Below are 288,358 nucleotides of genomic sequence, written 5' to 3' on the forward strand. Positions count from 1 at the left end.
ACACATACCCCAAAAAGCACATTAGCAGTTCATGGCAAGTAGGAGCTGAACAGGAAAAGCCCAATCAAGGGAAAAAAGACAAGGTGCCTTTCGTTCAAGCTGCCCTGAGTTAGAGATCCATATGTGGCACCTGTGAGGCCTGCCCTCCCGAGCCCCAAACTCAGCTGTGAAACAGGGACAGTGGCACAGCCCACTGCACAGGGGCGAGGAGAGGAGAGTGTGGCTGCCACCCTGCTCAGGGCCAGGCTCTCGCGCAGCCTGGAGGAGCAGGGGACCACCAGGTTGGGAACTCGGGCTTCTGGTGACGTGAAGCTGGGTGCGAGTCCCGGTGCCCGCCCTCCGCGTCTTGTCCTCTGGGGATGCCGCCTGCCTCCGTTTCTATACATCCCATAAACCTGCCTCCCAAAGCTGCCGGGGGCTTAAAGTGGGGAGCGTTCTCTCCATCAAATACTGCCAAGCGCCCCCTGCCTCCGACCCCACGCCAGGCAGGGGTCGCGGTGTGCACGAGGCATGGATCCTGCCTTCCCGGGGCTTATGCTCCAGAGGGGGCAGGGCACACAGAGGAAACCGAGACACAGGTGACCATTTACACCTGTGACTGGTGCCCAGCATGGGCTCGGGGCCTGGACTTGCACAAGTCACCACTGGGGGAAGATGGGAGCCTATAACGAACCAAGTATTCCATTCATCTTTTATTAACAGTTATTTCCGAAAAAAAGAAAAAGAGCGCTACATAGTCTTAGTGAAGCTCTGCAAAAGAGAAGCGGGGAGGGGGGCACCCAGGAGGGGCTCCTCCGCGGGAGGGGAGACTGTGCTCTGTTTCTGCAAGGTGCACCAAAGGGTTAAAGTCATTTTCATTAAAATTTAAATTTCAGCAGGCGAGCTCTCTCCCTTCCCCCCGTCCTTTGAACGTTTGACTGGCAACCATTTCATATTTCAATCTCGGCAGAACAAATTGAATTAGATGTTGAAACCAAACTCGGCTCTGTTCACCAAAGCCTGCATGCTCAGCTTGCACTAATCCTTTCCTAGACGCCGCGGAGCACAGACAGGCGCTGGGAGCCGGCCCGGCCTCAAAAGACAAAAAAGCCGAGGAGGCAGTAAAAGAGGAGGAAAATCCGGCGGTAGGGCCGCTGGAAACCGTCTTGTGCTTGGCGCGTGGGTCTCCAAGCCCAGGAGACAGGCCCTCATGTGGCTGTGGCTTCTGGCACCGAGTGTTTGATGACTGGATGCACAGGCCGGGACGAGGGGCTCCGAGGATTGGCTCCGCCAGCCGCTGCCTCTGGCCGGGGCCCCTTCCTGCTCCACGTGAAGCCGCCGTGGCTGGTCCTTTCTGGGCGCCCCCAGCTGCCCGGCGCCCTCCGGGAGCGGAGATGCATCCGTGGGAAGGGAGGCTCACTCCGGTCACGCCAGCCCCTGGCCCGTGCCCCCAACCGGCCGGAAGATGCCAGCTGGATTTCCCGGGAGGGAGGCAGCCCTCCAGGTCTGGCCCCAGGCCTTCAGCGCGCACCCCGGGCCCCGGGCCAGCCCCATGGCCGGGCCCTCTGGCGGCCAAGAACCCTCCTTACCCACCAAGTCTGTGGACCGGCCCAGAAGCGCTGACCCGGGCCCGAGCCTGGCTCTCAGAAGAGGAGTTTCTGCGACGACGGCAGGCCTGCCTGCGGGTGACCCCAGGATCACAAGGGTTAGGAACAGACCAGGGGAAGCCCTCCCTGGTTTCCCAAGTGCGCACCCTGGTAACCGTCGGCTCACTGTGCCCGGGTGGACGAAGTGCCGGCTCGGGCGCTGTGGGCAGAGGGTACCCTCTCCAGGCCACCTTCCCGGATGCAGGGACTCCCCATCCTGCCCCATGCCTCCGACGTGGGCCCCACGGGCCTGCTGTGTGCACGCTGGGCTCTGGCTTCCTCGGGCATCTGCAGGTGCCATGCCCCATGGTGATAACACCCCCTTATTTAGCGTCCCCGAGGCATATAACAGTCTGCTACATGCTTCCTACCCGTGATCTTTTATCTAATCTTCAAAAAAAATCCTACGAGGCCAAAATTCTTCTCGTACCCACTTTAAAGATAGGCTAATTGAGGTGGGAGAGGCTGAGACTCCTGGTGCAGGTTGCACAGGCGGTGGGGGGTGCTGCTGAGATCCCACGCAGGCCTCTCCTGCCCACACCTCCAGCTGCAGCGCACCCCACTCTCACTCGGCTCTGCGAGGACCCCAGCCACTCGCCTGTCCTCCACCTGCAGGCAGGAGCCAGAGCCTCCTCACCCCTCCAGGCCAGTCTGTACAGCACCTTCCCCCAGCCAGTCCCAGAGGCCTCGGTGGCCTCTCCTTCCCCAAGCCTGGCCCTACATCCAAATATTCCCTCCCACCCTTCAGGGGTTTTCGGGGCCTCTCTCTGTTCCTTCTGGAGCCCCATGTGCACAGACCAACTAAACTCCCCGCCTCTGCCCCCGCATCTCCTCGCTGTGCCTGGTGGGCAGTTCCACAGACGGGATTTCAGGCAGAGCCAGAGGCCAGTGGGTAACAACACACCCACCTGGAGGGTTCCGGGGAGGCAGTGGTGTTGCCAGAATCGAGGGCTGGAACCCTCGGCGAGGACCTGCACAGGACCGAGGGGGTGAGGGGTGGGGAGGAACGCTCTGGCCTCTCTCCTCCACCAGCCCCCAGACGTCTGCTGGTGCCCACCCCTGGCCAGACCCATCTGGCAGCCTGTTGCCAGGGGAGCCTGAGAAATAAGGCCTGTAGGGGTCAGGGCCTGAGTGTGAGAGCCGGCGTGGGGTGTGGGTGTGGCCATGGGGCACTCAGGCAGCTCCTGCCTCTACATACGGCGGGCCCCACAGCCTCGTCAGGTCAGGGGCCCCTCTGACCCTGCGGTCTCTGGCCCTGCCACCTCCCCTCCCCTCTCCAGGGTGCCTGTTCCGGTCCAGCCTCCAGCACAGCCCTCCTCCTAGTTCCCCTGACCATCTGAGGGCCACGGACCCCTGTGAGAAATGGATGGGTCTACACGTGCATCAGGAGGCTCACTGAGCCCCAGGGCTGCACCCCTTCCTCAGCGACCACCCCCATTCCCCCACCATGGTTTATTCCTGGCACTTCTCTCCTAGATCGACTGATGTCCTATTGTCACTTCTAACTCCTCCCCACAAGCTCCCCTATACCCTGCATCCCTGGTGACAACAGCAACTACGTCCTGGCTGCCCCAGAGTCCCCACAAGTCTCCCGGCACACACTGGATGGAAGTTTATCTCCCTAGGGGCTCCCAGGGGCTTCCTCCAAGGAGGAGAGTGGCGCCTGTCCTCTGCGCTGGGCCTACCTTACCTAACTTCGCCTAACCATTATCTAGCTGTTCCAGAGTCATCACGTGGTGGTGGCTTCTATGTAAGAATTATGACAGTGAGAGTAATTTCTGACCGCCCAAGGCGACAGTCACTTTCAGAGGAGAAGGGCCAGGGCTTGGGCTGCTCCCTGCACTAGGTGCTGTGACTGAATGGTGTGGGCATGGGTCTGGGTGTGGGGGAGGAGTGGAGTGGACTGCTTCTGATAAAGTGGCCAGGGACTGTTTCTGAGGCCAGAGAATTTAGACTAAGATCTCAAAGGGAAATTAAAAAAAAAAAAAAAAAAAAGAGATGGTCAGGACAGATGAGGGGGGAGGGGGAGTGTCCCAAGCAGAGAGAAGAGCAAGTGCAAAGGCCCTGGGGTGGGAGCACACTGGAAACGCCAGCATGCAGTAAGTGGGGGACAAGTGGCAGGGACTTCTTGCTGGGTGAAGAGTGTGACTTCATTGCAAGTGTGTGGGGAACCCTGAAGGGTTTTAAGCTATGACTTCCAAAACCCAGTTCACAGATCCAACTGGCTCCTTTTGGCTGCTTGTGGAGAATGAGGTGCTCCTGGGTTAGGGGAAGGGAGGCGATGAGGGTGGCATCCACCATCAACATCCTTGGTGGCATGAAGGGGGAGGTGATGGGGCACCCCAAGATCTCCAGGGTAGTTGAATTGGCTGTTGGTGTTTGCTTACGTGGCTGTTCCCTGTCCAGACAGTAAGCCCCTGGGGTGGGGGGCCGAGAGGCCAGGCGCAGCAGCAAGGGGGGTGGCGACCCGGTCTCCCAGGCTGGTCTGAACACATAGCCTGCGCTGGACGCACGGCATCAGGCTGCAGGAGCTGGCGGATCCTGTCTTGGGAATGTTCTAGTCCCGTCATCCGAGTCAGTCTTGTAGATACCAACGAGGCCTCTTCGTGTGTCAGGCCCATGGGTCTGATTATCTCCAATGTGGTGACTACATTGCTGCCACTGGCCTGGCCCTGGCGGTGTGAGTATAGACTGTGTGTTCATCAGGAAGGACCCACATGTCCCTGAACAGGACAAGCAGTGGGGATGACTAGGGTGGGCCCTTGTCACCCCCAAGACTCACAGCAACTGGAGGGCCTGGTCATCGAAGGCCTGGCCTGGGTGAGGCTTAACACTGACCCCACCTACACACTGTGGTCATACCTGGTGTCTGTGGGGCACCCCACTACAAACGTCGGGGAACAAGCCACTTTGGGTTTGGGCCATTTGCCTCTTACTTCTCAGGGAAGAGCCCAGGATTGGCCGGGGAGCACCTGCCCCACGGGGAGTGGGGAGTACACTTAGACTCACAGGGGGACCGGCGCTGTGGAGCTTTGCTTGGGTTCTAGGCCACTGTGAAACTGGATGAAAAACTGAAACCTCTTTCCTCCAAAATGCAGAGACCAAGATTTATGAGCCCCCGCCAGAGGTCCCAAATGAAGGAATAAACAAAAGTGCTGATGGGCATCTTTTCCAGGCTTTACTTGGATTGACTGAGGTGGTCAAGGCCCAAGTGCGCACATCACCCCTACTTGACAGAAGGAGAAGCTGAGGGTCAGAGGGGACCCTGCTGGTCTGAGGCTGCATAGGTGAGATTCAGGAGGCTGGGATTGGAACCCAGGTCAGACGAGTGGCGGGGGCTCTTTTCCTCCACACCATCCAGTCTCTGGCGAGTGCTGGGTGCAGGTGCTCCCAGTGGGAGGAGGCTGTAGGTACAGGTGGGAGTAGGTGTGTGCAGGCGGGTACCCCAAGCCTGCAATAAGCCTTTCAACAGGGCTGGAATGCATTTCACAGAGTTCTCCGTCCACGAGCCAAGGGTAGCTGCCATCGGGACACATCTGAGGCTCAACCGGAGAGGCTGGCATCTGGGTGTCGTGAGCATCCTTTGTGGTCAGCCCTGGTGGTCGAACCAGAGCCCGCAGTCCCAAGGGGCCTCGGGCAGGACACAGGTCAAGTCCCAAGCTGCGAGCACGCCCGTAGATGGATGTAGTGGGGACTCCAGCTAGCAGCCCTGGAGGGAGGGCAAGAACAGAAGCTTTGGAGCCGGTCTTACACGCTCAGTGCCGCACCGGGGGTTTTTCATGGATTCACGCGGCGTGTTTTTCTCACTAAAACCACACGAGGTGGGAATCGTTTGCGAGGCAGATACTGGGCCAAGGGAGGTTAGGTCATGACGCCAGGGTCCTGCCCCCCCACCCTGATGCCACACTTGCTCCTATGCAGCTGCGCATGAGCAAACCCGAGTCCCTCTGCCCTGACCTTCCAACCAGCAAGGTGGGGCTGTGTGCCCCGGTCTGGGAGCGGTGGACTGCCAGGCTTGGTGGGGTGCGGCTTGTGTTTGCTGGTTCCGGGTCCGTGTGCTGCCATGAGACTTCCTAACGTGGCTGTGTCTCCCCTGCCCCATGGCCCTTGGGTGTGGGGCACAGAGCGGATGCATGGGGATGGCGGGAACGTGTCAACCTCAGGCTGGGGCACAGTGGGGGTGCCTGCGTTCCCTCGCCCACCCGGCAGGAGCGCAGAAGCTGGAGCGGCTGTCCCCAGTCCCCGGGGCCCTGGAGCCACGTACACGTACCCTCTCAGTGCCAGTTCGCAGCTGAAGGGTTTGCTCCTCACTGTCGCTTTCACTGTCTTCCAGCTGCTCCAGGATCTCGTCCAACACCACAGACCGCTTTTTCTTCGGGGGCTCTGTGGGAGCCCAGATGGCAGGAGAGGAGGAAAAAACAGCCGAGAGGGGTGGGAGGTGGGAAGAGAGGAATGGCAGGAAGGGAGAGGGACCGGGATGAGCAAAATGGAGGGTAGGAGGTATAGGGAGGGAGGAGGGAGTCACAAGAGGGGGCACAAGGGACCAGAAGCCATCCAGGGAGAGAAAACACGAGAGAGGAGAGAGACACTGCCCGTTAGTCTCTGGCTTCACCATGGGGCTGCCTCTCCTCGCCCCAGGAACTCTCCGGCTCTGCCCGCCACCCCCTCCCCGACTTCTACCCGCAGAGGACAGGGCTCCATTTAGGAAGGGAGCCAGGAAGGCCCCCTCCCGGCAGCTCAGGGGGTAACGGGTCTCTGCCTGGCTTGCAGGGAGCAGAACACCTTCAGAGGGGATGGGTCAAAAGTGAGGGGGCCATCATTGGGGAAACAAGTAGAAGCCGCTCCGGCTTTCCTGGAGGTTATCCATTCTTAACAATAGAGTAAGCGGCTTGCTCAAAGATTCCAAAAGAAGCATGGAGGAAAGAACAATTAGAGGTAGCTTTGGAGAGGAGGGACTATTCGACTTGGCCTTTGAAGGATGCATAGGAGTTCTCTGTGAGAAGAGGGGACGGGGATGTGGATGCACAGCACGAACAGAAGGCACGGTGGGCTCAGCAATACACGGTCGCTCTGAGCCCCAAACACTACCGAGGATGCATGGTGTGCTACGGCTCTCCTCCTCTCGGCAGTCCCACAGGGACGTGCTAGGACTGCCTCCTGCAGGGGAGGGAACCAAGCTGCAGACAGGTAGGTCTAAGGTTACTCAGCCACACGTGGAGGCAGGATTCGAAACCAAGCAACACCAGAGCCAGTGTCCCCACTTCCTATGAAAGTCTCCAGGGCTGGCGCGAGAATGCCAGGGAGATAGTGAGGGTGGCAGGAGAAGGTGAGCTGGGCCCTCGGTCCTCCCAGGAGGGATGTGGTGGGGGGAGGCCGGCTCAGGCCTGGCCTGTCTAACCTCTCAGTCCCAGAGAATGCGGACTCGTTCAGAGGCAGCTGCAGACAGGATGTCCCAATCCCGTCCTCAAACAACACCTCCTCTGTGAAGTCCTCAGGGAGACAACCGCCCTGTGATCCTTTGCCTCCAACTCCCTACTAGGCTGGAGCTCCCAAGGGCATGTCTCTCACGAGGGTCTCTCCAGAGTCTGGCCTGGCCCCTGGCCCTGACACGAAGAATCTTGGGCCTGTTGTATAAAGTCCTGGGCTAGTGACTTGGACTCTCTGGGCCTGTTTCTTCACCTTGTTCCTCCCAAAGCGACAGGGCACTGACCCGGTCTCATCTTCTCCATGGCTACCTGCCTGATCCAAGCACATTCACCTGAATTCCTGCTCCTGCCATCCCCACAGGGCTGCCTGAGCGATCCTTCTAGAACAAGTGCTACTGCTTGGGGTCTCAGGCTCCTACGGCTTTGCAAGCAAGGAGAGGGAATTCTCTAGTCCTCTGGATGCCATTGCTTGAGCTGGCCACTCCGGGCTGGTACACTGCATGCACACCACAGGACCTTGGCACCTGCAGGTCCCAGAGGACCCTGTAGTGAAGCCCCAGCTCCCGTGCCCCCTCCTCCGACGACCCCGCCACCTGCTTTGGGGCACTTCTTACTGCTGACATCGTGGCGGTCATTTCTTTGTTTGGGAACAGAGCTGTCCCGTTCACTGCTGTGTCCCTGCCTCAATGCACAGCCTGGCACCTAGTGGGTGCTCACTAATGTCTGCCCGATGAAGGGAGAAGCAAATGGAGCGGGAAGGGGGGGACACAGTAAGGCTGGGGACGCTGTGGGGGGCTGCCCCCCGCCCAGGAGCCCCCGGGCCTGGCAGCTGTACCCATCATTGTTAGTCATGGAAAGGGAGAGAGGGTGGGATGGGCTGGGGGTGGAGGCTGCAGCCCGTGGCTCAGATGCACATTTCCTCTCCTTGCTGCCTCCTCGATGCTCCTGGTTTCCTTAGAATCGCAGGCTCTGGAGGTGCACAATGGCCTTTGGAAATTGAATTTGTGGGCAGGTAATGGGAGCCGAGAAATAGAAGAACAGCAAAATAGGGCCTGTGGGCCTGTCACAGATGCCTCCTCCTAGTTACTAACAATGGGAGTGCGAGCTCCTGGGCTGGCGGGCCCCCGCTCTCCTGGGCCAGGCTGGCCCAGGCTCCAAGGGCTGGTTGGTGGCGGCCAGCACGGCCGTTGCAGTGGAGCTGCGGGCCTCACCTCCAGAGCTTCTCTAACTCCGAGGCACCAGCACGGGAGCCGGTTTCTGCCTATGCATCCTAGGGCTCGAGCTTTCCATCACTTCTGCACCCCGAACACCCCCCACCTCCACTGCCGCCCTCTGGTCTGAGTCCTTGGCATCTCTGGCCTGCAGGATGGTGGGAGCTTCCTCTGCCCTCCCTCCCAGAGTCCGCTCTCAAGGGGCACCCAGAGGGATCAGAACCTGTGGCTCCTTTGTCTCAGCCCTCAGTGGGGCCATCTCCTCTCCCCTGGGGAAAGGAGAAGCCAGCAGGAGGGCCACCAGGCCACCCAGGTGAGCCCCTTCCTGGTTCCTGGCAACCCCCTCTCCCACCTCCGGGCCTCTGCATTTGCTGTTCCCTCTGCCTGGAGCGCTCCTCCTGCAGGGAGCCTGGTGGGGGACTCGCCTCTCCAGGGAGGTCTCCCTCCTCTCCTTGTTTAAGACCACAAGGCTCCCAGAGCCCCTGCCCACATTCCTCTACAGCATCGACCGACCGTTCAGCTCCCTGTCTGCCTCTCCCACTGGAATGCTGGCTCCAGGAGGAAGGGGCTTTTGTCTGCATTGTCACTGCTGTCCCCCCAAGGCCTGGAATGGCGTGGGGCACACAGCAGATGCTCAGTAAGTACCTGCTGACTGAATGGACGGATGGCAGGGACAGATGAGATCAAAGAGTTCAGGTTGCTGAAGGACACAGAAGCAGGGACTGGACCAAAAGCAGTCTTTAGCCACCTTTGTTCATGTTTTCATCCCCTCACAGCAGAGGCCAGGCAGTGCCCGCTCTGGGCTGGGCCTGGTATGAATGGGACAGCCCCCATCCAGGCTGTTCCTGGACCACTGAGGGGCGATGGAGAAGAAGCCGGACAAACACAACCCAGGGCAGGATCAGCGCTGTGATGGGGAGGCACCTGCTCCATGTGGGCTATCAGGGCAGCTTCCTGGAGGAGGGGACAATGTAAACATGGCCAGAACCCAGCCTGACTCTCAGCTCTGGCCCTCTCACCCCACTGTGCAAGTCTTGCCACTGGCAGGTAGTTGTGCCCAGAGCTTCAGAGCATCTCCTACCCTCCCAACCAGTAGGCACCTCCCAACCTCAGCCCCGGCCCCAGGGACACCAGCCACGTTCAGTTTGCTTGGGAGCTGGCCTCACTGTTTTAAAGACTTGTGAACCAGCTCTTCCCCGTCTTTGTCTGGAATGTCAGCCCTGCCCTTGGCTGCCCTCCCCCGAGTCACGAGTACCAAACATCCTGTGACACAGCCACCCAGGGCTGGGTTCCAGTCCTATGCTCCCCTCCCTGGTGGTGGGACCTTCACCCCTCTGAGCCTCGGCTCCCCATCCTGGGACAAGCAGGAGGCCCCGGAGCAATGGACACAGGATGGGACACAGAGCTGCTGTTCCTGCACCTCTCCACACAGGGCATCTCCAGGGCCCAGCTCGCCTGGAGGGCCTGCTCCTGGATGCCTCTGCTCTCTGGATGTCCCCAGGACCGCATTGGCCCCAGCTTGCCAGACTGAGCTCTGTGCTTCTGTGCTGAATGTAAGAACGAACGAATGAAGGACTGAATGAATGAATGAGTCCTAGGGCACTGAGGTGGATAATCTTTGAGAAACAGCACTGCTGTGGTTGGGACAGCAATACAACAAACAGGGGTGGGGTTGGGAGGCACCCGAGAGGTCATCTGGCTGGGGAAACCAGAGGGTGGAGTCTCAGGAACCCTTTGCAGGAGGGGGCGTTGCCACCCCTACTACACAGCTGGGGACACGGAGGTACAGGGTGAGGCGTAGGGGCCCCGGGTAACACACGGCAGCCCCCGGCTTCTGCCCTGGCCTGTCTCACTTGCCAGCGTTGTCCCACACATGCTCGCAACGGCTCTCGGGGGCCCTGACTCGGGGTGGGGGGTGCGGGTGTGACAGTGCACAGTCACACACATTTGGCTTTGGCACTTGCCCAGTATGCAGCCTCGGGTGGGGCCCGGACCCAGTGAGGCTCACTCCCTCATGCATAAAATGTGGGGTGGGGGGCGGACAGGGCTGTTCCTCCACCCTTCCCCTTCTCTGTGGCCACCACCTGCTGACCCGCAGGCCCAGACGTAAGGAGGCCTTTCCTTTTGCCTGGAGCAGGTACGGGCTCCTCTTCCCAGCGGAGCCTCTCGGGGGACCCCCACCTGTCCTCAACACTTAGCATACAGGCTCAGGAACGCAGGCATGGGCACATATGCCCCACCGCTGGCCAGCCTCTTGCTGCCTCTGTCTCCTTGCCTGTAATGTGGGGTCACGGGCAGAATTAATGGAGGCAAAAGAGCAATGACTGGCACCTGGTTAGACCCCGGTCCATGGTGGACAGACCAACATCTCTGCCGCTCTAACTCCCATCAGAGATGTGGACTCAATGTCTCACTTTGCTATTAGGCCAGGGGGCGCCACTGGGGCAGGGACTGCCAGAGGATAGCCAATACCTAGTAGGTGATCCATGAGCAGTTAGTTGTTAGGTAAATGAATACAATGATTTGGTTTGTAAAGGCTGAAAGGGTACGGGACCCATTTCCCACCCCAGGTTGGAAAACGGAGGCCCAGGGGGATCCCTGGACCCCTGGCGGGGTGAGGAGTGCACAAAGTAGGTCAGCGAGGGGCTCACTCCCTAGCCTTGGAGATCAGACAATTTAAGGTCCCAGCTCTGCCGCCTAATGGCTCAGTGACCTTGGGTAAGTCACTTCAGCTCCTCAGGTCTCGGCTTCATCTGTGCGTGGGGGCTGAGGACAGGACCCGTCTCCTGGGGCAGCCGTGAGCATCAGTGAGTCTGTGCTCGGAGCCCAGTACACCAAGGGCTCGGTGCTCGGGGCCGTGACTGCTCTGGTTGGCCTGGCTCAGGCCGGGCCCCCAACCGCCCCCCCAGGGGATGCGTCAGGCCCGAGTCCCCACCACGTGACACCCAGCAGCCCCCGCCGGCCCTGTCTGCGCATGGAGCACCCTGCTTGCAGGGAACAGCTGCTGAAATCCCACTTCTTCGACATCAAAAGCCTCAGTGGGTTTTCACCAAACAAACATAATGCAGAACCGGAGAAAGGTGTAAAATAAATAAACGAAACAAGCTGTGCATTTTCTTTCAGCATTACAGCTGCACCCGAAGATAAACAACAAGTGAATGTCACCAAACATCAATACCCGAGAAATTAACTTGACAAAAAACTCAGCCGTCCCCCAACAACCCCCCAGTCCTGCCCCCCTCCCCGCCCCCCCCCAACCACCATTTTGCATTTCTGGAGTTCCCATCTAATGATTTTATTTTTCAATTAATTCCTTGACAGAATGCCAGCCCGCGTCTCTCTCCCGGCCCTGGCTGGCGCTGTCGCCCTGCATGGAAGGCAAAAGCGGGCAGACGGAAAGGCGCTGCCGGGAGGACGGGAGAACGCGCCTCGTGGGGTTTTGTTCCAGAGGCAGAAGGCTGAGGAGGGGCGAGCAGAGCGGGGGGCAAGGGAATTCTGAGAGGACCTGAGAGGAGCAGGCGCTGGCAGGGGGGGAGCGGGCGCCAGGCTGCCAGGATCAGAGCCCGTGGCTCCCCGCTGGGCCACCTGGGACCAGGAGCCTCACCTCTCTGTGCTCTGTCCCTGCACCTGCTGCATAGTACCCCGCGTGGACGGCGCCGGGGGCTCCGGGACGGTAAAGGTGCTTAAGTTTTTCCAGCAGCGCCTGGTGCACTGTAAGCGCCGTGAAGGTTGGCGGATGTTACGGTCCCCTGATGGGACGCTGTCACTGGATGCAGGCAGGTCACTTCTCTCTCCTTTAAAATGGGGGCGGCAATACCAGCCCTGGACAAACACAGGAGCCGCTGCGGGTGCCCCATCCTGGTGGCCACCCACAGCATTAGTGCGCGGCTCTGGGACACATCAATGGCTTTCCCTGGCCACGGGGGCATGTGCAGCCCTGGCACGGGGCCAGCTGGAAGCGTTGGGTACATAAGCTCCCTCAGAGGAATCCTCCACCAGTGAGGGTGGACACATGTCCCAGCTCCCTGGACTCCCGGGGGGATAGCTCTGAGGTGTATACGACACAGATCCTGGGGGGCCCTGGTGGGCTGAGCCCCAGAGACCCCTGGGACTGGGTCCCTCGCCTCCTTCCGGTTCCTCATGCACTTCCCGGGCTCACTTCCTAGGTGATGTGATCGGTACCCGAGTCCACGTCTTGGGGTCTGCCCCTGGGAAATCCACCACACTAGGAAACCATGTCTATGGGTGACCAAATGGGAGGAAGCCTCACACGTGACAGGCCCCTGGTAGAGTGTCTGGATTTGCTGACATGATTTAAGATTTAAAAAGCTAGTTACTAATATGCCAAAAAAAGGGAGATGCTACCTAAGAGTCTGCATGCCTAGTTTCTCCAGAAAATGGATGACCCAGCCACAAAGAGCCCGTGGCCCCACCTGAAGGTGAGCATATACTCTGTGCCAGACCTGGTGCTCGGGATGCAGCTGTGAAGAACACTCTAAAGGATGTTCTGAACCACCAGCCATGGTGGCCACGTCGGGACCCCAGAGTGAACAGGGCCCAGGCACCTGCTGGCTTGGGGCAGCAGGCTGGGTGTGTACTGGGAGAAATCCCAGGAGCTGTGTGAGATTATCATCCCATTTGTCAGATGGATAAGCAGCGGATCTAGGGAAGTCACGTGACCACACTTCCCCCTTCCCCATGCCCCGATACACTAGTGAGGCCTAGGGTCCTGTGGCTCAGCGGCCAGGCCTGCAGTAGAGACACTGGCATAGCCCCTTTAGGAAATGGCTCCCAGCAGAAAAGATGTGAAACAGAGGCCCCACGGTACCCACCAACCTGCAGCAGCAGCATTCTCGAGGCCAGTGGTTCTCTATCCAACTGCCTAAGAGAATCATCGAGAAACCACTGAAGCCGGTGATGAGAATGGTCTGGGGTGGGGCATTGGTTACTGAGAGTGATGCCCATTGCCCTTATTAATCACCAGTGCTATGGGCTTCTGGCTCGATGTGAAGCAGGAGCCTGCGTGCAGCTTGGTGGGTGGCCCTCACACTGCGTTCCAGGCAGCTGGCCTGGAAGCTCCCCATCCACAGGGCCTGGATTATGGTGGATTTAGCCCATCGTAGGGCTCTGGGGCCGGGCTAAGCCTGGGGGCTTTCAGGCTCCGTCCTGCATGTGTTTGCATTAGTTACAGATGCTGGAGGGGCCGGTGCAGGCTGGGGAGGACAGAGAGTGGCCAGGTGAAGGTGACTCATTGCAGGGAAACAAAGGAAAAGGAAGAGGGCCTGCTGGAAGGGATCCCCCTCTCCTCTGCCTCAAGGCCCTCAAGGCCTAGAAGGATCTTTCCATTTCTAGTAGTGGCTTGATGGGCATTAGCTTCTGGCCCCCTCTTCCTGACACAGCCCTGGGTTGGGAGTAGAGGCTGGAAGGGAAGCCTTCAGGGGGCCACGGTGGAGGGAAGTCTGTACCCAATCTGTAAGTGTGCGGGCCTCAAGCAGCCAGGCAGGCACGGGAGGGAGACTATAGGGTGGGCTGCAGACTGGCAACTCAGCCCCACCTGCCCGACAGGCACACAGAACCAAGGTGGTCAACCTGATTTTTCCAGAGGCCAGAAGCTCGACTTTTGGATCAAATCTTCTGATAGCAAAGGAGTGGCAACTCATGAAAAAAAAAAAAAAAAAAAAAATCCCAAACCCCACTGGTCCGTATTTTCCATGCAAAATAAAGATCTGTGGCTGAGCTCAGTTGATGGCTCACCTGTGCAGCCTCTGATTTATTATCTCTCTCCCCTCTGTCTACAGAACCCTACCAGTTCCACTTGTGGCCGTGAAGCAGTAACAAAAACCTCCCTGTCTTTCTGTTTTTCTTGGGTTTCTTCAGACTAGGCCAACCGACGATTCAGAAGCAAAATCGGCCACCCCCTGCCACCAGCCACAACCCTGGAGGGAAGTCCACCCTCCTCCTGCTCCTATTTCTAGCACTCTGGTCCCCAGGTCCCTGAACCCCTGTCCAATCCGGGCCCAGCCCCTTCCCCTCCCAAGTCGCTCTGAAATTTTCCTTCTGTCAGTTTAATTCTGTGATCGATGAGGAAGAGCAGGAGAAATGGCCCGGCACAGCTGGTTTCCCCGTTAGCCCTAGCAGGGATTCCTGGCCTCGCTGGCGACGGCTGAGTGAAATGTTTGCGGAACGCAGAGAACACAAGTCAATAACAATTTAGCTGGATTGGGAGCAAGTACCTTCCCCGCACGGACAGCCACTCCCGGGGGAAGGGGAAGAGAGTGTGCAGGATATTGCTGAAGCGCTTGGAAATATTTCCAAAACAGCACTCCAAGAGGCTCGGGGCGCGAGGCAGGAAGGAGGGAGGAGGAGGTGACCTGGAGACACCTGCTCCCGCCGGCCCCAGGCCCCCGCAGCCTCCCCAGCACCTCCGCAGGGGGAGACGTTCGCTGTCTGAACGTGGATCCCTCCCTCCTGCCAGCCATTTGCACCCTTGCTGGCAGCTGCCGCCTAGGAGCTGCCTGACCAAAACAATTCCTGCTTCTCCGTGTGTCTTCGCGACACTCTGCCTCCGCCCGCTGGGATGGCTGGGGGCACGTGAGAGAGGAGCTGGTCTCCCGGCCAATTTCAACCTCTCTCCAGGTGCCACCCACCAACTCGGCTGGGAGCAGGCTGAAGAACAAAACACACCAGCCCGGCCAGGGAAGGCCAGGGGTAAAACGGCTCCTCCGTCCCTCCGGTCCCCACAGTGGCAGTTGGGACAGCTCCCCGCGCCCCCTTCTGCCTCCTGATGGGGCGTTCCCCATGCCCCTGGAGGAAGGGCTGCCGGCTTCCGCGAAGCCTTAAGGAGGGAACGAGAGGCACCCAAATGGAGGAATAAAAATGAGGTGAGGGGAGCTTACAGGAACCTTCTGTCTTCAGGGAGCTGGAAAGATCCACAGCAAAGGGATATTTTGAATAATAAATTCTGTGACTTCACATACTTGCTTGAACTTTCCCGACTGTGATTTTTAAAGCCCGATGATTATGTTTTCATGGCCAAGATCAAGAAGGCATATTTGCAAGGGCTGGCGTGGGGATAACGGGCTCTCCTGGTCCCCGATCTTTTGAAAATGTGCCGTCCTATGAATGATTAAGTTATGGGGGGGGGGGGGAGGGTTGGTGAACTGTTGCAGGCTTTAAATATCATCTGTATGCTGATGACTTCCAAATTTATATCTCAGCCCAGACTTCGCCCCTGAGCTCCGAACTCATAGATTTATCTGCTTGACATCCCGCGGGGAGTCCTAATAGGTGTCTCAAACCCCGTGTGCCCCCCCCCACCCCAGCCCCCACCTGCTTTTTCCCAGCTTCCTAGGCTTCATCATCACGAGGCACCACCATCCTCTGAGTGGCTCTGAGCAGAAATCTCCACACTGGCCTTAATTTCCCTCATGCCTTCCAGAACAAATTAGGCCGGCTCTACTAATGGTAGAGCCCATAGGCTCAACCCACCTGCTTCTCTCCATCCCCACACGGTCTTTATCCCCACCCAAGCCACTGCCCCTGCTTGCTGGGAGGATGGCGATGGGACTCCTACCTCCATTCTTATCCCTCTACAATGCACGCCCCCACAAAACAGGGAGGAAGAGGTCTGACAGTGTGAATCAGGCCACCATACTGATCTCTGAGGGAACTTCCCGCTTTACATTGAATAAAAGCCAGACTCCCTGCCACTAGGCCCCACAAGGAGCCCTACTGGCCCCTCTCCAGCTTTGTTTCCTAGCATTCTCCACCCTGAACAGTTCTCTAGCCACGATGGCCTGCTATGACCGCTCCTGCCCCAGGGCCTTTGCACCTGCGGGTCTCTGTGCCGGGAATGCTACCTCCTCCCGCCCCCCCCCCCCCCCCCCCCATTATTTGGCTGGCTGGCTTTCTTCCTCCTATCACAAAAATACTGACTCCTTGGAAAGACTTTTTCCAGGTCAGGCCTGTGCCAAGAGTAGGGGAAAATCTCTCTACTCCTCCCACCCCTGAGGAACATCTTGCCATTCTTTCCCATTTCCTCCACAGGGCTTGCTGTCATCCTAACATTGTTATTTACTTTTTCTTCTTTGTCATCTGCCTCTCCTCGTCAAATAACAGCTCCACGAGGGCAGGGGTCTTCTCTTTGGTTCACTGCTTTATCCTCAGGGCTGAGTAAGGCTTGATCGTTTGTGGTCAATGCAGACTTAAGCACATGAATGAATGAATCGAGTAAATGAGGGGCAGAGTAATAGGGCCTCCTTCCCAGGGAAAGCTGGAGTTCTTGAGCTGAGCACTACAGCTAGGGGGTGATGGTGAGGGTGTGGCTATGATACTTCTAGAGCTGTACACTCTCTAGAGAAAGGAGGAGTCATGGTAGGAGGAATTAGCTGCCCCCATGGCTTTTAGATGAAATAAGGCAGGCATCTCAGGAGCCCCAGGGGCTGTAAACTTTTTCTGTACGTGGTGAGGCAGTAAATAGTTTTGGCTTTGCAGGCCACAGGGTCTCTGCTGCAGCCACTCTGTTCTTCCCTTGCAGTGTGAGCATGCAGCCGTACCGACCACGTGAACAAACGGGGATGGCTGTGTGCCAAAAAACCCTTTATTTACAAAGGCAGGCTGCAGGCTGGATCTGGCTCTGGTTTGCAACTGCTGACCCATCTGGATTGGGAGGCCAGGTCCGATAAAAGGGGGATGATTTGGGATTTGGGGGCCTCTGTGGATACAGTGCATGGTGAGATAAGGTTATCTGTTCTGCAGTGTGCAGAGCTGTGTGTCCTCCGGCAATTCACTAGACCTCTCTGGGTCTCAGTTTGCACCTCAGAAAGACAGGAATGGCACTTTTCTCCAGGGAGCGAGGAGGCCAAAATGGGACTGTGTACTCAGAACCCCTTGGCAGTGCTCCCTGCATGGAGCAGATCCTCCACACAGCCCTCTCTCCCCTCTTCTCTTGTCCCTGACTTGGCTTTTAATAAGAAGTCACATGGCTGCCCCTTTCAGATTGGTGGTGTGTCTAGGCTCAAGGTGGTAAGAGCTGGTTTTAGGCCAAGCAGGACTCCAGGGCTGGCGGCACATCTGGCTAACCGTGGGATCTGAGGCATGCTGTCCAGCTTCCCTGTGCCCCAGCTTCCCTCCTGTGGGGTGACAGTGAGGAGGAACTGAACTGGCTCTCACATAGTGGCTGGTACGGATGAGATGCTCGGTCAGAATGGGCCATTCCGATGTTTGTCTATCTGCCACACAGACAGTTTAGGAGCCTACCCTGTGCCAGACGCAAGACCGCACAGGGGATGTGGAGAGGGCCCCAGGCCCCAGAGGGTAGAGCCTTATGGGGCGAAGAGACGTCAGACAATTGCACACATGAACAAAGTGGCAGGAAGACCAAGCAAGGGGCGTGAGGGGGAAATGGAGAAGACAGGGGTGGGTTATGAGGGAAAGGGCTGATCTCTGATGCTCTGGCTGAGGCCTGCGGGCGTGGAGGTCAGGGGTTGGGCTGCCAGGTCAAGGGCACTGGCAATCAGGCCCCTTCCCTGCCTGGTTCCCACCAGTGCCCGGCTGGGGGCGGGCAGCAGGTGCTTCGATGCTAGTGACCGACCCGGACAGGCACCCGTGTGCACCCAGACAGAGCAGATCTCCCTCCCTGGCCTGGCCCAGCTCGGGCGGGGGAGGCACTGCTGCCAGCCGCTTGCCATGCCGGTCATGTCTCTGTTCCCAGCTCCGGAGGTGAAAGGTGCAACCGCTAACCACAGCCCATCAGTCCTCCCAGCTGGAATAAGACAACGGCGGGAAGCAGAGCCGCGCTCCCGGCCAAATAAAAGCCTGTTTGCCCAGGCCTCCCTGGCTGTGCGGGCTCTGAAACAGAGGGTTCTGCGGGCGGATTGCTTCTCTACCATTATATTCTTTCGGTGCCACTCGCGGGTACCGCGGCCTGCCGAGGCCCTGAAAGCTTCTCGATGCCTCGACCCTGCTGGTTTGTAACACGCTCAGGAAGAAAAGGACACAGCCAGTGGCCGACTTTCCTCTTTCTTCCCTCCTTGCTCTCTCTTTTCACCCTCCCACACGCGAGGCACTGAAGAATAGCACTTCACCTACCGGGGGCTTCGAGGTGCAGTGGGGAAAGCTGGTTCTGGGCGGGAGGGGAGGCAGGGGCGGGCCAGGGGCGAGGGGAAAGCGGCCATCCTGCTACTCTCTTTCAAAGTAACTCTGTCTGACATCAAGGTCTTAGACTTGGGGCAACTTTTCCAAAGATTTTTCAGAGGCCTGCTCTTTGTTGTTCAATTTGATGGGTCTATCGTAGGCTAATGTAATATCCTGCCATCTTACAGGGACAATGGAGAGGATGAAGGCTTCCAGAGGGTGGGGAGGCTGGGTGGTTTAAATCAAGCTTCTCTGGCTGCCAATACAGGAGCCTAGGTGAGTGGCGAGCACCAGACCGGGCACTGAGCACATTGAGCTCCCACGCCCAAGGTGGAAGGCAAGGCATCACGAGTGCCATCTCCTCAGCGAGGAATCCTCCTCTTCCTCACTACCACTGTGTACTAAGTGCCTACTATGTGCCGGGCACAGGGACATAGACAAGGGAGCTCAAGACAGGGAAGACGAGCTGGCATCCAGAGTCAGATGCAAATGCACAGTCTTGAGCGCTGCCCACGTGGTGGGCATATTCATTCTCTCACACAGACACATGCATGCACACGTACATACACATGCACGCAGTTATTGCCCAGGCAGGCTTATAAAAACCAGGGCTCTTTTTTTGTCTCTATTCCTTGCGCTGGGCACACCTTCCCTCAGCCTGGCTTGACTGGAATGGAAGGTCAGCAAAGTGCTCATGGCAGCCCAAAGAACAGGATGAGAAACATCTGTTGCACACTCACTTGTGCCAGGAGCATTACAGGCATTGCCTCCTTAAGGCCCGTGATTCCCCAGAGGAGGTGAGTGCCCTTGTCCCACCGTACAGATGACAAAGCTGAGGCTGAGCACCTTGCCCCAGGTCCCAGAGCACCAGAGACACATGCTGGAGTAAATGGAAAGGGCACTGGTGCACACCTGCTGAAACAAAGACTCAGTCCAGCAGGATGACGAAAAGGCCAGGCCTTACTCCTGACACAGCCGCCAGTAACTGGGTGCCTCTTTGGGCAAGTTATTATCCTCCCTGTGCCTCAATTTATTCATCTGTGAAACTGAAGACAACGTCCGTATTTACTTCTTTGGATTCTGCAGGATTAATAGCTGTGACAGCCCGAGGATGACACCTGGCACAGAGTAAGGTTTAACAGATGAAAGTTGTTATAGTGGTGATAATAATAATCAGTGTTATCTGGCCGGAACCGTACGCAGAGCTGTCCACCTTAACCTAGGCTCGTCAGGGACTCACAGCTGGAGACAGGGGCCAGTGGGCTCTGGGCTGGCCAGCAGGCTTCGTGCCTGGCCCTGCTGAATGGCTGAGACGCCTGCCTGTCATTCCCACATTCCACAGGCGGCCCTTTGTCGTGGCCTCGGGGGCTCAGGCTGGGCAAATGGGGCTGGGGCCTCCACCTGAGATCTGAGTGCCTTCCTGGCAGAGCTCGGGGTGGAGGGAGGCCACTGGGCATGGGTCCCACCTGCCCTCAGAGTCTGCCAGAGCCCTGGAAGCACTGAACAATACAGATTTCAACACAAATGAACTGGGTATTTTTCACCACAGGGAAGGGGCAGAGTGGGGGGAAAGGGTCCAGCCAGGAGAGCAGAAGGCTAGCAGCCCTATCCTGAACATTCTGGGCGGTGGGGGCACCTCCCATTTCCTGAAGAGCACTGACAGACAATGGGGTGGGTGGGTCAGAGGGACTGCTGGCTCCAGAGCACCTGTCCTGCGCTGATTTGTCTACCCCCCGCCCCAGGGTCCAGCTAAGGTGGGAAGGACAGATGGAGCTGTTGCCCTGAGTACGGGGGCCTTAGCAGAACTGTACAAGTTGGAACTGGCTTCCCCTACTCACTGCCTGCATGACCCCCGGCAAGTTACTTCCTCTCCATGAGCCTCCTCCCTTCATCTGTAAAATGGGAAGGCACACACCCTCTACCTCCTGGGAGTGCCCCCTGGGGGAGTGCCCTGTGGGTCAAAAAACCAAAACAGCAGCTCCTGCTGCTTTAGTTACTGCACAGATCATCTTCAGGACAATTCTAAGGCAGTGCCTTTGTGAGTCTTCTTGATTGGTAAAAGGGGAGACAGTGGCCCAGAAGGGGCCCAGTGTCTCCTCCCTGACAGCAGGGAAACAACAGAAACCAGGTCTCCTTGATTACAAGGTCAACGAGCTTTCTCCTAAAGCCAACCTTTTGGGGACCAGGAGCTTACAGAAAATCTGATGACAATAGATTCTCTTGCCAGACAAGTAAATGCACACGTGTGCGCACCCGCGTGCACACACACACACACTGGATGACACATTCCTGGGTGTTCATAGCTCCTTTGAGGCCAGTCCTAAACTAGGATCCACGAAGACAAGGTTTCACATATTCTAGGGTACAAATCCCTGTGTCTTATCTTGCTGTGTTCTGGAGAGAGCTTCCTTTTGTTTTCAGAGGATTATCATATGTTTCTTTGGGAAAGAGTGCTGTGAAACACAACTGGGAATTAGTTTGCTCTCAGGCTGCCTGTCGCCTCTTCATGACCCAGACAGGTGAGGCCAGTGTAGAGGTTTGACATGTGGGTGGGTACCTAAGAGGCCCCTCCAGATAGGAGGCATCCCCTCCAAACCAGATACTTAGGCCCTCAGCAAACCCAGCCAGCTCTATCCCAGCCACACATCCTGCTGTTCACAGGCACCATGTGCTGGATATTTCCTAGTGCCACCAGATCCATCCTCTGTCCTGCTGTCCCTTGGAAGGTGTCACCTGGCCCTCAGTGGGTCAATGGGAGACCCAGAGGAGAGCAGAGGTAGGAGAGGGAGCTGCAGGCTCGTCACTTGCTTTGGTGAGTTCTCTGGCATTGCTGTTTCCCTCTATACCAGGGGACTAAGTAGCTGTTGGCAGGCGCTGCTCTCGATGGACCCCCAAAGACATCATTTCCTCCCCCCGCTGCCCCTATAGGCCCTGGGGAGGGGGTTGGGAGACTGCTCATCTCTGGCTCCCACCCTCCCCTCTGCATTTACAGGCCCTTCCCGACAACCACTGGGGTAAATTCTGTTCCCTGGTGGGACCCTGCCTATCTTCCCTTGGTGCTGGGAGGGTCTGGTAGCACCTGCTTCCACACACTCAGTTATAGCTCAGAGCTCATGACCCCTTCTAGAACCCGAGCAGGCAATGTTCATCCAGGAGGACTTAGAGGCAGTCCAAACACAGAGCTGGGCTGACCCTCAAAACTGACCTTGGGGCCCTCATCTCACCTTGTACCTGAGCTTCCCTGTCAGCAGGGACACCGTAGCGTGCACACCACAGGGCCTTCTATGAGGACACACCACATCAGTTTCAAGGGGCCACATGACATTTTCCAGTACCATCTATTATTCATCCCCTCCACTTCTGGAAGGGACCCAGGAGAGTCTGCATCAGGGTCTGGATGAGTCAGGACGAAGAAAATCATACAGGAAACACACCCCCAGAGCTAATAAAGGTCCCAAACTTCTGGAAAATAGCATTTCCTACTGTCACACAGTACAGGGCAGTGGGTGGGATGAGAGGCTCCTGAGCTGGCCTGGGGTTCAAATCTGCCACTTTCCAGCCACATGACCATGGGCAGTGCCTCAGTTTCTCTGTCTGTAGAATGGAGACAGCAGCGCTTAGAGCCACTACTGCTATCCTGAGGCTGAGACAGTGCAGGTCATATACTGAGGATGGCCCTGGCACAGAGCGAATCCTTAGTAAACAGTAGTCGTCACATGTCACTTCAGTGCTTGGCCTTAGTTCTCCATCCGTAAAATGAGGCTTCTCACGGGCGCCTGGGCAGCTCAATCGGTTAAGTGTCTGCCTTTGGCTCAGGTCATGATCTCAGGGTCCTGGGATCAAGGCCCACATTGGGCTCCCCACTCAGTGTGGGAGTCTGCTTCTCACTCTGCCTCTGCCCCTCCTCCCCCATGACCTCTCTCAAATAAGTAAAATCTTAAAGAAAAAAAAAAAAGAAAGGGGGCTGACCATGCCCATCTCGTCGGGCTAGTGGGGAGCTCACAGGAAGATGAGTGGAAGTAAGCTACTGCCTATATTACTGCCGTGACTGCACCTGCCCTGCGTGGGCCTCGGGCTGTGGCTGTGGGAGACGGCCCATCCCATAGAAATACTCCTGGCTGAGTCTTCCCACTGGGGTGAAGCAATAATGCTGTCTCTGGAACTCAATTTATTGAAGGGGGCTTCTCTCCGATGCAGGGCAGAACTGCTGAGACTGCACGCTGCCGGCCCCGGGGGTGGGCGGTGGGGAGGAGTGGGCACAGTCCCTTACATAAACATTTGCCGACCGGTGCATTTGGGCCTGTCAATGGCTGTCGATACGGACAGGTTCCCTTTCTGCATGTCAGGATTCGGGGACCTATTGAGTTGTAAGCTGGTAACTATGTGCTCAGTCCCGATTTCTCTGGTTTCTTGTGTCCTGATTTCCTTGCTCCTATCTTCCCCAGCCTTAGACTGAGGGCCTGGCCATGCCAGACACTGTGCCAGGCATGGGGGCCCAGAGAGGAACCCGCGGATATGGTCTCCGTGCTGGGAAAGACATCAGTCCAGTGAGGATAAAACCATAATCAACTAAATTAGGACGTGGCAGGGAAGTAGAGGGATGGAGGTGGGAAAGCAGAGGATGAGCCACTACAGATATGTAAGGAGGCGGCAGAGAAGGGGAGGGCCTCCCAGAGGAGGTGTCATTTGAGCTAGGCCTTCATGGCTGAATAGGTACTGCCCGGTTAAAAAAACCTGGAGGGCAGAGCATTCTGAGCAGAGGAAAGTACACACAGGAAGACACAGAACACCACGTGGCGTTTGGAGAGGTCTGGATGGACTATGCTGGGACAGGCCACTGGAGTGGGCCAGGGGGTGTTCTGAACAGTTTGTCAGGCTGGGCTGCAGTCCTGTCTTTGCAGCTGCTAGAACACCTTAGGGGGATGCAGTGTTGCATCCCAGAGACACTGCTCAGGAGCCCCATGTGCTAACCCAGAGCAAGACCAGCGAGGCCCAACTGGGAAACTCCTAGCCCCATAGGGCCACCTCCTCCACGGGTTCCCCTGAGCTGCTGCATGAATGGAGTGGTGGTGGTGGAGGACCGGGTGTCACTGGCAGGATAGTAAGTGATCACGTACTGGCTCCAGGCTCCATCCCTATGCGGACGAGTGGGGGGAGGGTGGGCGTCGTCACCAACACCCCTGGACTGTCCCCAGGTGACAATGCTGGTCCCCTGATACCTAGTGGCAATGGGCAAGAGCAGCAGTGGCAGGTGCTTGGGGTAACTGGTCCATCCAGGAAATCCTCTGAGGGCTGTAAACCCTCCAGTTGTCCCCGGGACCGCTGGGTGGAGGAAGGCACCTACCTACGACCCCAGAGCAGCCATGGCTGATGCTGTGGGTGAGACTATGGAGCCCCCTCACCAAGCCTGGCTTTCCCAGGCAGGCAGGAGGAATGGACACATTCCCAGCTGGGCAAGGCTACTTCCTGGGCACTCGTCACTAAGCCCTCAGGATCCTAAGTGGGTAGGAGGCCAGCAGCTGCCCCTTTACTGCCTGGCCTGAATGCCTTGTGAGATGCATGGAAGAGGTGTGGAGATGGGACTGAAGTTCAAACGTCCCTCGATGTCTTCAGAACGAGGGTGCCTACAGGGAGGGGCAGTGGGGGGGCACCTGTCACACCTTCCACATGCTCAGTGTGGCCCACTGTGCTTGGGGCTTTCCCTCATCCCCACCTACCTGACTTCCCAGCAACTTGCTGGAAAGGATGAGGCCCCTTGTGAGCCGGCCCCCCACTCTCTCCACTTTATCTGTTCTAGCCACGCTGGCTTCTCCTTTCTCCACATGCCACAGTTAAGGTCCCCATGGCTCAGGCAGCCCTTTTGTGGGCACAAACGTCATGTCTGCAAGGAGGCCTTTCTAGACCACTAGCACAAAGAGTGTACCAAGCTTCTTCCACCCACACCCCTAGTGCTAGAACCAAGCAGGTGCTCACTGAGTTTTCTGGGGATGGACTGAGTAACTGGGGAGGCCTTGTGATGCCACCAAAGTGTGTAAGAGGTGGAGTCGGGTCTTGTGACCATGAGGCCCCTAGCAGGGAGTGGATGACCCTCAAACCCAGTCACCGAGGACGGTCCAGCAAAGAGGTGGTAGAGGATGGGGTTTCAGTGCAAGTGACCCCCTAGACCGGCCACTGCGACCCAGACAGAAAGTGCCAGGTAGAGGGGGCAACTGGACGTGAGCTGTGGTCTTGGGTGGTAGTGCCAGCTAGCCAGCCACCTGGCGGGATGGAAGGCGAGGGACAGAGCAGGGGAAGGGATAAACACCCTGACCCCAGTCTCCTCCTCTTCCCAATTTCCTGCCAGGCCTCCCAATGACCCAGTCCAGCCAGAAGCCACAGGGCATGGAGGCTACGCCAGTGTCATCCACACAGGTCAGCCTCTCCATGTTAAGTGGGGAGAGGAGAGCGGAAAACAGATCTAGGAGGCAGATGGAGGGCACTTGGCACGCACTGGGAGGAGATAGGGCATCAGGCAGCCCGTCCTGACAAGGACAGTCCTCCAGGGAGCCCTGGGGCACTTACCATGGAAGTGCTCGGCTGTCTTCCGCCGCAGGGCCTGCAGGCTCACCTCGGAGTCCGCCCACTCCAGGACCAGTCTGCGGCCGTACAGGTGGGTGCTGTGACACAGGGCCTGGAAGGCTCTCTTGGGGAGCATGGGCAGGATATAAAAGTGCGAGTTAGTGGAGACCTGCTCAGACACCGCATCCTGTCACCCTCCCACCTGCCGGCCCCTCCAGCTCAAAGGCCAGGCTCTGGCCCTTGTGACACCTGCTCTCTAGTGAGGGCGTGGGAGCTGTTGGGCACTTTGTCCAATTAGTGGGTTACATTCCCAGGGAAAGAGCTGCAAGTGACTGTGCTGTCAATATATCTGCAGTAACTGGTGCCCGGGCCAGCTGCCGTCCTCTCTCCCATGCTGTGTCCTGTCTGGGGAGGGCCACCCCATTGGTCTGTTCGCCTCCCACTGTGCCATCAGGGGCAACGCCACGTGAGAAAGCTGAGCTGTGTCAGGGCTCGTGATGGCCACGCAGGGCCCTCACTGTTGGCTGGTGGCTCTGTCCCCCACCTCTCTGCCTTCAGCACACTCCTTCCTCTTGCTCTCTGCGGCACCTGGCCTGGTGAGGTCTGCCCACCCCTCCCTCGGGGGTTTGGTGCCACTTTGCTGAGATAGAACCCATCAGGCATTCAGGGCATCCATTTGAAATACACAGTGCACGGTTTTTCAGGATATTCAGAGTTGTGCAGCCATCAGCAGGACAAGTTCAGAGCACTTCATCATTATCCTCCTCCCAAAGGAAACCCCACACTTTGATGTGGCCACTCCACACCCTTGCCCCAGTCCCCAACCAGAACTAGTCTGCTGTCACTTTGGATTTGCCTGTTGTGGACATTTCATGTGAATGGAACCATGCAGTTCTGGCAAGTTCCCTCTCCAGCATCGCTGGGGTCCAAGCTAAGTGGTACTGCCCAGGGCCTCTTCCTGCAGCTCCCCTGGGGTACAAAGACACTATGTGCTTAGACTCTGGAGCCAACATGTCTGGGCAGGGTGGGCCCTGCACATCCTCGCTTTGAGACCTTGAGCAAGTTCATGAATGTCTCTGGCCTCAGTTTCCTCGTTTATGAAGTGGGAATGTTAATGGCGTTCCAATCTAAGGGTTCACAGGGGATGAGAGTTAACACGGAATGTGCCTACGATAGTGTGTGGGCACATAGTAAGCGCCCAATACATGCTAGCTCTCGTCCTGGTTGTACTGTTACTGCAGACAGTTCCTTTCTCTCAGCAGGGAGGCCTCGGGTCAGCAGTGGGTATGGGCAGGGCTAGTCAGGGATGCTCATCAGCAATGGAGGCAAAGGTGGCTAATGGTGGCGTCTTCATCTGTGCTTCTGGGCTGCAGCCAGCACCATGCGGTATGAGAAGAGGGGCCGTGGGGCATGTCCCTCTTGCTCCCTCCATGCTGCAAGGAGGCACCATGGGACCAGCAGAGCTCCACGCTGGAAATGATCCGCTTCTGGCCCTCTGCTGCAGTGTGACCATTACAGGCTGGACCATGTGCCCCCAGAGAATGGGTGTTGGAATCCACACCCCTGGTACCTCGGGTTGTGACCCTCTTTGGAACTAGGTCCTTGCAGGTGTAGTCAAACTAAGGTGAGGGGATACTGGAGGAGGTGGGCCCCCTAACCCACTATGACTGTGGCCTTGTAAGAGACAGCCATGTGAAGACAGATGCAGGGTGGCTGCCCCATGGAGACAGAGGAATGCTGCTGTCACGGGAAGCTGGGAGAGGCGGGGAACAGACTTCCCTCGAAAGGAACCCAACACTCTCACCCCCTTGATCTTGGACTCCTCGCCTTGAGTACCATGAAATCATCAGTTACAGTTGGTTTCAGCCATGTAACCTGTGGTACTTTGTTACGGCAGCTGGGATGACCCTGGGTAAGCCAGGTGCCCTACTGGGACCCTCGGTCTCCTCTTCTGTAAAAGGGGGCCAATTGTGGGATGAACATCCACCAAACCCCGTGGGTAGCCCATGGCTGCTGTTCCATACACAACTGCATCTGAAAAGCACTGGTGGGAGGTAGGTGGGACATGCATCTTTAAAAACTAGACCTGTGGCCAAATCGAAGAAATGCTTTGTGCTCAGCTGTGCTTTTTCTGAGAACTGCCAGGTGCAGGAAACTTTTTCTCCCCCACCCCCCTTTTTTAACTTTAATTTAAAAAACTCTTTCTGACTGCCAGCAGAGCCTCTGCATTTTTTCCATGCGGATATAAAAATGCATCTGGACTCTGAGCCGAAATGGCCCATTCAGAGCTTTAAAACACACGCGTTCTCAGCTGGCACGGCAGAGAAACAGCCTGACTGGGGGAGCTGGGGTTTTAAGATGGGGGAGAACAGCCAGTCGGGAGTCTGGCATGGCGGGTATTCCGTCCTGGTGCTGGGGTCCCTGAGGAGCTGCGGTCCCGGGGATGCAGATGGGTGGGGGCGGCTGTGAGGCTGCATCTGGTGGTGGCTGAGCGGCAGAGAGAAGTGAGGGAAGTGGGCCTGGGAGGTGGGCCCAGGCAAGATGCCCCGACCCTGGCCTCCTCCTGCGTGCACCTTCAAGCTGGCATTTCCTTCCAACTCCTGAAACCCTGTACTCCGTTGCTGTGCCTCACAAAGTCTGGAGACATCTCTGTTCCCTGTAGGAGTTGCTAAAAACTCCCCTCTCCTGCCATTCCTCTGACATCAACCCTTCCAAATTCTCATCTCCTCTTTGGAAGAGCTTTGGAAGTGGCACAGACATAAAGACTGGGGGCTCTGGACCTTGGCTACGTTGGTTCGAATACAGTAGGGGATTCGATCCCCTACTGTATCACTTACAAGCTGTGTGAGCTTGGGCAGGCTGCTTAACCTTTCTGGGACTCATTTCCTTGAGTGGAAAGAATGGATGGGAGAAGCCCATGAACTGCAAAGTGTGCCACTTGCAGCACTATTGGCTGTTATTATTATTGTGGATGCCACCTGTTCCCTTTATGCCACCAAAGAGCAGGACCAGTATTTTGGTGGGACACGAAAGCTGCTGTGGATTTGGTGTTGGAGAGTAGCGCATGGTTCTCCGAAGACAGCAGGACTACCATCCCTAGTTCCAGTCCCCTCTGGGTGACAGGAGACCAGTCCCCACTGCCTCAGTAGTTGCAATGGAGCGGCTTCAAACTGTCATAGGCAGGAGAGACAGTGACTCGAGGCTAGGATTGGCCTTGGACAATCCAGAGTGATCACACTTTACTAAAAGAGCCTGATGGGAGCTTGTTATATTTGGGGGATCCAAAGAGGCAGGTGAGTGAGTGAGAAGGGAGGACCTCAAGGGGCTTTCAGGCTCATGCAGGAGACACAGAAAGTTCCAAGCACAGCAGAGAAAACATGCAGCCCTGGCATCTATGGCCTGGGGCCTGCCAGTAGCTTTCTCCCTGGCCTCTGCTTACTGAGATCCATGCCACCTTCCCCCTGAGAGTTCTGAACCTCAGCTGTAGGTGCAGCTTAACTCTGCCAAATGGACTCTCAGGGCCTTGTTTCATCTTGGGATGTTTGGGGGTCAGCGCAATGTGGGTATCTCAGAAGAAGCGGGGAGTCAGGCGTTCCTAGCCTGGTGCTTCTCTCTAAAGCCTACTTCTGTTGCCTGTTTTCCTCTCTTGGAATGAAAGGGCCTTCTTCTTCCCACAGATTATGGATCTCCTGGGTTGGAACTCTAAGCACTTGACCCCAGCCTACTCAAGAGAACAAGCATTATTCTCTCTCATCTCAGTGAAAGGAATACAGGCACTGGTCAAGGTCCCTACACACGTGAACTACCTTCTCGCTTTTCCTTTTAGACCTCGTATGTTCCATCCCTGGGCCTCTGTAACATGCTTTGGCCTTGGAAGAGCTCCCTTGAAAAGCTGACCTGCTGGTGGCCCAGGGCACAGCCTGCTCTCCTTGCACAGACTACAGCCGGGTGCCCTCCCTGAGGCCCACGCATGTAGCCTCCATCCCAGAACCTGTCCCACTAGCACCTGCTTTTGTGCTGGCCCCCTCAGCTCAGTGTGGAACCTTGCTCAGGACAGAATGTGCCCAGGGAATACGGTAGCTCCCCCTTACCTATGGGGGATACGTTCCAGGACCCCAGTAAAGTAGGCTATTTGCTGACCCAGATGGCTGCCCAAGGTCCCTCTGCTTTGACCTGGGATAGACAGACTTCTCACTGCAGGCAGCAGGTCTCAGGGCCTGGCCCCACTCAGAGAACTGAGGCGGACTAAGGCGAGCTTGGGCAGGTCTGGCTGGAGTACAGGCTAGCCATTATCTAGTTTCCTGGCTTGGCTGTCCTAGAATCACACCCCCTTGACCTCCTCTGACCTGAGCTGCCAACTGTGGGCACAGAGAGCCCAAGCCTCTGGCTGCTCTTCCGCAAATCCTCCTCCACCCCCAACCCCCACCTCCCAAAAGGCAATCTACGAAGGTAGACAGGGAATGACAGCCACCGGCTACACTGTGACCAGGCCTGGCAGTCATCTTTCCATAACAGGGAAGGTGCTGGAGGGTGGCCAGCGCAGCACTGGCCTGACCTTTCTGCAGCTCTCCCTGGAGATAGACCTCTTCCTCCTAGCAACAAAAGTCGACTCAATGCCCTTGGCAGGACTCCCATCCCAAGGGCCATGGCTCCCAGCCTGGACCCGAGAACAGGACTCCTGTCTTTAGAAGTCCAGGCACTTCTTGGCCCCTTCTGCACTGTCTTGCAAAGTGGGAGGGCTGTATCTCTCAGCAGACATCAAGTGCACCTGAGCATGGACAAGTGCAACCCATGCCAAGCCATCTGTGCCCCCAATGCCTGAAGTAAGTGTGACCTAAGATGGCCAAGAATGACCATGTGTGCCCGGGAGCTGAAGGAAGGGAATGGGAGCACTGGGCCCTGGCTGGGACTGTTGGGGGCTTGGCTCCTTCTCTCTGCTTGAGGGGGTTGAAAAACGTGGGGCCTGTGCTTCTGGGAGGAGGCTCTGTGTCTCTCTGGGCAGCATCCCGTGCTAAGGGGCACAGTCTTTCTGTAACGGCTTCAAGCTCCAAGGGGGACACAAAGTGGGGCCCTGCTGCTTTCTGGCCTTGGGGTCCGACAAGGAACTTTTCTGCAAGTGGGGGCCCTCTTACCTCTCGTGGCTGCCAGGCAGAATAAATAAGACACAACGATTCATTTATCCCCCACTGCCCGGCACACGCTAAGAGCCTGAATCCTGGGACTTGTTATTGCCACAGGCAGGATAGTTTTTAAAGAGTTATTAGAGTGGTCCCGGAAGGAAGAGAGATGTCCCACTCCGCTACCTTGTCACCTTTCCTGGGTAACGTGTCCTGACTGCCTGATAACTCTGAAGTGAGCACACTGGAGCCTAAGTCCCTCCTTCAGGGGCAGAGGCCTAGATGGAGGGACAGGGTGAGCAAAGGGCTACCTTGTGGTGCTGCTTATACCTGATGATGAACAATGCACACTTGTGGGTCTGAGGAGAGTAGCTTGTCCTGACCCTGGCTTCTCGGCCCCTAAATGTGTTGGCGGAGCCCAAATCCCTAAGCAAGGCTCAGGATCCAAGACACTTTCTTTCACCCCTGGGTACTAATGATGGGAAGCAGGTAGACACAGGCCTGAGTGTACGTACATAACACACCTGCCTGAACAGAAAAATGGGGACAAAACCCCAATTTTCTTTTTTTTTTTTTTAAAACCCCAATTGTCAAGTTTGCTTCCAGTTCACATTTCTAGAGATGAAAAATATCTGATGGTCAGGCGGCAGCCCTGACCCCCGGGGCCCCAGCACATGCAGCTGCCGCCCCTTCTCTGGTGCCTGTGCCACGGCCTGGGCCTAGCCCTGCGTCCTCACAGTTGCCTCATGGGGCAGTATTATTTCCAACGTGGAGATGGATGAGTAATCTGGGGCTTGGAGGTACAAAGCCCCTCATCTGCGTCTCATGGCCTCCTCATTTCCACGGGGTGATGGCCCCTGTGGATCCCACTGCACTCCCACAGGCCCCATGGAGACAGTGCTCTACTCCCTTCTTACACTCAATTAAGCAAACATGTGTTGAGCGCACACCACTGATAATCTGATGGTGATCATCGTTTACAGGGCAGGCAAAACAGCCCAGCCCTGCACTGGCCACACCGGGCACCTGGCACGGAGGTGGCCATCCCTGCATTGAGCAGCCCTGGTTCCCTTATGGTCTGCTCTCTCCACCAAGGTGCTGGTTTCAGCAGAGCCCACAAGGTGACAGCTTGGATGCGGCCAGGCCCCATGGGAGCCCTCTACAAACCCGTCAGCAGCACCCCAACCATGGGGTGGGGGTGGGGGGGCTCAGGCCATGTGTCCACCACCTACTCCCCGGCCCCTCCCCTGGCATGGTGCAGAAGCGAGAAACGGAAGGGACACATGAGCTGGTTCGACCCCACAATTAAAGCCGCGGTTGTTTACCACAGTGAGAACAGCTCTGCCTGCCAACACCAGCCGCCATCACGTCTCCCTACTGCCGGCTCCCCCCAAGTGTTTATTTAAGCCAACACATTGCTCTGCTAATTGGATAACATTCCATGTGAAAATAGACCTTTTAAAACAACAGCAGTGGCGGCAAATAAAAACAGCTGCAACTGCAAAAGTACAAAGGCACGGCGGGCTCGGGAAGGAAAAATTAAAGGCGCATGCATGGGAAAAAAAATTAATATTCTGGTTTCCGGGCTGCAAGTCTACTCTTTCCATCCTTTCCCTTCTGGGCCACCCTTCTTTTCCTCCTCTGGGAAAAGAGAGAGGAGGTGGCGGCTGTGCAACAGAACCCCAGTGGCTACTGGTGGCCCCTCTGAGGCTAGGCTGTGGTCAGGCTGGGGAGGGCTGGAAGTCGATACATGTGCTGGTGGGGCTGATCTGGGGTGCTCACTCCTTCTTTGGGTGTGTGTGTGTGTGTGTGTGTGTGTGTGTGTGTGTGTATGTGTGCTCACTTCAGCCTGGGCATGCTCCCAAGAGATGCTCTGCCCCCCGCCCCCACCAAAATGTCTCTAACTGGCAAGTCCTTCTCTCTGCTGGGTGCTGGGGCGGGGGCGGTGGCAGGGGTGCTGGAGAGAGGAGAGGCTGGTGCTCTGTGTAAGCAAGTGAACGAGGAGGGAGAGCTTGGACATGTGGGCTTCGGTCTCCGGTTGGCAGGCAGGCCGGCCGGCTCTGCCCAGTCCTGGCTGCTTGACCCCGGGCCAGTGACTTCACCCCTTGGAGCCTCAGTTCCCCAGGTGTCAAATGCCACCCGCCACTTTCCTCCTGGAGCCCTGGGAGGATTAAAAGCGACAAATCAAACACCCAGCACCTCCCTGCCAAAGACAGGCTCTGAGAAGTTGACAGTTTTGATCAATGCCAAGATGTTGCTGTTCTAGAAACATCAGTGTCCAGAGGGCCATGTGGCGCCCCAGCGAGGGGGAGAGCCAGGCCACCCAAGGAAGACTACTGCATTTGGGATGGTTCAAGTCCTGGACTTCCAGGCTTCCCTTGGAAGGGACCATGCAGCCTCTGTCCACTCCCCTCTACCTCAAGGGGGAAGGTTCTTTGAGAAACATGACCTCTGGAGTTTTAGGGAATGCTACTACCATCGGAGGCAGTGATACTTATGCCCCGGACAGCAAGGGCTGACAATGTCCTGGGACGGGAAATGTGGCGAGCTTGGCGCCTCGGCCCCCTGGAGCTGGGGCTGGGCTTCCCACTGGTCCACAGGGATCAGTCCACGGGGATCGGTCCACGGGGCTCTGCAGCGTCTGTGCAGATGGGAGCCCAGCGGCCGTGCGGAGAGACGGGGAGGGAGTTATGCAAATCTCCCGTCCGATTCCCGGGGCTGCTGCAGGTTGGGGGGAGACAATGTGCGTGTGGTGTACAAGTCACATACAGAGCCTGCATGGTCGGTCGCGGGAGCCTCGGGCTATTCTCTTCAGTTACCTGGTTACTCTGAGCTCTGCCATGACAGCCTCTGCGGAGCCTTGGGCTAGGATTCTCTTTCCAGTTTGAGGGTGTGTGCTTGACCCAGAGGGGCTTGATGGATAACAAAGTCCCTGATCACAGGCGGGGTGGGACATGGTGGTGTGCAGAAAGGTAGGAGGACTCAAGAGTGCCTGGCGCAGGAGTGGCACAGATGGGCACATGTTGGGGCCCAAGCAGACAGTGGTGTCAACGGGCTGCCTCTAGGGACTGACCAGGACCTAATTCTCTCCTCTGCCAGCTGGCAAAGTGGGCTGGTTGATGCTGGAGAAGGAGCACTGTACTAGGACCTGATATGCCTGGAGTCCAGGCCCTGGCCCCACCCAGAAACCAGTTCCTCCACTGCTTTCCCGACTCACGGCTGTACAGTCCACTGTTTGTGACCCCCTCCCGTCTCTCCCCTCTCTCCTCTACCTCTCCTTCCCCTTCTCCCTCCTCCCATCGGAGCACTGGCCGGGCTCCACCCCAGGTGAGGCTCCAAGGGTTCAAGGGTTGCTGATGCCAAGAGTGACCACTTCCATCTCCATGAGGGCATCCTGCCAGGCAATGGGAGGGAAGTCCCTGGTAAGGAATTTGGGTGAGTCAGGGATCAGCTAAGCCCTGAAAAGGTTTCTAAAGGAGGTCTGCTTCCTCTAGTGCTTCCAAAGGACGAGAGCCATGCAGAGGAAGGCCACCGGAAGAACTGGGATCGGGCAGGTTCCCCTAGCATTCCCACAAATTCCTTCTGTAGAAGTAAACCGAGATCTCGGGGTGTTTCGCTCAGCGTCTCCTTACAGCATTGTACTCCCTCTTCAGGCTCACACCCACCCTCGGGCGGGCTCGATGTGTACAGCAGTCAGAATTCTATTCACCAGTCTGCAGTGTGCATGGCTCCCTGGGTCAGTGGCTGACGCTAAATGTGCCACAAGGAAGGCAGTGAAGTTCTTCAGACATGGAGGAGAGAGAGAAGCAGCTTCCCCGGGAGGCAAAAAGAGCAAAGGGCTATCTGCAGGGAAGATGCACTCCTGGTGGGTTCCCTCTTCGGGGAGGGCCAGCTGGCATGGTGGTGGGCACAAGGGCCCTCATCCTTACGTACCCAAAGGGAAGAGCTGTGATGGGGATGCCAGGGCCAGAACCGTCCCTGAGCCCAGCCGGCCGCCTATCAGATGTAAGGGGCGGGAGGAGTCAATCCCAGAAGGGCTGCAGGTTGAGTCCTCCCTGTCCTCGGCTGCCCTTTCTCCTCCTGGAGCCCAGAATGGGAGGCAGGGAAGGGGTGCAGGGGGAGGAGCCACCTGCATCAATCCCTGGAGGGCTGTGCTGGCTGGCTTCGCAAATACCCTCTGCAGCCTGGCCCTGGGGCCAAGAGCTTACAGCACGTGGAACTGGAGGCCGGGAGCCCACACCTGGTCTGACCCTCCAGCCCCAAGAGCCACGTCCATTCTGACAGCAACCTCTGCCCCGGAGAGAGGCCCCCATGCAGAAAAGAGTACACCTCTCAGCCAAGGGGCTCTGATGCCTCTTCTCTCCCCTCTGTCCTATCCCTCCTCCTTTTCAGATCATCTCCGTTGTGATGACTGTCACCACCTTCTTCATTGTAGCTAGCAAGTGGAGCTCCCAGGACTGGCGCCATCCTAGAACATCACCCCATCCAAACCTCATGATCACTCAATGAGGAAAATCCTATTACCGCTTCGTAAGGGGGGAAACTGAGGCACACAGAGAATAAGGCACCTGCCCGGGGTCACACGGCAGATGGTCATAGTGCTAGGATTCCGACTCAGGCAGTCTGGCTTCCAAGTCTGTGCTCTAACGAGCCCCTTTGTAAGAGGCATCACTTGGGGGCAAGGAGTGAATCCCCCCCTTCTCCCCTGCTCACAACTTCACACAGAAACCCCGATATCAAACAGGGAACAACGACTCTGTACCCTCACCGTCCAACCCCTCAGAAGCACAGAGCTCAGTGGAAGGCCGCGGAGAAAACACTGCTCTGCCCTGCCCTCTAGCTGGGATGGTGGCCCTCAGGGGGACAGGGTTGGTGGGAACAGGGAGGCAACACTCACTTGTCTCCAGGACAGCAGGCCTGGGTTTCAGGCACTGTCCACCTTTACCCGATGAGGGTAGGACCCAGTTCCTACTGCTGTGTTACAACTCAGGAGCCTGGGGCGTAGAGCAGGGCTTGGGAAGCCAAGTGGCTGGCGGGAGGGCGTGCTGGACGGCTGCCCTCCACAGCTTCCCTCCCAGCCAGTGCCGGTCCCCCAAAGGCGCCTGCCCTGCTGATGGGGACCGGGGCCGGGGCCTGTTGCACGCAGGGGGTCCTGCCCCTGCTGCCACGGACAGGAGGCAAGGGAAAGGCTGCCAGCCGAGAAGAAAGGGGAGCAGATGTCCGGACAAACACGGCCACGTGTCAACACAACAGGCACTTGAGTTCAAGGCGCTGAGACAAAGGTGGCTGGCAAGGCTCCCTGGGGTCCCAGGAGCGCCTCTGTGCCTGTGCGTGTTCCCAGGACCCACAAAGGCTGCAGCTGCGTCCCTGAAATGTCACCTTGGGCTCCACCCACTGGGCCTCTGGCAACGCCAGCTCACGAAAGGCCAAGGGATGTGATTCTGATGATTGCCCTCTGCTTTTCAAAAGGCGCCTCGTGAGAGGTGGAGGGGATCCCAGCATGAGCAAGACCGCCCGTCGCCTCCTCTACCCCTGAAGAAGGAGGGGGCCCACAGAGGGGAGCCCACAGTGACAGTCTGCTGCCATCTCCCCTGGGGATTCTGATGTGGTGCTGCCAGGGCAGGGGCCGCGGACACAGCCAGGAGCCCTGGTCACACTGCCTCTGCTCCCACATCTGCTGTCGGGCTGGGCCTGGCACCCACCACAAGAGCAACACTGCCACGCTGCACTGAGCCCAAACCCCAGGAGGCTGCCTTGCTTCCAAAATGAAAGATGCCCTGCCTCCAGAAGCCTGGAAAATTCTGTACCTGTACTTATACACGGTGGCACCCGCCTGGGCTGACCTTGCCTATAACGAGCACAACTGAGGCCCTGGCCACAAGTGGGAAGATGAGGGGAAAGGTGTGTCCCTGTGGATACATCTTCCCAAGGTGCTGGCCCCTGGCCCCTGCCATGCTGCCCAGTGTCTCCCACACTGCCCGTCTCAGGGGGCTCATGACTGGGGAATTCTGTCTGAACCGGGGAGGCCCAAGAAACCCATTCGCCTCCCCAACTTTGTATCCCAGGTTCCTGTGGATGTCACGTCAGGGAGGGAGAGAAGGGGATATAGAACTGCCCCCTCCTCCAAATATAAAACTCAGGGCCTTTTCTTACAAATTAGCAAGGTCAGAGTAAAAGCAGAACCACATGGGGCAGCAACATGCCCTCATCCCTTAAGACGTTCCACTGCTTCCCCTCCCAAGGGTTCAGAGGGTAGTGGGGTGGGTGGGGGAAGGCATGGTCTCACCTTTGCATCCTGCTTTGTGAGGAAGTCCACGAAGCCGAACCCTCTATGTGTGCCTGTCCCGGTCATCTTCTTTGGCAAGCGGACAGTCTTCAGCTCCCCGAAGGTGCTAGAAACAAAGCAGAACACAGTAGTTTAAGAACCGCAAAGGGGCTCGGGAATGTGTGGGAAGGCAGGACCAAATCTCACACTCATCCTTTCTGGTTAGAAAAGTGCTCATAGGTGCACGTGTGTACACACACACACACACACACACACACCATACACTTGTGTCGCTTCCCCACTGGCCAGCACTTGCTGTGGGGCATGACTGGCCTTCTCCTTTTAGATCCTGGCCATCATGCTGGGCAGGGAGGGATGATCAGGTTGGAGATGCTGCCGGAGAAATTCTGGTTCCTCTCTGACAGGCTGGCACACTTGGCCTCCCCTTGCCCACGGGGCCGAATATCTGGCAGGGGGGATGCAGCCCTGTACACGCATGGCCAGGGCACGGGGCTGCTCATGTGTGCAAGCCAGGGATCCGGACGCGGAGTCAGCAGGGTCTCCTGACCTGAATCCGCCTGCGTGGCTGAGCACACAGCAAGCCTGTGTGGAGCAAGCAGGATGAGCCTCCTCTCCAGGCCCAGGGCCCCGGGATGTTTCTTTGGTGCTCAGTGTTGGAATGACACACGGTTACTCCCTCTAAACCCCACAGCCCCTACCTCTGGGCTTTAGTTTTGATATCTGCTAAGCCAAAGTCAGGCAAAGCTCTGGAGAAGGAAATGGCTTGGCTCCCCCTGACAGGGATCAAACAGGTAAACATAGCTTGGACCATCCCCTGCCCTCCCCCCACCTCCTCCTTCCAGATAAATGTTCCAGAAATTCCCGGACAAAAGGATCAGGCCTCTCTGGCTCTCCTGTCTCACTCCCCCACCCCAACCCTATCATGTCCATTTATCAAATCTATATGCACAAATTGCTGCCGATAAATATTTAATGTGCACAGCATCTGAAGAGGTGTTATTTTATTTGAAAATCTACACACACTTGCGGGTGCCTGGGCACACACATATACACTCAACGGCCTAGGATGCTTCAGGGCCAAAGACCGATTGGGTAAGAACACGGTAAGGGCCGTAAGCTCTCGTGAAATGATATAAGCTAAATCCGAGGCGTTAACCTGCAGCCCTGCCAGCATGACCAGGCATCTGCCAGCCCAATTTCTGAAGGCAGGATGGTGTGTAAATGCAGCATTATGAATCCTCAAAATGAATCTGCACGTCTCCTCGGAGCTCCCCCAGCAGCTCCCCCCAGGCTAGCGACAAGGCCGGCCTCCTGGGGAGGGGAGGGGCTGGAGGGGGTAGGCCGCAGAGCCCTGTCAGTCTTCCCGGCCTGGCTGAGGCTCTGGCTCATTCTGAGGGGGGCGAGGGGGCGCGGCTGGGGCCCAGACTCTAGGCAGGTGGGGATAAGCAAGAAGGTGAGGTGGGAGGGCCTGAGGACTCAAGCCTGCAAACCCTGCTTTCTTCTGCCATCTAAAGGCCGAAGCATCCCATGACAGGCACTGCCTCTGCCTCCATGGGAGCCTGAGCCGTGGCTAGTGAGGGAAGCGGATAGATGAGTTTTCTCATATGCTTATTCAGATAAACGGGGCCTTTGGCTCCGAGTTCTTCAGAGAGACATGGGGACTGCAGGGATGGTGCATCTGATGGCCATGAGGACCAGAGCATGACAGCAGTCAGATGGTAAGAGGAGGCCTTAGCAAGCACCTCCCATGTGCCCAGGCCATGCTCGGTGCTGTACAGACAAGGGGCAGACGTCCCGTGGCTGTGCTGGTCTCTCCCTTCCTCCCCCAGGCTCCAGGCTCTTGCAGACCTTGTTTAACTACTGCTTAATCCAAGCAGCCTTTTCTCATCCCTCTGGGCTGGCTGAATGGCATCCCCAGCAGTCAGGGCTTCTCCACCAGGGCACTGTGGTATGGATACCTGTGTGCTCTCTGCCTTTCCTCAAGGCTGGAGCTCAGCTCTGCAACAGCAGAAACCACATCTATCTTGCTCATTAGGGGAGCTGCAGCAAGGAGCCCAGTGCACGGCCCAGAGGGGATGCCTGGCAGCATTTTTGGAATGAACAAACAAGGAAACAGTAGCCCCAGACTGCACGCGAGACCACTGGTACTTTACCACTGACACTCAGAGAGCTGTGTTGAGGAGGACATGAAACAGGCCATGGAGTATGTACAAATTAGCACAAATTTTCATTAGTAGTCTTGCCACCCCCATTTAATGAATGGGGAGACTGAGCCCAGGGAGGTAGTAGTTCTGGCTAGCAAGTGGCGGGTTAGGACATGAGTCCGGGTGGCTCTGATGTGAAGCCAGAGCTCTCCTTCCACTGCAGTGTTTCATGGTCCTTTAGTTATCAGGATGGGGACTGGCCGCTTTCTGGGCTGGGGGTCACTTTCTGAGGTGTGGCCCCATCTGGCACGAAGCTGGAGCAGGGTGGCTGGGAATGGCCTGCTCGGACTCCAAGGGATCCAGGGACTTACCCAAGACCCCAGGGTAAGACATGGCAACTGGGTCCCAGTTCCTTTTGCTCCCACCTGCCTCTGCCCACACAGATTACGATCCTGTACCCTGACGGTCCCAATGGCCTCTGCCCAGGTTTCTTCATAGCCCTGTCTAATTTCTGGTGAGTTAGCCTCTGTGAGTGTGTGCATGACAGAGAGAGGAGGAGAGAAATAGCTGAGGTTAATTCTTCCCTCTGCAGCGCACTGCAAGCTGCGGATGCTCTGTGCATGGCAAGCAGCTAAGGGTCCGGAGAAAGGCAAGGAAAATAATTAAAAGGTGGAGAAAAAAGCTGATGAGGAGAGGCTGAAGGCGGTGTGCTTATGTGGCCTGGAGAAGTGGCATCTCAGAGCTTGGCAAGGGAGGGGGGCTATGGCAGAGGGAGGCCCTGGATCCATGAGGGACTGTGTGCAGGGATCAGGGGCTCCTGTTCCAGACATCTGGCGGGGGGGGGGGGGGGGGGGGGGCTTGGGGAGGTCACAGGCCCCACCTGCACAGCACAGAATCTTGGGTCTGAAGATGCTAGTAGCTTTAGAAATTCCATTATTCTTCACAGGGACCAGGGAAATGGTCCTGATGACCATGTTTCCCCCTTCCTTCTGAGAAGAGTGTAAGAGAGAGCTGGGACTTAAGAAGCAGCTGCAAGATTAGGGTTGGATCTTAGAAGGAACTTCCCAACATCTGGGAAGCCCTGAAATGAACCAGCGAGGCTCAAGACACTGTGATTGTAGCCGTGACTCCAGCAACCAATGACCTGGTGCCTGTGATGTGCTAGGCCTTTTTAAAATATACTGTTTCCAGCTGTAACAACTGTGAGGCAATGGCGTTAGCATCTCTATTTTCCCAGGTGAGAAAGCCAGAGGCTGGAGTGGCCAGAAAACCCGTCCACATCCCCTTGCCATGTCCCCTGGCCGGGCCTGGGCACCGGGGCGAGCGCTCTTCGCCGGCTGCCACTCCTCCGGCCCAAGAACAATGCCGGGAAGGTGGCCGGCTCTGGCTGCTAGCGTGACTGTGCCAGATAATATAAGGCTGGTACTAATGATCTTGGAGCGATATCGAAAGCGAATTAAAAAAGAAAAAAAAAAAAAAAGATTGGGGGGGGGGGAAATCGATGAAGTACCTTTAGCTCCTTGGAGATAAGCGATATATAAATACCAGCCATTATTAAGGTTCTTATCTGACAGGAAGGTCCACGGAGGCATTTTTAAGAGTGGCTTTTGAAGGAAGTTCTGGAAGGACCCTCGTCTCCTGGGAGCAGAGGCTGCCGCCTAGGGGAGGCCAGGCAGGGCCGCCAGGGACCAGAGAGGGAGGGAAACGGCGAGGCACCCAGGAGCCCCCTCCCACCCCAGGCCCCGCAGATCGGGAAGGAGCTGCGTGCGCTCCCCACTGTGTAGATAATAGAAACCACAAAATAGCAATTACTGTATCAGAAGCTGTGAATAAAGAGGACATACCGGGCTTTTAAACATGGCCCTCCTTCCCTCCCCCACCATGCTCACACTTCATAACAAACTCACACCTCACTTTTCCAATTACTTCATTCACCTTGGGTTCACCAATTACTCCCCCATGCCGCAGCCCCACCCCCTCCGCCGCACCCAGAGCGCATGACTGCTGGCAGGCCGGTGGGTTTTCCACGACTGGAGTTTGTTGTCACGTTTCTAATTTCTTCCGAGGTGTGTAGGGGTGGGAGGGAGAGAGGGGAGGGGGTGGGAGGTGTTGAGCGAGGCGAGCCAATTATGCCCAGCCCTCGTAAACAGGCCTGGGCATGCAAATCGTGTCTGCACACAGGCCTGAACGTAGATGCAGTACGTGCGTGTGTGCTGTGTGTGCATGTGGCGACGTCCTCCCTCTGCACACACTACCTATCCCCCCAACCGGACTCTAGCCCTGGCTGGTAACTGCTGGGGTTTTGGCTCTGCTGCTAAAAAGGGGATGAATCATCCTCTCTCTTCCCTCCTCGTTGGAAATGAGGGAGGAAGGAGTGAGAAGAGAGGTGAGGGGGAGGCAGAGAGAACCCTCCAGAGATGCAGAACTTGACAGTTGTGCAGCTGCTCTGGTGCCTGGGTCCTGGGGCTTAATGAGCTGGCTGGGAGGCTGGCCTGACCCTCTGACCTGTATGCTGACACCAAGTGGGAGTCAGGTACACCCTGAAGAGCCTAGGCCCCTCTGCTCCCAAGATGTAAGTCTTTATCACTCCCTATTTGGATCTGCCGGAGGAACCAGCACCCCAGCAGAAGTGCTGAGTCACGTGGGGAAGTTTGTTGGCATGACTTCTCTTCCACCTGCGCTCAACGCACTGCTGAGGGGAAAAAAAATATCAGCTGTCACCCAAGGGACCCAGAGTCAGACAACAGTGTGGTCTCGACAACATGAAGGGGTGGTTTGTGATAAGAATAAACCCCAGGCTTCTTTCTCTTCCTTCTAGATGTAAGGAAGAAAGGGCTAAATCTCTTGGCAAAAAAAGCCTTTCAAATACATCCCCACCACCAGCACCAATTTTCCAACACACAGCATATCCCTGCATTCTCCAGGGACTTCCAGGCTACAGGCCTCACAGCATGTTAAGCATCTGCTGTACATGATCTCACACCAGCTTCAGGAGCTAGGCACTGCCATTCCCATTTTTATAAATGGGGAGAGCGAGTCTCAGAGAAGTCATGTGATTTCTCCAAGGTCACTCAGCAAGTTATTACACACATACCACAGGGGTGAAGTGTCTTGCCCGAGGTCCCACAGGTGGCAATGAGCCGAGCCGGGTTCAAAGTGGGCAATTTGTCCCCCTGTGCCTCTGATCCCTCAGGGGTTACAAGCCCTGTCTTGTATAGCCAGCCCGATGCTCCCTGTGTGCCAGGTGCTGGGAGGTAGTCAATAGTGGGTCATACATCACCCTTGTTCTCAGGGAACCCTCGCCTGGCTGGGAAGAGCTGCCAAGCAAGGCAAGGGACCGCCCCGCCCCCCCCATGCCCTGCAGACACTGGAGGACTTTGCAATCAAACCTCTCATCTCAGCCGATTCAGGGTCACAGCCCAGGGCTCCTGATCTTTGCTCACTGCTCTGTTCTCCGTGCCCATCTTTTTTTTTTTTTTTTTTTTAAGATTTTATTTATTGACTCATGAGAGACACAGAGAGAGAGAGAGGCAGAGACACAGGCAGAGGGAGAAGCAGGCTCCATGCAGGGAGCCCGATGTGGGACTTGATCCTGGGACTCCAGGATCATGCCCTGGGCCAAAAGCAGGCGCTCAACCGCTGAGTTAAAAAGTTACAAAGGTAACTTTTTAAAGACTCAGGGATCCTCCGTGCCCACCATCTGAAAGAAGGGTCTACCTGTGGATTCAAGGACCCACCAGTGATTCCATGATGTGAACCAATGTGGCTGGCAGGTGGCTGCATTGCCTGGTGACCTGCCTTGTGCCCTCCCTAACACGCCCCATATGGGTTAGGGCCCCTGCAGAGGCAAGGAGAGACTGACTGGCCGACTGGACACCTAGAGACAAACCCATCCCTCTGTTTACGATGTGATTTCTGTGGTGCAGGGAGGCTTGGGCACCGGCCCCAACACCAACCTCCCACTTCTGCAATGCATCCAAACCAAAGCCTCCAGTTAAGGCAGCCTTGTCCAATCCTCCACTCTCACAAACAGGGACAGGAGATTAAACCAACAACACTGGCTGGCCCCCTGCTCCTAAAGCCACCAAACTTTTGCCTACCTGAGGACCTTTGACCTTACTCATCTCATTCCTGGACCTCTCCTTACCTAGATATTCCCACAACTGACTCCTTCCTATCATTTGATCTCAGCTCAAATGCCATCTTTTCAAAGAGGCCACTCCATTTAATGTCGTTCCCTACCCCACCAGCCATGCTGTCACATCTGAGCCCTGTCGGAAATGGCTTGTTTACACTTGTCTTTCCCCTACCTGTTCCAGAAACAGAAAGAACACTCCAAGTAGGCCGGGTTCTTGTACCTGTTGTGACTGCAGAGTCCAGCCTGTGCAGAGCACACGCTCTCACCCTTCAGTGGGCCACGCGTTCAGCCTTTGGAGTCCAGCCTGAGTGCCAGGTCCCTATCCTGACCATGCATGCTACTGGGGTCACAGGGTCACATCTGGGGGCAGAACACCTGGTCATTCTGTCCTGGGGATGCATCCTCACCTACTGTGAATTATTACTGGACTGTGTGGTCCCTGGGGTCAGTGCTCCTTCCAGGGCACCCGCACACCTTTTACTACAATCACATTGCACGAATTCCAGAAAGCCAGAATGGGGCTGGCTTTACTAGGGAACTAGTACCCAGACAATACGGATCAGAATCGAGCCCTGTGGGGCAAGAGAAGACATGGTTCCCTCTACACAGCCTCGGCCGAGGTACAGACGTGCGCGAGCAGGGAGTCTGGCTGCAGTTTGCCTACGGCAGGCAGTGTGCATTCTCCTGGAAGGCTACACCGCGGACCAGAGCCTAGTCGGGCACTAGCTCTCCGAGATGTTTAACGGAGACAGATCCAGGCATGCGGTTTTTTCTTTTGTTCTCTCTCACTCTCTTTTTAAAGAGTGGCTTTTAGACTGAACTTTTCCAATTATTCTCCACTCATCCTGGCGAGAGCCGGATGTAGAAAGGTTACCTTGTCTCCATCAGAGCAATCCTTCCTTTCACTTTGGGCTCTTGGAGGCTGAAAAATGACCTGGTTTCCAAGAAAGTGAGAAAGGAAGCGCAGAGGACAGCATTTAGCTTTTCTCAATAGCCTTTCATGGGGTCCTTTCCAGGCAAGCGTGACCCTCTCGTTTTCTAGATGAGAACTCCTGGGGATGAGCAGTTAAATGGTATCTCTGAATCAGAGTTGGGGCCTGCGTTCCAGGCGGGGCCCACACTTCCTCGAGAGGCTCCTGCCAGGAGGGGACGTGGCCTTGAGGGATGGAAGCTTCTGGCCTGGCTCTGCCATCACCAGCTGGGTGACCCTGGCCTAGTTGTTTCTAGGCTGGATGATGATGATGATGATGATAGCACGAGCAAGCACACATGTGGGCATGCATGAGGAAAGTGTGAACCTGCTCTAGACTCAGGACCCCTGTTCCACCAGAGGGGGCAGGGGCTACTCAGCCCCAGGCTGCATGGCCAGCTGGACACCTGGGCCCAGGTCTGGCAGATCTTCTCTTTCTTCTAAACAGGCCTACACATCAGGTTCTTTTGAAAAATGACATTTCTAAATACCGGTCACAAAGTCAAAACATTTTAGAAACTCTGTCACCAAATACAAGATTCAGCCTGTGGGCTGCCTGTGCATCACCTCCACATCTGGGTTCCCCTTTGATTTGGTTCCAAGAGATCAGAAGGGCTGGTCTACTCCCAACATGATGAAGTTTCCTTACCTCCTCACTCAGGCTTGAGTCTCACCTGGCCCCCTGCAGTCCAACAGCCCCCTTGCTGGTTTGTGTTCCCATGATGTGGCCTCTATGGGATTCTAAGCTTCATGAGACAGAGAAGGCCTTGCCAGTGTGTTTTGCTCTATAGCATCTACTTGATCTACTCCAGGTGTGGACCACTTGTGGCTACACATGCACCACGAGAATCACTGCTCATCATCCTCCAGGACCCAGAGCTAGATGTGAGGCACGGTAGGGATTTTAACGGATCCTTCGTTCACTTGGTAACTATTTCCTGCATCCTGAATGCAGAAATTGAGCTCTGTGCTGGGAAAGAACTGGGCCAGACATGCTCTGGCCTTCCGCAGGGCACAGCCTGTTTCTCAAAGATTATATGCTGGTGGTTTTCAATTTTTTTTTTTTTTTTTTAAATCCTGGTCTTGATGCACATTTTCAGTAAAATGGTTCTGAGCATTCATCTCCAATATATATGAATGCTTTTCATTTGTAAGGGTACGTACGCACTGCTCTTTCACTGCATACATACATCTTTAAATATTTAAAAATTAGAAAATTTGAAAGGATAAGATAAAATAGAAATGGAAATTCTAATGTTTTTCTCCTGCTCCTCCAACAGACTGTCATCGGCATGTTTTTGAAGGCACACAGTGGGCCAGGACTGTATATAAGTACATTCCATGTGTAACTTTATGTCATCTTTAGTGGTCCTGTGAAACAGGGGTTATGTACCTATTTCACATATGGAGAAATTAAGGCCCAGCTGCTTAAAGGATTTAAGGGAAAACTCACAAGGCTATGTTGAATGGTAGAGCCAGGACTCAACCCTAGGCCTAAGGAAATTGTAAAGCCTGTGCTCTTAACTGTTGTCTCGCACTAGAGGGGGGCCATCTGTGCATGGCTGAAGGATTTAAGAAGCCACTGAAGGCTGAATACTGTCTGCCGAAGATCCTTAGGCAGAAGATGTCATAAAACGTTTTAAGATCAAAGGTAACTTTTTAAAGACAGTACTTTTCAAACTTGTCCTGAAAGATGGTAATAGGTGTTTTGTGTAAAAAGACTTCTGGAATTAAATAACTTTGAGAGCCATCGGGTAAAAAGAGTTCAGCAAGCTTCTCTGCTGCAGATCTTGTCAGTGTCTTTAAGGTATTAGGTACATGGAAGGTGGATATGGAAGAGTGAGGTATTTCTCAAACTTACCTGGCCACCAAACCCCACCTACCCCCAAACAAGAAAATCTATTAGCATCTCTCGGGACACAGTTGGGGAATAAAATTTGGGAGATGAAAAGGCAGGTGGCCATCATGGAAGACCCAAGCACACACACTGAGGCAAGCACACATAATCTCTAAAGGTTCTGAAAGTGGGGAGCTGCTGGGGGGGGGGGGCTGGTTTTGACAGCCCAGCATCACTGAAAGAACAGAAGTGTGGAGTCAGACGGCGGTTCAGAGCCTAACCCTACACATGACATCACCTGAGACTCAAGCTCTCGTCACCTGAAAAATGATCATCTCACCCTATGAGGCTGCGGGATCCAGGGTTCCCTACACAGAATGGGAATGAAGAAAAGGAAGCTCTTGACGATGATGTTCTCAACCATTAAAGGGATCAGCACTGGTGCCAGGCAAGGGATGGCTTCCAGGCCCTTATGGTGTTTCAAGTCGAAGTCGAGAAGAGGCAGGCTGGGCCAGTTCAGGCCCCTCCTGGTGGACCCCAGGGGTTTTCAGCAAAGAGCTGAGAGAGCCAGATGTGATCTCGTGATTCTTAGTGCCCTGAAAAAAGCAGCAGTTCTCTGTCTTACCCACATGACCTATCAGCTTTACAAGATAATTGGAAGAAACTGTCCCCAGGGAGGCATCCCTCAGCCAGACCCCGGCACCCCTGTTTCCCCTCAGGCCGAGCTAGCCCATTGGAACAGCTTGTGTTCCTTCTTCCTTTCGGAAGGAGAGGATCAAGACGCAACCCCTGGCCTGGGGCGCACATTCTGGTCAGTTCCACGCCTCTGCTGGGGTGAGTTAATGAAATCCACAGCAGACGCTCTCCCCTACTTTCTCCCCCTCTGGTCTTCAGCTGCCTCAAGTACAGCTAATCCCATTACAAGAAAATAAAGTGGATAATTCAGGCTAATGAAATCGTTACAAGAATGTGGCCAGCCAGAGGTGGACATTCAGAACCAATTTAACACCCTTTGGTGTCATTATCCTCAGTACAGGAAATGTGGGAGAGGTGGAAGGAAAAAAAATTAAAAAGGAAAAAAAAGAAAGCCCAGCCTTATTCTTGTTGGCTTAAATCTGGTTAAAGAATGGATCTGCCAAGTAGCTTGCTTGCTATTATCTCCACCACGTCTGCTATCTCCACGGTAACCCCAGAAAATATCAAAGTAGGTGGAGCACACCTGGAAGTCACCTGCCATGGGGAAATCTGCAGACCCTTCCACACCTTTTGCTCTGCCCAAAATCTGCTTCGCAAGGACCACTAAGGGATGAACCCCAGGGCCCCAAGCCACCACCAAACTCAAAGCCTCTCAAGCTGGATTAAGTGTCTGTCCCTGGGGTCTGAGTGAGGCAGGAGAACTAGGGTGACCTCCCATGCAAAACAGAGCAGGCATTAGGACCCCTGTGTCAGGATGGGCCTAGGGGGCTGAGCAGGGGGCTCCCCATAGCACTGGCCCACACCTCCTCATGCCACCTGCTGCCAAGTCATGGCAGGCCTCCCGAGAAGGCTGAATTAAGGGTGGCCACTCAATTTCTTAGCACCTACTCCCCACACTTGATACCCACGCCTGCCCCTGCCATGTCTCCCCCACATTCAGAAAGGGCCCTGGCAATCACATTTCTTTCGGATCCATTTCAGTGCTCAGAACCTTCAGGAGGACAGCCTCATGTCCCCAATCCCCATTCTCTCCAGCTGGTTCCCATTGGCCTGGACAGGGTTCTCCCAAACGAGCCTTGGACTGTTTTAATCCCCCCAGGTAAGGGCAGGCTCTAGGTCCTCCTAAGTGGGGAGTGTGCATGGCAGGTGCAGGGGGAGGATGTGCAGGGAAAGAAGAGAGGATCCTACAAAAGTAAGGAGAAATTGTGCCCAGGCTGTGGAGGGTCCTCAGAGGGCACATGTGGGTCAGGAGAGAGTTATAGTCACTAGGGAGCTAGGAAACTGCCTGGGACAATCCCCCTGTTAAGAGTGCCAAACAGCAGCCCCCAGTAACCAGCACCACCCTCTATTTACTGATCAAGAGGCAGGCATCTGGGGAGATGGAAGCCTGACAACTTAACATCCTGCAGCTATTGAGGTACACCACACATGGCCTCCAGGCCCCGTCTCTTCCGACCTCTCTGGAGGAGCACAAGGTAGCCACACAAGTCTACATGGTGTCCCAGACAGCATCTCTAAAAAGGGGTGGGACGGTAGCAGGAGCTTCTGCAGGGGTTCAGTGAACCCAAGCCCTCTTGGGAACACAAGTGGGATGAGAGGCGATGCCACTACTTAGAGGCCCAGGACAGACTGGGAGAGCCAGGGGGCTGCGTGCTGTTAATGCCACGCAGCAACTGCAGCCTGCACAAATGTTCTTGGTCACTCATCTAGAATCCAGAGAACCCAGAAGCTAGATAAGGGCCCCGCCCCACCCCCACCCCAACAACGAGGCCACAACACCCAGACACTAAGCTTCTGCCTGTCACTGATGGGAAAGCCCTTGACCTTGCCCCTGGCCCACTGAAAGTCTATTTACTTTTACTTCACAAACTTGTTTACCTAATTTCTCATCTCAGAACAGCAGGCGGAGGGCACTGGGGTTAATAGTGGCAGGTGCCTATCAGGCCTCAAGAAGTGATGACGGACGCCATGGATCAGACCAGGGCATGCTCAGTTTCTCTATAAAGAGTCACACAGTAAATACATTTGGTTTTGTATCTGCTCAACTCTGTAGTGTGAAAGCAGCCATAGGCTATATGGAAACGAATGGGGGCAGCTGTATGCCAACGAAACTTTATTTGTAGAGAAAAGGGGGGGGTGGCACCACGTGAGCCTTATTTGCCAACCCCCAAACTAGCCCCCCCAACCCCAAAACATGATATTTAACTGACACGATGCAGTAGTCTGGGAATGTCAGGTGCGGGGCAAACAGCAACCATGCCTGGACAGCTCTGATTGGCACCAGTGGGCAGCCTGGGTGCAGCATCCTTCGAACAAACAGGAAAAGGCACTGTGTATTTTAGAATGACTTCCGCTGAGTGATCAACATTTTCAGAGGACTGATGCTCAAAGGTAGAAGGTGGCAAAGTCACTTACTGGGGAATCCTCATTGTTGGTGGTTTGTGCCTAGCAGTGAGTGTCCAGCCCCACAGCGTGGAGAGTCACGCATCTCCCCTGCCTAGAGACCTGCTCAGCATAGAAGCAAGTAGACAGACTCACAAAGCCAGCTGCTGCCCTACTAAATGGCATGAGGGAAAGAATACCAGGGTGGATGATGCCACCTCAAAGACCTTCCCTCCCAGCCCACCTGCCTCACAGGCCCTCCATCTGTGGTCACTTGCCCCATTCCTCTTCCTCAATGTCATTTGACTTTTGGCCTGTTGGTGAGGACAAATGTCTATCTCCCCTGCTGGACTAGTAAGTGCCTAGCACCTAGGAAGGGCCAACTGTGCCTGGAATGCAGTAGGTGCTCAGTGTAGACCATCCGGTGGCTGCTGATTGAGTTGTGAATGGACGCTTCTATTCCTTGCCTTTCTGTTTCTGGTCCCCTAGATTTTCGACACCAGGCACAAAAGCCAGAGAGTGGGGAGCGGACCAGCATTGGCTGATACATACCATGTGCTGGTGCCATGTTGGATGGCCCAGAGCAATCCTAAAGAGGGGCAGCATTCCCAGGGCACCTGTGAGACACTAAGGGGAGGTCTGTCTGAGAGCTCGTGTCCAGGCCTGTGGGGCTTCCCACTATGCCCACTTCTGCCCTTAAACTAACTCCTCCAGTTCTAGCTGGAGCCTGCCAAGCACTGGGAAGCCATCAGAAAAATGATGGAGGAAGCAGAAAAGCAGCTAAGGAGATGATGAAAGATACAGAGGGTAGTTTCTAAAGAGCTCGGCATTCTGGAAACTTCTAACACCTGCCATTAGGGGGAACAGTCCAGACCCCCAGTGCCTTAGGAGAACCCACTGTGGATGCCCTCTACCGCCTCCCTGAGAGTTCCAGGCATCTGTCTGAGCTAGGAAGAGGCTATCTCCCCAGGAAGCCCCAGGTGGACAAGTTGACACTGGGAGGTGACCACTTTCCTGGTCTACTGCAGTTCAGACTGAGGTGTGGCTCAGATAACTGAGTCACCTCCACATCTGATCTTTTGAGAAAGCCAGGCCCACAGCCACAGGGGATGACAGCAAGACAGCTCTGCAAGAAGGCGAGAGAGGCAAATCCACAGCGTGGGCCAATCGATGGAAGGTGCTGGAGGCCGTCCCGGGGGCACGGCACGAGACAGGGAGCGAGGACAGTGATTCATGCCACTGAGCCTGCCAGCACAGAGGGGGAGGAGAGGCACTCACCCTGGCTGGGACAAATATTATTTTTAAAAGTCTGGGAAAGAAAACAATAATAAAACAACTCCGGCTTGGGGTGGCTGGTGAGTTCTGAGAGGCAGGGAGAGGAGGAAATGGATTTGTGAGAGGGGCCCATTTGTTTGGGGCAAACCAACCAATGCAGAATTCAACTCAATCACAGAAGGGGAAGGGGAGGTTGAGAATCGGGGGGTCACCAGAAGCCAAGAGCCACAGGGGTCTAACTTGGACCTTGAGCTGTCACGTTCTGGAGGCTGCAGGCAAAGGAGAAGCGGTGAACTGGGTGTGTGAATGTGGGTCCTGCTGCAGAGCATCCGAGGGTGTGGAGGTGGGGAGGCTCTTCCCTGATAAGATGCCCTGTTAGGGCCAGATAGGATCTGGGGTGTAGGACGACCAAGAATTTCTAGGCAGAGGTACAGGGAAAGGAGAAAAACCAGCAGCCAGAGGGAAGAAGGCCCTGTCTGCAGCAACCAATGCTGGTCTCAGGAGCCAGTTAAGGAGCATCATTTGCAAAGTTGCAAGGAGGGAGAGGTGAATGATCGTGTCTCTAGCGACACACAAATCCCTCCACACACTTTATCCCTGTTCCCTTGCTGCACTCAGGAGAGGAGCTGTGCAAATCTGGGCTGCACCTCCCCTTCCTTGCCTTCCCTCCTCAGTCCATTTGGATGACGAACAAGTGTGGCCACAGCTTTTTCTGAGGCAGCAGGTCCGCAGTGACCTGGGTCCTGGGTGGGCATGGGCTAGGAAAGCATTGTGAAAACAGTGGTTTTAGGCTTTTGTGGGGCATAGTGGGAGGTAATTAAAACTGGACTTGGTTCCTCTGGCTGCATTCAGGTCCCCAGTAAGACAGAAATCCTGTCTGCATCAGATGTGGTGTGTCCTACCCTTGGCAGGGAGCTGCACCTCCAACACCCAGGATGAGTTTGTGCCCTGTGTTCCAGGTTGGCCCCCATTTGAGATGGGAGATATCAGAAGTCTGGAAGCATAGATGGGGTATTGGGCTGATGAGGACAGGCTGGGGGTCAAGTTGGCTCCTCAACTCTCTGCCTTGGCTTGCTCGCCTGTAAAATGGGGATAATGGTCCACTACTCAAACGGAGTGGTGGTAAGGACTGAGTGAGATATGTCTGAGGCAGTTCAAGTGGGGTGGGGCCCATAATGAGCACTCGCCAAGAAGCAAAATGAACAAATGAAGGAGTGAATGACAGAATGAATGGGGGAGATCATGTGTAGAAGGTAAGGATAACTGGGATCTCTCCTGCCCTCTGAGCCAGTGGCAGGGGGTTCTGGGCCAAGACCAGAATCCCATCTTACAGACAGGGAAAGGGGAAGGCACCTGCCCCGCCTACCTTCAAAAAGTCAAGCCAGAGATGGGACTGGAAGCCCACAGGGATGCTCTGTCTCATCCTCCCCAACTGGAAACAGAGAAGTGCCCTTGGGTGTGGTTTATAGACTTGGGATTCTGGGGGATGATTTCACTTGAAACATGGTTCCCCTTGGCAGGGAGAAAGCCTCTCTCTGCTACACCAATGACCATTGGTGGGTTCTAGGAACATTTACTGAAGGTGTGCTGGGGATGGGGTCAGTTATCGTGGCAGAGCCACCACCTGCTCTCCTAGCACCGATGGCTCCCCACACCTCCCAGGCCCTGGAGGGATGGAGCCATGGTCATGAGGTCAGAACAGAAGCCTGAGCGTGGCAGTCCAGCTCGTTCTTCCTCTGCCAAGGAGAAGCCCAAAGCCACGTGCTGAGGAGATGGGCCTCCCTTTACCTGGGACCTGCGGAAAGTATGTAGAGTGGAGCCTCCCACTGACCCCCACCAGGTATGCGCACCCGCTGTGATTGAGTTAAGCTACTGAGGTTTGGGGGCTTGGTTGTTACTGCAGCTCACCGGGTCTATCCTAATACGTGTACAAAACAGAAGTGTCTGGGGAGGGACCGAGCTGGCTGTGGGCCTGCTGCAAGGAAAGTAGCTGAAATGTAAAGCACATCAGCTTAAGAACAGCAGCTCCCGGGATGGGAGCTCAAGGATATGGGTCTTCAGAATCCATGTTTGGTTTGCTTCTCTGTGCAGTTGTGTGGCACCCCTCCACGTGCCCGGCACTTTGCCAGATGTCTGGAAGGCATGGGAGAGTGAGGCCTAGTGCCTGTCCGCTCTCTCAAGTCCTTTCACATGAAGATGGCTCTTCCCATTTCAAGTGATAATGAGGAGAAAGTGACTAGGGGTTGGCAAACCATGACCTGTGGGCCGAATATGGCCTTCTACCTGCTTGGGTACATAAGGTTTTACTAGAACACAGCTATGCACATTGCTTGTCTATGACTGCTTTGGAGCTACAACGGCACAGTTGTGTCTGCAGCAGAGACCATACAGCCCACAAAGCTGCATATGGACTCTCTGACTTTGCATTAGTCTCCAAAGAAACAGAAGTGGTAGGATATACACAGGATATAGAAAGACATTTCCTACATGGGACTAGCTCACAGGATTGTGGGGGCCGAGGAGCTCCATGCTCTGCTGTCTGCAAGCTGGAGGCCTAAGCAGGCTGGTGGTATAGTCCAGATCCACGGGCCTAAGACTACAGGGGCCCAATGGTGCAAGTCCCAGGCCAAAGGCCAGAGAACCTGGGGGCCTATGGTAGAAGTCCTGGTCTGAAGGCCTAAGAACCAGGAGCTCCGATGTCTAGGGGCAGAAGATGGATGTCCCAGCTTAAGAGGAGAGCAGATCCACCTGTCCTTCATCTTTTTGTTCTATTGTGGCCCTCTGCAGATTGGATGGTACCCACCTACACTGGGGAGGGCCATCTGCTTTACTCAGTTCACTGATTCAAATGCTAACATCCTCCAGAACACCCTCACAGACACACCAGAAATAATGCTTCCCCAGCAATCTGGGCACCTGGTGGCCCTGTCAAGTTGACACATGAAACTGACTACCACAGACCCTTCACAGAAGTCTGACAACCCCAGATGTAGCCCAATCCCGTCCCCAGTCCCCAACCTCACTCCACACCACCAGTGCTCCAGCTCTGGACCTCTTCCCTGCACTGCTGCACCCTAGTCCTTTCCCCCTGAAAACCAGGGTCTTTACCTCCTCACTCCTGAGTTGTTTTCCTTAATCAGGTACTTATTAGATCAAGAGGCACTTAGTAGACAAGTCAACTGGTCTTTATGGAGGTCTGCACAAAGCTCCACGAGGCCTCCCTGCCTCACCCTTCCCGTGCATCATTCACCTGAGGGGCGCTGGTGAGGAACTGCTTCTGGGGAGCCAGCCATCACAGACGACTGAACCTGGCATCCCCACAGTAGTGCCCCCACCCAGCTCCTCTCTATAGGGCCAGGAGAGGGGCAACCTGCGTGATCACCCCACCGTGGTCGTGACAAGGCATGGTGCCTGGAAGGCGTGGGTGCTGCCCCCTCCCCCGCTGCCCACCACACACATCCTCACCCCACAGCACAGAGACCTCAGAAACGGGAAGACAGCTGAGGTCGCCTATCCAGGTAGCAATGTTAGGAGAGCACTCCCCAAAGTAAATCCTCACCGAGAAATGTGATTAAGTGGAAAGAAAGAAAAAAGAGCCAGGAGCCAAAGAGTTAAAAAAAAAAAAGGGTGATGGTGAAGGGGACATGTATGTAGGTTTATGTGCACAGTGTTATTTCTGGAGTGAGACATGGGACCTTGGCTGCAGCGGCTGCCTCTAAGGGGCCCAAAGAGCTGGACCTCGCGTCCCACGCCCCTCCCCCAGCCCCTCCCCTGGCTGGCTGCTGCTGGGCCGGGCTGGGCTGGCTGGGCTGGGCTGGCCGGTCCTGGTACCCGCAGGGCTTCCATCTCCCCACCAGTGCCCTCCCTCCTGCAGTCATGCATTCTGCCCTGCTTACTCAATCCAGGCAGCAGGGCGGCAGAGCGGCAGGGCGGCCGTGGCCCCGAGGCCATCTCCAGCCAGAACACTGCCATGGGAGCTCATGGGAGCTCTGGAAGGGGTTCCGTCCATCTGTGGAGTAAGGTGTTGGTGCTTGTAGCAGCAGAGCCCCTTCCTCATCTTGCTCTCCTTTCCCCATTTATTCTATACCTTACTGTAGCTTTTATACTATGTGTTTTCTAAAAAACATGCCTATATATGCATAAACACAATAATATATTTATACTATGTATGCATGGTGCCCAGTAGAACCACTTGCTTCCTTTATTCCTTATGCTGCTAGGGAGCTCAGGCTGCATCCTCTGTCAAGCGGCTTCAAATTCTTTGGGTGAGTGGGATGATGTCGCTGCTGGGCCTGGTTAGACTCTGGTTTAGAGCCACACCGCCACAGGGCCTGGGCAGCTGGAGGGCCTGGAGCTCTGCCTGCTGTGGTCCCTGCAAGGGTCTGCTTGACATCTCAGTCTCAGATCAGAGTCACCACTTCCAGGAAGCTTTCCCTGACTGCTTGTACCAAACTGTCAGGGACCACAGACCCCATCACCCCATACCAAGTCAGCACTGCCCGTGTCACTCTCTGACATCACCTGTTCATGGGCCATCTCCCCACGTGTACATCAGCTCCACTAGGGCAGGGCTCTCATTGGTCTTGAGGGTAAAAATCAGGACCACAGGAAGAGGGGGGCCCTCTTTGCCTGTCAACATAAGCACCTATGTCACAAACTAAACCCCCTGCATCCCTAATCGGCTTCATTACATGCAAGGCTTGCCCCAACTGGAGGGCTGCCCTGAGTCTGCAGAGACAGGCGGGCTCTGGGACACTTATTATCTTGGATTCTTGGCCTGGCCTTGATAATGACTTTTCTCGACCAAGTTTCTCAGAGGCTGCAGCTACAGAAGAAAGTGCTAGAACACGAGACAGGTACAGTTGCCATGATACAGTCGCTGAGGTAATTTAGCCTCAGAGCTCTGGCTCCCCTGGAATAATTTAACGCTCTGTCATGGGAAGGAAGGAAGGAGGACAGTGTCGTGTGGCTCGATGTCCCCACCTCCAAAAAATAATCTAAGTTCCCGTAGCCGGAGAAGGCCCCCGGCTGGAGAAATGGAAGAGTGGGAACATTTTCTACGAGGACGCAGGTGGGAATGCCTTACCTATCTACCTTCATCGGAGGGGAAACAAACAAGTGCATTAGAAAAGCCGTAGGGACATCTATTCCAAACTGTGTCTTCCTCTGGCCACTGCTTATGTTCCTTTTATATCCAGAGCCTAGAGCGTATTTCTTTAAAGCAACTGCTCGTCCAAGCCTCTGACTGGCTTCCTCCCTCCTTCAGGGGTTCCTGGCATGGAGGAAAAGGGAGCTGGAAGCAGGACAGGGTGTGGAGAAGTGAAATCACTGCTCTGGCCCATGACCTCTCCTCTCCCTGACCCAGGGACGAGATCTGCTTCTACAGGCTAGAGAAAACCCTCCTCCTACAAGCCACTTGTTACTGCCTTGTGCTACTCCTTAGAAAGCTGGCTCCTCTGCTGGCTGGGAGCAAAACCTGCATGCACAAGGGTGCACACAGTTGTCTGCCCCCAGGGTGTAAGCACACTTGCACGCTGCTGACTGTGCACCTGACCAGCACTGGACCCCCCCCCCCCCCCCAGCTGAGTCCTGCCCAGGTCCCTGCAGCTGGGGCAGAGTCCTGAGGGCCTCTGTTCTCCCGGCAGCATGGCATGGACCTGTTTGCAGACGCTGTGTGGACGAGACAGTGAATGGCAGTGGTACAGAAGACCGGGTGCTGAGGTTTCCTGCTCAAGGTGAAAGGACAGAAAACCACATTCCTCCTGGAATGGACAGATTAACAGCTGCCTGTAGCACGGTATGGTGCCCTTTGTTTTAACCAGGTATTTGGAGCCATCAGAGACCTGGACTTGGGGCTCTGCTATGTTAAATGAGTCACTGACACCGGGTATGGCCCGGCCCCCTCCACGGGGGCTCCCAGAAAGAGTCCACAAACTGCAAAGCATCATCCCGATTTGCCCTAATTCTGCATTCTGGCAACACTCCTTCTCAGATGTAAGAACTGGCATGTTTTATTTTTAAAGGAGCTCTAAGGTCATGCTAAAAAAGAGTTGCCAGACAAAACTTGGTTGGTACTAGAAGGAAGAGAGAAGGCATTGGAGCCAGGTGAGTTTCAAATAATAGCTCTGGGCAGCGGAAGGAGAGGGGGCTGGGATGGTTCTCATGTCAAGGGGAGCTGTACCAACACTAGGCTGGTTTGGGGGCCATTTACTCCCAGGATTTCCATCAGGTTCCACCCCACCCACAATCTAAGCAAAGGCACGTGTGGCTCCTGGACAGGTCCCTGCAGACAGCCCCAGCTCCCCCACTGGAGAGATTCAGGAGCTGCCACAAAGACTCCAGAAACATGGGTTCAGGGACTCAGCTCTTCTCCTAGGCCTCTGCCCCTGGGTGATTATGCAGCAACACCAAAGCCACTCTCTTCCTCCCGGGACAGGGAGTCAGATGGTAATGTGAAGTCCTTGGGATGCCTTTGAAAGAAACGGTGAGCCTAAATATCTTTTTGAAAAAATCAAAAGAAGAGAGAGACAGAGACATGTGCTTTTGAGGAATAGGAAGGGCAAAAGGCAGGCCATCTTCCCTAAGAACATTCTTCCCTGGAGTTTTTAAGAAGGGGCCCGTGACTGCCAAAATGACCGTAAGAATGGCAAGAATGGTGAGGCCCTGCAGGTGGCGTTCTGCACAGTACAGGCCTATGCTGAGGGAGGCTGGTCCTGGCAGGACAGCAGGAGAGGGGTCACTGTCCAGGGCAGAGAGAGCCCCCTTTGATGGTGAGCCAGACTCGGGCTGGGGTGTCTGCTGAGATTAACCAGCTGAGCCGTCAGCAGTGATGAAAAAGAAGAAGGAGCTTACCGCATGCTGGGAAAGAAACAGCGCCTCCCACATAGCCCATCTGCTCCGCTGCAGAAAGTTTTAGTGGAACATCTCAAGCCAACAGGCCAGAGTGACCGACCAGCCCATACAGCCAGCCCAAGCCAGAGGGACACGGCCTGGGCCCAGAGAAGGAAGACCAAGCTTCCTGCCTGGTTTTGCCAGAGGAAATTCTGGGATGGAGGAGTCAACAATTCTAAGGGTTCATGTGACAATTTGGTGGCTGCCTGACCTTAGGCAAGTGATGTGTCAGTGCCAAGTCCACGTCCTTATTTGTAAAACAGGGATGATGGGACTTTCTTGAGGGGCCCATTCAAATGGTCCAGTCTGAGGACAGGTCAGCAGGGCTCTGGCAAAGGTCGTGAGCTTCTTGAGAACTGACCACATGCTCTGCACTGTTCAAGGCCATAGTGAGCCTGACCATTCAACTTTCGAAGCATACATAAGGTGGAAGGCATCTCAGGGGAGGTGACATCTGGGTGGATGGTGAATACCATGAAGGGTCAGGGTATATGTTAGAGGAGTCCAAGCAGAGGGAAGAGCAAAGTCAAAGGTGCTGAGCAGACCAGGAGGCCAGTGTGGCTGGGGAGGATATTATCAACAGAGGCAGGGAGACCTGCCATCATGCCCAAGGACAGAGGTGTCTCGCCAGGAGAACCCATATGATTTGGAGGAAAGCCTATTTCCTTTGAGACTTCTAGAAAGTCTGCATTGGAAGAGAGTTCAGTGTTCCTCTAGACCTGGGGTGTGGGCAAGCTATAGCCAAACTTGGCCTGTCACCAGTTTTTTTCTACTGCCTGTGCACTAAAATGTTTTTTTTTTCTTTTTTAATTTTTTAAATGGTTAGAAAGGAAAAAAAAGCCAAAAGAATGATATTTCATGGTATAAGAAAATGATGTGCAATTCCAACTTCAACATCCATAATAAAGATTTATTAGACCAGCCCTGTCCCCTTGTTTACTTACTGTCTATAGCTGTTTTCCAACAAGGGCAGGGTAGATGGAATGACAGAGACCATCTATCTAACCACAAAGCCGAAAATATCTCCTAACTGGCCCTTTATGAAAAGGTCACTAGCTCGTAATCTAGGTGAGCCATTCTCGCCCCTGGCTGCAGATCGAGACCACTGAGGGGTGAGAGGGTCTTTAAGCACAAGCACCCAGAAGTTCTGATTTCATTGGCCAGGGTTTGGTCCAGTCTCCCTTACTTTCTGAAAGCCCCCCCAAGGTGAACTGGGTATGACCTGTGGTTGGTTCCCTTGACTTGCTGCCCACACTCTCATCATCCATTCACCGAGGAGACACGGGCACAGAATGTTGCTCTAGTGAGACTCCGAGTCAGGGGCCTTTGCTCGTGCTGCTTTTTGCAAAACCCAATGCTTTAAAGACATACCCTTTGGAATGCCATTATATAACCTGCTTAATGACAAAACACCTAACAATCCTGAAGTAGCCAACCTCACATCACTCAAAGGGTTTTTGACATTGCTTTGCAACTACTCTATACATTTCAGCCCAAACCTTGTCTGGCTTTAAACCTCCTCTTCTAAGTGCAAATTCCAGCGGCCACTGACTCAGCGGATAGCGCTGGTTCACGAGGAACGCTGTTTACTGTCCGTGTGGTTTTAGGTTCCCGGCAGCGACAATAATTACTGCAATCTCCTCACAGTTGTGCTCTGTATTTTTTCAAAGCCACTTTATGTGCATACTCTCTTAAGATTCCCAAGAAAAACATGAGGTGAGGGTGCAAGATGGGTATCATTTTTCCCATTTGGCAGATGAGCCAACTGAGACTTTGAGATGCTCAGGGATGAGCAGAGTGGTTAAGACTTTGACCTCTGACAGGTCTGGGCTTCTATCCCATCTCCCCCTGCATCTTGGCTGCCGGCAAGGGATGGCAGCTCTCTTGGCATCATCTGCCTTCCCTATGTCTGACCTGGTGGTAAACACACATCTCCTGGGATGGTGAGGAACACAAACGTAAGGGATGCATGAGATCTTAGCTTGGCACCGAGCACATGGCAAAATTAAAGGCCGTGTGGTTCTTTAGGGGCACTGGTGCCCAAAGGGCCTTTAGGAATCCATAGGAGCTGCTTCTGGTTGTCACAATGATGGGGAGCCCAATTAGTGTTTACTAGGTGGCAGCCACACATGTGAAGTGAAATGCCCCACAGGCACGGAACAGCACCCCCCCCCCCCACGCCAGAGCACCCCTATTTAGAAATACTGGATACTCCCAACTCCTCTGCTGTTTTCTCTGCAAACAGGTCCCTCTACCTACAGTCCAAGGATTTCCAGCCTCAGCATCGCTGACATCTTGGGCGGGGGGGGGGGGGGGGGGGGGGGGGTCAGAGAGTGTGATTCCCCGTGGTAGGGGCTATTCTGTACCGTGTAGGATGCCCATCAGCGGCCCTACCCCTATCCACTAGGTGCCAGCAGCACCCTCCATGTCATGACAACCAAAAATGACTCCGGACATCACCAAATGTCCCCTGATAGGCATAAGTGCCCCTGACTGAACACCAATGTTGTAGATAAAGAGATACAGCCTGAGAATGTGGCTTTTTTTGGCTCCCTGGCACCAAAGGGCAAGGAAAACCAGTAGGAACGCAGCAAGTGTACATCTGGAATGCCAATGTCATTTGAGCCCCATGCTTGATTGCAGGGTTCAGCAACCCCAGAGTGAGAGACCCCATCGTGAAGTCTGAGTTGACTTGGGAATTCTTTGGGTAGGAAATAAGAATGACACACGGTCTCCCTTGTCTGGCACACAAAGATTACATTATCTTGTAGTCGCTATGCATTTGAGACGACCCCCACGGGTCCTCAATTTAAGGCAGAAGTGTGCTTGCTTCCTGATCACAAAACATCTGCTTTCTGGTGTTGCTGACATTTTTTTTCATACTTAAAAAAAGAGAGAAGAAAAGAAAAGAATGAATTTTAAACTGCTTAGGTAAAAGGCAGTGAATACAAAGCATTATTTATTCCCCTGCCTGGATGCACAGCACTTGCAAAGACACACACGTGGCACAATTTATATTATGGAGAAGACTCTTCAAGGAAGGAGGGAAATCACAGGCATCCCTCTGCACTTTAGTCAAGCGGGGGGGGGGGGGGGCAGGGGGAAGACCCGTAATTGATCAGAGCGCCCCGTTCCCCAATGGGCACCGCCCTCCCCAGCTCCCTGCTCCTGGGCTGCCTCCGCCCTGGCTTCGCAGGCTGGCAGCTGGGAGCCCGGGAGTGGTAACCTCACTAATTGAATAAATGAACTCTGACAAGCCTAAATGGTTGTTTGGATGGATCCTCTCTCAATGACCCCCCCCCCCCCCGCCTTCACTGCCCAAAACCGCAAATAAAATAAATAAAACAAGAGACACAATCTGAGTCTTTTACGGCCCTTTCTCTAGTGGGAGTCAGAAAAATGCTAATGATTCCGGGCCCCGGGCTGAGCCAGGCTGGCTGGGGGGAAGGGGGGCTGGAGTGGCTGGGCTGTCCTCTGCTCCTGCGTTTGCTTTGCCTCCCTTGGCTCCTGCTCTGGTGGGGGCGGGAGGGCCTGAATATTATTCAGGCGCTGCCATAGGTGTCTTCAGCCAATCGGAGGTGATGGCAGCCGCTTGCACCTTGCCGACAGCTGCTGTCAAAACAGCCTCACAACCGGCAGCTCGATAATAACTCGAAAATGAGATACAAATGAGTGGCTCCTCGTGAGTGGGGATGCGCCGTGCACCACTCTCTCTCCCACCCTGGCGTGGTGGGGAACGCTCGGGGATGCTATAGCTAAGCTCCAGCTGCGGTGCAGGGACAGGTTAAAACAATCCACCGGACCAGCTGGACGTGGATGACTGCGCCCATTCTGTTCCCCGTAAGGGGGTCCCACAGGACTCCAGAACAGGCCCCAAATCCTCCCCAACCCCTCGAAGGAATGCTGCATAGTCCAAGATGCAGCTGGACACGCTGATGGGAGCCTCGGAACAGAAACACCCAGGCGGGTGCATCTGTCCACCAACCTGGGGAGGCTGCCTCGGGAGCCCCAGATAGAACCATGTACTCCTGCCCAGGATATGCAGCACCAGTCCCCTGCCCCTTCCTGTAATCCCTGGCCTGGCTGCTGGGCTGGTTTTCCATTTTTATGCATCAAGCCAACTCTTTCCCTAAAACTTGGGCTGTATCTCCCACGGGGAAGTCAACATTAGCACAACTTGTTTAGAAAAGCACAAATAAGCCCCAGGGAGTAAGGAGTGTGTGGTCAGCACTTCTCCCCCTTTCTCAGGATTGGAGGGATTCAGAGGAGCAGAGGCAGGCAGATCTGAAACTTCTTTCCCGCTCGCCAGGGTCTCAGCCCTTGCCTGGGCTGTCTCCATGCTTGTCAAGGCAGGGTCTGAGAACACCAGGCAGGGCTGCAGCTGTCCAGGCGGGAGAGAAGGCAGGGGCTGTGACTTCCATTTACTTGAGGATGCAGTAAGCTTCCGAAAATTCCAGAGCAACGTACACACTCCAGGAGGTTTGGAGGCTCTGAAAACCCAACGATTTTTCTTTTCTAAACTGTTCTGGGTTGAGCCTGGCTACATGAAGAGAAGCTGAGGTGATGGCTCAGGCAGGGGTGGGGGGAAAAAAAAAGCTCTTTTGCGAACGAGCCATTAAAGGGACTTTATTTAAATTCAAGGTAGGCAGAGTATAATTGTCCCAGGGAAGTGCAATCATACTGCCGGGATTAAAACCTCTTCCACATGCCTCTCTCTTTCTTCCCACTCTTTTTCCTGCAGAAAGCCTTTATTCCTCTGTCCACGTGTCGGGTAAACATTTAGCTTATTCCGTTTGTGTGTGACAATGCACATCCTGAATAACCCTGTCTGGGGCGCCCGTGCCGACTTTAAATTGTAAACTCCCATAAAGGAAGGATCAGCCCGGTGTAACTTACTCTGTGAGCTCAGCCATTATAGAAGGCTTTTAAGTGCTACACTCGGAAGGACAAGAGGCTCTCAGCATCCCATGAATAGGTGAGAAGCCCATTTGGGGGTTACGTCCAACCTCACCTCTGGAGCCAGGGGGAGAACGCAGATTGGAACCCAGGCTTGGGGCTGGTTCTGCCACTTAACCAGCTACGAGACCTCAGGCGAGGCACTTAACCTCTCTGACCCGCTGTCTCCTCATCTGTGAAATGGTGATATTCATACCAGCCTGCCTGCACAGGCGTATGCAAGGAGGATGTTGTGGCTGGGGGGGGGGGGGGTAGGGGAGAGGGGAGAAAAGGGTGCAGGGTAGGGGAGGGTGCATGACAAAGGCCCTGCTGCAGCATGTGGTGGGGATTGGGTGCTGTGCTCCTGCCTCTGCTCCATTTCCCAAAGTCCCCACAATGAGGTTCTTCTTTTTCATCAGAAGAAAGAATTTTAAAGGAGTAAAAACTTTGACTTGCTAAGAGCGGAGAGATTCAAAGGACTTCAGTCCACGGAACAGTTTCAAAGCCACAGAAAAGTGCTGGGCAAAAGCACCAAGAGAGCCAGGTTTGTCCTGGCTCCGTTTAGTGCAATCAGATTTTCAAAAGGGGCTGTTTTTGGTGTGCATACTGAACGGACATGAGGGAAGAGAATGCTGAGCCACTCAGATTTATTCCAGGTGAGCTGGGCCTGAGTCTGACCCAGAATACTTCATGAAGCCCTCTGCATGCCCTCCCCCTGCCCCCCGGGCAGCTCTGGTAGAGCAATGGGCAATTTTCTTACTTGGGAGAAATACTTTTCCTTCTGAATCTACGGCGATCTCCATGCTCAATGTAGACCATCTGCCAGATGCACAGTAACACAAAGGAGGAAATAGTGAGGCCGGTGAGCTCACCAACAATGATGACTGCTTTGGTGCATTTGCTCCCAGGCTTTTTTTATACCCGTGTTTACTCTGAAGTCATACGCTAGACTATTTTGACTCTTGCTTCCTTCACTGAATTGCTGGATCAAAGCAACTCCCCCCTAGGTGACGTTCTTTATAAACACTGTTGGTGTCTTTCTGGTATTCCACCCATAATTTATTGAACCCATCCTCTCTCATCGCTGATTATTAACCATGTTTCCAATTTTTTTCTTTTTCTTTCTTTTTTTTTTTTTTGCTGTCATAAGCCACCTTTCATGGATGATCCCCCTGCATGTGGGAAGTTTGCTGAAATTTCCAATTATTTCTTTAGGATAAAACTCCAGAACTAGAATGAAGAGAATGATCATTTTGCTACTGTGATGTCCAACACGGTAGCTGCTGACACATGTGACTATTTAAAATTAAAAGGAATAATGCTTATATTGCTATTTACGTTTAAATTACATAAAATTGAAATTTGGCTCCTCTGTTGTGCAGATTGCATTTCGAGGGCTTGGTGGCTACCATGCTGGGCATAGTTCCGTTCCTGCAGAAAGTTCTAGAGGAACATGCCACACACTCGTAGCACAGGCTAGTGCACAGGGAGGAGCGTGGCACTGCTGGCTGGCACTTCCCTCTTCTTCCAATCTGGTGTCATCTTCCCCCGCCGCTACTTCCTTGTCCTTTTTCTTCACTTAGTACTTCAGTCAAAACGCTCAAAACTTCCCGTCAGCACCCCTTACCCCATATGGTAGAGAACATACACCCACTTCTAAAGACTCAGTGAATGTACCTCACGATTATCTTATGCTTATAAACATTTCTTGTAAACTTTGCATTCTACTGCACAACAGGGCCATATCTGCGCAAAAACATAGGAAGATGATTTTTTTTCCCTCTGTATTATTGAGTATAATGTGCTACAGGAGGATGATCCCTATTAATCTTGTGGTTTTAGGCAGTAGAGTGCATAGTGCACTCTCTCTAGCTGGAGAACTCGAGGCTTAAATTCAGCCTGCCAGAACTGTGGGAACTCTCCAGGGGAGTGTTAGTTCTATCTCTTTGGGGGCTTGGTGGGGGGTAGATTCAGAAAGAGCAGATGCTCATGCTTTTCCCCCTTCTTGTTCCGGTTGCTAGGGAGCTCAGACCTCAGTTTAGTGCCCCTTTACTGAAGTCCTCCTCAGTCTGGGAGTGGTAATATAATCTTCCAAATGACATTTTTCTTAAATTTCTGCCCTGATCAAAAGAGGTCTCGACCCTTCTGGAAGTAGGTGAGGAATCCACTTGCAAATAAAGAAAAACAAATACAAGGCAACTTCACAGATTCCTAGGTAAGGTGCCGAGACCTGCAAGTTCCTTCAGCAATCAGAGCTTCCTCTTCCTGAGAAGAGAAGACGATACTGTGTACCTGCTCCCACTAATGGGGGAAGGTCTGGGCTGGCACTCAAAGCTGGTGCTGTCTGACCGCAGAGCCCAAGCTGAAAGTGCTTCACAGAGGCTCCTGTGGGACAACCACCCACCCACAGATGGCCTTGAGCTCTCTGATACTGGCCAAGAGCTGTTCCCTTCCCCAGGCCTGCTCTTCTGGCTGGAGGACAAGGCCCATCACAGGGGATGCCGTGCACAATGAGAGCCACTTAGGCCAGCAGCCAGGAAGCCCCATTACCGGAGACTCCTGACCAGCGCGCACAGTGATGACTGATATTCGTGATGATGACCCGAGGCCCTGCAGGCCCTGAATCGCCTTCTGGATCGTCAAAGATTCAATTACACTCCACCGAGTTCCAATGTTAAGTATATTTTATTCTATACTAATTCCTTGGAAATTGGCCATCCATGGTATCGATGGTAACTCTCCATTAACCTGAATGGTGGGTCTGCCAGAAAGCCCCATCCCTCCGCTCTGGTTGGGTTAGAAGGAGCTACACATGAGTCTGTAGAGAAGGCCATGGCAGGCTGCTGGTGCTTTGAGAATAGGGGAGGGTCAGCTGGTGGGAGAAAATCCAGCCTGGGTGGGGGGGTCACAAGTGGCCTTGCCATTTGCCCGTTGTGGGATTTTCTCTCTGCTCTGCACTCCATTTTCCTCATCTGTACAATGGGCTGCAAGACTCCCTCAGAGGGAAGAGATAATGTGGTGCATTAAGAAGAGTCTGGTGGAGCTATACGGACTAAACCAGCCTGTCAAGATAACTTTCAGATAAGGGGGAAAAAGGTTGAATGATACGTAAAACATAGCACTGTTTTTGTCAAAATGCATGTGACACAATTGCCTATTCTGTCTACTGGTTCACCTATGTTTGAAATGCACAGAGAAAGGCCCTGGAAGGAGAGTTAGCAAATGGTTAACAGGAATGTCTTTGAGAAGGAGGATGGCACTGACCAGGGCCAGCAGCGGGCGAAAGAGCCTCTCAGCCAGGAAAACACTTTCCTATGTCAATTGTGTAAGCAAAAAAATTTTTTAAATGGGAAACCATATGTATGTATAAACCATACATAAATAAATAAACCACATACATATATACACACACACACACACACACACACACAGAGCACACACGTGTGAGAGCAAGCTAGCTGTGTGGTAGGGGTCCAATAACAGATAACTAATTACTATGAGGCTGAACTAGGTAAGTAAAAGCGCTATTTCTGCAGGTCAAAGGTGGACCCATGTTGGCATTCTTACAAAGTTGAATCTAATGCCTGCTGGCTAAAGAGCACCCCAATTCACCTGCTGGCCAGAGAGGGCTGGTAGGAGGAAGGGAATGAAAACCCAACCTACCCAAACCAAAAAATCTTGGGCTGGCACATGTGCACCGTTCACTTGCCCTGGTATAGGGTTTGCAGCGAGAGCCCGCTTCTCCAGATGCCACAGCTCCAACACACAGGATGCTACTGAGAGCTCAGGGGGATTTCTCAGCTGGAGGCTGTGTACACTTCAAAGGCTTATGGCAGTCAAGGCCATGGCCATCCTCTGCAGAAATCAGGCTGCACAGCCAGGGTCTGCCCCTTGAATGGGAGGAGACACCTCCACACCTCCCCACCCCCTGACTCCTGGGTCCAGACAGTGGCCACTGGACCTTGCCAGGAATACTGCGAGACATGGACATGCAAGTGAATTAATTTTCTTGTAAGACTTTTATGTTTTGGATGCTTCCTGACACTCCTTTGAGATGACTGCAGGCAACCTGGGGTTTTTCCAAAATTGGAGCTGGGGAATCAATGTTCTAAATTGCATTTTACAAGTGAGCAGAAGTGGAGACAGAGGAGGCAGAAGGAACAGCCTACTGACCCTAGATCCCAGTCCCGGGCCCCACACTGAAATGTAGGAAGAGCTGAAACAAAATGGAATCCTGCACCGCCATTCTGCACTGCCATTCTGGTCACAACAGAGCCACCTCTGCTGTGCTGGTTTGCACAAAATGCTAGCCCACAGCTCTCCAAACACTCTTGGTTTGTGCGTGGTTCCCTTCGGGTCTCAGATCCTTTTTTCATAGTGTTTCCAGGCTAAAAGGAATACCCAGCAGTCTGGTTATAACAACTCATAGTCTAAGCTTACGGTGACAATGTTAACAGTAGTAGCTGGCACCATCTCTGATGGCTGTCACTCTATTTTTCTCAAATATCTAAAATAGTCCCCAGTTCCCCTGTGAGTTCAGGGAGGCACCCCCAAGGGGCCTTAGTCCACGGTTTGGGAACCAGAAACCAGGTTAACTGTTTTACTTTCATTATTTCGTTGAACTTTCCCAATGACCCTGACACATCCGTACTATGGTCCCCATTTTACAGATGCAGATACTGATATTTGCAGTACTTAAGTGACATATCCGAGTCTGACAGCCAGGGATGGGGGATCCAATGAACAACCCCTCACTCTACACAATTCTAGAGCGTGCCACTCCCACAGAACTACAATGCTGATGCTCTAAATCATTAAGCTAACAGTTGGTGTTAGATTTAGGACAAAGCCTCCAGCTGTAACAGCCCCTTCACTGAGCAGCCTCTTGATAGGACTTCTACAATCACCTTAAAGGGCCTCTGCCCACATTGCTTCCCTAGCAAATTCAGACTGGCAGGACATGCTGAAGAACTCCAAAAGCTTCATTTAACCTTGGTAACCAGGCGGCAAAATGATCAGCTCCAAAAGGGTGAATTGCAAAAAACAAACAAACAAAAACTGGCGGTAGGTATTTCAACCACAAGTTGGAGGTTCAGCAGAGAAAAAGATCTAGAAGTCTAAGTGGGCCCAGCAAGGATTGTGGACCTATAAGTGTGCTCTTGTCAGAGCCTACTTAATAGAACAGAGTTTCTCAAAATTAGGTCTGCTGGCTCTCTGACAGATGCGGGCACACACGTGTGTGTGAGGGAAGAGGCAGGGGTGTGGGGAGACTTAGCTACTTTGCAGGATAATTTAAAATTTTGGTTTGTGTTGAGACAATCTCTCTTAACTCTTAATATACATACACATGTGTATCAGAACAGTGCTTAAAGAGACTGGCACCCAGTGGTACAGGCACAATGACTTCCAAAGACCTGGGATGGAGGAGCCGCCAGTACCCATCTCAGGGTGATGGGGGGCCCTGTATTGTGTGGAACCTGTCTTCCTGCGTTCTAATTCGCAACAAGAGATGGATCAGCCACAGTGAACAATGAAACCAATGAAAGTAAGTGGTTATCCACTCATTGATAATTTCAGTAATACTATAATGCTAACTCTTATTTTTTAAGTATCAAGATGGCTTTGCAGAAGCAGTAAGCGACACTGCACTGAGAAGGGTGTTTGATGACGGGCTGGGGTTGAGATAAGCCAGAGGTCTGATTCTGCTGAACTGGCAAATAAAGCCTCCGAGTCTGTATTCCCGTTCTGCATACACTTATGCAAACAGGCATTCTCTGCATTAGTATTTGCTGACGTAAAAGCACTGAAACAGATTATAGATCTGAACCCCAGGCAACATCTTTCTAATATCAAAACCCACATTCTGAATTTAGTTCCTGCAAAACAACATCATTCATCACACTAAAATAATGTTGTTAATTTGAATTTTATTGATTTGAAATTTTGTTTGTATTTAATTTGAAAACGTGTCTTGGTTTTATAGTCCTAAGAGAACCGTAAGCATAGGCTGTCACTTTATTCCGAGTGTTACGTTTGTACAGAGTTAAGTAATACAATGATAAAAACATTCCCATCACCACTGTGGGGGAAGGCCAGGAGAGTTTTATTTTTCTTCAAAAGGGCCGTTTAATACATGGCTCAAGAAATGAGATGGTGTTGAGAAATGCTGTCATGGCCTGTGATTTTACGGACTATTCCTTTAACTAGAAAACCCTTTCAGGGACCATCCCCCACACTTCGGAGTGGCCTCGGGGAGGACCAGACCAGGGAGGTAAGGTAACTTTCCGAAGAGCTCCAAGCTGGGTGGCACGGCTGGGTAAGAGCCCTGTGCTCTGGGAGCCCTCAGCACCGCACGGAACAGCGCGTCTGGGCCAGAAAAAGGCCAGGTGCCTTAGCAATACCATGGATCTTGTCCTCGCAGCAAACCACAACTGTCATTAACCTCACCCTTCTCTAGAGCCAGACAACTGGGGCCTGGAGACATCACCAGACTGGCGGCGTGCAAGACCTGGCCTCTGCTGTAAGGGTTTTACCGGTGTAAACCCGAGCATCCGCTTCTCCCTAAACCAAGGCAGTCAGTACCTTTCCCGCCTGGAGTTCACGTTTGTTTCTGTAACCCAGCACCTGGCACAGTCCCTGCCTCATTAGAGATGCTCAGCAAATATTTGCTAAACCGGCGAGTTATTTCTTAACTAAAAAGCAGCGTGTCGAGACCTCCCTTTTCTAGGGAAGGCTCCGAGTCACGTGGGCAGGCAGAAGCTGTTCCTGCTCGGAAGCCTCCCAAGATATCCCGGGGCTCCCCCGCTGCCTTTCAGCACCCAGGATGCTGGAGACACGGAGCACAATTATCAGCCGCAACAAAGAGCCCACTGACGGCCGCTCTCCCGACAAGCCCAGACAAAGCGCAGAGACCTTGTAACTGAAAAGGCAGTGAATGGAATCGGGGGGAGAGGGGAGGTGTGAAAGCAAGCCTAGAGCAGGCTGCAGGGAGGGAAGCAGGGCGCACAATGCCACCCTCCCGCCCCCCCCCTCCAGGGACCTGCGCTTTCTCCCCAGGGTGCCCCGTTCTACCGTCTGGCCCTTTGTCACCTATCCTGGAATCAGGCGAGGCAGGGAGGGAGAGAAAATGTCAGCTGCGACCCAAGACCACATCTATGGAATTGCAAAGGAAGAGAACAGACAAGAGGAAAAGGAAAAAAAAAAAAAAAACCTTCTCTGAGTTTATTACCATTTTTTGAAAGAGGAAAATGAAGCAGGCTTCCACACGGGCCCTGGTCTGGGACTGCCTCTAACCAGCCAGTCTGGCAGACGGAAATGTAAATGCTCCAGCGACACGCAATCAAAGCCGCGTTCTCAGGTGAACCCCTGGAGCCGCTTACCTACCACGGAGGCTGTTCCCACGTCCGTGGCAGACATCGCTAATCAACTGCAGTGCCGTTTCCTGCAGAGCCCAGACAGCTTTGCCATCCTCTAGAACAGGACTCCAGGCAGCCGTGACCAACGGGTTTGTGTCGGCTTGCCAGGAGGAAGCAATCGGCTCTGGCTGGCCTCACCCGACCCCTTAAACTGATTCATTCAACAAACGGAGACTCTGTGAAGTCATACCGCTGCCCAAGGTGACCTCAAGGGTGCAAGACAGAGCCAGGCCAGAATTCAGGTCTCCTGACTCCCTGGCCGGTGTTCTGCTCACTTGGAAAATCACACTGGCTCCTTTCCAAGCTGACAGCTGACTTCTGATGACCACGGCATAAAGGACGACATGAGAAAGGAGAACTCGGGTAACCAGAGTGTCTTATCAGAGCAAGCACTGCTTCGTCCCGGCCTGAACAGCAATAACTTTTACAGCCTCTGACCATCCCCTGGTGGGCATACTGGTAGGCAGAGAGCAGGATAATTTAAAAAAAGCAAGGGGTCTGAAACAGATTTTCTGCAGAACAAGCCTCTCAAATGGAGAAAGTTTCACTCAGCGCATATCCCCATCAAATGCCTCAGGGCTGTGCTCCTGAGATCTTAAATGGGGAAGGGCATGCTCTGAGAAATGTGGCTTTGTGCCCAGCCTGCCAGACCCAGTGTCTGAAGGGACAGAGATCTACAAGAACCTAAGAAAGTTAGGAGCTGGTTTTTTTTTTTTTAAGATTTTTATTTATTTATTCATGAGACACAGAAAGCCAGAGACACAAGCAGAGGGAGAAGCAGGCTCCATGCGGGGAACCTGATGGAGGACTCGATTCCAAGACCCTGGGATCAGGGTCTTGACTTGAGCCAAAGGCAGATGCTCAACTACTGAACCACCCAGGTGTCCCTATGAGCTGGTTTCTTAGCTCTCTGAGAAGGGGGTAGCAACACATAATTCTTTTCTCGCACTGCAAACAACAGATACTTAATATTTTTCGATGTTCTTTACAATACCAGGTTCATGTGAGAATCTACAACATAGGAGGAGATCCCAGGAGATCAAATACACATAGGAGGTCAGTCTCTTCATTTCCCTGGGTTCAATTAGCTTCGATTTAAGTGATAAAGTATAAATACTGTTTATATAGCACATAAAAGTTGGGATAATTTCTCTTCTCATTCCTGCTGCCTCTACGCCTGGCTATTGTCTGTGTCTGTTGACTGTTGAATTCCTTCTGACCAAAGGCTCAGTCCACCTGCAGCTGACCCAAAGGACAGAGGATTCTCCTTTCTCTGACCACCCCCTTCCCCAGGTTGCAAATGCTAATAATATTTGGGGTGCAAGTGTCTTGAAGGGAGTGAGCCTGGCCTTACTCCATCAGAAATCCCTTTTAGAGCACCTTTAACACTTAGTCTTCACTTGCTTGCCCATGGTGATGGGCAACTCACTATTGCAGGGTGTGGCCAAATTGTTCCTTTATGGATTTGGATATTTGTTTTTTTTTTTTTTAAGTTTTTATTCTGAGATAATCATAGACTCACAGGCAATTATAAGAAATAATCAAGGAGATCCTATATGCCCTTCAATCAGTCTCCCTCAGTGGTAACATCTCAAAATAGTACAATATCAACAGCCAGAAAAATCAACAATATAATCACCGACCTTATTCAGATTCCACTGGTTTTACATGAATGCATTTGAATATATGTATTTAGTTTTATGCAATTGTACCACCTGTAGACTCATGGCCATCAAGACATAGAACATTCACCTCAGGGATCTCCTGTACTTCTGTTCACAGACACAACCATCCTCTCTCTCTCCATATAACTGATCCCCAATCAATGCTCCCCATCTCTCTAATCTTGTCATTTTAAGAATGTTATAAGAATAGAATCACACAGTGTCTACCCTTTGGAGATCTGCATTTCCAGGTGGCATAATGATAATGCTCTAGAGATTTCACCCAGGTTGCTGGGTGTACCGAGAGTTTGTCCCTTTCTATTGCTTCGTAGTAATCTATGGCACAGATGAACCATGGTTCATTTAACCACTTGCCCACTAAAGGATATTTGGGTAGTTTCTGGATTTTGGCTACAAGGGATAAAGCTGCTATGTGCCTCTATCTATAGGTTCCTCCCCTCTCCCTCCCCCCTTCCTTCCTTCTCTAGTAGCTTTAGTGAGACACAATTCACACACCATGCAATCCAACTAGTCAGTGTATGATAAGATGGTTGAGTATATTCACAGAGTTGTGACTCATCACCACAACTGTAGAAAATTTTCATCAGCTTAGACAGAAACCCCAAATCCTTTAGCAATCACCTCCCCAACCCCGTTCCCCAAGTAACCATTGATTTACTTTCTTTCACTCTACATTTGTCTACTCTGGACATTTTATATAACTGAGATCACATAATATGCGCTCTTTTGGGACTGGCTTCTTTTCTCTAGCATAATGTTTTCAAGGTCCATCCATGGTATGGATGGACCATGGTATGGGTGCACTCATTCCTCCTGGTGGCAGGATTACACTCCACAGACCACAGCAGGTTTATCCACTCATCAGCTGATGGGCACGTGTACAGGTTTTTACATTAACTCCAGTTTCCATTTCTTTGATACCGATGCACAAGAGCAGAACTGCTGGGTTGCACAGTAAGTGTGGGTTTAGTTTGGAAAAAGTGCCTATTCTCTTCCTGAGTCACTGTACGATTTCGCATTCCCACCAGCAATGTGTGAATGGGTCTAGTTTCTCTGCATTCTCGTCAGCATTCTGTGTTCCTCTTGTTTTTTAGTCTAGCCATGCTGATGGGTGTGTATATTCACTTGTCTTTACTCGGCTGAAGTCTGACTCTGGGTAACATCTGCTGCAATGATCAGCAGTCTCCCCTTGGGCTCACCTGTGTATGCTGGCCAGCCTTCGGTCCTCTAACCTGATAGAACCTAGCCCATGCCCCTTGCCTCCAAACCAAATGGGCCCACATTAAGAGCTGGATTCAATGGGCAGCCCTGGTGGCTCAATGTTTTAGCGCCGCCTTCAGCCCAGGGCATGAAACTGGAGACCCAGGATCGAGTCCCACGTCAGGCTCCCTGTATGGAGCCTGCTTCTCCCTCTGCTTGTGTCTCTGCCTCTCTCTCTCTCTGTGTCTCTCATGATTAAATAAATAAAAAATCTTTTAAAAAAAATAAGAGCTGGATTCAAGATATAGCCTTGCCATTGGGGGGTGGTGGTGGATGGGACACCTGGGGTTTGGACCAGGTGATTCTGTTGAGCTGCATCCCATAGCTGGCTATCATGAATCCTGGAGTTCATTCGCAATGACAGATTTCCCCCCCCCCCCCCCAAATAAAAACATGTCCGGCAAGGACTGCTACGTTCTGTGTTTGGGACACTCCCTTCAATGAAGAACGGATTGCTTGGCATGTTTTAGTTACAGCCTTATAACTGTTATCGTCTTTCCAAATGGAGTGCTCTTGAGGGAAGGACTGGCTCCCCAAAGCACGTGCCAAATATTTGCAGACTGGCCTTAATAAGCATCATGGACGCAGAATCTCAGACATGACAACATGCCTGGGGACATGCATACTGAAAAAAACTTAATAAATGTGCTGAATGGGTCCAGGAAAGGGTTAAAAAGGCACATCTCTATCCCTGGAATTTGCAATGGGAGAGGCTGCACAGAAGGGGAGTGATGGGGAGTGTGAATCCGACTTTGCAACTTGCTTGGGGTTTTATGGCTGGGCAGCCATCTGCCTTGTGTGCTTCGGCTTCGGCTCCCGAGGCTTGTCGGGGGAGGAATGAGTGAAATCATGAGCACCAGAGCACTTCAGGCCCTGGCAGAACCCTCTGGTAAGGAGCTGTGCAAATGTCTGGGGGTATCGTCAACTGCGCCTCCCTCACACAGCAGAGAATGTGCCGAGAAGGAATGTGGATACAGCAGTGCTGATGCTGCGGCTGACATCTGTGGGTGATCCAGAGCTGTTCCCGAAAGGAAGGCTCCCAGGCACCCCTAAACACGCATGCACAGATCAAATGAGAAGCACAGCTCTGGCACTACCACTGTGGATGTTGGTGACGTGTGATACATCATGGGCCAGGAAAGGGTGGGCACAGAGAATGGGGCCGGTGCCTCCTCGTGCTGCCCCACCCCTGAACATGGTGCATCATCCAGCTAGTTGCTGAGGACCCCAAACACAGGAGCTGTCCTCCATTCCTGTCTCCATCACAGGAGACTCACTAAAGCCATCAATCTGGAGGAGTCTGCGACTGTGCCCCCAGACTGACCTGACACACACTTCTACCACCCGCACCTGGTCCAAACCACAATCACTTCAGGCCCAGATGGCTGCAAACACCTCCTTGTGGGCCTCCTCACATCCTGCTCTGACCCTCTTCTCTCAAGATCTTTTACGAATGTAAGTCACCTACCACTCTTTCTGCTCAGAACCTCTTGTTGCTGTAGAATAAAACACAAAGGCCTGAAGTGCAAAGGGCCAGGAATAGTCAAGGCAATCTTGGGGAAGAACAAAGACACCAGATATCAAGCTCTTACAAAGCCACAGTAATTAAGACGGTGTATATTGGCACGAGGGTAGACAAATAGACCCAAGGAACAGATTAGAGAGTCCAGCAGCAGACCCTCACATACACAGCCACCTGATTTATGACAAAATCAATACTGCAGAGCAGAGAGGAAAGAATGGCCTTCGCAATAAATGATGTTGGGTCAATTGACTATCCATGGGGGGAGGGGAGGAGAGGAGTACCTTGATCTCTACCTCACGCCATATACAAAAATCGATTCCAGATGGACTTCATACCTAAATGTGAAAGGTCAAAGCTTTTATAGGAAAATAGGAGACTATCTTCATGAGCTTGGAGGAGACAGGGATTGCTTAACTAGGACACAAAAGGTTCTAACTATGAAGGGAAAAAGCAAAAGACATTAAGAGCCCTCTGTTCGTTAAAGGACACCATTGAGAGGATGCCATTAACATACCCACAGAATGGGAGAGGGAAGGACTGCAACCATATATCCATCACAGGACAACCAGAACACATAAAATTACATAGGAATTAGAAAAAAAAAATACGAAAAAAATCAAACAACCCAACTTTTAAAAGAATGGGCAGAAGACTTGAACAGGCACTCCACAAGGGTCTAAACACATGCTCATAAGCATATGAAAAAACACTTGATCTCCTTAGCTACTAGGGAAACACAAATTTAAAAATTAAAACCACAATATGATGATGCCATTATACACCCACCAGAATGGCTAAAAAGAAAGACAGACAATACCAAGTGTCGATGAGGACCAGGGGCAACCAGAACACTCAGACCCATGGGGAGTACAAAATGACACAGTCTCTTTAGAAACCTGACTGTGATATTTACTAAAGCTGAAATATGCACATCCCATGACCCAGCAGTTCCACTCCTACAGGGACACCCTACAGAAACATAGGCATGCGGTCACCAAAAGACATGCACAAGAGTACTCACAGAAGCATTCTTTATTCGAAATAGTCCAAAATCTAAAAACTACCGAGCGCTCATCAGTAAAACGGATACATGTATTTCAACATGTTCACACAATGGAATACTATACAGCACTGAGATTGAACAAATCACAACAACCTAACAACCCAGAAAAATCTCACAACAAAAAATATTGGGCAGAGAGACCAGACACCAAAGAGTATATATGTTATGATCTCATTTATGTAAACAACAAAACTGGCAGTGCAAATACGCGTTTCTGGAAGGTAGGATAATGGTGGGCAGGGAGTGAGTGGGGGGCAGTGAAGGGAAGGAGGCACTGGGCAAAGGGCAGGCTGGGAATGTTCTGTTTCTTGAGCTGGCTGCTGGTCACACCTGATAACAAGTTTAAAAACCATGTAAAGCCCTGATCGTGGCCCACAGGACTGTAGCCCTGTCCACTGGTCTCATCTCAGTGCTGTCCCTCTGTTCCTGCTCACCCTGCCCATTCCCCCTGAGGGCCAAGCTCATTCCCACCTCAGGATGTGGCATCCGTCGCCCCTAGGCCTGCACCAGAGCTTATGAATGGGATCTTCCTGGAAATGAGGTCTTTTTTTTTTTTTAATATTTTGTTTATTTATTCATAGAGACACACAGAGAGAGGGGCAGAGACACAGACAGAGGGAGAAGGAGGCTCTATGCAGGAAGCCCGACATGGGACTCAATCCCGGGTCTCCAGGATCACACCCCAGGCTGCAGGCGGCGCTAACCCACTACGCCACTGGGGCTACCCAGGAAATGAGGTCTTTGCAGATGTGATCTAGGCAAGATGAGGTCACGCTGGATTTGGGTGGGCCCTAAATTCACTGACCGCTGCTCCTCGGCTCAGCTGAGAATGAACGAACACATTCATACCGTCCTTTAAAAACTCAGCAAAGGCGAATAGAGGGGTGAATGGGCAGAGTACAGAGCACTTTCAAGGCAGCAAAAACACTTTATGGGAGACTGTAATGATGGGGGCACATCATTCCACATTTGTCCAAATGCATGGAATATACACCACTGAGAATGGACCCCAAAGCAACTTGCAGACTCGGTGACAGACATGTCAGTGTAGGTTCACTGAATGTAACCAACATCCCACTCTGATGGGAGATGTGGATAATGGGGAGGCTGTAGGCAGGGGATGTATGGACACCACATACCTTCCTCTCAATTGTGCTATAACCCTCAAACTGCTCTTAAAAAAATGGCTCTTAAACAAAAAAGACCTTAGCAAAGCAGGGGGAACAAGGATGTCCCTGATGAGAAAATATGTCAGAGTGGGGAAGTGGCCTGCAGAGGTGAACACAGCAACTCTCAGTGGGGCCTCACATCTCACAGTTCAATGGGGGTCAATGGGGCGACAGCTTTACCTATTAGGTATGTTTTACAAAAAGGGGAAGAAAAAAAATGACGTCTGGGTAATTAATCTGAAAGACAATGCCAAAAACCCCTAGGGCATGCCCCAGCTCCAAAGGAGCCCTACGTTTAACTTAGTCCAGGGATCAGCAAACATACCCCACAAAGGGTCAGACAGTATTTTATGGGCTTGTGGGTCAGCTGGTCTCAGATACCGCTACTCGACTCTGCTGCTGTGGTTGGAGAGCAGCCGACCAACAGGAGAATAAATGAGTAGGGCTGGATGTGGCCTTGGGGTGTAGTGGCCTCCATCTAGGGGCTCCCTGTAGGGATGCGTGTGGGGGGATGACCTATGCAGGTAAGCACGGTCTCCTTATTACATCCCTTCTAGAATGTGGCTGAAGGGTTTTTCTCCCACCTACCCACAAACTCCTTCTCAAATGGTCCTTCTGGGATGACTCTTGGTAGCTGCCCAAGGCTGCTTCTTGCAGAGCTTCTCCCCTGCAGAACCTGGCCCCATCAGTCCTGGGAGCTCCGCAGAGAACAGGTTATAGGGCTCCTAGCATTTGGAAAAGTACTGCTCACAACCAGGAGTTAATCAGGCAGTGACCCCATACCTGGGAGAGGGGAACTTGGCTGGCTCGCTATCCTCAGCCCCTCCCTCCATGGTCATGGACACAGTCACGGTCACTGTGAGGAGAGGAAATGAAGAGAGAGGCCAGGGACAACGGACATTGTCCACAAAGAGGGCACAACAGGTGCACTGGGGACAGGAGATGCAAGCTGTGTAATTAAGGTCTCGAGACACCTGTTGGGAGCTCACCCATTCACACCCATAGCAGGTGGTTCACACCTCTGAGGAACAAAATAACCAAAAAAAAAAAAAAAGGATCAGATGAAAAAGATGAATAGCTCTCTCCATCTGTAGCCCACAGCTACTGCCTCAATCTTTCTGCCAGCAGCTCTCACCCAACACCCCTGACCCTTGTGGATAATTCCAAGGAGGTAGGTGGGTCTCCAGAGTGAGCATGACCAGGTGGGGCCACTGCAGAGCTGTGTGGCCCTGGGCAAACTCCCTAACCTCTCTGTGCCTCACACATCCTGCCTTTATCAGGATTCCCTAAGCAAAGCTGTGCAGGGTAGATCTATGTGCTTAGCAAACATTTACCAAGCACCCTCTATGTGCACCAGAGGACAGAGCAGTGACCAAAGTGTGATTATAGTCTGGGGTAGGGGTAAGAGACACTAAACCACCACATGGACAGCACTCCAAGGGCTGGGAGCTTTGAGAGAACAGGACAGGCCAAGCCATGCTGGCTGATGGCGAGCTGAAGACATATTTTAAATCGCTACTTCCAGCATGCATGGACTGTGCTTACTCTGTGTCGGGCCCCATCCCACTGGTTTGCAGGCAGGACTGGCTACATAACTTGCAGGGTCCAGTGTGAGACGAAAACTTGGGGCCTCCTGTTCAAACATTAAGAATTTCAGGATAATGACAAGAGAACACTAAACCAAGCATGGGGCTCATGGGGCTACAGGGTCACACACTCACAAAGCCAGCCCTGTTGACAGAGGTTGCCCATGGGATATAGAAGACACAGGGAAGGTGAAGGTCCTTCTGGGAACAGCCCCCATACCTCTGGGCCCCAGGATCCCCCTCTAGGAGGTGGACATTGCAGCTCTGGCATGCTGGTCCACTGTCAGGATGTACCAATAGGATGGATGCATGGGATGGGGTCAGCCTACTGCCTACCACCTCCTAAGTGCTGTGAGCATGAGTCATCCCATTCTCAAGGCATCTGTGCTATCCTGGGACCAGTGCTTGACATCTGGGTGGGAACAAGACCTGTCCATCAAATGCCTTGCTCTGCACATGTGCTTGTGTGTTAAGGACAGGGGTCCTGAATGTGCAAGCTTCAGGTGGGAGTACAGACTTTGGCCCTATCTTTGGAGCTGTTCTCTGAACTACCCTCTGTCCCAGGGACCTTCTAATCCAGGCTTTCCAATGGAGGTGGGCAAAGCCCCCCCCGCCCCCACGCATAGGCCCCCACACACGCATCCCTACCCCAAAGCAAACCCAGACAGGAAGGGAAGCCAGTACCTTCTTCCTCTGGAACAGCTACTAGCTTAAGACTGTGCACGGTGCAGGATAAGCGGGGGGCCGTTTTCACCCCTGTTCTGGCTGTGGGGTGAGGAGTCTGCTGCCCCTGCATGCACACACACACTTGCATGGTCCAGAGAACCCCCCTTTCATCTTCCGTGTTTCCTTTTTGGGGTTGAGAGGCCTGTGTCCTCCAGAACTGACCCTCTCCAGCCTGGAACCAGCTGGAGGGGGAGAGGATCACAGTGCAGGAGAGACATACTCATAATAGGAGGAGAAATACTATGAAAATGTCCCAGGAGACTGTCAAGGATCTGCTCTGCTGTCAGGCTCTGTGAGAGCCAGCCTGCCTGGGGTTCAAAGCCTGGTGCCACCGGTTTTGTGCTGTTTGAGAACCACAGCTAATGTCTGTCAACTACTTACTCCCCACCAAGCCCTGTACTGAATGCTCCACACACAAAATTCCTTGAGGCAGCCACATGGTGTGGGAGTTGGGTGCTGCTCGAGCCAGCGGATGGCCCAGTGGCGGCAGCCTGGCCTAGGGAGCTGGCTTCCTCCCTGGAGATGGAGGCAACACTCCTCTGCGGGGCTGTTGTGGGGAACAGACCTATACTGACAATGCAAAGCAGTGCCCGACACAGGTTGGGCTTCAAAACTTTACTCGATGATAAACGTTCTTACTGTGTCGTCACTGTAGGTTACAGCATATGCGATCAGTAGCCTTACTACTGTTATCTTGTGCCAGGCAGGGGACACTAAGGCCCAGAAAGGAGGTGGCAGAGAGAAGTGCGATCTCCTCATCCACTGTTGTGTCTATTCTGGTTTTTCTAAAGGGCGAGCTTCAAATCATCCCAGATGGTGATCCTGTAGGGGCATGGATCTGCAGTGCCTCTTGGCCCCCGTCTCAAGATGGGGTTCAAGGGGCTGCGGTATGATGCAAGCAGGCCTGACTGCAAGGCTGGTGACCTCCAGAGAAGGCGCAGGCAAATGCTGCCTTGGCCGGGAAGTTGCTGGCAGCTCATGTGCAGGTTCCCAGGAGGCCGTGGAGGGTAGACGAACTGCCACCCCGCAGCGGGCACTCTTGAGAACCTGACCGTGCCTTCCCACAGTCCCACACTCACTCCTGCACACCACAGAAATGTCATTGTCTGACTGCCCTGTTGTTTTGCTCCCTGGTCCCCCACAGACAGTGAAGTCCTCGGGAGAGGGCCCATCTCTCCTGAAACAGCTGCTTGCCCAACACCTAACACCGTGGCTGGTATGAACGACACGTTCCCACCTAACATAGTGGGACAGTGGTTCCACTGACATGATCTAGGGCGTAATATCCTTCTAGGCCCAGAGAAGGACAACAGGCTACAGAGAGGAGTGGTTCTGAGCCATGGCTCTGGGGCACACCACTGAACTCCCATTCCTGGCTCAACTGAGGGTCCTGGGCTGGATGCTTCAGTGTGCCCAGGTCTCCAGCATCCTTCTGGGTGCAAAACAGGTAACAGCACTGCTCCTCCTCAACACGGCTACGCAGCTTAAAAGAGAAGACACAGCACAAGAAGACACACAGCTGGGGCCCAGCATACACCGAGCGAACGCTCCATCAGAGCTGGGATTCTGACTACACCTGGCAGGACAAGCCCACAAAACCTGTCTACAAAATGGACCAGATTGGTTCCCCTAAATCCTGAAATCTTCCCCTGGCTCTGACCTTTGCCGGCCACTGGCTTTGTCTGAAATCCCGACCAGCTTAGCCCCCGGAGAAGGCTCACAGCGACCCCTGCTGCCTGCCGCCTGGAACTGCCTCGGCCCCCAGCCTGAGTGCACAACAAAGCAAGGTGAGCCAGCCGCCAGGGCTTTCCGCCCTCTCTCCAAGGGCTGCCAGAAACTACCACCAGAACAATGGCAGGGAGAAGAGAGACCGCGTAATTACGTTCGTTGGATGCTAATTCCCTGTCTTCTCAAAATAAATATGAAACGGAAGATCAAACAAAGCGTTTTTCCCTTTCCGACTTGGTCTTTTGTTTCCCTGGATAAGTGTCATCCTACATACGCTGCAGACACAAGTGAAACTGTCATTTCGGCGGGATACTATTTCCTGATCAGCACGTGCCGTTTGCGGCAATCCTGTTTTGATCTGGCAGTTCTTAAATTGGACTCTTTAAAAAGCAGACTCGTGTTAAAACAAGCAGGCGCATGAGGCTGAGGGTGCATTCTCTCCCGCAACGACCTTGCTGGCAAACTCCTCGGGACTCATCTCCCTGGGTATGGGGAGATGGAAAACATCCCCCAGGTTGTGAGCCCATCTCACCAGGCTGCTGGTGCTGCCCAGAGGACCCAGTATCACAGCTAAGACCCAGCTACTCAGGAAACCAGCAGGGCTGGCATCCGCATCACTATCCGCTAGCCACACCTGTGAACGAACTGCACGCCAGTGGACAGTGTATCGGAGGAGAGAGTGACAGTGAGTTCTGAAGCAAATCCCACAAATGGGTCCCCCGTCTTTACACCAAATGAGAGCAAAGATGTAGATGTCATAAAAGGCACTTCTTTCTGGTCTCCTGAATATAGGATTTATATTTTGCATCCACAGTTGACCAAATGAGTAAGATGCTAACTGATGATTCCAACAGGGACCTAGCTCTCCTGAACCTGTGGACCAGAGTGCTGTAGGTTCTGAGGGCCCCGACGATCTGTTCAGTTGGGGCTAATTCCCTCTGCCCTTGCGCTAGATGGTCTCTCTCTGCATCACGCCTGGGAAGGGCCTTGGCTTTAAACATCTTCCTGCGATGCCCCAACATAGAAACGGCTAACCCAGGGCCTGGTTCTAGGTGGTACCCAACTAATCAGATATGCCCAACAATGTAATGTCGCAGCATGGGGGCAGCAAAATGGTGGCCCCTGGCCATAGGCAGACACTTTGTCCTATACCATTTTTGTTTTCAGAAAGTAAATTAGTTGCCAACTTATTCCCCTTAAAATCAGGATTGCTAGTTTTTCTTTTGAAACATGGGGAACCTGGTCTGATTAAATCTTCCTTTCTGCAGGGCCTTGCTGCCGGCCTTCCAGCTGGGTCTCCTCCCGGCCTGCTCTCCCAGGTCCCACCACCTGGAATGTGTGACCCTGTGCCAGCATCTGCTGATGGACTGTATTATTTATGCAGGTGATTCAGCCTTCTTTTGAAATGGCCTTTCCATGAGAAGCAATGTAGACAGAGGTGCCCAATCTTCTGTTGGTCAGTAGAAGCCCCTGGGGAGCTCTGATCAAAACAGCCATGTCGGAGCTCTACCCCTGACTAACAGAATCCACCTCTGTGGGGGTGGGACCTGAGCAAAGGTATGTTTATTAAAGTCCCCAACTGACTCAAAACTACCAAGAAGGTGGAGAACCATTGGCTTAAGCCAGGAGTGACCTGGGAGGAAGAATTTCAGGCAGATCGTGGACAGAGCTGAGCTTCAGCCATGTGGGCTCCCACCTCATCCTGTTGTGGGTGGGGCTGGAAAAGATCAGCCTCCCTTTCCTTTTGTCTCACCTCAGGAGGAAGAGGCCTGGCTGTTTTGAGACTTTTCTGCACAGTGCTCTGGAGAGCAGTGTGTGAGTTCAAGGGGGATAAATCAAAGGCAGCCAAATAATGACCTCTGAAAGACCACTGGGCCGGCCACCAGCAGAGTCATCAAGGACCTGAAGCCACCTTCTCCAAGGCTCCAGCACGTTCCCCACCCACACGCCACCCCTTGGACCGAACCAGCGCTTCTCACCTGAAGAGCTCTTGGATCTCCCGTTTGTCAGCCTGGAAGGGGATGTTGCGCACCAGTATCTTCGAAGTTGTCTGCTTTCTGGGTACTTGTTTCTTCCGAGTGGATGTCAGGGCTGGCCTGGATGATTGGGGGAAAGGGTTCAGGTTGTTATTCGGGGTATAGGCAGCTGTTGCCCTATATGGACTCCCTTGCCTGCACCACACTGCCCCCCACTCCCCTGCCCCCCACAAAGAGCCGATGCTCTGGTCTGTGCAGGTGAGGGATTCAAGGAGTTGGTGTGGATGAGGAAGAGGTGAAATGTGAGGAAGGTGGTCTCCTTTGGATAACACAGAGCATAACCATCTTCTTCTCAAAACAGCCATGGATATCTGGTTGGCCCACCTGCCCACCCTTGGGTCTCTCCTGCCTGTCATCTGAGAGACCCAGGGGCCAGCGGGGACTGGAGACAGGAAACCTGATGAGGGTGAGGCCAGTTCCTCACCATATCCAGTCTCCACTGTCCCTTTGTGGATGCAGCAAGACCCCAGATGGTCCAAAGGGCTTATTTGAACATTTCCACTGCTCACTGGAAGAGCACTGTCCTGAGGCCCCAGAGCAGTTTCTAGCCATGGAGATGGGCTGGGGTTTAGAGAGGAATCTTATCCTGGGGCTCAGGGCTACCTCTAACACACTCCCACCTTACCTAAGTCCCTACATCAAAGTGGGGCAGGATTGTGAACAGGGAGCTGAGATAATCGGGGTATGGATGCCAAGTTGGCCACATAGGATCTGAATGATCTTGGGCAAGTTAACTTGGCCTCTCTGGGCCTCTGTTTCCTCAACTGGGGAATAGCCCTAATAATAGTGCTGGTCTTGTCAAACTGCTTGAGGACCTGTCAAACACTCTACATGGTGCCCACCATGTGCTAAACGCTCAGTAAATGGCAGCAGTTGTCATAAAGACGATTATTATGACTTGCTTCCTTCAGGTCTGCTCCACATCACTTCCTCAAAGACCTTCTCTAAGTTTTGCCACTAAAACAGCAACTTATCCCTGCCCGACTTTATTTTCCTTCCTAGAATTCATCACCACCTAACTGCATAATATGTATTTGTTTATATTTCCCTTTACTCTTTGTGTCCTAGGGCTATGCTGTCCAATACGGTAGCCACAAGCCACACATGGCCAGCTAAATCTAAATGAAAACAAAATTCAAAATTCAACTCTTCAACTGCTGGGAGAGCCAGCCTCCAAGATGGTCCCCTGTGATTTCTGCCTCATGGTATTCATGCCCTTGGAGAGTCCCCTCCCATGCTCCATTAGACAGGAGATCTGTGTGACCAATGGACGAGAGATGCCAACAGTGACTTCTGAGATGAGGTCGTAAAAGACACTGTCACTTCCTCCTTGCTCCCCTTTGGATCACTCACTCTGTGGGAAATGGGCTGGAAAGACCCTCATGCAATCCCAGGGAGAGGCACCCATGGTGGGGAACAGAGGCTTCCTACCAATAGCCATGGGAAGACACCATCTTGGAAGTGGATCCTTTAGCCCCCAGGGAGACTTCAGATGAAACTGCAGCTTTGGCCCACATCCTCATAGCAACCTCTTGAGAGACCTGGAGACAGAAGTACCCAACTAAGCTGCTCCTGAGTTCCTGACCCAAAGAGATAGTGGGATAATAAACGTTTGCTATTTAAAGCTAAGTTTGGGATATTCTGTTATGCAGCAACAGATAACTAATACACATTTCAAGTGTTCAAATGCCACGTGTAGCAAGCAGCTGCCATACTGGACAGCACAGATGCAGAACATTAGAGAAGAATCCCACCACTGAAGAAGGTTCTACCAAATACACTACCCTAGAATGCGAGCACAAGGCAACTCCATTCCTGGCAACTGGGCGGAGTGTGTAGAATACAGTGGGCTTTCTCTGATTTTTTGTTGAATAAAAGAATTACTAAATCAACACTGTGGACACAGGAAATCTGCAAGGTGACCTTAGTTTGACTCCCTGCAAATAGGGCATGGAAAAGAAGATCTCCACCACTGGCTGAGGGCTCACGTGTAGGGCATGTGGCAGACGCTTCATGCACAACCTCCAGTTAGCACATTTTACTTCATAGGCAAAGTCAGCCACCCAAGGTCACGCAGTTCCTGGACTAGAATCCAAAGCTGTGGAGCCCCAGGCCTGGACTCAACTCCCACTGTACCGTTACAGCTCAGGAACCCTTCCCATACCAGGCCTTCTTCTCCTGAAGGATGCTGACATGGCACAGACTGGGATGGGTGAACAATACCAGAGGTGGCCTGGCACTAGATTCATGAGTTGCTTTGAAAACAGAGAGAGGGAAGAAAAAGCAGCGGCTCCAGAACAGTCACCAGCAGCTAATCTGCTCAACGACCACAACAAATGACCCCCACCTGCTGAAAACTACCAAATAAATATCTTAAACCAGCCCTAGGACTGTTAGAAGCAATCACCTCATCACCTGAGGCAATTCGTGACAAGGACAATAATGCCTTACGCAGGGCACGTTTCGTGCCGGGCACTGTTCAAAGCACCTTGGGGGTTATTAGCTCATTTAGACATATAAGTGGGTAGAAGGGTAGGAGCAAAATGAAACTCCTGGGGAAAAAACCCCCACTACTTCAGGAAACTGGTCACTGGGTAGAATAGGTCTGTCTCCATCACTAATGCCTACTGAATCTCTTTCAAAACAACTGGAGGCTGTCTCTGGGCTCTGTCATCCAGCTCCAGGAAAGAAAGGTCTATAAAGGCAGATGTTCAGGTTTTATCACTTCTCTGGTCCCTCCAAAGCCCCCGCAACAACTTGCAACTCTTTGTTGGGTTACGGATACCACCAAGATAAGCAGGATGATTCTCCCATTCTTGCTCCTCTGTTTACAGTAACTGCATTAAATATTCAACTCAGAAGGACTGGAGCAGTCCCAGTTCATCACAGAAATGGGCCTTGGAGTTGGCAAAGAGGACACAAGGAGAGGGAGAGGAGAGATGGTGAGGGAGAGTCCCAGATGGTGAGGGTTTAGGTGGAGGGCACATTAAGGGACTGGGGCACCAGCACCAGAGCAGAAGGGACCACCCCAGATCAAAGCAAACATGGGACACTGAAGACTTACTTGGTGGCTCGTTCTGAGATCTTCACTTCCAGCTTGTGGCTGTCCACAACGTGACCCTAAGAAATAAGACAACACAGCTTGTCATTCTGTCCTCCCAGAAATACGCACTTGCCCCCTTGCCATTCACCACTGCGAGCCTCCCTAGAGGGCCAGGGAAATTTCAGAGGGAAGATGTTCCCAGGCAGAGGGGCCAGCTGGAATCAAGGACAGAACAGCTTCTCCTGGAAATGGCTCATGCTGAGCCCAGGTAGCAGCTGGCGGTCACAGAGACCCAGCCTTCCAACATCCTCTCGAGCCATGTGTGGGCCTTGACCTTTATGCTATTCGAGGGGCACAGAATTTTCCATAATGTGTAAGGATGTGCAGGCAAAGGAAGCCCCTTCGGTCTGGCTTGCAGAGAGAGTTCGGGTTAGACTGTATGCTTAAAAAATAAAAATTTCTAAACCACAGAGGACTTGCAAGGAAAGCCAGGCTCTCATGTGGGTCCCTTAAGGCAAAACTGGCATATTAGCAAAACTACCCTAAAAAATCCTTTAAATCTCCCATAAAATACACCACATGTAGATTCGTGTAAATAGTTCTTTGTGGAAATATGCACATATATATGCACACAGGCAGGTACAGAACCTAACACTGTCCATGTGTGAGGTGGGGTTTTATTATAGAATCCAGCATCATGTGGCAGAGAATGAAGCACTAAACGTGCAGAGCTAAAATTCAGTTATGTGCCTCGATGGCATCTAATAACAAAGTGGCATTTCTGGCATCTCTTAAAAAAACAAAACAAAACAAAACAAAACAAACAAAAACAAAACCTAGAGATCTGGTATTGTTGTAACCTGCCTCCCCATGAGGCAATGAATGGCTGAAGCCAAGAAATCGCTGCTCCTTTAGACAGGGCACAAGCACCTGGTTTTGTTCTGGGTGACGCCTGCCTCTTCACCCCTTACACTGCCTGCCCCCACTGGCCCCCATGGGCATGAGTCTACAAGCCCTGGTGGAGAACAGAGAGCCTTTTGAAGAGAGCAGAAGCCCCGAAGGGGTCCCCTCTCCATCATCCTACCCAAAACCAACTCAGCCCCTCATGAAGTTGCCTTGAGCCAAGGTCATCAAAATTCTACAAAAACATATTAGCTAAGGGCCGGGTTACATTTCCTATAGCCCTGAAGCCTTCCCCCTGCACAGGAAGCTCTGCTAGGATAGGGAGGTGGCCCTGTTTGGGCATCCTTTCCACACTGCAAACAGCCCAGCTGGGTCTGGCTCAGGCGCACCCCTCAAGGAGAGAGTGAGGGCAGGGGTATGGTGTGCAGCCTGCCATGCCCTGGCTTGTAAACTTGGCCTGATTCAACTCTTATTTTACCTTCACACTGCTTGGCCTCATGCCAGGCAGACCATGTCCTCCTTTGTGCAGTACACACAGACACATGACATTCTGACTATGGCTTTAAAGGGCCCCTGGACCCCTTGGAGCCCTTCCAGAGACTTGGGTCTAGAAGCCTGTCCTAGAAGCCTGGTCATGAGCACTCTGGCTGCAGAACGAGGGAAAGGCAAGTGCTGGAGGGGAACAAGCGGATCTGCAGAGAGACAGATAAGTGTGTGGGAGGGCAATGCTCCTTGTCCCTTACCACCCAATGCCTTCGGGATGTAGGGCACCAGGGCAAGACTGTTGAGGACACCATCTCAAGCACAGGCCTGGCTCACTTTGGGAAGGTGCAAATCCCAGGCTGTCCTGCTCCCTGCAGCCCCAATTCAGGTTCCCTCTTGCTACCGAGGGCCCCAGTCTGATCTTGCACTTCTGAAAAGGACATGTCCAGACACCTCGGAGTTTGGCTCCCTTGTCCCCACTGCCTCCACCCCTGCCCAGGGCAACACTCTTTCCTGCTTAGACGACTCAATGCTCTCTCACCTGCCTCCCTATGATCCGCTCTCTGCAGAGCAGCTGCAGAGACCGTCCGGAAGCATAAACCAGTGTGCTCCAAGCACTCTGCCAGAATCTCACTGCCTTATACTGCATTCTAGTCCTTAAATGGCCTACAAGATCCAGGTCTAGGTACCAACCACCCCACACCAACTCCTGCCTCTCAAACATACTAAGCTTACTCCTACCTTAGCAGCCCTGCCTCAGTCCCTTTGTACGTGCTGTTCCTCCCTCCTAGACTGCTCCCCCTTTAGATCTTTAGGTAGCTGACTCCTTCTTGTCAATTTTTACCTCCTCAAAGAGGCTTCCCCAGACCACACAATGCAAATTAGCCCTCCCAACCCATCACAGTGCCTTCTTTATTTCCATCCAAGTGCTTCTCATGACCTGGTCTTGTGTATTTATTCAGAGGTCTGCTCTGCCAGTCTCCTTGAGACCTGGCACAGAGATGGAAATTAATGAACACACTATAGTGATGACAGAGTGCTGAGAATGGGTCTCAATTTTTCTTAGGCTACGGTACTCTCCTCCCTAGACAACTAGAGGAAGTGAAAGGCCTAGGAAAATATGGCCTAATCCGCATTCCTGTTCAAGTTCAGGAGTGCTGACAGGCAGCCCCCCCAGGCACCACCAAGTGCCTCCAGGGACCTCAGCCGAAATCCCCACCTTACCTGGAGCTGCTTGAGAGCCTTCTGGGCCTGCTCTGGCTTCCTGTATTCCACAAATCCAAATCCCATGGAAAGCAGCTCTCCTGAAGGAGGCAGAAATCAGAGGGGTAAGGCAGGTGGACAGGAAAGTGAAGAAAGCATGAGCCCAAGTGCAAGGGTCTCAGCAGGCCCCTGGATGCCCACTCTTTTCTCCCTTCCTCACACCTCTCCTTCATTCCCAAAAAGATTTCCACTCCTGGCTCGACATGTATTACCAGTCATCTTGAAGAACCAGCCAACAAAGTTATATAGCTGTCACCTGAGGCCCAGTTGACTATTAATTAACAGATGATTGACATGATAATTAACTTCGTAATAGAATTCCACCTTTGGGAGGGAGAAGGAATGAACAGGGATGACCATCGCTATGACAAGCGACACAACGTCTACCTAGGCAGTCCTCCTCTTCCACACATTATGCAGAAAATGAATATATGCATGAAAGCCAAATGCACCAAAGACTTACTCTTTACAGTTAACACTGGCCATCCAATTACAGCTGCTCCTGAATTTCAGATACCAAGTTCCGATGAGGAGGGGGGCTGCATCGTGCAAACCTCTCTGGTTTGTATATATGTACAACTGTATAATTCAGGGGAGCAGGTATTGTAGAGGGCATTTGTCTGATTACGCCTTGACCTATGTCACAGAAGGTGACACACGCCTCCTCCCCTCCCTGCATATTATACAGATATACTTATTTTATTCTTTGGTTTTCTTTTCACAGTTGAACTCAGAAGACTGGCTCAAGTCTGATGGGTCCAAATGACAAGCAAGATTCATCACCTTTGACTTGCTCACTGGCCCCATCTTTGCATCGACTGTATTGTTCTTAAGACTCAAGCCCCAACCAAGTGGGCTTCTTGCTTGCATTTCCATTCACTATGGAAATGTGCTATATCAGATGAGGCCCCGAGGCAGTAAGGAAGTCCACGAACTGTCCAAATGTGACTCTCTCTGTGGGCCACAGAAGAGAGTCTATGACAGAACTGTCAGCAGCCAGGCAGCGCCACCCTGTGACAACCCTGACCATTGGTTTCTTGAGCGGATGTTGGAAAGCTCTCCCTGGGAGGAGTCAAGATTAAAGGTGGTGGTGGGTGGTGTCTGCGTACACAGGACACTTAGAAAGCATGTAAGACTGTGTGAAAGGCAGCTACGGAAAGTCTGGTTCATCACCCAATCACTGATGCTGTGCAGACCCACCACGTGTGAAGAGTGCTTTCCGTGACCTGCAGCAACCCTCCCAGGTATACAGGCTGTTTAGTCCCCTCCAACTGATGGAGGAGCCTGGTGGAGCAGGGCTCTCCAACACAAGCTCTTAAGAAAGAGAGCGCACGAGAGAGGTGCTCGCAACACTGAAAGACCAGGCAACTCTTTCTAAAGTACGCTGAAGAGCACTCCTGAGGGCTGGAGGCAGGCTCCATAGGTCTGGTGGCAGAGAGGGGCCCAGCAAGTCTGTAACCACAGGGGCAGCCCCGGGCTGGGCAGCACCTCTGCCGGCCCGACTGGCCGCCTGGAAGTCAAGGGTCACCTCCTTTCCTGAAGCTCCTGCAACCAAGCCCTCAAATTGTTTCCTTGGTACTTAACTGCCTTTCTTATGTTCCCAAACTAGCTCTGTGGCTCCCAGAGAACAGGATGTTATAGTGCCCCCTAGATTTCTATGTTGACATCCTAATCCCCAGCATCTCAGAATGTGACCTTTGGAAAAAGGCTCTTTATAGAGGTGATCAAGTGAAAAGTGAGGTTGTTGGGGTTGGGCCCTGAGTCCATATGACTGGTGTTTTTTTAAGAAGGGGGACGGAGGGCATCTGAACACAGGACAGGCACAAGCCAAGAGAGCACCCCCATGAGTGTGAAGAGACCATTCACAAGTCAAGGAAACAGGCTGGGGCAGGCTCTTCACAGCCCACACAAGGAACCAATCTGCTAAAACCTTGATCTTGGACTTCTATGCTATGTGGAGATGCCTGTGCTGGGCTCCAGTCCCTCATCACCCAATGCTGTACCCACCAGCTTGTTTCTGTGCCAGGACACAGCTCTGGCTGACTCACGTGGCATCCCTGCAAATCCTGCCATGTGGAAGGGATGGGATGGAACAGCTGTGAAAGAGCAAGAACGTGTGGCCCGTCCATCATATGTAGCGAGCCAGGGCTGGAGAAGAGACAAGCAGGGGCCCGGGGCCTCATGATAATACCAGAGGCCAAACAGAGAGATGAGGGTGGCATCTGTAAGGTGTAGGCACCCATAGGCCATGGAGATACATGGTTCATGGCTCAGTGGAATGTTCCAGAAGGTTCTATGTCTGGGTTGTTTCTCTCGGAAGGGAAGTGGGAAGGCCTGAGATGGGTCTCTTCCTGCTCTTCTCTAAGAAACTTCCAAAGCCCAGAGGTGCTAGGGGAAAGGCAAGGCTTCTGCTATGGTAGTGTCACTGTACACTGGTGGCACATCAAAAGTACTGCTCGGAGACCATGGGACAGTCCAAGGTGGCAGAGTCTAAACTCAGAAGAACCTGATGTGCATGGCTGCCTCTGAGGGTGACAGTGCTTCAGGCCAAGAGGGCCTTCAAAATCAGCAAGCAAGAGTTACCCCTACCCCTACCCAGAGCCACAGGTTCTTTTAGAATTATCCTTTCTGAAGGCAGTTTCCTAAGGAATACCTGCTTTGTTCTTCTTCTTGGAAATGGAGCAGCTCTTCACCATCCCTGCTTTGGAAAACACCTGGAAAGGAATGTCAACATGCATCAGCAGTATTTCTAGGCTAATCCTGCAACAAGTACAGGAGCATCTGGAAAGAAGCTGCATATGTGACCACAGGCACCAAGATGGAGGGAGTAACAGCAGAGTCGATACCCAGACTGTGCTTAAGATACAGACACTTGGGGATCCCTGGGTGGCGCAGCGGTTTAGCGCCTGCCTTTGGCCCGGGGCGCGATCCTGGAGACCCGGGATCAAGTCCCACATCGGGCTCCCAGTGCATGGAGCCTGCTTCTCCTTCTGCCTATGTCTCTGCTTCTGTCTCTCTCTCTGTGTGTGTGACTATCATAAATAAATACAAATTAAAAAAAAAAACTAAAAAAAAAAAAAAAAAGATACAGACACTTGGGCAGCCCAGGTGGCTCAGCGGTTTAGCGCTGCCTTCAGTCGCGGCATGATCCTGGAGTCCGGGGATCGAGTCCCACATCGGGCTTCCTGCATGGAGCCTTCTTCTCCCTCTGCCTCTCTCTCTCTCTCTCTCTCTGTGTGTCTCTCATAAATAAAATCTTAAAAAAAAAAAAAAAAAAAGATACAGATGCTTCAGGACTCTCAATCTGAAGGTCTGACCCTTGGACTATCTCACTCGTCCTAAACAGATCTTTAAAACCACTCCATGGGGGATCCCTGGGTGGCGCAGCGGTTTGGCGCCTGCCTTTGACCCAGGGCGCGATCCTGGAGACCCAGGATCGAATCCCACGTCGGGCTCCCGGTGCATGGAGCCTGTTTCTCCCTCTGCCTGTGTCTCTGCCTCTCTCTCTCTCTCTCTGTGACTATCATAAATAAATAAAAATTAAAAAAAAAAATTTAAAATAAAACCACTCCATGGGAAGATTCTCCTAACATCCCTATTTTACAGGTGACGAGACCAAGGCACAGACGGGACAAAGGACTTGCCCAGGGTTGCACCGTTGGCCAGGAATGAGGCCGGGATCCACATGCAGGCAGTCTGACCTTAACCCAGTGGCACCATGAGGTGGTAGGGGCCTGTGGGCTGGATGCTGTTCCTGCAGAGCTTTCAATGGGCTTATGGCCCTGGGACCATAACCGGACATCCTAAAGCTCAGTCCTCACAGCTATGCAGGAGGCACCTGGACAACATCATCCTGGCTGTGCCTCCCAGCTCATGAGTCTGAAGCTTGGGTGCATCTTCCTGATGACATTCCCGTACCAGACCCAGGAGAGCCAGCACACTGGAAATGAACACCAGCTACAAGCTGCTAGTCGAAGCAATCCGTCACAGCTAGGGCGTGCCTCTTTACAAAAGCAAACTCAAACTGAACCAAAACAGATTCAGGAAGCAGCCAATGATAAATCCAAGGGTGGGTCTCCAGCTGCTCCAGACAGTGAATCTTTGCCCTTAAGATACTGCTGTGTTGGCTGAGGTGCCCCTCTGCCATGGCCACTCTTCTGGTCCACAGGAGGATGGTCACATCACAGAGACTTAGCCAGATGGCCTCAGGGTGGAGGCTCTGACCTCTTGCCTCCCCAAAGAGGAGACACCTCAATCTCTCCCTCCCGTTGCAGGCTGACCTCCTTTCTGCCTACCGACCCACCACCTTCCTGCCTCTGGGATTCTGCAGACCCCCATTCTCCCTCTTGAATCCATCTGTGGGATTCTGGAACTCCAAAGAGTTTTTAGAAATCAATTAGTTCAATCCTTATGGCCATCTTGTTTTTTCAGAACCAATCCATGGCTGTCAGTCTGCTAATAATTGCTGATTTACGCATTAAAAAAAAAAGTGTCAAACCCAGTTCATAGAAATGAAGAGTCTCCCTGTAGCACTTCTCAGACCTGCGGGGGGAGCTTGCAGACCCTAATCCTTTGGAATTGGAGGCCTCATTTCCTTATCTCTGGCCAATTCCTTCCCAACGTCCCCCAACCCCACTCAGTGTAGGACCCGCTTGACATTTCCCAAATACCTACTTGGAGATGCCTATCTTTTTACCCTCTGCCCTCCCTCTACCAAGAATGCAAAACCTACACCCTATCCAGGGATTACAGGCAGCGCTGCCCCATACTCATTCTTGTGTCTTCTGTACGCTCTCATCAGGCCAGAAGGTTGTGCTAACATTTGCTTTTGGGTAGTTAACATCACAGAAACAATGGGAGGGGGGAGCTTTGTTTTCTGAATGTACAATGCTAACGAACGCAGACTACAGCTTTCACACTGCATGTGCCTCCCTAGCCGCCCTGACACGTCCCCTTCCATGTCTGTGGCTGCCCCTCCCAGCCCCCAGGCTAGTCTGCCCACGACTCAAACCCCTGGGTGAGATGCCTCCGGGACAGCCCAGCAGGGATGTCAAGTGGCTGGTGGCTGGTTGTGAAGCCCCGTATCAGCACGAACCAGATTTACAGGCAGAATGTGCAGAGGCACCACATCAGGAGAGGGGCTTCCCCGCCCCACCACCCACCCTCCGTTCTTAACCATCACTCACTCCCTTCAGGGTCTCCTCCGTCGTGCTGAAGTTGAGATTTTTAATAAACAGAGTACACCCAGGGAGGCTCTCTTCCTCCTCTTCCTCTTCTTCCTCTTCTTCTTCCACTTTTGCTGGACAGTCCTCAGCTCTTCCTTCTGCTGGCTTTTCACCTTCTGGGGTCTCATTGTCTGGCACAAGCCCCCCCCCCCCCAAAAAAAAACAAATCTGTTAAATGTCAAATCCATTAAAGTTCAGGGGCCTAAAGCACAGAACCTGCTAGACCAGTGGTGCCACCACTGTGCGGGCAATGTCGGGAAGGGGCACTGATTCCCAGCTGGTGCGGGGCTCTAGTCCCTCTCTGGGGGCAACAGGGGAAAATGGGGAAGGTACAAGGCTGTCCTGCCTCCAGCCTCTTTTAAAGAGAAAGAAATATGAAAGACAGACCAGAAGTCTGAGCCTTGGACTAACCCACGCTAATCTGAACTTCAAAATAAATTACTGCGTGAACTGTTTTATTGAACCACAAACTTCTGTAACATGTTACTTTTCTGCAAAAACAAGACTGAGTGAACTCTCAAATTAAAATGTGACTCAAAGCTTTTGAAAAATTACCGAATGGGAGCAAAACTTAGAACATTCTAAATACCCCACGAACTTCAGCAATGTTATGTTCAATCAGAATTCCCAACATACATAACTTCAAGTAGCCATACACGTTAAGACCGTGCCTTATCTATACCCAACAACATAAATTCAGAGTTGTGCATGACAGTAAAAAATTAATAATTATAATAAAAAAAACCCAGTAAATACTCATAAGAAGGACACTAGGATACATGCAGCGCCACCAAAGGTTGGGATATGTGTTCATTAAATATGATGTTTCCAAAGAATGTGTGAGAACAGAGCGACACTTAGGATATAAAAATCACAAGAAAAGTTAAGACATGAAACAATGAACAGCATGAGCCCAATCAGGTTCCATACAGTTTCTGAGACATATGTGCAGGGAGCAAAAGCTGGAAGGGAACACTGAATGTGCTCCTGGGTGTTTCTGGAGAACAGGATTACAGAGCCTTCCTGCCACGGCTATTCAGAAGGAAAAGCATCTTAGGAAGAGGGAAGAGCAAACAGGAGATTGTGCATCAGCAGGCCAGTGTGCGTGGCTGTTACTCAAAGCCAGCCGTGGTGACCTGCAGGTGACAGAAGCGTCGGAAAACTGTGCCTAGTATCTTGACTTCTTAGAAGTCCTGCTGTGACAAAATGTGTGCAGTTCAGGTCAACCTCCCCAAGTCACATAATCGGGGTCCAGGGTATCCTAACACCCCATACAAGCTTCTGAAGCTCCTCCACACCCTGGGGAAACTGAAGCCCACCCTGGAGGCTCTATAAAGTGGTCATGAGACGGCACCCTTGCACCCGTGTGGTTCTGAGCGGGGGGCCTGTCCCTCTGCACGGATCCAAACCTGCCACATCCTGCCCGACACTGGCCCCTCGGAGGCAGCTCTGCTAGCTGGCTCTAGGCTGACAGACACAGCCCTCTCCTCCTGCACACCTGCACTCCAACAGTTCAGGCTTCCGGGGGTCCAAGCCCGCTCCCCACCCTCATGCCGAGTATTCTAACCGTCTCATGTCTGTCTCCCCTGCCCCTTCTGAGGCAAGCTTAATGCTTGCAAGTCCTAATTAAGCTTCAACCGCTTTGTCATAAAAAAAACCCTTTCAAGCCCCGATGGTGACGGGCGGCAGTGATAATGTTGTCTGTTTCACATCAGTTGAACAGACAGCCTTTGCCCCTCCTGCTCCCCTGGAGGTGAACCCAGAACCCAGACTCTCACTCCAGGACAAAAAAGAAGAAATCAACACAAAGGCTCCTCCCCCACCCAAGAAACTCACACAATTTACCCAACAAGGGACTCCATGGTGTGGCCATTTGTACTCAATGTTCAAAGCAAAGCAGGGTGGACAAAGTATTGCTAATGATGGGGAAGCAAAGCTATGCAAAGTAGCTAAGACTTCGGGTTCTGAATGAGAGCTTCAATCGCGCTGAACACCATGACCTTCAGCCAGGAATGACATTTCCACCCCACTGACTCCTTGCATTTGCCAATTCAGAGATGAAAGCAGGGGGGAGGGAAGGCTGATTAGACTCCCCTCTCCCCCCCACGCGCCAGGCACCAGGCTCCATGCCCCAGGTGGACTGTCTCATTAATGACCACGGTAGCCACGTAACAAAAAGTGGGCAATGCTGGAGGTTGCTGCATCTGCACCATCAATCTTAAGGATCTTCAGGTTGGGAGAGAGGTTTGGAAGACCAAAGAAAGAAATTCTTCTTAAAGAGAAAACAGCGGTGGGGATGATGGTGATCAGGAAGGCTCATGGCTAGCTTCAGGGGGCAGCACCTTCTTGATACCAGCCAGCTGCTGCCATGGGAGGTCAGCTTGGTGCACTCCTGCATTCAGGTCTTCCAAGAGAAGCTGAAAATCCATGTTTTGACAGAAAAACCCATGCTGTTTAAATCTCAGCAACTAACTCAATGGCCTGCAGCTTCTGTACTAGGCAGTGGTCAACCAATAAACCAACCAGCTCATTGGACCTTTGCACACTCCTCCCCACCACACCCAGGTTGCCAGCCCTCCCAAGGGCCCAGAACCCAGCCAGTCCCCAGTGTCCTGGGGGTTCAAAGCCTCACCAGGACACAGCAGCTTAGGGGAACCCAACCCCAGCCTGCCTCCCTGCCCTACAAGCAGTGGCTGCCCTGCTTCAAAGAGCTATGTAAAAGGTCAGAAGCACCTGCCCAAGAGATGTGATGTGTGGGTTTAGTGAGAGCGGAGCTGAGCTGAGCTTACACTTAGGGTTGGCACCCCAGGAACAGCAGATGGATCCTTATCATGGCCAGAGAGCTGCCCCTGGCCCCCGCCCGGGCAAGAACAAGGGCGGCCGGGACCTATTTCCTCCCCAGGTGCACGGCTGGCCTGGATCACCTGGCTCCTCCAACTGCTAATAGGTCAACCAACAGCCCTGACCCCCAATATCCGGGAGGAACATCCAGCTTGAAATAAAAGACATGATTAAATGTGGCCTGGCCATCCTCCAACAGCTCAGAGGTGCCTGTTGTTTCTATAAACCTCTGTGTCCCTAGCAACCACCTGCCTGCACCTGTAACCGCCCTTGGGATGCTGGGAGAACTGACAAGACAAGGGGGCTGGTCTTGAGATCTGCTGAAAACAAGGGGCTTGGAAAATTGAGAAGGGGCCGAGACTAGCCAGGAACAGCACAGAGCTGTGAAATGCACACAAGCCTTAGGAATGAGTGGCCTGGTCAGAGTCCCGGTGATGCTACGCACTAGTGGTGTGGGCTTGGGTGACTATGTGGACCCCTACCTCAGCATGCTCATCTAGAATGTGGAATTAAACATGCTTATGCATGGATGCGTGCACATACCTGCACTCTGCTGGGTTGTCTGGAAATACAAGTGTCCACTACTCCATCTGCACGCAGGATCTCCAGTGCAAGGCATCACTACCTCTCATCTGGATGACCAAGTGGCTACCTTACTGGTCTCCCCTGAGCACTGGTCTCTGGCCTGCTAGCTTGTCCCATTTGTTCCCTTTCCCCCACTACAGCTGCACAGGCCTCTATTCTGATCGCTAAACCTAGCCCTACCACAGGGCTTTTGCACTTGCCGCCCCCTCTGCCTGTTCTGCTCTCTTCTTTCTAGACCTGCCTTCTCATCAGGTCTCAGTTCAGTGTCCTCCCCTCAGAGCACTTCCTGTCCACTCCAGCTCCAGAGGTCTCCAGCCCAGGTCCAGCCACTCACCATTCACATTCCCCTAGGCTCAACTCAAATCCCTTATCCCATTCTGAAATCACCTTGTCTGTTCACTTCTCTGTGTCCCCCAATGAGCAAGGGAGCTCCTTGAGGATGGGACCCCTTCTGACTTGTCACCACTGCATCCCCTACACCAGGCCCAGAGCAGACACTCCCAAATATTCGTGGACGATGGCTACGTCCAGCACTTGGCATGTGACTGGAACACAGCTGGCATCCCACAAATGGCACTTAGTGTGACCAAGAGGAGCTGTGGGGTCATAGCTCAGTGTACAAGACATCAGGGCTGGTGGCTCTGGGTGCATCTGGCTCTCCCTGTAGTTCACAAGTCACTAAACATTTCTGTGCTTCCTTTTTGTGATCTAAAACAGGGAATAACTTTAAGAGGGCCCCCTTGCAGGATGATCAGGATAATTAGAGCATAGAAGGCTATCAGAACAGTGCTTGGGGGTGGAGGTGCCTGGGTGGCTAAGGGGTTGAGCATCTGTCTTCGGCTCAGGGCATGATCCCAGCATCCTGGGATCGAGTCCCACATTGGGCTCCCCGCAGGGAGCCTATTTCTCCCTCTGCCTCTGTTTCTGCCTCTCTCATGAATAAATAAATGAAATCTTAAAAAAAAATACAGTGCTTGGGCCTATGGTGATCTAGAATAGTCTCACTGGTCTTAGTATCACCCCGACTGTCCACACTGCACATGCTACCCAGCCAGGCCTTGATGCGAAATCTGAGGGCAAATGTCACAGACCCCTAACCCTGCAGCCAAGAGAGGGAGGCAGTGGCTATTCAAAGCCCAAAGGTCTCTCCCTGCAGGGTGGGCTGCCCGTACCACACCTCAGTGTCTAGGGGGACCATGTCCCTGCTAGCCACATCCCTGGGAAGGGCTCCTGCTCCCAGAGCATCCAGGCCAGGCTCTATTGGGGCCCAGGCCCACATCCATGTCCAGAGAGGTGTGGCATGGAGGCCAAGTGCCATGGCAGCGAAAGCCAAAGGTCATTTTTAAAAGCACTTCTGCTCCTGGCCCGAGTGGGGAGACAAAGACAAGAAAGAAAAAATGAGATCCTGTGAAACTCAAACAGATGTTTGCCAACAAAATCACCAGGAATCAGAGAAAGAGGGAAGAAGTAAAGAGGAGAGCAGGGTTAGGCCAGAGGGTGGGGGTGCGTGGTGGGGGTGGGAGGGCAGGATTTCAAAGCAAGGTGGGCTGGAGGGGGCTGGGGCAGGCAGAGGAGAATGTGCTTCCATCTGTAGTTAGCACAATAAAACCCAGTCACGCATCACCACATGGGGCTTTATTATAATCAGGCCGCAGAATTTACTGTGGCTCCCCCCCCCACCCCCCCAGCTCTGGGCGCCGAAAGCTGACAGCAGAGAAGACCGTTATCAGTTGCAAGCAGCTTTCCAGGACCTCCCCCGACTCTGAGCCCTTTATCTGGAGGTGAGGGTCTTGGTTGTGGGGAGATAAAACACACGGTCCCCCTCCCTTGAGACTGGTACAGAGAACGGAGAGCTTTCCAGAAAGGAAGGGAGGGGTAGAAAAATAAAAGCTCCATCCACTCCACTCCCCACCCCCTTCCTTCAGGGCTGAAGAAAGTCTCGGGGCTGGGGGGCTGACTGAGTCCCCATGCACGATGGGGATCCGGAAGCTTCAGGAACAAGGTGGAAGCCTGGGTGTGGGGGGAGGAGCAGGTGAAAAGGAAAGGCCCCAGGAGGCTGGGGCGGGGGCTAAGTATGCGATCTGTGGAAGAAAAGGAACAGAAAGGGCAAAAAGAGGCCCAGGAGGTGAGCTCTGTGGGAATTCACCTGGTGATGGGGGACTCAGCAGGCTTTGAAATCAGTCCAGACACGCACAGCTTCCCGTCTGAAATCCAGCCTGCAGCCGAGCCCCTCTGCCCAGCTCCGTGGCCTCCTTTGTGTGAATCCCATCAGCCCTGCGAGGCAGAGCCTGTCAGAGGGAGTCTGTCTGGGACGCTCTCAACACGGCCACACAGGCCCAGTGAAACAGGGCACACAGCACTCTTAACTGCAGACTCAGGTACGTGGTCTCTGCAAAGCCTCCTCTCGGTGAGCTCCAGAGCATTTCTGGACGCAGGGCCCACTCCTACTAGGAGTGAGATATCTCAGCTGCCCCACCTCCACCCAACCCTATCTGTCCCCCCACCAGGCCTCTTCAGGGGAAGAGGGTCTGTGTTGGCACCCACTGGGGTCACCTCCACTCAGCATATGCTGGTGCTCACAGCTAAATGCCAGGCTATCCACTCCAGTTTCTGCTGCCAAATGCACAAAAGGAGCAGAGTAACGATGCTTTACTTACAGCACCTCACCACACTCTCACCAACGCCCTGGTGACCAGCATGGTCATCATACCCATTTTACAGATGCAGAAACTGAGCCTCAGAGGACAGTGGATTGCCCAGCCACAGGGCTGAGATGACAACAAGGAAGATGGCAACTTCCCCAGAAGCTCTGAGCTGCACAGAGAGGAACCCAAAGTCCCTAGTGCAGGGCCAGGCATGGAGTAAATGCCCTTGGGTCCACTTAGCACCATGCACTGCTCTCCTACCAGGTGCCAGGCACTTTGCTGGGTACTGAGGTTCAGCAGTGAGCAAGTGTGCAAGGTACCTGCCTTGTGGAATGGACTTTCTAACAGGCAGTCAAGCAGATGGACACCAAGGAAATGAGCCTGTCCACAACGCAGTTCCAGGAAGTAGGAAAGGGTTAGAACAAAGCAAGGGGTAGCTCGTGGTGTAGGCATCAATTGGTACCCACGGCAGGAGCTGTGACTGTCACTGTCATGGGTGCTGGTACCACCTCTGCTCCACTCTGACAAGGGATGAACGCTGGAGCACATGCCCCCCATCACTAAGATCCTACTGTGTGCTGGAAGTTTGGGACACAAAGACAGATAACCCAGCCCCAACTCCTGCAGGCACAGACAGGTGCAGAAACCCTTCTTCCTGCATTCACCCACTCCATCTACACATAGTCGAGCCCAGGCTATATACCTGGGACCTCATAGAGGACAGGGCACCCAGTAGCCAGCGAGGCGGCCACTCCTTGCCCTCGTGGTTTGTCAACTGCCAGAGATAGATGTGAAGCAAGAAAACCAAATGAATAGAGTACAAACCGTGACAAGTGTTACAGAAGACCAGAGCGAGGGGCCACACCAGGACATGTGCAAACGAGTGTGGCCACATGGTACCAGGCTTAGTGGTCCTGCCAAAGCAGGTGGGAAAGGGGCCCTCCCTTGTGGCAAATCTATGCACCTAAAAGGAGGACTGGCTTTGGCCAAAAGATACTGTTCAAGTTCAGGATTAGCAAGTGAGGCGAACACTAAGGCAGCTGATGATTTTGGGGTGATGGCTAGTTAAGAAAAACACATGACTGTGTCAAGACAATTCTTCTTGATGGTGGCCAAAGTGGGCTTTGAAGGAATCCTGATCCAATCTGTGGACAAAACTAATTCATCAACAGGGGCTAGTGAAGGGTTCTCCAAGGTTCACACCAGTAATCAGTAACCCTGAGGACCAGGGAGGCTCCCAGAGCTGCAAGATGCAGACGAAAGAACTGCCCTCCCTGATTGGAACAAAGATACCAGACCAGGGGCTCCCAAGTGCCTTGTGCTGACTGGGCTAGTCCTGAAGGTTTCACAGACTCACGACAAGGTGACACATGCAGACAGCCCAGGGAGGTTCACAGACAGTGAGTTCTGTTCAATGAAAAGTCTATTCTTTAATCTGAGAATTCTGCTTGCCCCATTTTTGCTGTGAGACACCTTTTCTGGGAAGGATGGAAATGGTAGATGGGAGACTTATTTTTTCAATTTATATTTTAATATGTGGGTAACCCTATGGGAGGTTGTGAAGGAAAGTGGGGGATACTGTGGAGGAGCAGAGTCCTAACAGCTGGACAACAGGACTGTCCAGGGTTTTTCAAAACTTTTCTGAAGGTCTCAGATTCTAGAATATGGTCCTGGTCCCTACAATGAGCGCTTCTCGCCCCCTAGGGGGCATCTGGGGAACACTGAGGGAGTGCGGGGTGGTGTTTCAGGTTGCAGTAAGCACTGAGGGCATTCCCCAACATTCAGTGGGCAGAGGCTGGAGGTGCAAAATGACTGGCAAGGGGGAACAGTGCTGCCCCCGTGCCAATGGCGCCCCCTCCGCCCCCAAATGTGAAGCATTAGCTGGGGGTGGGTCATCCCTGTCCCTGACTCAGCGACCCTTTCCTGCCCTGCCCTGGCCTGCCCTTGCAGTCATTCGTGGCCAAGGGACATTGTGCCATTCCAAGGACCCAGAGAAGTTATCTCCCCTCTGCCAGCTGCCCTCACTGGCCAGGCATCCTGGTGGATGTATAAAATAAGAAGGTTCCTACCTGCTCTGTTCTAAATCCTACTGGTAGATTCTCAGGGTCTTTTTCCACCTTTAATACACAAAGTGAAAAGTTGGCTCCTTTATGCAATGCCCATAATTTCTATGCTCCGATTTTAAGGACATTTAACCTGGCTATAAGGTCCAAGAGTTTGAGATGCGCTGATCTCCAGGACAAATCAAGAACTTTAAACCAAACATCTGATAGATTTTAGTGTAGTACCCAGCCCTGCCACCCCCACTCCCTCAGCTTGCCCGCTGCCCCAAGACACCCTGATCTCAGCTCTTACAGGTTTCTGGCTCCGCCCTGTCTTCTTCTGCAGGTCCTGCTGGTGGATCTTGGGGTTCCTTCGTCTGCGGGGCTGAGCTGGAGAAGACACCCACTGGAGCCCACTCCAGGTACAGGGGGGTGTGGTGAAACTGTAGAGACCGGGCAGGGGAAGGGCTCTCAGTTCCTTCTGCAGAGGAAGAGCCTGAGGCTCAGAGAGTATGGGCACCTCCCCCCAGGGAATGGAGCCAGCACAGACTGGCAAACTCTGTGCCGCATGATCCCAGAGACCACCACAGGGGCCCCCTTGCTGCAGCTTGGGGCTCAGGGGACAGGCTTGAGCATCTGTTGTCACTGGGCACATTTGCATCTGCTTGTGTTTTCTCAATTGGGGAATGGAAGGGAGTGGGATGGGGAAGCAGGATCACTGATGAAGTACATGTCCGGGAGGAGGTGTAGTAGGGCTGTCAGAAACACACATTCTCTCCCTCCCTGCCCTTACACCACAGGCAAGGCAGGCACACATGTGCATGTACAGAGTCTTTCCTTTTAAAAACAGGACAAACCAACATTGATAAATAGTCTGCGGAGTGTTAAAGTGTCTGATAAAGAGAAGCTACCCATTGTGGGTAAATGGTGCCCCTCTGCAAAGATACATCCACATCTGAAAGCCCAGAACCTGTTAATGGGACCTTATTTGGAGAAAAGATCTTTGTAAGTATCATTAAGTGAAGGGTCTTGAGATGAGAGCATCTGGGTGGGCCCCAAATCCAATGACAAGTGTCCACACAAGAGGAAGGCAGAGTCAGATCGGGGACAGAAGAAGAAGACCATGTGAAGATGGAGACACAGACCGGATAGACACAGCCACCAGTCAAAGGACACCTGGTGCCTCCAGAAAATGGCAGAGGCAGAGAAGGATCTCTTAGAGCCCTCAGAGTGAGCAGGGCCCTGTGACAGTTGGCTTCAGACCTTGGGCCTCCAGAACCATGAGACAATACAGTTCTGCATTGTGGCCGTTTGTAGGAGAAGCCACGACAAACTAACACACTATTATAGATGTGTATGTACACATAACTTCTTTCTCTCTTTATCAGGAAACAGGGGACAGCCCTCTTCCAGAAGTGACTTTGTACTTATTGTAAATCCTAGATATCAGGAGCTCCAAGAATGATGGTTCCAATTCACACAGGAAAGGAAAGCCAAGGGAAGCCATAGTGAGGCGACAAACGTGCTTCCTGGAGGAGGTCTAGAGCAATCCTCTCACGTGCTCCTGTCCTGAGGTGTTCTCAGGGGTGGGGTCATACTTAGACCATGTCAGAGAAGGCTGGTTTGTACACAGCAACGCACCAGCCAGGTCTGCACTAAGGCTGCCTACCGGTAATCGGCCCCCTTGGCCCTCTTCTGAGCAGGGCCCCAGTAGCCCTACCTTGGAGTAGGCCAGATGCCTGAAGGCCTTTCGGGCCTCCAGGGGCTCCAGGAACTCCACAATGGCAGTGATGCCGCCTTCGGGCAGGAGCACTCGGCCCAGGCTGCCAAAACGGCCGAAAGTCTCCTGCAGCTCAGCCACCAGGGTGCCCGCTGGGAGGTTCTTAACCAGGATCACAGTCTTGCTTCGCTCGGCCGCGGCCTGCAGGGTAGGAATCAATACACATGGGCAACAGGAGAGAGGATCCCCAGTCTGACCCCAGCACCAACCTGTGGTTGATTCTACACCTGGAACCTCTCAAGTACCAGGCACTTGGGGAGGGGGCCCCCACAACCCCAGTCTCTCAGGCACGGCACTCCAGGGGTAGAGACAAGGGGTGAGGGCTCCAGCTCTAGAGCCTAGGTCAAGTCTCAGCCCCTCCACTTCTGAGCCACAGCAGATTCTAACAGTGCTCGTGAAAAGCCCTCACTGGACCCACCCAGACTGTCAATGCATCTCAGTGCCAACAGCCTTTTCCTGGAACTGGGGAGAGCTTACTGCCACACATGGGGCAGGAGGGAAGGGCTGAGAAGTTAACACCATGGGAGCAGCCTAGGCACTCAGGACTCGGACCGTCCCCTGTCCTCTGGGTGGGACAAGCATGAGGAGTGAGTTCTGCAGTGTTCCCCCAGACAGACCTCAGCCCCTGCACTGTATCAGCAGTTACTGTAATAAGTATACCCTACACTAGTCTCCTTCCCGTACACCTTTCTTATCAGTGTTCTCCGCACTGGCCAGTAAACTACATGAACTTGAACCTCCGTCTCAGGGTCTGCTTTAGCGAGAAGCCCAACCAAGACGTTAGATATAAGGCCCCGAGACACATACTTAACTCAGCCTCAGCCCCTTACCTAACCAAGGGCAACACCTATTTGACAGGATCATTGCAAGTAAGGATTTAATTATGTGTGTCAATATGAGCCACGTGCACATTGTATACACACTCTGTAAACGTCACAGATTATTGAAAAACCATGTAGCAGAGGAGTACACAAAAGGCAAGACAGAACAGCAGAACTCCAGGCATATGGAGCATCTGAGCACAAGTCTCAGCGTGGCTAGGAATCCAACCTGAAACCCTGGTTCAGCTACTTGCACCCTGGCCTCTGTTTTCTCAGCAGCAAAATGGGAGGTAATACCCATCCTCTAGGCCTCACTGTTGCTATGAGGACTGAGTGAGGCAGGTGAGGTGGAAGCCATCTGTAGGTGGGAAGGGCTGGGCCTCAGTGGGCTTCAGGTGCAACTCAGGCCACAGAGGACAGTGGTCAGGGGTGTGAGCTCTGGGGCTGCATTCTGATCCACGACTAGCTGTGTGACCCAGAACATGTGTCTTGGCTTCTTTTGTGCCTCTATGGGCCACAATGGGAGCACAGTAGGGCTGTTTTCCCAGGTTGTCACATGAGTGAAATGAATACTGAGACACAAATTTAGAGGAACACTTTGGTGAGTCCCAGTAAGTGTTAGTTGTCAGTATCTTTACTTAACACATCTACCACCCCTTCCATCCCAATTGCCTACTTGCAGTAAAACCGGGGGCCTGGCAGCTGAGGAGAGGAGTTTTAGGAGTCAGAAGCCAAAATTTAGTCCAGACTCCTGCCACAGGCTCAGCGTTAGACCTCTAATCACTACCCCTAACTTCTCTCTGGGCCTCAGTTTCCCAGCCTGTGAAAGGGAAGGGGGATGTGAGGTGGTCTCAGCAGGCCCACTAAGACTTAACCATCCATTAATCAAAACTCCTACCTGGTGGAGAATGAGCAGTTCTGACCTCTCTCCTACCTGGTCCAAGGAAGGTTCAAACCCCCCCTCCCCGTCAGATCATGGATGCTCTTAATAAGGCATGGGGCAGCAGGCATGGGCTGTGTGGGGGCCCCTGTCATCTGTGTGCGAAAGCTGCGAGTTGTGAGCTAGCCGCCTGCACACGGCCTCCAACAGACACCATCCGTGTCAGATGGGCCCTTATCTGAGCCCATGTGACATTTTCTCTAGAGATAATTTAGGGATTAGTAATAATTATCCTTGAAAGGCCTGATCCTAAACCCACCAGCATGTCCTGGATCAGAAGCCCTACCTTCGGCTCTCTAGCAGCTGGTGGCTTGCTGAGCTGGTACCCACCTGGCTGAAGGAGTCCAGACTGACCCCATTATCAAGGAGGAAGCGCCGTACTTCTTGGACGAGCTGCGTCTCTCCCAGGGCCACACGCACGGCCACACTGCCCTTGGTCTCCTGTGGGAGGGGAGAGGGGAAAGGCCCTGTCAGTTGGTAGGTTGGTGACAGGTCAGCTGTCTCCCCCACCAAGGCCCCTCATGGACCTACTGTGATCTCATGACTCCAGCTTGTGTCTCTCCCAGTAAATCAGGAACCCTGGATCTACCTCTCCAACTTCATTTCTCACCCTCCATTCCAGCCAAACAGGCCAACCTCATCCCCACCTTGGGCCTCTGCATTCATTGACCTCTGCCTGGTGCTTACCCCACGATCCCTCCCTTCCATTCAATTTCTGCTTAGAGGTTACTCTGACTAGTGACCCTCATTCTCACACCCTGCCTGCTGTTCAGCTTAACGTTCCTTGCCATCACTGGCATGCTGTGCTTGTTTACGTGCCAGTGTCTTCCTTCTCTGGAAGCCTCTAAAAGAACAAGACTTTCTGCGTGGGGTATGTGAGGGATCTTCCTTCTCTGGAAGCCTCTAAAAGAACAAGACTTTCTGCGTGGGGTATGTGAGGGATCTGCACACTGCCTAACTGGCTAAGGCCTGGAGCTGAGCTGCCCAACATGGTAGCCATGAGCCACATCTGGCCACTCAACACATGAAATGTGGCACACTTGAATCAAAAAGTGCTCAGAGTATAAAACATGCACTGGATTTCAAATACTTTATGATGAAAAAAAAAAGCAAAATATCTTGTCATCTTTTATGTTGTGTATTACATTGAAATGATATCTTGACTATGCTTTGGCTATACTGAATTAAATAAAACAATACAAAATGAATCTCGCCTGTTACTTTCTGCTTTTTAAGAAACGTGGCCACTACAATGTCTGCAAATACACATGGGGCACATATTCTAGTTCTAATGAACAATGTGGACTTTATGAGTGCTGGGCAGGAGTAAATGACAATGGGTCGGCAGTTTATGGACCAAAACCATGGCTATCCTCTGCTGACTGGATGGAAAACATACTCCGAGGTTTTGCCTAAGATGGACTTAGCAATGGTGTAACTAAAGACCCATGCATTTTAAAGAAGCTGTGTGATCTGAGGAGGCTGGAGAGCTGGATGGGAAAAGTCAGCAGGAATTGAGTTTAACTTTGACAGGAAGAGAGGCAGACTCCTCTTTCCTCATTTCAAAGACTGTGGCTGCCCCAGGCAAGGGACTGGCTGCAACAACCCTTGGAGAAGTGTGTGACAGGGTTCAGGGCACAGGCACCATGGTCAGACCTGGTGTCATCCCATCTCTGCCTTTTTCCAGGTGTGTCACCCTGGGCAAGTTGTTGTGTGTCCCTAGGCCTCAGTTTCCTCATCTGGAAAGTGGGACAGCAAGAGCACCTAGCTTGATGGGCTGTGGTGAGGAGCACTGCCCAGGTGAGTCTCTCTGACTTGGCTCCACACAAGCCCAGTAGAAGCAGGCCTGGAGTGTGGACAGGGTACTTCCAGAGAAGACCCCAAGGATGGTCACACCTTCAGCCTGAGGCCCAGAGCTTATAAATGACCCCAGAACAATGGTCCCTCCCCTGCTCCTTCTCCCCTTGTGATCAGCCCAGAGCCAGGCATGTCAGACGGGATGCCCACTCACATGGTCAAACACTTGACTCTTGGTAGCATTATACTTCTGTGCAATGGCGTCGGCCACAGCGTTTGGGCCCATGAACAGCGTGTTCCAGTTGTGAGAGCTGAGAGGCAGAGGCAGAACAGGGAAGTCAGACCAAGGCTGAATGAGCAGAGTATTTTCTCAGATGCAAAACATCAAAGAAATAAGCTCATCATCATCTGTCCTTCTAAGCCCCCAAAGACTTCTCCTCCTGCCAACTTACCTAGCGCAGGCCAAGTACCCAGGGCCTGGAGATCTCAGCAATGATGATATGATCCTTGACATTTACATTTGACAAGCACTAATTTTGTGCACTAAGCACTTTGCTTATGTTAACTCATTTAATTCTTACAATATCAAGAAAGTAAGGCACCACTGTGATCCCTCCCCCATTAAGCAGAAAAGGAAAGTGGAGCTCAGCAAGGTCATGGATGAGAGGTGAACCCAAGGAACCAGAGCATGCGGTCAGCTGGAGGGGTGGGGCCCAGAGGCTGGTAAGGACCTGGAGCTGTTGGCTTTGTCTTTAGATTCTTTCTTCTTCTTATAAGATGATCCTTGGGTATCAGTGTCCTCACTAGCTTCTTTCTTGATGGTGGATGGTAACACATGGAGCATCCTGCCCTGGAGCGGGATGATAAGAAGGGAGTAGTGAGGAAGGGGGAGGTAACACTAGAAAAAAAAGAAGAGTTTCTTATATCCTACTATGGCTGTTTAAAATGACCAGGTCCAAACTCTCCTTCCAGTTTCTCTCCCAAGTGGTGTTTCTGGGAACATAGAGCCTATTTGCTCATTTGACAGAGTCTGAGCATCTATGTGCCAGGTGCTGTCCTAGGTGCTGAAGGGCCCTGCCTTCGGAGAGCTACCCTTCACCAGCTCCGATAAGGTGGTGGCTTCACACTCCATGTGCATTTGCTTAGAAATGTGGGCTCCCATACATGTAGGCTCACTTCCTCTCCCCATCACCTGGGACCAGCCATGGTCCGCCAACCCTGAGCAGTCACCTGGAACACCTGCCCATCCACTTCGGCGTAGGCCCTCACAGCATGCTCAGGAAACATGAAGGTGACGAAGGCAAAGCCCTTGGGCTTCTTGGTCAGGCTGTCGATGGGGTAATGAAGCTCAGACAGGGGACCTGAGAACAGGACAGGTGTCAGTATCTCAGGGACTGGGGCTGGGCCTGAGTGCTGGGCACTCATCAGGCAATAGGTTTTAACACATAAGAGCTGCTCTTTCCAGGATGGTCACAGCCACCTAGCCCACGGAACAAGGTGGCAAGCAGTTGCTGTGAGACTACCTCAAAGGTCAAGAGTGGTCTTCCGCAATCCTTTATGTGTCTACCTAAAAGTATAGGTGCCTGGGCTGGATCCTGCCTCCAACAGCTACCACACCACGTGTGGCCGGGGGCCAGACTACCAGCCTCCACGTGCCTCAGTTTCTCCTCTGTATGATGGCATCCTAAGAGGGCCTAACTCACAGGGCAGGTGTCAGCACATCCATGAATGAGTCAGTACCTGTACGTACTGAACAGCGCCTGTCCTACAGTTAGTGCCCTAGAGGTGTGTGCTGGGTACAGCTTTTCTGAACTGGCCTTGGTGTTCAACACCAGGGAGCGCCCGTACCCCTCCCAGTCTTTCTCCTCCCCCATTGAAAACTGGAGGCCACTGCTCATCCCCTCACCCAGGCAGCTGTGCAAACCCCCAGCCACAGGCTGGGAGAATCCTACCGAGGGGCCTCCCTACCCCCAACAGCCACTCAAGCAAGCTCAGATCCTCACGACCCACAGCTGGCCTCTAAACAGAAGTGAGGGATCCCAAAGCTGCCAGACCTCCTTTCAACAGCCCCAACCTCTCTCTCTTACACACACACACACACACACACACACACACACACACACACACACATCCTCGAGTGCCGAGCTGAACCTCAGGCCTTCCCATTCTCGCCTGAGACACAGCAATGGCAGCGACTGTGACAAACATGACCCTTGCTATCAAATCCACTTGGGACACTTGGTTGGGAGAGTGGAGCTCTCAGGTGGTAAAGCTCAGACCTAGGAGCCCTGTCATGTTCGTGCCTCTAGCCACTGGACTTCAAACACTGAGCAGCAAGAGTTCAGATAGCAGGAACTAGATCAGCAGAATGTCTCTAAATCTTTTCTGCTCCAAGTTCAGACAGTGAGAGTGAGGAGCCAATGGTTCAGACAGCACATGATGCCTCTGACACGACCTTACACGGGGAGCCCTGCTAACCCCCTATGTCCATGACATGGGAGTGCTCACAGCAGCTCAGGAGCCATCAGCCCCATCTGTGGGTGACAGAACAGAGACGAGGAGGAAACCATCTGCCCATGGTCAGGAGCTGATGGGAGGCGTACCGTACTTGAACCCAGGCCACCTGCTCACACACTATGTGCTACAGGTGCACATGCATGTTAAGCTGGAGGCAGCGTCCCTACCGAATTTGGAGAAGAGCTGCTGCAAGTCCTCCTCGGTGCTGGTATAGGGCAGGTTTCGTATGAAGAGCCTCCCGGAGTCGGCCAGGTCCTCCTCCTCTTCATTCTCCCTGAGGGTCCGGCCTTGCCAGGGTTTAGCACTATTCTTCAGGGGCCCCTTGGTTGTGGGGACATTCTTTTCCCTAAATATCTCAATGTAGCGTCCACCTGCAGGAGGAGAGGAATCAGGGCTCCAGGGCAGGCCTGGAACTCGCCAGAGACTCCTGGGTGGTGGTCCAAACTCTCCTTCACTGCCTTCCAGGTGACACACCCAAGGTGAGAGTGCTGGCACCCAGTTCTATTACCAGGGTGGAGGTCAGGGCTGGTGATGGGCCTGAACGGGAAGGGCCCCCTCCCCAAATCTCACTCCTCTTGCACATTCAGCTTCAATCCTGGGGGAGCCTACCTGGCTACCTGGGCCACATGCTGTACTGCATCCTCTACCCCTCAGGGCACACTCCCTGGCTCTGCCTGTGCTAAGGTTTCACAGGACAGCCAACCCTGGAGACCTGCCTCATACCGTTGATGAACTATCTCTGTGCACTGCCCCCAGAGCCAGAGCTTGCTCCTGCTACTCTTGTGGGTTTTGCTCTATGTTACTTTCTTAGTGAGGCCCAAGTAGGCACAATCCTGTCTTAAAATGCACCTGCTCCAGTCTGGGCCCATCTGATGATTGCCTGTCTCTCCCCCCTCTATCTCAGCTTATTCTGACCTCTGGGAGGCCGATCCTGGTTCACTACGCTTTCTGTATCCCTAGGGTCTAGAATAGTGTTGGGCACACAGCGGACCCTCCATAAAAACATAACAAAGTAAATGAATGAGTGAATGAAGCCCTGCAACTAGGCAGAGGCTGGTTCCTTACCCATGTATTCCCTGTTGCATTTCAGAGCTTGCTTTATTTCCTCTTCACTGCGGAAGTCCACAAAGATATACCCTGAAAAGGAACAATGACAAAGGTAGAATCTGCAGACACTGGTGGAAGTCACACAGGAATACCCACACTGCGCTGGTGTTTGGGGGAATCTGAGCAGAAAGTGCGGGAAAACCCCTATTTTTGCCAAGTCTCCAAAATACAGGTGGACTCTCCCTGACTCCCCCCAGCCACACTTTTTACAGGGAGCGTTGGGACCCCAAAGTCTGGTTTTTCAGATTAAAGTGTCAGACCGTAGGAGTCAGGAACACAGGAGGCCATCAGCTCCCTTCCAGCCTCACCCTCACCCCACCTGAACCACCTCCTCCCCTCCATGGCCTTCTCTGGAGGAGACCTGCCGAGGCTGAAGTACTGTGACCAGCTCAGCACCCGAGTGGCTATCTCAACAATGATTCTGTTGATGGCCCCGGTGTACACACAGACAAGTATATGGGACTGTTTCCTAGAGCACAGGAGGCCTCACATTCTTCAACTCACAGGCCCTCAACCCCGTCAGGCAGCAGAGCATCATGGCTAAGAGGTGGCAGTGCTGTAACCTGGTCCAAAGCCCACAGGGCCAGGGCTCTATCATAAGGCTATTTATTCCCTCCTAGGATTCCTCCTTCCTCTCTATTCCCAAAGGTAAGTACCTCATCTATCTCCATAAACATCCTCTATCCTCTTCCCTGTCTGCCACACTCCAGTCCAGCCCATCATCGATCCTTCCCTGGATGGCTGCAAAAGTCCGACCCAGACCACCTGCCCCTGGGGGGCCCCACCGCAGGAACCTTCTGTCACCAGCCAGGGGACTGTTCTATATCCAACTGTGCCTCCTACATCCACACTGAAGTCCATGATCATTAGTAAGGCCCCAGGTCTAGGCTCTTCCAAGGGGACATTCTGTTGCTCCTCAGAAACATTCTGTTCCCATGCCAAGCTCCCTCCAGCTCCCGAGCCTCTAATACGGTTTTTTTCTTAGCCCTGACAGCTCCAATATGCTCCTTCCTGCTCCTTTTGGCCAATCCCTGCTTACCCTGTGGTCTCCAAAGTACCAGGAAACCGGGGATACCACCTCTACCACCACCACCACCAAGAGCAGCTTTCAGAGAGTATGCAGTAGGCATTCAGCATTCTTTAAATGCTGTGTATTAACTCACTGAATCCTCGCAACGTAACAAGATAGCACTGCCCCAAGCACAGATGAGAAACAGAGGCCAAGTCCCTCATCCCAGGTCACGGGGCCGGTAAGTGGCTACGCTGGAATGATGCAGATCCCTTCCTTTACTGCACTCAGGTAAGTATGCAAGAACACACGGACTGGCTGAATGGAGCTGCCTGGTAAACTGGGCTTCAGGCTCAGGGAGTTGGGAAGGAAACGCAGATGCTCAAAGGTGACCAGACCACCCCTAAAGTAGGCACCCTTTCTTCCCCAGATGTCAGCTTCCACAGTTTACAACCCCTCTGCCCATGTAGGAATCTTCTTGCCAAAGACACCCTACATGCCCAGTGCTGCCTGGCCTCCCCCTGCCAGAGGTCCTTGGTGCAGTTCTCAGAGGGGCACCAGTTCTGCTGCTCCATGTCCTGCAGCCTTCCTACCTGGCCAGCAAGTAGGCACAGGTAGGATTCCAGTGCTCCAAGCTCAGACCTTCCCTTCCAGCATGGTCCCCACCCCTCCAAAGCCTAGGAATTAGGCTGGCCATCAAACTGGGAAAGGCGGGTGAGAGGGCAGCAGAGGCAATACCACCCATGTGCAGCATTTCAGAGTGCGCCCGTTGGGAGAGCTGACCACAGACTTGGCCCAGCCAGCCCCAAGCCCAGGGACATGTGTTTAAACAGAACTGGTGAATCCACTAGCATGAGCATAGGCTGGGGGGGGGGGGGGGGGGGTAGAGGAGAGGAGCAGCAGAAAGCTACATACGAGACTGCCAGAGGCAGACACTTGTCCCAAGTGCTTGAACCCCTCCACAGGGGTTCACAAAACAGGGGACACAAAACCAATATGACAGCAGCCCTGAAAACATCCCCCCTGAGGCAGCTGCCCAACCTTCCATTCTTGCTCTCTGCCTCCACACACCCACCCGAAACAGCCCAGGCCTTACCTGTTTTGTTCCCGTGAGCATTTCTCACTATCCGAATGGCCACTGGTCGCAGGGGTGCCAGGAATTCTAGAACGTTCTTCTACAAGAAGAGAAGTTTCCCTCTTTTATCAACTCACTAATATAAGTGCAACCTAATGAAGAGATAGGGGCCGAGTTTCTGAATTCAGAAAGGCCTCCACAGCGTTTCACCCTTCAGCTTCTCTCTCACTGCTAAACACAAATCTTTTCTTCAACATGAAATAAAACTACCTTAGATGAGTTTGGAACTAAAAGTTGGAGGAGTGAAAAATACAGATCTATATATAAAACAGTAATGTTCCAATTGGCATTTTCAGGCATTGTTCTGATCTCTTTTTCCTAAGGACCTTTTTATATATTTGGGGTTAACTGCTTTTGCCATTTCTCATGAATGCATGAATGTTTGTCCATGTTACTTCATGAAGGTAAGACACAGCAATCAAAAGTGCTGTTGTAGAACATGAGAGACTCCTAACTCTGGGAAACAAACTAGGAGTGGTGGAAAGGGAGGTGGGCGGGGGGTGGGGGTGACTGGGTGATGGGCAGTGAGGGGGGCCCTTGATGGGATGAGCCCTGGGTGTTATGCTATATGTTGGCAAATTGAACTCCAATAAAAAAATAATTAAAAAAATAATTTTAAAAAAATCCATACTAAAAAAAATAATTAAAAAAAAATCCACACTAAAAAAAAAAAGTACATCTGAAACTAACGATGTACTATGTTGGCTAATTGAATTTAAATAAAAAATATATGAAATTAAAAAAAAAAGTGCTGTTGTAGATGGTCTCAGATTTTCTGAACTTTTCTATTTTGGACATGAAGGTGATTAAACACTTTTTTTATATATGCAGAAACACACAGATATATACGATGTTAGCAAATGCCAAATAAGAAAACAAAATTCCTAATTCCAACACCCAGTTCACTCTTATTAGCTTTTTATTAAAAATGAAAGTAGGAGGCCCCTTTTCATCTGTATACTGGCGTAAGTCCTTTGGGGAAGCTTAGACTATCCAGGCAACCATAAAAATCCAAGCACTACACAACGAATGGAAGAAGTCCAATAAAGCTGTGAATTTTTCCTGTTCCTACCTCCATTTTTTTTAAATGTCAAATTATCAAATTCTCCCAAAAAAATATTTTCCTCATTTTTATGTGCCTACTGAGAAATCCAGCATATGATGTAAGGTGCATCTTCTTCCGGAAAGAAATTCATCTATCCATACACTCTTCTGTACATTGTACGTATGATGGAACATCCTGAGGATCTTCCGTATCAGAACATTCTTTTTCATGGCACATTATATTGTACTGTTCCAATGTGCCACACTTTAGTTAACTCAAGATAACTAAACCTGAGTTAACCTTGAGTTTTCTAATCTGGGCACTATGGAAATTTTGGGCCTGATCACTCTGTGGTAAGGGGCTGTCCTGTGTATTGTAGGATATTTGGCAACATCTCTACTTTCCACGCCTGGATGCCAGGAGCACCCCTCCTCAGCTGCAACCATCAAAAACCCCTCCAGATATTGCCAAGTTTTCTCTAGAGGGGGCCAACCATCCCCAGCTGAGACCCACCAACTACACAACGAATGGAAGAAGTCCAATAAAGCTGTGAATTTTTCCTGTTCCTACCTCCATTTTTTTTAAATGTCAAATTATCAAATTCTCTAACTACTAGAGTAGTTAGCCACTTCTCTAGTGATGAAGTATAAAGGCTGTTTACTGCTTTTTGTGTTTATAAGTGACATGACACAAATTGAAAGGTTAAGTCACAAATACAACACTAACACAAGAGCAGTGAATATTCTTGTACTGAAATCTTGGCGTATTTGGTTCATTCACCTATAGAACAAATTTCTCGCATTAGAATTGCTAGGTCAAATGTATGGCAATTCTAAATTTTGACTGATGCTTCCAAATTGCCCTCCAAAAAGCTGCACTGCACACTTCTGCCAAGAGTGCATGAAAGTATTACTGAGCTTTTGAAATATTTGCAAAATGTAATTTTCCAGTTTTGACCTTTAACCATGAGTGAACTCAAGCAGTTTTACTGGCCATACGAATTGTCTTCCTTAGAAGACCTCCAACCTGTGGTCCCTTTTCCTGTCAGGTCACAGGTCCCAATATCGATTGATCTATTTGTAAAGAAACCAGATTTTGCCTGCTATTTGGTTACAAATGTCTGTGGTCTTTCAACTTTATGACACTTGCTGTCTTATAGAAGTTATAACTGTTGTGTCATCAATCAGTCCATTTTTTTCCTTATGGCCAAGTTCTGCAACTTGCAACTGCAAACAGGGAACCCTGTTTCAGTCTAATATTATAAGTAAATTCACCAATGCTTTTCTCCTGTAACTTTTATAGTCTTATTTTTTTAAAGCTTTTGATACATCTGAAGTTTATCTTGCTATAAGGAGTAAGGCAGAGAGCCATCTTTTTTTTTCTTTCTTTCTTCAAAAAGGTTAACAGGTTGTCCCATTACTAAAGAAAAAAAAAATCTCTCTCCTTCTCATTGATATGGAACTTTCCCCATAATCCTCATGTAAATGCTAATAAAAAATAGTTTATATCTGGATTCTATTCTACTCCATCAACCTGTCCACGACTTTGCCTGAACCAGACTATATTAATTGCTGTAGTACCTTGCAGGGAAAGGCTCTATTTCTTGCACGATATTCCACAGTGCTCTAGGACATGCCCCCATCCTAATGAACTATAACTGAACTTATTCATTTATCCATAATTAGAGAAGAATTAGCATCTTTTACATTCTCAAAATGTACAGCTTTCCCTTTATGTAAGTATTCTTTTAAATTCCTCACTGGTGTTTAAAGTTTTCTTTATATAGAACCTATAAAATTTTTATTAGAGTATCTATAAAGCCTCCCTACACACACAGACACACACATGTAATATTCATCAAACTATCTAAAGGTAGGTTTTCTTTCTGGTTTATATACAAACTTTTTCTTCTATTTCATTTTGTTTTTGTTCATGGAGAGAGAAAAAGTCACTATTTTTTTATGAATTAATTTTGCAAAAGCCACCTAGTATCTACTTATTTTTTTTTAAATTAAAGCATGATTTTCAGGGCACCTGGGTAGCTCAGTTGGTTAAGTGCCTTCGGCTCGGGTCATAATCTCAGGGTCCTGGGATCGAGCTCCACGTCAGGCTCACAACTCTGTAGGGAGCCTGCTTCTCCCTCTGCCCCCTCCTCTGCTCGTGCTCTTGCTATCTCTCAAATAAATAAATAAAACCTCTAAAAAAACAAAGCATGATTTTCTGCATGTTTGGTATTGAAACTAAAGTGTAACACATTGAAACAGTAGAATATAATGCATCATGAAAAAGAATGTCCTAATATGGAAGATCCCCAGATGTACCATCAAGTAGAAGATGCAACGTACAGAAGAGTGTGGCTAGGTGAATTTCTTTTTTTCCAGAAGGACTCTAATTTACCAGCTAACTGGATAGTCTGGTGTGACCCAAATGCTGCCTATGTGGATTAACTGATTAGCTTAATTTTTAAACATTAGTAAATATACAGACTATCAAAAAAGATGAACACTTCAAGAGGGAAAAAAGGACAAAGATATGGCTAGGTACCTTTTTTTTTTATTTTTTTTTAAGATTTTATTATTTTTTCATGAAAGACACAGACAGAGAGAGGCAGAGACACAGGCAGAGGGAGAAGCAGGCTCCCCACAGGAGCCCCATGCGTGACTTGATCCTCGTCCCCGGGATCACACTCTGAGTCAAAGACAGACACTCAACTGCTGAGTCACTAGGTGTCCCTGGCCAGGCACTTTAAACAGAGATGTACATGTGATTTACAAATGTGAAAGAATGATCGATGCCACCAATAATTTAAAATATAAATTAAAATGAGACACCATTTACACCTGTCATATAGCAAAAGATGAACACTCAGGATCCGCAGAAGTGGGCACTTTCATACTCTGCTGAAGGGAGTATAAATTAGCAATGCTTCCAGGGGGCAACTGACACTCTGTATCAAAGCCTTGAGAACGTTTGTGTGTGCCCTTGCATAAAGTATTTACTTGGAGCAAGGGTTGGCAAACTGTGGCCCGCAGGTCAAATACGGCCTATAGCCTGCTTTTGTATGACCCTGTGAGCTAAGAATGGTTTCTACATTTTTGAAGGGTATTTAAAAAAAGAAGAAACGAAGAAACATGCTCCCGACCCCAAATGGTCCCCAAAGCCTAAAATCTGCACTGACCTTCACAGAAAAAAATAAATAAAAAATAAAAATCTTCTCACCTCGTCTCAAGGAATGCTGACTGCATTACTATTAGCAGAATTATTAATCATTATTAACGTTATTATTAACAGAAAATTGGAAACAAGCCTTATGCTCCACCTTATAGGACCCGGTGAGTATATATCACAATGTGCTCAGAGCGAGAAATAACACACAACATGAACAGAGATGTTGTAGCTGAAAATTCAATATTCAAAGATATTTTTAACATATTGTGATAATAGAGGGAAAAAAAGGTTCAAAAGAGTTCCTACAGGAATGATTTTTAAAACTAGAAGACAAAAGTTAGTGTTTATATACAAAGAAGAAAATGTCTAGGAAGATATACTCAGAATTTACTATTGGTTGTCACTTAGTGGGATATAGGGGTGTGTGGGTTGGCGGGAGGATTTTCTCCACTTTGCTTGGGACAGTAATTAAACCTGCAGGAAGTATGCCTGTAAGGGCTTTTGCCTGTAGGAAGTAGGCTTATAGGAAGTACACTTGTAGGAAGTAGGCTATAGGGATTACACTTGCAGGAAGTAGACCTACATTCTGGCACCCTATCTGGTCAGCACTCCTCTCACAACTCAGCTGGAAGACATTTTATATGGTCATCTTAGTTATAGGTAATTTCACTTCTCTTTATTTAGCTGTTAAAAAATTTTCTAGGCTGAACTTATTACTTTCACAAGGAAGTAAATTAAAAAGTTCTCTGCTGTATAAACCCAGAGTCAGCAAACTACAATATGCAGACCAAATGTGGCCCATGGCCTGTTTTTGTCAATAGTTTATTGGCACACAACCATGCCTATTGGTCTACCTATCTTCTAGGGCTGCCTCAATGCTACAACATCAGCGTTGAGTAGTCGCAACAGAGACTATATTGATCACAAAGCCCTAAGTGTTTACCAGCTCATGTTTAAAGAAAAATGTTTTTTAAAGATATATTTAGTTTTGCGATAGAACATGGAGCGGGGGGATCAGAAGAGCAGCGAAAGAAGGAGAAAGTTCCAAGCAGATTCCACGCTGAGCACAGAGTCGACGTGGGGCTTGATCTCAGGACTCAAATCATGGCCTGAGCTGATAAGGAATTGGGATGCTAAACCAACTGAACACCCCAGCACCCCTAGAAATTGTCCAGAGAGCATCTTCTGCTTCTCATGTATAGGACCAGTCTTTCTCAGTCTCTGTAGAGCCACCTGTTTCTTGACCCTGACAACACCTGAGATCTTACTTCACCTTTTTGACTTCAATCCCTTCTAGTTCAAGTCCTCAACAATCCTAAAACCCTACCCCACCCCCATGCGGCGGAGCCTCCTATTCTCCCAGGATCGCCTTGCCCTTCTTGCGCTGTTGGTACGTACCTCTGTGACATTGAATGGGGCACCACGCAGCTTCACAGTGTAGGGGGTGGTCGGTTCCTTTTGGTTTGCCAGTTTGTCTGCCTGAATGATGGTGAAGAACAGAAATGGCCACAGTGAGTTCCTTGGTACAGATGCAGGAGGAGGCAGAGCCAGATATCTCAGTGAGGCACCTGCTGCCAGCGTGAACCAGGGAATGCTGACAAGCATTATGCCTGCCAAGGATGTGCAATGGCTGGAGGTGGAGGTAAGAGTATGTTAACAGGGGCTTCAGGCTATGAGGGGCAGGGTGTATCGGATGGAGCTTTGAGGTATCGTGATAGCTGTCAGACACTCGTCCAAAGCACTTTCTAAATGCTCCTAGCCTATTAAATCTTCACAACCACCTTGGAGAGGTATGGGTTCAGGATTGTCTTTATAATTCTGAAATCCAAATAGCTCTGAAAAAAATCTAAATTTTCTATAATTCCTTGGGCAACAAAACTTGCCCTGACTTCGAGTCCTTGACCAGCAAAATCTGCTGAGTTGATGTGAGACAACCAACATCTACCTTTACCCATTGTAGCACAAGTGGTTGTTTCTGGTTTCGCTGTGGAAACAGACATGTGCTTGATCATGGGGTGCTGCCCTAGACCCCGCTGAGGGTGCTACATACACTGCACGAGGCATTGAGGTATCTTCCCGAACTCTGAAATTTTGAATGCCAGCATATGGTTAGGCACAGGGGTTTTGGAAACCGGACATGGAGGCCATTGCCGTGCTGTCATCCTAGATGAGGATCAGCAGCATGAGGCAAAGCACCTCACCCTGGCTCCCATGGCTACTCTGTGTTGGAGCTGGCATTTTGAACCCATAGCTCTCTGACTTTGCCAAATACTCGACTACCTCTCTGAAATACATATTTTTAGGAGATAAGGACAGGTTGTGGCAAAGAGAAGGGGCTGAAAATCAAGGAGGGAGGGTGCCAAGGAAAGAGAAAAGAGAGCAGTGATGTCTGGAGCCTTGAAGAGGGCCAGGTCGAAAAGAGGGACGTGAGGGGATGGGGACCCAAACATGACCTGCCCCGTGTCTGAGGGGAGAGGACGCCCTAGCAGGAGAAAAGATAGCTGTCCCCAAAGGCAGCACCCACGTCTGTAATGTAGACTTCAGAGCCCAGCAGGCCTGGTCTGAGTCCTGACCCCAATACTTCCCAGCTGTGACCTTGGGCACACTTTCCTTTGCTGGGCCTGTTTCCTTCCCTGTAAAATGGGACAAGAATCCCCCACTCCCCAGAAAGCTGTCATAAGATTTAATAACAAATGACAGCCCAGCAGATAGTTAAGTACTCAATTCATTCCATCTACTACTATTCCATCTACTATGACTATGGTCAACTGTGGCTCACACCTGCCTACCCTGCTACTAAGCACAAAGCATCCTACACCCAGGTCCCTTGTGCAGCTCATTAACACCCCACAGCTCCAGAAGGGAGGTGGCTTGTGCAAGTCCACATAGAAAATAAACTCAGAGGGGAGAAGTGCTTGCCTGATGTCACACAGCAAGCACAGGGCAGGGCTGAGAGCTGAAGGCAGGTCGCTGGGCTGCTGAGCTGCCTTCAGGAAAGGTGAGTGAGAATGAGGACAACTGTCCCCCCTCCTCCCACCACCTCCCAAGAGTCACTGTGCATCCCACCACACACACCTCAGCTCGGGCTGCCCCTGGTATCTCATTCCCAGATGGGGCACCCTGCTCCGGGCCAGCCACTGGCTTCCCTCTGTCCTGCTGGTTGGGTGCAGCGCCAGGGGCCTCCTCCTCGGCCCCACTCTCTCCTCCGCAGCTCACAGCTTCGTCTTCACTCTCCTCCTCTTCCAAGGATGACAGCGACTCGGACTTCACCATCTTGGATTTTAGGTAATCCATGTCAGACAGCTCCTTGTGCACGGCTGCCCTGGGTTTGTGGCCATCCTCATCTGCAAAAAAAGGAGGCTGGGGTCAGTGACAGTCAGGGGAGGGCAGAGGCCTGGAAGGCAGAGAGCATGGCGGAGCCACCGCGAGTGGCATGACGCACCGAACACCCGCCGTGGGTCTGCCGATATGTTTTTTTTTTTTTTTTTTTTTTTAATTTTTATTTATTTATGATAGGCACACAGTGAGAGAGAGAGAGAGGCAGAGACACAGGCAGAGGGAGAAGCAGGCTCCATGCACCGGGAGCCCAACGTGGGATTCGATCCCGGGTCTCCAGGATCGCGCCCTGGGCCAAAGGCAGGCGCCAAACCGCCGCACCACCCAGGGATCCCCGATATGTAATGTTAATCAGGGTGAAACTGCTGGGAGTTCTGATATTTCACATGAGTCAAGAGAGCTCCATAGCTCCCCACTAGTGCTCTGCACCAGACTTGCCCTCCTCAATCTGCTCTTTCCACTGCAGCCTATGTGATTATTCTGAGAGCACAGACAGGATTGTCACTCCTTGCCTAAAACTTTCCAGTGGTTTGCAGATGCTTGCAGGACACCCATGCTCACCAGGCACGTGTGAACTGACTGGCTTCTCCCCCAGCTCCAGCGCCTCCTTTCCAGCCACCCCAAACCATGCAGGGCCCCCTCAGACACCTGCACTGCCCTTTCCTGTGTGTCCTGGCCATGTTCTCCCCTTGGCCTGCAATCCCCCCCTTCCTGCCTCTCCCCTGCTGTACCCCACCAACTCCCAGTGAGCCCTCTGGACCCCAGTTTTGCACAAAAACTTAACCAGGCATAAAATTCACATTAAATCCCTTCTCTCACCTTCAAGCAAAATTACAAGTGACCCACAACCAGAGCAGTTCCTACTCTGGACTGCAACTGCTCAGGTTCTCTCTGCCGCCACACTATGCTGTGAGCCCCTTTCAGGACAGAGGCCCCCTTCCTCCCCACCTCAGAGGCCTTCCCCGGGAGCCCTCCTACCCCCTTTCTTGCTTTCTCTCCATGGTGCTCATCTTTAAATATCATCCTAAATAGTGGACTTAATTTTGTATTGTTTCTCTCCCCCAACTAGAATGACAGCTCCATGCAGAGCAGGATTCTTTTGTCTTTTGCTCACTGTGCTCCATCCTCAATGCCCAAAGTAGTACCTGGCATTCAGGAGCTCAATAAATATCTGACTGACTGGAACCAGGATGGGTCAGGGCATATCTTGGGTTGAATAATTGCCCCCACAGAGGACAGTGTCTCACGTCATCTCCTGGGTCTGTCACCAAAGGGCCCAAGGTTACATCCACAAGCCAGGACACACACAGGGGCACATACTCAGGCAGACAGGGTGCACATGGATGCCCTCACCTTCTGGGTCCTCCCCAGTCCCCTCCTCGTCACTCTCCTGTCCTGAGTCGGAGTCAAAGTTCAGGTAGTCACTGGCAGGAGGCTTGCTCTTCCCTTTCAAGGGCTCAACGTCCAGGGCGTCATTTGCCCAAGTGGCTGTCTGTGTCCGCTTCTGGTGTGCTGACAGGAACTCCTGGAACTCAGTGTCTTCCTTCAGCTGGTGGCACCGGGGAAGTGGGGAGAAGGGAGACCAGGCAGAGAAGGCTCAGCGAGGGCATCTGCTCTAACTACCCCTACCCCAAGCTCCTTTCTCCTGCCAGCCTCTGGAGGACCCCTGGGATCAGCTGGGTACACTCATCATCACATAAATAGACTAAAAAGCCCCAGAGATGTGGCAAGGGAAGACAAGAGGCATGTCTCTGCTTCCCAGGCTGCCTCCCTCCATCTGAGCCTGCCACAGCCCTCCCAGTGCCATCCTGGGTACCTCCCCTCTGGGTCCACAGGGCACACTCGCTCACCTTCTCCAGCTCACTTGCTACCTTTTTTGTCTTGTCATCCTGCAAACAGAAGGCACAGACAGGGAGGATTACAGATGAACAATGAGGGGGTACAGAAGACATTGTCTGGGGAGGGGCCATCTTGAGGAACTATCTTTTTTTTTTAATAATAAATTTATTTTTTATTGGTGTTCAATTTGCCAACATACAGAATAACACCCAGTGCTCATCCCGTCAAGTGCCCCCTTCAGTGCCCGTCACCAATTCACCCCCACCCCCCGCCCTCCTCCCCTTCCACCACCCCTAGTTCATTTCCCAGAGTTAGGAGTCTTCATGTTCTGTCTCCCTTTCTGATATTTCATACCCATTTCTTCTCCCTTCCCTTCTATTTCCTTTACTATTATTTATATTCCCCAAATGAATGAGACCATATAATGTTTGTCCTTCTCCGACTGACTTATTTCACTCAGCATAATACCCTCCAGTTCCATCCACGTTGAAGCAAATGGTGGGTATTTGTCATTTCTAATGGCTGAGTAATATTCCACTGTATACATAAACCACATCTTCTTTATCCATTCATCTTTCGATGGACACTGAGGCTCCTTCCACAGTTTGGCTATTGTGGACATTGCTGCTAGAAACATCGGGGTGCAGGTGTCCCGGCGTTTCATTGCATCTGTATCTTTGAGGAACTATCTGCGAGGGAGTCTCTGGTCCTTCCCGTTCCCACTGCCCTGCCTTCCCCCCTCCCCCCACAGGGGTGACTGCCTTGCTGACCTGGGGGATGCAAGTGGGAGTAACCACGTACGTACTTTCTTAGGTTCTGTGGGGACGAAGTCTTTGTCTTTTGAAGGATTCTTAGACTGACTTGTTTTCTGAGCATGTTTGCTCCAGGCTCGGGGCTTTGTTGGGTCCCCAAATGACTTACAGAACTCCACCTGCACAGGAGAGAGAGAGTGATAAGGACACTTGCCACCAGCCCAGCACAGGTGCTACCCTTCAGCACCTCAGAGCTGGGCTTTTGAAAAAGGCAGCTGTCATTTACTAGTTGAGTCAGTTAAAGCAAATTATAATTGACCCTTGAACAACATGGGGTTAGGGGCACTGACCCCTTCCCCGTGGAATTAAAAATCTGTACATAACTTTCAACTCCCCCAAAACCTAACTACTAGAAGTCTACTGTTGACCGGAAGCCCTACCAATAATAATTAACTTGTATTTTGTGTGTCATATGTATTATGTACTATATTGTTACAACAGGGTAGAAAAAAGAACATTGAGGAAAACATAAGAGAAAATGTATTTACAAAAAAATCCGTGTATAGGTGAGCCTGCGCAGCTCAAACCCTAACTGTCCAATTGTTGGCCTCCACTGGCCTCCAGTCCCTAAAGTCATTACAGTCACTACACTTAGCAACAAATTCCACACACCAGGCAGTCAGGAGTCCTCTGCAAGCAGGAATACATGGAGCCTCCAAAATAGCAGGAGGGAGCAGCCAAGACCCTCCCCACTTCTCAGATGGGAAATGCGAAGTCACTTGCCCCAGCCAGTCACCCTGGGAGAAGGTAACAAAGTGGAGATGGCTGGGGGGGGGGGGGGGGGGGGAGGCGGGGGGAGGGGAGAGCCTGGCCCTAGAGTGGGAGTTCTCAGCCATCTAGCCCCTAGGGTGGCTGACACAGAGTCTGGCACGAGGCAAGGCTAAGCTAACAGCTTCCGGAATCACCGTAATTACCATGGAGTGAGCTCAGCTAGCCCCCATGGAGCTCAGCTAGCCCCAGAGAACGGGCTCCAGGGCAATGAGAGGCGGGTGACAACTCAGAAGCCTGGAAGTGCTCAAGGTCAAGCCTGAGCTGGCATGTTCCCTCAAAATGCTCCTCCCCCCCCAAGGGGGCTGCACTTCTGGCCACTCCCCTTTCTAGACTTTCAAAAGAGTTCTGCTGTTTCTGTAGCAATGACAAGAGCCCAAAGTACAAAACCCAAATCAACAGACAAGTAAAAGGAAAGTGGGGAAAAAAAAATGTTTTTACCCCAATTCCTATTACCCAAACAGAGAAATTAATGTTTTGGTAAAAATCCTTCTGCATTGCTCTTTCTGTGTTTCACACACGTATAAATTAAGAAATGTGGTTCTGTGTGAATGGGATCACGTGATACATACTTGTCTAACATCTGGTTTTCTCTTCTCAACGAAGCGTTACGGATGTTTTACCAAGTCATTAAATGTACATGAGCGAGAAAAAATTAAAAAATAATAAAAAGAGGGGATCCCTGGGTGGCGCAGTGGTTTAGCGCCTGCCTTTGGCCCAGGGCGCGATCCTGGAGACCCGGGATCGAGTCCCACATCGGGCTCCCAGTGCATGGAGCCTGCTTCTCCCTCTGCCTATGTCTCTGCCTCTCTCTCTCTCTCTCTCTGTGTGACTATCATAAATAAATAAAATTTAAAAAAAAAATAATAAAAAGAAATGTACATGAGTGACAGGGATGGGACTTCCTTCTCCAGGAAGCTCTCCTGACACCTCCTCAGCCAGGCCACAGGCTTCCTTTGTTCCCCAGAAGTCCCTGGTGCTTCCCTGTCACAGTGGGCAAAGACTGACTCACCGTGATCCGGGAAGTGTCGATAAAACTCCTGTTGAAATGGTTCAGTGCCGACCGGGCCTCTTCCTCTGACTTGAAGCCAATGAAGCCAAACTTACGGAACTTGCCATCTTTGGTGAACTTCAGGCTGCAGTCTGTCAATGTGCCAAAGGAGGCAAACAGCTGCCTGAAACGGTCCTCCTTCATCTACAATAGAAGGGGTGCAGTGAGGGAGGAGCAAGGAGTTCTCAGAGCCAAGGGGGCAGGAAGGAGACCCAGGGCCCTGAGATTCCCTGAAGGCAAAGTCAGACAAGGCTGGGGCACAGTGTGCTCTGCAGTGGGGCTGGCTCCAGCTCTGGCTCAGACACTGCCTGGCTTATTTCACCAATGGCTGCAATGAAATCATCCTATGGTATGGGCTGTTCAGAGGATAAAGAGACCCATGATGTAAGGAGGCCAGCACCGTGGCTGCCCCAGAGCCAATACCTGATGATGTCAGAATAAATGCACAAATGAACGAATGTGGTAAGTTATACTTGTTTGCTCACTGTGGTAGAGGGAATAGCGAAGTACCCTGAGAGACGTCCATGTCCTAATCCCTGGGACCTGTGAGCGTGTGACTGTACATGGCCAAAGTGATTTCACAAATATGATTTTGTTAAGGATCTAGAGATGGGGAAGTTATCCTGGATCATCCTGGCGGATCCAACGTCCATGTCCCATTATGCAAGAGAGGCAGGAGGGTCAGGACTGGAAAAGGCAATGTGATGTTGAAGATGGAAAGAGACTGCAAGGGGACACCTGGGAGCTGTCAGTTAAGCCTCTGCCTTCGGCTCAGGTCCCGATCTCAGGGTCCTGGGATTGAGCCACATGTCCAGCTCCCTGCTCAGCAACAAGTCTGCTTCTCTCTCTCTCTCTCCCCCCCACCCCCATTCATGTTCTCTCCTCAAATAAATAAATAAAACCTTTAAAAGACAGAACGAAAGAGACTGCAAGATGCCTCACTGTTGGCTTTGACCATTCAGAATATGGCCAGAAATCAAGAAACACAGGCAGCATCGAGAAGCTGAAAAAAGGCAAGGAAACAGATTCTCCCCAGGGTCTCCAAAACGAAGGCAGCCCTGCCAACACCTTCATTTTAGGATTTCTCCCCTCCTAAACTGTAAGATAATAAATGTTTATTGTTCAAACCACTAAGTTTGAGGTAATTTCTTACAGTAGCACTAGAAAACTAATTTATTAACGTTATTATTATTATTCGATCAAGGGACCCAACATTATGGAAACTGGCCCCTGGCATCCCCCCCCATCCTCACTTCAGCCTTATTCCTCAATTTGGTGAGTCTTCCAAACAGTTTCTGGGAGATCTGTGTGTGGGTAGCAGTGTGGACACCAAGAACCCCACAAGTAGCGAAAATAAAGTCTAAGATTCAAGAAACTAGAGACCTTGACAGCCTAGTAGGAAGGGAAAACACATTTTCTGAGGCATGTTCTTAGTAAACTCTGCTCATTAAAACTTTGTATCTCCCTATGAGTCTGGAATTATTATCCGCATTTTATAGAGGAGAAAATGAAGCTCATACAGGATGAATGATCTACCCAAGGTCTACAGAATCAAGATCTGTGACTCAGCTCAGATACATAAAAGGCAGTGAATTCATCTTCCCCATTACTTTGGAGCCACCAGACTCAAATCTGACCCCATTATTCCTCCGTCAAGAACCTCTTGGTGACTTCCTAATGCCAAAGGCTCAAGAATAAGCAGCTAAGGTAAAATGTGAGATTCTCCATGATCTATCTTGACTGACCCCTTGAGCACTATCTCTTGTCAAATGCCTTGCAACCTTCCCTGCTTCTCACCTCTGAGGCTTTATGAGTTGTCTCCCCATATGAAATCTTCCCAGCAGACCCGGGCTACCTTCTCTTCATTCTCAGTTCAATCAGCTCCCCCAGGAAGCCTCTCCTGGACTCCTTGGGTGGGTCAGGTGACCAAGCCCTCTGTGCTCACACAGCACTGGGTCATGCTTCCATCCCTGCTCCTTACATCATAGTGATCTGGTGTCCTCTGCTAGACTGTAAATGCCATATAGGTGGGGATTGAGTCTTATCCCCCACTGTCTACAATGTCAGCAATATAATGAGTACTTACTGCTAAATACACATCGGGAAAGAGTTAAGAAAGAGTGCATGCTACCATGACAAGAGAGACAGTAGGGTGTAGGGGTCGGAAATGCAAATTCTAGACATAGACTGTTCAATTCAATGAATCCCTGCTCTATGAATTACCAGTTGTGTGTGACCTCAGGCAAGTCACTTTCCCTTGCTGTTGCTCAGGTTCTTCATCATTAAAATGGAACCTACTGGGGGCAGCCCAGGTGCCTCAGCGGGCTGGTGCTGCCTTTGGCCAAGGGTGTGATCCTGGGTCTTGGGACTGAGTCCCACGTCGGGCTCCCTGTGTGGAGCCTGCCTCTCCCTCTGCCTGTGTCTCTGCCTCTCTCTGTGCGTCTCTCATGAATAAATAAGTAAAATCTTTAAATAAATAAAACGGAACCTACTTTGTAGGGTTTTGCTGAGGATTACTTGGGTTACTTTACAGAAAGCAACTGGTACAGCGCCTGGCACATAGTAGGCTCTCATATGTTAGCTGCTACTACTGTCTTTTTTTTTTTTTTTCTTAATTCTTTCATTCACCAGACAAGACACACAATGGTAAGAGAGTCATTCCAATGAGGGAGGAAGCCCAATGAGATGGAAGTGAAGGGGAAGAAGAGGGTAGCCATGCTAAAATCCTCATCCATCAAAGCGAGGCATCAAGAGACACTGCCTAAAGCAGACGGGTGGATCATAATGTATTCTGAAAGTCTACTCTTTGGGGGTAAATAATGGAAGAATTAAAAACAGTAATACAGTAGACTGAAAGAATAGATGATCGGGCTCCTCATCTTTCATGGGGGAGGGTCAGCACTCATTGGGGGTAAACGGAGCAAGAAACCGAGGAGAAAGCACACTGCTGAGACCTGGAGGGGTACCGAGGAGGAGTCCTAAAAGCAGGTCACTGAAGATGGGTACCCCTGGAGACGGACCGAGGGCAGCCCGGGGCTAGCACGGAGGAAGGCTTCGCTTCTCATTTCGTACACTACCGTAGGGCTTGCACTCTTTTTGGGGGGTACTGTTTGAATCCTTAAGATCCCGTCATAGGTCTCCCACAAGAGAGAAAAGTTAAAAACCACGATAAGGCAGAAACAGCTTCGTGTCGTCACTGCCCCCCACGAGAGACGCTCCTGAGGAGTCCGGAAGGTCTCTCATCCCATTCAGCACACGCGGGGCACGGGGGCCCCCCAAAGAGTTGTCGCGATGGGAGCCAGGTACTTCCGGGCGCCTTGAGCGGCCACTACCCGCTCTCCCGACCGTCAAATAAGGATTTGCCGAGAACCCTGCCCCTCTTGGGTTTCGACTGCGCCCGGAATCCTCCCAAGGGCCAAAGCCCCTCAATTCTCTCCAGCCATCTCTTTCCTAGTCCCCAGCTCCTGGCCGGCCCCGATCCCAGATTCCGCGCTCTGCACTCACCCCATTCGGGAGGTTTTTAACGATCAGTCGCGACATGGCGCACGGTCCCTGCTGCTTCGATTCCAGCGCGGACCCGCGGCGGCTTCCACCAGCAACTTTCACGCTCCCGCCCTGGGCGCCGCCATCTTTGGCGAGCCGGAACAAGATCACGTGCTCCGGACGTCAGCACGCTCCCTCCGGAAGCAGGCGTGGCCTAACCGGAGCGACCCTAGGAAGCCACACCCCCCAAGGGGCGGGCCTGAGTGCTTGCCTTCTGCGCAGGCGCGGGCTCTTGGGCCGCGCCCGGGGAAACCCGTGCAGCGCTGCAGTCTGCAGGGGGTGGCGGTGGTTCCCAAAGCTGGCGGGAGGTTGCGTGTGGCCCGGGGTACGGGCGCGGGGGCTGGGCGTGAGTCCGGTGAACTCTGCGAAGACGTTTCAGCCTCCTCCTGTATTCTGTATTATTAGTGTGTCCTAAAGCTGCCCTGAGAAAGGAGGATGGATTAGGGATGCTTTTGCCTCCCCTGCACAGGTGCGGGGCCTGAGCCTCGGAGCGGCAGCCAGGCGCCAGGAAGCAGCGTCTGAGCATCGCTTGCAAATATCAGGATGTGTGCACTGGAAATCGGGTCTGCCGGGCGAGTGGACCGGGAACCAGATCCCAACCAGCTTGCTCAAAGTCACAGGGCTGGGACGGATGGAGTATTAAGCGGTTTTAAGAGCTAGGTTATAAGGTTCATGGGGTTCCTGCAGCTGCTGCAACAAATTACCAGAAATACAGTGACTTTAAAAGCAGAAATGTGTTCTTTGGCAGTTCTGGAGGCAAGAAACCCCAAATCAAGGTGTCAGCAGGGCTGCGCTCCTCTGGTAGTCTCTAGGGGAAGGTCCTTCCTTGCCTGGCCCGCCTCCTGGTGGCCCCAGGTGTCCCTTGACTTGTGACTGCATCCTCCCCTCCCCCTCATGCCGCTCCCCCAGAGTGAGTCCAATCCGCTTCCCTCTCCTCTGTTGTTGTTGTTGTTGTTGTTGTTGTTTTTGAAATTTTTAAAAAAGATTTTTATTTATTCACAAAGGACACACAGAGAGAGGCAGAGACACAGGCAGGGGGAGAAGCAGGCTCCTTGCAGGGAGCCGACGTGGGACTCGATCCCAGGACCCTGGGATGACAACCTGAACCAAAGGTAGACAGACGCCCAACCACTTAGCCACCCAGGCGCCCCTCTCTAACCGGGTTTAGAGCCCATCTCAAATCCAGGATGATCACATCTCAAGACCCAGCTTTCTATCTGCAAGGACCCTTTGCAGCTAAGGTCACATTCCTAGGTTCCAATGGTTAGGGCATGGAGGTATAGATCTCTTTGGGGGACACTCTTCAACCCCCTACGTCAAGATTTACTTGCTTTATGGTAGGTTACTTGGAAGATCGAATTTCACCCTCTCCACCTCTTGCAGAAAGTCTATTCGAGGGAAGCACACGTACACACGTGAAAATGTACCCTCGTGCCTAGAGTAGATGATTTAAGGGGTCGCTGTGTTTCAGTGTCATTCATTTATTCGACAGATATTTATTGATATTCATGAAAGTGCTGTTTAATTAAATGACAATTAGGGGGTTGTTTTTTTCACTCAGAGACCCTGGTCAGGACAGGATGGAGCAGGCTTTATAAGGCAGCTCCGGGATATTAGCCTTTTATGAGGGGCCAAGTGCGGGTTGCCCGGCCAATCCTGGTTTCATGTACTTTTATTTTATTATTTTCGTGAACTGCCTTTATTAAAATGTGCAACTACACGTAGCCTTCCCTAAAGAAATTCACAAATCAGAAGGTCTTTCAAAGGTATTAAAAGAAATGGAATGCTGTCTGCCAATCCGCACGTCCCAAGGCTGGGCCAGGAAAATATGGTCGCCACATGTTGGGGACAGAGGGACCACTCCTGGGCTATGTATCCCCATGCATTTAATAAACAGTCACTTGTAACATTATTAGTCTTCCTGCTCTCCTGCCTTGCCTGTTTGTCTCCTGCCTTTTCTTTTCTCTCCCAGCAAATATAATCCTGGGGCACCTGGATACCACCAGGCTGGCCTCTCTGATTACCCTCAAGGATTAACAATCAGGCAGGTCAAAGCTAGCACCACCTGAGGCCTCCACGAGTGTATTGGGGACTGTGGGAAGCCGTGTCTGGATCCTGGGGGGAGTTCCCGTCCCCGGAGGAGAAGGCCCTCTGCCCACCACGATCCGACCGACCTTTGGAAAGTGCTTCTACACGGTAAAGTAATAGATACCCAAAATGCCTTCGGGCATCTTCCTTTCGACTTAAAATGTCTCAACATTGCCCCATCCCCTGGGCCCTGAGAAGCCCATTTTCCTTCTCAAAATTTATTTTTTTTTAAAGATTTTTATTTATTTATTCATGAGAGACACACACACACAGAGGCACAGACACAGGCGGAGGGAGAAGCAGGCTCCATGCAGGGAGCCCGACGTGGGATTCGATCCCAGGTCCCCACGATCAGGCCCTGGGCTGAAGGTGGCGCTAAACCGCTGAGCCACCCGGGCTGCCCTCAAAATTTCTTTTGGTAAATTAATTGGATTTTTAAGAGATCAAACATACATCCAGCAACCATCACTCCTGCCTCCCCATCCAATCTGTTCTCCTTCCTGCAGGAAACCGCTGTTAGGAACTTCTCATCTCTCTCTCTGGGGACAGCCAAGCTTGTGGTTGTTGCCACAGGAAAGCAGCCACAGATAAGACATACATGAATGTGCATGGCCGTGCTCCAATAAAACAGTATTGACGGACACTGCAATTTGAATTCCATATCATTTCTTGGGTCCCATAATGGTATTTGTTTTTTCATATTTTTTTTCTACCATTTAAAAATGTGAAAGTCATTCTTAGCTGTGAAGTCATACAGTAACGGGTGGCTGGCCAATTTGGCCCAAAACATAGTTTGCTGACCTGCATGTAGAAGTGAGCATGCAGGGATCCCTGGGTGGCACAGCGGTTTGGCACCTGCCTTTGGCCCAGGGCGCGATCCTGGAGACCCGGGATCGAATCCCACGTCGGGCTCCCGGTGCATGGAGCCTGCTTCTCCCTCTGCTTGTGTCTCTGCCTCTCTCTCTCTCTGTTGTGACTATCATAAATAAATAAAAATTAAAAAAAAAAAGAAGCGAGCATGCATAGAGAGCTTTTTCTTTCTTTTTTTTTTAAATAAAGATTTTATTTATTTGTTCATGAGAGACAGAGACAGAGACAGAGGGAGAAGCAGGCTCCATGCAGGGAGCCCGATGCAGCACTCGACCTCAGGTCTCCAGGATCACACCCTGGGCTGAAGGCGGCACTAAACCATTGAGCCACCCGGGCTGCCCTAGAGAGACTTTTCTTAAAAAAACAAAACAAAACAAAAATCTTTTCTGCACCTTGGTTTTTGCCCTCTAGAATATGTCTTAGCCATTATTTCATGTCTACAAATACCTCCCAAATCCTTTTAATTTTCAAAATACCTTTAAAAATATTACATAAACTATTTTAGAATCATTTTAGGTTTATAGAAAGGTTGTGAAATGTTAGAGTCCCCATATACCCTGCACCCAATTTCCCCTGCGGTTAGCATTGCGATGGTATATTTGTTACAATTTGTCACAATTGAACCTATATTGACACATTGTCATTAACTAAAGTCCATGCTTTGTTTGGATTTCCTCAGTTTTCCCCTGATACCCCGCCCCTTTTTTTTGTTCTGAGCATTCCTGTTTCTTCCAGTAGCAGCTTTTCTAGGGATCCTGACACCTTTTAATTTAATGCAGTCCAGCAAATATTTGAGTGACTTTTGTGCCCAATACTGGGGCTACAGCAGTTAATAAAACAGGCATTTCCCTGTGCTCAGGGAGGAGCTGACGTTGGACTAATTACACGTGCAGTGAGCACTCTAAGAAGTGGAGTATAGTCCCCAGGGGACCTGATTGAGGCTGGGGAATCTAAGTCACTCCTGGGGGTGACTCGAAAGGGCACGAGAGGGTGTGGGAAGGAGAGAGCACCTTCTGGCAGAGAGGACAGCATAGAACAGCAAGTGAGAAGTCTGCAGGCAGGGAACAGCATGGCCTGGCCCCTGGGAGCTGAGCATGGCAGGTGCTACAGGGAAGGTGTCAAAACCCCAAGCCTCAGCCAGAGGGTGGCCCTGGACTCAAATCATGGCTTGCCGCATACTGGCTAGGGGGTCTCCAGCAAACTACTGGTCCCAGAGTTCATTTTCTATAAAATTGGATAATGGTAGTACCCGGTGTGTGGTGAAAGTAAAACATGATAATGTGTATACAGAGCAGCATTTGCGAGCACCTGAATGTACATTTTCACTATATTTTAAAATATGTTTTATTGAGAGAAGTGCAAGGAACACCCGTGTATCCTCACCAGGCTCACTGAGTATTGACATTCACCTCATTTGACTTCTGTCTCTCTCTATAGTCTTGTTATTACAAAACCGTTTGTAATCATCATGGCCCTTCACCCTGAAACACTTTACGTACATTTGACACATAACCACAGTGCAGTCAAACTCAGAACGTTTAATATTGATACAATATTTTTTATTTTTATTATTTTTATTTTTTTAAAAAATTTATTTATTTTTTCATGAGAGACAGGGGGGGAGAGAGAGAGAGAAAGGCAGAGACACAGGCAAAGGGAGAAGCAGGCAGAGAAGCAGGCTCCACGCAGGGAGCCGGATACGGAACTCGATCCCGGGACTCCAGGATCGCGCCCTGGGCCAAAGGCAGGTGCTAAACCACTGAGCCACCCAGGGATCCCCGATACAATACTTTTTTAAAGATTTATTTTAGAGCGGGGCAGCCCGGGTGGCTCAGCAGTTTGGTGCCGCCTTTGGCTCAGGGCCTGATCCTGGAGACCCGGGATCGAGTCCTGCATCGGGCTCCCTGTATGGAGCTTGCTTTTCCCTCTGCCTGTGTCTCTGCCTCTCTCTCTCTGTGTCTTTCATTAATGAATAAATAAAATCTTAAAAAGGATTAAAAAAAGATTTATTTTAGAGAGAGAATGTGCACACACAATTAGGGGGAGGGGCAGAGGGAGAAGGAGAGAGAGAAATCCTCAAGAGGACTCCACGCTGAGCAGGGAACCCGATGCAGGACTCAATCCCAGGACTCTGAGATCATGACCTGAACCCAAATCAAGAGTTGGAGGCTCAACCGACTGGGCTCCCAGGTGCCCCGATATTGATACAATGCTTTTTACCTAATAATGCATATGCAAATTGCAACAAGTGTCTCAATCACCACTGTTTCCCTGGCCCATAACTCAGCCCAAGATTAGGTGTTGCCATCCTTTGTCATGTCATGTTAAACTCCTCCACTCTGTAGGATCTCGTCAGCCTTTCTGTACCTCTGGTGCCCGTGATAGTTTTGAAAGCTGCAGGTCAGTCATGGTGTAGACTGTCCCTCAGGGTTGATTGGACTAACACTTTCCCCATGATTGAATTCGAACTGTGCTGCCGATTTGTTGCAAAGCTGGTGAAGGGAACACAGGGGAAGGGCTGTGTGCCAGGTTCCTCCTCTGCAATGCTTTTCCCTTTGTCATTAATAAATCATCCATGGGCTTTTAGAAAATTTGCCAGTATTTAGAAAGGCTTAGAGGCCATTGATTTTAGTTTGTATAGGGTCACACAAGTCCCAGGCCATGGCTCTCCTATCCATTGACACTTGGGGAAACCAAGACCACAAAAGAAGGAAACACTTGCTCAAGATCACTTAATAGAAATCAAGGCCAGGTTCAAGCTGGGCTCCTCTTGCTCCTCCCCTACCTGTGCCCTTTCCCTGGGGTCAGGAAGTAGGGGCAGCGAGGGAGGTGCTGGAGACTATTACCCTATGTGTAACTACCTGACATTCTCCATGGGTGTCAGCCCATCACCCCAGAACCCCCTGCCCAGAAGAGTATCCTCTTACTCCCAGGCAGCTGCGCAGTGACTGTGAGGGATGCCGATGGCCAGAAGACCAGGTGGGAGCCACCCTCAGCTGCACCTGTGCGGACATCAGGTAGCGCACCTGTGACAGGTAGCAGCTGAGCCTTGCCACCCTTGGCAGTGAACCATAAAGATTCACCTGGAAGCACAACGAAAATCACAAATCATTCCTCAAATAGTCGGTGACTGGGGAAAAACTGAACCCATTCTAGGAGGAAAAACCTTTTGGGATCTTCTTCCTGGTGCTGGTGCCTCCAGATTCCAATGCCTCTTTAAACCTGGCCTGCAGGCCCAAGACAGGATGATCTGGGACTAAGTCCAGAATCATCCTTTCTTTTCTTATTTTTTAGCTGTGTCATGGGCAGATGCCTCTGTCTCATATACAGAGGATCAAAAGGCTGGTTTGAAAAGGGAATTCATTTCCTGACTGGCCTCAAGGTCCCACAAGGTCCAACCACAGACCGCCACTCCCCACCCACTCAGCTGCAGCCACACTGGCCACTTTCTGCTTCTCAGATGGGCAGACCTTGTTCTCACCTATTGTGGGGTTGAATTGTGGCTCTCCCAAAAATATACAGAAGGCCTTGGAACCTGTGAGTGTGATCTTATTTGGAAATTAGGTCTTTGCAGATATAATTAGGTCAAGGATCTGGAGATGAGGTTACCCTGGATTTAGGGTGGGCCCTAACCTCAATGACTGGTCTCCTTACAAGAAGGCCACATGAACACACACACACACACACACACTCACACGGACAACTCTGTGATGCCAGAGGCAGAGGTTGGGGGATGCAGTCACAAGCTGAGAATTGCCAACAACCACCAGAAGCTGGAAATGGTGAGGAAGGATCCTCCCCGACAGCCTTCAGAGGGAGCATGACCCTGCCAATACCTTCGTTTAGGATTTCTAGTATCCAGAAATGTGAGAGGATAAATTTCTGTTGTTCTAAGTGCCCTACCCCCACCACCATTTTGATCATTTATTACAGCAGCCCAAGGACACTAACATATCACCCCAGGGCCTTTGCACATCCTGAGCTTGCCCCTCAACTCTTCATCTGACCAATCCAGCTCATCCCTTCAGCCTCAGCTTAAACACCTCAGCCCAAGAGGACATCTCCATCTACATCAGGTCCCCCCTAATTTTGACTGTGAGCACGCCCTCTGCCTTTCCCAGCTGTTTGTAATTACGTAAGCGTTTGCTTGCTTATAGATTTAACGCCGCTGCCCCGCTAGAAGGTAAGCCTCACTGGGCAGGGACTATGTCTGCTTTTGCTCACTATGGTGGATGATGGGAAGCCCCCTGCCATGAAGGACTGTTTGCAGAGCCTCTTCCCGATTGCAGGGAGCTGCCTTGCCTCAGGATTCTGCATCGAACTGCGTGATCTCAATCCACTGACTGCTTGATGTGAGGGATTGTAAAGGTTCAGCCTCCTTGCCCTAATTAGTGGCAACTGAACTTTCAGCCCATCTTCAAAATTCTCCACAAGCTTGGCTAAGGCCCATTTGGCCCCGCAATTCATCTGGAACAGTTCTTTTGCTCCTTTCCCATCCTAGTCCAGATTTTCCTCCATCCCAAGAGCATCCCCTAATGTACCATGGTCCATGCACCCCTGCCCCCTGCCCATAGCATCCCAGGCCAGTCACCTTCCATCTGCCTTTAGAAGTCTTCATAGGAAAGTGTGCCCATTTTTGGGGGGGGGGTTATTTTGGTTTTGGTTTTGATTTTTTTTTTCCAGTAAGGATTTCCTAAGTGAACAGCTGGCACACTTTTTCCTCTAAAAAGCTGAATGGTGGGGCACCTGGGTGGCTCAGTGGCTCAGGTCGTGATCCCGGGATCCTGGGATCGAGTCCCACATTGGGCTCCCATGGGGAGCCTGCCTCTCTCCCTCTGCCTCTCTCACTGTGTCTCTCATGAATAAATAAATAAAATCCTTTAAAAAAAAAAGCCAAATGGTAAACATGTTGGGCTTTGAGAGCCATTAAGGTCTCTGTCACAACCACTCAATTCTGCCATTGTGAGCAGTCATGGACAAGATGTAAATGAATGAGTGTAGCTGTGTCAAAAACAACCAACAACCAAATAAAATATAATTGATAAGCCAGTGGGCCAGGTTGCTAACCCCTGGCCTTGACTTATCTTACTGGTTCTAAGGCATTGCCATTCTGTTCACTTTGTCAGCCATTTGAAAATATAAAAAGCATTCTTAGCTTGCAGGCCACAGGCAATATTTGGCTTGTGGGCCACAGTTTGCCAACCCTTGCTTCAGATAAATATTTTGTGCAAGCATGGGCATGGACATTTTTAAAATTTTATTTATTCATGAGAGACACATAGAGAAGCAGAGACCCAGGCAGAGGGAGAATCAGGCTCCCTGCAGGGAGCCCGATGCGGAACTTGATCTCAGGACCCTGGGATCATGCCCTGAGCTGAGGGCAGATACTCAACCACTGAGCCACCAAGGTGCCCCCATTTCTAAGGCTTTGATATAGAACATCAGTTGTCCTCAGAAGCATTGCTAATTTACACTCCCTTCTGCAGAGTCCATCTGATCTTTCTTCTTCTGGATGAGCAGAGGGGCCCTGCCCGGCCAAACCAAATGCTGTGCCCACCTGCCCCTCCTGGATCTTTTTTTTTTTTTTTTGGAGTAAACAGTGCTTCTGTCTATGCAGATGTCCTCTTCTCTTCCAGTGTGAGGAGACCTCTGAAAAATCAGAGCAAGAAGAGGATGCCATGGAGCTCTGGAAAAGCAGGGACATAGAAGGTGGAGACATCTGGGTACCATCTCCATCTCTGACACTTTTTACTGTGTGATCTTGGGCAAGTCAACCACCCCTTTTGAATCTCGTCTTTCATTTGTAAACCAGGGCCAGTAAACCGGAGTCACTTTCAGGGAGGTGGTGAGGACTGGAGACAAAATAGCCAGGCTGCCAGTCATAGCAACAAAATCATATTTCCGTGTGCCAGGCACTGGCTAAGAGCTTTATAGATGAACTGGCTCATTTAAACCTCACAATAACCCAGCGATGTGATACATTTACTATCCCCATTCTGCAGATGAGGAAACTAAAGCATAGAGAGGAGAAGCGACTCAGCCAAGCTCATGGAGTCAGGATGTAAGAGGCAAGAAATCAGAATCTAAGTTCTATCCACTATGGCATATGGTATAGAAGCTGCTCCTTGAACGGCCAGGGTCAAGCCTGACGCTTCCCCTTGCTGGTGTTAGGTTTTTGTCTCCTGGAGCTCTTGCTAAGTGCAGGCGGTGTCCCACAGCCCTCGGAGGCCTTTGTCCTTTGCCTGAGAGGCCATCCTCACTCAGCGGGTCCTGTGCTGTTAGGAGGGCTGCCTGCAATTCCAGAGATCGATCAGCAGGGGGCGCACGAGGATCACGTATAAACCCGTGCAGAGCAGGGCAGGGCAGGAAGGACAAAATCTTCTGCAGCTGGAAGTCTGCAGGACCAGGACACTGCCCACAGGCCTGCAGGACCAGCAGAGATACGGTCACAATGGATGGGGCTTATTCCTGATTTCACTCCATTAGGAAGATAGAACCCTGCTGAACTTAGCTCCTGGCTATAGTTTGTCCTTAAGTATTTCTGGATAAGTGGATTTGAACCCAGAGGCAATTAAAGAAAGCCTGAAGTGTCTAAAGGCATATAGCGAGACAGTTCTGTCTGGGGAGGAAGGTAAGGATACTGTGCTGGTCATGTTAGCAGCAGGGGAAATGTCACTGTGGTCTTGGAGGACACTTGGTTGTAGGGGCCATCTCCAGAGTTCTGGGCAGGATAAGGAGATGCCAAGAATCCCAGGGTACCAGGACCCGTGACAGCAGGAGCCCATGGAAGGCTGGGAAGTGGCCCCCCCACTACACATGAATGCCATAATCCCTAAACCTGAGATTACCTTTTGTGGCAAAAAAAAAAAAAAAAAAAAAGAAAGAAAGAAAGAAAGAAAAGAAAAGAAAAGAAAAGAAAAGAAAAGAAAAGAAAAGAAAAAAGTGCCTTTGTCGATGTGATTAAGGATTTTGAGATGAGGAGATTACCCAGTATTTTCTAGGTGGACCCAAATGAAGTCACATGTGCCCTTAGAAGAGGGACAGAGATCTGACACCAACAGAGGAGAAAGTGATATGAAATGGAGCAGAGATTTCAAGACGCCCACCATGAAGACTGGAGAGAGCCTCCATAAGCCAAGGACTGCTGGCAGCCATCCGAAGCTGGAAGAGAGGAGTCACAGGTCCTCCCCCAGAGCCTCCGGAGGCAGCATGGCCCCACTGACACCTCAATTTCCACCCAGCAATCCTGATTTACAACTTTTGGCCTCCAGAACTGTAAATATCACATTTGTGGCATGTGTTAAAGCAGCCACAGGGAAATAATATAGAACCATTCGTACTGCAGGTCTAAGAGGGTAAGGATGCTGCCCAGGGCTGCTTAGAGGGGAGCTGAGAGCACACGAGACAGACACAGCCAGTGTCTGCTGACATTGTCACGCTGGTTATGGGGGACACGTAGCTGCCTAGTCTCCTGCCTGTTGCCTGATGATGCCTCCCATGGGCTGAACCCAACTGGCAGGTGAAGAATCGATGCGGGAATCTTGTGTGATGGGGTCTACACAGGTCAGGCTCAGTTGGGCAGAGGTTGGGGACAATGGATCATAACCAGCATCCTCTCTCTGTGCCTGGCATAGGCAGTTAACTGGCCAAGATCTCCCATTTTCCAGGGCAGCCTCATATTTTGGTGAATTTTCTTGTCTTCTACAAAGACAACATATATACCGCACATTGATGCTTTAGGAACTTTCCTGAACATATCTTTACTGATTACCTTATAGTTTCCCACTTGGCAAAAATAAAAAAAATATAATAATATTTTAAAATAGATATTATTTTAATTTTTATTAATTTTATTATATTTTAATATATTTAAATATTTAATTAAATAATATATATTAAATGTATATTATAAAAAATATAGTCCATCTTTAAGCAAAGGTGTTGGGAAATGGGCATTTCATAATATTCTGGAAAAGGTTGGACAAAATGGTACAATTTTCTGAAAAGATTTTTTGGAAACCACATCAGGAGACTTTTTCACAGCAGTTGCATTTCTTGGAGCTCATTTCAAGGAAAAAATCTTAACACATGTATGAAAGTTTTGAGTACGTGTTGTTTATAATAGTGAAAAGTCAAAGCTATAGAAATGTCCAACAGTCAAGAATTGTTTAAAACTTTAAAAAAAGATTTTTCAACACTAGGGCTTATCTACACAATTGAATCCACTGAACTCATGAAAATAATGCCATAAGGAGATGTTCAATATATGTTAGTTGGAGAGAAAGAGCAGTCTTCAAATTATTATGTAGAGTGTGATTCCATTTTGGCTAAAACCCCATTCAGCACATTTTTATTTTTACTGTATCTTGATGATGGCTTCATATGTGTATACATTATTTATGCAGCTACCACTTGTGTAAAGATGTATAAAATACACACACACACGCCTATGTGTGCATAGACTACTTCCAGAAAGGTGTCTAAGAAACTGGCAACCGTGACGTTTATAAGAGAGGCTGGCAATGCCCCACGTCATTCCCTGGACGCTGACACCCTGCCCTCTACTGCAACCCCACATCTCCTGTCCCCCCCACCCTCATCCCCCCACTAAGGGCTTCCTACCAATACACTTGCACCAGCCGGGCTCATGGGATCATGATGAAGTAGTTTCATAAATAGCTCAGATCTTCATCCCTCGGTGAAAGGGACAACTCCGGTGTGTTCTACAGTCTCCCAGACCCTTCCAGCTCGACTGAACTCCAGCTGTCCTGATGTAGCAGGGCCATATCAGGACCCATGACTCCTGCAGGACTGGGACACATTTCTCTTTGGGGAGTCTTTCCTCATAAAATATATATGTGTGTGTATGCATTTGTGTGTGTGTGTGTGTGTATATATGTGCATATGTCCTGTGCATAAAGGATGCGAATATTGTATGTATATATAACTATGTTATACATGTAACATGTACCTGTGTAACCACACGTACATATATGCAGTTGCATTTATATACATACATGTATAACAGAGTATGCAACTTATATGTATAGTGTATAGCGTATAGTTACACATGTTGTAACATGGTAGTCATACAATTATTGTAATGTTTTATGACTGTTGGTATAAACAGAATGCAGGCTATCTTCACTACTTTATATATTCATTATTGTAATGTTCATTTTTTCCCCTCCCGATTTAAAAAAAATTAACACTAAAACCTTTCTATGAGCCCTTAAAGGGGTCATGGACCCCAGACATTGTTACCTGCGGTGCCAAATGGCAAAGTCACTTCCAGCAGCAATGGGCTCATTCCCATCTGGGTATCTGTTCTCTTTCTTCCGTCCTGCTTCCCCACCCCCCAACCAGTGCTTCTGGGGGTCAACTACCAAACAAAGGACTTTCGTTCAAACCTTTGTCTTGTAGTCTGTGTCTAGGAGATGAAGCCACAATTGTTTCTCTGGGAAGGGAACTGCATGGGAGAGAGACAATCCTTTTTTCTTCTTAACCCTTTTGAAGCCTTAAATTTTTTTAGTCTTTACAAATACCACTTATTTAAGCATAGATGCATAATAATTTTCTAAAATGTGTGTTTGTGTCTGATATAAAAATTCATTCATGGGGATCCCTGGATGGCTCAGCGGTTTGGCGCCTGCCTTCGGCCCAGGGCGTGGTCCTGGAGATCCGGGATCGAGTCCTACATCGGGCTCCCTGCATGGGGCCTGCTTCTTCCTCTGCCTGTGTCTCTGCCTCTCTCTCTGTCTCTCCTGAATAAATAAAATCTTTTTAAAAAAGCTGTAATTCTATATGTTTCTAGCATATAAAATTGGTCAATGCCCCCGCCATACGCACACTCATTTGCACGCTGATTTGCGTAAGGGCTAAGGTAGTTCCACAGGCATAAATGGGTCATGTAGTGGGGGCAGCTCCCACCTGGCTCCTACAGATGTCGGCACGTGGACGTGTAGCCCCAATATTGAACGATCTTCTGACTTTTCAAGAAAAGCCAGAAATTTAGATTTTTCACATGAACTGTCTTAGCCTTCCAATGTTGGAACTAATCAAGTAAGAAAAAAAAATTCTGTGAGCCAAATCAGTCCATCATCAGTCAATGAATCAATCAGTCAAGTCCTTGGGTTACTTTTGGATTGCAGGCAGTCTGTTTATGGTCCCTGGATCCCCTTTGCCACATCCATCTGGTTGGGATGGAGACACAAAGGCAGGAGCTAGGGAAGCCATAAGGGACCATGAGGTGGAGGTGACATTTGTTGAAAACGGAAGAGCCGTCGGAAAGAAGTTGCTATGCAGCTCCAGCTAACGTGTCTACATTCCAGACAGGGAGGAAGAGGAAAGAGGGAAGAGTAAAAGTCCTTGCTAACAGAATCAGGTGCTTTTATGGGTCTTCCCAGAAGTCCACCCCACCAACAGCTTCCACTTACCTACCATCATTCAGAACTCAGTCCCGTGGCTCACTCCAGCTACAACGGATGCTGGGAAATCGTCTTTCCAGGGGGCAGTGTTGCCACTCCTGACGAACTCAGAGTCCTATTACCGAAGAAGAGTAGGTGCTGGGTTTTTTCTGTACAATGAGCCCATAAATGAGGCCGCTGCAGGTGTCCAGTGAGAGGTGATGGCAGCTTGGATCATGATGGTGGGGACGAAGAGGGGCATGGCAGGTCTTCCTTACAATAGTCCCTGAGCCACCTGAGAAGACCTTCCTCTGACTTGCTGCCTCTGCTGCTGTAAGGAGAGGGACAGGAACAAAATCAAGACCTCCCTGCTCTCACCATCTCTCATATTCACGATGAAGTATTCTCCATGAAATGGGAACGTCTTAATGAGGCTGGAAAAAGATGTGGCTTTCTCTACCTATCTCGTGGAAGTCCACACCTGATGTCACGTCTGCATCATTGGGAGGGGAAAGCTTCCTCTGTTCCAGGTTGAGAAAACAGTAAAAGTTAAGCTAAACGACCCCATGGCCCATCCATCATCTGTCCTCATGGGATCAGCATAGCACAGGGCTCCTCCCCACATGGTCTCCTTCAGTGAGACAGCTCTGGGTGCTTCTTCGTTGTTCCTGCTACCCTTTCTTGATAGGAATCTGCTCAGAGATGGGGGTAATGTTGGTGGCGACACAGCATCACACCACGCCGGTGCCACAGATAACGGTGATGGCAGAGGTCATGTTGACTGAGTGTGTGCAATGTACCAGGAACTGTTCTAAGCACTTGAAGGTGCTGCCTTAGTTTCCACATTCCCTATAAGGCAGGTACTATTTATTTTCCATTTTATTTTTTTTAAGATTTTTTTAAAATTTTTATTTATTTATGATAGTCACAGAGAGAGAGAGAGAGAGAGAGAGAGGCAGAGACATAGGCAGAGGGAGAAGCAGGCTCCATGCACCGGGAGCCTGATGTGGGATTCGATCCCGGGTCTCCAGGATCGCTCCCTGGGCCAAAGGCAAGCGCCAAACCACTGCGCCACCCAGGGATCCCTATTTTCCATTTTATATATGAGACTGAGGCTCTAAAGGGGGAAGGGACTTATTCAAGGTCAGACACTAGTGGCACCACCTGGCACCTCACCCTGTGCTTTTAATTACACTCTTGTGCTGCCTTTTTCTCATTTAAGTTCCTACTTACCCCAAGTGCTTTTTTTGTGCATGATCTTATTTTTTCGACATAAACTACTGACTTCAAGAGCTGTTATTATGCCCATTGGACAGATGAAGAAAGTGATACCCAGAGAGGTTGAGTGACTTGCCCAAGGTCACACAGTCAGAAAATGTAGAGTTTCCGTTGAACCCAGGATGTTCTGACTTCCGAGCTTGAACTTTTGCTCTTGTTTCTGACTCCAAACGCAGTGTGCTGGGGTGGGGCTTGGATGGAGTGCCAAGCTCAGAGGGCATGAGAGAGGCAAGCCCAGCCCGCCCTCTTTCCAGGCTCTCTCTGCCCCTGGGACTCTGCCTCACTCACACGTACACAGCTGCCAGGGATCAAAGTCCTCTCCGAGATGTATTTGCTGTGAGTTCTAAACAAACGGGTGTTAGCATGTAGCTAAGAGAAACATCGGAGGACACGGGGTATGGAAGCCGACTGCCTTTAAAGTCCTGGTGATTGATCAGCCCCTCTTTGGTCTCATGTGCTTAGCGGGCCAGGACGGAGGGGTGGGGAGACTCCAGCTCTGGGAACATTGAGGCAGAGTGGTGGGCTACCCAGCTGGCACCTCCACGCTGCCCATTTGTCTCCCCTTCCATCCTTGAGAGAATGCCCCTTTCAGCTGACAAGTCCTCAGAATCAACACACACACACACACACACACACACACACACACACACACACACACACGCAAATACACCACTACATTTATTGAAGGATGTTAATCATGCTTAGCACTTTACATGCTTAGCTCTTTTGTCCCTTTTAAGCCAAATCATTACACCTGTATCTTTTCACAGATGAGGCTAAGAGCACAGAGCTCATAAGTGGTGAAGCTGGGTTCCACTTGGCAGTCAGTAAATGGTGGTGATCAGGACGGTGGCACGCAGTCCTTACCTTCCAATTGTGTGTGTGTGTGTGTGTATACATATATATATATATGATTTTATTTATTTATTCATGAGAGACACACATTGAGAGAGAGAGAGAGAGAGAGAGAGAGAAACAGAGAGATAGGCAGATTGAGAAGCAGTCTCCATGCAGGGAGCCTGATGTGGGACTTGATCCCAGGACCCTAGGATCACGCCCTGAGTCGAAGGCAGATGCTCAGGCCCCAATTGTATATATTCTTTAGGGGAAGACAGAAAAGGGGACTCGTGTGATCTGGGGTGATGAGGGGTGAGGCAGGCCCAGCAGAGATGACGCTCGAGGGGAACCCAAAGGCCACAGAGGAGGTTGGTCAGTGGAGATAAACCGAAAGGAAGTGAAGGGGGGGGACACCAGAATTAAGGCTGGAAGAAGGGGAAGGAGGGAGTGGGGAGAGTGATCAGACAGCTCCAGGGAGGAAGCGCAACCGAGGTGTGCAGGGCAGAGGCGTGGTGGGCTTGGCACTTGAGGACCTGAGGGTGTTTGGTCTGCTGGGGCTACAGAGGACAACAGAAGGAACCACGAGAGTTTCAGCTGGAGACACAGACATGAATCCAGCCACGTCAGACCTCGACCTGAGAATCCGTTTGGACATTCACTAGAGAGCTCCGGGTTGCCACGGCAAGATCTGGGGCAGGGGAGTGACAAGGCGGATCTAACTTTGAACCGCTTGGCTGTGCACAGTTCCCAGGACCCTGGGAAGCTGGTGGCTCACACAGCTGGGGATGTGGTTCCAAACCACTACCAGTGACCTCCTGCTGTCGCTGCTCTTATGTCTTAACCAGCATGTTTGGGGACTGAGGGTAGACAGTGCATCTGGTGAACAAGAACAATTAGGCCTTTCTGTTCCGGAGGCGGATGATTCAGGTCGTGTTTGGGCCTTGCCTGGAGGAAATAGAAAAATAATGTGGATGTGTTTTCCTAAGCAGCTTTGAATGCCCAACCACCTGTTGTTGGGAACACACCAGATAGGTCCTTTAGGGGGCTCTGTCCATGCCCTGGCATCCAGCAAGTGCTCAATAAAGGAAGCCACGATTCTCATCAGCGTTGCATGGCTCTTGGCTATGTGCCCAGCAAAGCCACCATCCATCCCCCAGTCAGGACGGGAGGCAGGGATGGGACCTTTGTTCAAAGCCTGTAGCATCAATAGAATAGGATTCCGTTCATGTGCTTTTCCTTCTCAACAGAATGTCTCCTCTGTGCTTACACGAAACTTGCACTTAATCTCTTCATGTAGCTGGAAGACTTGGTACCTGGTGGCTCTGGGGCCAGGCTTAAGTGACAGCATGGAGCCCCCAGTGCAGGTGTTATGAGCACAGGTTCTGTTCGCATATATTTCAAGTCCTGACTTTATCACTAGGGACGGTGTGTACCGGTAAATGTTGAACAATGATCCCTGGGGGGCGGGGGGGCGGGGCGGGAAGCACCGATATGTGGCATTCACCAATTTCCGTGGCATGCACACTCCCACCATGGCTGATTTATGTATATTTGATGCCTCTGAATGTGGATTTATAAAGATAACATAGTAGCACCCATTATGCCGTATTTCCACTTAGCCAGAAGCCACCCCAAGAGCACAGATAACAGTAAAACATTGTAAGACAGTTCAGATGGGGTGAGTTTTGAGCATTTCCTTTGTTTTAAAATATACTTTATTTAAGTTTATGCAACATAAATTTTAGTAATGGCAGATTCACAGAATTTCTGAAAATTTAACCATCAGTTCATACCTCTGTCTCTGGTCCTTCTGTGTCCTGGTAAAACCAGGATGATACCACTTGCTACGATGGTGGTTGAAGGTCAGAGAACATGCCAGCAAAGTGCTTGGCACTGATCACACACTCAAAAAAAAAAGGGGGGGTGGGGAGGGGTCAGGTATCTGCCATTATTCTTCTTCCATTAGAGTTCGTGGCCTTGGGGTTTCTGGGGGTTGGGGCATAAGCCCTTCTGGCACACTGTTCATTTCTTTTTCACTCCTGGGGAAATGAGACAAGACAGGGAGGTGGGGTTCTCTGCAGGCCAGTCAAGGTAGAGGTTCTGGGGGCTCCTTGTGTATATCGGGGGTTTTGCAGCCTTATATTTTGTCTGTTTCTCCCATTTATCTTTTATATGGTTACATCACATCTTTCAGAAAATGAATATCCAAATATATGCACCATTTTATATTTTGCTTCAATCTTATTATTCCTGTCACAAACATAGCACATACTAATGACGCTAGATAGAGAGATAGGCCAGTTTCTGGAATCCAGCAAACATTTAATAAATCTTAGGTACCTTTATTGGAGAAATGGCCCACAGATTTTGTGGAATCGAGGAATGAAGATAAAAAAGTGAAATGACATGTTTTCTCCCAGCCCACTTCACAGCCCCTGTCGATTTTCTAGTATAGGTTCCTCTAGATTTTGCTTCTGTTCCTATAACTGTATTAAAAAAAAAATAAAAACTCACAGGATTATCCTGTACATGCTGATTCATGTTCTGTCTTTTATTTAATGAATTGTAAACATAAAATTTAGCTCTTAAGGACCTGCATAGAAAGATGGAGTCAATGGGGCGAGTCATGTAACAGAAGGGAATTGCTGTCATTATCAAAGCTACTGGCAACCTCTGCATGAATCTCCGAGGATGTGCTTCGGATCTGGTTTTGAGGCCAGGGCCCCTGTAGCTAGCACCAGCATTTTCAAGGGTAAGCCGATGGCTTCTGGGTGCGGGCATCGGCTTCTCTGGACCCGGGTCCTACCCAGACCCTCAGTGACAGGGCAGGGCCCTGGGGGGGTGGGGTCGTCCCCACTGCGCCCAGGGCCCTGCCCCCCATGGAATGGCTCCATCCCTCACTGTGTCTTTGGCCCTCCCACCCTCTCGCCTCTCCTACGTGCTCTACCATCCTGTGCTCTCGGGAGGGTCCAGGCAACAGCTGCCTTTGATCAGGCCAACATCTGGGAGACTCGGCACTTCAAGAACGCTGACTGGTGATCAAAGGTGGGAACGCTGTGACAGCCCAGACTTGGCAAGGACCCAGCCTGGCTAAACGCACGGGTGGGGGAGGGGAAGGGCCGGGTGGGGGGGTGGGGGTGGGTGCATGGGGAGCGGGGAGGGACCCACCTAACTGAGGGGGCCAGGCCCTGAGGGCAGCGGGTGAGGAGCATGAACTCTGCTTCTGTGACCCTTGATCTCTGTGCCTCAGTTTCCTTTTCTGCAAAATGGGGAGGATAAGAAACCCAAAGTGCTTGGAACACTGCCTGGTGGCCAGTGAGAACCAGCTGTTGTTGCTGAGCCGTCAAGGCTGTTCGTAGTCTCAGAGCCAGATCTGGGAGAGAATGACAGAGTCTGCATCTTTGCTAAAGCTTCAGTGCCTGTGAATTTGTAATGAACCATTTTGGGCCAGTTTCCCCATCAGTGAAATGGAGAACCATACCAGACTTGGGGATCAGGCAAGAATTATTTCTCTCCATTTGACCAATGGAGAAACTGATATCTGGAGCTGGGAAGTCAAGCAGTCAGGAATCAGCCAGGTTTTTTTTTTTTTTTTTTTTTTTTTTTAACCCACCTAGGAGGTTGCCCACATTGGAGGGCTGGGCTTCTCCTCAGTGGGCCCAATGCAAAAATCACCAGGTCTTTCATTCAAGCCAGGCATTCTCCCATTTTCTCCTACAGATTTAGTTCAGAAACACCACCAGTGGGGCAGCCCTGGTGGCGCAGCGGTTTAGCGCCACCTGCAGCCCAGGGCGTGATCCTGGAGACCTGGGATTGAGTCCCACATCGGGCTCCCTGCGTGAAGCCTGCTTCTCCCTCTGCCTGTGTCTCTGCCTACCCCCCCCCCCCTCTCTCTCTGTGTGTGTGTGTGTTCTCTATGAATGGATAAATAAAATCTTAAAAAAAAAAAAAGAACCACCACCAGTGGCAAGTCATTTCACCTTTATTCAGCTTTAAATCTCTTAGCACAGTAGAACATGCAGACAGGAGAAGGCACACACACCAGCACCCTGATTTTTGTCACAAATGGAACATACCTGTGGTGGAGAAGCAGAGCATTCCTAGCCCCTCAGACCTTCCCTCATCTTCCCTTCCAGTTACTGACTCCTCCACAGACACTGCTTAGCTTTGTTTTTATTTATCACACGCTTGTGAGGAACCAGGCAAGGCAGGAAGGCAGGTAGCTTGCAGGTATGAACTCATGTAAACTTTGCAACAATGCGGCGAGGCCAGCACTGTTATGGTCTCCACTTTACAGATGAGGAAACTGAGGCATGAAGAGTCTAAGTTGCTCGTCCAGGGCTGCACACTGGTAGGTAAAGCCTCAAAGTCTCAAGTTCTCATCATAGGACTGTGTCCTCTCGCCACTATAGGGATGATGCTCTTGGGAGTGGTTTGATGGTGAGGGCATTTTTAATTTTTGGAGGGCAGAGGATGTTAGGAAATCAAGGTTACAAATGACAGTGTGTAAGTCCGCAGGGATTTTAGGAAAATAGAGCTGCCCAGTGGCCTGGGGGGCTTTTCTACTGATGCCTATGAGCTCCTGATAAGCAGTGGCCAGTGGCTTGCCCTCAGGGCCTGGATACCCCAGTCCCTATACCACTCTTACCTCCTCGTTCTCTCTCCCAGGAGTTCATTCTCATGTCAAAGTCCTGGCCTTGGTCCCTTAGGATGTGACCTTATTTGGAAATAGGGTCACTGCAGATAGAATCAGTTAGGATGGGGTCACCCTAGAGTAGGGCAGGCCCCCAATCCAATCTGAGTGGTATCCTTATAAAACGGAGAAATTTGGACACAGACAAGCACCTGTGAGCACCACATGAAGATGAAGGCAGAGATTGGGGTGAAGCATCCATAAGACAGGGAATGCCAGAGACTGCCAGTAAACCACCAGAAGCCAGGGAGACCCAAGGAAGGCACAGATTCTTTCTCCCAGTGTCCAAAGGAAGCACTCCTGCCAACACCTAAATCTTAGACTCCCAGCCTCCAGAACCATGACAATAAACTTGTGATGTGTAAGCCACCCACACTGCATTATGGCAGCCTTAGCAAATGAATAAGCCTCCCACAATAGAAAGTCAGAACCTTCTCTCCTCGAGAACATCGATCTTCGGGTTTGTTTGGGGTCCTGAGACAATCAAATGAAACAACAGGTCCTCTCTGCAGACAGCGCACATCCACATAGAATTTTGGAAGCGACTTTTGAAAGTTCTCAAACATCCCCCCAACCGTCCACACCTGAAGAGACATTCTGGAAGTGGTTAACTCTGTGAAACACAGAGCAGTTTCACACGGGAGTGAAGAAGCACCCCTGAGCTGATTAAGTCAAGTGGGTTGATGTACAGATGTTCTTTTTATGAACAACCTCTGTAGAAACATCAATCACAGGAAAGGGAGAGAAGCCTGTATCCTTTCATGATGAGAGAGGTGCAGGTAGCAAAAACCCGGAGGACTGGGTATGAATAGTGCCCACTGAGCCACATGACAGCCACATGACAGACACATGGGAGGTGCTCACCAATGCTTGTCCCTTTCTGCCGGCCCCTGGGGAAAAGGATACGGGGCTTGCGACCAGAAGAAGTTACAGAGGCTATTCATTTGAACCCCATCCCCCAGGTTTCCAGCAGATTTGGACCATCAGCGCTCCGTCCAGCTTCCCTCTCTTGTGTATCTAGGAGCATCCTCCGGCTTCTGGGGGCTTTTGCTCCCCGTGGCTGCACCTGTCTCTGGAGCCTGCTCTGGCTGCAAGTCCAGAGGGTGGCGGTGGCAGCAGACAGGACACACCCCGAGCACCACTCGGGAGTGACCCTTAGCTGGCTGCTGGCTGCCGCGGGAGTGTGAAAGCCCAGCTTCCGTGTCTCGAGTGATTGGGACAAGCTCAGAAGTATAATTTACACTCCTGAGCTCCCCACAGGATCAGGCTAAGCCGAGGCTTTGCTGAAACCTCATCCTGGCTTGGCTGCTTCTCTGTCCCTGCTTCAGCTTCCCCCGCATCGCCTACTGACTCCTCCCGAGCGCTTCCTTAATAAATCATGTGCATAAGACCCCGGTGTCAGTTCCTGCTCCTGTGAATCTGACAGAAGCGGGGCTGTTTAGTCTGTTCTAGAAGCATCCGGAGTATCTCCCCCAATATCCTGGGATGTCTGCTGTGGGTCTGGTCCAAATTGTGTCAAGTCATCCTAGAAAAAGAGACTAGCAGGGGATATTATGAGATATGAGAGAATAACAGGAAAAGTGTCAGTTAATAAGGTGATCAGTGAAGACACTTCGATATTAAGCCAGATTTTCTCCATCTTGGCCTTATTGACATTTGGGGCTGAAGGATTCCGTGTTGTGGGGGCTGTCCTGGGCATTGGAGGACACTGAATAGAATCCTTGACCATCGCTCAATGTCTCCAGACATGGGCAAATGCCCCCCAGTTGAGAACCACTGCATTAAACCAAGGCCCGAGCAATGAGTAAGAGCCGAGTGGAGGCAGCATGCTTGGAGAGGAAGCAGCGCTTGCAAAGGCCCTGAGGCGGGAAGAACGTGGGGCACTGGAGGGAGAGTGATGGGGCCGAGTGCTGCAAGCAAGAGGGGCAACAGTACCAGACGAAGCTGGGAAGATGGGCAGAAGCTAGACCTTACGGGGGCCACAGCGAAGATTTTCCATTTTAACTTAAGAGGAATGCAAAGTCACAGAAATGTTTTTGTTTTGTCCTTTCGATATATATTAGATGTCTTCTCTATGCCAGACACATATATAGTGGAAATCAGAGAAGGGCTTTCAGAGGAAGTATCTTCATCAGCGGCAGGTCTCCTCTATGTGCACTCCTGGTTCCCAGGGCCACTTCTGTACGTTTTTTTTCCAGCTCCACATTTGGGGATGACATATTGATGTTTTGAGTCAGCTACAGAAATCAGTAAATGGGACAAATCTGGTCCTCACCCTGCATGTGCCGCAGATCATTTTCTCTCCCAGCAGAGGCTGGTTGCCCACCCCTCCTTCTCCCCCTCCCTCTTCCTCTTCCCCATTCCCTGGCTGCAACCTCCAATAGGATGTGAACAGAAGTGGCAGGAGTAGTCCTCTTGGTCTTGCTCCTGATCTTTAGGGGCACACTTTTGGTCTTTTGTCATTAAGTCTGATGCTCACTGTGGGTTTCTTGTAATCAGAAGATTACAAGAAAAAAATTGTAAAAAAAAATCCCCTTTTTTAAAAATAAAGATTTTATTTATCTATTCATGAGAGACACACAGAGAGAGGCAAAGACACAGGCAGAGGGAGAAGCAGGCTCCTTGTAGGGAGCCTGATGCAGGACTCGATCGGATCACACCCTGAGCCAAAGGCAGACGCTCAACCTCTGAGCCACCCAGGCATCCCTCCTTAGTTTCTTGAGCGTTTTTGTTTCATGAAAGGGTGTTCCGTTCCCAGAAGCAGTGGCGGAGAACTTGAACAGACCACCTTTCAGAGCTCGCTTTGGCTGTTCAGAGGAGAGTGGCCTGCAGGGGGCAGGGTGGAGGCAGGGAGGGCAGGGAGCAGGCTTTGTGTCATCTCGGAGAGGCTCTGGTGATGGCAACACAAAGGGCACAGCTGCAAGAGGCTACCAGAGGAGGGTGTACCCAGCAGTGTGCCTCCCCGCAGGTCGGGATCTGTAGAAGCAGAGTCTGAGGCAGGGATTCAGGAGCACTTGATTTACTGCCGGAGGCCCTGGGTTTGGGGGATGGGATAGGAGACGGGGGATGGGTGGAGAGGGAGGGAAGCAGGATGGGCAGGGGAGGGGGCCCAGCCAGGGTACGGTTTCAGGTGAAGTCTGGTTTCCGCCTGACCCTCGGGGGAGGGGGGCTCAGGAGCATAACCTGAAGCACAGAGCTGCCCCCCATATCAGCTATTGGCTGTTCCCAGTGAGGGGTGGTATAGCCTGCGGGGTGGGGGGGGGTCTCCGTCTCTGGGTGAAGTGGCTTGACTCGGTCAAGGCCAATTCTCCAGGATGGTTGCACTAAGCCACCCGCTGGACTTATAGCAGCTACAGGGTGGGTGAATCAGGCATAAAGGGGGTGTGGGCAGGGGCACATGGACACGTATGGCACATTTATGGGGCACAGGGCTCAGCACAGTGCCAGGCTGATCAAAAGGAATGTGGGACACATTTTTGCAATTGAATCACTGATATTCTTGAAAAGATCAGGGATGGGCAGGTGGTGTGTACACACATATGTGTGGCAGGGATGACTAACCGCCGAATCTCTTTTCCCAGGTCTGGGGGGTTTCCCGGGATACAGGACTTTCAGCACTAAAACAGGGATGGACGTTGCTGCTATGGTCTCATTCATTTGGGGAATATAAAAAATAGTGAAAGGGAATTAAGGGGAAAGGAGAAAAAATAAGTGGGAAATATCAGAAAGGGAGACAGAACATGAAAGACTCTTAACTCTGGGAGGCGAACTAGGGGTGGTAGAAGGGGAGGTGGGTGGGGGGTGGGGGTGACTGGGTGACGGGCACTGAGGTGGGCACTTGACGGGATGAGCACTGGGTGTTATTCTGTATGTTGACAAATTGAACACCGATAAAAAATAAATGTATTAAAAAAATAAAACCAGGATGGTCCCCAAGCTGAGACTCTGTTGCTCAAACCACCGAATCCATAAGGATCCTAATAAAATATGCTTTCCCTACAGGCTGCCCGTGACATGCCTTTACAGAGTCTATTTGTACTATTTATGTGGTGATAAACTGACCAGCAGGAAGCATTTTCCAGACATTACCTAAACCTAATCCCCCTCCTAATATATCAGAAAATGGTAGTTTGGCTCTGGTTGATCCAAGCCCCAGCCTTGAAGATGGGGAGATGTTTCCCTGGTGCTTACCTCTTCTGTGTCCGGGTCACATGGGGCACGAGGGGAAGGCCCTGTCCCCCCGGACCTGCTCTCCAACTCCTGTCTGCAAGTCACAGGGACCCTGGCGTCCAGATTTCGCACACTGGCCATCTTTCTGCTCCATAGGCTCTCCCTTCTCTAGAGAGAGAGTCGGGCCAACTCAGATTCTGACGACATTTCAAGTTTCCACTCCTCGAAGCTCGCCCTGAATCAACTCCTTCTCCTAGGATGGGACGCATAGATGACCTTCTTCTGAAAGGACCATCTCCCAGACCCTTCTCTCTGCTTTGCCAAGATACACAGTCTCCACCTTTCCTCCCAAGCCCGGTGCCCGGCTGTCTCAGAGAGAATGAGCCACTTGTGAGTCCTGCAGGGCAGCCCTGCGCGGGGTGGTCCTCGGCCCTGGGCTCAGCCGGCCCCAGCCGGAGCTGGCCAGACTCCCCTCCCCGCCCCTGGCTCCGGGGCTGCTCATGGCTAGGCAAGGCCACACAGCCTCCCACTCTGGTCAGAGGTCTGACTTTTCTTGGAAGCATCTGATGATGATTTTCAATAAACCTTCTTTTACTTCTTTTCCAAAAACAGCCCATAAAACAATCTTACGGCCAAAGGAAATGTATCTTGGTTGAGGACCGCCCATGCATGGGCAAGCTGATGAATTTTTTTTCCCCTCCCTTTCTGCCTGGTGCTTTGAGAAAGTTGACAGCAACTTGGTTTTCTGTTCTCAACTTTTAGGTAGGGGTTTTTTGGTTTTTTTTTTGTTTTTTTTGAAATGTGTCACCTTCGTAATCTCCACGTGTCTAGATGTTGGGGGTATCCCAGTTTATCCCCTCTCCTCCGTAAGACTCTACAGGCTAATGGTCACCCTCTTTTGAATGGAATTTGAGTAGGAATCTGTCGCACAAAATGTAGCGTGTTGAGGATGAGTGTCAAGACGGCAAGCCTGTGCCGACCTCTTGCCCAGGCACGGGTCCCATGATGCCAAGAACCAGAGGTACATTGTCTGTTTGAAAGGGGACAGGAGCCAGGATGGCAGCCTGCCTTCTGCTGCAGAGGGAAGTTGCCACTCTGGGCACGGGGCAGCTTGGTTTGCGACCTGGACAACTGTCCTCTCCTAATATTAGCCGTGGCTGAGGTGGGCCCGGCCAAACACATCACACACATGAAAACGACCTCAGCTCCAACTCGGGACAGATCAGAGACACAGATTCCTGGGTGGGGAGGTGTCTTGGGCTGGACTCCCCCAGAAGCTGACCCTGAGGCTAGGAATCGAGTGAAAGCAGTTTGTTTGGGAGGGGATGCCAAGGAGCGCGGGCCAGAGGGTGGGGCACTGAGCCAGGGAAGAAGGAGCCCGTCAGAGATGGAACCACGCCCCAGGCTCCAGAACCCCTGCTTTTTTTCTCCCTTTCCAGGGTCCAAAGCCTTGGTTTGGTGATTGGGCAGCCCTGGTTATAAAAGACCAAGTTGTGGGGCTCCTGGGTGGGGTTCGGTTAAATGTCAGACTCGATTTCAGCTCAGGTCATGAGATCGAGCCCCATGTCGAAATCTGCGCTGGGTGTGAAACCTGCCTAAGATTCTCTCTCCTTTTGCCCCTCCTCCCTTGCCTCAAAAAAATAAATAAAAAAAATTGTTTAAAAAAGGGCCGGGACTCCTGGGTGGCTCAGGGGTTGAGTCTGCCTTTGGCTCAGGCATGATCTTGGGATCCTGGGATCGAGTCCTGCATCAGGCTCCCTGCAGGAAGCCCGCTTCTCCCTCTGCCTGTGTCTCTGCCTCTGTGTGTCTCTCATGAATAAATAAATAAAACCTTAAAAAAAAAAAAAAGGGCCAAGTTGTCTGAAATGCAGCGTGTTTGGAATAGGTGTGTGATATTGTATCCATTTGCTGCGACTGCCACAACAAAGCACTACAGCCTGGGGGGCTTGCACAGAAATTTGTTTTCTCTCTGTTTTGGAACCTGGGAGCCCACAATGAAGGTGTCAGCAGGGCTGGTCCCTCCTGAGGCCACTCTCCTTGGCTTGTGGACAGCCTCCTCCTCCCTGTGTCCTCCCATGGTCTGCCCTCTGTGAATGTCTGTATCCAAATCCCCTCTTCCATGAGGACACCAGTCAGGATCGGCACACATTCGAATGGCCTCATTTTAATATTTAACCTCTTTAAAGATTTCAGCTCATAAATACAGTCATATTCTGATGTGGGGATGGGACATGATTCAGCCCATAACAGATCCTGACCCTGGAGATTGTACTACAAACCCTAGGAAACGTTTGGCCCAATATTAGCGTGGTTGAGTTTTTAGTTTGATTGTGTTAGAGAGAATGAACATGTCTCCCCCACCCTTCCCCCAGGATGTATTTCATTAAGTGATTTTTGAAGAAGCTTCTGGACCGTGACATCCAGCACGTGGCATAGTGAGACCATTCGCTTAGGAATAGTTAACTAAATCCTCAGGGATTTAGGTAAATAAACAGGTTCACTGCTTATGAAATGGAAGAAACACTTTTTTTTTTAGACTAACGTGTTCCCCCAAATAATACTTTTTCTGGTTTGAAGTAAAGTAACATACCAGCACCAAGGAGAGATTTTAATCCTGCAGGTAACCCAAAAGTTTGAATGGGAATAATTTTTTTTATTAAATATTAATAATTAATTAGTAAAAGTGGGAACGGAGTTGACTTCTGCTGTGTTGCTGAAGGCTGTGTGCATTCATCATGTCCTGTCCTGGATCACCAGTGGGTGCTGATGCACCCTATTTAAGAATGTACTTGGGTTTGTTTTAATTGGGTGCTAAGACACACATACACAGAGATGATGGTCACGAAGGAGGAAACCTTTACGGACAGATACTGGAAGCAGGAAGGGTGCTGTGGCACACGGGCCCATAAGAGGGTGCACCAGGGTGGGTCAGGAGGCAGGGGCAGTCAGGGGTAAGAACCCTTATTACCGTTTTTCTAGGAAAGGCAAGGCGAGGTAGGGTAAGCCGACTTAAGTAAGATTGGCTCATTTGAATACTTTGAAGGGGCTCTAGAGCATTGTGGCTGGTCCCGGGGTGATTAGAGCACTAAGAGGACAGTGGCCCAGAGCATGGGATCCCAGGGTGGGGAGTTCTAGATTGGTTGGTTTGCATACAAAGGCAACTTATGAGCCAGTCCTTTACTTTGTCTAAGAATCAGTGGGGGCCAGAGGGACAGTCTCTCCCAGACCAGGCCTCCCACTGATGTCAAGATGTATGAAAACACAGAAAATTAAAAGGCCAGATTAATATACCTACCTGCAGCAAGCTTCCAGAGAAAGGGGAAGGCAGGGTGACGTCCCCCAGGCCAGGTGGAGGTCTGCTCAGATGCTATCTTAAAAGTGGTCATGAGGTTGTTAACATCCCTGCAGGTTCCCCAAGTGTATCTTATTACCCAGAGAGCAGAACCAGCCAAGAGCTGGTGATGAGGTAAGGAGGGAAATCAAGTGTGAAAGGAGGCAGGGAGGCCAGGTCCACAGAGCACCAAGTCCCATTGGACAGACAGCAGTGAAGACTAGAGAGCCAGGTGACAATCACTGGACAGGTAATCCTGATAGTCCCGAGGCTCCTGGTGTACAAGACCCTCCAGGATTCAGAGTAGCATCCAAGGAGGAAGGAGAGATGGATAGGGGGTGAGAGAGAAGAAAACTGACCCCGAAGTGTCCAGCTGGGAGATCCTTTGGCTGTTCTGCAGTCTACAGTCTCACTATTCAGATGGGCCCCCTGGACCAGAGAGGGAAGGGAACCCAGCCAAGGTCACACAGCAAGGGTGGAGCAGAGCAGGGACTGGGATTCTGGCCTTCTAGTGACAGAGGCCTCCTTGTGTGTCCCCACATCTCCTTCGTTATACACAGCTGGACCCCCAGTGTAGGTACCGCGTGGGATCCCAATTTCCCCCGGGATGTGAGGTTCTACGCGGGCCTTCCTGACACACGTCCCCATCACCTCAGGGTCTGGCGCAAAGTCCTTCTCTGATTTGGGCTCATTCTGGGCTCACATACAAAACCCGGCCCCAGTACCTCAGCTCTCTGAAGCGAACCCTTCTTTTTTTTTTTTTTTTTTACAGGGTTTCATCTAATAGTGTCGAGACTTAGCACATGATACGTGCTGGATACCCGTCTGCAGGGTTACCTGCTTTCCCTCACTCGTGCCTCACTATACCCTATGAGCTAGGTTTTATTATTAGTTCCATTTTTAAGGCGAGGACACTTTGGTCTCTTTTGCAGACATTTTTAAAAGAGAGGGGAAGTAGATACTTTCCCAAAATGGGGTTCAATGTGTATATCTGGGTCGCTTCCATAGTAGGAACTTCCTCTTACTAAATTCTTTCCACAAGGCACTTTACATATGTGATTTCACCTCACCCTTGAGACAACACTATGAAACTGGCTCTAGGGCCAGTTGGGGGGGGGGGGTGTAATTTTACTCAAAGTTACAAGGCTTGCCAGAGGCAGAGCTGGAATTGAGACCCAGGCTTCCCTAGAGTTGAGGCGAACCCCTAACCTGTGCAAGAAAAACTGCAACTTGTTAGCCCCTTTTCCCTTCCCAGCTCCCTTTCTATCCCAACCTGCCATTGCCAGGGAAACCAGCCACTCAGAACCTCGCCTTCTCTGCTCTGAGCTCCTCTGCCCCCAGAAAATGCCCTTGGGCCGTTTGGACACCTGCACACACCAGGAAGAGTTCAGGAGTTAACACTCTCTGGAACCAGCATTGACTCATCAGGTGAGGAGCTGGTGGATAAATGCTCTCCACATCTGTCTCCCATGTCTCAGATGGAAACATTTGAGGCGTGTTCTATACGGTTCCTCACTGGTACCCACGTAGGACTGACCCATGTCCCTAATAGCACCCAGATCAGTAATGCACATTAAAAAAAAAAGATTTTATTTGACAGAGTACACGAGAACACACGTAGGGGACCCTGTAGAGGGTCCAGGAGAGAGAGGGAGGGAGGAAGGGGACCACTGAGCAGGGAGCCTGATGCGGGGCTCAATCCCAGGACCCCAGGATTATGGCCTGAGCCGAAGGCAGATGCTTCACCAACTGAGCCATCCAGGTGCCCCAGTAACACATCTTTAAGTGGATTTCCCTGGTCCTCATTTTACCTGTTGGTCCCTCCCCACACTGCCCTCTGCTCCAGCTCCCTGGATCACTTCCCCAAATTACCTTTGTCTTAGGCTCTGACTCGGGGGACCCCAAGATGAGCACAGTTAATACTATTTGCCCATATGAGGAAATCTCCCTCAGCATCCAATATTCAGCATCACTGTTCCCCAGCCGCTGTGTGGGAGCCTCTTCCTTATATCTTCTGCTTTAATCTCCACAACCCCAGACATAGCTCTGGTACAGATGAGGATCTGGAGGTTATACTGGTTATGTCGCTTGCTCATGTGGTGCCATTGGCCTCACAGGAGGGTCATGAAGGTTCTGGGAGTTGATACTATTTGCTCCACCCCCTCCCTGCCCCCGATTCTATGCCCCTTTAATGAACTCACTAGAGAGCATGACCGTCAGAAGCAAAGCTTTAAGATGCTTAAGAAACCTTGAAATCAGTGGTTCTCAACCTAGGTGATCCCCTCCTAACCCCAGGGACATTTTAAAAAAATATTTTATTTATTTATTCATAGAGAGACACACAGGGAGAAGCAGGCTCCTTGCGGGGAGCCTGATGCAGGACTCCATCCCAGAACCCCGGGATCAAGTCCTGAGCCAAAGGCAGAAGCTCAACTGCTGAGCCACCCAGGTGCTTCCAATCCCAGGGACATTTGCCAATCAGGAACCATGTTGGGTTGTCACAATTTGTGGGGTATCTAGTGTGGTAGGCAGAGTAGTGGTCCCCTCAAAGATGTTCATGTCCTAATTCCTGTAGGCTTGCAAGTATGGTATGTGACATGGTAAAGGCCGGTGGAGGTTGCAGATGGAGTGAAGGTTGCTAATCGGTTTACATTACAATGGGGGATTATCCTGGATTATCTGGATGAGGAAATGGAATCCCAAGGCTCCTCAAATGGGGAAGAGAGGCATGCAGAAGAGAGTCAGAGGTGGGGCTTCCAGTGACATTCAGAGGGCCATGTTGCTGGCTTTTGAGATGGAAAAAGGGGTCATGAGCCAAGGAATGTGTGTCACCTCTAAAAGCAGGAAGAGCAAAGATGGTGGACTCTCCCCGCAAGCTTCCAGAAGGGAACACAGCCTGCTGACCTCTTCATCTTCGCCCAGGGAGAGTCGTGTCAGACTTCTGACCTACGGAACTGTGAGATCATCAATCTGTGATGTTTGAGCTGCTGAGTTTGTGATCATTTGTTACAGCATCACTAGGAAACACGTCCCACTGGCATCTAGAGGGGGACAGCCCAGTCACAAAGGAATGTCCAGCTCCAAGTGCCCACAGTTCCAAGCTTAAAAAGGTTTAGCGGTTCCAAACATTTGTTGGCAGTGGAGGGAGTCACAGGTCCCTTTGGGTGTGCAGTACCAGCCAGGGGGTCTCTCAGCAGATAAGCATCTCACGGGCATGTGTACACAGACATTTGCGTGCAGTTTCACGGGGGTCAGGGGATCCCCTTAGGGTCCCCAGGAGCAGGTTAAGAACTTCTGTCCCAGAAGAGAAGCAGGATCGAGCCCCTCCCAGGTGCCAGAATAGAGAAGACACCTGGAGCCCATGGAGAAATCCCATGGAGTGTTTTGGAACCACCTGCACTGACATTCTGACTCAACTATCCCAGAGTCTCTGACTTGGCAGGGCTAGGACAGAGTCTAAGAACCTGCACTTCCAGCAAGTTCTCAGGAGCTGCTGCTGGCATTTGGGTCACACTTTGGGAACCACTAGAAGAGTTGCTGGGGAACTACCTGGTAACTCAAAAACACCTGGGGAGAGGGGTACTTTGAGAAAATGAAGATTCCCAGCAGCCCCCCCCACCCCACCCCGCCAAGGAACACGGATATTCAAGAGGTCTATGCTCTGGGATCCCAAAGGGTGAGACTTCCATTTTTCCATAAGCACCACCTTAGACCACATACTCTCTTTGAAGTCACCATCAGAGAGGAAGCAGCCCTTTTCCCTCCTTCCTTCCGAAAGACCCTCCCCCCTTTGGTTGGCACACAGAGGTAAACCAAGCTGGCCCAGGCCCCCTAGTGAGTGAGAGAAAGATTTGAGCTCTTGTGAACTTTCAGAAAGCTGCTTGTATGGCCTGCCTCTCACCCCCTTCTCCCTCTTTGGGGAGTCAGCTGCTAGGGGAGAGATGCTGGGTTCTAGCTGCTGAGCCCTTTAGTGTATACTGGGGCTGATCTGGGGGCTTGGGGTTTCTCTGACACAGTCTAGGTGGCAAGCCCTCATTGCGCGGAGGTTAGGGCCTGGCCTCTGCCTGGCTCTGCAGAGAGTAATCTGGGCTCGTCTCCCTCTGCCAGCTTCGAGTGAACAGAGGGGGAGTTGGGCATAGTTTCTTTTGGAAGCCTCCTTTTTGCCTGTTGCCCTGGCTGTCACTCTGGAGTTATTTCAGGAGCAATAACCCCCCACCCCAACTCCAAGTGTCCCTGCTCTTCCTCACACAGCCAGGAATGCACATGTACCAATCTGGGCTGCTCCTGTCCCACCTGAGCCTGGAGTCAGGGCAGTGGAAACTTTCAGTGGGCAAGGAAGCCATGTGGGGCCAGGCCTCGGTGGGTAGAGGGCACTGGGGCTGGGCAAGGGGGGCTTAGAGGCCTCTAGGAAGCTCTCTTTCCTCTGTGCCCATCTCTGTGCTGATGCCCCTCCCTCCACTCGAAACCATGTCATGAAGAGTCATGGAGCCCAGGGCAGAGCAGCGTATCTAGGGTCAGAAGAAGATTGGGGTCTGAGGCCCAGCTCTGGCCTAGGCAGCCAGCATCACTGTTGAGTGTTTAGGGGCAGTAGTGATGGTGATGAGGGCCATCAGGTGCTCCTAATGATGGATGAATACCTACTAAGTGCTTCACATGCATCAGCTCCTTTATTATTTTTTTTAAATCTTTTTAAAAGATTTTATTTATTCATGAGAGACACACAGAGAGAGGCAGAGACACAGGCAGAGGGAGAAGCAGGCTCCCTGCAGGGAGCCTGATGTGGGACTCGATCCCCGGACCCTGGGATCAGGCCCTGAGCCAAAGGCAGATGCTCAACCGCTGAGCCACCCAGGCGTCCTGCATCAGCTCCTTTAGTTCTCAGACACACCTGTGAGGGAGTGTTAGCACCCCCCCCCCTGCACAGATGTGTGTAGGGGGTACTGGGGAGGGAGAGATGGTTGGATGACAGAGGGGAAGAGGGTTGGGAGAGACAGAAAGAGGAGATAATATGTATTATGTATGTAATACTATATATGCGATATATTTTATATATTAAGTATGCAAGATATATGTAAAATATTTGTAATATATTAATATATAAATATATTTATACATTTTATTGTATATTTATACATTTTATATATTGTTTATATATAAAATGTATAAATACATTTATATAGAAATATATAATTTATATAATATATATTATGTATGTAATATAGTGTTTTAACATATATGTTAACATATAATATATAAATAACAGGTTTATATATATAATTATATATATAGAATTTGGGTTTAGGAGGGCTGAGAGGTGTCCAGGATTTTGCCCTGTGGTCCACAAACCAAACTACTTCGCAAGCCCAGGACTAGCTACCAGTCCGCAGAGAGATCAAGGAGGGCATAGGACAGGATCTCCCTGAACCTCTCAAATTATGCCAGGGCCTTGCCACCCAGGTGGCCTAATGTAACCTGGACTGCCTGCTTTTTTGCATTTAAGGTGGGGTCCTGTGTGAAGATGCAGAGCAGAAGTAGCAGAATGGGAGGAAAGCCAGGAGTGCACATTTAAAGATCTGAGTTGCTCCAGACCAACCTGGATTCAAACCCCCTACTCCATCACTTGGCAGCGGTGTGACCTTGGGTGAATCACTGCCCTGCCTGAGCCCCGGGGTCTTCCCAGGTATAATAGGGAAAAGGCAGTGCCCTACATTGCACAAACAGCAAGTGGCAGAGCCGCGGTTAGGACCGGGCTTTCAACACCCACACACAATCCTTACCACAGCTCCTGTGTGTCCTAACACAGATCGCAGAATTGACTTAGAATGCTCCCGCAGAAGGAGGCGACAGGCTAGAGGAGCCAAAACCCCATCTACAGATCTAGAAAGGCTGGTTCTCCAGGAGGCAGGAAGACGCTAGAGCCAGCAGGGCTTGTTGTCTACAGCAACGGGCTGGCTGCTAGCCTGAGGATGGGGCTGGTGACAGAAGCGACCCCTGTCAGCCTCTGAAGGGCACTTGCCCTGCCACATGTGAGGCAGTGGGTGTGACACCACCCCATGGGGGGGGGCATTCTAAAATGCATGAGGTGCTTTCAAACTTCTCACCCCCTCCCCAGATTTCATCCCTGTGGGGGCTGCAACATCCCCCACTTTGGGGGATTTTTAGCTGCAGCTCATGGATGGACTTTGAGGAAGCACACATGGCCAGTGACTTGCCCTTCTGACAGATGGGGGTAGAAGCAGGAGGGAAGGGGTTTGAAATGAGCCATAGACAGCACGACCCTCCACCACCCCCACTGGAAGACCTTTTTGGGTGTACTCAACTTCTAGGACATTCCAAAACATGAGTGGTATGTCTAGTGATGGGACATAATGGAGTTATTGAAAATGTATCTAGTCATCTCATTTTACAGGTAGGTAGACTGAGGCCCTGAAGCTGAGGCTTTCCCCCACAAGAGTATGGTAAAAACTTTTTTTTAAAAAAATAGAATTTATTCATGAGAGAGACAGAGAGGCAGAGGGAGAAGCAGACTCCCTGCAGGGACCCCGATGCAGGACTCCATCCCAGGACCCCAGGATCATGACCTGAGCGAAAGGCAGACGCTCAACCACTGAGCCACCCAGGTGTTCTAGTAAAAAGAATTTTTTCATAGGACAGTGTTTTCCTCCAGAAGAAAAACAAAGCGCTTAGGCTTATCAAATTTGGAAAATGCAAATAAGAGCGAAACACATGAAGAATTGCATATCATTCATATTATGATCCAGGTGTGACCACATGACATTGGTTTAACGTGTGAAGAGTATACAACGTTGCACATCTGTGTTGTTGTGAATCTCTTACCTTCTCACTGATGCGGAGATGGAATAATTCAGTTGCTTTCACAGGAGCCTCTCTTTCCCTCCGCATAGAGGGAATGCAACCCCTCCTGCCAACCTCCCCTTCTCCTTGCTGGGCAACCAGTCCCCCTTAGTGGAATCATTTTCAAGCGAGGCGAAAGTTAGCCACAAGGGGTCCCCCACACCCTTCAAGCTTGAGCAGCCCTTTGCCCATGGAGAAAGGGGTTTGGAGCCTGAGAAACTCTGGTTTGCATCCCAGCTCTAGCTCATGCTCTCCCGGAGGCACTGGACAGGGGATTCGACCTCTCTGCACCTCGGTGTTCCCATCTGAGCACTGGGGACAGCCGATCTTTGATCCTGCTATCGAATTATCAGAGCATGGTGCCTGGTGCCCATGGGTGCTCAGTAAGTGGCCACTCTTCAGAGTGTTCTCGGGTCTGCTGCCCTCCTTCGTGAAAAATGGAGATTAAAAAGGTCACGAGGGCCACAGGCAGGATTAAATGCACAATAAGGTACAAAGCCAAGAGTTTTAGTTGATTGAATTTTTACTTAACCATTAATGGATAATTTTGTTGTTTCTATTACTCTATGGTCCTGATCTGCTAATGTTCTCATTTTACGCAAAAGGGTAGGAGATCGATAAGGCTAAGCCTTTGTTTGCCAGGAGGTCAGAAGGGTCAGTGAGCTTCCCCGTGGTCCCCCAAAGCCCCATCCCCACCTCATTGCCAGCACACTTACAGTCCTCCCCCGAGGACACCCTGATGGGGCCACCAGGTAGGCTACCCTGAGAGCAGCTGCTCACACTACACGGAATACGGTGCGAACCTGCAATGTGCTGTGGTGCAGAGACATGAGCCGGCTCCTTGTCCATCCCCTCGGAAGACCAAGGCCAGACTCTGGCCCAGAAACCACCCCCTGCCCCACACAGGCCTGCGTGCACATCTTCCCTTGTTGGAGAAATCTATCCAAGTGGCCCTGAATTTTGCAGGGACATTTTCCCTCTGACACTACTAGCTCTCAGAAAGGGTAGCAATAGGGAATGCTTTCCCAGCCACCCCCTGGCAATCATCTTGGGAGACTATTATCATCAGTGGAGCTGGGGTGTGAAGCCCGGTGCAGACTGAGTCTAACGTCAGAACTCTCATCTACCTCGAAGACAACTTCCCCAAAGAGCGTGTACTTAATACTGGCCCTGCTCTAATCTACGTATCTTTGAGTGCGTGTATCTATCCATCCATCTATGTAAATTAGTATATGTACATAAAGATGGACAAGTATTTATAGGAAAGAATATATATAAGGATGTATGTATATATGAGGCTAGATAATACATGAACACATATGCACACACAGAATCTGACACTTACACATGACATGTCATCGGGAAGATTAAAACATTGAGGAAGGTACTGTTGTCATCCTCCTCACTTCACAGATGAGCAAACTCCCAGGGATACCAGGTGCCTTGCCTCAGAGCCCATGCTCCTAACAAGCATTCGAGGGCTCAGCACCTAGGGGCTCTTCCCACCGGAGGCTCTGAAGAAAGCCTGGATAGGTGGCCAACGGGGTTCCCTCCACGTCGATGCTTTTTAACTGACCTTCTGCAGGGTGGGGGCGCAGAGCTGGGTTATCTCACTGTGGCCTTTCAACCTCTCGGAGAGCTGGGGTCAGGGCCGGGGCAGCAGGCCTGCCGAGGGCTGGGGGGGCAGCATGGCCCCTGTCAACGTGAGACATCCCAGGAGGGCAGCTGGGGAGGGCCCAGGGGGTGACAGAGGGGGAGGCGAAGCTTTGCCATGCACCAGCCAGCCTGGGAGAACAGGCAGAGGGGCAAACCAGAGGCCAAAGCTGCCCCTCCCCACTCTGCCTCCTTCACTGGCAGATCTTACAGGTTTTAGTTTTAATACCCAATTTTGTAGTTTTGAATAGTGAGGAGGATAGGTCTTTAAGGAAAACGGACATGCAGAGGGGTGTGCCCTATTACCCAGAGCTGACCAAGAGCAACCATCCGAGGTGGGGGCGGGGGGGGGACTTCTCCACTCCCTCCATACTCCAGAGAATACATGCCCCTTGGTTCCCTTTCTGCAAAAGCTGGATCCCACCATGTTATTATGCTGCAACACACATTTTTCACATTGTGTCCTGGACGTGTTTCAAGTTAAGATTCACGAATTGACTTCCTTCTTTTTAAGAGTTGCGTACTACTCCATGCCGTGGATACATCATCGCTTAGCCATTGCCCCGACAGACGTGCAGGTCACACCAGTTTGGGGCTTTTTTTTTCCTTTAAGGTTATAAAATGTGCTACAGTCAAAATCCTTGCCATGTTCTCTGAGTAGTGACTGCTCCTGCTGTTTAGCTAGGATAGAGTTTCAGAAGAGGGTCAGAGGCCACATAATTTTGGAATCTTAGGAGATTTTATTAGGCTGCTAACAATTCACACTACCTCCAGCAGCCCCCTGGGTGCCTCTTTCCATGAAGCCTGAGTGTTATCTGTGTGGGTGAGGGAGGGAGGGAGGATATCAAGGATCAATGAGTCTGTACGTGAAAACGGTCAGGTCTCCTCTTCTATTTATAGTTAAAGCATCTCCGTAATATGCAGTTGGGAGGAAAGTTTCTTCTGCTGTGCTTAAAGGGAGAGGTAAATAAAAAATTGTGTATTCCAGTGGAACTAGCACCTCATTTCACAAAAGAGGAGCCTGGGAGATCTGGAGGGGAGGTCCTTGTCCCAGAGGCCAGGGCAGTTATGGCCAGAAGGGAAACAGTCTGCAGGGAGGGGGTTCTGGTCAACCTATGATCAAACGGAAGAGTGGGGTGCCAAAGAATGGGAGGAAGGAGAATCACCACGTGGAGCTCACCCTACTGGCTCTCCACCCTGGTCCCTTTAGATACCTTTATCCTGCCTGTGTCCCCATCTACCCACGTCTGTGTTCTTGTACTCCCGGTACCTTGCATCTACACCACTCCAGGAAGAGAGTGGCAGCAAGGCCTGGAGTTTCTCTGCCTTTGTTGGCAGAGAAGGAAGTGTCTGGGACTTGATGTTCTCTGGAGGAAGTTCTTAGGCAGTGAGTGACCCATGGAAGGTATAGAAGCTCAGGCCCTTGCCAGGAGTCAGGACACATTCAGGGGCGTAATGTGCTGAGTACCCCCACAGGATCAGAATGAGTCTGCCTGAAATCACATTCTTGCTGGACCACCTTCTCCCTCCCTCTCTTGCCTCCCCCCTCTCCCTTACAGGCCTCTTCTGGGGGACAATCCATTAATAAATCCCTTGCCCATGAGTCTTGTCTTGGGGTCTGCAGACATGAGGCCCCACGAGGATGGCAATGCCTCAAAGTGCTCTGTCAAGGGTGATGGGTTCATTTCACAACTGATGACAGAAGGGTCCAGGGCAGCTCAAACTCCCACCTGCTGCTGCAGAGAAGCCAGAGTCAGCTCCTAGGGAGAATTTGGCGTGTGAATCAGGAAGCTCAGAGTCTGTATACTTCTTGCTCTTGTCACCCTACCTCTCTGAAAACAGCCTGGGAAGGCAGCTGTTACTGCACTACTCGCTGAATCATCTTGCACATTTTGGTCACTGTAACAGTTTCCTCATCTGTGAAATGGAACAATCAGAGGACTCGGATCATAAAGTCGTGTGGCTTAAGATAGGAGTTTCAATGCCTGAGTAGTGAGCAAATGCTAAGTAAATGAAGTTGTTTATCCCACTGAAAGCCCTGCAAATACTTTCATTTCCAAAACATGGGGATTCGTTAACTGTCACACTTAAAGGATGGTAATTTTTTCCTGGAAGAATACAACAGACTCTTAACATTGGTTATTGTGGGGAAACAGGATCAGTGGTAGTTAGGGAGAGTTTTTACTTTTTTTTTTAATTTAAACTCAATTAGCCAAACATACAGTACATCATCAGTTTCAGATGTAGTTCTCAGTAATTCAGCAGTTGCATATAACATCCAGAGCTCATCACATCCACATCACTTGTCATCAGGGAAATACAAGTCCGAGCTTTTACTTTGAATCGCCTTCCCTATCATACTGATATTCTTAACAAAAAGTGCATCACAGGAAGTGTAAACACAGAGTGGCAACAGGGGTTCCCTGGGTGATGATACGGGTCTGGCCCCTGGTAAGTGTTCTGGGACTTTGGAAATATTTGCTCATCTCCTCTTAGTAACTGCATCATGCAATGGTTGCTATCATCATCCCCATTTCAAAGTTGGGGTGGAGGCATGGAGAGCTTCAAGAACTTTCTTGAGGCCACACAACTGGCAAATGATGGGTCTGGGATTTGAACCCTGGCTGCTTGGCTCTAGATTCCATGCTCTCTTAGCTACAAACGATGCTGATGGTTTAAAAAAAACAGTCGTTTTGGGGACACACACTCTGGAAAGTACTGGTCTTTCAGTACACAAAGCCTCCCCTCCTCACATGATAAACTGAAGACACTTGGGCTGAAAATTTCCAGAACTTGGGACCGAGTCTTTGATGTTGAGGCTGATGAACTATGCGATCTGAGTCTTGGGGAAATGAGGATCTAGCCCAGTCCAACAGAAGAGCCATTGGCTCTAGGCTGATGCTCCAAGGTTGTAACCAGGAGAAGTCTCTGAATTAAATCCGTAAAGACTTTGGGGCTCAGGGCCAGGAATAAGCCCGACCAGGTTCCTTTGCTTTGTAGACTGCTCAGCCAAAGCACAAGACAGCTGTGGCACACCCTTGGGGACCAGTTACTAGATTCAACCTTCCTTCCCCAGGCCCGGCCATTCAAGCATCAACTAGAGTTTCAAGTCCTCTCTGCTGGCTTAGCACCCAGCCTTCCTAGGCTCCTTCAGGTACTGTTTTCAGAAAGTGGTCCTGGAACAGAGTGTGCAGTTCCTAGGGCCCTGGCCAGGAACTCTGTCCAGCAATGCCCCAGAATTTGGCAGCCTCCTTACCTGTCCCTGAGCTACTACAATGTCAGAGGCTGAGTTAGACCCTAGCCCAAGTGGGCTGCAGGGGACATTAAATTGCATTTCTAACAAGCCTGCAAGATGCTGGTGCCATAATTGGTCAGACAGGGCTCTTTGTAGAGGCGACTGGGTGGGGGAGGTGACAGGGGTAACCTTGGAATTACCTTGGGGACTTCTTAGGCTGGAGCTCAGCCATGGTCTGAGCTGGGGGTTCACGCTTGTCTCTACAGTGCTTGTTTTGGCAGAAAATGGTAGTAGACCTTCAAAAATTTCAAGCTCCGGATTTCAGTTTTCCCCTTGTTCAAGTAGAGATAGCTACTTCTTTCCCTAGGGCTCTCATGAGGATTAAGTGGAGGACCATGCTCATGGTCATGCTCAAGGTAGGTGTCCAACCAGGTCATAACTCACACTTGGGATCATGTGGGATGAGGATAAGCTAGGGACACACTAGCTGTCAGACCAGGAGAGAAAGCAGATAATCTGTAAAACAAAACCACCAGCAAGAACATTTTCATTATTGTATAATTAAAGAGAAAGCCATACAAATTTTTTTTTAAAGATTTTACTTATGAAAGAGGAAAGTGTGCAAGTGAGCACACATGGGGAAGAGCAGAGGAGGAAGGACAAGCAGACTACTCACCTGGAGCAGGGAGCCTGATATGGGTGCTCAATCCCATGACCCAAGCCAAAGGCAGAGGCTTAAGCTACTGAGCCAACCAGGTGCCCAAAGCCATACAAATTAATATAATAAAGCAAAAGTCTCCCTTGACCCCTCCTAGAGTTCCCCCTTGCAAGGAGTTGGAGTTAACTCTCCAGTTTTTTCAATGCATTTTTATATTTCAAATATAAACATTTGACTATATCTGGATAGTTTGGATGTTTTGAAAAGAGGATCACTTTCTACATATTTTTTTATATAACATTTTGAAAGATAGTGATTTTTATGTAGCACATCTCTAGATGGGGAAGAAGGTTTTCAGCTCAATATGTATAGCTCGGTTAGCATTTCATCCTGTGACAGATCCTTGAGTGATTACTTACCTGCTCTTTCCTTGATGGACACTTAGGTACCAACTTTCCCCATTGCTAGTAATTCTGCATGTGAACATCTTCACTGATCTCTGGGCATGTGTGGTATTCTTTCCATATGATACCTCGGTTGACTTCCCAAGTTGACCCCCCCAAAAAAGTTGTAGGTCAAGAGAATGGAGTCACTAGACTCACTGCCATAAGAGAGCACCTCTCCCTGACCATATTGGTAGTGTCTCAGAATGGAAAGTGGGACGGAGTATTTATAGGATTTTAAAGGTTGGGCTGGATTGTTTTAAGGTGGGTCTTGTAGGGCAGGGAATGGTTGGGATCAGGCACAGTCTATGATGTAATGTCTCCAGGCAAGGAGACAACAAGGTAAGGATTTGGTGCAAACTTTGGTGAGCAAATGGTCATGTCAGTTGTCCAGCCGCATTGTCTAGGGGCAAGTATGTCCTCAAACCAGTAGCTAGTTTTTTTTTTTTTTGAGGTGTGTTTTGTTTTCACTTGGCCTTGGTATTAACAGAGACAGAAATTGACGTTGGTTTCAATTTTCAGCATCTACGAGATGAATTTTTGGATCAAAAGTATGACTATTTAGAACTCCTACAGCTCAACACACACAAACTAAAAACCCAACTAAAAACATGGGCAGAGGACCTCAATAGACGTTTTTTCCAGAGAAGATACACAGATGGCCACAGACACATGAAAAGATGCTCCACATAACTCATCCTCAGGAAAATGCAAATCAAAACCACGATGAGATTATCTCACACCTGTCAGAATGGCTATTATAAAAAAGACAATAAGTGCTGGTGAAGATGTAGAAAAATGGAAACCACCAGCATCATTAGTAGGAATGTACACTGGCACAGCCACAACAGTGTGGAGGTTCCTAAAAAAATTAAAAGTAGAACTATGATATGATCCAGCAATTCTACTTCTGGGTATTTATTCAAAGAAAATGAAAGCACTGATTTGAAAAGATACACATACCCCTATGTTTATCGTGGCATTATTCACAATAGCCAAATTATGGAAGTCAAGTGTCCATGGATAGATGAAGATGTGGTGTACCCCATGGACTATTACCCAGCTGTAAGAAGGAGATCTTACCATTTGCAACATGGATGGACTTAGAGGATACCTTGCTAAGTAGAATAAGACAGAAAAATAATTACTATATGATTTCACTTATGTGTGGAATATAAACAAATGAAGCAGACTCAGGTATAGAGAACAAACTGGTGGTTGCCAGAGGGGTGGGAGTTGGGGGGGAGGGAGCAGGTGAAACAGGTGAAAAGGATTAAGAGGAACAAACTTCCAATTATAAAATGTACAGCATAGGGAATATAATCAATGATATAACTTTGTATGGTGACAGAGGGTAACTAGACCTATCAAGAGGATCATCTCATGTACAAAAATACCGAATCACGACGCTGTACACCTGAACCTAGTAAAAAGTTGTGTGATTAAAATTTCAACTAAAAATTTAATATTTTCCTAACAAGCTAAAAAACCAGCGTGACTGCTTAGAATGGCCAGCATGCAGCTATAATAAAGATCACCTGCTAGTCAACTTTACTGCTGCTTTTCCATTCTTTATAGACAATGTACCTTGCAATTGCTTGTACTGAGGCAGCTATGCCCACTGTAACCCTCTACTCCACTCCCCACTAAGTGCCAATGATTGGCACAGAAGTATTTTGGAGAAGAGCGGGCAGGAGGGCAAAACTGAGGTCAATGTAAGTGATAAAATGTTTCCTTTCCACCTCTGTGCCTAAGCCCACTGCACCTCCTTGGCTCAACACTGCTTCCAAGCTATACTGCTGCTGTCAGTATCAGAGGCTAATTTCCATCTGGGGGAAAAAAATCACTTCTCAAATGTTGTCACAATTTTAGATTTATAAAAAACAGTTGCAAAGATAACACAGGGAGCTCCCATATGCCCTACCTCTGAAGATATTATCTTCCACTACCAGGGGACATTCATCAAAACTAAGAAACCAATGTTGGTTTATAACCACCAGCTGAACTTAATTCTGATTTCACCACTTTCTACACAGTTGTATCTTATTTTTGTGCCAACATCTCATCCAAGACCCCACATTGCATTTACTCATCCTGTCTCCTCCCATCGATGGCAGCTCCTCAGTCTTTCCTTATTATGTCATGACCTTGACTGATTTCAGGAGTTCTGATCTGGGATTGGTTGAATGTCCCTGGAGTTTGAGGTTTTCTCATGATGTGAATGGGCGTTATGGGTTACTGGGAAGACCACAGCACAGAGGTGAAGTACCTTTCACATCACATCAGCCACCTGCCTCACGGATGGTGTTAACCTTGATCATGTGGTCCAGGTGGTGTTTACCAGATTTCTCCACCCCTTCTCATATTCTTATTTGTGAGGAGGGGGGAGGAAGGAGGAGGAGATTAAGCCCCTACATCCTGGATTGGGAAGTAGCTGCTTATGTCGTTCGGATTTTTTTCTATAATGAAGGCTTGTTCCCAATTTCCTTGTCAATTACCTTTGTAAAAAGAAATTTCTCAAATTCCACTAAAATACCCGTCTTTCCCCAAGATGGATGACAATAGGCTTGATGGATTGAAGACCACCACCCTACACTCCAGTTTCATTCAAGTTGTATTGATTGGGCTTTCACCAAAAGTTCTCAAGCAAGATCCTTAACACCAACTGAGTTCCCTCCCAGAGTCCTCAGACAACCACCTGTGGCCAGGCATCAGGGGGCCAGTGGGTAGTGTCTCAGATGTGGCTTCTCAAGTGGTGGCCCTTTGGCCAGCAGCATCAGGATCACCTGGTAGCTTGTGAGGGATCCAGATGGGGCCTGGCATTCTGCACCTCCCAATTCAGACTCTGCATTTGAACAAGACCCCCCGCCCCCAGCAGACTGGCATACACATCCATCATTTGTACTGCCTTAGAATCCCAGTCTCCAGAAGCAGGACGGGGGTGGGGTGGTGGAATCCACTCCAAGCAGGGTGGTCCCATGTCTGCTGCTGTGGCACCTGCTAGAATGCGCTCTCCTGCATCTTGCTCAGTTGGAGGACAGGAAGGGCAGGAGTGAGGGTCACGGAGGTAGGAGAGTATATGTGGATGGTATCGGCGTAGCTGACAGATGAATGTGGTCCCTGGGATGGCCTTGGGGAGATGGATGAGAGCCGGGACCGAATGATGGATGAGCCGGGCTGGGGAGGCTGCCTGACAGCTGTGAGGAGCAAAGGGCTTAGGGTTCAAGAGTCCGCTGTGGGTGGCAGCAAAGCCCGACAGCCATGAGCGAGAAGGTACCCCTCTCTTTGTGCAGCAGCATTCATAAAAGCTTTCCTATTTCATTCTCAGTCTCTTTATTTTTTAATTTTTTTTAATAAATTAATTTTTATTGGTGTTCAATTTACCAACATACAGAATAACACCCAGTGCTCATCCCGTCAAGTGTCCCCCTCAGTGCATTCTCAGTCTTTTTAAATGTGCAGTTCAGCGGCATGAAATACATTCACACTGTTGCATAGCCATTATGGAATTCATCTCCAGGGCTTTTTCACCTTGCAAAATGGAGACTTCATACCCATTCAACCATAGCTCCCCATTTCCCACCCCCACCCAGGCCCTGGCAACCAGGCTTCTACTTTCTGCCTCTGAAGTTGAGCACTCTGGGGACCTCATATGGAGCTTCCCATCTCCTGTCTTCCAAAGCCAAGGAAGTGAGAAATGGTAGTCTTCTTGTGGAGGACAAGGAAAGTGAGGGTTGGTAGTGACTTGCCCTGGGTCTCACACCTAGTCAGTAATTGGCACTCAGCTGAGTCAGGAGCCTGGGAGACAGTCCTGGTCCACCTGCTGTGAAGTGGGTCATCTCTGAGATCAAGGTCCAAACTCAGAGGAATGAATGATTGTAGCTTCCAAATATCTGCAGCACCTAACCTTGGTACCTGCCTGGAAAAGATGCTCAGATATTTGTTGAGTGAATAAATAATTACAATCTTCATTGGAATTAGATAAGAATGAGTTTGCTATGGCAAGAGGAATTCACTGAATAAAGCTTTGGTAATAGAAGTTCACTGAATTCAGAAGGCATTCTTGGATTTTGCTGGGCCTCTAATTCTTATTGCCAAGCATTCAGGGAGAGCACCTGTATATGCACCAAGTAGATTTTTAGGATTGAATGTGTCTTCCCTATGTACCTGTTTCATGTTTATCTTCTACAACAAATGTAAGCCACTTGGGTGGATTAGTTGGTTGGGCGTCTGATCCTTGGTTTCAGCTCAGGACATGATCTCAGGGTCATGTGATTAAGCCCCATGTCAGGCTCTGGACTCTGGGGAGTCTGCTTGGGATTCTCTGCCTCCCCCTAAAATAAGTCCTTTTTTGTGTATTTTATTGGAGTTCGATTTGCCAACATAACACCCAGTGCTCATCCCGTCGTGACCCCTCTATGCCTGTCACCCCATCCCCCCACCCACCTCCCCTTCCACCACCCCTTGTTCCTTTCCCAGAGTTAGGAGTCTCTCATATCCTGTCTTCCCCTCTGATATTTCCCCACTCATTTTCCCTCCTTTCCCCTATGATCCCTTTCACTATATTCCCTGTATAAGTAAAACCATATGATTGTCTTTCTCCAACTGATTTACTTCATTCAGCATAATACCCTCCAGTTCCAACCACGTCAAAACAAACGGTATTTGTCGTTTCTAACGGCTGAGGAATATTCCATTGTATACATATACTACATCTTTATCCATTCATCTTCCGGTGGACACCGAGGCTCCCTCCACAGTTTGGCCACCGTGAACATTGCTGCTATAAACACTGGGATGCAGGTGTCTTGGTTTTTCACTACATCTGTATCTTTGGGGTAAATCCCCAGTAGTGCAATTGCTGGGTTGTAGGGTAGCTCTATTTTTAACTTTGGAAAACTCTGGAGGTTCCTCAGAGTGGCAGTAACAGTTCACATTCCCATCAACAGTGCAAGAGGGTTCCCCTTCCTCCACATCTTCAACATTTGTTGTTTCCTGTTTTGTTAATTTTCACCATTCTCACTGGTGTGAGGTGGTATCTCATCATGGTTTTGATTCGTATTCCCTGATGGCAAGTAATGAGGAACATTTTCTCATGCGCTTGTTGGCCATGTCTATGTCTTCTTTGGTGAAATTTCTGTTCATGTCTTTTGCCCATTTCATGACTTGGATTGTTTCTTTGCTGTTGGGTTTAATAAGTTCTTTATAGATCTTGGATACTAGCCCTTTATCGGCTATGTCATTTGCAAATATCTTCTATTCTGTAGGTTGTCTTAGTTTGCTTGGCTGCTTCTTTTGCTGTGCAGAAGCAAAAGAAACAGCCAACAAAACTAAAGTCTAAAAATAAAGCAGAATGCAAAGGGAATTTCAGAGATTCTCTGAAAAAGATAGTGTCATTTAGGGGCTTTCATGCTGTGCTCTAGCTAATCAAGATACCCGACACTATCAATCCCGTACTTACCTTTAAAAACAGGGATCGTGTTTAATTTCTTCCTACCCAACTTCCCAAAAGCTTATTTTACTAATCATAACATGTTTTCTCCACCGGATCAGGAGTGGACATTTTTTACCCTGTGAAGGGTCACTTAGTAAATATTTTAGGATTTGAGGGCCATGCAGGTTCTATTGCAACTACAACTGCCACTGCAGCGTGAAAACAATCAGACAAGATAATAAATGAGTGTGGCTGTATTTCAATAAAACTTTATTTGCAGAAACAGGTGCTGGGCCAGACCTGGGCCCTGAGCTGACCCCTGAAACTAGACCATCAGCTATGCTGTATTGGCCTCTGGACTTCTAGGGCCAAGAATCGAGTAGGTGTTCCAATCTTTGGAAGCAGAAAACACGCATTCAACTTCAACAATCAGTTGCCTTGGAAATTGCCTGGTATGTATGGGTAACTGCAGGATATGCTGTCGGCCCCAAAAGCCACCCCCTACACCTCTTTGGAGGCTGACCAGTGAGGGTCAATGAACCAGGCTCCCTGCTCCCGTGGGACTCTGCTATTGGAAGGAGGAACAGGAAAATAGAGACGCTTTCTCCCCCCAGACCCTCTCCCCTTGCTGGGCTGCCTATTGGCTAGTGGGGTCTCCTCCACCAAAGGCTACAGTTAGTCAGGCAGCCCTCTCGGGACCGCTCCCCCTTCTCTCTTCACCTGTTTGAGCTGCTCTAAAAAAATGCTACAGACTAGGGACCTTAAGCATCACACATTTATCCCTCTTAGCACTGGAGGCTTGAAAATCCAAGATCAAGGTCCTCGCAGATTTGGTGTCACAGAAGGCTGTCTTCTGTGTCCTCACATGGCAGAAGAAAAAGGGGGCTCTCTGGAGTTTTTTTTTATAGGAGCACCAATCCCACCCATGAGGACTCCGACCTAATCATCTCCCAAAGGTCCCACATCCTAACACCCTGGCCTTGGAAATTAGGTTTCAATATATGAATTTTGGGGGCCTGTAGTATCCCCTTGCCTCTTCAGGCATAGGGGTGGTAATGAGGTCTGTGCTGCTAGTCCCACAGTACTTCACCACCATCTCATTTTGTGCTTTCATGCTCTCTTCCAGGCCCTTTGACAGTGGGGGGGGGGGGGGGGGGGGAGTTTCATGAAGGGATCTCATTTGAGCATGTTATCTGTGTCCTGCTGGGATGCTGAATGCCAGGAGTAGTGAAGAGGCCATCCAGGCCCCACACTACATGTTTTACCTAGAGATGGTCTTCAGTAACCCTACCTTAGTTTTCATACCCTTATAAAACTGCTCCCCCTCCCCGCCAACCAGTGGACCTATGACTTGCTTCTGACAAGTAGCACAGGGCATAGCAGATAGGAAGCCACACCGTGATAGCAAAGAAGGTTACAACCTCCTGTAACCTAGCAGATTCCCTCTTGCTGGCTTTGATGAAGCAAGTGGCTATATGGTGGGGGGAGACCCATGTGACAAAGAACCAAGGACAGCTTCTTGCCAGCAAGTCCTACAACCTGCAAGAAATGGATCTTGCTGCCACCACCAGAGCTTGAGATTGGATCCTATACCACTGGAGCCCTTAGGGTGGGACTGCAGTCCTGGCCAACACTTGACTTTCAGGAGAAAGTCTTTCGACTTTCAGAAGACCCAGTTCCAGCAGACTCAGCTTTGCCATATCCTGACGGTTGGACCCACAGAAGCCAGTAAACATTTATCATTTGAAGCTAAGTTTACGGTAATCAGTTAAGCAACAATATAACTGCACGGCAAGATCATGGCCTTTGTTTTTTAGGTGAGGACAAGGAAATTCAGAGAAGTGTGCTAACTTGCTTAGGGACAAGGGCAGGACAGCAAGGACTGCCAGGTCTTAGCACTAACTGCCCCCCCACCCCATGTGCACACATTTCCAGCAAGTGTTGCTGTCCTTGGTGAGTGACTTGCTTTTGAATGTCTTCTTGCTCTACCCAGCACCACCCGGGGAGCCGCAGGAGGCCAGGGTTTGTAAAACAGCATCTAGCTGTCAGCACTGGCATTTGTCAAAGGAAGTGGCTGCTCTTGGGCTCCAACATTGTTCCCAAAGTGGACACTGCTTTTGAGAAGTGCGAGCGTACAAGCTTGTCAGGCGCAGCCAGCGAGGAACTGGAGCCGGGATCCGAGGCTGGGGGCAGATAAAGGTGAGGCAATGCTGGAGGAAGCTGGGCATATCTTTGCTTGCCCACCTCTTGCTCGCAGCCAAGCAGAAGCCTCTTTCTCCAAAGTACTCATGGGGTGGAAGATGGCGGTGTTGGGTGGGGGGGGGGGTTGGGTGTGGCAGGGAGCAGAAACCACTGCCCTTCAGATCTTCCCATGAGGACCCAGAGCTGATGAGCCATAACACAGAAACCCCACCTCCAGCAGAAACCATTGCTGGATGAACAGATGGAGAACATATCTGTGCAGTACTGACTGGAAGCTGAAAGCTTCCAGAGTAAGGAATGAATGGGGATGCAGTCCACCAACGGAGACCACTGGGTCCTGAATTTGAGAAGTATGCCCTTTTTCCGGGGGCAGGTGGGAGAGCATCTTGCCTTTGAGATAAGTGTGAGGACATTCTCAAGTCACCCTGCCTTGTGCCACGATCATTTATCCACCCTTATTAAGAATAGGTAACTACAGATAAACAACGTACACAAGTCATTGCTAGTCAATAGGAGGGCAGGGATTTTGTTGCCTAGGAATCGGCGATGTGGTGAAGACAACCATGCCTACTTGAACGCTTCAATATCTTAATAGATGGTTGAAACCAGTAACCGAGTGCCAGGTACCATGCTCTAGACCCAGGGATATAGTAGAACAAAATCCTAACATCTGAGCTTCCAGCCTGGTGATGGCAAACCAATGAATGCTGGGGAACATTCTTAAACTCTATAGCTTTAAACACCACTGATTTCTCATTATACCATGGATCTGGCACTTGGACAGGGCTCAGCTGGGTGGTTTTTCAAGGGGCTAACTTTGGAAACAGGAAATAAATGGCCAGAGAGCCATGTCCCCTGTGGCTCTGACCCATTGCACTGGTGGCTGGTGCCCAAGGGAAAGGTTTGTGTTTCCTTCTGGTGAGAGGCTGATAGCTCCCAAAGCCATGGCTGGGGTGGGAAGAGCTACCCTGAGTGTTAAAGTTTCTATATGTATCTAGTCCACAACAGGAACAGACGCTCTTCCGTCCAGATGCTGGGGTAGGGGGGTGGTGGTGATGACAGAGGAATGGGGACCCTCAACCACTACATTTAAGGGAAAGGCCTGAGAGATGGGGAGGCAGTGGTGTGTATCTCAGGAGGAAGTCACCAAGCTGTGACTTACACAGCTGGGGAGTGGGAGAGCCAGGATCCAAAGCCTCCACTTTGCCATCTGTCAAATGGGGGATCAGAGAGGTAACTGTTACTCACATAGGGCGGCTATGAGGATTGGATGAAAGAAGACAGGTACGTTTCTTTGCGCTTCCAGCCTCATAATCCCGCATTCATGGGACACTTCCAATACATCATATCCAAGAGTTGGGCTCCCAACTCTCTGCCCTCCCGGTGTGGCCCCCGTCCTGCCCCCCTCACCTCTTGGGACCACAGGGCTCATAGACTGGATCCTCTAACCTCCCATACAGAGACAAGGCTGCCGGAACAGGCAGCACAGCCCCAACTGCCTCGCCTCCAATGCCAGGGATCAACAACTACTGTGTCTCATGCAGATCCTGGCAAGGTCAGTGGGACCCCTGGCACCGCCCTCCTGTTACCGCTGAATCAGAAGTCCACCTCTGGACATAGCACTTTTCTAGTACTGCCCAGCAGCAGATGAATGCTAACTTTCTACTAGAAAAAGTGAATTCACTAGAAAGTGAATTCTTCCAGGACAATTCCTTTAATCTTGGCACTTGCACATAGATGCTCTGAGGGCACCTGCAAACAGCCAGCTTCACAGAAGATGCCCCCCATCTCCTGGGCTGCTTACCTGCAGGCATGAGCATCTGGGACCCTCTCTGTCTGGCTGCCCCAGACGCAGGTTACCTCTGTTCCCTTCTTCCAGCTGGCTGGCCCTGTAGTCTGTCACCGACGGGACGGCCAACCTCAGAGCTGGGTGACCTTTCAAAGACACCAGGATTTGTTTAATTTTCAGAATTCACCTCTCTTCATCCTTATCAGAGGCAGCTAGGCCCCAGCTGGGGAGGCTGTTTGGCATCTTTCCCTGAATTTTGAAACAGATGGGCTGGGACCTTCTCAGACAGAGTCCTTTCTTCTCCAGAGAGGAGTGGAGAGCAAGGAAAGATAGGATAGAACGGGGAGGGGGTGGAAAGCCCTACAGAGAAAGGTAGAAAGCCAGATGCACAATGATCACAATGCCCAACTTGTTTTCATGAACACCTTGTTCTGTATTATCCTCAAGACATAGAATGCATATCACTGCAGCTCATGTTTCTCAGGTCCTTATCACATGCCAAGCATCATCCCCTCAAACCCTCACAGCAGCACTTTGGGGTCCTAGGATCTCCATCTTACAGGCAAAGAAACTGAGGCATAGCCAGGGAAGTCCTGGGCCAGAGCCACACAGCAAGTGGGAAGCCAGGGTTTAAGTCCAGGTCTGCAGATGGTGAGGTCTGCATAAAGCACTACTAGGTCTTAGCAAACCTCACCCGATCCTCACGATGGTCTCAGGGGAGAACCATGTCCTCCCCATTTTATAGGGCTCTGAGTATTTCCTCTTTAATTTTCAACTCACAGTGGCAAATGCTGAGCACAGGAGGAATAATTTAATACTAGAATTCCAAAACCTGTGTCTGAGCACATGGGAGAAGTTTATGGAATCCAACCACCACAGGAAACACTAGTTTGTGGTACTACCATTGCCATTTTGCAGAAGTGAAAAATGAAGGTCCAGGGATAGAAAGTACAACCAATAAACCGTTGGGAACTGGTGGAGACAGGTTTAAATCGGCCCTCTGACCCCACAGCCTACTATGTTCTTGACCACCATGCCCAACACGCCTTCCCTTCCTTTGCATTTTGGCATTGACCAGTCCAGGTGCCCCACACATTCCCCCTGGAAGCATTACCAGTCCCAGTGGAAGACATTCCTTAAATAGAGCATGACTCCAGCAGGTACAGCATCTCAGCCAGGAAGGAGATTTTTGAGGAGGGAAGCAGCAACAAGGAAACTGCTTAGGGGCAGATCCCTGTATTTATTCACTTATTTACTTTCGATAGAGGGTGATTTGCCCATTCACTCTGGGATGCTGAGGGCACCATGGTGGAGGGTCCTGCTCAGCTGGGAGTTAGGAAGGCGGCTCTCTTGCAGTCTTTTGCTGACAACTCTAACCCTGGGACAGCAGATGAGCAAAAATCCTTTCCTTCTGGAGTCAAGCCTACCCTAGTTTGAAGGCGTCCAGGGGCTCTGAGCCTTAAGGGTTGGTCACATGGGAGCTGAAGACCATAAAGGAAGGGGAGACCCAGGCAGATACGTTTCACTCCAGCTGATAGTGTTTAGTTTCCAGCTAGATTTTATAAGTGTCCCACTCATCTTCTCCTTATGTCCTATCACGAGTTCACCACTGACCCCCCAGCCCCAATCCCACCCCCAGCTAATGGTTCACGTCGGTTTCTAAATGCACTTACCCATTCAGAGATATTTGCTTTTAGGGGGTCTCACTAAAACCACAAATAGGAAAAGGAAAAACGCACAGTGAGGATATGCTAGGCCCTGGCGATGGAACCCTGAGGAAGGGGTCACTGTCTCCCACACACCCAGGGAGGGTTCTGCATATCAGTTAACAGTGTGAGAAGTTCTAGCAAGTGGGGGTGCCGGCCGCTTCCGGAGCAAACAGCTAGGGTCTTAACCTAACCAGGAGAGTTGTTCTACCCTCATTCTGTTATTTTAACCTCTTCTAGTTTTATCCATCTCTGTAATAGGGTTTGCTTTATCCTTTGTTTAGAATATTATCCATTTAAAATTGTATTCCTGGTTGATGGGCTAGCAGGAAGTGTGGATGTAAGGGTGACTGCAGCGGGGCGAGTCCCCACCTAACCAAGGTGGCCTTTTAGCTGCCCCTTCCAGCAACCGTAACTCCCCCAGATGTGTGCTTGCACCTCCCCCCTTGCCCCACTCCTGGACCTATTCCCCCCTCCCTCCCTTCAAAATCCTTCTCTGTAAGTTCTGAGTTATAAACACTCAACATTTATGCCTTAACTTCTGGAGCTAGGTCACTTTCTCAAGTATATCCTGTTTTTGGTTTTGAAGCAGTGGTGGTATGAACTACATGTTCCAAACATCCTAATGAAAGGATCTGGCATTTGCCTGCTTATCACGGACCATGATGCTACCTAATGTCCACTAGGACTCTAGCAGTAAGAGGCTATTTCTGTTTTCAGATGGAGGAAATAATGGGATTCTTAAGCGTGAGCTCTTCACAGCTCCTGTACGGTCACCCTATAGACCTAAGCATGGAACCTGCCTCGTGATGGTCTGGAATTACTGAAACAAAACCACCCTACTGAAAGCTCATAGAATGCAGGCAAATGCCCACAAGAAGAGTTACTCCTACCTGGGGAAGATGCCACTGTGCTTGCTATCCATTCTAGGGGATACAGAGGACACCCATACACAGGAACACTAGGATCCTTGCAGGTAATGACTGAATGCAAGGTACAGAGATCTGGATCTGTCCCTTCCCATCGGCATGTTGCAAGTAAACCCCAATTTGCTTCTCCACGAAATGGGGATCCTACCACCTCTTCCCTTGGAGAATCAGTTGAAGATAAAATGAAGCCCAAGGGAGAAGGTACAGGGGGTATAGGAGAGAGGCGTTGGGAGTACAGGACATGCTGGAGGTGGGAACTTGCTACTTCCAGGTAGACAAGGTCAGTAGGAGCTCTTGTGAACTGTTGGTGGGAGGACCCAGACCACTTTGGAGAGCAGGTTGGCATCATTCACTAGATCAAGGTGAAAGTCTCTGCTCTGTGGCCCAGAAATCCCCCCTCTTGTACCAGGAGAGACATCCAAGGAAGTTCATAGTAGCATTGCTTATCATGGACCCAAAATGGAAACCACCAAATGTCCAAAGCAGAATGGATATTTGTGACATTCACAGAACATTACAAAAATCCAATTAGAAAAATACCACATGGTTCTGGTAGATTCTCAAGGCAGGCAGGCCACAACATGGCCAAAATGCAAAGGCCAGCCCAACAAAAGTATGGTGACCAAGACAGATAGGGAGTTCTTGGTAGCACAAAGCCTGGTCTGTGACCTCCCTAATACCAAACCAAGGAATGGAAGCATTAAGGATTTAGAGGTCACTTAGGTAGACTCCACACCAGGGGTATTACTTCCATTGATAGTGTTCCCAATGAGTAGTACCTGAATCCAGCATCTCTCCTGGGAAGCCACCAACCAAGTGCTTCTTGCTATCAACTCAGGCAGACTGCAGGAGACTGAGTGAGTAACAGACTTTGTACCAGATCTGATGGTGAAGATCCTCTTTGGGTACCTCCTCCCCTTAGTCCTACCTCCCTAGAACTTCATGAGCAGCTCTGGAGGGATTTCCAAGATGATAGTCTCCAAACAAGTGGTAAAAAAAAAAAAAAATTAAGATTTTGACAGACCAAGCAAGCAGGAGCAGCAGCAGGCAGAGGGAGAGGGAGGAGCAGCAGCAGGCAGAGGGAGAGGGAGGAGCAGCAGCAGGCAGAGGGAGAGGGAGGAGCAGCAGCAGGCAGAGGGAGAGGGAGGAGCAGACTCCCTGCTGAGCAAAGAGCCTGTTGCAGGACTCAATCCCAGGACCCTGAAATCATAACCTGAGCCAAAGGCAGACGCTTAACAGGCTGAGCCACCCAGGCACCCCATGCGGTGAGCTTTTAAAACCACTCTCCCTTCCTTGCTCTATTCAAAGTGGAAAGGCAGTAGGACATAATGGTTATGAGCCCTGCCATCTGGAATTAGATGGCTCAAGTTCAAACATAATCTACATATTAGTTGTGTCCTTTTGGGCAAATTTAACCTTAACGGGTCGCTCCCATCCCCTTGTACAGGTGACAAACTAAACCTGTAGATCATGGAGATTAAGGTTAGCCACAAGATCTACTCAGCACAATGCCTGGCACAGACATACAAGTTTTTATTACAATGGTTCCCAAGTTTTGTTCCACATTAGAATCACCTGGGAGCTCTTAAAAATCCTGATGGCCTGGTCTCATCTCATATAAATCAAATCAATGTCTAAGGGTAAGAGCCAAGTATTTATTAGTACTTTTTTAAAAAAAATCCCCATGCACAGCAAAGTTTGGAGACCACTAATTTATTATGAAGTCAGGTTTCAGGCACCTAGTTCCTGACTCAAGGAGCACAGCCTCCTACTCACATATACTCCTAATCGTTTTATTAGCTCTGGGTTCCAATCTTTTCTGCTTCAGTGTACAAGACAAACCCAGCTGCTCCAGTGGTGGTCTTCACCACTTGGCAAATCAAAACACAACATCAGCCTTCCCTTGCTATGGCCAGTGGCATCTCTCAATGCCCAATTGCTCCCAAACTCAGGAGGCTGCCTTGACCTTTCCTTTTGCTATGTTCAGTCAAGTCTGGCTGGGCTCCAACAATCCCTCACTGCCGTTGGTCAAGGAGAGTGAGGGGGGCTGCCATTCTCATGGGAGGTAAGGGTGATAAAAATTGACTTCCATTTGGGCAACTCCAATAACCCATCTGCCTTCCAGCCTTCACGGGAGTCCCCATTCCTGGGACTGGCCACATAGGGCTCTTAAATATACATCTCATCACTCTACTCCCCAATGGCTTCCTACTGCCAACTGGATAAAGAAACTCCTGATCCTGTCCTGTAAGACTGTGCTTAGGTTCCTCTAATCTCATGGTTCTTCCTACTTCTTGGGTTTCTAGGCAAGTTCTAATGATACTGGCTTTTAATTCCTCGAGGGCTTCAGCCAAGGGACTTTTGCACATGCACTTTTACCCCCAAACCATCGGTGAGGCTTCAAGCTAGCATATATGTCTGTTAATTATTCCTTGGACTCCTTATTTTCTGCTGTCTCCCCCTACTGACAGGTGTGATTAGCACCTTCTGCCTTCTGTTAAATGCTTTTGTTTTATGGTGTAGACACTTACCTATTTTATAGGTAAGAAAAATCAGGGCAAAGAGGTTAGGTAGTTTTCTTAAACTGTCACACAGCTAGCAAAGTGCAGAGCAAGACTCTGAACCCAGAGCCTGGGATCTTGGCATGACCCACCCGGACTGAGACAGAACCACCACGATACGCAGCCTCTAGCTTATGCCTGTCCTCCCTTCTTGCTTCCCAGAGCCTTGTGTGCAGTAAGCACTTAATGGCTTTTGAAAGAATAACCTTCTCATGAGGAAGGAAAGACAGAAAAGCATCCTTGCCCCTACTGCCAGGTTGGCTCAGATACAAAGAGCTGGAGCAGCCCCTGCTTCCACTTGTCCCAGGACCCAGACCTGCCTGCATGTGTCTACACTGGCAGCCCCCTTGCTGGAGCCAGGCCATTTCCCTGCTCGGAAGGAGCCATCCAGCCATTCCCCTGCCCCCTTCCCAGCCGCCTGCGAGGGGTCTCTGAGCAGAACAACTCCACCAATCCATCAGGGGACGTCAGCCTTGCCGAGCAGTGTGGGGCATAAATCAAACTACGAGGAGGAAAGGTTTAAGGAAGAGAGAAAAAAAAAAGAGGTAGTGGGGAGAGAAAAATCGGGTAAGGGGGTGGGGAAAAGGCAATGGAAGGAGGGGGAAAATGAGATCAAAGACAAAAATTCATCAGAGATAACGGAATTATTTATTTTTCCTGCTCTCAGACTCTGGGCCTTTGAGGGCTCCACGCTGATGTATTTGGACATCTTGGGGCCGTCTGTTACCGGAGGCCACCCCAGCCCCCAAAAGGCACGTCGCTTCCATCAGCAGCAGCTGCCCGCTCAGAGGCTGCCCACAGAGCCTTTTGAAGTGGGTCCCGGTGATGTTTACCCGCCTTCGCGTAAGAAACGCGTGCAGGGTGGCGGCAGCTGGCCCGGGCGGGGCCGGGGAGGAAGGGGTCCCCTCATCACTCACCAGCCTGTTTATTTGGGAGCCAGAGTGGCCCTTTCTCCAGCTATTACTCAATGTCCTCCAGAGGCCAACCCACCTCATTCCAGAAGGTGGGGCAAGAATAGCAAGCCTGCTGCCTGCTGCCCCCCGCCCCCCCCCCTTGCCTGGGTTCCCCGGTGCACTTGGCTTTCACACAAGACAGGGCCCTGATGGCCGGGAGGATGCTTGGCTGGTTCCAGGAAGCCTGGTCCTGAGCATGCACCCAGGAACCAGGACATCCAGCTTCACAGTCCAGCTCTTACCAGGTGACACTCCCTGGCAGGTGAACTGGACCCCCAGAACTTTCCTTTCTCACAAGAAGGCCTCAGAAAGACCATATGCAGAGCTTAGTTGAGTTTTTAACCCAGAGTCCAATATCAATGATATTCAAAACCTGCCAGGTGGCAAAAGGCTCCATGGGATTAAGGCTCCATGGTTCCTCTTCCTAAAGTTCCTCTTCCTTTTCCACATTGTTTTTTAGTTTACTTGGAGACAGCTTGAGACATTATTTCATGAGGTTTTCATAGCACAATAGATCAGCTAAGAAGTTATGGGCTAGAAAGTCAATGTTCTGAAAGGGCAGTGTCCAGGCTGGTGGACGATGCTGCTTCAGAACACAAGTGGTCACGTGCAAAGAAAATCATCTCAAGCCACCATGTTGGTTAACTAGAATATTCACAGGTGTATGGGCCAGGATGACAGTCGGATGGGGGGAGACCCAAAGCTGCCATCTACTAGCTGTGTGATCTGTGAAGCACAGACTCCCGCTTGGTTTCCTCACTAGTAAGAGAGAAGAGCTCCTTCTTCCCAGAGGGTTTTTGTGAAGATTGAGATTTATTTATTTAATATTTGTACAACAGGACATGCCATGCACTATTCTCCATTCTTAACACTTGCTGATTGAAGTCTCAGAGCAGGCCTAGGAGATGGGCACTACTGTCCCCATTTTACAGATGGGGGAAAGTGGAGGCTCAGAAGCAAATAAGAGGACAGAATATCACTAGTGGCACACATGGGTTGAACACACGCACTTGTATTCAGGTCTTCAAAAACCATCACTGCAATACAGGGGCTGCTGTGCTCTCTAAACCTTGGGGCAAGCCACTTCAGAGAACAAGGAAGAAAGAGGACTCTTCTGGAAGAGATCTAGGAGAAGGTAAAGGTGCCTAGGCTGTGCATCGGAGTCAGGGAGGTGGGGGCTGGGATCTCTCGAGTAAGAGGAGGGAAGCCAGCCTGTGCACCTGCTCCTCCTGCAGAGAAAGGGACCAAAGTCTTGCTGGAGGAGCTACATGCCAGCCAGACGTTGGCTGTTGGATCTCAGGCACCAAGAATAGCCAGGAGGAAGTGGAGCTTTTCTGGGAATATGCAGGGGAGCCCAGGCTGCTCATGGGAGTGTGGGGAGAAGGTCTCATGGTGGCTTGTCTTTTGGAAGAAACATAGAAAGTGTTACAGCAGACCCCAAAGACCCCACAAGCCCTCCTGCGGCAGGTGAGGATCGCTAGAATTTCTGGTATGAGTGACCAAGCTAGAGCCTGCTTTATGCCATCCTAGTTGCCCTTACAAACCTTACCAATACCAGGACAACAGGACCAGCTGGCATTGGGCCAACTGGGTTTAGCATTTAGTCGATCATTTTTTTTTTTCCAACATAACTCGGTCTTAACCTTCTTGGCAGAAGAGAGTAACTTCAGAAAGTGGGGAAGCAAATGCTTCTCAAACCTCTCCACACACCGTGCATCTAATCTGACCCTGAAATAATCCCACCCAAGCAGCAAGGCTGGAGATGGCCAGTAGTCCATTTGTGAAATGGGACTGGACAGGCGATCCTTCACAACTGGCCTTCCCATTTTTGCTCTCAGACCTGCTAGCTTGTGCCCAGAAGGAAACTCAGAAAAATGCCCTCTAAAGCAGCTGCTTCTAGATAGTGTAGACAAAGACCCCTGGGACCTACACCACAAAAGCTCGAAGGCAGAGGGGGAAGGCTGGTGCTGGCGAGGTGCTGGCTGGGCCAGGGAGGCGCAAGTCTGGTTTTGATTAAACAGCCATCATTTACTTACATCAGGAACAATGCTGGGGAAGGCAGGCGTGGTCACATGACCCACAGGCTGGCGTGGGAGCTGTCAGTCCTGCCAGCTGAGAGTCACAGTGCACTTCTGCTGCCTCTACTTTGTGCGATGGGCCTGGCAAGGCAGGAGGACTTCATTAAACCCCCAAGATGCTCCTATTGTGGCAGACCTATCTACTGCAAGATTTCATTTCCCACAGGAAAATACTGGTCTCTAGCTGTTCAGACTGGGCAGGCTACTCAGAATACTTATGAACCCTTTACCAGTGACAAAACTAGGACCTGAAACAGGTTCCAGATTTTTCCCAGGTTTGGGTTGATCACTGCATAGCTTCTGGCTTGAGCCGCAGAATAAGAAATAAAAACAAACAAAAAACACCAAGAATTACAGGCTTTTCCCCTCCCATTTTCCTAGCTTGACCAGGGAACTTTCTAGAATAGGTGATTCACAACTCTGCCATTGTTCTGTTCTGCAGCACAATGGCAGCTATCATCAGGTACCAGGCCTTAAGAATTGGTGCTGTGAGGATTTTCATGGCATTGGATAGGGTATGAGTGCTTGAAGTCCTTTATAATTTTATAGAGGAGTAAATGGAAGCTCACAGCAGCACATGAGGCAAGTTTTCCTCAAATCCTCATGACGAGGCTGTGGTAGAAATGGGATGCAGAATCAAGGCTTGTTGCACCCTAGAATGCATACTCCAGAGTGTTCTGCAAGGCTGTCATTCCCTTGGGGCAGGGGCCTTGCCTGGCACAGGAAGTCAGACTTGGCATCTCAAGGTGGGATCCTGAGGCTCACAGGTGAGGGCGGGGTTCCAATTGCATCATGAAGACGAAATCAGGAACTGCTTTTATCATCTGCCACTAGGCCGTGCTCTGAAGAACAGAGGGTGAAATGGGCGGGGCGGGGGGTCCTCTGTCCTCAGCTTTTCATAATTCCAGGTACATTCAGAATGAACTCAGGAGGAGCTCAAGCAGCACCTGCTTTGCTACCTTTTTATGGAGATGTGGCCATTGGACAGATGTTCTTGGCTTCACCTCCGGGGTTGGGGCTGGTCAGCAGGTCCCTGGAGGGCACCAGGGATGGAAGACCAGCCACCAAGCAGAGGAAGTGCACTTTTCATTGTGCTTCTGAGTGGCTGATCAGCCTCCTCATCTCAGGCAAGGTTCTCGAGCATACCAAGCCCAGAGCCAACAAGGGTTCAAAGTGTGGGTTGTCCTTGATCAGAGAAGCTACAAATGTCTGACTTTTCAAAATCTACAGGACGACCAAAAAAAAAACCCCAAACCTAGCACCAGCAACCAAGAACAAAAAAACACCCCAAAACCTAGCACCTTATTTATGAGAATTTTTAAACTACATTTTAGTTTGGAGTAGTTTCAAGGTTTATAGAAATGTTGAGATGGTACAGAAAATCCTCCCATATACTTTTCACACCCAGCCTCCCCTAGTGTTTTATGTTCCCATGGGACATTTGTCAGAACTGAAATGACCACTGGTACACTACTGGTAATGCATTGATGAAATTCAAACAAAGCCTGGTGTTTCCACTATTGTCTTTCTGTCCCAGGACCCAATCCAAGGTACCACACTGCATTTAAGAATTTTTTTTTAAACATAATATAGGACTAGATTTCCTAAATAAGCCAAATCACTCAAAAAGGCAGTGGGGGAGGGGGGGGGGGTGGGGTGAATCCCTTGGGATTCTGGTCTGTAGCTTTCCAAACCTGTACCATCCAATATGGTACACACTGGTCAAGGAGGCAATTTCAATTAATGAAAACTAAGGGGGCACCTGGCTGGTTCAGCTGGTTAAACATCTGCCTTTGGCTCAGGTCATGATCTCAGGGTTCTGGGATTGAGCCCAGAGTCAGTCCTTGGCATCTCCTTCTCCCTGCTCCTATTCGCTCAGGTAGATAAATAAGATCTTAAAAATTAAGTAGAATTAACATTCCTCAGTCACACACCTAACCACATTCCAGTACTCGATAGTATGTGTTACCAGTGGTTACAGCTCTGTGCAGCTGAGATCTAGTAAACTGCCATTACTCTATCCTGTTCTGTTGAACATTTTTACACGAAGACCGTAGACTATCCTGTATCACATAGCATTTTTACCCAATTTGTTTTAGAGATCATTCCATACTGCAGTGACCATTGGAAAGGAGGCAGATTAATGTTACCAGAGTGGCCCATTGTATAGATTGCTATTATATAAGTCATCCCTTCTTGATGTCCCAATTTCCTCCTATCACAATGAAGGCTGCAAAGAATATCCCTGTTCCTTCTAAGAGGACCCTAAAATGACTTGAGGATAGGGTTACTTAGGCCAGTAAGAGAAATGCTCTCAATGAAAAGCTCTTGCCACACCATCAGGGGCTATGCCTCAGGCCAATGGCTGCACTCAGCCAGGCTGGATGTAGACAGGAGATTTGCAGTGTGGGCTGGAGGCCAGAAGGGTCTCAGGACATTATTGAGGGTTGTGAGCCAGAGACCATCTAGCTTTTCACAGGTCACAATAATGCAAAAACCAGACTAGAAAGTTGCATTCAACTAGTATCTCAGGAGCTGAGATTGTAATACCAGTTGCATAGTAAGGAATTACCAGTAGCTGGTTCTAGAAGAGCTAGTTGTATCCCAGCTGGATACAAACACTTTGATGCTATTGAATCCATCACAATCCCATTAAGGCATTAAAGTAGGTTCCATTTTCACTACTTTACAGGTAGAGAAGTGGAAGGTGAAGGTTTGGGGGATGTCCCCATTCTGTTTCTACAGAGAATTCCAGCTGGTAAGTGGCAAAACCAGGACACACACACACACACACACACACACACACACACCAGCAGCCAGTGCCTACATTGGCATTCAGTGAGCACAGAAAGTTCCCCAGATGCACTTCATCCAGCCTCCTCAAACGTTAACATCTTAGATCATGAGTTTATTAAAACTAAGAAGTTAGCTTTGGTGTATTACTGTTAAGTTCCAGACTTCATGGAGATTTTAGCAGTTTCTCCTCCCACCTTCATCCCTGCCCACTGCAGAAAGCCAGACTCTTCCGTTCGATACTAGTCACCTGAGCCTTTGGCTCATCCTTTGTGGAGTAGACAGCCTAAGCCTGTCCAAGGCCAGACTATCAGCAAACCTTGAACAAGTCCATTCACTTGGGCAGGTTGCGCTTGAGCTTTTATACTCGCCTGTGAACATGTTTACGTGTGTGCTCAAAACTAAAGGCTGCAGGAACTAGGCAAGTCTTGGTAGGGAGATTAGAATCAGGCCTTAAAGAAATGGGTGGAATTTGGGGGGTGGGGCGTGGGAATCCCCAGCTTTGAGCAGAGATCTCCTGTGTGCCTGTGTCTCAGCCCTCCCTCCTCCAAACAGCACAGTTTTGGGCACAGAGAAACTAAATAATTGAGCAATCCCAGGCCTGAAGGCTTTGGGCCCCCTAGATCTCAGTTGTCCTGATCAAATTCAGCTGGCAATCCAACCACATGGCTCAGATTTGGGGTCTGCAAACCCTCTGGAGCACGTTTGCTGTTGCTGGCTGCAGAGCACGTGTGGGAGGGCCCCTCCAGTCCAAGCCACAGAGACTTTAAACCTAGAGATCCATCTTCAAGATAGCCAAAGGCTGTGGGGCCCACCTGTAAAGCTTCCATCCCAGGTTCCTCACGGTGGTTTGTCATAGCAGAAGAGTATTTTATTGTGGTTTCAATTCCACCCCTCATTTATCACAGAGGGCCTCGGGCAGTGCACTCTGGCAGGAGATGGCCCGCAAGAAATGGGGTAAAGTTACATTAGAATCCCCCCAGGAGGCTTTCAAAGCATTCAGAGGCCTGGGCCCTGTCCTGTGGACCTACTGAAACTCATCTCCCAGAATAGGGCTCTGGTCTCTGGATTTTTACACTCTCCTGAATGACTGGATCAAAGCCAGTTTTGAGCCATGATCTTAGATGGATTTCCTGAAATTTTACAGGAATCATTCCAAGGAGTAGAGTTTGTGGAGAGGGGCGTCCTTAATATTTTAGGGACTTAACTCAGATGGCACAGTAAGCTCACTTTTGGCAGAGGCCCACTTTGCCCATCACTCCTGTGGGTGTTACTCTGGAGGCAAAGAACACTGCTTTCCTTACCACACTGATGGAAAACTGCATCCCATTTATTGGACAAAAAGATGAGCAAATACTTTGCAAAAGCAAGCTTTTGCACATGCCACGTGCACAGTGAATAAGTAGAGACACGCATACCTAGCTTCCTGAGGACACGTATATGAACATATATACTACTTTTTATTCCAGAACATGGTTTATGCACTGGGAACCTATGCACAGAGCCCTTTGCTTATGCCTTGAACACTACATTCATGAATTTTCTGGATTTTGAAAATGTGACCTTTAGTTGATAAATTTTATCTGCTTATTAAACCAGTTTCTGAACTTTGTTTCACATTAAAACATTCCCCCTTCCCTCTGCCAAAGCAATGCCAATTTTAGGAGACAATTAGCAAGATCTCTTATTACAATTCTGCACAATTCTACAACCCTGAAGAATTCACTACTCATATTTTGGCACGTATCATTTGTAGGATACTGGTTAACTGGGGGGATAACTTTGCTTTGGGGATATTTGGCAATACTTGAGGATATTTTTAGTTGTCACGCCTGAAGGGTGCTGCTAGCTTTGGTGGGTAGGGGTGAGGGAGGCTATTAAAACATCTTAGGACATATGGGAGAGCCTCCCACAAGGACTTATCCAGCCCCAAGTATCATTACTGAAGTGGAGAAACCTTCTAGATATGTTCTGTGCATGCGCATACACATACACATGGACATATTGTAGTTGTCTCAAATTTTTGCAATTTTGTACTTGGACATCTGTGTATTGTTCTGTTGTGTGCATGTACCATGAAGTATTTAGAAAAAAACTCCTGCCTATTCACTACATCTTTGCACATTTATCTGATTTCTCAACTGTTATCTGAGCAATTGCAGATGTGTGTCTTGCATCGAAGAGAGGAGACTCAAACTGCCTGTTCAGGTTGGCAGAACTGTCCTGTGTGGTTGTATCCATGCATGAATGCATGCTCACCAAGTTTTGGGAGTCATTTAGCCACCAGGGACCTTGGAGGACCATCTCTCAGAGAGCCAGACTTGTGCAGAGAGATTGTGGAGGGTTGCTCTCCAGGTCCTAAGCCTGGAAGCACACATGAGTCATGGCTTTGAAATCTACCTCAGATGCCAGCTGAAAACAGAGGCTTTGCATAATCAAGTTGACAGATGAAGCTGGGCCTGCCCTGCTAGGGACAGGCTCATCCATATCCTGGGTTAAAAGAAATATTGCATTTTTTAAGAGGAAAGAAACATATTTAAGAGATAAAGGGGAGAAAAAAAAGAAAAGAGTTTTTTGGCCATTAATTATAATAAAACACAGGGGGAAAAATTCACTTTAAAGGCATGCTAAAGCCCTGTAATCTTCAAAGAGATAAGGGAGGCTCAGATGCCCGGGAGGAGAGAAACTTCACCAGGAGACCATTTCCAGCCAGTACAGACAGCCAACATGAGAGCTGCATTTGTAGGAGGGACACATTGGGCTGAGAACCAGTTATATTGCTGCCTAGCTAAGGGCAACTCTTGCCCTGGAGATGTACTGCAGATCAGAGCACATGCAGTGGGACAGTTCTGGTTTCCAAATTTATTCCAGGACCATAATGCCCAAGTGTCCATCACCATTCTTTTGGGGTCTTGCTGTGTGTGGGGACCCTGTGTGCTCAGGACAGAGTTTCGGTTTCACCCCATCAGGTCATTGCTGTGTAGGAACACAATCTAGTTCTGGAAGACTTTGGTCACAAGAAACCCCAGCTCCAGGGCTTACTGCCCATGTTTCCTGTTTGCACAAGCCAAGTGACATGCCTGCCACTGAATCGAACCCTTCTGTAGCCAGTTGGTCCAAGCGGCATCTCCTTGGCCATCTTGAGGGAGATGACCTGAATTAATGCCAGGATATCAATGACTGAATAGAGTTTGTTTACCAATGAATGCCTGGCTTGATTGCATAATCCATGGTGTCCTAAGAACCCACTAGTTTTATTTGAATGGAGTGGGGGTTGATGGTAGGGGTGCTGGGTTACAGAAGGACTTGGCTTTTCTTATAAGAAAACCCCCACTATATAACCCCACTAGAAAACACATTCGTGTTGGACAACCTACTTCTCCCTGTGTAAACACTTCTCACAACATTATAAAGGTGAGGATGGAGAGAAAGAACTCTTGTGCACTGTTGGTGGGAATGCGAACTGGGGCAAGCCACTGTGGAAAACAGTATGGGGAAGGTCCTAAAAATAATACCATATGATCCAATAATTCTGTATGGAGTATTTACCAAAACAAAAGTACTAATTCAAAAAGACATGCACCTTTATGTTTATTGCAGTATTTATAGTAGCCAAGATATGGAAGCAGCCTAAATATTCACTGATAAACATAAAATATGGTATACAGACGGTGGAATATTATGCAGGCATAAGGATGAGATCATGCGAATTTTGACAACATGGATGGGCCTAAAAGATATTATGTGAGTGAAATAAAGGTAAGAGGACTCACTCAAGTAGAGTCTTAAAAACAAAAAAACCCAATGGACAAGCAAAGAATCAGACCCATAAATAGAGAACTGCTGGTTACCAGAGGGAGGGAATGGGAGGATAGAAGAAATGGGTACAGGGGAGTGGGAGACACAGGCTTCCTGTTATGGAATGGATAGGTCACAGGAATAAGAGGCACAGTATAAGGAAATTAGTCAATGGTACAATGGTATTGTAATAGCGTTGTATGGTGACAGAGGGTAGGCATGCTTGTAAGCACAGCAACTTGTCAGATCACTAGGTTTTATATACCTGAAACTGATGTATCAGCTACACTTCAATCAAAAAATTAAGATCTGTAAGTATTTTGGGGGAAGTAAACGAGCAAGGAGAAACTTTGTAAGGTTTTCAATGTTTGTGTTTTTGTTTGTTTTTTAGAGTAAGCTGGAGCTGGATGTGGGGCCTGAACTCTCAACCCTGAGGTTATCAAGACCTGGCTGAGATCAAGAGTCAGATGCTTGACTAAGCTACCTGGGTGCCCCTTCACGGTTTTTAAAACAAGCTTTCTACTTACCCTTTTCTCCCCACCTCCTGAATTAAGAAATCTGAATTAAGGATCACCCTCCTTCCAGCAACCAGCTGCTGCTTGCTCTGCCAAGCAGGGCTCAATCCTATTGCATACATTTCAAACTAAGTCATAAACCCATTGGATTTGCTATTCTATGCTTTTTAAAGTCTAAGTTCACTGTGTATAGTAAAGGCAGGTATTACTTCAAGACCCTTTTAGTTTTTGTTACTCATGCACACATAGGAGCTGGCTTGGGGTTGGTGGTGTCCTAGAGCTGGCTTCTTGTGACCCATGAGCCTGTTTTGCACATCTCTTCAGAATTCTACATTCAAGGACTTCAAGATGCTCATTGGATAGTGGTGTAAGTACTTCCATGACCATGGAAACTGGCAAACCATACTCAACTTCTTCCCCTGGAGAGCTGGTTGTGTGCATATATATAGCCAGTGGCATACTGGTAAGGGTTAAGGATGTGTGTCAAATTTTTTCAACCAATAGTAGGAAAGTCTTATGTCATCAGTGGGCTTCATGGGACATGTTGCAAGTGGCTTTTCCGGGGAGCACCCTCAGGAGTAGCACCTGGGGATGGAAGGAGACTGGGCTTCTTTCTGGGAGAAATCAAGCTGCAATGCAGCTGCAATACAGCCTCAGGTGGCCCTATGGAGAGCCTTGGGACAGCTCATAGGCCACCCCAGTTTCAAGTGGAGTGAAGAGAGAGAAGCTTTATACACTCCATAGACTCGCCCATGAATGTAGGTTGCTAAGGGAACTGCTTCTCCCAGCATCATGCTTCCATCTCAGGGGCAGAGGGCAGTTCCCAGAGAACCACTGATCTGTAAACCATTGGCAGCCCAAACCCACAGAATCTGGGGGAACAATTATCCATCCAGAAAACATATCCAGCTTGCACTCTACGGCATCGACTACTTTGGGCTCTAAAAATGGAAGAGCAGAGAAAACATGCTATCATTCAAATGAGCCAATCTAGCCTACTGGAGAAGGATAGGCAATGTGGTCCAGCTGTTCTAGATAAGGCCATTCTAAATCAGTCTATAGCCAATTGATCCCCCAAATACTACATGAGAATGCCCAGGGCTGCTTACCCAACCCCAACTGACTAGGGATGCAGAGTGAGCCCCATTGAGCTCAGGATACCCACCCAGCTGAGACATAGAGGCTCAGTAGCAATAAGACACATTTGGCTTTTTAGGCCATGGAGTCTTAGAAGTTTGACACAGCAATAGCTAAGTGATACAAGGTCTGAGCAGATTATCCTGGCTGGAGCCACACTGAGCAGAAGTGAGAGAAGGATGTAAATGTGTAGTTGAACCTCTCTAGCATGTATTTGAGGCCTATCAGCAAAAGGATATACTTGTTTCTGAAGGCAACAGTGAGCCATAGAAGGTTATTGAACAGAGCATTTCCTCACCCCCAGCAATACCTTTTTGGAATCAGACTATTCTAATCAAGACTCATTGGGCCACTATAAATATATCCACTCAAGCATGAAACTTGTAGAAAATTGAATGTCTGGGCCTGCTAGAAGTCAGAAGATGGTCAGTGTCAGGGCCAGTGGTCTATTTCTCTGTGGCCACATGGCCGCTCCTACATCCCTTTGGGTCTGCTCCATTCTGTCTCTCCTTGAATGAGGAAACAGAAGATACCAGTCCTCAAATATTTGAATACCTACTGTGTGCAAGGCCAAGGCTACCTTGGTCACTGGTTGCTACCTATTTGCTTCTCCATCCTGTTATCAACCCTTCCCTTTGCTCAGCTCTGAATACAAAAACCACTGCAGTCTGTTTCCCAGACTCCTTGACACAAGCTCTGGTTCAGGTTCATCCAATGGGAGCAAGGAGAAACGAGAACACCAAGTGGTTTTTCTTCCTTCTTGTCCTCAGATTGTCTTCTCCGTTCTTTCTGGGCCCTGTTGCCAGCTCTGTCTCTCCCTGGTCACCAGCTACTGCTGGGGAAATCCAAAGCCTTTTCAGATTCAATCTGATGGCTCAGCAGAAGGAAGAGGCAATGCTACTGCTTTCCCATGCTCCCCATCCCACATAGTAGCAGCTTCCATCTGCTGCTCATCTCTGGGTTGCCTTGCCTTACCTCTGTTTGCTCTAACACTAATGCATGGAATCCATTCCAAAGCTCTTAAACTCCCTTGTATCCCCCCCAGCCCCACCTGGAACCTTACTGATGGAATCACCATATTGGGCCATATAGGTGTGCACAGCACCAATCCAGGGTGGCTCTCTCACAGGGTACCATTTGAATGGCACGGTGCAACAGTTCTGCACTGGGTATTATTCTAGGCACTGGGATTTAGCCATCAACATAACACAATCCCAGTCTTCATGGGGGCTCATAGTCCAAGCTCTACTTCATATCGTAGTACAAACAAGGACTGTTAGGATCAACAGATCACCTAGTCTTTCTCCTCTTACATTCTGATCTTCTCCCACTGGCTGAACTCCACAGGAGGCCAGAAAGTAAAAGTCAAGAGCTGGAACAGACAGGAAGTAAAAAAAAAGGCTGGTGCAGATAGGACGTGAGACATGGCAATGGGGTTTGCTATCCATCTGACGTATAGTAGGACCCACTAGATCTGTGAGGGTTTCATTGGAGACCATGGATAGCCCCTCACACAGGGGCATGGGGGAACAGCATGGCAATGCACTTAGACTTCTTCTCAAAGAGCTCTTAATTGAGCTGCAGGAAGGTGGCTAGCCAACAGATTTAGGATCAGCCTCCCAGCAGCAACTGAGCAGGGCAGTGACATGGGGTCTAGCCATTTCTGCCCAGCACAAGACTCTTCTCATAGCCGGGCGATCTTTGCTCTTGAGCACCCTATTGGATTAGCTGACACTTAGATTCACTTTGTAGGCAGAGGCCAAACCTGCCAAGTTTTGCTTCTTCCCCTTATCTTTCCTAGGTGTTGTCAGTGATGGGCTGGTAAATGGTTAACCCCCGGCTCCCTGATTTATAGGCAATTTGTGTGGTATAAATACTTCTACCTCAACCGATTTCAGCCTACTGCTGTGGCTCCTCTGGACACAGTTGGGAAGTAAAGCCAGCTCCAGCCTATCACAAAGAATTGCCCCAAAGAAATGGGTTTCCTTTTGAGTCTCTGCGTCTACTTTCTGAAAGATGCAATGAATACAATCTGAATTCTGCCTGTAACTACAAGACTTTTCTCCTAGCCCATCGAAGAGGTCACAAACTCTCAAACATCCTGAATCTGCCCACTTCCTCTCTGATTATTCTATAGAGAAGGGAAGAAAGGAGACCAGTTGGTTTCATCCATGGTGATAGACTTTGAAGCATTACTCTAACATTTCTATTTTCTATTGGCTTAATAAAAGCTAAGCTCCCCCTTTTTTAAGCTCCCTTTTCTGACTTGTAAAGTCAGTTATGGTCCAGCTCCACTGGTCCCTTCCCCAGGGAATCTGCCACTGCACTTTCCCAACCACACTGGACCTTCCTACAGTTTCTTGGCATTTTAAAAAAAGATTGAGAGACAGAAGAAATAGGGTGATATGGAGAAGCAGACTCCACATCAAGCAGAAAGCCTGACACATGGCTCAATCCCAGGACCCCCAGATCATGACCCAGACTGAAGGCAGAGAAGATGCCCAACCAACCGAGCCACCCAGTCACCCCCTGGTTCCAAATTCTGTTGAGTCTTATCCCCTACCCTCCTCCTCTGTCCCCGACTTAGGATGCTCTTCACTCTGCTGCTGGCTTAGAGGGCTTTATGTTCAGATCAGCTGTGTGCCACCATCTTGGCTATTTTCTTGATTACCTTCGGATGGCAAGTAGAACAACCTCTGTGATGAAGAATGACTACACTAGTGGGTTAGGAAATAGTATGGTTATTGCTTGAAGTCAAGATATCTAGATTCTTTAGATCTACATGCTCAGTACCTAAGACAATGCTAGAGCATAGCTGTTGGTTAACTCGACCAGTAAATGTTGAAGCAAGACTGCTAAGCTGGTCCAAGCAGAAGCTGGTATGTGTAGAGCTGGAACCCTACACAACCCCTCTTATTACAAGCTTCCAAATACAGCACATGCGGCCTATGTGTTGTCTTCAAGCCCACCCTGAAAGTTCTCTTGCAACTTTAGCAGACAGCTCTTGTCACATGGCCTTCATGCTGATGCCCACCTGCCCCCACCCTCGTATCAAAAGCACCTTCATCTCTCCAAACGCTTTCTCCAGCCACGGGAGGATGCTATAATCACACGCAACAATTCAGAAGTGCTGAGAAGTTAACACCCAGAGTGACCCTGCCAGTCGATAAAAGACAGCACTTGGTGGTTGTATATACCCAGCTTCCTCCCTCCTCAGAGCAATCCTGAGGTTTATTTAGAGTAGTGGCTTGAGAGGTTCCAGGTAGGATAAATCCCAGTTGCTCAGGGTGGTCATTACATTAACCACCCCCTTCATCTGGAGGTCATCCCAGAAAGGATGGCATGGGGAAATGTGACAATAAGCAGGAAGACTAACAGACTTGTACCCAGATCATTGTTTCAAGTTGAGGTCCCTGGACCAAGTGAGCCAAGCTGATCCTAGCAGGAGCTGGTATATGTGTGGGGCCCACTCTGAAGCCTTGTGGTTTCAGCCTCCAATGACACTAGGTCCTGGAATCGGTCACTGATGGGCAGAGCAGCAGGCAGCTGCATGGACCCACCAGTAAAAGCAGGTGTACTCAGGAGCCCTGGGATGTGGGGGACCACCTTGATTCACTTAGCCCTGGCATTCTGGGCCGGAGATTGCAGGACCCACCCCTGCCCCACACGTGGAAGCCTTCAGAGGCAAGCCAGGTCCCTGCAGATTTATAGATTGTAATCTCCTGCCTTGATCCTGGGCCATTCACTTCCAGCACCCTCCCCGCTCTGCATTCTCTACCTGCTCTGAAGTTATTGGGGCCTGGTGTGAATTTAGGGACAATAAAACCATCAAAGGGCTGGGTCCTGAGAACAATCAGCTTGTGGGGGGGTTGCAATAAAGGAACATCCTGCCCAGGAAGGTGTGAGACTTCAAGGGAGGGCTGGTGTGAGAGACCTCTGAGAGGGCTTTCTCTGGGGAGCCTGGCCGGGTCCACACCTGGGATGGCTTAAGGTACCATCTGGCCTGGAAACAGGCAGATGGGCCTTATCCATTACAGTGTAGATCCCTATCGTCCAGGGCTCTGGGAAGGCAGCCACTCTGTCCACTCCAGGACATCCACCATCAGTGGTCAATGCACCTGGCAAGGCACCAGGATGTACCGTGTCTTCTAAACAAGCTCCTCCTCTACCCCAGGATCCTTGCATGGGAGGTCATCATACATTTTACCTGGCTTCTGCTTCTCCCCAATCTCTTCACTCACTCCAGAGCCCTTGAATGCAGCCAAGTATGTGCTGCTCCAAGTGCTGCGGCTACAGAGGATACAAAGTAGGTGCTCATAGTCACTGCTCTTGGGAAGCTTTCTGTTCTCAGGGGAAGGGCAGTGAGAGATGGGAAGCAAAGCAGGGTACGGGATGGAGTGCAGCAGGGGCCGTCATTTTAGAGATAAGAATCGTTGGCTCAGAGATCCCTTAACTCAGGAAGGCTTTCTGGGACTAGAATGAGAAGGGAGCCATGGAGTATCTAGGGGAAGATTATTCCCAGAGCAGCAAAGACATCACAGGAAGTGCTTAGTTTGTCTAAGGACAGCAACAGGACCTGTGCCTGTCTTTCTCCATCCCTTCACCAGTGATGTTTCCTTCATCTACATATTTTTCCCCCAGTATCTTTCACCTGGCAAGTCTGTCTCATAGGACCTTTAGAACTCAGGCCAGATGCCACCTTTTCTGGGAATCCCACTCCCCCAGCTCCATGTATTTCCTTGGGATGTACCACTTGGATCTTAGCTGTAGGAAACTGCCTATCTGAAGGTCATTCCCTGTTCTGTGCAGCCCAGATGCAGGGATACTCCCATGCAGGGGCATGAAGGCCTGGCCAGACCAGCCCCAGCATACCTCTGAAGGGTCATTCCAGCTCCAATGCTTCCTGGGGCGGGGGGGGGGGGGGGGGGGGGGTGGTTCAGTGAAGACTGTTGTATTGGGTTCACATGGTACCTTAGTTTCTCTCCCCTTCTATAAGAGATGATCCCTAAATCACCTACCCAATAAACTTCACCTCAGTTGGTTTCCCAGGAAATACGACCTATGACATCTCAGGGGAACGTCTCAGTCTGATGTAGCCACAGCCATGGCCACGCAGGTAGTGGCAGTCTTAAGACCATTTTCTCACAGTATCCAGTATGTTAGACATGGATACAAAACTTGGCATGATCAGAGTTTCCCCATGAAGTGCTTCAAGTTGAATAACCTCATCTCCGAGCCTTTTCACCTGGATCCATGAATTGGAGATAAGTGGCTCACCTAAGAGTTCCTAGCAGATAAAAGCCACAAGGCAGTAAAACCTCGGTCTTTAGGCAGTAATCACAGGTTCTGATTCCTTGGCTTGCCTATCTGTCTCATTCCTGATTCTAGGATGGGGTGTTGACCTGGCCTCCTACTTTCAAGGCCTCAAGAGTCCCCTTTATGACTCTCCAAGGTAACTTTGGGCCTGGGATAGACCTCACCAGCCCTTTATCACTTAGTACCCTGTGGGTCATATCTCCTTGCCCCTTCTTATAAAGCCTCCTGGACTGTGGCTAGAGTGCTTTTCTATGCAGAGCCCACTCACCTCCATCTGTTACCAAAGAGCCCACTCCAATGAACTAGCACATACGCTTTACAGACAGGACCATAAACTCCTATAAAGGGGAGGGGTATGGTTTAGGATCTCACAGCATTGGGACAGGTTTACTTCATCTTAAAGATAGTAAGTTCGCATGCTCACAGGACCTTTAATAAATGGGAGAAGGGAGACCTGTCCTGGGGTCTGAGCCAGCCTGAAGTTCCCCAGGCTTTGCTAGCAAGCACTAGAACCGAGAGCACTGGAGACCCAGGGTGGAAAGATTTCCTATCAGCACATCCCTTCTACTTGGTGTTGGGGAGGACTCTGGTCAGGAAAGAGGGAGAGCAACAGATGGCGGCGGGGCGGGGGGGTGTCAATTTGAATTACCAGTCCTTCCAGGATACATGGATTGAGCAAGCTCCTTATCCCCATTTTACAGCCAAGAAGACGAAGACTTGGAAACTAAGCAATTTGTGCCCATCTCCTGGTATCATGAGGACTAAAGGCCTCTGACCTACAGCTTTTATGAAGCACGGCTTTTCTCAGCAGTGCTCTAACTTTAGAAGGTTGAGCCACTATAGAAGGTGATGCCTCCTCCCAGAGGTGTGAGGTCTGCACAGAAGGAGCAGCTCTTTCATACCCCTCTGTCGTCGGGAATCCTTGCTCTAGACATCTAACGCTTCTGTGTGAACATGTGACTGCCCGGCCTTAGTGTTGGGGATACTCATGAAAACTCTTGATTAGTAGCAGCATAGAAGAGTACAGAGCTTAGGGTCAAGCAGATGTGAGCTGGAATATTCTTTCCCTTATTAGCCTCATGACTTTGGGTGTGGGACTTCACCTCTGAATTTTTTTATCCACCAGTAAAAGGAGGTGTTCTTTTCCCAGACCTCATAGCTGTGGTTTTAGAGTTGGGATGCTCTTTGTATCAAGGTATCTTTGATACCTTGTGTGATACACTCAGCCTAGACCAAGTGTTAGTCATTTTTGTCAATGGATCAATATGGTGTGGGAATGGGGGAGAGGAGAGCAGACAGCTCCACAAAGCAATAGTTGGAACACGAGCACCCTTGGATGTGGATTCTTTCCCCTCTACTCACACACAGCTGGCAAGCTGGTGCTGGTATTTGGTTCTTTTCCATTTGGGCCTCTCCACGGAAATGCTTGGGTTTTCTTCTAACATGGTGTAGTTTCCAAGAACAAGTGTCCCAAAAGATAAGCCAGGTGGGAGCTAATTGCCCCTTATGATCTGGTCCTGGAAGACAGCACTTTTTCTGCTGTATTTTGTCAGTCAAAGCAAACACCTAGTCCAAGTTCCAGGGGCTGAGGAGAGGTAGACCCCATCTCTTGAATGGGTTTGGCGGGAAAAAAAAAAAAAAAAGGACAAGTAGTATTGTTGGGATCATTTTCGGAAAATACAACCTGCTACTCTGCTGCTTTCCCAAGTTCAATTCAGTTGCCCACACCAAGCATTTAAGCGCCTGCCTCTTTGCCTGGCACTTTGTCTGCCTTGCTTGGAAGCATCAGGCACCCTTAGTAGCTCCTTCCCATTCCCCTTAAGTTTTTTGGGGGTCTTCAACAAAGCAGACACTTGGAGACTATAATACACAGCTCCAGACCCTTTCTTCTGGCTTTTAGAAGAGCTACAAAGGGGGACACAGATGTTTGAGGTACTCTTGAATTATGCCTGCCATTAAGGAGTACAGATAGAGTTCTAGAAGAGCTACAGATGCATGTTCTGCAAGGGTTGGGTTAAAATGGGGGCATCAGCCAGATTCTGCAAAGGACTGGAATTCTTGAAAGGGAAGGTATGCTGTGGTCCTAGTCTTCCCCGGCAGAGCAGGGGTCCCAGGGCCTAGCCATTTCTGCCCCACATGGCCCTTCTTTAAGGGGCAATCTTTGCTCTAGAGTCCCCAATGGGTTTGTTGAGACCTTATTGGATCTACATCATGATGTGAAGCTCTTCATCTCACACTGGCATCACCCACCCTCTCCTACGCACTGCTTTCACACTTAACTCCTGGGTCTTCCAATAAGCAGTTGCTAACAAACTAATCCACTCCAAGAGGATCAGCAAAGCCTTGGGGATGGAGTACAGAAGTGACTGAGGCGTTTCTATTTTCAGTAAAACATCAGCAATAGCATTATGTCCAGTCTTCACACCGGCCCCTTTTCAGCCTAGTGCCTCTCCATCAGGGGCATGCCTCATCCACTGCCCACGCCAGGGCAGTTCTGCTCAGGTGGCCACACTTGCCCAGGGATGTTCCGCCCCAGGTCCTTCCAAGGAATCTTGGAAACATAATTGCTGACCCAGGGTGTGTTGGTGCCGAGTTTATCACAGTGCTAAATGCCAGCATTCTTCCTTCAATTCAAGAGCCAAAACTAATATAAACACCCTACTCCCCAATTTGTTAGCTTAATGCCATCGGCAATCTGATGGGGTCTGACCCCATCTGAGCCTGATTTATAGCCTTACTAACAGATGCTATGGCTGAAAACTGAGCCAGGCATCTGTCTACCTGGGAGGAAGATGGTTCAAGAGAAATGGCAGCCTCCCCTCAATTTGGGGGTGGTGGCGGGGGAGACCAACTTTTTTCCCCCATCCACTCGGCAAGGTCTCTAACTTCATCTTTTCTCTGAAGAACAGAGGCTATCTATATTGGGCAGAAAGACACTTCTGCTTCCCCATGCTTCTTCCTTAAGTCTGACCTGGGAAGGAAAAGCAATTGCAAAGTATGGATCAGTGGCATGAGGAAGAGGTGGATGAGGTCTTATTCCATTCTCCAAGATTTTCAGGAATCCTGGGGATCCTATTTTAGCAATAATTCCGTGATAGGATTGTGGGCAGCACTCTCACCAAGTCTGGATGTATAGAGCCATGTGTTTTTTCTGTACTGTAAGTTTCCACGTACATATAGAAGTGCACACATAAGTATAGAATCAATGAGGTTTCACAGCATGAATGTAGGATTATGGCTGTACACAAATACAAGTCACCATTAGATTAAGATTGGCATCAAAGGTTTATTCATGAGAGACACCGAGGTAGAGACCTAGGCAGAGGGAGAAGCAGGCTCCCTGCAGGGAGCCCAATCCAGTACTCAATTCCAGGACCCCGGGATCACAACCTGAGCTGAACACAGATGGCTCAACCACTGAGCCACCCAGGTGCCCCCAAGATTGGCACTCTTTTTAAGGATCTGTTTAAGTTTACCCCAGGCCTTCCTTCCTATATGCGGGAGATCTCACCTGATTGACTTAAGATTTTGTAGGTTTTTAACCTACCTGCCTAGGGGATATTTTCAGCATGAGGAACCAGAGCTGGTTAGCCTGGGGCCATCTGCAATTAGGACTATTTGGCATCCTAGTTAGCAATTCTGCCCTCTGTCCTCCCAGTCCCATCACACTGTGCTGTTTGATGCCAGAATTCACTCTTAACTGTGGATCTACATCAATCCAGATTTGATTGGATTGATCAATCCAATCCCATCTCTGCCTCCATCTTAAAAGGTGCCATGCCCACTTTAAAGCTCAGAAAATGGAGTCCAGTGGTTATATCTACCCCCAACTTAATTTCCACAGGGCTGGACACATGAGCAACAGGGGTTCCCTACCATCATAGGGTCTATTCTGAAGTCTAGGTGAAAGCTCTTAGGAAGTGGCCTCAGAATCTACCAGCTGGGTAGCAAGGAAGCAGGGACAGAGGCAAGGAAACATTCGAGGTCTTAGTTTCAAGCCACGCCTGGCATAATTGACTGGATTCTATAGGACAGCTCTGGAGACTGCAAATCATCTCAAGCTGGCCTTGTGGCATTGAGGTGCTGGACTATTTATACTCCTGCAGCCACCAGTCCTCTGTTAAAGCACTAATGGTCCTCTCATGGGCACCCCAAGCCACCTGAGGTTCATCCTCCAATGAGAGGATGCTGTACTGGCTGTTAGAACTATCCCAGGAGCCAGTGAATCTGAACATGGCAGAGACACTAGGCGACATAGACACAGCATAAGCACCTGCTTCACCCACACGAGGGCATGCCACAGGGACTGGAGCGGTTTCCAAGATGCAGAGAATTCCTCCTATAGCTAACAAAGAGGCCCCAGCAGGGTTGAGAGTTCAGATTCCTACCCCCTCACCAGCCATTTGAGCCACAGATTACTTACACCCCCTTAACCTGCAGCTTTCATTGTACAGAGAGAGTCACAGCTAAAGAATTACAGTCCAACGAAAATTAAGGACCAAAACTTACTACAAACATTTTAAAAATCAGCATCATTGGCAGGGGCAACAGGGGTAGAATTGATGAGGATTGTCCCTACTCTTGCTGCTCTGAGAACCGGAGAGAAGCAGAGAACAGTAGTAGCCACCGTAGGTGTGGGGACAGTGACGGTGGCAAGATCAAGAAGCATTCCTTGCATGGAGAATCTCTGACCAGGTCAGGCAAGTGAACAAGAAAAACTGAAAAAGGCTCCAAAAAGGCGCTGGCCACCCTAGAACAGAGAGCCCCAGTGGTAGTGAGGACTGTACAGCTCTAGATACAGAAGCTGTCAATCCTCATAGCTGAATGTATGCCACAAAATAGGCTGACAGCAGGATAGAAGTGAGTGTGATTATTTGATTCATTCTTTCTACCATTCCCTACCCTGTTCTAGGCTCAGGATCAGCCATTTGTATTTACCTGAAGGAACAAGGGGCAAGAGAACCAGCCAATGTTTTTCCATCACCTGCTAGCACCTCCCATTGGTTGTAGGAAGAGAGAGGTTGGGGTATTTAGTCCTTTAGGACTTTAGCTTCTATGGCTGCAGCACACCATTGAGCTGCAGGAACACTGGTTATTCCCCTACCCTCTGGGTTCTGAGAGGAGTGCAATGAGGTCTTGAGACTAGCTGAGGGAGGCCAATATCTGCTATTTCCCTCAACACTGCCCACACCTAGGAGTGGTCAAGCAACATGGATGACCTCTCCAGTCAGGACCCTAAGGGAGAGAAAGTCTCTTCAGTTGGCAGGACTTCATGCCTCTCATGTGCCAGCTGGTAAGAGGAAGATAAAACATGAGCAGTCTCCTAGGACAACTAGGTCAGCTCCAAGTCAGCCTTCCTGACCAAGGACTGGCTGTCACTCCCTGAAGAAATGGACTCAAAGGGTCCTTTCAGATTAACCAGGATGAGGCATTTGGTACACAGGAACATGGTTGTGAAATCTGAAATCCCAAGAACAGAAAGAGAATTCCTCACCCGTTAAAGTACAGGTGTCCCCTCAAGAAGCATGGTATCCTCTTTAGGAGGTGGCAGTGTCAAGGAAGAATGGGACCTCTGGTGAGGAGTTCCTGTCCACGCCCCTTCAGGTTCAGTAGGATTCGTTTGCCTCTGCAGCGACCCACCCTGAGAAGGCCTCTGGGCAGAGGGCCAGAGCAGCATCTTACAAGCACAGTCTATTTCTAGGCCCACGGAAGACCAATCCTGGACTCCACATGACAGGAGGTCCCTTAGGTTCTGGACAAGTACCTGATCTAACTGCTCAAGTGAGGGGTAGCCCGAGCAAGGCTCCACCACTAGGAACTTGGTTCTGCGCTCTCAGACATTCCAGCGGAGCTTACTCCACTGTATTCCTGCAGAGTTGACCAGAATCTGAAGTCCTTGTATCTTCTAAGGTTATCTTGCTTCTGTTCCTTCTGTCTCTTCCCATTAACACACAAATCAAGACCTATCATTCCCCTCAAGTGAGATCTGTCTACCCCCCACAATCCTCCTTCTAGAAAATTCTACCATCTCTACAAGACTTCCTGAGATTGAAGAATTCCAGATGGTACGGACCATTTGTTTTCACTGTCAACTAAATCCAATCTCCTCAGAAACATCCAAGAAATTGCAAAGGAGGAACACCTTCGACCTGACTCATTAGAGGCCAGATTCTCAATGCCAAATCCTCAAGAGATGCTGGCACTGCCAAGTGATTGCAGGTTGAACGCAATGTTTCTGCTCTTGTCATTCTCATTCACTTGCAAGTGCACATCGTGTTCAGCCTTCCCCCAAGATGAGCAAGATACTTGACTAACCATCAGATCATGGAATTAACTTGCTGAATGACCAAGAAATTGAGGATACCAGGCTCATTTACTGGCTCCACCCACCCTCACCTGATCAACACAGGCTCTGCTACTCAGGCAATGCTTTGCTAGAACTAGAGAGTTCCGCCCAAGATATTTGATGTGGCATGACCGGCAGAGCCATTTTGCCCATTCCCTTGGTAGGACTTCACAGGTAAGTTGACCATGACGACCTAGAGAAGGGATTTGGGAGGCATTTCCTTGACAACTTTGTAATTTAAGTTGAATACCAACTAACTGACACTGGAAATGGACTACGGGGTCCTGTGGATTTTTGCCATTTGTAAAGTCTAGAATCTCAAATGGAGCAGTGTTATCCCCAGAAATTTTACAGTGGATGGATTCTCTCAGCAGCAGCACTCCAAAGACACAGAAAAGGAAGTGGCCAATACAGGAGAGAGTTCTAACAGCAGTCCTGGGATAGCTCTCCTGAGAAAGGCTGGCTTGCAAGGCTGACCATTGGCTGCCTTCGGGGAACCTGAATTTTGGGAGTGCCTACCATTCTATCATTTTAGGCATAGTGAGCCATTTCTAGCCATGCAGTGTGATGTATACTGAATACGCGCTTTTCTTCCGGGAATCTGGAATTTGGGTATGTGCTAAGGAGAGGGTGGCTATATGACCAGCCTCCCATAAAAACCCGGGGCCCTGAGTAGCTGATGATCTTTCTTGGTAGAGGCTCACTTCACATGTTCTCAACTTACTAGAGAGAACTAAGCATTTCCCGTATGACTCCATGAGAAGGGGACTCTGGGAGGCTTGCATCTAGTTTCCTCCAGACTTTGCCCCACATGCCCTTTCTGATTATACTTTGCATCCTTTTGCTGTGACAGACAGCCATGAGTACAAATATATGTGGAGTCCTGTGAGTATCCTAGTGAATCCTTGTAACTGGGTGGGGTCTTGGGGACTTCTAACACAGGAGAGGTTACCAGACCACGAGTTTGGTTAAGCATGTACAAAACTGAAGGTGTCAGTGTCCATTTCAAAGTGCAGGGAGATTTGCTACCCCTACCCCCATTTTCCTTAAGTTTTCTTAAGAATGGGGCGGGGAGAGGGAGACAGCGAGAATATGCACACATGCAGGAACATGAATGGGGGGGGGGGGGAAGAAAGGCAGAGAGAGAAGAATCCCAAAGACTCCCCACTGAGCACAGAGCCCAACATGAGGCTCAATCCCAAACCCTGAGATCACGACCTGAGCCAAAAATCAAGAGTTGGATACTTACCTGACTGAGCCAGTCAGGTGACCCACCCCTTTTAAGGCCAAGCACATTTCCCTGTATTCCCTCATAGGAGATGCTCTCTCCACCTCTAACCTTGCAAGCACTGGATTTTACAACTACAACAAGATGTATAATCTAAACTTTCCTTATGTGAAAACATTGAAAACATGCATTTCCCTGTTTAATGATGTTTGCATTTTGTACAAACGATAGGAACAAGGAATTTGTTTCTTCTTATGCTTTTAATACCATTCAACGTGCCAAAAGTTTACAACTTTCTTTTGTTCTCAACATATAAAAGGCGAAATTCTTAGGCAGTGAAGGCTACCAGGATTATTCAGTTTAATACAGAGACCAGGTTTACCTTCCCATCAGGAACTAAAATTGGGGGTCAGACAATGCTGCTAGTCATCAGTTGCTTAGACCCCAGAGTTCTAACTTATGAACCTTCTCTGCCAATGGACCATTTTGGCAACATAAGTAGATAGTGATCTTTTTAAATTCTTACTCCCAAGTTTGGACAGCTGAGACCTAACTCAATTTCTCTGAGCACAGAATTACAGTCATAGAGGCATTAGATTTATGTAGATATTCTTAGAGTTTCCCTCCAAGGAGGCTCAAAGCTTTTCTTCCTTGGGACAACATAAGGGGAAGGAACAGGACATGGACAGCTTATGAATTGGTTAAGGTCAAAGTGACCTGTTGTGTCACATTTTCTAAGAGGTGAAACCTTTAGGAAAAGCCCCAGAGGGACAGATTTTGCTTGGATTTTTCTGCACACAGAATCCTACTGATTGATGGTCTTGGCTATTGCAATGGTGCTACCCAAGGATTTAGTGTGGACCATCACGTCCACCCTAAGTCATGCATGAATGGCACTGGATTTAAGGCCAAGGACTCTAGGAACTTTACAGCCTGAACTCCTTGCTCTGTACCTGCCCCCTCAAAACACTTAAAATCATGCTGTAAGTGGGCCGTCCCATTGCTCCGTTAGCCTTCTAAATTAAGACTTCCGAACTACCATCAGGCTGCAACCACAGGGTAATTGATTGACCATGCTAGGAACTTTCATTTCCAGAGCCATTGTCACTCCAAAGACTTACCATTCTCAGGTGGGGTCCTCGTGGGCCAGGGGCACTTCTGTCCAAGATTATAAGTGGCTGAACAGGGACTGCACAGTGTCTATACTTTAATTCCTTTTATAGGAGGCTAGAAACCAATCCTATTAAGCAGTCCCCTTAAGTCTAGGACTGAAGATCAGCACCGATGAGACAGGAGGGCTTAGGGAAGCCTTGGGCAAATCACTAGTGTCATTTAAAGGCGGTTTTATTTTGGAGAGTTCTTTGTATCTGGTAAAGGACTGGTATCAATCAAGGCTGTATGGCAAGTGTTTTTGCCTAGTATTGTAGATTTTCGTTTTCCTATTGCCTTTCAGAGAGCAGAATTTTGATAAAGTACTATTAGTTGCTTGATGTCCTCTAAAGGTTGTAATAGTTTTATACTTAGGTCTACAATCCAATCTGAAGTTACTTTTGTATATAATGTGAGGTATAATTCAAGATTTTTCTCTTGCATGTGGACATTCCATTGTCCCAGCAACATTTGTTGCAAGAACTATCCTTTCTTCATTGAGTTTTTTTTTTTTTTGGAGGATTTTATTCATGAGAGAAAGAAGCAGAGACAGAGGGAGAAGCAAGCTCCCTGCAGGGAGCACAATACAGAACTTCATCCCAGAACCCCAGGATTATACCCTGAGTCAAAGGCAGGCGCTCAACCCCTGAGCCACCCAGGTGCCCCTGAATTGCCTTTTGTAACTGTTTTAAGAATTCAGTTTACCTCTGATGTGTATGTCTATTTCTAGACTGTTTCATTGATTTCTCTTGATTCCTAGACTTTTGCTTACAGATTTATGATTAGGTACATAAACATTTAGGATGGTTATATCCTCTTGAGAAATTAGTCTTATAGAAGGATTTTCTTAACACTGGGGAATATTCCTTGCTTTAAGATCTGCTTTGAGGGATATCTGGGTGGCTCAATGGTTAAACTTGAGCTCAGGGTGTGGTCCCAGAGTCCTGGCATGGAGTCCCACATTGGGCTCACCGAGAAGTCTGCTTCTCTGCCTATGTTTCTGCTTCTGTCTCTCAAGAATAAAAATCTGAAAATCTGTTTTGACAGGAATATTGTTATTCCAGAGTAGGTTAGGGAGTCCTATTCATTTTCTAACTTCCCCAAGGTAGGGTTCACCTTGTTTTTGTGCTCTTGAAATCAAGGGTCTGAAAGTTGTTTTATACAATTTTATTTGTCCCAGGTGGGAACAAAGAGCCTGGCCCCTGTTACTTCACTTTGGCCAGAAGTCCAAACTTGTCTCCTGTAGGAATGTATGTTTCAAGCCTTCATGGAAGCTTGGTCATTAGTATTTCTAGTCTGTTAACAGCCCCCACACTGTTCATTAGGTCTTCTGGATTTCTCTCCAATAAACAAACTTTGTACTCTTTGACCAACATCTTATCAAATGTCAACTCTATTGCCACTTCTGTGTTACATAATTGCTTAAATGAGTGGTAGAATGGACAGGGGGCTTTTAGTGAGGTTTGTCAGTTTTTTAGACAATCTAGGTTGTAAAGGATGAAATTGAGAACTCCTAGGAATTGTTCAGGTCTTGAGACATTTCAGGTCCACAGGCTCGTAAGCAGTCTTGGTATAAGGTACTTGGGGCTTTTAGTTCAAAAATCAAACCATCAGACTTCCAAATCCCAGATATACCAACATCCCTCCAAATCCAGCTTCCATGTTGCTCTGGCCCCAGGTTCTTGAGAGAAAGAACCCAGGCCTCAAATAAGGTAGGTCCTGATGACACCCAGGTGCAAGACCTTGGACAATCCCTTGACCTGGGAGATCCTACGTCCTGTCAGCTGTGGCTCAGGATGGTTTAAGACCAGGGTGGGGCAGGGGAGATGGATTTGAGGAAGACTGTTAGGAAAAGGAGGATCTCCATTTTACTCTTCTCTATTAGGCATCAGTTACCAAACATTTTTTTTCCTTTAAACTTTAGATCTGAAATAGGGTCAGTGGGACAGAACACCCAGACAACAAATAGAAAGTCACTACAATGTCACCTCAAAGCCTAACAACTGGTCAGAAGTTGCTGAGGCTTCACTTCAAAGTTACCCAGGGCACTTCAGAGGGTGGATATATCAAAATAGTTTCCTTAGGCTTCTGTCTAGATCTTTGCTGGCTGATCATGAGCTATGATAAGAGCAATACCATTTCTTCCAGGGGAGTAGGTATATGGAAACCGTATCAGGAGACAGACCTACAAAGAAAATCATGACATCAGCTAGGAGTTGCTACTGCTTTCAGGTTTCTTTGAGCCAGTCTAGAATTTCAGTAAGATCTACAACAGGAGCCATGGAAATAAAGGGCAAATGGTAAACTGAAGTCAATAGGGATAGCAGCCAGGATCAGATAGGACATTTGAAAAGGCTCTAGATTGGAGAATATGCAGTGATTGAATCAAAGTTAGGAGTCCCAGTAGCTCACCTACTGAGAACAGAGATCTGCTTTTGAACCTGTGAACTTGTCACTAAGTCACTTCTGTTCAAGCATTCAAAATATTGTTTGTGCCCTCAAATAGTGACAACCTGAATTTGATTGATAGGACACCCCCTTCTCTACTAGATACCGGTAGTATTAAAGAGGTTTACCCTGAAACAAAGTTCATACAGGGACCTCGGGCAGAGAGACCCACTGCTACATTCAGGCATTGTAAAGGGACAATGCTGTAGCTCACGTGGCCCCATGGTAATGAAACCCTTTTCACTCAAACGAAGGATCTCCTTGGGAAGATGCCATTCCATGCCAGAGAATGTAGCTGGTGTTGCAGCAGGTCTTAGCTATCCACAGCCAGGCCTCATTCCCACATGTGTAGTTTCAGTACCCACCTCACACTTCATAGAGGCAAAGGCCTCTCCCCACTAGACCCGGGCCACAGAGACTAACCATGAGATTTTTCCAATTCCAGCTTAACTAGCCTTCACCTCAGAGTCTATATCATGAAATACCTAAAGAAACCTGTGATGTGATGTAAGGGTCAGTCATTTTGACCCTAAGACAGAGTAAGAACTCCATGCTTTTATGGTGACAACCTTAAATCCCAGTTACTGGTCATGAAAGCCACTATATGACCAACCACCACATTCTATTCAATTGGTTCAGAAGCAGCTAGAGACCGTCACAAAATAACATGCCTTCCATCGTTTTGAAGGACAACCTCTGTAAGAAGCTAGCAAGGCTTATAACAACCTTACCAAAATAAAGTTCAGTTCCTGATCAGAAGACATCAATGTTGCAAACACATGCCACAAGATGACAACACATGCCAATACCCTCTCTAAGTTCTTGAGGATAGCCACAGTTTCCTACTTGTTTCAGACTTGCCAGGGTGGCTGATAAAGTCAAAGACTAATGGCAAATCACAATTTAAAGTTGAGGATTAAAGCTCTATTGTAACTTGAAGGGTCTCAGAACCATGTGTGTAGTGAGTTAGATGGGAAGTCCCAGAGAACATCCATAGTGAGGCAACAGGACACAATCTGGGATTAAAGAGGTCTTCACAGAGCTATTCAAAAGACTACCTATATTCTGGCCCTGCATGAACAAAACTCTGAGGGACTACAGGAGTTGAGGTTGGGTGTCTGTATAAGAAAAAGGTGAACAACCCAAGGGACCTTGAAAACTAGCCCAGGAGAAGGCCATGCCCCATTGGGACTCTAACTGCAAGGAAAAATTCTCAGGGAAATCAGATTGACAGAGCTACACAGAAAAGTAAATGTAGCAGGTTAAGGTCAGATCTTGGTTTTCCAAGATATACATTTTCAAACTTGTGGAGTTAAGATGACTGACCTAGACAAAATGCCCAACAGACCCTCAACAGAGCGGAGACTGGGGTGTGTGGGCAGTAAATATACTGAATAGACATCAGCTGAGTGGATTAGGGCCTTTGGAGTACAGGGTACTTAGGTGAGCACTTCTACAAATTTATAGACCTGCTGAGGACCAATGGTGCAGGCACAACTTTACAAGTGTACACCACAGGTGTGGTCCTCACAGTGGGGCAGCAGCTCACTCAGCACTGGGGCCTTCTGGTCAACCTAGATGTCCAGGTCAGTATGTGCCACAGTACTGGACACTGCAGGGCAGCTGGGTACCTCCATGTCCACCCCATCCACAGTTGGCTGCAGACCTTGAAGTGTGCATGTTTACTAAGTCACAAGACTATGTGGACTACAGCAGGCACCATGGATGCAACCCTTGCCCCTGACTTATCTTCATTCCGGGAGTGCCATGGACAGCCAAGGCCTATCAGCAGAGGGCATGAACAGAAAGATCAGGTCCCTTCCTTCCACTGGCAAAGGCCAGGCTCTAGTTAAGCCTCGTATTACTACTATCTGCTCTTGGCTTAGGCATAAGTTCAGCTAGGCCAGGAGACAGGTACTCCCTTGAATTATAGGGGCAAAGGTAAGAAGGAAGGACTTAAAAACCACCTAAATCCAAGGTTTCCTTCTAGACAGCTGATTTTGAAAAGTAGACCCATATTTGCATTTTGGCTTTTTAGGAAAGAGACTAAGCTCACAGCTTGTTTCTTAAACTCACAGGGGGTTAACTGCTCCCACATATTCTTGTACTATTTTAGCTTGTATGTTTTCAAACACATGGCAATCATCTCATGAACTCAAATGTATTTAGTTTTGGCAAAAAAGGTGCTTGGGGGCACTTGATTAGAGAGTTACCTTAGCTTACCGAGAAGTTGCCTGGATGTTGATTAACAGGGAACCTCAGAGGCTTGTAGTCCAAGACCCCAAGACCCTACAACTCCATATGCCAACTTAAATTGGAGTTTCAGAAAGTTCCAAAGAGGCTATGGAATATGTAAATGAAACAGGCAATTGGTAGACAGCAGCCAATACAACTCAATTAGGCCCAAAGGTTTGAGGCTCTAGATCCGCGAGTGGGGCAGGCTCACAGATTGGCAGTGAGGGAACAGATGCCCAAGCCTCTAGAATAGAGACAGTAAGCCAACATGAATTTTGAGTAAATACACATTTAACCTTTGATCCTTCAAACTGGTCTTTTAACATCAATCCCAGAATAACCACAACCTTAACACCACACGGCTTCCCCCAAAATAGTCATGAAACATTACTTTAGGGGGGAATAACATACAACCTAATTGGAGAGGAGTCAGTTCATGGGGTTTTCCCCATGTCGGACTCTAGAATCATATGAACACATCACAGTGACCAGAACAAGGTGATTGCTACCCTCCTATCTGGGCTTCTCCATTTTACATTAACCAAGACCGATTAGCTGCAGCAGACCAAGCCATTTTAGATACTTCAGGCTGGAATAGGAGAAAAGACAAGTGCAGATTTCTCAAGAAGCTGCCATGCAATGTTAGGAAATCAGGCTGACTATGCCACAGGTTCTCATGCAGGTTTCAAGGGACTTATAAAACCATGTAGCCCAGGAAAAAAAATCTTCCTTGATTAGATTTTTCTCCAGCAGTCCTATGTTAGGTTCTTAATACAATTCAACATAAGCCACTTGTGCTGTGGGTTAGGTTTCCAGCTACAATGACTAGAGTCTATAGTTCTTCTGTGCCAGGAGCACCTAAATGAGATCTAGGGATCTAGGAACCAAGGGATGTTGGGGGGAGTGAAGTGGCCCATCACATTCTCTCCCACCTCTAAATGTGGAGATTTTTACTAGATTAGAGGTCTTGGTTCCAGGAAGGGGATAAGGGGATACTTCCGCCATCATACATAGTAAGGGTCCTTGACCACAGATTCGTGGTAGTCAGGTGGCAATGACTAGCCTCCTGCCTGTAGATTAGCAGGCAGGAACAGGAATTCTACCCTCAGGGGCAACTGGATCTGACTATCATGAGGGGAGAGACTTCTTGCTATACAACATGGGCATAGAAGAGGAGGTCTACAACTTGGGGGAAGTCACTGGGGTACTAGCAATGGCAGCAACTCAGTCTGACAAAGGCAAGACTAGGTTAATACAGGGACCTCACGCAGAAGGACAAGGCAAGGCAACCAAGAGCTCAGATTCCTCAGAGATGAAGGTCTAGGTCACTCCACCATGCAAGTAGAGGCTGGAGCGGGAGTAAGTGAGAATGAAGATTCATCACTGTCTTAGCTTCAGCAGTAGAGACCATAGCTGGTTGGTTTTACTAGCTTTCTTATTTATACCTTTTACAATAATTAAATGCATGCTGCCCCTGCACCTCCAAAGGTTGGTCACAATGCAGAACATACACGGGAACAAACAGCCCAAAGGGTGTACCATAGGTTCAAAGGACCTGCACTGTAGCCCCTAGGCTCACTTGTCAGTGGATATGGGAATTGTTGATCACAGCTGAGCTGAAATCAAGGTTCTACCTCAAGAACCTTCTGATTCTGTTTTTCAAAGCTGTGAGAAGTTACTTGGCATGCAAGGTAACCTGGAAACTCAAGGAGTTCACCCTCTTCAGAAACCTTTCAGCCAATGGGAAGAGTAGATGAATGACCCAGCCTCCTGTCCTCAGAGAATCAGTTGGAGGTCAGCAACATGGCAACACAGTATTCCCTCAGGAAGAGCTCCAGTGACCAGTAAAAATGTGACCATGAGTTAGTCACAATTGTGGGCTTTTCTCCTTCCCAATTCTACTCTTGCTCCTGGATCCTTGGAATCAGATCACAAGTAAACCTTTTGTCCTTAAGTCCTTTGGATTTTGGGAGGAATAAAAATTAAGGCACGGAAGGAAAAGGCAGCCAAAGACTTCCCAGGTATTTCCCTATAGTACAGGTAGTTGTAAAATGCAACTATGGATGCCACATTCCCAGTACATAAACAATCAGAAGGAACCACAACACTGGAGTTGCCATAACCCCACACAGGAAAATATCAGAACTGTTCATCACTAAACCCAGTTCTTTAAAAGATCCTGCCTTCCAAGGCCAGCAAGAAGTCTAAAAGGCCTGGAGATGACCAACGTAGAATTTCTCTGAAAGCACAAACTCTCTTGTCCTCACCACTGTTGTATTAGCTTAAGTGATATACATGAAGTTCTCGCTCAAGAACTTGGAGAAAGTTTAGGCTGCCAAGTCTAGGCTAGTTCAGAACATGGTGGATGCAGAGGTTGTTAGGATGTATTCATGTGAGTCTGAAGTACAATAGCCTCATAAGAGAAGGGGATTGGCTTGCACATTGCTATAGCAGGTAAGGGTTTGTGCTGAGCTGTATTTGATGACTGAAGTGAGTACAGAGGCCCCACCATCTTGATCTGGTATAGGACATCCAACCAAGCTCCGGTCCAGAACTGTGCCAATCTGGCCAACGCTTCAAGCCTGCATGGTGTTTCACACTTCAACCCAATCCTGCTTCCTTGCCCTTTCCACAAGTGTTGATCCTGATAATGTGAGGATCTCCTCACAGATCTTGGCCTCTCCATCATGGACTTGCCTTGAATGGCAAGTAACCCAAAGGTGTCGAGAGGACTCAGGTGGGGCCCCTCCTGAGAAAAGGTGTTCCTAGACATACCACCCCCCTTCAGATACCTGGAATTTGGGTTTGCTTTCCCTTAACAGATTGTCTCAAGTCCATGTAGAGTCTGGGACTGCTCTGCAGAGGGACCGTTAAAGATCCAACCAAAGCCCTATTCTACAGTTGTCTTGTGGGAGACGGGAAAGAAGTCTGGGTCTCTCTTGCACAAGCTGGTGCTTGCTTGCCTGCTCTGGACACGGACATAAGCCTACCCGGGCTTTGGATTGTGAGGGAACACACTGATGTGGGAACTAGGAATAAGAGTGAAGATTTGGAGCTGTCACCCCCTTTTTGCCATCTAGATAATTTTATCTTAAGATTTTTTGGGGGTATATCAATTTCATATAATTTTTTACTCCTGTGAAGGAGACACTCTAGCACAATTTCATCTTATCTGCTACAAGTCTCCACTTTAACTTTAGGAGTACCAGAGTATTAGACAGTATGAATTAAATTCTAGGATACCAGGGACCAGAGCATATTATGCCACAGGGCTTCAACATAAGCCCCAGTGATGTGTACCTTTTCCAAATCTACTTCATAGAATAGCACTGGGAAAGAAGCTGGTGACACAAGGAAGTCTTCCTATTAGTGGCTAGAAAGATTACAGCATTTTAAGTCTGAAAACTTGTATGATAACTTTGCTAAGACTTCACGTGCATGTACACAATCTTGTGTCCTCATCTTTCACGTAAAACACTCGGTGGAAAACAGGGCCCCTTATTCAGGAAGGGAAAGGCTTTCAAACCCAAAGTGATGCCAGCCAAGGTTCTCACTCAAGGGCCATGCATGGACCCCAATTCATCCTCTGGATAGATTAAGAGTTGTTACTCAAGAATTCACAAGGCAAGATGCTGTCCTTGAAAGTCAAGCCACACTTCTGTGTATTTCTCCTGCCTGGTTTTGAACTTGTAGTTATGGAACCACTATTTAAAATAGATTAAGAGGGATCCCCTGGGTGGCTCAGTGGTTAAGCGTCTGCCTTTGGCTCAGGGCGTGATCCTGGAGTCCCAGGATCAAGTCCCACATCAGGCTCCCTGCATGGAGCCTGCTTCTCCCTCTGCCTATGTCTCTGTGTGTGTGTCTCATGAATAAAATAAAAATCTTAATAGATTAAAAAAAAGATGGTGGAAAGTTTTGAAGGAAACTCGAGTCTCTTGATTCAGCTACCACTCTATCTACTCCCTTTTAACACACTAGTCAGTCTAGCTGAATTATTAAGGGTCTCATCTATTTAGTCTTCCCTCACTGTCGCATCAGAAAGTTGGGGGTTCCATGATATGGAAAAAATGTATCAATAACTCAAGGTTAGGTCTACTATTGCTTACAGCAGGACTGTAAGGGGGTACTCCTTAGATGGCTGAGAAGTTATCAGAAAAGTCTTCCAAGGCTCAGTTTCAATGTCTTCACTCTTGTCCTAGCCAGTAACAAAAAACCCAGAATCACCATTTTAAGAATTCTGTTTCGGTTTCTGTGGCTTCCAAGATGAATAGAACAGGTCTATGGCCCTAGAGAAAGCAAGAAACTTTCATATTGAAATCTTGTAGTCTTACAGGTTTCCATTAACTAAGGGAATCATCCCAGTGAGTACAGGAACCTTAAAGGCCACCAAACTTGGATGCCAAGTTTAATTCCCCTACATGTATCAGGTGGCATTTGTATAGGTTTTGAGCCCCAGCCTAAATTCCTGATATGGAAAATTTTCCATACCAGGCATCTTGTAGCTTGAAAACCATGGAAGACCTCTAAAAACAAACCTGTAGCACTTAATGTATCATTGAATTATTTGATATTTTACTGTATAATTTGAAATCAACAGAACTGGATTTTACGTAATGGTCTAGTTCCAGTGATAACATAGACAATGTCTAGTTTTTCAGAAAAAAATTATGGAGATCAGATACATCACTTTTGGTAATGACCATATGGACTGACTTTCCTCTTTGGAAGCAGCAGTACCAGCTTGGAGCCCAGGTTAGTTTGGACCAATTCAGAAGTATGCAGCCTTGTCAAATTCCTATCTCAGTTGTGAAATGCATATAGGGTCAGGTTGGTTCTGCCTGTTACCAGCACTGACTTTCTTCACATGCCAGAAGGTCATCCAGAAGAACAAACATGCCATGAAGACCATTTACTACTTCAAGAAAACCCATATATTTTAGAGCCCAGGTATTTGACAAACCCTCTTCTGACACCAGCCAGAGGCCCCAGTCACTTGCCAAGTCTAATCTACAAGAGACTGTTATGGGCAGAAGTGTCTAGTTCATGGTCTTTGAATAAACCCCACAAGGGTTCTCATCTGGAGAACTGAGCAACCAGGTAACTAACTCTTACAAGTCTGAGACTTCCAAAAGCAGACGAGTCCCTGGTATTAAGTAGCTTCCAAAGGAACTACCTACAACATCCCGATGAGGGCTAGTTCAAAGCTTCCACATGATCAACAGACTTTCTACTTGGCCAGGAACTTTCTTCTTAGGTATGGTCTTCCATGATTCGAGAATAGTTTCTAGGATTAGTTTTGAGTGACTAGTGGGTATTTGTTATTCTATGTTATAGCATAAAACGTTTAGACCAAGAAAAGCATAAAAAGACCATGTCGCAGGACCAATGAACTTGCTCCAGAATGGATCCTCTATCAAGTTTGGCCAAAAGTTCCTGGTTATTATGTTTCCAAAAAGATCACACTGTAGACTTCTGAAGTTTCTAGTATGGGTAGAAGAAATATATGGAACCATAGAAGTGGAGACTCTACACACTCCTCTCCTCCAAAGCAATTCCTCCTTGTCAATAGAGATGGGCAAGAAAGTCACATACAGGGAGAGCCCTAATGGTAAACAGGCAAGGCCTCTGGAAAGGCTTAGGATAGCCACAAAGTCCCTTTCATAGCCCTTCCCCCACTTCCAAGCTTCTAAAGTTGAAATCAACCCTTCAACGCACAGACCTTGAAGAGGCTAATTCAACATCTTCAACCTACAGCAGTGGCCTCAGTTTTGTGACCCTTTTGAGTCTTTAACTCAAATATTTGGATCAAGACCCTCCCTGGAAACAGCTGGGTTCACCTCAAGCTTATCAGGACACTAGACTAATCCAGAATCAAGAAACTGATTGCTCTAGAAGAGGCTACCCACATGCAATCCCCTGCCCTCAGACTAAAGGACAGTATATTGTACTTTGTGTTAATAAACCAGATTTAGTGGTAAGACTATAACGGAGATGAGAAAAGGAACCAGATACAGATGTCCTAGCTAGGACACAGGTGAGGCTAAGACTCAGTTACCATGTAAGTTAGCCTCCCAATAGAATCCCTAAGTCCTCGGTGCTGTAGATACAAGAGAATTGACAACTTTAGCATCTCGGGGTTCTGGCCTAAGATGCTCCCCACACCTACAATAGGGACTCTTGCTCCATGGCCTAGGATAGAGAAGGAACATGGAGAAAAAAAAATCTGCCTTTTCTGAAAGTATAGGCCAGAGAATATTTTAAACAGAGGAACATGTTAAGCAATATGAACATGGAGTAAAAACACAGAATGTGATGTCTGTAGGACAACCATCTTTAAGAGTATATGGTAATCATTCAGTGCTAGAAAAAGGAGTTATCAAGCCAAAAGGTGGCATGGAGGGAACATACACATTACTAAATGAGACACATCTGAAGAGGCTGCATGCTAGGATTCCAAGTAGGACACTCTGGAAAAGAAACTTAGGGAGTCAGGAAGAGGATTGATCAATGTTTCCAGGAGTTGTGGGGAAGTATGAACAGGTGGAGTACAGGACTTTTAGGACAGTGAAGTTACTGATATTAGTACATGTTATACATTTGCCCAAACTCCGTGTATATCAAGAGTGAACCCTAATGGGAAGTTTGGACTTGGAGTGATAATGGGTCAATGCTAGTTTCAATTGGATCAAATATACCACTCTGGTGAGGGATGCTGATAATGGGGAGGCTATGTATGTGTGGGGGAGGGGACACGGAACTCTATGTACCTTACCTTTAATTTTGCTATAAACTGACAACCATTTTTAAGAAGTCTTAAAAGGATGGTAAGAAAATGGAACCTACAGTATTTAAAAGAACTTAAGATCTAGTAAACAGCTGCAACAAGTCAACCTTTTTTGGATCCTGATTAAAATAATCTAAAAACCTGTAGAAGCCTTAGAGTTTAGTTTAAAAACTGATGGGTTATTTAATAATGGAATGGTGGTTAGAATTTTTTTGGTATGATGAAAGGTTTCTAAGCCATCACCATCTCTCTCACCTTTTTAGAGATACATATAAATACTGCAACATTATGGAGTCAGTTGAGGTCTGAAGTTGACATCCAAAAGGACTCAGGATAAGAAGTAGGTTAAGTAGTATGTAAGACCAGATTCTCTAGGAGCAATAACTATTAGATGTGGGCACATAAGAGGGAGAACTAGCATTCTGTTTAGTCTGGGTACATTTGAAGTTTTCTATAACAAGAGTTTAACAGAAATATCCCTCCACTTTTCCAGGCCACCCAAGGCCAGAGCATGGTGTATCTCACATAGGTTCGAAATTTCTACGAAAGAATGTTTCTGGAGACTAATTTATTGCTACTCCCAAAACATTTCCTTGAACTAAATAGAATTTGAGAATTACATCCTACCTGAAGATTGAACAGATCTAAAGCCTTCTATTATTTTGTCTTTTTGCTAATAAAACTCTTGTACATGGTACCAGGTCTGCATTTATGTCAGGGAAGTTTAGGCAAACCAAGGACATTCTATAAGCCTTCAGAGTCAGGCTTGTCTGACAAATCACCCAGTGGCAAAGACAAGGTCTGCTCTTGTCAAACAGAAGGGAGAATCTAACTCAGGACAGAATGGATGTCAGCAAGAGGGCTGCCCAACACAGCCAGGGGCCCTCATGTCACATCCACACACTTAGAGGTCAAGGAACCATCTGCCAAGGAACAATGGCACCCAAATGACAAAGGAAAAAGACTGAAGCCCTGTATTCCAAGACAGACCTCCACACTCAGGTCCCAGTTGCCAAAGTCATTCCTCACCCGAGAGCCAGTTTCAGGATTCTTCAGAAAAGGAAATATATGGGAACCCTGAAGGGTGGGCAGGATAGCGAGTAGCAGCTTTTTCACCCTCTTCCCTGTAAGATCTAAAGATCAGTTACCAATGTCTGTTCCTCAGGAAGATACAGCTCTGTCCTTCAAGCAAACCACTTCATTATCAGGTGCCAAGTATACCTTCTGTCTCTGTATTTGAGGTGGGACTTTCTCCTCTAGTGAGATGGTCAAGGGTTAAAAGCAAAGGGGAGGAGGAGGAAGATTAAGGAGGTAAAACCATGGCATTTTAGCAGTTTTTTTCATGTTTCAAATAACTTTGGACTAAGCCTACCAAATCACAATTCCACAACATAAAAGGCTTTGTTTGGCATGAAAAAGCCAATCCTTGGCTTCTCTCATAAGAGGTCTCCAGGCTTCCTCATAGAGCCTGGTGAGCTAGAAAAAGAGGGATCAGTAAGCATAAGATAGCAAAGGCTAAAACAAGTAGCTCTTCCAAGACAAAGCCTACCATAAGAAGTAGAGTATTCCAGCATTGGATAGAATTCCTCTTTATGAGGCTTCTCACGGTGGTCAGAGGCTGACCTCAAAGGATGGAGAGTCTATGTGCATCACAACCTTTAGTACCTGTGCCCTAGAACTTCAACACCACAGAAAAAGCTACAAGGCTGCTTGTGATCTTAGATATGACTATCCAGTCTCAGAAGAGGTAGTCAGAATTCTGACGAGTCAGGAAAGTCCATAGGTGGAGACTGTGGACGTACCTAGTCTTCCCCTTCACCTAGTGAACACTAACCTTCTATAGAATTCCCAGTGGTTCCACGGACTTCCTATTCAATGCTCCTTCAAATAGTCACAACAACCTCTTTATAAACATCCCTCAATGGCAACCAACTTCTCCAAGGCTGAGCATGGAAGACAAAGAAGATGCAGTACAAAGCCCAGGGAGAGCAGACCTGTTCCAGCCCCTTCAGGATCAGAGTTCTGAAGCTATATTCAGCTTTCTCGGGTTACCCCTAAACAGCAGGATCTCTAGGTTCCTGCAAAGAGGTACCCTAAGCACCAGAAAAAGTAGCAGACCCAGAAAGAACAGGTCAGACCTAACAAACATCTATAATTTACCTTAAAACCAGTGACAGATTCAGGGAGGTGGTCTGTTTTTAGCCCTGGTGTCAATAGCTTACCTACATCAATGTAATTTTAAGACCAAAATGTGCTTAAGGATGCAGGACTAAACAGTGGTTTAGTTACATCTCCAAGCCAACTGACCAGATTTAAGCGAGAAGGTCACACCCTCAAGTCCTCATCTTGGAGGATCATCACATGCTTTAATGGGGGAGAGCCCATGCTCCTTACTGAGAAATAGAGTTGGTGACCTTGTAAATTACTTTTTGCCCATTCAGGTCTGGACGTACCTCTTAAAGCACCTGACTCCAAAATAACATGGCTGTAGTTGGGGAGAGAAAGGCAAGGACTGAGCTACAAGGGACCATAATTGCCATACTCCGTCCAGACTTTCACGATGGACACACATTTCTATTCTCTGCTGTGATCACCACCCCTCCTGTTAGGTCAATGCTGGAGTCTGGAACTGAAGACGATGCCTTAATGAGGACCACCCACCTCTAGGAAATCCTGGCTGGTCAAATCCCCAGCTCATCCAAGGGGAAGGCAAGGAGAATAATTCTTTTGGCTAGATGCTTTCATGTTGGTATGATCTCCATGAACGTGTGTAATGGATGCTGTCTTTCAACCAGAAACAGTTTATCATGGCAAACACTGGCAGGAGAGGACAGCCAGATTCCTCATTGGCCAAGAGGATCTAAGCTTCCCTGGGAAGCAATAGTATTTCACTGCCATTTTCCTACATTCTTAATGGCCTCTAAATTAAGTTTGTTGATAAGCATTTATAACATCACTAGATCTGGTGTTAGTATCACCACCAGTCCTGGAAAGTGTGGTTTATTGAAACAGGACCTGGACTAGAAGGTTTACTCACCTAAGGTCTTTAATCCCAAAATTCCCCCAGTAAACAATCAGTTTAAGCAGAAGATAAAGAGTACAGATTAGTTGCCTTGCAGATTATCCCCTGTGATACTGGGATTTAGGTAATACTTGATTTTGGTCGAAGTCCAGCTAGAGCTAAAACCCTAGTTAACCATTTCCTAGTTAAGAGTCCTAGGGGGCACCTTCTGTTACGGTTTTGTTCCTGAAGTAGTTCTAGTTATATAGGGGAGACGGGGTCTTTTGTTATTCATAACAAGCCCCTTTCGCCACACCTCAGCTTCTTCACAAGGTGACTTGACAGACTCCCAAGGGGCTTAATGGGGGCTGGTCGTAAGGGAACCAATCTTGTGACTACAAGGTTAGCACTTCCAGCCTTACCCACCCCCTTCCACATCCAGGGATGAAAAACTGCTGGAGATTACCTAATTGACTATTAAGAATCACACATACATAGTGAAGCCTTCATAAGATCCCAAAAGGATGGGTTTGAGAACTTCCATGTTGGTGAACTGGTGGAGGCAGATGCTCCTGGAGAGGTCATGGGTGCTCTGGGCTCCTTTCCCCATACCTTGTCCTATGCAATTCTTCCATCTGGGTCTTCCTGTGTTAGAGAACTAGCTCATTCTACGACTAACAAAAGGTGTCCCTGAGTTCTGTCCTACCCAGGGATCTGACACTAATATCCAGGAGGATGGTTTCAGAGTGGAATTAAAATTATAGAATATACAATTGGTGTCACAGAACTGCTTGATGAGTGGAAACCCCACACATCTGGTGTCAGAAGCAAAACGGTGTGGTTGTATTAAGTTTTCGTTCTTTTCTATATTCTGGATCAGTCCATCATTCAGAACTGGACCAATGCATGGTGGGAAAAGCTGGCATAGATCTGAGGTCCCGCCTTCCAGGTAGGTGGCCAGAAATGCTTAGACTAGGTAACCAAGGGGGAGAAAGTTACTTGGAAGAAATGCTGTCCCCCTTGATCACATACCTCTATGTGGACCTCAAACTTGGAACATCCAGAGAAAAGTGAACCCATGGGCTATGTGTAGTCTCTAGTGATGAGGGCAGTTTCGATGCAGGAGCTCCACCCATGCAGTTAGAAACAAAAGCTCGCTTATGTAGACTCAAACCTGGTGATCATGAAGCAGAAAATTGGACCCTCCCTACTAATGGCTGGAAACCTGACAGTGGCCACAAACTTTGCCTTTTTTCTGGGTTCACAAGACAGACCAAAGGACTATTATTAGAGAAAGCAACTCCACTCAAGAAAATGAAACAACCCCCCCCCCCCCCCCACACACACACACATTTGAGGTAGAATAGAGGTACTTAAAGCTGCTTTTATGTTACCACCACACCTGCCCTTCCAGGCTTCTATGTTCCTTTTAGAGAATTGAGTACTAAAACTTGAGTACATTTCATCTCACTGCAAGATCTCCAACCCTCTATCAAGTCAGTCCAGTTTGTCCTGGTAAGCACAAAAGGCATTAAATAACTGATCACAAGTTTCACAAAGGACAGGACGGAATCAGTGGGGCTCAAGAGGACTGAGTACAAGGAGCAGGAATGTTCCAGTCACCAGGAGGAGAGAACGTTCTAGAATTTTGCTGCCTGCCTCCTTCCAGAGGATTATCCCATAACTGGCCTCCTGGAATCCAGAGTTGGCACATCAGGGTAACAGTCTGTAAGATATTCACTTTTAATAGGGTAAGGAGGTCATGGTCTCAGAACTACCTGGAGAGGAGACCATTGGCAGACAAAGACATTCAGTGTCAAGCCTCTCTGATCCCCAAATCAATGGCTGGCCTGCCCCTTCCTCTGAAAAGCCAGACAGGCATTTTAACAGCTTATGCCATCTTATTTGGGACAGAAATCGATTTAGTGGTGACAGTCTGTATCCTTTGGTAATGCCCAGAAAAAATACTCTCCTGTCAATAGATGTGCAAGAAACGGTCCTATTAGGGGAAAGCCTTAGTGGTAAATTCATCACTGCCTCGGGAAAGGCAAGCTCAAATATCCACAGAAGCTCTTTTTGCCTAAACTTGTACCCATGCTCTTCCCTCCAACGGCCTTGCAGCACAGCCTTCAAAGCGAAGGAAACTACAGCAGTGGCCTCATTCTATCTCACTCGGAGTTCTTGACAAGTCACTAAACCAAGATATCCGTTACATAGAAGTCTGTTACACAGATGACACAACTGGCTGAGCCTATCACAACCTTGATTTTCATCAGGTACCCAAACCTGCCAGCTTCGAGGGAGATCCACCCCTTTTCTCCTGGTTACCCACATGAGGTATTTAAGGAGTCTTCTTGCCCTCAGAAGGGCCCCTCCCAGGTGAGGCCCACTTTCCCTTGGTTCCTGGCACACTGGCCAGTCTGTGGTTTAGCCTGGATCTCCAGTGACACACTCAATCTTCCAACTGCCCTTCACTATCACCTTTAGTGTGTCTGACAGTTGCCCTTGGGCCTGAACTTCTCTATGTTCTGTTGCATATGAAGTCAGTTCCGGGGGGAGAGATTTGGGGCTCTCCATCCTAGGGCTTTCTCATCAGAACAAAATCTGAGCCATGGCTCAGATGCTATAGGGGTGGGGATAATGTTAGCTTCAATGACACACCCCTGCATTAGGAGCCAAGTGCTTGGTGAATAGGTGGTAACCACCTTGACCCCTGATTGACTCGCTGACTCCCCTACCCCGGGAGTCCCGGTATTTTCAGCAGCACCCAGCCCAAGACAGCATCTCTGGCTCCTCAATAGGAATTGGGTGGGAAGCTATGTTCGTATAGAACTTAATCAACAGGTTGCCAGAACAGGAGAAATGCTGACATCCTGCACCTCTCTGGAAGGAAACCCTCTAACTGGGAGCTGAGGGGAACAGCAGCCCTGTGCTCCATGTTGGACTCCTCTTCCCTCTCAGCTAGGAGGGAAAAGGAGCATACATATCTTGCCTGGTTCAAATACCACAAACTGTGCTGCTCCAAGTTCTAGATTTTCTTGTTAGATGTTCATTTCTTATAGGAGCTTAGAGTCCTGTTGGGAGACTTTAGATAATATTCTCATCAGTTTTCCCCAAGGAATGGGTCTACCCCCAGAGCTTGTTAGCCTAGAAACAACTTGGCATGGCTCCCTTCTGATTTTTGAAAATTGAGGTTTGCTTCAAAATACAGGATGGGGAGTAGAGTAGATGGATCACAGTGACTCACTGTGAGGTAATTTTTGGATATGGATGTGAGGGTTAAGGCTACTGTTCTATCGAGTTCTGCAGTTTTCTGTAACAGTAAACAGCAAAAATAAGACCCTTTTGCTGGCCACCCAAGATGCCAGGGCAGGTGGTAGCCCACATCGCTTTGCATAAGCCCCTCCAAAATATTTTTAATCTTTTCATTGTCCCTGAACCTATCATTTTCATAGATTGAGAGAATTAGATTAGGACACTTAGTTGCCATATGAAAATATTCCATTTGACAGAACTCTGGATGTGTTTTTGTGTTTCACTTTTTGATAACAGGTAAGTTTCTATTTGGTCAACAGGTTCTTGCTGCTTATGGCTTATAATACTAGGAAAACAGAGGCAAACTCAGGACACTTCGAGCCTTCATGGTCAGACCTGGCTCTGACACATGTGACCCAGTAGCAATGACAGGGTCTCCTGTCCAACAGGGGAGGGAATCTGCACCCCAGGACACAGCTGACCCCAGCAAGGGGCCTGCCCAACGTAGCCAGGAGGCTCACTGTCCAAGTGTGCAGACTCTAGGTAGATTCCAGAGTTAAGGTGAGGAAAGATTTGCCAAGGAACAATGGTGCCCATGGGGACATAGGAAACAGATTGAAGCCCTGCACTGCCTCCAAGGCAGACTTCCACATTCAGGTCCAAGTTGTGAAAGTCCTTCTCATCTGAAGACTGCTTTAGAACTTTTCAGAGAACATGGACTTAGAAGGGACTGGACAGGTTAGCCTGCACCCACTTTCTATCCTCCTGGGCTGTGGGGCCCTAGATTTTCTTCAGTGTTGTTCCAGGAAGGTGGCAGCTCTGCCTTCTAGAACTTAGCCTCCTAGGCTCAGACACAAAGTGTGGGTCCTCGACAACCTTGATGTCCAGAAGATGGCTTCATGTTTAACCAGGAGATCAGGAGTTAAGTGGGAAGAGATGGAAGCGTGAGAGAGGTAAAGTAAGATAGTATTTTATCAGTTTGCATGCTGAGATTTGGACCAAGGCTCACAGACCACAGTTCCTACTACTGTGGTGTGGGGCTTTGAGTCATCCTGGAAAAACTCATTCCCTTCGCATGAGGTCTCCCAGGCTTTTTCACTGTGCCAGGAGTTAGAGAAAAAGAGTGTGAAGCAGAACAGTAGGAAAAAGCTCTTGACAAAACCTAGAACACAAGATAGACTACCCTCATCTACTAATGCCAGCCTGTCCTGGAGTGGCTGAGTGCAGCAGCTGGGATCTTGGGGACCAGAGCCTGCCTTCATTGAATCAAACTCCTGTGCCCCGACTGAGTCTGCCCTTCCAGAGTGTCAACTCCAGACCCAAAGCCATAAGGGTTGCTTGCAGCCTGGGTGATGGGACCTGCCAGACAAAATAGGGAGCCAAGATTTCTCTCCCAAAGGTTAGGAAACGGGATGTTTGAGAACTTCAGGATGTACCCCAGCTTCCCCTTTCCCCGGTTTAAAAAGCTAATACTCTACACCATCTCCTGATGGTCCTGGGACCTCCTCCTGTTCCATTGCTTGTCTGGAATCAGACTCTTGGTTGATGTGGCCATGGGGTTTGCACTCAGGAGAAGCTAGGTTATCCAAAAATGACCACTAAGGACAGTGACAGAGCAATTGAAGTCCAGTGAACACAGCTGTACCATGCACCCAGGAACAAAGCCTGAGAGATGCTCTCAACTCAATTCTAAGCCCTCCTAAGGAGGGGGGGAAAGGTGTGGGGTGGGGGATAAAGCCTAGTCTCCCAGGAAAGCCAGCACATCCAGGGAAGAAAGTCATACTTACATAATAGGCTTCTCTAATAAAATGCCTCATGTCTAAGTCTTCACCTAGAGAAATTCAAGGAGAGGTGTGTATTCTGACCCTGAGGTCGATATATGGGCTCATGCAGACCAATGAAGAGAACACGCAGAAGTTACTAGAATAGTTACATGACCACATTGTCCTTTTGACTTAAGCTCAGGGCTTTCTGACTTACATTTGGTTGCTGCCCTACTTGGCCTTATCACCAAGAAGAGTCAATGCTTTGGGGAGAATTTACACATCCCTTACCGAGATTGGATATCACTGCAGAACGCTTTTGCCCATTTTAAAGTTGGCCCTACTCACACAAGCACCTGATTGGAGGAGGATACCATGGTTTCAGACTGGGGAAAGGCGGCAACATCTCTTTCAGATTGAGCCCTGGCTGGAGGGCAGAAAGTAACAGATAAGGTAGCTATAATTTAAGTCAGCCCTTTACTATGTACACTTTCAGGATAGACACTCCTTGCAACTCTTCAGCTTGGTCATCCACTTCCCTTAATACAGCTAAGGCTAGAGCTTGGAATGAGCTATGCCAAGGAGTGCCAATTAGGAGTGGCTGGACTTTGGGAAATCCAGCTGATCAAATCCTTGGCTTATAGGAGGTAGCAGGGAGAGTAATTGTTCTTGTTACTAAATATCTCCTTTAGTAACACAAAGAGTGGTATTTGACAGCCAGGAACAGTTCATTACATGTAGGTGTACTAATGACCCTGATTCCATCTTTGGCCCTCTATCTTCATGTTTGCTCAAGGATCTCGTCTGGGGCTACATGTTCTGAGCTCCTTGGAGATTAATATACGTATTTTGGAAATGCCTGCTAAGGCAGGAATGAGGGAGATTTGTTTCAGCCTCCCATGAGTCTGTTAGAGATATAGCCTTTCCCCTTCCTGATGCACAAGTGGTACACCAAGACCTAAGCAAAAGTAAGATGTCCATTAGGTGCATGTAAAATCTTTGACCTTACTACAGTTTCCTTCTGTATGCGCCCCCTTCTCTATGGAGTCTGTGGTCTAAGGGCTAGACTTTGGAAGTTAACTGTGCAGCTGTCCTATCTTCACCTTCAAAAACACTCTGGAAGATGAAGGTGATATCATGCAGTTAATCTCAAAATGTCTTTCCCGTTTGGATGATGTTGTCCCTCCCCTACCTTCTAACATTATGGAAAAATTAGTAAAATGGTACAGGGTAGGTCCCCTTTACAGACCTTGTCTACAGAACCACAACCAGCAGGACTACTAAAAATGCAAGCCATATTTTTTAGGGTGTGCTGCACCCAAGGGCCCCACTCCTGGCCTCCTATTCTCCCTACCCTATTCCTACTCTGCCCTAGTAATTGCTTTTCTACTCCTGCTGCAGTCAGGAAGGAGGCTATGCAAGTACAAGGCTTTGTAGACCACACCTTTCCCTCATGGAGTGCTTAATAAATTTGGACCACTGGAAAGGCCACTTGACCAAGTAGCCAGGAAACGGTCACTGTGGTGGTGGTCACAAGGACAGTTTGACATTCAGAGTCGGGTTCAGCTAGTACATGCGTTCCTACTCAGGGAAATCCCATGGGTTTAGAAGTTGGGAAACCTTTCTAGACCCAAGGCTGGAAAGACTAACCCTTAGTGCAGCTGGCCCTGGGGAGTCCATGTGTATACTTTTACAGTTTATACCCAGTCTATCTTCCTTGGCCAAAAGCCTCATCCAGTTTTAGGTGAACAGAACCAAACAAGGCTTATGCAAGAGCCTAGAACTTCTGGGAAATCCAGTCCGATTAAGTCACTAGGTCACACAGAACATGAGGCTGGATCACAATTCCTTTCCTGGTCCAGGACCAGACAGAGGCGCTCAAGATAAGTTAAGTCATCCTGTTATTTGATGTTAACCCTATAAGTTGTGACCCTTGTCTTGGCAGGACCTGCATTTGACAAGGTCCATTTGGCCAGGAAATGGAACTATAATCCCACCAGTGAAGTGACAGTCTATTCTATAGAGATACTCAGGAAAACCTCAAACATACCATCCTTTTAAGATTCAGTAAGAGCTACATTGTAACTTGCCAGTCTCCAGTTTTATACAAACTTGCTAGAAAAGGAGTTTGGGGGATCAGGGGGATGGAGGAAGTAGTCCCTTCCAGGAAGTCAGGACACGAGAGTCCGGGATAAAACCAGATGAGGAAGAGCTACTGCAGGAAACTCGCTTGCCAAGATCTGCCCCTTGGATCCCCCTCAGACCCTTCATTTTGATAACCCCACTTGCCAGTGGACAGTCCCCAGTAGTCCCTTTCCTGGCGGGGGGGGGGGGGGTGGGGGCACTGTCACCAAAAGGCTACTTTCTCCTAGGGCTGTTCAGTTTATCATGAAAGATCAGGAGTGTTTCATGCTTTGACTTCTCTACCTGCCCCCCATCCTTCATTTCCATAGGCATCAATCCCGAGGACACTCTAGACCACAGTATCAGTGAGTGGCACAGAACATCAGGAATCCAGTGAATAAACCAGGCAGCTTATAAGAGGCTAAGCAAGGGCTATAGTCCAAGTTACCAGAGCTAAGGGTCTTGTCCCAGAAGTGCCTGCCAGTCCATAGAGTCTGGACATCTTAGACAACCAAGGCTGCAATGCATCCAGGAGAGGTAGTTGTTTCATTCAAAGCAGATCAGAGTTCTGTACCACTGAAGCAGGGAGGTAGCCCTTGTAGATTTTACAACATTCTTATTTTAGAGAACAAGGCTACTTCCAGAAACCTGGGTCCTGCTCTCTCAAAGGCAGCTCCCCCAGCTTATCAGCCTGAGAACACACATGAGCCAGCATTGTACAGGTGTGTAGACATGCCTGCCACCTACTTATTCTAGACCATTGGAGCCACTACAGCCACCCCTCAACCCCAGAATCAAGTAATGGCAACAACTTCACCAAAAAGCACCTAGGGACTGAAGTTCTAGTTGACAGTGCCAGGCACCGTGAGGCACACAGACTCAAAAGCTCCTAGGGAGAGGGATGCCCACTTCACTGGCCTAGAACTTTCTCAGTGGAGAAACATGAGGGAACACCTACGGGCACTATCCTAGCCCCCTTAGTATTGTGTGCACACACAGAGCAGGGATACAGTTCACCTGAATTCTAAGCATTTGGTATTTTATCAGTACAATTGTCAAGGGACAAGAGCACTACTGAAACTATCTAGATATCACTACTTCAGTCCTTCCTGTGGTCCCAGATTTAATGGTTGATGGCTTGAGCTTCCCTCAGAGACCCCTGGATGACATGAAGTATCCTTGTGCTATTAAATGCACTAGACATGTGGCAGATGGTTTCAAAGGGGGAATGCATCCATGTGCCAGGTTGTTTGAGATGACAGGACACGTTCAGTTGAGCCCAACCGTCTGCCCGATGTTATGAAGTAGAGGCCATGACTTCAGTGTGGAAAAGGTTAGCAACAGCAGTAGGTAGAGCTTTAAGACATCAGGCAGCTAGAAGCCTGCCACCAAGAGAAATTATGGAGATTAAGGTGGTATATGCACCACCTACAGTGCCCAGTCACGCAGGCTTCCTCAGCTCAAAGCAAAGTGCTGGGACTTCACTCAGCAAGCATTAGTTAAAGGCTTACAAGGTTGTGTACCAGGATAAGATTATACAAAAACAAAACCCTCAGTGATCCTTCTGGGTTTCTGTTCATACTATTTTTGTTTTGCTTCAGCAAATATCTACTTCTTTGGGCAATACACATTGCGAATAGCTTCCTCACCTCGCTACATGGCCAGAGGTGAGGAGCACAGGCTGGCATCACTACACCTGGTTAGATACCTAGAGTCTATTAAAGTCATTTTGAAGATATTTTGTGCTTTCATCATGGGGACAGTGGATAGTCCAGGTCATCGATATTAATTACACGGACTCATTAAAGATGGGTAAAGTACAAAGCACACCAGGGGCAGAGCCCGGGGAGCTGACAGTAAGCAACTGGTATTTACCGTGTTAGGATTTGCAGTATACTTTAGGGTTATGAGGACAGAAGTTGGTTTTTCCCCATTCTCTATTGGAAGTTCTAGAAACTAAGGACAGGATGAGGGCGGCATATTTTGTTCCATTCTGGGGCCATGGACACAAGTCCCCTGGATTCTAACAGTCAGTCCCTTGGGAGGTACACCAAAAAAATGTTAGATCTACTGTTCCTGTCCTTCCTTCAGTTCCAGCTTTAATCTTTGGTGGCCAAACGTGTCTCCTCAAGCCAGGCTGGATCTGCATCCAAAAATCTTAAGACACCCGTCACTTCATGCAGGCTCTTCCTTTCCACATTCTAGCTCTTACCCTGTTCTACCCAGTCCAAGTGGTTGGTTTCTCAAGCTGCTTCAGATCTCAGCTTGTGTTCCTACCATGGCCATGGAGACTAGCAGAGGTTTGAGGCAGACCAGAGAGGGGCAGGTGCCCCTCTTTTATTCCTGGGTAGAATACAGACTTCACTTCCCAGAGCTGGAAACTCAGGGCTATCAGGCCTTTCTAGAAGGAGCTAACACCTCAGGATCTCAGCCCCAGGACTGGAGCACAGGAGCTGAAGTAGAATCTGAAGGCTAAGGGAGAAGCAGTTGTGATTAGTCTTCTGGCCCATCTCCAGATGAGCACACAAGCCAGGTGGGACCTACAGAGCTAGGTTTTAGAAGATAAAGCTGTTCATTTTCCAGGAGCAGGAGTCCCTCCTAAGGCCTTCTGGAGAAGCATCTACTAGACACTTAGGCAGAGCAAGCTCTATCACTGAAGGATCCTGCCTCCTCACAGGCTGGGTTATCTAGCACTCACATATGCCATAGCAAACTGGTTCAACCAGGCCTTTAAGCAGATAATATCCAACCTCTTCTAAACCCTTAGAGGGCAGTTTCAGCTCTATATCTAGACTCTGGACCCAAGAATAATTATGACTCCCGGTTGTACATCCACATCTTTAATTCACCATACTCTTCCTTAGCATAGGTTGTATTCTCACCCAAGTAAAGTTCTCAATTCGCAAGGCCTCCCTATAAAAGCTTCATTACCAAGATCAACCCAGGTGATAGTAGCCCAACTCCAGGCAACCTAGATTGGCTAGAGTATTACATCCATGATACCACTGATCTATCAAGTTGGCCTGGCTCAGGAGACATGGATTTAGAGTCCCCTTTTTTGTGGGCTATCAAATGCTTTATTGGGAGGTCACATTAGATAAGGAAGTAGACCTCTCTGCTACCATATTATAGCAAAAGGATCCTATTGTAAGATTCTAGATACCACCTGGTCAACACCTTTACCTGAACCAAAGCAAATGTTGGAAGTCCCATCTATTCCTGACCAGTGGGCATGAGCTACCAGGCTGGGCTTTCTGGAATAAGGAGTCCTGTTTTCTGAATGATTATTGGGCATTCATGGGAGATGAAGTTGGGGATGTATGTACAGAAACCGAGGTAAGACATCAGAGCCATAAGTGGTTCTAGTCCTGTCTGAAAAGTCCTAAATAGATGGTTTATGAAGTATGTGAATAGACAGATCCTAACACTGAAGATAACCACCCACCAAAGCAGGTGGCTATTAATTGCTTCAATTTGAGGCCCTCAGGAATTATTTTATCTAGGAGAGCAATTTTTTTTTCCATTAGAAACCCTTTTCTCATGATGGGATCCTCTCCCCCCAAAATAGAACTCAGCCAACTAGAGGCCATACTGGGGAAAGCCAACCAGGCCCAGGTCTGGGTAGTTAGCATTCATGATAGCAAATTCCTGAACCCACTTCTTGAAGACAATTGTCCTAAGAGTTGCTGTGGGACCAAAAAGTAGAGACCCATCCCAGAGAAAAGTCTTAAACTTGGGGCAGGTGCAGTTTAGCTATAAAGACTGCTTGGGGGTTGGGAAGTAAAACATGGTCCCAGCCTCCACATGCTCAGTTTTCTCTGAAAGAGCTGCAGAAAAGCTAGAAGTAGTTTTAGTTACCAGGTGGCATCTTCACGAGAAAGCATCAGTAGAGCACCAGTGCCCCCTCTGGCCCCTCCAGAGGGAGGAAGTTTTAGGAGATGGGAAATGAACCAAGTGGGTCCCCAAATGACAAGGGGACCTAGGACCATGGTGACCTCCTGGTGACCATGAGTGGACACATGGAACCGCAGAGAAGTTTCTATTAAGACATATCTAGGGGGAAAAGTCCACAGATGGATCTGGAAATCAGGCTTAACTAGAAGTCAAGAGGTATACAACAGTATAAAGACACCAATAGACTCCTTTTTCAAGAGCAGAAGATTCCACAGAGGAGGTCCCCAGTGAGCCAAATGCACTAGCCCCACCAGTCTGGCAGCCAGAGTTAAGTCCAAATTCCCGACAGACCTCATAACTTGCCTAGTAGTTAAGAGTCTGAAAGCAAGGAGAAAGTGAACTTAAGCTCCCCTCTCCTGCAGACAGATGTGGGAAGAATGAAGAGGAAGGAGAGGAAATGACAAGGCCAGGTGTGGCTTACCTGGGGGACCCCCCAACATCGGTAGCCACAGATCTCCCTGGTGGGGAAGATTAGACACAAAGGGGTAAGAAGAGGCTCTAGGAGGGGTTCTGTGAATCCCATCAGCTTCTGTTTCTGGGGTATTTGGTCCCCCAAGAGCAGGAAGCAGATTTGGAATCTGAGAACCTGTCCTCTCCTATTAGCCTCAAAGAATGCTCCCCTGATCTCTGCCCCTCCTCTGTGTCTGATTGCTTTGGCATTTGAGTTTAATCCCTTTCTGAGCTGATGCAAAAAACCAACACCATGCTCCTTTCTTTGGAGATAGGGATCCCATTCCTTGCCCCCCTAGCAGCAGGGAAACAGACTTTTGCTCTCCTGGGTCAGCAAGGAGACACTTAAGAGATGGTCTGCTTCCAAGCCCCCGCCCTTCCCTCATTCCTGAAGCCAGAGGCTGGAGCCACTGTCAGCTCTCATTAGGGGGGCCGAGCATCCTTGCTTCCATTCTTAAAGTGGCAGAGATGGGGTAATCACCTCCTCAGGGAGCCAGGCTTGGGGTGAGCACTCTGGACTCAGGATTCAGGCTCATTAGGCCAGATTCAGGAGAGGTTACTTGTCCTTCTGCACTGAGCAATTACGGTTAGCTTTGTTCAGGTCCTTCATCATGGCCCAGGAAACTAATTGATCCTGAGCTTGGAGGCTCCATCTTGGTGAATGCAGAGGCATAAGATAAGTGGCTCAGGAAACAGGTCCAGGAGTTTCCCCAAAGTGGTTTCTCCTGAAATGGGTCATTTGGGGGCATTACTCCATGCAGGTGATGGACTGTCAACCCAACTGCAATAGGCTGGGCAAAGTGTAAAGCATCTAGTTTCATGGTTTAGGGAAGACCTTTACTCAAGTAAAATGTTGAATAAAGTTAGAGAATAAGCTGGAATTTCAAGGACATGGTCCCAGTGGGACAGTGGCCAGGAAGTGGCCAGGAAAGGGGGGGGGGGTGGGGAGAAAAAAAAAAAACCCACACACACAGTGAACTCGTTTTCCAGAAGATTCTAGAGATGAGTTTCACCATGAACCAAGTGAGCCTGCCCTACCAGCTGGGCAGCTATTGTCAAGTGAAAACATGTTCATAGGCCTGGATTTTTCTAGCATCCAAGAAAGCACCAGTGCCTCTAATCCCATCCTGTCTCCAGATTGTGCCAGATACCAATCTGGGGCTGGAGAGGGAGGGTGGCAGCGTAGCTCAGATTTCAGGATTACATATGGCCTCCGAAGCAAAGGCTATGGGAGTCTCCACGAAAGGGAATTTCCCACCTAAGGAAGTTAAGGCACAGAAGAACCTAGGAAAATGAGGTACAGAGAAAGAATACTGGCTAAGAGGTCAGAGCTTTCAACTTGCCTTCTTTTGGTTCCTGGAGAAGGGGATCATGTATTCCAGGAAGCTAGGACTGCTGGCATGATTTTTCCAGCCCAGAGCCAGGTCAGGAAAGCCTCAAGAGGAATGCTCTATAGCATCAAGGAGGTTGGTTTCTGCTCCCACTGGCTTTGTGACCCATGGAGCCTCTGGTTTCACAGTATGGGGTACACGATAGCCCCCTCCCACAAAGATGGCTGTGTGCACTGCAGCCTCAAGTTGGACAAGCCTGAATAACCAGACACCATGGGAAGACCGTTCTTGTAGACAGTGGTCTGCCCCTACGCCTGGTTGTGCCATGGATGAATTCAGAGGGGGGGAAAAAAGCCAGACAGAGCAGCCTGAGGAAGGATTTCACTGCTGAAGGCACCCCTAGGTTGGGCCACATCCAACCCTTGAGTAGTAGGCAAGGGAGAAACCATCTCTGGACAGAAGGTATGCATGCAACTCAAGAGCAAGTCAGCCCAAGCCTAGTGTTTAGATTAGTTAGGACTCACACCACCCCCCTCAGCCACGGAGATAGTTTCAGGTCATCAGCAATCAGTGCTTGGCATCCCCCAGCAGAGCTAAGTTCAGAACTGTCGCTGGGAGTTCTGTGTCCACGTTCTCTTGCCTTCTGGATGGTCCAGGGGGAGCATAAATCTTGGGGAGGGATGGTGGGGGGGGCGGGGAAGAAGAGAGAGGGAAGAGGAGAGAAGAAACAAAGATGAAAAAGACTGGTGAAACCTTAAGTCCCCCATTCACTCGCATAGGTATAACACATATACCCTGCATGGGCGGGGATCAGAAAGGCTTGGGTTTCTGCCTCTGGATTCTTCACTCCAGATTTTTCCAGCAAACCTACAGATTCTGATGCTCTTCCCCAACCCTCTCCATCATTTAAGCAACTTGAAATTCATTTCTCTGTTCTGTTCTAAAGGTAAACGTGATTTCTACGGTTTTATACAGAAGCTTCTGGAACTGATGCTCAGTGCTGAGGTGAAAGGTGGCAAAATAGCCCCTTCTGGAGTGCCCTATGGCAAACTGCTCTCATTTTTGCAGCATAGAATGTAGTAACTACAGATAAGTATACCAGGATACTCCCACACTCCTGGTTCATTTCATGGGCAGAGATAGGTTTGAAAGCATCCCTCACAGCAAGACCTTACAGGGCCCAGCAGAGGACCCCCATGTTTTAGGAAGTTGGTTTTGTTTTTTTAAACCCCAGTAAGTTAACTTAGACCCATGTCCAGTATAGTAAACCCTGTCCTGCTTTAGTGCTCTGAGGATTAGAAATGAGACGATACCATTCATCTATCAAGAAAGTTGCTTAACTTTCTTGTTGCTTAACTCGCCTGTGCCTCAAAGTCCCACAGCAGACCAGCGATTGGGCAGGATTTTAGGCTGTCAGCCTAATTGCAACACTGGATCTTATTGCTACTATCGTGGACATTTTAAGATGTTCATATGTACATAGCACAGAAGCACTCACATGCAAAGGGCGGCTTTTATCACTGAACAGTGAAAACCATTTTGAACAGTACCTGAGGATTCTTTTTCAGCCAAGGCGTATTTAATTAAGCATGCTTGAAATAAAGGAGTTCCAGTTTACTTATTTGAAGACCGCTATCCAAGTTCTTGATAAAGACACCTCCTTATTTGCAAGGGGAGTAGGTAGTTTCTATGCAACTTCTTTAAGAGCTTAAAGTAGGGCTGATGTTTCCTGCACAGAACACGGTGGTCGGCAGGGCTGCCCACGGGGGTGGGGAGGGTAGGGAGGGTGCATGCCTCCCAAATTCAACCTGGAAGAGACCCAAGGCCTTTCCAGTCCCCTGAGACCTTTGTCAGAAGCTTAAGCGCCATTATTGGGGTCATAAGTAGGACAAGAACAGATAGCTACGTAAAATGGGATCTTCCACGAAGTGACTGGATATTTGTCAAACTTCTAAAGCACATCTTCCTGTCCAGACAGGGAGGTGGATCAGGTGATTTTATAGATTCTCTCTAGCATCTCGTGGTACTGATCTTGGCTGTATCAAAGTTCTTTGGGGGTGAGAGGGGGAGGGGATGGCTTTCAAACTCATCAGCAGCCGTGGTATGATTCTGCCCCCATTTCAAACCAAGGGAACTATACAGAAAGCAGCCCAGGTCCTATTCACCACCAAGCCCCCCAGCCCAGAACCTGATTGAAGGCAGAGCAGCCTTCTCTCAGGGCTTCTACTTTATCTGGGATCAGCATTTGCACCTTGCACTCTGCCCCCAACCCCGGCAGCACCCTTTGGTCTGTACACTGTACGAACGCAGCCTTGCCTGACCCAAGTTCGTTATCAGTAGTGTCTACTGTATACAGTTGTTGAAAATGGATCCTACAGATGTGGGACAGCTGTTTGTACTTAACTGCTAAGTGTCCCTGCGATGCTGGCAGCCCCTGACAAAGGCATTGTTCTTTGCAAGGCATCCATCTCAAAGGCTTCCTAAATCAGGCCCAGATGTCGACATTCAACTCACATTTCTCCACTGAAGACCCTTCTTTTGGGGAAGTGAAGTTTTCACTAAGGTATATGCAGTAGACTGTGCAAGCCAGCATGCACGACTCCGAAAGGAAGGATCCAAACAGGAGCTGGGTGCTAGGAACTGGAGAAACACCCCCACCACCTAAATCAATCCTCATGAGACCATATAGGTGATAGCCTGCCCATTTTACAGGTAGGAAAGTAGCCAAGATGCATTATCTTCCCAAGAATGTCTAGCTAGAGGACAGCACTGAGAACTACAAATTATAGATAGAATTTAGAACTACAAAGCCATTGACCAAAGGCTTCTATTGGCAAGAATGGATATTCTGGGTAGGCTCTTTCTAGAATAACTGCCCGTTTTCAGTTGGGTTGACTTGACTGCCCAGAGTAGGACCAGTTTTTCTCGCACTTGGATTTGGCTAGGTTGCTAGAATTCTAGCAAATAGGATACAAGTGGAATTTGAGTTCAGGTTCTAGCTAGTGGTCTTAAAGGAGGCACCTCCTTAACTCACCCTCTTTCACCTTCCTACTGGCTGGAATCTAGATAATGACTGGAGCTCCAGCAGCCATCTGGCAACATGAGGTGACTTTGGGAAGGTTTGCCATGCAAAGAAGAGCAACAAGACGGGAGGAATCTGGGTCCCTGTATTTCAAATCATGCCAGCTCCTACATGGACGGCTGGATTTTAATGAAATGGTTAAGTCCCAGCTCTTTTAGATTTAGCAGATACTGGACAAACCTAGTACAGAGTAACTAGTACCTCCCTCAAATGCTTTGACGAAAAACAGTGCCTGGTCAGGAGGGGTCCTCTGCCCCTGGTCAACCACCTCCCACCCATGCTAAGTGGGTCAAGAAAGGGGTCAAGACATTAAAGATGGAATCTCAGCCATAGTTCTGAGCATGTGGAAAGGATTCAATAGGATAGCAGCTTAAAGTTTTCAAGTTTTAGGATGGCAGACTGAGCGCTCAAGGACAAGTTAACTCCTGAGTTTTTAGTAGCTTTTAGAAGATGGAGTCTTAGAAGTCCCTGAAGTGCTCAAAACCTAGCTCTTGCATCAAGCACTTACATGATTTAGGCTCACAAAGGCTCTACGAGCTGATGTTCTGGCAAGATGCACCTGAGGCTCAGAGAGCCATCACCTTGCCAGCTCATGATAGAGCCAGGCTTTCAATAGCCACCTGTGACTCCCAAGCCATGCTCTGAGCCACGCCACAGGTGGCACCTAGTTCAGCCCTGGTCTCACCTACCCAGTTACCAGCAGGTACATTCTTCTTATCTATGGTATCTGAGTCCTAGGATGGGGACCAGGGTCTGGAGTACACGGTTTCTAGAAGACCTTTTGTCAAGGGGGTCAAAGTTTTAGGAATGAGAGTGTTGGAATCCCAAAAGGCTTTTTTTTGGCTAGAAGAACCTTCAGGAAAGGTAACTCAGGACAGAGAGCTTCTTTAGAGGGGGTGGGGGTTGAATTAGGAGTCCAGCTCCTGGGGGGGGGGGTTGATTCCCCAACTCTCCAGGCTCTGAACCCTCGGAGGATAAACCACAAGAGTCACAAGACCTCAGAAAGACGAAGATGTATCTGTCACCACACTGCATGCTTTCATGTTGTCAACCAGTGGGTATTTCCCCAGCATCACCATGGGACCATCCCATTCTGTTGGAACCTATGCCAGCTACCTAACTAGTTGCTGTGTCCCTACCACCCCAAAATTGGTGCACACCCTGCTGTTGTGTTGCTCCTGTAGGCCCTATTTCTCCCTCTAGCTCTAGGGGTTCTCCACAAGGTGGAAGGGATATCACAAGTCCCAGAAAAAAAAAAATTGAAGCAGCCATGCAAGCCATTAGGCAACATCCCTGCATGTGCAGTCTCTCCTAGCTTTGCAACTGTATTTCCTATAAGGCCGAAGCTTAAAGCAGCAGAGATCTTGCCAAGGCCATGTAGCAAAAAGAAAACCCAGATTTCAGTTGGACTTAAGTCAAAACTCTCCAGGAGAGGACTCAGCTTTAAAAACTAGTGAGGCTTTAAGGATAGGGCCACGGTCATGTCGGTGGGGGAAGCAGGGTGCGGTGGAGCACAGCATCTAGAGTCCTTGCCCTGCAGCCCGAGTGCCTATTTGAATTAGATCCCGACAGACCTCGGGGGGAAATTGTAAGTAAGTGTTCAATTTCTCCTTCCGCAGCAGTCCAGCACTGGGAAATTGTTCCTCCCCTGCAGCCTTTCCACACCCACAGCTGTGGCTCCTCACTGTCAGTGCGTTGCCAGCAGGTTGGAAATGAATGGATTTCCTGCAGACGGTGGTCAGGGAGGACATGTGCACTCTCCCCACACTCGGAGGGGCAGGCCAGTCCGAGAGGACTCCTCTGGGGGCCAATGCACCAGGTAGTGCCTGCTGGCTGGCTAGGGTTTCTGCTGATGAGAGGGGAGGGACAAGATAGAAAATGGAGAAGCCTGGCTGACTTCTGAGCACCTTTGCTTCCTAGCTGTGGCAGAAAGTGCTGGGCCCCTGGATGCTTGCATAGGGTTGGGGGCTGAAGTGAGGGGAAATGGAGAGCACAGTAAGACACCTGATTTGTAGCCATCCCTCCACCCCTGGGTGTCCAGAGAGCTGGGATAGTGGCACATCTCTTGGCTGTGACTTCCTATACCTGCCAAAGTTACCATCTGCCTCCCTTACTCCTGCCCCCACATGGGTTGGTGTGGCAGATGTGCAGCAGCAGGAGACCATTCTCAAGTTGATTATAATAAGTGAGGCTTCTGACGGGGTCAGCCATTTGGGATGAAGCAACCCAGTCAACTTTGAGGCTCAAACAAGGTGTCCCCTCCTCTCAAAATGCTGGTCACTTCTAAGGGGCCAACAACCCTAAATGCTTTAAGTCAGAAAATCTTGGGCATCTTGCCATGGAGTTTGGGACCAGGAAGCTCTTCTCAAAAGGTCCAATAGCTTTCTTCTCTTGACTCCCAAAGCATTGGTCAGATTAGACTACGTTGGTCTTTCTCCCCAGGCCCCTGAACTTTGTGGTAGCAAGTGCATGGTGGCTGCATAGTGGTTTACAGGAGTACCGGTACACCGAGAGGGGAGAGGGCCTGTGCTTCATCCTGGCAATCTCGAAAGGCAGGTTGTTATTTCCATTCACAGCAGAAATAGGCCCAGAAGTTAACTCACCCAGAACATATGAATACCAAGAGGCAGAATGGAATGGGATAGGTCCCAGGTCCCAAGAGGATCATGAGATCCATGCATGATCCATGTTTATGGGGGGAAACTTAGCTCCACAAAGAATCTAAGCGACTGTCCCAAGAAAAACCTTCATTTAGTGATGTCAGGAATGTTGCAAGAATTTTTCCCCAAGAAGAGCCTTAACTCCATGACTAGAAGCGTAAATTTGGTAGGGAAAGTTAACATCCCTAAATTTCTAGAGGGATCATCCTGAGAATACAGGTTCCATGAGGGCCTCAACAAGACAGCTTAAAAACCCACAACCTATATTCTTTTCAGGAAATACTTAGGATTGACTCCAAGTACACTCTTGTATCTGCTGCAATGTGGTTACCTCCCCACCCTTTTATCTAGTGGAGACTTCTACCGCTATGGAAACCTAAGATTTAGAGAAAATGGACCTGGAAAATTCAGTCACATTGCTACTTTATGACAGCTACTGGAGAGCTTCAACAGCTTTTTAGCTAGCAAGTAGTCTCTAGTTAGTGAGTTTTCATCTGCCTCAGGAAAGCAAGTCTGAAAGCTCTGCCGCCCTTGCTCAGGGGAAATGGATTTGGCAAGCTATTTAGACCACTGGACAGCCTGGGATTTTTAAGTGACCAATATTCTCAGAAGCCATTGCACTGCCTGGTCTTTGCTTTTCCCTCGTTTTGCTTCTCCAAGTAGTCTCTTAGCCCTCCCCAGCCTCTGCCCCAGGGGCTTATCTTCATGGATGCCTCCTTTGGGCCCCCAACTATCTGCTATTCTAGCAGCAAACCAAAGGCTCTGCTAGGAAATGGGCAGGAGATAGTAAAACCTGGGGGTCCTTCTCCCAATTTCTGCTTCAGGATCTCAGTTTTGGGGGTAGCCACTTTCCTGGGGCAGAGCAGGCCTCATCAGGATGCTCTTCTCCTGAAGATATGGCCGATTCTGGAGCCAAGAGCCAGGGAGTGGCAGTGGCCCCCACTACGGCAAGCCCCTCGCCACTTCTTGTTCCGTTAACCCTGCTCACACCTCCCCACGGGCTGTTTATTCCATTATCCTCAAACCCTTTGGATGCACAGACTGCTTCCCTAAATCCTAAGGGCTGCTGCTAGTCCCGGGGTGGGTGTGTCACTTGCCAGGTATGGTGCAGAGGGAAAACGTGAGCTCCCTGCTCAAAAGTTCAAGGCACCCAACATCAGAGCATTCAAACTAGCCCAGGGCTCTCAGTATTTGGCCCTTTGGGAGTCCCCAGAGATGGCAGTCATGGAGCTGATCCTGCATCTGCTTGGACGAAGAGGTCTTTCCCTACCAGGCCTGCTTAGGGTACGGAAAAGGGCTCCACCATAGCTCTTTGGCAAAGTCGACCACAGGACACAGTTGTCTGCCTCTTAGGCAAGGAGTCACAAGAGGCTGCCCTGGTACAGCAAATGTGGACAACAGGAGTTGACCCTCCTCATTCAAGGATTGGAAGCGCAGATTCAGGCTCCCACCACAGAAGGCAGATGCTCAGACTAGTGGGAGGGGAGTTTGGTAGTAACGGCAGACCTTGCACTAAGCACACTAGGCCATGCTGAGTGGAGTTCATCGTAATCTATGGATAGCCCCACTTTACAGATGGGAATACAGAGGAAGAAAAGCAGCAAGGATGTGCCTAAATTCACACAGGCAGACAAATGGAACAGGACCTTCGGACAGCTCCCCCAGACAAGAGTTTTTTGAACAGCAATTAGTATGGGTCTAAACTAAGCTTTGGAGACACGGCTAATTTCCACATCTCAGATGGTATTGTTGCAACTGTGAAACCAGAGCTCTCAGATCTAAGCTTCCAGAGGATGCAGGTGACACATGACCCATATGCTGAGGTCAGAGTGTCATTGGATACATTTGCACAGAGGTGTATACCCCACGGGCTACTCCCAGCAGTGACCGGGCACCACTGGGACCAGGAGGGAAGGGAGCCTTTTCTGGGGAGCCAGGAGAGTATCAGAGCTTTTAACGGACTTCTACTTCCTTCCCCTCTTACTCAGGGCTCTGATGGGCATGGTGCGTTGTACCAGAAGTCTCCATCCTCTCTAATCCCCCTCAGGCTTCTCTAACTGATCTCTTCCTTTCGAGTCTAATCCTGCCTTAACATCTCAGAACAAGAATTCATCTCCATTTTAGAGATAGAAATAAAGGCTCAGAGGTTAGGCATTTGCCCGAGGTCACACAGTCAACAGCTGACTTGAGTTTTAGACCGAGTTTGTGGTTCTGATTGCTCTAGTTGAATTCTGATGTGGCCCAGATCCACGATGTTCAGGCAAGTTTCCTTGCTCCAACGGACAAGATTTCTCAGTCTTCTGGGCAATAGGAAGCTGGCAGGTTAACTTCTAGAATGTAGAGCTCTCAATTGTACTACTGGGGATTTACCCCAAAGATACAGATGCAGTGAAATGCTGGGACACCTGCACTCTAACGTTTAAAGCAGCAATGTCCACAATAGCCAAACTGTGGAAAGTCCTCCATGTCCATTAACAGATGGATAAAGTGGGATATATATGTACACACACACAGGAATACTACTCAGTCATTAGAAATGATGAATACCCACCATTTGCTTCAACGTGAATGGAACTGGAGGGTATTATGCTGAGTGAAGTCAAAGATCATATGGTTTTACTCATACGGGGAATATAAGAAATAGCGAAAGGTATTATAGGGGAAAGGAGGGAAAATAAGTGGGGGGGGGGGAGGGGGAGACCAGACAGGAGATTCCTAACTCTGGGAAACAGGATAGTGGAAGGGGAGGATGGTGAGGGGATGGGGTGACTGGGTGACAGGCACTGAGGGCATTTGATGGGATGAGCACTGGGTTACATGTTGGCAAATCAAACTTCAATAAGATTTATATATGGATAGAATGTAGGGCTTGCATTCTTTGCCTACCAAGAGTGAGGCTATAGAATTTGTCTTTCAGTGCCTGTGGTTCTTCATCTTGCTGCTTTGAAGGATGAAGAGGTAGACTAGACAAGGAGTGGTGGGCAAAGTTTGAGGGAGCACAAAGCTCCCGGGGAGGGAGGGGGATCCGAGAGGGTTGCTGTTTTGGGGGTTCAGATCTGGGGACGGTATAAGCTCTTTTGCAAAACTCTTGAGCATCCCAACTCTAGGCCCCCGTGGATTGGCTGCTAACGTGTGCCAATTAGGCAGACGAGTATATGATAAGCCCTATCAGGTTATTGTTCACATGTTCCTGTCTTTAGGGCTGATGTCTGGAGATTAACAGCCTCAGTCTGTGATTGTGACCAAGGTTTTATGGTTAGTGGTGGTTTCAGGAGGTCTTACAAAAGTCACTCCTACAGGGGGTACTAGACAAGATGCTACTGTGGTCTCGTGTAAGCTATGTAACAGAATGCTAGTATGGTTTATGTCTTAGGGAATCAGGGCCAAGATCCCCAAGAAAAACCAGACAGCTAAGTGTTCAATTGACTCTTAATGGATAATCTAAAGGAATCTCCTACAAAAGGTCTCACCCTTCTGCTTTGAGTGGGTTCTCAGGTGTATTCTCTGAAATGGGCCTGCCCAGTGAGGCACACGCTTATTTTTAAGCCTGTTTAATGGATATACTCCACATACATTCACCTTTATCCTATGAAATTATGTAGTACACGAGATACATAGGCTCAGGTCTCTGCCTCCATATAGATTTCAGTGGCCATGCCTGCAGCCATGGAGTTTTCAAAAACCAGTTTGACTAAACTTGGACCCTTCATACTTGATCTAATTCAAACTCCTTAAACCTAGTGGCCTCCTGACCTTGGTTTGAGCACCAAAAGCACTGTAGCTGTTGTGTTGCAGAACGAATCTTGTGTGGACGGCTTTCAATTAGGCACCCCTAATGGATAGAAAATTCCAAAGACCTGTGTATGAATGTGGAATGACTGCCAGAAGTATGAATAAGCCAAGGCACAGAAATTTGTAGCCTGCTTTGATATATAGAAAGGGAGCCTTCTAGCCATGGAGGATTTCAGATTTCCTCACTGGCCCCAGCTAGGAGGAAAGTTTCATTACAGAATAGTGCTTTTGGAATCTTGTCACAGACTACACCACTTTAATGGGGTTTAAAGAATTAATCATTTCCTATCAAGTATTAGGTATTTGGGCAGATCGACTTTTTCTAGCATGTAATTGCTGAGTAATACCAGGCAGTGTCTACTAAAAATCACCTGCCTGATCCTGGAAGAACTGTTCATGCTCTCGCTCTCAGACACAAGCATTTACCTGGGCCCGGTCAGGGTTTCCAACTGGAAATTACGTTTGGCTCTACTCTGGGCCTAAACCTCCTGTTCATTTGCCATCACAATTGCCAGCATTGCCAAGGGATTAGGAGTCTCACCCTTTGGACCTCCTCACACTCTGCTAGGTGTGTTCTAATCACCTCGGCAGGCCCTGGCTGTCAGGCTTCATTATTTAAATATATTATCAGGGCCTGGCTCCAGCTAGTATTGTGGGATTAAAGCAATAAAACTATATGGACAAGTGGCCAGCATCAGGACTGTTCCTACCCCAAATGCTAAGGGTAATGGTATACAGCTACAGAACAAGGCACCTGGCCTCCCACCCCCATCTCTCTACAGAGCCCCTGCCCTCCATCAGCAAGGCATCGGACTGGTCCAACTCCAAGCACCTAGTAACTACATTCAATAGAGACCCGTCGTCTAACACGTAAGCTTAGACTTCTCAAATTCTCTGAGGTCCTAGGGAGGGCTCATCTCCTTACTACTATAGCTACTACTTGTACGGGCAGCATCCCAGCTTCTTTGCATTCATACTTCCTAATAGCTCTGCAAGGCATAAATTAGTCCTTTTTAAGAGGGTGGGAGAACAGAATACAGCAAAGCTCAAAAGCCATGATGTACATACATCATATAGCAAGTCAGAGCTACAAAGGACACTGGTTCAACTAATGCTCATGCCCCTAAGGACTAGCCACCCCCCACTCCCATGTGGCCCCTCCCTCAAAGCACCGAGGGGATGCTGGTTTCATGCATTCCTGCATCTTGTCAGCCTCTGGTACCTGCAGCTCCATCATGCCACTTTAAGCATGCCATTTTAGGCACGGATGCTAGAAGTCTTTGGACTTTACTGCACTCTTGCTGCGCTGGCTCCCAATTCTGTGGGATGTTAGTACTCTGCAAATAGTTTAGGAAAGGCAGAATGGCTTTTTTGGCTATTGTCACCGCTGATTATAGCCAATGACCAGCAGTGGAGCAGTGATGATTCTGGCAAACTGGGTGGCTGTTCACTTAAGATGTGGACAGTTAGTGCTGAAACTGGGGAGGACTGGTCAACTTTATGGGTTGCTTGAGGGTTTCAAGAGAAGGAAAAGTCTGGGTAGAGATGAAGATTCACAACACAGGTATATTCTGATAGCCTGGGTCTGTTACTGGCCATATGCTTGGTAGACCAGAAGGCAGATAAACCTACAAGGGAAGACAAGCTAGGGTTTATGGAACCTCTAACACCTCTACGCATTCCTAGGTCCTTGACATCATGCACATCTCCTTTAGTTGCCTTTAGAAGACCAGGACTTCAGATGCCTGGGTGCCTTAGTGATTGAGGGTCTGCCTTCAGCTCAGGGTGTGATCCCGAGTTCCTGGAATCAAGCCCGACATTGGGATCCTTGCAGGGAGCCCACTTCTCCCTCTGCCTCTTTGTGTCTCTCATAAATAAGTCAAAAAAATCTTAGAGGTCAGGACCTCAGATGAGCACCATATATGGCTTTGAATGAGCCAGTGATGGGGCAAAGATTGTTTCAGTGAAGTTGTACTTAAGTGTCAAAGCCTTCCCTAAGTATCCTTCAGTTATTGTACATCCATGCCTATAGCTTTGAAGACCAAGTCAACGTTTAGGACATGGGAAGACCTGTGGTTTGCACAGTTGTATTATGTACTGTAAATTGTTACCCAATTTTGATCTTGTCTTGTGGAATAAGAGGTATTTATTCTTAGGAAACGTGCACTAAGGCAGAGTTAATAGATGAACTGGAGCCCTTGGACTTAACAGCTCAAAAAGGTAACTTTACAAAGATGGGGGTGGATGGGTGGAGAATGTAAGCAGTTTGTGATCAGGGAAAAGTTACATGAGCATTCTTAATATTCTTGTACAATCTCAGGAAAGTTCTATCAAATACAGAAAGGGAACTGTACAAGTGGTTTTTTTTTTTTAAAGATTTATTCATTCATTCAGAGAGAGCGAGGAGAGAGGCAGAGACACAGGCAGAGGGAGAAGCAGGCTCCATGCAGGAAGCCCGATATGGGACTCGATCCCGGGTCTCCAGGATCACACCCTGAGCTGCAGGCGGCGCTAAACCGCTGCGCCACCGGGGTTGCCCTGTACAAGTGGTTCTATAGAATTCCTTTTGCTTTGTGCTAATAGAACACTGAGTAGAAAACCACTGAGCAGCTTCAGATGTTAACAATGGTGGTCTCAAAAATGATTTTCTAAGACTAACTTTTCAGGTTATGAGTTTCTAAGCTGTTTGTACCTTATTTATACAACTCCTGAATTATGAACAGGAAAGATTCATAAGACAGAGGCAGACACAGAGGGAGATGTAGGCTCTCTGCAAAGAGCCTGATGTGGGACTCGATCCTAGGACTCTGGGATCACACCCTGAGCCAGAGGCAGGCTCAACTGCTGAGCCACCCAGGCATCCCCAGTATTTTTTGGAAAGAGGAAGCACACGCCTAACCCCACCCCCTTTAAGATACCAGCCACAAATTCAAGGGGGTAGGCCTGGGATTAACCTTCAATTCTGCTTTGTGATCAAACGGCTGTGCTCTAGAAACTTAAGGACTACCTGGAAAGTGGTTTCACTCCTTTTTCTGCATCTGGGATTTAGCCACCTGCTCACCCTAGGCCAGTGGGATACATACTTGGATGGTCATTTCAGTTCCCAGGAGGGTGCGCTTTCCAGAAGCTCTGGGTCTGGACTCCTATTGAGAAAACCACCGTCACTTACAGGACCCCAACTCCTAGCAAAAACAAGGGAGGCAGCGCATTAAGAGCATGGGCTCAGCTCAGACTTGGGAATTGGTAGTTCTGCCCTTTCCTCACTGCACGCTCTTACAGAGACTTAGGGGCTTGAGCCGGTCTCCTCCACTGTAAAATGGAGATAGTAAACCTACCTCAAATCTTCTGCATTAAATGCTATGAAGATACTGGCTCAATGCCTAGAATATCGATCTAGCTTATGCATCTTGGCATTGGGATGATCTTCATTCTTGAGTTTAATAGTTGAAGTCTCCCTCAACTGTGCTTTGCCATTGACCACAGGAAGCCTAGAACCTTGGGGGAGGGGGTCCTATATGGGACTGTTTACATATATGCTCAGCAGGTCTTGGTTTCATTTTATCTTTACACACCTCACGTTTTGCAAGAAAGTGGCAAGCACCTCCAATGCATCAGTGTCCAGTATGAAGAAATAGTTGGCCATTTCCCATTCTTCTGTTCCCCAAACCTTGCACATTTCATCAATTTATCAGCCTGGTGTTCATCTTTCCATAGCTTTCTCTAGTTTAAGAGCTAACAAGTCTGGGGTTTACTTTTCAAGAAAGGAGACCGTGTTCAGCAGAGAGGGGGTTGACAGAACAGTTGATTACTAGTGAAGTAAATTCAGCCCATGCAGAGTTGACACTACCACACTGGTTAAGTTCAGACTTCTGGTTGGATTCTATCCACCCACATTCCCCCAGGGATAGGGGATCCAGTCCTGTCATGCATGACTCTAGATGAAGGACTATGGCATCTGAGCAGGTTTCTCATCCATTTAAAAAAAAAAAAAAAAGTCACTAAATTACCCCCCCCCCCCCAATCCAGGCTTAGGTTATCATGAATCTCAGAAGGATACAGAAGAACATGGAGAGCTAGGACAGTCCAGTCTGTACTAAGAACTATATACCAGCAGACCCTTGGATGTATTTCAGCAAGTTCTGAGTGGGGAACACAAGTAGAGAGGTTGGAAAACACTGGTCTGCCCAACCAAATTTAACATGAGAAAACAAGTTGGGAAAAACTCAGATGCAGATGGGAGACTGAAGATAGTGCCATTAAATGGAAGTCTCCTTTGATTTTCTAGAGGAACAGCCCAGAGAATATTGCGGGGGTTTACACTGACCCTAGAGCATGGGGCCCAGATAACCTGATCAACTTGGTCTTAAACTTACAGTGGAGCTTATAGATTTCAACCAGGTGATCTTTAAGCCATTAGCCTGTTGGCTAAAAGGGGAGGTCACATTAAAACTTCCCCACCCTTTATCATGGTGGTTTTAGAGCTATCCACTAGGGAGATGTATTAAGATCAGTTCAAAGATTAGACCAAGCTCTTGAGCCAAACGGAGTTGGAGCTGGGTAGGGGTTGTCAATACATCAGTCCTCAGCCCAAAAATCTGGCCTGGTCTCCCCATTGGCAAGACTTTCCTATTTGAGGAACTGTCAATTTCACAGAACGTTATTGACCTTGAGCTAGCCCTGGTGACTCACCCCCCAGATGTCTGTTGTGTACACCCCATGGCAGCCACCACGGCCACCACCACTGTCCTGTTTTTCCAGCATAATGTTGGCTCTCCTACTTACTCTCCATGCTAGCCATATGGGCCTCCTTCCAGTCCTGCTCATTTGTTTGAAAACACCCTCTCAACCATTTGCTGGGTAAGCCCTACCCAGCCTTCTGTTTTCAGCTCAAAAGGTACTCCCCACCCCACCCCCCAAGTTCTCAGTGCTCATAGGTCAAACACAGGCTATATAGACCATTTAGTACTATATGCCTGTCCTCTATAGACTGGTCAGAGGTACAGCCTAGGGTTTTCCTAGAACAGATACATCCCACTAGTTTGTGCCAAGGCAAAACCCTGACCTACTGTGCCTGGCCTAGTGATCCCTCACATTGCACAAATGGTCCATGGAGAAGTCAGAAGACTCAAGTTTTAGTCTCGACTCTCACTAGGTCTTTTAAGTCATGAAGTTCTCTGCAGGGTGATAGTGTATCATATGTACAGGATAGTGTACAGGGTGATAGGGTATAGGTGAAAGTGGTTCCAGGTGGATTTCTCCTGTCTCATCTTTGAGAGTCTGGTAAGTCAGCATGCCATCTCAGTATTAAGCCCAGGAAATTCAGAATAACCAGACACTGCCATCTGCCCTATTTCTACTAGAGCTCCAAGGAAGACCTTGCTCCAAGGAAGCCAGTGGTCCCAAACAGGTGATTGACTAATGCCCCTTGTATTGCATTGCAGTCTAAGTCTTCAGTAGACAAATCTGATTATTCTGTTGGTGCACTGAACAGCAGTTTCCTTAAACTAGTTTCAGGCCATAGCAGCCACTGATCTTTTATTTAGGCTCTATAATATTCCTACTTTGAAAGCAAAGGATTAACTTGTACATGCTGTTTGCACTGGGACAGATGGCCTTGAAGAGCTCCTTTCTGGGGATAGGTAACCTCCACGAAGCTTCAACCACCAAGCTGGCCTGGGATCTTGAGCTGATTGGGAGAAGAGATGAACATCCATGAAGGATATGAAAAGGAGATTAGACAGTAAGCCTGCCCTTAAGGTTTGAGAACTTGAAACAGTGGAAGGATTATGGGGACCAAGAGGTAACAAGCCACAGAAGATAAAGGAGTCAGGTCTGGGGAAGGGAGCCTTCAGCAAATGATTCATCTGATCTGGGTTAGCCCCAGGATCCTTGTTTGGTTGTAGGTTTCAGAGTATCCAACAATGTTGCTTGGGTCTATCATAGCTTGGACTCTAAACAGCTTCCTGTCATAGTGGAAACTTTCTCACATACCTTCCATCAAAGGAAAGCCCTTCATGTTCCAGCATGAGCACATCTTGTTTCTGATTCCCAGAGCTAACTAGCTGACTCATGATCCATGATCATGATTTTATGGTTCCAGGGTATCATGTTACATTTAGTGTCTAGGTCTCAGCTTTTCAGTCTCCCCTTGTCTTAGGATTTTTTTTTTGGGGGGGGGGGTGTTATTTTGCAGAATTTTCTCTAGACTTTTCTGATGTGCTCATGGAGATTCTGTATCTTGGGAAAGGCTACTGCAGAGCTAGGATGTGCTGGGAATGGCACACGACCATCAGGAGACAAGACCTCAATAGGCATCATTGGTAACATTACTAGGGAGTTTTTGGTTAAAGCTAGGTCTTCCCGGATTCTAAGTTCCTCCTTGGCAATACTAAGTATTTGGGCAGGAAACACTCTGGTGCTATGCAAATGATTTCTGCTTTAGTTTTGACTTTTCCGTGTGTCCTAGAGGACACTGGGCCAACTTTCCAGGACAGGCAGTACTCTTCCAGAGATCCAAGTTAGGAAATTCTTTGTTACTCCAAGTCCTTAACACCCATAACTTGTTTTTGGAGAGGATTTAACACTGAATCAGGAGGATAGTACAAAGTTCCTATATATTCTTGATCCAGCTTCCCCTTAACATCTAACATTGTGTTATTAACTACTTAATTTTGGTAACCAATGTTAACCAAATAGAGCATAATCTCATAGCTTATCAACTATTGGTTAGCTACCCGAAGTAGACAAAGCAAGCTAGGGCTGTAAGAATCTTTAGTGATTAAAGCCCCCAGGTATTAACTTAAAACAAAAAACAAAAACCCTGCAAGGTCCTCTTCAGATACCTGCTGATACCCTTTGTAAGGTTAGAAATGGAAAAATGCCAATTCAGTAGACTAGTTATCAAACTAAGATGCTATATCCTAGGAGATCTAGGATGAACTTAGATGCAGAACACTAAGCCACCATTATTTGCTCCTGTAAATACAGAAGCCAAGGAGAGGAATATTGTAGATGAAGTATAGCTGAGGAGGTACCAGAGCATAGATTAGTGGATTCCCATCCACTGGGAGATAATTTTAGGGCAGGACACCAGAACAGACATCCCATTCGATAGTTTACCAGTGATTTAGATAAGGACATGGCTTTATTACCTACATCAGATCTAAGCTTTTACACTGACTATTGCAGTCAATTTTCTAGTTTCACCAACATTAAGCGATAGGTCAAAACCTAGACAAGAATCTCCTAACATCCAAGTGGGAGACTTAGAACCTTTAGTTCCAAAAGAAGTCCAGCACTTTATTGCCAAAGTTAGCTCAAACTTGGGCTCTTAATTTTAGAACATTAGTGTCTGCTTTCTCTGTACTCATTGAGGTCACTAAGTACAGCATCCCATGCAGTATTTGGGACATCCTTAGATTTTCTGGAGCTTAAGTTTCATCGGTAATTTTGGGTTTTGCTACATCCAGCAACCCTGCACTTAAGATCATTGGGACCACACATAAAGAGTGGATGTTCAGTTGTGAATATTTTAAGGCAGATTGAGGGAATGACTGTTAAACATGGTAGCTCTGCATGCTACAGGGGGTAGTACGGCAAATATGCAAATACACGGAAGGGTTACAAGAGCCAGCTTAATACAGTGCTTCTCTAGTAGGCAGTCCCCAGGGCCCCTCACTGTAGCATTTGCCAGATAGGCAACATGGTCCAGCGGTTCCCTCTGTCCAATCCTACTTCCCCTCTTTTCCCTTCAGAAGGTATGACTCCCTAATGACCTTTTACGCTCTTACCTCCACCTCAGCATGTTTCCTGGAAAACCCAACCAACCAGCACTGGAAGCAAACTGGTTTTAGAGTTTAAAATTAGGACTAGCCAACAGAAGTCAAAGGCAGATTTCATGGGGAGAATTGCTGCCTTGCAACACACAGTACTTCAAGAGAGGCGAACAGGCAGGTTAACCCTTCCGGAATGTTAGGGGTCAGGTCTATACTAAGATTGGCTTCAACACTTGGTAGGGACTATGGGGACTACTAAACTATCATACTAACAAATTAGAGTCCCCTAGAATGCTTTCATTGATTTATGCTCCATCTGAATGCTAGTGAAGCATGCAAGTGTAGGATTAAACAGGATGGTTACAGTTCAGTAGGGCTTTGCCCGTGGGCTAGGAAGTCTACAGATTTCCCTGTGGCCATGTATGCATTCCAGGTGGATGGTCCTACTGGCATTTCAGAAACACTTCCAGCAGTCCCTTGACAGAGAGGCTACTTAGATGCCCTTTGGTGACCAGGATAGAGTAGTTCTAGATGCCACTGAGAACAGACTGGCAAAAGCTACTTCTCTTTGTCCTGAATAAATCCAGTTCAGTTACACTCCAAGATAATCCATGAATACTGAGTGATGACAGATTCGTCTTTTTCAATGTAACAGTTCACAAAAGTTAAAAAGATGAGCTAGTCATTAAGTTCTACTCCTATAGCCGGAATTCCTCCACTTTAATCCTAGTTATCTTTGTGACTGGTCTTCCTTCACTCATCCGATTGCCAAGTTGGGAAGAGCTATGGAAGTTTTGCCAGATAGTTTGAACATACTCTTGGCAAAGTCCTCTTGAGCCACAATAGCCCTTAAGACAAATGCTCTGATTAAGAGTATGGATACTTAAAACTACTAGTTGAGATTCAAAGTTTAAAAATTCAAATACCAGATAAGGAGGCCATTGGAACTTCTAACTATGGCAAATTAGAAGTTTTCTTCCCCCAAATCCCAAAGGAATTAAGAGAGATTAAGCGCAGAAGGGCAAGAGTCACTGGAGACTTAAGTTTCTGGAATAAGCAAAAGTGGTACACCTACCTTGAAATGATTAGGGAAAGCCAAGATTAGCATCTGTAAAGACCAAAGTGGATTGAGCCACCCAATAGGGCTTGAAGCCCCAGCTCTTAAGAAGTAGGTATGAGAAGCAGAAACCGTTCCCTCAGCTCCCATTCTCCAGAGACCCATGCCCACTGAAGATTCTCCCTATATTCTCTAGAGTTTCACCAGATGCTAGAACTCTCCAGTGACCAGCCAGAGGCAGAAGCAAGTTAACGCAATTGAGGGACACCCTGCCTTCTCTGCTACTAGAACTTTCACCCAGGTCATGCTCTAACCTCCATTAGCCTGCTTCCTTGACCTGTGGGCATTCTTCACTGCATAGACCCTGCATTTCTTGAAAGAAAAATCTTTGGAGTTTGGTCCTCCTTTTCTTCCCTCACTGGTTGACTTTGAGCTTCATTTGTAAAGTGGGAGTTCCACCACCTACCTCCTAAGCAATTGACTTTTCTGCCTTGAGCCTAAGTATCTGGAGATCCAGTCAGTTCATGAACCACCATCATCTTGAATTAGGTGCATGGGTTGAAGATACCAACGTGGGTGATTAAGGTTTTCTACTGCCTATGGTCCATTTTAGATCAAGTGTCAGGATCCAACACAAGACTTTAGAATGCACTGACTCTCCAGGAGTACTTGCATTTGGTTCTTTAGAGCTGCTGATACTCTATTTGCCCCAGATACCAAGGCTACCTTTGTCACCAAGGTGCCCACTACTGTGGTAATTGGGGGGGGGGGGGGAGGGGGTAGTCTGGATACAAACTCAGAAAAATGGCTAATCCACAACCTGATACGTGCATGTTGTCTATTTTAGCCCCAAATACCTTTAGTGTTGAATACCAATAGGTAGGCATTACTTTTTAAAGGATAACACAAATGGTAGGTTTTCTAGCAAAAGTAAAAGCTAGTTAGAGATCAAGAGGGGCCCTCAAGTCCTATTTTTAGGTTTTCTTCCTTAATGACTAGCCCATTCCTCCCAGAAGTGTCTGGTACAGCTCAGATAGGTTCTTAGTCTGGGTCAATAATCGTGATTCCCTGAGATGGTAGGGTCAGAGCTAGTCTTCAGCTTTTCAGGTCTCATTAGGTCCTAAGCATACGCATGCCATTCAGAAAATACATCCTCTAAGATGTCAAGAAGTTGCTCAACGTCTGACAGGCAGAAATAGCAGTACTCAGGCTTAAATTTTAGGCCAACACATTTCTGAATGGGTAGAGAAAAAAATCTCAGAAACAGAACCTGGGTACATGAATAGGTGCTTGAAAGGGGAGTGCACCAGTAGCCCTAGATGCTAAGCATCTGTCTGGCACTAGGTCATCCCCAGTAAAGAATTTCCAGACCGAATTGCTACCCCACAGCAGAGACCCTATGGGAGGTCTTTCAGATTAGATTGACATCTTGTTTTCTGGTTTCACCAGCTCTCTCAAAGCTGTTGTCTGTCCCCAGCCCCCTCCTGTTCTGTTATCAGCCTAGAGTTAGGGGCTGATATTAAAAGGGCCCTGATAAAGCTCCCTAAGTGGCAGCAAGCTGTAAACATTCCCACTGATGCCATTTGATTAACCCGCTGAGAAAATGCCTGAAGAAGGTCCTGGCTTGTCACTGAGAGACAGGCAAGGGTGCCACACAGAGCTGTTGAAAAGTAAGTTGGTTGGAGCCACCATCATGGAGTTATATAAAGCACTTGGCTTCAGGACAGAGGCCTCCGCAGCATCGCGTGTGCGATCTGCCAGGGTGGCTGTGGGTTTAGGGTTTGATGGACATACGCGATGGGGATGCATTCATACGCCCAGATAAGTGAATGACCTATTAGTGGCAAGCAGGGATAGAGATAAAGCCGTTGTGAGAAATCCTGCCCCACATTCCAAAGCCACAAACAATTTGGTTTAACACCCTGGTTATATTCCATCCAAGTAGCTTCCCTGTTGGTAGATTGCAGTTTCTAAATACCCATTCATGGTGGAGGCGGGGGTGTGGGGGGGGTGGATAGGATGGGCCAGAAAAAGGAGTTAACTCTTTACTGAATTCTTTCAGGCAATGGTTAAATATTTGAGCTTATTCAGAATAAGTATTAAGCCAAATTCAGGTTCTAACAGAACAACGCTCATCCAGACCTATCCCTGCAAGGATCAGGGCTTGGAAATGGTGTTGGTACATTCGAATGTATTGGATTTAGGAAGTATTTAGTAATTGGCTCGAGATGCCTCACTAGACAGGGCAGAAGGGATGGTGTTGGGACAGTGAACTGAAACTTAAAAGCTTGCCAACAAGATATGATTGGGGTCTGAATGCTCTAGATACCTTATCAAAAGGATTCCAACTCCCTGGATGACTGCCCAGTTAACATTCTGCCTCTGGCTCCAATAAGAAGGGTACTATTTGCAGTAGGGGTATATATCATCCCTTTTGGAAGGCAATCTGGCAACAGCCAGTAGATGCAACACTTCAAATACTCACTCCTTGGGATTCCATCCTATAGTATATAAGGGCACTGGCTCAGAGACCTATGGTGGTCCTCAGCTACCCATAGTTCAACCCTGGGTTGGAAGCAGAGGATCCTTCCGATGGGGCGGGGTGGGGGGGGGGTGTCATCAGAAGACCAATAGTAGCCTAATGCTCTGTCACAATGCCTCATTCTTTAAGTCCTCATCTCATGTAAGCATTTGTGAGCTCACAAGGTAAATACAGTGTAAAATATCTTGTGGCCAGTCACGTCTTTTATGTTTTCCATAATTAGGTCTACACAGGAAGAGATAGTGGATGGTACTGAATCCTAGGGGTCCTGGAACCTATCCCACCCCCCAATGAAGGTGGGAGGGGGGGACTGCCATCCACAGCAGCTTTTACTCAGTACTGTTTAGGAGCCAAAACTGCCCCCCCCCACCCCCGCCAAGCAGAATTCCCCCTAAGCTTGGAGGATGGGTGATTAGTTAGGGACTATTAATGCTCCATTGAAGGGAAGTCAGCCACAGGCCATGGACTTAGTTTTTTCCACAAACGCTTACTGAATTAGAAGAGCCGCCGAACTATAGGCCATCTACAAGAAACCCATTTTAAATACTAAGACAAGGGGATGGAGGAAGATACCCTACTGATCCAGATTAGGGGAAAGGTAGAGTAGCTCGATTTCAGATAAAGCAAGCTAGAGCAAGATAGAGCAGATAGAGCAAGATCTCGGGGATAAAGAATGCTACTTGATGGCCAGGTCCATCGTAAGAATGGACAATCTTGAGTGTGTAGATGGAGCAGCACTGGAACAGGGGAAGCAAGAGCCAACAGAACTGCAAGGAGGAATGAACAAGGCACTCTGACAGTTGGGGACTTCAACACCCCTCCATTGGGGACTGACCCACCAGCGGGCAGAAAACTCAGGAAAGACGGTTGAATTAAGTGGTATCAGTCAGCCAAAAGCCTGATGAACACTCGGAATGCTTCACTCAACAGTACATTCCTCCAGGCACACACGTAAAACTCCCCAACATAGGCCACATGCAAAGCCAGGGAACAGCCAGATCCAAAGAAGGGGACTGATCCCCTTGTGGGTGACTGCAGGTGTGTTTGGTTGTATGGATTCTGAACAGTGTCCACCTTCCAATACACATCACCTTCAGGCTGACCAGAGTTTCTATGTCCACATAGAATACCTGCTAGATGTTCCACACTCTGGGGTCCACCATAGGTCGGAGTCTCAGTCAAGAGTCTGAGCGACAAGGATAAGGCCAAGCCATTGCACCCTGGGTCTGAGGAATGGAGACCGCACGTCTTCCTGGCAAGAAGCCTGGAGTCTTGCTCCTGGGTCACCCTTCCATCAGATACTAGAAGTAGCCTTAAGGTAGCTTTCCTCATCCCTACATGTGGTCTTTTTACAAGATTTTAATTAGTTCCCCCTGCCCACCCACAGCATGTGGGATGGTAAGCTATCCAGGTCCCACCGACCCTGAGAGGCCATGTTTTTGTACCAGGACATGGTTCTTCAAGGCCCAACTGATTGAACCAGAGCAGTCACCTGACCCTGGAGCAGCTTGCCTCTTGGCTGGCTCTTGATTCCCAGGACCCTGGTAGGAAGAGAGGGGCTGGGCCAAGGTGGAAGCATCATTTGCAGTTGAAAGGTTGAGACAAGTCAGCAAGGATATTGAAAGGTGGTGGATATTGATGCTCTTCTAACCTTAAGTGAAGCCTAGAAGGCTGAGAAACCAGGCCTTATAGTGTGACCCCCACCCATGCCTTTTCAGCAAATGGCTCCTCTAACCTGGGATTCCTTGAGGGAAGACCCTGGACAGGAAGGCCACACCTGCATATTTCTGCACTCCCACATCTGGTGTTGACAGCTAGACCGTAGCCTTTAGCCATTTGGTAGTTAGTAGGTACATGCTTGCCTCAGCAGCTACTTAAACACCAAGGATTCAGGTCCAGCAGCTCTTAGTCATTATGGTGGGAACACAGCAAACTAGGTGGTTGTCTTCCACCCTCTTGACCAGGGCAGAGAAAGACCATGCACATCCTGAGGGGAAGATTCAGGATAGACCGTGAAGCGCACGTGATTAAGGGCAATAGGGACTTCTGCAAAGATTTGTAAGTCGATACGGAGAGAAAAACCTAAGTACCTCTGAAACTAAGTATCTCCTTCACCCAAGCACTCCTAGTAAATCCAGTAAGTAGCACATAGTGATTTATAACTGAAGTTCTACAGCTTCTCAGGCTTGGTCTTCCACCTTTCAGATGGGCACATAGTCTAGACCCCAGGGTGATTGATGTACTGTTGGTACTTCATGTGAAATTCTCCGCATGAAATGGAGTGCTTAGGATAAGCACTTCCATAGAACCTTGGGCCATGTAGCAGCTCTCACAGGTATTCCGTTCCCCGTCTGACTATAGCGCTTTATGCAGAAGGAGCTCCTTATCTGTCGTGGTCACAGGTGGGACATGCCAAGACCGTTTCTCACAGAAGGAAGAAAAAAAAAAAAAAAGGATGTATATTAGTCAAATATCTGCTTCGATAGGGTATCAAAGCATGTTTAACCCACTGAAATCTAGAGGGGTCTAAAGATATCAGCAGAAAGTCAAGGGAGCCAGTGCAAGCAAATGGGGCAGCACATGAGTTAAGGCTAACTCAAACCCTTGAGGTGGTCTCTCAAAGTCCGGGCCCAAGCAAAGGACCATGCACTTTATCAATTGCCTACCATGAGTTCCTATGGGACCAGACATTTATGCTTATGATCAGTGGTACAACTTTTCCCATTTCAGAGGAGGAAAACACCACTTTATATTCTGGATGTCCCAGGGGCCAAGGAATATAAAAAGGTTGCCCGCCATGGCAGTCCACCATCCTGCAGAAGTATCTACAAGGTTTAAGGCCTGAATTAAGTTACCAGCACTTGCACTTGGAGTGCACAAAAACCAGATTTCCAGCTTCTCCTGAAACAAGTGGGATGGGCCCATAATGGGAGTCTGCAATTCCATGTGGCCTCAGAGTCAGTCAACTAGAGATGGGCTCTAAAGTTTACTGCTAGCCAGGCCCCACCTCACCCACTCCCTTTGTAGGTCTAACTCCTATGAGTGAGCACATGGAGATCCCAGAAACAAAGTTTCGGGTTCCTAACATACTTTAGGTCCTGAAAGTTGTGGGAGTATCAGGAATACGACTCAAACGATGTAATTCCACCTTTATGGGGGAGACTGATGCATCAAAAGCCAGAAGAGTGGCCTTTTTATGGGTAAGATATTCTGAGTTAATACACATTTGAGATTGGACACTTCAAAGCCCACCAGATGGAATTTTTTTGTCCCAATAAGATGGAGTCTTATCAAGATTTGAGGTATGTAGAATACCTCCCTGTAACGTTAGGCCATATTTGAAGTCTTAGTATGTTTAGAAGATTCCTTTTTATACTTATTCAACTCCTATACATACTTTAAGGTTTTTTCTTTGAACTGGAGCCTCTAATGGATAGAGATGCACATACATCTACACAAGAAATGGATTACTCCTCAGCCATTAGAAACAATACCCACCATTTGCTTCAACGTGGATAGAACTGGAGGGTATTATGCTGAGTGAAATCCATCAGAAGGACAATCCTAAGGCTTCACTCATGTGGGGAATATAAATAGTGAAAGGGATCATAGAGGAAAGGAGAAAGTGGAGGGGGCGAAATCAGGATGACAGACCAGGAGACTCCCAACTCTGGGAAACGAACAAGGGGTAGTAGAAGGGGAGGTGGGTGGGGAGGATGGGGGACTGGGTGACAGGCACTTGACAGGATGAGCACAGGGTGTTCTAGATGTTGGCAAATCTAACTCCAATAAAAAAAATATACAGAAAGCTGGAGCCTCTTGGTTACTTGGTTTTTCCAGCGTATCTCCCTATTTCCACCTAAATAGCTTGATGTATTTTTGAGGATAGGAGGCTCTAACTAGAAGTTGTATCCCAAGCCACAAGTATATTTGACAAGGATCTTCGACACTTGTAAATGTGAGACCATGCCCCAAGAATAGTTGGGTTTGCTTCCTTTAGGAGCACCAAGGGAGGCTATTTCAGGTGAGGGTTCCCCAAGAATAGCACTTTGAAGATTCAGACCTGGCTTAAGACTTTTGGAGTGAGATCCAGAGAAGACAACAACCCCCCACCCCCCACCCTTACCTTCACGGGATGTCCAACATTTGCTCTAGGCTAGGCACTGGTCCACAGGCAACTTGGTGAGCAGCCAAAGTCCCTATTCTGTCTAGGGAGAGGCAATCCTAGATGGAAAGGATAAGTCACTAGGATAAAAAGGAGACACTTTCCTATTCTAAGGAGTTTGATAGAAGGTAACTAGTCATGCAGATAGCGGACTTGATACTAACGGTCCTCCCCTCCCACCACAATGGGCTAGCTTTGTGATGTTCTAGGAGAATGAACGTAGCCATGCATAGTGTCCATCAGGACCTTTGTACCTTAAAGGGAAGTTTCTTGGAGGTTTTAACATGGGGCTTAAACTCACAGACCTTGAGATCAAGACTAGAGAGGACATCAAGAGTCGGGTGCTTAACTAAATGTTGGGCCACCCAGGTGCCCCAGAAGACTACATGTCAAATGGAATTCAGAGTATCAAAGATGGACCCAGGTTACCACACCCCCTCAGCGAACCCCCTTCCCCCGTCTATCTCAGCAAGCAGCAACATCCACTTAGTCCTCACTTCATTCCCATGAATGAAGCATGGCTCAGGGGCGGGGGGGCGGGGGGCGCGGTGCATGGAAATGCACCATGGAAGCACAGTACCCCCTGCTCCAGGTCAGAGACACAAATCAAACTTCCCTAACTCTCAAGAGTGAGTGTTCTGGGACACCAGACCTTCAGCCCTGCACTGTGGGGGGGGGGGGCACGAAATGTCAGCATCAGGCAGCCTTTGAAGGCCAGCTCAAAGAGTGACAGAGACCCTGGCCTCTGTAGCCCCCCCTAGGAAGGGGAAAGGTGGAGGGTGGATTCTGTTAAGAGTGCTGAGGCTCTGACCAGAAAGAGCCTCCTTCTAGGGACGGGTAGAGCAGAATCAAAGAAAATCCAAAACTCCACTCCTTAGCACTCGGGAGCAGTGTGACCGAACCTTCCAGGTGTGAGAGGTGCATTATACCCTTAGGACCACTTACTATCCTGTGCTCCCCAAGCACTTCAGAGACAGGACACCAGGAGATGGAGATGTGGAGAAAGGGAAGTTCCCTTTTCTGCATCTATGAGTAACTTCACCAGGGCTTCCACCTCAATAAAAGGCAACCCAAACTGCAAGTAAGGGGAGTGCCCAGGAGCCCCCTATTTTAAACTTGAGTATATTCGGGTTTTGTGAGCAGTTAATTCACGAAGTGACTTTCATAACCACTAGATCCTTTTATCTGAGTGGCTCCTATGCCATTGTTCTTCTCTTTCTCCCCTCCCTCCCAAGGCTGGAACTGGGAGGTACACTTCCCTCTGTTTGGGAACTTTTCCATTTCCTCTCCAGCTGGTCTCAGAAGTGGGGGCGGGGGGGGGGGGAGAGACAGGGAGAGCCGCCAAAGAGCCTCAGGTTAGCCTGGAGTCCAAGATGGGGCTGACAGGTCAGGGAAGGCCCTGATTTATTCTCCTATCCGCTGTACCGACCATCTGTCCTCATTACCTTGCACAGGCTTATGGTTTTTTAATCTTTTCCACATACACACTATATGAACATTCCACTTTTTTTATGTTCTGTGTACTTTCATGTTCTCATTGTTTGCCTCTGAGTTATGATCCAGGACACATACTGTAGTACTTGTTCTAGTACTTCCACTAATGAGCAAATAGGAATTCTCCCCCTGCCCCCACCCTCAACCACCAAGCAGCGTCAGGAGCTAAATCAAAGCATGATCTCCACAAGCATTGCTGGGGTCATGTGGCATCTTTGCCCCAAAGTCTGAATGAACTGGCATCTAGAGTTCAGAAAACCCAAAGCCAACTGTTATTTCAGACTAGAAGCCCAGTGGAATAACCTCATTCAGCCCAAAGCTAAGGGTAGGGGGAGAGGGGAGGCCCTCCACCAAGTATTAAACTTCATGTTCCTACCTTCCTGCTATGAATAGCAGCTCCAAGTGGAGACTCCAGCACGAGACCCCCCTCTTAACTATTCTCCCCCTCATTCAGTGTTTGTAGGCTTCACACTCCTGTGCTCTGAGCATTTCTAGTAAGCCTCCTTGAGTGTGGAAACCCGGGCTTTTTGCCTAGGATTGGGGGGACAAGTTTTATTAAGATTGAACTAGAAACCGATCGAGTTGGCTTGCCAGATGTCAGGACTCTCCCGACACATGGGACCCCTGTTCTGCCAGTCACTCCCAGAGACTTGTGCTTCCTTGTTCTAAATGGTAAAGTAACCACTTAGGAAGACACTGGGATGAAGAAGTCATGAACACAAGGTGGCCCTTCTGAGCTAATCCTCAGTCGGTCACATGTTTGAGTCATCTGATTGGGAGAAGTTAATGGTCAGCAAAACCTTAAGTAGGACAGGACCTTAGGTCATCTTATTTAATAGAGGGTGAACATTTACCAAGTTGATCTACGAGTCCCTGTACTTGGTAGGTCACCCCTGTGGTTTTTCGTCATTAGGTCCGAGGAACACAGGTTTACATAGTCTTGTGTTCTTTTGCAGGACTTCGAGTTTTTAATATGCTCAACATAGAGGTGAACCTCCAGAAGGTTAGGACATGGAGTATTCCCTCAAGCTCCTTTGGTCTCAACTTTCATACTGCAAAGCAGCTCAGTCGTAGACCTTACATTCCTGAAAAACGTTTGCAGATCAAGCAGAGGATAGGCATGGTTAAGTCGTTTACACGAGATCTTGGCTAGACACTAAGTGCAGGATTCCCTTATATTCTTTTCTGCTTCACCCCAATCCCCCACATGGGATGTATTGCTATCCAATTTATTCTGTATACCCGTTATCCATCTCAAATGTTCCACATAGGCAAGGACTCCTTCCACTGAACATTCAGCACCTACAGCAGTCTCTAGAGCATAGCAGGCATCTCCTTTGTTGAGTATATCATCCTACTCTAATACATCCAGGCTCCCATTTAAGGGGACTTGGGACCAGGTTTTTGTATTCTGATCTACAGAAGCTTTTAATCAAGTAGAGTTTCACATCTCCAAAGGCTGAGAAACCTTAGGCTTTACATTGGAGGTCAACCCAGATTTGATGCCAACCCTGATTTGGTAGCTTTCCACCTCAGAGACCATGTAAGTTTAAAAATGAAGATCTAAATGTGGATTTAGGAGCAGCAGTTAGAATATCCTGAATGGATCCTTTGGAATCAAGAGATCAGTGTATGCAGTACTTAAGAGGGCCAGACTTCGTTACATTCGGCAGCAGCTTTCCTGACCTCTGGACTGCTGAAGGCCTGGAAAGAACATGTGATGTGCCTTGCTGGTCATCTCCCTCAAGCATCGGACATGGTCACCTCCTAGAGAGTCCCCACCCCCAAAGAGACATGGTGACCTTCAGAGCGTCAGGACAACAGTGCCTCCGAAGGGCTGAAGGAACACCCATACACAGGCAATGTTCCAAGGAAGAAGCTTAAAGCCTGGGAAACGAATTTCTCCCCTTAAGGCTGGGGAGCCTTAGGTCTGCACAACTCAGCTTCATCTACCTGGTACCTAGCCATTTCCACCCACAGTACATTCATCTCCAGAGGCCTGAAGGGAGGCATTCAGTCCTTTATACAGGAGAGCAAGTCTCAAGAGTTTGCCAACAGCTGTCCTAGCTGGAGTCCTTTAAGCAAAACCCAGACAAACTGTTAGAGGGTCTAGTCTCCTCCCAAAAAAACACGATTGCTCTGAAGGACTAGGATGACCTTGAACCTTGTGTCATGATGGGGAAGAGGTGTCCGACTTCCCCAAAACTTTGATCCATGAACCTCGGGACAGGATTGTTTTCGTCCTCGACTTTTTACTCTCCCGCCTCTTACCCTTGTCAAGATAGGAACTCTAATTCCCTTCTACTCCCACTGGAGACTTCTGGAGTGAAACTGAACGTGAAACCCCCAGGCTGACCCAGGATAGCAGAGCTACTATGCCAGCAAACCCATCTGTGCAGACTTGAGGGAATACCAAATACTAATCTGCAGTTCTGCTTGTAGCTACCTTAGACTACCATATTGAGAAGGATTCCACAATTATGCACAAGTTCATGGTAGACCAAGCTTTGATCAATCAGCAGTGGCCTAGGAGGAATAGTGGCCTGGCAGGTTTGCTGTGGGCATGAGTCAGCAGCTTGTTTTATACACAAGTAGGGCTCGAAGTTAGGGTGGATTTCCCTGCCTTTGATCTAGTACTTCCCAAAGTCTTCAAACTCAATCCCTATGAATAGGGGAAGGGTAATGGGCTGAGTGGGAACCTAGTTTTTCGTGGGGGAGGGAAGACAGCAAGCACCTAGGACTGAATTCCCGGAGGATGAAGACACAGTAGAACGGAATCCCCTGAGGATGAATCCCCCTTAGCATCCCTGACCCTGTTCAGGTGAAGAACTACTCTTTCTGACCCAAAGGGGGCAGCACTCACCTAATGTAGAGGTTTCACAAGTGAAAGTATAGAAGGAGAAAACCTGCTCCCCCTCCCTTGCATTCAAGCCGAATCATTCTTATGGCCACATTCTGCAAGAGGACGGAGGTCAGGAAAGACTAGGCCTGTTATTGCCACTAGTGTAGGTTGTGGACAATGGCAGAAATAGCAACGCCAGCTTAGGTGGGACTCTTGCAAATGCTTTGGGGACATCATACAAAGCTGGAAAGGAGGATGCAGATTGCGTTTTTGGTTTTTAAGTAAAAACTGTCAAGGCGGCCCTCTCAAGTAGATCAGGATATATGGTTGGAATTACTTTATCATCTCCGCTTTGAAGCCTGCATCAACAGAAAGGCAGACTAGCCTAGAACAGCCTTAGTTTCAAGTAGGGCACTCTTAGTCCCAATAGCTCTTCCACCCCAGCTTGGCCCTAGGTGCTGAGGACAGGGAAGGAGGCAAGACCTATCCACCAGTGGTTCTAGCAGAGGATCGGAGTCCTAGAGTTGTGGTAGGCAGCATCCTAAGATGGCCCCAAGATATACTCCCCAGTATGCACAGGCCCATCTAACTTCTGGGTGGAGGGGGCAGGGAGAGGTGCATAGGAGAGCTCACTTCTATGATCGTTACAGTGTGGCAAGAGGTAGATTATCCTGGGTGGGCCTGACCTAGTCACACGAGCCCTTTGAAAGCGGGTTTAAGTTCAGCTTGGTCAGAAATTTGGAGATGAGATTCACAAGACACTTGCCAGCTTGAAGAAAAAAAAAAAAAAAAAAAAAGGAGGGGTCCAGGAGGCAAAGGATACAGACAGCCCCTGGGAGCCAAGTGGCCCTCAGTGCCAACCTGCAAGGAAGAGGCCATCATTCTACCTTGTAAGGAACTAGGTTTTGCCCTTAATGTGCTTGGAAGCAGATCTGCTCCTAGTGTCCAGATGAGACCACAGCCCATCTGACACCTTGATTTCAGATTTGGGATACCAGAGCTGAAAATCCAGCCACATCGTGCCCAGTTTATACCTACAGAACTGCAGGCTAGTAGATGGCAGCTTTAAGCTGCCGAGTTTGGGTTATGCGAAAGACTCATGCTGAGTACTTGTGTAACCACAGGTGTACTAAGTGCTATAAAGAACAAGTACAGAAAAGCATGGGGAACTGCTGTGGTATTAGAGGCCTCTCACTTGAGGTAATGCCCTCAGGATGGTACATACAACTGTCTCTACCACTTGGTTATAGACATTCGAGACACCAGAGGCTTAAGTTAGCAAGGCTCACTAGACCAGGCACAAGTGGAGTCCGTTCATTTTGAAGTTAGAAGTGGTTGGAAGACCTCCATTCGCCAACATTCAACCAGAATACCCATTTGTTATCCTAGTCATCTGTTAACAGACCTGAATCACTTAGGCTGTCTTTGGAGGTCAACAACTCTCCAGTCTAAGCCATACCACCAACCCCCCCCCCCCCCCCCGCCCACGGATGTGAGTTCTCCCCTATTAGGAATCAGCCTCTCCATGTAGCTTGAAAACTGATCCCCCTAAGAGATGGTCTCCAATTTGGGAGAAGAGACCAGTTCATTGAGGGTTTACTATTGGCCAGGAGCTTTAAGCTGGTTCACTCATAGGAACGCATATGTGCTCTCATGAGGACGAGGATTTTCAGAGGAATTTGCCTGGTGTGCTAAGCTTATCCCAACCTTTCAATCCCTGGTGCCCCCTTAGACTAGAAGCCAGGCCAGCCCTCCTGCGAGTGTGGAGCAAGACAAGTCTTTGCCTTTAGGAAGCCACCAAGTACTACCTGCATGGCACATCTCTTTCACAAGCCAAGGCCTCCCAATATCTTGCTATTGTAGAACCATATTAAGCCTTGAATAAATGTGAAGGAGACTCCAAGCCTAACAGTGGATGCACAGGACTTCAAGAGTTAATTTTAAGAGCATGCCTTCCACTGCAGAGAAGCAGAGGCATGTTCTTGCCTCACTTGGTACTACCAGCTCAGCATCTCCAGTCTAGAAATCCTACAGGATCTTAATGCTGGACCTCCTGGCTTCCAACTCTGTGTGAAAGTGCTAGGAAGACCAAGGGGGTCCATCCATCATGGAGTCCACTTGGGAAGAAAGCCAGTGCAGAATCTACCTCAAGGTCTAAGGGGATTCAGGAAGTGGAGTGATCCTCCTTTTAGGAGAGGTACAGCATAGTAAATACTTTTGCAAGACCCTGTGGCACCAACCCCTGCTTTTTCCAGTGCACGTCTGCCTCTTGGTCTTCAGTTCTAACTCCATCTGGCCCTGAGGCTTGTGCCAAAGCCCTACCCCCTGTTTAGATTCACCGGACTTTCCAAAACAGATATCACATGTGAGCCCATAGGGACAGCCTAATGGAGTCTAACAGGGGCCCACTGAAGCCGGAAAAGGTAGCAGTCTGTTTATCCCTCTACCCACCCCCTACACCCCAATTAGATCAAGCTGGACTCTTTCCCAGCAGCTCAGTTCTGGAAGGACATGAAAGCAGGTGCTGCTTTAACAGATGTCTACAGGGAAATGCTAGAGCAAGGTTCAGATGAAGGGCCAAAGTTGAGGCTCAGAGTTGGATTGGGCTTTCCTGGTGCTGCAGGTTTCCTTTGCTGAATCCCAGGCACACAGGCTTTGTCTCGTCTAGTGAGGAGTCCTTTGATTCCTAGACTACTTCATTCACATCGCACTGACAAGCTGCCGCATCCCCTTCGCCCCCACCCGGGGCTCAATCAATGCCATGCCCGAACCCTGTGTCGGGACATGCATTATTTATCACTAATGCAAGTCAAGTTACTTAAGGCATCGATGAATCAATTGATGCTGAGATTTCATCAGGATGCTCCCCCTCCCCCACCTTGGTCAGTAGGTAGAGGGCAGAGAACTAGGAAAGGGAGGATCTGGAGATTCAGAAGTCAGAATGCGGTTTGCAGTCTTAATTCAGGCAGGCCTCAGTTTCCCCTCATCTGCACAGAGTGGGCAGTCAGGCTAAGTGATCCAAGGACCCTCCTAGCACTCGTCTTTTTAACTAAGACTTGAAGAGGTTTCCAGGGACTGTTCCCAGAACAGCTAGAAGTGTCCAGAGCAGTTGAAACTAGTTAGTTTAACTAGCTCCGGCGCCTTCAGAAGTGGCTTTGGAAAAGCCATTAGTTTTACAACATCAATGATGACTCACATACCCAGAGGCAACTGAGTCTGGATCCTGCTTTCCATGATCAGCGTGGCTTCTTAGACGTTTCTGCCTAGGGTAAGGGTTGATCTCATTTCTAGTAGGTTGTAAAAAGTAATCCGTGCTCATAAAAGATGGTTTGGAAAAATAGAACAGTAGAGAAGATCAGCAAAGCCTCCCAGCACTCTAACCTTATCTCGACTTGGGGCTTAAGATCATTCGCTAGGCCAAAAGAATGGCTTCTGGGAGTTGAAATGTAGTCTCGCCTATATGTCTAGTAGGCACTTGGGCTCCTAGTTTTACCATTGCAGATCTTTGTTCCTAGAATCTTTCAGTAATCGGGAGGAGAGATTTTGGTTGTTAGCGTCCCTTCAATTTTTCCCTGATGAGGCTTTTGCGCATTCTCACGGACTGCTGTGCTGTTGCAACCTCACACTCCCTATGGGATCTATGTACCTGGTTCCTCTGGCCTCTTACAGGAACAGATACCCCACTTGTACGGGAACTGGTTCAAGGAGTCCCTAGTTCCTACTACTAGGGAACCAGTACGGCCTGGGAGCTCTGCACCAACAGCACCACTCAGCCTGCTTGAGGTACCACCTGCATCTCCTACCCTATGCTTCCTAGTCTATCAATGCTGTCACTTTGGCTTATACACTGGGAGTTAGGGTCTTGATTGCTCTCTCCCTGCACCCTCTCTTCCTACCCATTGCCCAGCCCTCTAGCAAATCCTGCCACTATCAACTCCCAACGCATTTCCTTGTACCACTCATTGCCACCATTTTGATCTACGTCCCATCTTGCTGTTTTAGGTGCCTGGCATGTAGCAAGTGCACTGAAGTCAAGTTATTTTATTCCCTCTAACCACTAGAGGAATTTTAATTCTGCTTCAGTCCCTGGTGATACAGGCTTAGAAGCAAAGCGTTTTCAGGAGTCTAAGAGCAAGAGAACACTTGGGTTTTAAAGACCATCCCACGATCCCTCCAGCCCAGTCTTAAGTCCCTACTAGAATCAAGTGGTCACTCCTCTACACACCCACCGTAATGCTATCAGTGAAAGTCTTCATTCTTGGATCACCTGTGCTCCAGCTTTCCAGATTCCCTCATCCATGACCTGAGACTCCCCAGTGCCCTGACTGCCAGAGAGGATGGTCAAGAGCCTTCAGGGCTGTGATGGCATCAGAACTGGCCCCACCTCTGATCCACCTGTTTATGCAGTGCCCATGGAGCTGCCAGTTGCTGGAAGCAACAGCCTGAAGCTGTGCTCAACCCCGACACTAGTATAAAGCCATGGGAATTCGCTAAAATAAGATATTGAAGTCGCCGCGTTATCTGAGCAAGCAGTTGTGGGTGGTGGTGTGGGAAGGAAGATGGGGCACTGGGGCTAGGGAGAGAAGGAGGTAGATGAGTAGGTGGGAATGCAGAAGAGGCAGCCAAGTCACTACAGCAGAATGCCACGACTGGCTCACAGGAGAAGCCGTTGCTGGACTTCTGTACCAGGACGGTCACGGCAGGATGAATACGAAAACTAATGTTTACCATCAGTTACCTTCTGCCTAGAGCCCAGTAGAATGTGAAGATACAAGGAATGGTTCAGTTCAACTTCCATCCCCCAAATCTATGCCTGGGCAAAGCCTTGGTACCCAACAGCAAGGGAGTTCATCCCTGAATTTTTTCGTTTAAAAAAAGGGGCAAAGTTATAACCCAATTCACTTGGTACTAAGGCTCCATGGAGCATGCGATCCTAATTGCGAGGGCGGGGCGGGGGGGGGGGGGCGGAGAACTAATTTTGTGAAGCCTGAGCTTATTTTGGAGTGAAAGATACATTATGAACTTGGACGACAGAGTCCAGTTTCGACTTCACCGCAAGTCTGATTTGGAGGCAGACCAGTACTTCGCACACACTAAAAAATCGTATGGAAGTGGTGATCAGAAGTCCTAGCAGGAGGGGACAAGTCCTCCGAGCCATGAAGGGATTTGCCAAGTTGTCCCAACACCCACAAGCATAGAAGAGGGCTTGGGACTCCCAGTGGGGTCCTGTGAACCATGCACCTCCAGATCACATCAGAAATGTAGGGGATGGTCAGCAGAGGAAGCACAGGCCAGCCACCTGTCTTCCCATCTGTTTTACGCCCATTCTGAGCCCAGTACCCGGGTCTGTCTAGCTTTCCAGGACTACAGCACCGTAAGATTGGTTTGTCAAAAGGGATATACGTGGTCTAGAGTGGACTCCAAGAACTGATGCATTCCTAGGGGCCACACATTGCTGGGTACCATCCAACCTACAGGAGTATTGGTTTCCCGCCTAGGGAAAGGTCTTTCCACAACTGCCACCAGGTCACCCACTACAGCTTCACCTCTGCATGGCTTACAATTCCAACTGTAAGTGTCCTCACTCAGGTAAACCCCCGGTTTAGGAGGTGATGGGGAGAGAAAGCCACCATTCGCCCTAGTTATGTTCAACACCAAGCCATATTCTGTTGGCACATCCTCTGCCATCTTTGTTTCACGGGACCACCTTGTCAAGTTGTGACTAGGGTCCTAAGACACATGCCCTGCATCTCCAACCCCCGAGTTAGAGATTAGGCTGCCAGACTACCAGGGTCAGCATATGCTAGGGCTTCGGTGAAAGTTGGGAGCTCTAGGGAGCACTTCAAGGAGTTCCCGTTGAGGGATTGCAGGGAAGTTAGGAATGCACACCATCCTGAGGGCCATGCAGAGAAGACCTGGACCGGCTTCGATAGCTTATTCTAATTGTTAGGAGAGGGGTCACTAAGATCTGTGGCTTTGACTCTTCCCCTTAACTCCCTATACATGCACTTGTGAGTCCCCAACCACTGATCTGGAGTCGGAAGCTTGACCTCAGAGCTGCCACTTGAAAGTCTTGGGCCAGTCATCACATACTGCTAACTTTGACTAGCAGGGCCATCCTTGTCCTTCAAGAGTTCACAATCCAGTGGGGGAGAAAGGTGGTCGGAGTGAAGCCTAGTCTGTAGCAGATAAACACATGGGACCCTGATTGCTCCCTTGTAGTCCTTTTCAGTCTCCAATGTGGCTAAGAGGAGTTCTAGGCAGGGATAGGGTATTGCCCAGAACACTATACCCTACTGCTTTCTGCCCAGGGCACAGCTCTCTCCATGGATGCACGTGTATAGCTGGCCAGTGTAGTCAAGTTCAAGCCCAGATTCAACCCCTGCCCAATGGAAGAGTGGAGCCAGTGAACATGTGGCTGCCTCCCATACCTAGGATAGACCGTTCTGCCAGGCACGTGTGGCCCCTGGAGGCTTACAGAAGCCACTTCAGTATGCTCTGGTTTTGTTTTTTCCTCCTAGCTTGCCACTCCTGGAATTGCCTTAACAAGCTATCTACCTGTCTTGAGATCTTGACTTTCAAGGGAACCCAAGCTACGACACAGATCAGTGGGGGTACCCAGCAATACAAAGGAAAGGCCTGGTAGGAGCCACAATACCAGTCAAGCAGAAGTAGGACTTTGCATTGTAAAGACACTTGATAGCTGGGACAGGGACACGTGGCCCCCTATAAGTAGATGTACCAGTAAGGAAAGGCATCAATAGCATGCTCAAGGTCAGTAGGCTGCGTGGTCCCACAAGGAGGAGAGACCATGATCTTGAAGGCCATTGGAATTGGGGAGGGTAAGTTCAAGATTAGGGCAGAGTCCCATGCCTGCTGTGTTAGGTCTGGTGGTACGTTAGCAAGACGCTGATCTCCATTCTAATCAGAGCTACGTTAGGAGCTGTTTCTCTAAACGATGTCAAACAGCTCTTACAGATTAAGACCTTCAGAGCATATAGACTTATTTTAAGTTCTTAGACTGTGGCCACCTTTGTCTTTCTATAAGGTGAACCGGAACTTCCTGGAGACAATGTTGGTTTTTGAGGATGAGGTCTATAGCCCAAACCTGTTCACCTGAGCAACCAGCCTCACCCTAGCTTGCGGTGGGCAGTTGTGCCTTCCTAGCTCAATCCCAAATGGGCAAGGCTTTCTGGGGCCAGCTCGCAGCATGTGTCCTTCATAGTCGGAGATGAGGACTTGTCCCCCCACGGATCACCACCTTCTTCTACCTCTCATCTGGGAGCACAGCCTAGGCAGCTAGACACCCTTTTCAGGGGTTACAGTCGTCCGCTGCTAAGAGACCAGGGCAGATGTGGTACGTGCTCACTTACACCACAGCGAGTAGGATCAACAAACCAGACCAACACTCGGCAATGTGGGTAAACCACCTAGAGGTGGATGGAACCCGGTGCAGGCTGTGGCGGGAGGCTATGACCACTTACAGCGTATATGCTAGTTGCATTGCATGCGTTCGCAAGAACCCAGTTCAAAGCAGGAGATTGTGGTTATGGAGGGTGTGGCTGTAGGGGTGTGGGCAGAGGGGGAAGGCAGGACAGAAGTTGCTGAAAGGGTCTTTAGGAGGTTTAATAGGATTGAGAAACGCACTCCGATGTAGTTAAGGAGCCTTGATAGCTAGACCAAGATTTCACTTCAACAAAACAGCAGCTGGTCCCGTAGGAGCACCAGGTAAGTCTCCCACTTAACATTAATCAGGAATGAAGACAAGGCGAGAGGCATGGCTCAACCCCCAGGTGCCCGGGCTTAGCCACTCCCAGCACAAGAGGTTAAGAAAGCAAAGCCGTGTTAGAGAGTGGCCCAGGGGATAGGACACTGGCCTCCAGAGGCTGGGTTGGGGAAGAAAGGGAGGCTCCTACAGGACACCTGTGGTCTTGAGCTCTGCGTGATCTGCATGGGGCTCAGGGAGTGTGTGCAGCCATCTGGGCGACCAGGCACTCTGCCTTCTGCCCTTCCCACCATACGAGGGACAGAGTTAAAGCAGCAGAGGAGACAACCCCGGGGAGGTTCGGGTTCGGGACCGCGGACTGAGCTATTACTGGGAGGTGATATGCTTGCCAAGCAAGAGAAGGTAGGGTATAGCCACCTTCTGATTCCAGGCTCAACCCATCGGAGAGCACTGGTTTTCCCCCAAAGTAGCTCCTCGGGTCAGCTTCTCTAGCCTCCACCTTATTCAAATCTTTGCGTTAGGTCATTTGAACAATGCACCCATTTAGTTAGTAGAGCCTTAGTACCTTATATTATGGTCGATTTAACAGTGGGGAAATAGAAGTACAGCGAGGTTAAGTAACTCGCTCAAGGTCCCCAGGAGATAGCAGGGCTGAGACCCCAGCTCTGGCAAGCTGGCTCCAGAACCCCCGGACTTACTCCCCCCCCCACCCATGTTGCATGGGCTCAGTTCAGCGGGGTTTACAGCTGTGCTAGGTGCACCCTCCCTGGTTCTGGTTATCGAAGTCACTTGGGAGAAGGACTAGGAGGAAAGCCTAGGAAAACAGAATATGGAAAGCTTGCAACTACACGAAAACCTCCTCCCTCAGTAGGGAAAGGACCTAGGTTTTGCCCCATATGGGATCTGCTCACAGTTGCTAGGATAGAGCTTCTACAGAAGCTTCAGAACCTCTACTTTTTCCACACCCCAGGGGTTAGGTTTTCAGAGCTCAGCGTCCCTGAGGGTCTGCAGCAGCCAGCAGAGAGCCCCCTGCAGCTGAGGTACAGGAACCCCACCTCACTGGCAGAGCTAGGTTAGGAGAGCTCTGGGTGCCTGCAGCATCAGAGCATATTTTCTGCTAGACAGCCTTGCTAATGGAGATCCCAGCTTCCCCCCCCCCCACTATTTCCTTCTCTGTTGTGGTCGACACACCCCCATGGGGGGCCCACAGGCATATCAGGGCTTGGGTTCTGCCCCAGGCATAGGGTCTTCACCAGAGAAAGCTTTGAGAGGCAGAGAAGTAGCTTTTTGGAAGATTTACCGAAGAGGAAGAACAAGCTTTCACCTAGTAAGCTCCTGGGTGAACAGCTCAGCTCCCTTCTTTCTTTCCTTCACAACCTCCCACAGCAGCCCCACAGCCATCCCGGGATAGGGGCAAGATTCCAGGCTTCTGTGTGGGGGGACTGCTCTAGGCAGCACCCCTCCAACACACTTCCCCACATCCTTCCTGCCTCATTAGTGTCCTTTCTTCCTTCCCCAGGTAGGACTAAAAGGCTTCTGGATTTGCTTAAAATCGAGAACTTTTCAAGAGAGAAAGCAAGCCTAGGCAGCACCCTGCCACATTGCCCACCCTCCCCCTTCTTCCCAAGAATAAGTGCTTTAAAGCACCCCTGGTGCAGAAGAGAAGAGAGCGCACCTCCAGCCCCCACCCCCGAGAAAGAGCAAGCGCAAGAGCAAAGGTGGGCCCAGGGGCAGTCCTTTTGAGGCTTCCCTGGGTGCTGAGGTGGCAGCCCATTGGCTGGCTGCCTTCCACCCAAATGCCTTTCACCTGGGCCCAAGGAGCAGCTCCTGGAAGCATTTAATCCCAGCTGCTGTTTATGAGTAGAGTGGCCATAAGCTCCCGGCTTATGCTACTACCTTGGTGTTCATCAGGAGTAGCGCCGCCTGCCACTGTCCAACAGGTCCCCAGTGTAACTTAATAAAGGACACAATCTATAAAAGGAGAGGCGTGTCCTTCTAGACCTAATGGGACCCTTGCAGAAAATCTCCCACCAGGAGGGCAGCATCAACAACAGAAACATTCGCAGGTGGGGAAGGAGCTCTCAGGAGAGCGTGCTGGGATGGCTCCAGGCCCTGTGAACAAGGCTCAGCTGGGGCTCTGCTTTCCTGAAGCCGGGCCAGGGTGGGCCTAATGTTGAGGAGCCTGCATCTTCCCCTCCGGCCTCCTCCCTGCAGCTCTCCACTCCTGCCGTGGCTCTCCTGCAGCCCAGACGCCCAAAGCAGCTCCAGCTCCTCATGCTCTTAATCAGCCAGATGTAGGAGTTTGCCCTGTGGCTTTATTTAAATCCTCTTTACCTTGCACTCGAACCCACACTACCTCAGGTCCAAACTCCAGCTCTGCCACTGACTAGCTGTGAAATCTGGGTGAGTTAATTTGCCTTTCCTTGCCTCGGTTTCCCTATCTGAATAGGGGCCTCAGAAGGATGAAATGAATTAATATCTGCAGGTCTTTAGAACAGTGCATGGACTATAATAATGTTAGAAACGTGTCCATTCATTAAAAATAAGGTGACAGGGATGCCTGGGTGGCTCAGTGGTTGGACGTGCCTGCTTTTGGCTCAGGGTGTTATCCTGGAGTACCAGGACCGAGCTCCACATCGGGGTCCCTGCATGGAGCCTGCTTCTCCCTCTGCCTGTGTCTCTGCCTCTCTCCTTCTGTGTCTCTCATGAATAAATAAAAATTAAAAAATAATAAAAATAAGTTAAAAATAAGGTGACAGAGAAAAGAGAAGTGAAATTTAAACTTCATCTATGAACTGGCTATTACGTGCCTTAATGCACTTCTTTAATGCTTCAATGCAGAAGCCTTGGAAAAATCAGTATTGCCCACAGGCTTACTTTACAGAAAATAAAAATTTAGAAGTTAAAGGACGTGCACAAGATCACCCAACTAGAGAGTGGCAGGCTTGGGTTTGAACATGGGTCTAGCCAGTTCTAAATCCCCTTCTACTGCCCCACTGAGCATGTGCCCCTCCTGGGGTTCTGGCACACAGGAACTCGGCGAAGCCCGACTTGCCCTATTTATAACCCTCCTGATTGCACACACTTTGATCCCAGCGCCCCTTGGGCCATCCTATTTCTAGACTGAAGAGCCAACATGATAGAGTTAATAAGCCTTCTGTATATGTACACTTTCTTGATGTGGTTCTAGGTAGGCCCTTCTCTGAAGGATGGGGACAGAAAATTCTGGAATGATCATTCCATTGCCCTGGGAAAATCTAAAGCCCAGTTGGATAATAAGATGTGTCGATATTTTGTGTAAGTCCATGAACTTCTCTGATCTTCAGTGGCCTTCACTGTAAATGTGATAACAATAGTATGTATTCACAGGGCCCGTGCAAAGATTAAATGAGATACTACGCATGAAGTAGTGCTTGGCACACAGGAAGTAGTTCTTAGAGTTGGCTCTTACCTCTTCCCATGACTTAGATTGACCTCTGGGTCTTGAAAATGCTTCCTCATGTATGCTCCTGACCCTGCCTATGTTAGGATCCTTGGTTTCAGGGCAGAAGGGGAAGGTGAGTCACATAAGAGCCCAAAACACAGTGCCTCTTTAGACATTTTTCCCTGCAGAGAAGTGGTCTCAGCCTGCCTCCTCCCAGGCTTTTTTAGCAATCATATCTGGCCGCTCCGTGCTGATTTCCAACAGATGTTCCTCTAATGAACCACACTGTAATCTCAGGGCCTTAATATAGTGCCGGGGTGTGATAACTTCGAAACGGCTGTCATCATTGCCTGTGAGGATGGTCTGGCCATTGTTTGGGACTGTCTTCCTCTGATTGTTATGTGAAGGGGAATTTATCTTCCTCTCCCTCCTCTTTACCCCATACACCACCCCCCGCCCCTGCCCTACAGGGCCCCAGCTCCTGCCCAAATTAAAAGTCTGTGTCAGAACCTTCTAGAAAGTGCTCAGTGCACCATGATGAGGGGGATGACAGAAGGAGGAGTTCAGGAGGGAATGGTGGTTCAACAGAGGCCTGAAATCAATATTTTCAGGCTACAAACATGCAGATTCACTGATTCTCGGGTGAGGAGCAGGCTCCTGGGGGATCTGAGGCAGATGTTCCCTGATTCCCTGAGCAGGAGGTATCAGGAGTCTAGGCAGGGAGGGACCAGTGTAATGCAGCTGGAGGCTCAGCAGGGAGCATCCATTTACAACCGCTCCAACCTTCTGGACTAGCAGGGAGAAGCCAGCAGTGGGGAGATGTTTCTAGCCCCTGTCTGGTCCTGTCTTATTCGTCTGAATGATCTTGCGGCCCCAGTTTGGCCAGGTCAACAAGCCTGATGGAGGATTTTTTAAGTACAGGACATGGGGCCCTGGCATGTGCAGTTCAGTAAAATACAGACTCTGCCCTGAGGGCATGACAACGAACAGCTCGTTGATTGAGAAGCAGAACCTCCACCCTCTGGCTGAGTCTGATATTTGCGATTACATCAACTCACAGCAAGAGGCTGGATGCTATTTCCCGTTCATTATTTTGTTGGCTAAATGTTTCATCCACATTATCCCACTGATTCTCACCATAACCTCATGAGGCAGGTGCCTTCATCTCCACTTTTAAGTAAGAAAGGCTCAGAGGGGTCAATCACTTGACCAAGGACACACAGCCAAAAGGCAGCATTTGAACTTGGAGTGATCTGACCCCTAAACCTACTTTTAACCACTCTACTAAAGTTTACATCCAAATTCTGGCTATTCAAAATTTTTCAGTTATTAAAATACGAGGAAAAAAAGAAATTTGATCTGTTTCCTTATAATACCCCCAAAGAAAATCTATTTCGCTCCATGCTTATAAAAAAAAAAAAAAAATAACAGGACTGGGTTTTTCATCATGTAATGAGAGCAACATAGGGAATTTAAAGAATCTGTTGCATAGAGATTTCTCATTTTATGGGAATTAACCTATGATCCAGGGTCTTGCTCCTCTGATACTCACCTGGGGGAAATTTAATCCATCTAGAATTCACACTGTACTGCAACCATCCCTATAGAAAAAAGACCTTAAAATCATTCCTGTATGGAAATATCATTGCTATCTACAATATTTGAGGAGGATGGGAGAAAGGTTAGAAGCCAAATGCAACAATGAGAGAGAACATAAATTACCCTCACCTTGTATTTTCAACGAGTCAGTCCAAGGGTCTGCAATTTTTTTTTTTTTTTTTTTTTTAACCCAGGCCTACCTACGTAGTAAATATTTCAAGCCTGGGGAGGCCATACAGTGTCTGTCACAATTGCACAATTCTACCATCGTTAATGACAAAGCAACCATAGACAGTATGCAAATGATTACAGTGGCTGTGTTCCAATAAAACTTTATTTACAAAAAGAGGTGAAGGGGCCTGAATTCGTTGATAACATACAGCCAGGAAGACATGAAACTGGTTACTTTACCTGGCAATTATGTCGGTAAACTTTTTCCAAATTTAACCCTAATAAATAGCACTAATCAAAAGCTTTTTAAGGGCCGGGTTTTTGTTTTTGTTTTTGTTTTTATGTATTAAACCACTGAACGCTCACACAGACTTTCTGACCTAACTGCTGGCATTATCCTCTGCAGCTCCAGAGGAGAGCCAGCCTCCTAGCAAGGGCTCACTCCATCCTAGCTAGATAAATATGTTCCCATTTTAGGGATGAAGGAACAGAGAGGGCCAGGGTGATTTGCTCCAATTTTCTGATCCTTTAGTAAGTGTTTGATCAGTGTCAGTCCCAAGACAGAGCCATAATTTGAAACCCGCCATTCTGACTCCAGATCCTGCCCAATCCTTTAATATGGGGAGCTCTGTTCCCCTGAGACCTGCCTTGACCAGTATTGTCAGAGTTATGATACCCTTTGGTTTCCCAGGCCTACTTCTGGAAGGCTCTATCTCCTTCTGTTTACAACTGCAGCAACTAGCTTTCCTGATCTTGCTTGCTCGATTCCAGCTTCTCCTGTGAATCTCAGCTTTACCTGTGCAATCATGCCTGGCACATGGGAACCTTCACCCTTGGGTAGGTCCAGAAAACTACCAAGGGCACATGAGAAAGAAGAGGAACCCAAGAAGCTGAAGGCACAGGATGGATAGGGCATGATCCAGGGAGAGGCGGTGTTGAGCAGAGGCCAAGCTCCACATCTCTGGCCTCTACCAAATGGGGTCAAATCCCAACCCCATCACCTCCCAGCTAAAGGATCCTGGACCCACCATGAAGCCCGTCTAGGCTTTGTTTCCTTAAATGGGGACAAAATGGTACCCACAACCCAGGTAGAATGTAATGAGAAAACTCAAATACAGAAATTGGCACATAGAGGCTTAAAAAATGTCTCATATTATTTGGTTGCAAAGTCCTATGGTGTGTTGCAGAAAAGCAAGCAGACTTCTGTGATTCAGGCATGGGGTTTGTGTTGTGGGTGCAGCAGGGCAATGAGTTCAGAGGGGTTAAAGGGCAGAGGACAAACCAGATGGCCCTGGCATGGTGATTCTCATATATGCAGATTCCCGGGGCCCCCAAATGTTCTGTTCAGTAGACAAGTTAGGACTCCAGAAGCTACAGTTCCCACAAGTGTCTGGAAGTCCAGTATGTCCACAGAACATGATCTGAACGTGAGGCAAGGACACTTGGACTTGCCCATGTAAACAGGATGGGCACTGAATGGGTGTCATCAGGGAATAATGACAGGATAAACACCATTTTCAGATGACAAGTGTAGCAGAGGTGTGAAGATGGATTAGGGGAGGGGAGAGGATCATTAAGAGGCTCTTATAATAGCCCAAGCATGAGTCACCAGTTTTAATATCTCCCTGTTAGATGTCTCAGCTGTTGTGACACAGGTCTCCGGGGACCTGTCCGGGGGGACCTGAAGGCTCCTTTTTTCCCCCCACAATGCCTCTTCACCACTCTTGAGCAATTTTGATTGACATCAATCATGACAACAGTGACCATTTATTAAGCACGCTCTCTGTGTCTGCACCCAAACACTTCGTGTACATCATCCTGTGTAATCCTCCCTGAAGAGTAAGCTCCATTTTCCTCCCAAGAGGCTTAAAGCAGTGAAGCCACTTGTTCCAAGTCATACCTAGCTAGGCCTAATGCTGTCTGAACTCAAAGGTTGTGAGCCTAACTACCTTCCCCCAAATTTCCACCCATTCAGATCCTACGCTTCCCTTAAGGCAAACTCTGAGGATGCCTAACTTTTCATTGATCTTCTACACAGGGGATCATCCAGGGTTGATGCTCTTGCCTGGCATGGAGTGCTCCTCCATACAGGAACTCGGGGACCCAGGCTCTTTCCTTTTTTGTACTGCCTTTCCTTTGGATCTCTCTCTCACTCTCTCTTTTAAAATTCAAAATGCTGGCAGTAGAGAACAGAAGAGGGTAGAGCAGACACACTTGCTTCTTGAAAGCCCGGACCAATAATTTGCAGTCACACGCTGTTGGTTGAAAATCAGTCACATGACACATGCAAGGGAGGCTGGGACATGTAGTCTAGGAGATCTACAGAAAGAAGAAAGTATAGATTTGTTTGGTAAATGGATAAGGAAACTCTGTCACTTAGCACATAGTGGCTGCCAGAAATAATTATTAATAACAGCAAAGGTGTGCATGTGGCGGGTAAGAATCAGCTCTAGTATCTTTTTTTTTTTTTTAAGACGTTATTTATTTATTCATGAGAGACACAGAGAGAGAGAGGCAGAGACATAGGCAGAGGGAGAAGCAGGCTCTGGGCAGGGAGCCCGATGTGGGACTGGATCCCAGAACCCTGGGATCATGACCTGAGCTGAAGGCAGATGCTCAACCACTGAGCCACCCAGGCATCTCTCAGCTCTAATTTCAAGTCCTGTCCGAACTACTAACTAGTTTGGTGTCCCTTTAGAAACTCGACACACTTCAGTTTCTTCATTTCTCAAATGAGGATTAGAAACACCAATTCAGGAATGTTATTGTTAAGATTCATCGTGCATAGCAGAGTGCCTTGCTACTAAACACTCAAATGGAACAATGGTTTCACCTGCTTTGTGCCATGTCATTCCACACAAGTAGCATTTCCCCCTTCGATTTACAGGTTAAGAAAAGTCAATTGCTGGAATGGTTCCTATCTGGAATCTGCCAAGCCCTCTCTGTGACTGCGGCCACAACTCTTGTCTAGGTGAGATCCTCACCCTTCATTCTGTGTTTCTACTCTGCACATAGTAGGCAGTCTCTATTTATTCAATGACTCATAATGAAATTTAGGCTCAGAGTGGGTAAGCCACTTACCCATGGTCACACAGCAATGTGGAAAAGCCAGGATTTGAATTTAGATCTGTCTTGTTCCAAAGTCCACATTCTTTCTGTTATTCCAAGTCCCTTACTTGGTGTAATAGGGGTAGTTTCCCAGGCCGAGGCCGGATTGCAACCCTGTCTCTGAGGCTCACCTGAGACGAGTTGAGATAGCTTACATATTCAGAGGCCATGTGGCCTTTCCTTGTTTTGGATACTTCTCTCTTGCCAGGACTCTTGCCCAAGAGTCCTCAGCTTTCAAATGGCCTTGGCTTCTGGTCCATAGCAGCAGGAGAGGAAGCAGAAGGATTATGCTTTGAAATCAGAGTGGCTAAAGTTTGGGCCCCAGGATGCTAAGAGAGCCAGAAAACCAAGGAGCTGCAAACTGCAAAAAGCTCCAGGAAGCCTTGTTTGGCTTTCCTGGACCAAGTTCCAACTGGTCAAATCAATGGAGGTATCGAGTGGCCAAGAGATATTTAAGTATCAGTTGTCTTGAAGAGCAGGGGGCTCTGGTGAGATTCATTCTCAGAAGGGAACCCTGGGTATCTTGGGTGTGCTAGATATTCTCATTTTGCCCTTCTAAGCAATTCTTCACCCACCTCTGCACTGCTCTGTGCCTGGGAGGCTGACCTGTACAGACGGCACCATTTGGGGGGCTCCCTTGCTTTCTGGCTTCCAGGTGAGCTTGGCCAATGGGAGGCAACAGGGGCAGGCGGAGGGAAGTTTGGGGTATCTCTCTCTCCACATTCCCTTTCGGCTGTGGCTGTAGCTCCTGTGGGGCACCTCCTCTTCCTCAGCTCAGCTCCTACTGGGTGCTGGTTGCCACTGATGGCTCCGTATCCATGGAAGGGTTTACTAGCCCTGCTCCCACCTTGATAAGCAGCCTCCCTAGGCCTCCTCCCTAGGCCTCCTCCAATTAAACCCTTTGTGCATGAGGTTTGCTTTCTGCTAGGGCTCACTGATTTGTGGGGTATTCCAGCATGGGAGTATACAGAGCAGCTATGCAAACACCCACCTGAAGCAAAGCCACAAATGTCCCCTGCCTGTCTAGCCCCATGGGCCCTACCTTTCCTTGTCCTTGGTTACCCTTATTCTGTGTGGCCAGGTGGCCAGCTGCTACGGGCTGACCCGTCGGCTGGCTGCCTACAGGCTCAGGCAGTGGAGGGCCCGGTGGGGAGACTGGCAGGCACAGGGAAGGGCAGTAAGAAGCAGTGAGTGGTGCCTGGATCAGAAAAGCAACATTTTGATTTTTTTGTTTTGTTTTTAGGAATTCCTGGAAGATGTTTGCTCATATTTCATTGGCAAGACCGAATCACACAGCCATCACCAGCTGCCTGCGCGGCTGCCCTTAACAAGCCCAGGATTCTGTTGGCAAAGAAGAAAGGGAAGAGGATAGTGAGAACCACAAGTGCCTTTTTTTTTTTTAACCTAATGGCAATATATTAATACATTCCGGGTACAAATGATTTATAAACTCAAAAGAAATTAGTTTATGCTAAAACATAATATAACTTTCAATTCAGTCTTTGCTTTAAAACAAGCAAATCTGTTAGGCTGTCATATGTGCTTGGTCTGTTATTCGGCGTTTACTGTGCTTTCTTGTTTATTACCCCATTGGCTGCAGTGATGTAGGCTTTGGAAAAACCATTCTTAACTTCTTTCCCTGCAGGTGGCTCCTCCATATTTTCCTTCGCTGGCTTTTTCCGGTATGTCTGCGCATAAAAGTTCAGGAAGAGGATGACTAATGTGAGCATGTAGGAAGACTGGAAGATTAGACAGCCCAGGGGGAAGCCACAGGGCTTGACCACCGCACTCGTGGTATGTGTGATGGTGAGCCCGAACTGCACCAGCTGAGCCTGTGTGAGATATTTCTTCCACCACAGATACTTGTGCATAGACGGAAACACAGAGAGGCCGTAGTAGTACATGAGAATGTGGATAAAACTGTTCAATGTCGGTCCAAAGAAACTCTGCCCGCAAGGTATCCAGTTCAGAACGTACCACCAGATGTTAAACATAGAGGCATGGTGGTACACGTGAAGAAAAGTAATCTGACTGGTTTTTTTCCGCAAAACAGTGGGTGCCTGTCCTCAGGAGTATCCAGACGGGATTACTAATTCACACACCAAAGAAAGAGTTGCACGCCATGATAGTCTACATGTCCTTCTGACTCTGCAATCTGTAATCACTCAGGCCCTATCCCCTCCAACTCCTATTTCTGGAATACCTCCTGGGTGCCAGGGATACAGAGTGAGAAAGATAGGCAGGTCCTGCTGTTGCAGAGCAGCAGCAGGACAATTAAGCAGACCAATACAGATGTGACAACATGAAGGGCCTTCCAGGGACTTGATGGACTCCCTTAGAGCCATGTGGTCAGAGACACTCCCTTCTATTCTCAGAGCCTCAGCTGGCTCATCTCTAAAATAGAGGAGGCACTACAGGTTGGATGTCTGTGCCCCCCTACTCCAAATTCATACATTGAAACCAAATCCCCAATTAGGCATTCATGGTACTAGGAGGCAGGGCCTTTGCCAGGTGATTAGGTCATAAGGTAGAGCCTCATGAGTGGAATCAGGGCTCTTATATATAAAGCAGACCCCAAGAGTACCCTTGTCCTCTCTGCCATGTGAGGACACAGCAAGAAAATGTCTAGGAAGTGGGAAATGGCCTCTCACCAGATACCAAATCTGGGGCGCCTTGACCTTGGACTCCCAGCCTCCAGAACCACGAGGGATAAATACCCAGCCTGTGGTATTTCGTTAGGGAGGCCTGAGCTAAGACATGAGGGGTATATGATTTCTAAGAACCTTGGCGGCTCTAATTACTGAAATTATTTTTTCTTTTTCAAAGATTTTATTTATCTGGCAAAGAAAGCACAAGCAGGGGGAGCAGCAGAGGGAGAAGTTTCCCTGCTGAGCAAGGAGCCCGACACAGGCTCGATCCCAGGCCCTCAGGATCATGACCTGAGCCGAAGGCAGACACAACTGATTGAGCCACCCAGGGACCTCTAAAATTTTTTTTTAAGATTTATTTATTTGAGAGGGAGGGAGGGGCAGAGAGCAGGAGGGGCACACAGGAAGGAGGGGCAGGGAGCGAGAATCCCAATCAGACTCCCTGCTGAGCACAGAGCCCAACTTGGGGCTCCATCTCACAACCCCAAGATCATAGCCTGAGCCAAAACCAAGAGCCAGTCACTCAGGTGCCCTATTTACTGAAATTATATCCCAAATAATTTCCCCTCAAGATCGAAACAAGTAGAAGAAGAACCAAGTTTTATTTCTCTCCTACAAACCACCACCACATAGCCAATTTGGTGACATTTAAATATCTACATTCACTGAACTGGTCATTTTTATGATAGAATTACATTTGTGGGTTTAAATATTTGGACCTATTTCCAGAACCACATGTTTAGAGAATGTGTCATTTCCACCAAATACATCATTGCTTTTGACTTATTTTACAAGTATGAAGGGTCTGCTGCCTTAACTTGCTCTTGGCCCTTCAGGAAAAAGAAAATCCAACCCCAAAGAGCCCAAAGTGTCTGCAAAGGGACAAGAATGACTGTCACACATGTTAGAAAATCATGTGGCACAATGGATTTGAGTGTGTACTAGCAGGTGTTAGGGGTGAGACCCTCGTGGAGCGGTCTATGAGGGGGCAAACCAATGGCAGGAGTTGCCTTGGCATGATGTAAATAGGCCTCTGTGCCAAACCTCCATGCTCCACATTTAGTGCTATGCACCCCTTCCCACCCCCTCAGCCCCCACGCCCCACAACTGATTTTCCTTCCTATAGGTTCCCATGTACAGATGTTTTGAAGCAACACCTAGGCCAACCATGCCAGTCTTGCTCCCACTATCATCTCTTCCTCTCTCAGACTTGCATGCAATATGGACTCCTAGGTGGAATCCAGCCCTCATCTGTGACGCCTTCTCAAGGACATGGAAGGAGAGGTGGGCCAAGGGGGACTCTGGCCATGTGCAGGCAAAGAGCAGACATGCACTGAGCAGCAGCAAAGTGCCAGGCCTTTGTCACAGGTCCTTGACCATTCATTGCAGGCCATCTTGGCCCCCCGGTGGGGCAGGTGGGTGCTCTTGGGCCCATTCTCTGGAGGTGGAAACTGAGCGTATAAGTCAAGGTCTTGCCAGAGACCGATGGTCCAATCAGGTGAGTAATGAGAAGATTAGTTTAATTAAGGAACAATTTTCAAAGGCATGGGCAGGGTTTGGTTAGTATTTCAGGGACAATGACAGGGAGAGATCTCTATACCCCGCTGCTGTGGTAGACAGAGTAATGCCCCCCAAATGTTCCCAATTCCCAGAAACTATGAATACATCAGCTTACACAGCAAGACAGATTTTGCAGATGCAATTAAGTTAAGGCTCTTGAGATGAGGGGATTATCTGGTGAGACCAGTGTGATCACAAGGCTCCTCATAAGAGGGAGGTGGGAGGGCCAAGGTCAAAGAGAAAAGATGTGATTTGAAGTAGAAGCGATGCACTTTGCAGATGGAGCAAGAGGCCAGGAGCCAAGGAAGGCAAGCAGCGTCTAGGAGCTGGAAGAGGTGAGGAAATGGATTCTCTCCCAGAGCCTCCAGGACCCTGAAGCTGATTCTGGATTTCTGACCTCCAGAATTGTAAGCTAACAAATTCTTGTTGGGAAGTTGCTACATTTGTGATAGTCTGTTGCAGCAGCAACAGGAAGCTGATACACACCCCCAGGCCTGAAGGGGGATGCAGAGATGGTGAGGCTGGATCTCTCCTGTGGGAAGGGGCTGTGGCCTGAGCCGGCCTTCCATGATGGGTGCAGCCAGCCAGAGCAGAGGGAACCGGGGAATAAATGCCCTCCCCTCCTCCTCCCACCTAGGATTCTCCTGCCAGCCTCCCTGCTGGCCACATCCACCTGGAGAGCAGAGGAGGTTGGGGACTTGGTGGCATGTTGGGATGAAGTAGAGCAGCCTACCTGCCTGGCCACCCAGAGGCAGGCAAGACCATTAGCATTTGGCTCAGAAGATAACCCTTTGCCTAAGACAAAGTCATGGACTTTGTGGACAAAGTCCATGTCAGGTTCTGAGATGGACAAGTCATGGACAAAGTCCATGTCAGATTCTGAGATGATATTGCCACAAATTTTCAAGTCTTGCTTGTACCAGCCATTCTGCAAAGCACCTCACATTCATATAAGCAGAAGTTGTCAGAGGCTGATGGATCCAGCAGTCAAGCTTCTTAAGATTTTGACCTCACTTTGCTACTTATCAGCTGTGTGACCCCAGGTATGTGACCTGACCTCTCTGGGCTTCAGTTTTCCCATGTGTGAGAGGGGTGGGGAAGAAGACCACCCACTTCAGAAGGTCACCAGTTTTAAATGAGGTAATCCAAGGAAAGCACTTGGCATGTTGTCCAACTCACAGAAAGCATTGTACGAGTGTTAACCATTTTATCATTAGTATCTCCTTGGGATTGAAATTTGGATACAGATTTATCAGACAGGAAAGGCAAGGAAAATGTTCTGCTTGGTGACAGCTCAAAACCTTTCCATGGCAGGTCCTCTCTGATATGATGTAATAGCAAGGACCTTTCATTTCCCTAGTCTCCTTTCCCAAAACCCATGATGCAAGGTGGTCGAGGCAAAAACCATCAAACTCCAGTGGAGGGTGTTCTACAAAGCACCTGATGAGGCTTTGCATACTCTCAGGGTCATGCCACAACAAGGAAAGACAAGAAACTTACAGCGTGGGATCCTGGATTCAATCCTGGAACAGAAGGACATTAGTGGAAGAAGGAGTCAAAGCTGAAGGATGTCTGGACTTTAGTTCATAGTAACACACCTTAGTTTTGACAAATGTCAAGTGTGAGGTGTATCCTTTAATGAGAAAGTAGAACAGTAACATTCTGGAAAAGTAAAACTGGGGGGGGGGGGTCCTCTGGAGACTCTCTGTACCACCTTTGCAACTTTTCTACAAATCCAAAATTATCCCCAAGTAGAAGGTTGGCATTAAAAAAAATGTTTTTAGAGAATTTCTGCTGGGGTCCCCAAAAACAGAATGTTTTAAAGTCATAAATTCATGTGAGCAAGAGTGGGGAAGAAGGGGTGGAGAGATGAGTTTGTGTCCTTGATAAATGCAAACATTATATTTAATTTAATATATTGTTGATTTTTAAGGTTCAGTGAAAAGATGCCAGGAGAAGAGCAGGCTCTTCCAGAAAGGAATTCATTTGTCACCCTTCGGGGAGCAGAGAAGCAACCGTGCACCCATGCTGGGAACACGAGCTCCCTCCTGATCTGAGCAAAAGCCAATGGCCTGTGTGCTGCCAGCCGGGACTAGCCTGAGGCTCCTGCTCTGCGATAGCAGAGGGAAGTACAGACCCGGGGCCGTGGGAGTTTTACCCTGGCTTGAAAAGCAGTGCGAGCTATGTTCTTGAAAAGCAACACTAATCGTGTCTTCTTGGCGGGCCCCAGAAAGATGCTCAGTGTCAAGTGTGTGGATTTCAAAAGGTGCATCATTTATTCAACCACACTCCTGCCTTTTCCCCAATATACCCCCTTCTCATCACTTACTGTTCTATAGGGTCTCACTATATTATGTGCAGATTTCTAGAAACCAAAGACTCCCAGGTCCTTCCATAGTGCTTGAACCAATGTACATCCCTGATGCACATCCCATCTGGAAATACAGGTCAAACTTACAAATGCACATGCCCTTGGGCTCAGCAACTGTACCAGCAGAAATTTATCCTGTAGATTTACTTGCACACACATGATGTGATCCATGTCAGGGATTAGAAAGCACCCACATGTCCATCAGTGGGTGACTAGTACATTCATCCATAAGTGGAATATTCTACCACTATCAGAAAGAACTAGAAAGTTCTTTATGCACCAACATGGGAAGATAGCCAAGATAACTTAAGTGGAAAAATCTACATGCATGTGTACAATTTGCTACTTTTGTATAAAATGGAGGAAATGAGGGTTTATATGCATATGTATTCATACATGCATAAAGAAACTTTGGAAGAATATATAAGAAATGAACAAAGGTGACTTTGGGGGGATGGTGGTAGGAACTGGGCAAAGGGCATGAATAGGAGGCAACTTTTTACTCTTCTGGGATGAGAACAATACAATTAATCAAAAACCTAAATACAAATGAAAGAGAGAAGAAACAGGGAAAGAGAGGGAGAGAAGACAAAACTTGACTCTCAATAGCCAGCTAACCTTGCAAGGACTGAAAGAAAATAGATATGCAAGAAAATGTGAGCAAGAATCTTCCAAATGGTTTGCAGTGAAATTGGAATCCTATGACCACAGAAATCTCAACGTGGTTTTATTTTTAATTGATAAAAAAAAATTCTGAATGCTATACCAGATCTCGGTAGCAATTGCTATTTAAGAACACAGACTGGACTTTCTAATTCTATATCCCTCTTACAGGTTTGCTCTGTGAACTGGACTGGGGAGAATCACTTATACTTGCGGTTAATAAAATTCCCCCCATCCAGGAGATGGCAAGAAAGTTTTTCAAAAAAAGTTTCAGTCTAGTCAAGGATTTTTGCAGTGCTCTGAGGATCAATCCAGTCGTTTTTACACTACAGCATAAGCAATCAGGTGGCTTATTTCTTTGATCCAC

General features: G+C 49.5%; 1 protein-coding gene and 1 pseudogene across 1 annotated transcript; both read right to left on the reverse strand.

Moving 5' to 3' along the window:
• Positions 1-4,781: 4,781 nt before the first annotated feature.
• On the reverse strand, positions 4,782-127,681 carry RBM19 (RNA binding motif protein 19). Its single transcript, XM_026018759.2, has 25 exons — positions 127,478-127,681; positions 123,935-124,117; positions 122,148-122,273; positions 121,354-121,392; positions 120,857-121,052; positions 119,243-119,511; positions 117,566-117,646; positions 111,916-111,994; positions 109,769-109,840; positions 108,871-109,074; positions 107,417-107,547; positions 106,918-107,036; positions 106,401-106,497; positions 104,720-104,830; positions 102,569-102,769; positions 101,162-101,291; positions 92,697-92,866; positions 90,164-90,224; positions 87,472-87,551; positions 84,883-84,938; positions 81,762-81,878; positions 36,358-36,463; positions 24,958-25,078; positions 5,896-6,008; positions 4,782-5,334 (listed from the first exon to the last, which is right to left on the reverse strand). The coding sequence occupies exons 1-25, from the start codon at positions 127,511-127,513 to the stop codon at positions 5,326-5,328; spliced, it is 2,907 nt and encodes a 968-aa protein (XP_025874544.1). The 5' UTR covers positions 127,514-127,681; the 3' UTR covers positions 4,782-5,325.
• A 154,630-nt stretch (positions 127,682-282,311) lies between these two features.
• On the reverse strand, positions 282,312-285,828 carry LOC112932878 (very long chain fatty acid elongase 2 pseudogene; annotated as a pseudogene).
• Between the last annotated feature and the right edge of the window lie 2,530 nt (positions 285,829-288,358).

Source organism: Vulpes vulpes, chromosome 10 (assembly GCF_048418805.1).
Source record: "Vulpes vulpes isolate BD-2025 chromosome 10, VulVul3, whole genome shotgun sequence".
Lineage (NCBI taxonomy): Eukaryota > Metazoa > Chordata > Mammalia > Carnivora > Canidae > Vulpes > Vulpes vulpes.

Coding starts and splice junctions, on each gene's coding strand:
- RBM19 (XM_026018759.2), bottom strand. CDS start 127,513: ATGTCGCGACTGATCGTTAAAAACCTCCCGAATGGG. Junction 101,292..102,568: donor GGCATCTGGCCTACTCCAAG/GTAGGGCTACTG, acceptor CGGTCTCTACAG/TTTCACCACACCCCCCTGTA. Junction 25,079..36,357: donor TCACAAAGCAGGATGCAAAG/GTGAGACCATGC, acceptor ATGCTCCCCAAG/AGAGCCTTCCAGGCCCTGTG.